The sequence below is a fragment of the Equus przewalskii genome, chromosome 12 (assembly GCF_037783145.1).
Source record: "Equus przewalskii isolate Varuska chromosome 12, EquPr2, whole genome shotgun sequence".
Taxonomy (NCBI): Eukaryota; Metazoa; Chordata; class Mammalia; order Perissodactyla; family Equidae; genus Equus; species Equus przewalskii.
Window position 1 is genome coordinate 2,388,510 of NC_091842.1, and position 278,282 is coordinate 2,666,791.

Consider the following 278,282-nt stretch of genomic DNA (forward strand, 5'->3'; position numbering starts at 1 on the left):
TCAAAGCCCAGCTGATTTCCAACTCGCCATTGGGTCATCAGTCACGTACCGAGCCCCGACTCTGTGCTGGGACTCCTGCTGTAGGATCTAGAACCCAACAGCCCCAGCCCTTGATGAGCTTGCAGAGGCTGAGCAGTGAGGGGGGAGAGACACGTGACCAGGCGTGCTAATCCGGCATGCCAGGGCTGAACTGGAGTTCAGGGGCTGTGGGCACCAGCGAAAGGCCAGCTGGCCTCACTTTGTGGGGAGGAGGGCCCAGGGAGCAGAGAAATTCGGGGGCAAACCCATGGATTGACGTACCCGATAGTCAGCTCAGGCGCAGCTGTGCTGCGGTAAAAATACCCCCAAACCTCATCGCTTAGAACGACAAGGCTTCATTTCTTGGTCACACACAGTGGGCTGTGGGTCCATGTGTGTCTCAGGCAGTCGTCCTCCGGGTAGTGACCCCACAGCTTCAACGTCCAGGAAGCAGCGCAGCCCACGGGCCACACCTGGTCACGTGCATAGGTGATAAAGTTGGTGCAGGAGGTAGAACCAGACTGCAGAGCGCTGGAGACCAGACTCAAGGGCAGATTCTGTCCTGAGGGCAGTGGGAGCCCAGGAGGGCTTTGCGCTGGCCAGTGACAGGCCGCATTTGCATCTAGAAAGATCCCTCCAGCTGCAGGGAGGAGCGTAGGGTGGAGGAGGGTAGGAGGGAGCCTGAGTGGCCGGGAGGAGGCTCTCGCTGCCTCCAGTGGGAGCTGATGGTGGCCTGGACTCAGGGGGGAGGCGATGATGGAGAAAGAGGGACTGTGCATGGCACCCTGGCTCCAGTGCCCTGCCCTGAGCACCTCCTGCCCCACAGGCTCCCACGGCTGGACCGCTGCCCAGGTTGGCACGGGCTCACCCTGGTCCCTGTCTGACTCCATGCACGTTGGTCCTGCTTCTCTTCGGAGCCTGTTAGCCCCTGGAGGGCAGGGATCCTGTCTGGAAATCGTAGCCCTCAGGGATGCAAAAGAGGCTTTAAGAAATACACATTCTCAAAAAAAGAAAAATGCAAGCAGGTGGGGGAGCACCTTTTATTGACCCTGCAGTGGGGAATACTCTGCTCCATGATCCCCGTAACTCCCTTCCACGGTGGGAATTATGAGTCCATTTCATGGAGGCTGTGGGCACACGTGGAGGCCCGCCTGGGCCAGCTGGAGCAGAAATGATGACTTGGGACCCACAACAGCTCTGCAGGCCCCTCCCCCTCCCCTAAGGCCGGCCAAGGAGGTCAGGGAGCCTGGCCTGGTGTTCCAGTCTTTATGGGATGTGCCCAGGGTCCCAGCAAGGCTGGTGTGGGGGGCATGGACTGCTGAGCCATCCTCCCGTGGACTAGCGTGACCATCTGACGCCCAGATGGGGGTGTGGAAACTTCCAGGTGCAGCCAGATGCTCTGCAGGGGGAATATGGGTCTTGAGAAAAGTGTTATGGTTTTTATCATTACAGAAGTATTATGCGCTCACTGCAACACTCAGATCTCGCAGCCCAGAGGTAAGCCCTGTCAATGTGTGGCATCTGCACCCCAGGCGTCTCTGTGCACACACGAGCCTGCATATCCGTATATACGTGCTCCACATACATGGTTTTACAGATTTCTTCTCCCACGTGCGGGTACTTCTTGGACATCTTTGCACACAGAGCTGCCTCGCTCATTTTCAGGAGCCCAGAATCCCACGGGCCCCATTATTTATTTGCTCTGTGGCCCACTGAATTTGTTCTTTTGTTCTGATTTGGGGCTATTCCAAGCAACACTGCAGTGGGCGCCCACGGACACAATCGGCGTGCACTTGGGTGAGTGTGTCGATGGTGCACAGTCTTTGAGTCGGCTTGCTGAGCCGTGAGCTCTGTGGTTGGCAGGCCTGGGGTTGAGGCCTCGCTTTCCTGGGCAGGTCACTGAACCCCCCTGCGCCTCGGTTTGCTGGTCTGTGAAATGGGATTTCAGCACTTCCTCCTTTACAGTGTTAAATGGGTGAGGGTGTCAAGCTCTCCCATTGCGGGTCCCTTTCTGGGGTGGGTGGCTCCGGGCCTGGGCCCAGCCTAGCGGGCGCAGAACAATGCCCGGCTCCGGGAGAACAACAGGCCCTTCCCTAGCTGTCAGGGCGTGAGGATTAGATGCAGAATAATGCAGTCCCCGATCAAACCTGCAGCTGTAACTCAGGCCCTGGACGCTGCCAGCGCCATAAATTTGGGCGGAAAGTGCAGCTCTAGCAGTTTGCGAACAAGAGCGGGAGAGGCCGGGTGAATTACTGCCCCGGAGGAAGCGGGGGCCCCCTGCCCGGCATTGTTAGCCAGAGCACGGATTGATTGCACACTGGCTTAATGAAATTGAATTTTAATTTATATCCCGGCCCACCGTGGCGGGGGAGAGGGGAGCGGAGTGTGCCTGGCCAGGGGTGGACTCAGCCCCTGGATGGGGGCTCCTGCTGGGGGTGTGGTGGGTGCTGCAGCCAAATCCTACAGGAGGGGATGATGGGCACTCCAGGGTGGCATCTGCTCCCCAGCGTTTCAAGCTCCTGCCGGCCGTGGGGCCTTGGGCAAGTTGCATTAGCTTGCCCAGCCTGGTTCTCTCATCTGGTCACACCTGCCTGCTCAGTACAATCCTCCAGTAGGCTCAGTGGAGGGAGGGTCCCTCTCCCACCTCTTCATGGGAACTGGTAGCTCTGCCAGGTGCCAGGACCGGGTGTGGAGGAGATGACGGGGGGGATGGGAGGATAAATGATTCTCGGGGCCCTTTGGGGGTCCCCAGTTCACCTCTCCCAGGTGTCCAAAAATGACACATTGGCACCTGCTGCTGCTTATTGCCACATTAGCGTCGGATTTCCGAGGCACTGCTCAGGGTGGGGCCCCCGCCCCCCTCGCCCGTGCGCGTCCACGGCGTATTCACCTCCGGCCTCGCGCACGCGTCACGCACGTGCTGTGGGGGGGCTGTCACAGAGGCGACACTTCACCGGGCCATTGGCCTGGTTCCAAGTCCCAGCCGCACGTTTCCTGGCCTTGGAAAGCCCCTTCGCTCCCTGAGTCTCGGTTTCCTCCTCCTGAGTTGGAGACGATGGAGACCCCCGCACCCTGGGCGTTTTCAGGACTCAGGAGGTCGCGTGTCTGAGCCCCCCGCCCACCGTGGAGGCCACGCCTGCAGCAGCCATGGTTCTCCGGGGAGCTGTCCCGGACGCTGCTCAGATCTCCCGGGGCAGTGTGCTGGGGGCCGGAGGGGCCGAGCGCCACCGGACCCACCCCATGGGCAAGGCAGAACGAGGGTCTCCTGGGAGCCCGGTGAGGAGGGGGCTTCACAGAGGGGTGGGGGGGTGCGGGCATCCCGGGAGCAGGGCTCCTGCTGTGAGCATTCCACCTGCATGGGGCGGGACCGAAGGGCCAGTGCCCTCCCGGAGTGGAGCGGCAGAGTGGAGTGGCAGGGGGCAGCTGGCCTGCCTGGGGGTCGGCAACAACACCGGGACTTTTCTCTGCCTCCCTAACTTTGCCGCCCCCCCGTCAGGGCACCTGGATGGTCACCTGCCAGTGGCTTCCTGTCTGACCTGGGCTGGATCCCCTATTAGTAGAGCGGGGGGGGGGGGGGGGGAAGGGGGGGATCTGGCTACTGAGGGTCTGTGGACCACCCCTCCCTGTGTCCTTCCCATCACCCACCCAGGCACCCATGTGGCCTCTGAGCCAGCCCTGCTCTCAGCCCCGCCTGCAGACACCAGGGGCGGTGGGGCCTGGGTCAGTAATCTGGGACGGGCTGATTAGGCTGTGGCTGATGAGCGAGGCATAAATCCATCTGCTTTGGGTGGAAGCTGTTTTCTGCTGGCTGGATCTGTCTGGTAAAGCCATTGGTTTAGATGCAGGGTATGTGCATGGCAGGGGCTGGGGAGAGAACCCCAGAATGTGCTGAGGCACCTTTAGGAACCATTAGAAATCAGCTCCTACCTTTGAGTTTATAGATGGAGACACTCAGGCCCAGAGAGGGACAGATACTTGCCTGAGGTCACACAGCCAAGTGAGCAGGAGATTTGGGACCAGCCTGGGTCACTGTGGCATGGACTTGGGTGAGGTGTTGTCAGATCTGTGGGCCGCATGGAATGAGGGAGATGGAAAAGACGTGAGTTGTTCGTGTGTCATCAGATAGAAAGGAGGCCAAGAGTCCCCTATCCCTTTGTCTTCCAGACTTCAAACTCTACCCGCACAATTACTGGTGGGTGGACAGTCCCTTTGTGTATAGAAAAAGATGCCCATCCTCTGGGCGGCCACAGCATTGTGACCTGGTGAGTAGGCACAGGCGGGACTTCAGCCCCTCTCAGACCCCTGACCTGCTGCAGAAGGCCTTGATTGGGACCCATGTGCCATCCTGACGCCAGCTTCATCCTTCTTTGAGTCAAGTCACCTGCTCTTCGATCCCGATAAACTGCTTATAGAAGGAAACTTTGCATTGCCACGATTGATGGGAGAGTGGCATTGTTTGCCAAAAATGGAGAAGAACACAAAAATATGTCTCCAACACATCTTATATTCTTAGATTATAATGTATATTACATGTATAATATATGTTTAGGTGTATATGTATAATTTTTACATGTATCACATATATATCACTATATATATTATATTATTTAAAAAGCCTGCATATCCCCTAAAATCACTTGCATATTGCGTGTTGGGAAACCCTCCCTTCGTCCAGGCCCGGGCCTGAGCCTCTGGGTCAAGGTCTCGTAGGCGCAGCAGGCTGTTGCTACAATGTGCCCACCTCAAATAAAAGCAAACCCACTCCCAAGGATGAGCTGATCAGCTTGGCTCTCCCACGGCTGGGGAGGGATGGAGGACGGCTGAGTTTCAAGGGGGACAGTGTGTCCCCAGGTCAGGGTGGTGGGTGCCGGGCAGCAGGTGGTGGGGAGGGCGGGCCGGGCACCGGATGCACACCGGGCAGCTCTGCGCTAGACGCCCTGCGTCCATCCTCTGGCGGCCTCCACGGGGGTTTAACACCCCCGCTCCTCTTTACTGTCTTCTTGTGAAGTCACTTGAACGTACAGAGAACTATGGAGCCAAGCAGCTCAGTTGCATTCTAGGATTCCCCACGCAGGTGCACGGATGTTCTGAAAGAAGCAGAACGTGATGGATGTTATGGAAGCCCCCCTCCCATGTGCCCTCCCCCATGCCTTCCACTCCTCTCCCTCGGGAGAAAGAGCGCATTCTCAATTGATCGCTCGTCTTTTCCATTGCACGCATTTATACCGCGAGGGGGCATGGAGGTAGCCGTAAACGGGATGTGTGGTATTGTTTCCCAGTGTCTCACAGTCCGTGCCCGTTTTACAGCCGGCAACACTGAGATGCTTGTTCAAGTTCACACCGTCGTGAGCAGCACAGCCAGGTCCACGGGGGCTGTTTCTGGGGCTCAGCAGTCACCGGGGGGCCCTGGAGAGAAGTTTGTCCTCCACACAGGCCCCCCGGGCCAGCGTCAAGAGGCTGGATTTATTGAGAGGATTTTAGGGTCCGGGCACCTCCAGGGCGGTGCCAGGCCTCAGAGGGCCCAGGTCACTTGGGGGAGGAAGAAGCCGCAAAGAGCCTGCCCTGTGGGCTCCGCGTTGCAGGAGGAAAGTCAGCGGCTCCTGCTCCTCCAGCCAGCGTGCTGTCTGCGGCCCTGGGGCTGGCGGGGGGCAGGCCACGGCTCCGCAGAGCCGGGGGGAAGCTCAGTCCTGGGAGACTTGTGTCACCAACGATTGTTGGACTCTGGGTCTGGGGAAGGGGTCCCAGGCACCGCTCCCTGTCGCTCAGATGGAAAAGCGGGTCAGTGGGCCTGAGAGAGAGGGTCTGCGGGGGGCCGGGTGTGCCAAGCTGGCAGTGGCCTGTTTGGTGGAATTTGAAGAGGGCGGGGTGCATTAGGGTGCAGATGGCACTCACAGCCTGGAGGGAACAAGGCCACCAACGGAGCCGGGGGTGATGGAGGAAAGTCAGGGGTGGGGTCTCCACGCATGTGTGTGTGCCCCGTAGCTGAGTGCCCAGCAGCCACATGTGCCCCAGTAGGGACCTGACACCCCACACTCCAGCATGAGCAGACACGTGCGTGCACACACCCGAACACAGGTGCAACCCACCCCAAACACACGTGTGTGTGTACACGAGACACATCCAAACACACTGTACACATGCACACTTCCACACGTGTGTGCGCACATGCACACAAACACGTGTACACACTCGTACACCCAAGACAAATGCGTGCACACCCAAACACACACGAGCACACACACGCACGGCAGTGTGAAGCCCTTGTCACCACTAGAGGGAACTAGAAGTCTTCTCTCACACACACACACACACACACACACACACACGTGTACACGCAAAAGGAAAGACAGAAAAAGAAAAGAAAATCCTTTGAAAAATATCGCAGTTGATGGTAATTCAAGGCGTCGCGGGCCCGTAAATCCCGGAGGTGATAATGATCAAGGATGAAGGGAGTGGTGTCAGATTAACAGGCTGCTTAATGTCTTTCCTCCCACGTCGATGATAGGCTGCGCTGAGGTCTTTCCCGCCTCGCGGACCCCGCCGAGGCGGCCCCTTCTCTAGGTTTTGGGGACCAGGGTCCATCTCCTTCCCTACGCCCCCTTCTAGCTCCTCTTGGCACCACTAAAAGCTGAATGGGGGGCGGTGTGGGGTGAGAAATTGCATTTCCGATGGCAGCATCCCTGAGTCTCAGCTGGCCGTTCTGCCCTGAAATGCAGCGGGAAACGGGTCCTGCAAGTGCCGATGACCCCGCCTGCCAGGCATCGGCCTGGCGCATGCTCCCCGACCAGCCCCGGTCCCCTGCCTGGCCCCAGGAGGGGCGATGCAGCGCGGACCCCCACCCCGGTCCTTGCTCTCGCTCAGGGGGACCAGGACAGGCAGGAGCTGTACTTACTTGACTCCTGTGTGCTGCCTAACTTTCCTCGCTCTCTTCTGGCGCAAAGGGTGACTGTGAGTGTGTGAGCAGCTGTTTATTGGAAGCCGTCAAGGTCTCTAAGGACAGAGACAGATGGCCCTTCGCGAGGGGAGTGCCGGGCCAGGCCTCCTGGCTCAAGCTTCGGGGGAATGTCTGCCTTCTTTTCTGCTGAGGGGCCCTGACAGCTATGCTCAAGGTCAGCGACACCCTCAGGGCCATGTGTAAGGAGTCTGGGGGCACCCTTGGTCCTCGCCAGGCCCCTGAGCCCAGGACGTGGTTCACTCCTCAGCCCTTCCTCTCACACCAGACCTCGACTCTCTTGCCCGTCCGGTGGAGCAGGGCTGGGCTCCCTGGCCCCGGTCTTGGCAACACTTCTGGCACGTTCTGGGCTTTTCTCAGTTTGGGGACAGAGGAGGAACGTGACCCAATTTGCGTTCCGGAAAGATCCCTCGGTCAGAGGTTCTTCACTTGGGTCTGTGAACAGAATCCAAGGGGGGTCGGTGGGTTTGGACCGTAAAAATTTACATCTTCATTTTCTCTGACCCTTCATTAAAAGTTTTGTTTCCTTCCATTAGGAACAGAGGCAACGGACCCCAGGGGCATGGGCGCAGTCCCGGGACCCCTTCACCAAGAGGAACCCGGGTGTCTTCTCCCTGCGGCTGCCGCAGGTGACTCAAAACACCATTCACGCTCATCACGACTTTGAAATAATGCCAGCGGTCGGCGCCATCGCTAGATCTTGCTGTTGAATCTCGTTATTTAACGCAGTCACAAAAAGAAAGCGCATAAGGGACCAGATTACGAGTTTGCTCTTTATTTTAATGGCATTTCAACAAAGATGGTTTCCTTTGCAAGCCTGTGGGTTTTATTTTATGCATTTAAGAAGGTTATTTTGAGGGGGGGGGTTGTGGTCTGAGCCTCCAGATGCCCAGGGCGTTCATGGCACAAAAGCGGGTTAGAACCGCTGCTGGCCGGTTTGACACCAGTGGGGGAGGGGCCGGCGACCAGTTGGGGGTGATCAGTCAGGTGGGCTAGACGGGTCGGGGGGCTGGAGAGAAATGGGGCATTGGAAGGGGACGTCGGGCTCAGTTGGGAATTGAGGCTGAGGGCTAGGCTCCCGGCTTGAGTGTCTGGTGGGGGTGCTGCCATGTACGAGGTGGGAGAGGAATCGGTTTGGGAGCAGGAAATGGCATGTTTGTTTGGTTTTGCACGTTTAATTTGGGCAACTCCCACTTGAGAAGTCATGGGGCCCTGGCCTCACCGGGCTGGCCGTTAACCACAGCTGAGCTGCGGATGCCCATTCGGGGGTTCCTGGTGCAAGCTCACTGGTCCTCATGGTGACCCCATGTGGCATGTCACCTGGGGTTTTTAGGCTCACTTTACAGATGACCTTCGGGTTACAGAAAGTTATCTTAGAACTCAGAAGTCCCCATTCCACCCCGGGGATCCAGCCCACAGATGCCCCAGGATCCCCTACTGCACAGCCAAGCATGGCTGAGCACAGCTGTCACCAAGATGCCTGGTGTCTGCCCCGTGCCGGGCTGGGGACCTGACGGGTAAGAGCCTGTCTTGTTCTGGAGGAGCTAGTGGTCTCGGTCTCTGTCTCTCTCTGTGTCTCTGTCTCTTTCTGTCTCTCTCCTCCTCTCTGTTCTCTCTCCCCCACCCCCTCTCTGTGTCTGTCTGTCTGTCTCTCTTCCTCCTCTCTCTCTCTTTCTCTCTCTCTCACACACACAAAGGCAAAGGCAATGTCACAGCCTCATGCCCACGTTCGCGTCCAGTCAGAGACACGAACGCTGGGGAGACACTCAGCATCGTGCAAAACAAGATCGGGGCTGAGCGCGACATGTGATAGGAAAGAAAGAAATTCCTGTATTAGAGGTTCATTTCCAGTCAGCCCGACCGGCTCGGAAACTCTCAATACAATTTTTAGACAAACACCTGGGGTTTCGAAGCAGCCTGTGCCGAGAGAAGAGTGTGAGCCCTCGGCCCCCTCAGTCATGAACGGCTAATTTTAGCATCCAAACAAACCAGAAAGGCAAAAAGCTCCCCTCCTCCTCCTCCTCGCCCCCTCCCCCCTTCCCTCCATGCTGTGGCTCTGCCTGAGCCCGCCCCGCCCGTGAGCCCCGGACTTCCTGCCGTGGCCCTGCCAGGAGAGCGCAAGGCCCAGGGACCCAGGGAGCCAGGCCGGGCGCTCCTGGGGGCAGAGGGCGGTTGGCACGCGGGCAGTGCAGGGAGAGGGGCGCTGGGCCAGTGGAGGAGAGGCTGGTGGAGGGGACAGGGCATCGGGGTGCCTGTGACCTCTCCCACAGGCCCCCTCAACACTGGGCCGTCCCTCTCCTTTGGCCCTTTCCCAAGGACCTGGGCGCTCCAGTCTTCCTGAATTTTGCCTGGCCTTGCCCCCCAGCCCCTGGAATGGAGCCTGCCGTGAGCTCCAGGCCAGCCTGAGCCAGGGGAGCCCCGGGCCGCTCTGAGGAGCGTCCTAAAGTCCCCCCTTCAAATCTCTGTTCTGCCCCTTCCCAGCGGCGACGCCCTTCGGAGCCTAAGTTTCCCCGTCTATTAATCAGGGGGGATGTTTGCCACTGGCACACGTCGGTGCCAGGTTTGGAAATGACATCCGTGGCACACAGTAGGCACACCTGGCACACAGTAGGCACACTTGTCCAGTGGAGAGGATGGGCGAGTTTGGAGGGTCTTTCTCAAGGTCAGAGGTCTCGGGTGACCCTGACCAGCTCACCTGAAGTGGCGCTCAGAGGCACCCCAGAGCAAATGACTGATAGGACCCGATGGAGAATCAATGTGAGGGCAGGAGGCCGGCCTCTCTGGTTGCTGCTTCCATTCATCAACAGAGATCTGATAACAAGAGGCCAACACGGTGAAGGGCGGGAGGGGAGTCTGCTAGGAAGGAGGTGGAGAAGGACTCTGACCCCTTAGATGGAGCAAAGCTGCGCCCGGCTCCCTGGAGACCCCCACGAGCCGGCCATGAATGAAAGAGACCCCTGCCTTCAGTTCGCAATTTTTTTTAAATGCATAAAAACTCTACGGAACAATTGGCTTGGGAGAAAAGTTAGGTGTGAGCTGAGAAGTCAGGAGGGAGCGAGCAGGCGAGCGGGCGTGTGCTGCCCTCTCTCTCTCAGCTTCGTGGAAATTCACCCCTCTGCTGTCTGCTTGGAGTTTTTCTTCTCCGAAGGCTGAGGCCACGAGAAGACCCGGAATCACGGAGCGGGAAGGGCCTCTGGGGCTCACAGGAGGGAGAGGACCTGGGCTGCCCCCGCCACAACCTCTTCTGTGGGGATGGCCAGTCCCCAGCCCCAGCCTGCCCGTCCGTGCCCCAGGCCCATCCAACCAGGAGCGGATGCCGGACGCAGGCTGGTCCCGACAGATCCCTCTGCAGGAATTAGGGGGGGTCGCCTGGGAGCCGGCTCCGTTGGGTCTGGGGCACTGAGCTGCATGTCGCGTGGACGCGAGGACCAAGTATAAGATGAGCAACTTGAAGAGAGAGAGAGGAACGGGTGTGTCAGAAGGTGGGGGGTGTGAGGAGTCAGGAGAGGACGACAGGGGTGTCCAGGCAGAGAGAGCCCCGATCCGTGGCTTTTGCTGACACCCACGGTGTAAACCCTCGGAGCCCGCGGTCCTGGGGGCGGTGTCAGGGCACCGAGTAGGCAGTTGGAACTGACGTCCAGAATCGGCTCCTGCTGGCAGGGCCTGCTCGGTGCCCACCCCCCCCCCCCCCCCCAGCGCTGCCTGGGTTTCTGGCGGTTTTCCGGTCCCCGCGGGGCTGGCCCCCTCCTGTCCCGAGAGCTGTCTGATCATGGAATTCTCAGACCCTCCGGAGACGTGACCCAAGGGCCGTCTCTCAAGTGTCCGAAGCCAAGAAACACAGCCCAGCAGCCAGAAAAGGAATCTCAAGACCGGCAACTGCACGACTCACGCCAACACTCTGAAGGATGATCTTTCCCCTCCACCGGCTTCTCACCAGAGCTGCTCCCTCCTCTCGTGGAAAACTACCCCCCCCCCAATCCCCTGCCCCAGGTCTTGCCCAAATGCCTCTCTTGCCCTCATCCTGACATCAAAGCCCCAAGCCTGGGAGTGGGGGAGCCCTCCTCAGGGGGAGAGGGAGGGAAAGAAGCTGAACGGCAGAGTCAGAACTTCAGTGGGGGAGGGAAAATTCTGTGCCATCACACAACCCCCCCATCCTTTCCACTTGGGCCTGCTTGGACAGGCTTCTGTGTCGGCCTCAGGGCCTTTGCGTTTGCTGTCCCCACTGCTTGAACGCTCTTGCCCCACATCTCTGCTGGCTTGCTGACATTCCCTTGAGGGCCCTGCTCAAATGTCCCCTCCTCCAAGCTTCCCTGTGACAAATGCTGTCGTTTGCGTCCATAAAGACCAGCTCTGTTTTCTATGTTTGAGCGACAGTGTGCATAGCCGCAGGGCAGGTATGCAACTCAGTACTGGCCAATGAAACATAAGGGAAGGACTCCTGGGGGCTGCTGGGAAAGGGGTTCCTCCCCTTGCATGACAAACGAGACACCCTCCTTCCTTCTTGCTTTGGGCACCAGCATGTGAGGATGTGATGCCAGGAGCTGTGGCAGCCATATTGTGATGATGAGGTAACCCGCCCAAAGAGGAAAGCCAACAGTTCTCTTGAGCAGTCAGATCTGGCAAGACAAGGCTTGCTTCCCACATGGCTCCAAGCAACTGGCTGAGTTCCACCTGCCCCTTTTAGATGGATTATGTGCTTGCCAGTTTGCCGTAGTCCCCTCCTGTCCCTATTGCCTTTCTCTGCCCCACTTCACTCATTTGCATCCTTTCTGGACCCTGGGCAACTCCAACAGCAAAGCCATGACTTGCTTAATTGTGTGTCCATCTCAGCAGGCAGCCAGCACCCAGGACCAGGGTCAGGGGTGAGTGAGACAGACATGCTCCCCACCCCTGTGAAGCTCACAGTAGGGAGGTAAAGACGGAGAATGAAGAGAGTCATTCCAACGTGGGCTGACAAGGGTGTGTCAGCTCAGGTCAGGGAAGAGGTGACAGTTCAGTTGACAGCTGACGGGTGAGTAGGAGTTAATGAGGCAGAGTGAAGGGAACAGCATTTCAGAGAAGAGGAATAGCCTGTGTGAAGCCCCAGAAGCCAGAGGAAAAGCCAGAGGGCTGATGTGGTTGGGTGTGGTACGTGTGGGATGGGGGGGGTGTCCTAGCTGTCCAGTGAGAGAGAAAAGGTCAGCCTGGACCAGTGGGGTGGCTGTGGGACAGGGAGAGGTGAATGGATTCAGGAGGGAGCTAAGAGTTTAATCGACAGGATGAAGTGACTGAGGATGTGGGGATGTGTGTGTGTATGAGTGAGACAGAGACAGAGACGGAGAGAGATGGAGATAGAGACAGAGAGAAAGAGAGACAGAGAGAGATGGAGGGAGAGAAAGAGAGAAACAGAGATGGAGACACACACAGAGACAGAGAGAGACAGACAGACAGAAAAAGAGACAGAGACAGAGAGAGATAGAGACAAAAAGAGAGACAGAGAGAAAACAGAGAATGTGGGTGTCACCCAGGATGCTGGCCGAGTGACTGAGTCAGGGATGGGTGGGAGGGCAGTTTTAGGGGGTGGGGTGAATGGCTTTAGGCCCGCGTGGACTAATGTCCCTCAGAGGATGGGAGGAGGGGCCGTCTGTGTCTCGTGGAGGGGAGTGGGGTCCCCGTGCCAGGCCCCTCACCCCTGGGAGGAACCCTGGTTCACAAACCACGCCCCCCATCTTGCCGCAAAGAGCAGCGCCAGACCTCAGGCTCTTTCTCGGGATGGTGATGTGTCAGCGAGGCCAGAGGCTCATGGCAAGTCTGCTGCTCACACATCAGCAGGCCCCACAGGCCACACAGGCAAAGACGGAAAAGTCGCAGAGCAGGGCACCAGGCCGTGTGAACGGTGCCGCCCCGATGGGGGCCATACGGGCTGTGCAACAGGTGACCCGTGCCAACCCCCCTGAGGGCCCCGTGTCCTGCCGGCTCCGGGAACAGGAGGCAGGGGCCCAGCTACTCCCCAGGATTGACCCTGCGGTGCACCCCTCGGCCCCACCGGCTGGCTGAGGACGTGGCGGGACAGCCAGACGGGAGAATGCAGGCCGCTGTACGAAGGAGCGAGAAAAGGGGCCCAAGTGACACACTCCAGGCGGAAAAATCAGTACAGAAGTGTGCGTAAGTGTTCTCTCTCGTGCAACAAAAGGGAAGGGGCATAAACACCTGTCTGTGCAGGAAAGCTCCGGAAGGGCACCCGGAACACTAATAAAAGCGGTTTCCTGTGCGTGCTGGGGGCCTGGGGACTGGGACAGGGCAGAGGAGAGGGTTTAAATGGATGGCCCCCTGATAAGGGGTGGCTTTCGAACTCTGGGAATGTCTTGTTACGTAAAAATGGATACGAAATTCCAGATTAAAAGCGAAGGCTCTCCCTGCTTGCCCTGAGGCGCCCAGTCTGTGCAGCTGAGAGGTGACAGGCCAGACGCCCCATGTCCCCGGGCAGCCTGGGGACAGCCCCACAGGTGCTCTGTGCTCACGGCCTTCCTCCCTCAATCCTGACAGCCCAGTGAGGTCAGGGTTGTTCCTTCTTCTTCTCCCTGGCGACCCGCAGCCCCGTGACCTCGGAGGGAGCACCTGGGACTGTGGGTGACAAGCCGGTCCGGGCGGGTGCAGGCAGGGAGCACTCCTGGTTGCCTTCAGTTTGGGTTCCCGGGGTTTGAAATGGAAACTAAAAGCCTAGGTTCGGCCTCAGCTGGAGTGGTCCCCTCCCCTTCTGGAGATTTCTCGGGCTCCGGGCATGGTGGCACAGCGCCAGGGCTCAGAGACGGTTCCCTCCTGGGTGCCACCCCCCCCCCACCAGGGGCGGCCTGGTCAGGTCGACACCCAGGGCTGCTCAGGTGGCGCCGCTGGGGCGTGCGCAGGTCCGAGAGAGGAAATCCGCTCCTCTCCATCTCATCATCCTGCAACCCGGCCCCAACCAGCCACTGTCCAGGACACCAACCACTTCCTCCGTTCCTGGAAGAGCAGAGCAGAGGCATGACAGATGCCACCAGGGCCCCAAACAGCACCTCTGGGAGATCCAGCCGAGAGCCTGCAGTCAGCAAATCAGCCAGGCCTGGATGGAGTTCCAGCTTACCAGCTGTGTGACCTTGGCCAAGTTACTTAACCTCTCTGAGGCTCAATTTTCTCCCGTATAAAATGGAGAAGACTTTCGGGATCAGGAAGTAAAAGAATGTTTACAAAGTGCTTGGGACAGAGCAGCAGCTCAAAAAAAGTGAATATTCGCCAAACCCAAGAGCGGTGGCCCTTCATCTTTGGGGGATTATAGGACCCTTGGGAATCTGAAAAAGTCTGGACTTTTTTTCCGAGAAAAGTGTAGGTCTACACATGCAACACGATTTCCAGGGCTCCGAGCTGTGTGGCCGGTGTCCTTGGAGGCAGACTGGGCATCCGTCACTGGTGCCACCAGCCCGGCACAGGCTCCTGTCCAGAACCCGGGGCACGGGCTTGCTGTGTGGGCAGAAGCCCCACTGTGCGCCTTAGGGGGGCAGCCCCCGCGAGCCCTGGGCTGGCTCCAGGGGAAACACTCGGCTGGCAGACCCTGGCGTGACAACCCAAGCTGCAGCCGGCTCTGCAGAGACCTCTGAGCGGTCCCAGCGCCCAGCTCTACCCGGGGTCCATTTCCCTTCCCAGGCAGCCCGGGGGCTGTGCATGGCTGGGCCGCTGACTAATGGGACCCAAGAGCTGGAGGAGATGATGCCAGGGGTCTCCTTTGAAATCCCCAGGGGGACAGATTCCCCAGGGCTCCAAACCCCAGCCTCCCGCCGACATCACCGGTTCATCCAGGGAGCGACCGAGAACACGGCGGCTCACTCCCGACTTCTCTCCTTCCACCCCATCTTATTAACAAACATACAACCCCCGCCGGCGTGCTGGGGCCTGGCTGCAATCCCTCGGGGTGGGGGGGGGGACCCCAGCCACAAGCTCTTTTCAGCTCTTTCCCCCCCGCATGGCTTACCTTCACCCGTCCTTGTCCCCTCCCACCCCCCCAGATTACAGGCAAGCCGAGAGTGGTCATTGTGCCAGGCCTGAGAATCCTGAAGTCAAATAAATATAAACCCATCAGCAGACCTTTCACTCCGGGACTCTCTTCCAGCCACGTCCGTCCCCTCGGCTCCGAGTGCGTTCCGAGGAAGCTCGGCCTCTGAGTGGGAACGTGATTGCCTCGGCCGGGGGAGAATTTACTGTTTAACTTGAAGCAGGATGGAAACAGACATTTTGGCTCTCGCATCTCGCCGCGTGGCGGTTTATCCGGCCCCGAGGGACCTCCGCTGACCCTCCGGAATCACGGTCTCTCCAGACCCAGCGCGGTCCGACTTGTGCCTGGGGCTGTTCTGGAGGAAGAAACATCCCTCCCGGGCTCCTGGAGGGCCGCTCTCTGTTTGAAAAGGCAAGTAACTGAGAACCGAAACAACAACCATTTAACGCAAGGTAAGAATTTATTTCAGTCTCATATAAAAGAAACCCAAGCGGCAGTCCTGGGCTCCAAAGTGTCATCAGCCACTCTGACTCCTTCTATCTTTAAATTCTACCATCCTCTGTGCAGGGTTTCCATCCTCAAGGTCACCTCAAGATCCAAGAGGACTGCTGGAGCTCCAGCCATCACATCTGTATTCCAGACAAGAAACTGGAAGAAGGGCTGTTTGTCTGCTTTGTCTCTTCTCCTTCTCCATCCTTGCCTGACATTTCCTTGATTACCCTAGCTTCAAGGGTGGCAGGAAACTATGGTCTTTGAGCTGTGCCTCATTTGGCCATGCCCTATTGGGTCCATACCTGAGAAGTTTGCATCAAGGAGAACAATCTAGAACCCATAGGGCCTTTGCTACCCACTGTGGAGGGAAGCACAGCTTTCTTGCAGCCCCCAAGCTGCTGGGCAGTGGGGAGCCAACCTGCCAGAGCGCCTTAACCCACCGTGTTCTCTGCCTCATGCTGGATGAAGCCGGGCCGCATGTGGGAAGGTGACACACACTGAGAGACAGAGAACAGTGTGCTGGGAGGGCTGGAGTCGGGGGACACAGGGGTACAGACAGCGAGACCCCCGGGCAGCCTCTGAAAGGACGGGCCCGTCCCAGGGTGACCGTATAATTTATCGTCCAAATCAGGACGCCTCCCAGCCGAAGGGGAGCTGTTAGCGATCACGCCCAGACCCCGAGCCCGGTGTGAATCAGGCCCGTCCTGGGAAAGCCGGACATATGGCACCCTCCCTTGTCCTCCTCGGGACCCGGGGCCTGAACCCAGCCTGCAGGTCAGGAAGGTGGTGAGAGCTGAGAAACTCTGCAAACTATCAAATTAAAAAGAAAAAAGAGGTTGAAAACAAGGAAATAGAGAAGTTTTAATGCAAGAAAGATAAGAGCATGGTGCACGTTCCCCTGTCCCGCCTGGGGATGTGCATCTCACGTGTCCCAAGGGCTGAGGGGTGCCCTGGCTTTCGGGGTCCCTGCCCCACAGGGAGCACACCTGTCCCATGCATTACATTCAATTGCTGCTCCGGCTCCCGACGGGCCGCTGGCCTCGGGCCTGGCTGCGTGTCCTTTGAGGGGCCCCGCCTCCCCGCTAATGCCAGCAGGGCTGGACCGCTCAGCCAGGTCAGCCCTGGGCGGAATAAATACGCCTTGCTCCCTCCCGAGCGCGTCTGTCCCCACAGCTGCACCTGCTCCCTGGGGCTCCCTGGAGGGACTCCCCACCGGGTAGACCGAGCCCCCAGGCCGGGGTGGCCCTGCGGACAGCAGGATGCTCCCTCGCCCCCACGGCACTGCCCGGTGGTGGGGGGCGGTCCGGACGCCCCTCCCGAGCCCCCGCTCAGACTCAGGGCTGCCGCGCCTCACAGCTGGTCCTCGTCGACCCAGACGGTCTTGCGCTGCTCCTCGCCGATCTTGTCCTTGATGACGCGCAGGAGCTCCTCCACGCTGCCCCACATGTCGGCCTCCACCGTGGCGTACAGGCACGGCAGCGCCTCCAGCTCCTTCTCCTTCAGCCGGCACAGGCGCAGGAACTCCTCCTCCGTCTCGGGCCGCGGCAGCATCTTCCTGCGGGCAGAGGGCGGGGGGACACGCGGGCGGCTGTGGCGTGGCTGGGCTGGGCCCCGCGGCGTGGGCCCACTGTCTGACCCCCGGGAGAACCTCGGGAAGTGGCGCTGTGCCCACCTGGCCACCCCGTGCCGGAGGCCTCCCCAGTCCTCCCACTGAGTGCCCCCTCCCCTTCTGTGTTTCTCCATCACGTCCACCGCCTCTAGCACGCTATTAGTGCATCTATTCTGTTCCTGATGCAAATCCCAAGAGGTCGGGATTTAAGAAAAGTTTCTTTTTTAACTGTGGTAAAGTACACACAAAATAAAATTTGCCATCTTGCCAATTTTTTAAGTGTACAGCTCAGTACTGTTGAGTTTATTCACGTCATCGGGCAACCATCTCCAGAACGTGTTCATCTTCCCAAACTGAAACTCGGTCCCCATGAAACGCTGACTCCCTCTTCTCCTCCATCAGCCCCTGGTGCCCACCCTTCTACTTTCTGTCTCTGTGAATTTGATGACTCTGGGGACCCCACAGAAGTGGAATCACACAGTATTTGCCCTTTTGTGACTGGTTTATTTCACTTAGGATAATGTCCTCAAGGTGCATCCATGTGGTAGCAGGTGTCAGAACCTCCTTCCTTTTTCAAGGCTGAATAGTATTCCCTTGTCTGGATGGACCACATTTTGTTTATCCACTCATCCGTCGATGGAAACTGGGGTTGCTTCCACCTTTTGACTATTGTGAATAGTGATGCTATGAACACGGGTGTACAAATATCTCCAAGACTCTGTTTCTGATTCTTTCTGGTATATACTCAGAGGCGTAAGTGCTGGATTATATGGTAGTTCTATTATTCATATTTTGGGAAACTCCCACACTGTCTTTGATAGCGGCTGCACGGTTTTACATTCCCACCAGCGGGGCACCAGGCTTCCAATTTCTCCCCAACCTCACCAACGCTGCTCGTTTCTGGTGTTCGGACAGCAGCTGTCAGAGCGCGTGTGACATGGGGAGGTGGGGATTTCTGTCTCCTTTGCTCATTCATGGGCTCCCTGGTGCCTGGCACTTAGTAGGTGCTCAGGAAGTAGTTGGGGAGAGAGACCTCTCTCAGTCCCAGTTGCAGGCGTGTGCGAGGCGAGGTGGGGATCAGAGACAGATCACACCACGTGACAGCCAGGCCCCAAACCTCAGTATCACCCCGATTCCTCTCTCCCCATTGAACCCCATAGCTAACCCTTCAAAAAACTGCACAGGCTGGACCTTGAACAGGATCCAGAATCGGCCCTCTCCTCATCGCCCCCCAGAGAGGATCTGGGTCCCAGCTCTTGCCCGGGTGGTCCTAACGTCTGTGTCCACACGGCAGCCAGAGCAAGACTTTTAAGTCCTGCATCCGATCACGCAACTCCTCTGCTCACAACCTTCAGTGGCTCCCGTCTCACCCAGACTAAAATGTCACATCCTTCCCACGGCCGACACGGCCTGGCATCCTCTGGACCCCCGTCGGCTGCAAGGTCAGCTCTCACTGCTCTGCCCATCGCCCACCACACTGGCCTCCTCTGGGCTGTCCCTTCCTTGGGGTCTGGGCGCCAGCTGTGCCCTCCGCCCGGAGTGCATCTCCTGCAGCACCTGCCCGGCCCCCCTCACCGCGGCGGGTCTGCTCTGACGTCAGCTTCCTGTCTGCCTGGTCCCGCAGCGCCCATTCCTCCCTCCCAGCATCCGTCCCCTGGACATGGTCTATGAGTGTATGTTCCTGTCTCCATTGCTGGAGGTCAGGGGCCGTGTCCACCCTGGACTATGGTCCGGCCCTCAATAAGGATTCACTAAAGGGACAAGTAGGGTGGCGGTGGGGGTGGGGCTGACACAGCCAGCTGTTCTTGGTGGGAACCCCAGAGGCTTGAGGGGTGGGAGGGAGAAGGAGGGGTGCTTTAGGGCCCGGGGGTCTCGGAGCCTTACCTGAACCTCTTGATGTTCTTCTCTGACACCCGGATGAGGAGCACGATGGGGTAGATGCTGGACCTGATCAAATCTTTGGTGCAGTTGATCCCGGCCTCCAGCAGACAATGCTTGTTCTGTAAGCACAGCGGCCGGCGGTGAGTAGCGGGGCCCCTCCTCCAGCCTGATGGGTGCCTGGGGCGGGGCCTGTGATGCAGGGTCAGGCTCACGGGACAGAGACAGGGGGCGAGAGCCCTGAGTGCCACCTTGGCTGAAGTGGGGACGGACCCAAGGCGACGCCCACTCTCCACAAGACAAGGCCCCCACCCGTCCGGACACCTGGTCCCCCTCTGCTGTGCACGGCGACTGGTGATGGCAGAGCTGAGGCACCCAGCCCGAGGTGGGTCAGGCGGCGTGAGTGAGTTTTAATAAAAGTCAAAATGAGCATGGAGGGCGCCTGCTATCCTGCTCGGCCCAAGGCATCCTTGGTACTCGGCACAGGGTAGAGAACTCCTAAAAGGGGGGCGGGCTGTGGGCCCTGGGCGAATCTGCAAGGTCCTCAACCAGGGTTCCCCATGGCCCATGGGCTTGTCATTTCTATAGAAGGACAATCTCTGTTTTGCTGAAGGCGTCACTTCAGAAACAAAAACCCTGCATCAAAGTAGGACACGAATACAGCAAAGTGCACATGTTCCTGAGCATACAGCTCAGTGCATTTTCACAAACTGAGCGAGCCCGTGGGACCAGCACCCAGGTCCAGAGGTGGGGACGACCAGCCCCAGAGCCCCCCATGTTCCTTCTGGTCACTGTCCCCTCCCCGCCAGCGTGGTCACTACTGGGACTTCCAACGGCATGGATCCGTCGGACGGAATCACCTTTTCGGCTAAAAGTACCTTGGCTCCAGCCCGGCCACTCGTTTTCCATGCCCTCCGGCTGTCAGATTCCCGAAACCCCTGGTGCCCATGTTTAAAACCAAACCAACGGCTCAAGGCTGGCTGACGGCTCTGCCTGTGCTTTCCTCTGAGTGAGTGACAACATGGGGAGGGCGTGGGAATGACTGTCAGCTGGACAACAAATGAGGAGTTCCTGGCTGGGCTCCCGCTCCTGCCACCCTCAAGGTCACTGCCCACCACGGAGCAGAGCCCCCAGTCTCTGGGACAGTGCTCAGCTGCCATGGGCTGGAGCCGGGCTTTCATAAAGCCCCAGAATGAGAAAGAACTCGGTGCGCAGGGCCGATAAGGGTCACCCGGCCTGGCTCCAGAAGACTCTAAATTGCATGCAGACACCTCTCCTGCATCGCGGCCAATAACCCTTCAGATGCTCCATTTTCCCTCGTTTGGCAAACACGATACCTGTCACCCACCCGCCTCTCGCTGTCTCTCGCCCTGACATGCTCACTCTCTATCTCTGGCCCTCGTTATCACAGGCAGACACACACAGGCCTAAACAACGCGAACTGGAACACCTGCATCAGGAAGCCATCGGAAATAGAAAGTGGTTTCAAAATATAAACGCACGTCAGGGCCCGGAGAACGAGGGCGTGGAGAGAGACAGTTAATACGGGGCAGATGAGCGCGACAGGGAAAAGGAGAAAGTGTGCCTGGGGCAGGTGGGGTGGATGTGAAAGCAACTCTGCATCTGGCCCTCGTCCACGGCCCAGGTGATCGGGGGGGGTGTCACCCCCAGCCAGACCCCCAGCCCCCATCTCACCTTGGCTGCCACAGCTTCAATGTTGGCGGGAACGATGCATTCAAAAGTGTTGGGGTTCTTTTCCCGGGAGTAGATGATGGTCTCTGTCTTCTGCTTCCTGAGGAACTCGTCTCTGGTGACAACATCTGCGGAGAGACGGGCCAGTCCTGAGAGCGGGACAAGGTGGCCCCATCCAGGCTCTGCCTCCCCCTCCTGGGCTCGACAGAACTCTGTGTCCAATCCCCTTCTGGCCACGTTTACATGACTCCTGCCTGCTTCACTAGACGGCGAGGCTTCTTGAGGGCAGGGTTGAAGTCACGCTTCTTCACGCTCCCCACGGCAGCCCACGGAATAGGTGTAGGGTAAACACTCATGGTTTGGCTTCTCGGCAATAAGTTTCATTACAAGGTAGCTCAGGCACCGTGGTGCAGTGTCGATCACCAGTCGCTCATCATGAAGGACTTCCTGTTCCATCCATCTGTCCACCCATCATCCGTCCATCTATCTATCCACCATCAATCCATCTATCCATCTACCGCTCATCCATCCACCTACCTATCCATCATCAATCCATCCATCCATCTATCTATGTATCATCTATCCATCTATCCATCATCCATCCACCTACCCACCCATCATCCATCTACCCATCATCCATCCATCTATCCATCATCAATCCATCCATCCATCTATCTATCTATCATCCATCTATCTATGCATCATCAACCCATCTATCCATCTACCCATCACCCTTCCATCTATCTACCCATCATCCATCCACCTACCTACCTACCATACATCCATCTATCTATCCATCATCAATCCATCTATCCATCTACCCATCATCCATCCATCTATCTATCCATCATCCATCCACCTACCTGCCTACCATCTATCCATCTACCCATCATCCATCCACCTACCTATCTACCATCCATCCATCTACCTATCCATCATCAATCCATCCATCCGTCTACCTATCATCCGTCCATCTGTTTATCCATCATCAATTTATCCATCCATCTAACCATCATCCATCCATCCATCTATCCATCATCAATCCATCCATCCATCTATCTACATATCATCCATCCATCTATCCATCATCCATCTACCCACCCATCATCCATCCATCCATCTATCCATCATCAATCCATCCATCCATCTATCTACCTATCATCCATCTATCTATGCATCATCAACCCATCTATCCATCTACCCATCACCCTTCCATCTATCTACCCATCATCCAGCCACCTACCTACCTACCATCCATCCATCTATCCATCATCAATCTACCTATCATCCATCCATCTATCCATCATCCATCCATCCATCTATCTATCATCTCCTATCATCCATCCATCTATCATCTCCCTCCCTCTATCCTACCCATCCATCCATCCACCCACCCATCATTCATTTATCTATCCATAATCCATTCATCCATCTACCCACTATCCATCCATCCATCTACCCATCATCCATCCATCCACCTATCTACCATCCATCCATCTATCCATCATCAAACCATCCATCCATCTACCTATCATCCATCCATCTATCTATCCATCATCAATGCATCCATTTATCTACCCATCATCCATCCATCTACCTACCTACCATCCATCCATCTATCCATCATCAATCCATCCATCCATCTACCTATCATCTTCCATCTATCTATCCATCAATCCACCCACCCATCATCCATCCATCAATCTATCCATCATCAACCCATCCATCTATTCATCTCCATCCATCCATCTACGTATCCATCCATCCATCCACCCACCCATCTATTAATTTAATAATTCAACATTTATTGAAAATTTACTAAGGGTCAGGCATTAAGAATAAAAATAAGATGAAAACATAGCTGTTGTACTCGAGGACCTACAACCTAACTGGGGAGAAGAATGTGGGACACAGATATAACTTAGTAGGTGCAGTGAAGGGCTACCTATTGTGGGAGCACTGAGGAGGTGTGGCGGGAAAGGGGAGCGGGCAGACTTCCTGGAGGAGGAGTGCTCCACCACTCACTTGCTGGGTGACCCTGAATACGTCTTTAACCTTTCCGGGCCTCAGGTTCTCTGTTTGTGAAGGAGGAGGGTGGGGAAAGGCCAGGCCTGGCTGGCTGGGGGGAGCCCACATCAGCCCCTAGTCCAGCGTGCACGCTTACAGCGTGGTGGAAGTGAACCGGAAGGGATCTGGGGCGAGCCAGCAGGCGAGGAGCTCTGGGGGAATTCGGGGGAGGGAGGAAGCCTCGAATTCCTGCCCTGACAGCGCCCAAGGCCAGCTGGCCATGAATGCACCAAGGGGATGAAGGGATGCATCTGCAGAGTTCAGGGGCCCAAGTGGGATTTCAAGTCAGGCTTTTTACCAAGCCTCCTACAGGCCAGGGCGTCAGCTGAAAAGGCGTGGAGCCTCAGGGGGGAAATGAAGTTCCTCTCCTGGAGCCTCCCTGGAGGGCATATGTGGCTCCTGGGGGTGCACACCCCAAAACGGTTCCTGCACCCAATAGCTGGGCCTGGGAGGGCCGTGCAGGCACATGGGCCCTGTTGAGAAAGGAGGTGGGCACTCCGGTGGCTGCAGCAGCTGGTGCTCAGAGAGGCTGGGCCCCTCGCAGGCCACCTGCCTCAAGGACTACCATCCTTCCTGCCCACCAACCACACCGTCTGCTGAGGCCCTCCTGGACGGGGAGGGAGCACGCTGCGGGGGCCACAGAGCCCCACAGAGCCAGCACCCTCAAGCCCTCGGGAGCTTTAGTGCCAACATTCAAGGCCGTGGACCTGGGAATCCGTGTGGACCCAGGAGGCGGGTCTGCTCCTGCTTGGACCCTTACTGTGGGGCTTCCTGAGAAAGGTCAGTGGCAAGGGCAGGGCTTCAGGCTCACGGAGGCCCATCTGGGCCAGGGATGGTGCTGACCGCTGGTTCTCAGCCTGGGCCCCACGTGAGAGCCACCGGGGGCCTTTGCATAAACTACGTGCGTGCAACGGAATGCTTCTCAGCAGCAGGAGGAGCGACGACACAAGGGATCTCAGCAACATTATATTGGGTGGAAGAAAGAGGCATACAAACGATCCCACACGGCATGATTCCATTTATAGAAAGTTCTAGAAAATGCAAACTAAGGTGTGACAGGAAGCAGAGCAACGGTGCCTGGGGCAGGAGGTGGAGGGAGGGACAGGATTGTAAAGGAGCCCCAGGGAGCTCTATGGGGGGATGCAATGCTCTCCATCCTGGTTGTGGCTGTGCTTGCAGGAGTGTACACGCTCGTGTAAACTCATTCAAGTGCACACTTACAATAGGAGCATGTTGTTGTATGTAAATGGTACCTCCAAAGCTTGCCTTAAAACATTGACACCTCTACTTCTCACCCATTAGGATGTCTATTATTAAAAAAAACCCAAAAGAGAAAATCACAGGCGTTGGTGAGGATGGGGAGAAAGTGGAACCCTTGTGCACTGTTGGTGGGGTTGTAAAATGGTGCAGCCAGTGTGGAAGAGAGTGTGGCAGTGTCAAAATTAAAAAAATAAACATAGAAGGACCACGCGATCCAGCAATTCCACTCCTGGGTGTACACTCAAAATTACAAAGGGCAGAGACTGGAGCAGATACTCGCACAGCCGTGTTCACGGCAGCACTATTCACACGGCCAAAAGGTCAGCAACCGCAGTGTCCACTGGCAGATGAATGGATAAAGGAAATGTGGTCCATCCATGCAGTGGAATATTGTTCAGCCTTAAAAACGAAGGAAGTTCTGACAACACGCTCCAACGTGCATGAACCTTGAAGACAATATGCTAAGCGAAATAAGCCAGTCCCAAAAAGACAAATAGCGTGTGACTTCACTTGCTCGAGGACCTAAGAGTCATCAAGTTCACAGAGACAGAAAGTAGAAGGGTGGGCGCCAGGGGCTGGGGGAGGGGGATGGGAGTTAGCGTTTAATGGGGACAGAGTTTCAGTTTGGGAAGATGGAAAGTTCTGGAGATGGGTGGTGGGGATGGCTGCACAACAACGTGAATGTGCTCCACGCCACTGGATTGCACACTTACACAGGGTTAAAATGGTAAATTTGATGTTTTCTTTATTTTGCCGTAACTAAAAAAAAACACCCCAGACACCTGACATTTAATTGGTCTGGGGTGGGCTTGGACACCCACAGTTTTAAATACAGGCGATGCTGAGGATGATTCTAGAGAACGGCCAGGATTGGGGCTCCACGCTCTGCCGTGCAGGGTACTATCGTCGTCCCCCAGGCACACACGAGGACGCGGAGGCCCAGAGCTATAGGGTGGCTCGCCTCCTGCCTAAGGGCCCAGAGTGGGGACCCCAAGTCGAGTCTCCTGGCTGACCCCGTGACCTTTGCCCTGTCACCCTGCGTGTAAAATGGGGAAGACAAGGTCTGCTCTCCTTGCTCCCGGGGCTGCTGTGGGACAGAGGCAACTCAGAGAGGGGGGCCGCGGGAACTAAGGCTGCATTCTCCCCCGACCCGTCCACACCCAGCGCTTCTCCAGCCCCGAGGCGACGTGACATGACACCACGTGATGGAGGAGGAGTGGCGGTGGGCGGGCTCCCGGGGCGGCGTGGGGTGCTCACCTGGCTTGCACATGGTGAACTCCATGGCGCCCCCCGAGTTGAGCAGCTTCTGGACCAGCGCCTTGGCCAGCATGGTGGGCGTGAAGAGGACGGGCCGGCGGCGCTCGCAGTAGAAGGCACGCACCAGGCTGTAGGGGATCAGGCTGAACTTCTTGCCGAGGTCGCTCTCGGGGTCCAGCTCTGGGAGAGGACAGCAAAGGACCTGCTGTGAGACCCCTGCCCGCCCGGCGGGGTTGGGCGGCACGGAGACCCTGGGTGCCCTCTGGGGAGCCTTGAAAGTGTGTCGGCTGACTGCAAGCCCACGGGCTCAGGATACCCTTTGGCCATCTCCAGAACGTTGATGAGGTGACCTGTGGGCCGGGCCCCATTCTGGGAGCTGTGGTGACAGCGCTGACCCAGGCAGAGGGGGGCCCTGCCTCTTGGTGCTTTTGTGTCAGGGGGTTGGTGGTGGCGGGGAGCAGACAGAGGCGTGTAACGCACACACACTGATCACTTTGGCCGGCGCTGGGCTCCGAAGAAGGGGCCTGGGGCAGGACGGTCAGTGACGGCTTCACTGAGGAGAGGCAGGGACTGAGTCCGGCACCCAGAGAAGGAGCCCGGCGAGGAGAGCTGGAGCAAGAGCGGGCTGGGCAGAGGGCAGGGCGGATGCAAGGAGAGCGAGACCAGCGGACTGTCCCTTTACTCCACCCGGCCCCCCGAGCCCCGCCGAGCCGTCCCAGCCCTGAAGCCCCAGGTCCTCCTGTGGGAGGAGGGTTGGTTTGCCATCAGCAGGGCCTTCCACAGGGCACTGGGCACTGGGCGGCCCCTCGCCAGCTTGATGAATGGCAAGAGGCACGCAGAGGGGAGAGAAATCAGTAAGTGACCACCTGACAGCAAACAGCTCCAATTAACATGGGCATCTGGGCTCACACCAACCATAGCCGGTGTTAGTTAGGGGCGAGCTTGGCGGGACGCTGCCCCCGGGGGCTGTGTGGTCCTCCCAGCCAAGGCCAGGCAGCTCATCCCCAGGTGGCATCCCCCATTTTGAGGAAGCACACATCCCAGTCCCGTTGAAGGGACCCATGTGGCCCACCGGGACCTGTGAGGCCACGGGACCTGCAGGAGGTGGGGAGGGGCCAGGCAGCCAGCGCCCTACCTTCCTGCTTCTCGGTCAAGAGCTTGGTGGCATCCAGCGAGGACCGGGCCAGGCTCCCCAGCGGGCTCCCCGAGACGATGCGCACCCGCTCGTTGCTGTTCATCCGTTTGTACTTGTTCTCAGACCTGCTGACGAACTGGAGGACACGGGGGGGGGGGGGCAGAGGACGGCTTCGAACCGGATCGAGCCGCCTCCATCCGGGCTCGGGGAGGCTCTGTTCGGGTCCCAGCTCTGCCCCTGGGGCCAGGGTCAGTCGCCTCCCCTGTACAAACAGGAGACACCCAGCAGGTCGCCCGAGTCCTTTGGATGTTGGGGATGTCAGCGTAGGGAAATGAGCGAATGAACGCCACTCTCTCCCCCACAACCAGGCAGGAAGCCTGCTGGGGGCTGGCCCTGAGCAGACCCTCAATGAGGCCCCCCGATAATCCTTCTGCCTTCTGGGGGACCTGTGGGTGCAGCCCACGTGGGCCCACGGGCACCTGGAGTGGCCCAGCTGTGCCGCCCCAGCTCCCAGCCCACAGACTGCCCGCCTGGTGTGTGCGCGCAGAATGACTTCGTCTCCTGTGACACCGTGCTCTCCACGCCCCCTGCCTCGGTATCCCCGAGTCTTCCGGTGGGGGGAGGCCTGTTTTCTTCTACAACTCAGAGTTGGGTCCTGGAGGGCGGAAAGGGACGCCCCAGCGGTGGGCATGGAACCGGGCTCCCGCCATACTCCATGGGCTCCTTTGGGTCTCACCATGTCCTCCTTCTGCATGGAGCAAAGTCCAGGAGCCGGGGGGACCTCAGACTTTGCCAGGGCTCCCTTCCACCTCCGGGAGTGTCTTTCTGCTACCTGTCTGTGTCTACCTGGGTTTTAGGGTCACACCATTAACCACCTCTTGGGGTTCCCTCTGTTCCATCATAGGATGGAGCAGTGGAGGGATCATGCTAGCTCCACGGAGGCCAACATAGGAACAGCCTCAGGGGGCTACATCTTAGTAATTACTCCCTCAGCTTCTGTCAATTGGTGATGGAGGAAATGGCCACACAGAATGCTTCTGCATTTATATGAAACTGTTTCTGAAGTTATCCTCCACTATGCTGTTCGATGTCTTTTGTATAATGGTCCATGCCCCCCCCCCCCCCCCAAATTACTTTAGAATTAAATACAAGGGAAAAATTCTTTCTGGTCCTGAAGAGCTAAAACGTTTCTGTGGTCAGAAAAGATTTAAAGAAGCTGCTGGGTTTCCCTTTTTCCCTTGGCTGCCAGGATGCTCGAATTTAATGCTCCATCTGAGGGACAGAACTGACCTGGATATCTGCAATGTTTACTGATACATTGTTTCTGATTCTTCTTTTAGTACTTGAACAATCGAGTTGCTTAAGTATCTTTTGGCCTCAAATCTTTTCATGACAGCAGGGTTTGCTACTGTCTCCCAACCTGCCACCTGGATAAAATGTTGTGGGAGATATGAGGTGCAGTGAAAAGGTGTGAGTGGTGTGCAGATGCAGAACACCGCTATTCTGATACAGGCTTCTCTTCTGGGTAGGGAGAGGGCAGAGCCACAGCAAAACGGGGTTGAGAAGTCAGTCGGTGCTCTGGGGAGCTTTACCTGAAGGAGTTGGCCAAAGAGGAAACTTGCTCGCGAGAGGCGGGGGCTGACCCGGGGGTCACTGGTGGAAAGCGGCTCTTCAGGTTGCAGGGTGTTCTGAAATCAGTTCAGCCATCGGTCAGACCGCTGGGCTGGGCAGGACGTGCCAGCACACTGACGCCATGGGGAAGCAGAGACGTGCCCCCAGACCCGCTCCGTGCTAAAGGCGGAGGAGCCCCAGGCACGGGTCAAAGTGTTCCAGATGGGGAGCAAGCCTGGAAGGGTACGAGGAGCCCCGAGACTTGTTCCAACAGAGACCAGAGACAGCGGAGGGAAGGCCTGCAGCCCAGCCAGACTGAAAACCGGCTGGGCCATCACTGTCGCTTTAAAGTCAGAGGCCGTGGGAGGACAGAGGGTGGGGCTCCTTCTGGAGGGGCGTCCCACTCCGGAGGCACCAAGTCCCCTGAATCCATCGTCCCAATTAGATTAATGGCTCCCACTTATTATTCCTCAACAGAGACCCCGGGAGGTGGTTTGAAGCCGGCAGGGCCGCTGGGTGACCTACCCGGAGGGTCCTCAGGGTGTGGTGGGCCGTGTCCGCCTCCTCCCGGCTGCCCTTGTGCATCAGACGCTGCAGCTTGACCAGGAGGAGCTGCTGGGCTCTGGGGAGGCGAGAGGGGAGGGTGAGGCTCAGGGGTGAGCTCGGGGAGGGGGCGTGTGCCCAGCCCTGCGCAGGGTGTGAGCGTTGAGCCCCAGGGGCACCCCAGGGAACACATGGTGCCTTGAATCTGGCCTTAAATCCTGCCTCCAGTGCTGACTCTGCAGGGCCGTGGCAAAGTCACCTAACCCCTCTGACCTCAGTTTCCCCATCTGTGAATCTGGTCTGCTGATGCTGACCTCGCAGGGCCGGCCTGAGCAGCTTTCCAGACACCTGGTGTGCCCAACCAGGGGAGGCGGATGCTCAGCCCTGGGCGGCTACTGCTCTGTACTTACGTAAAGAGGTTGGGAGATGGCCGCCTGTAAAGAAGTGACTAGGGAACCCAAAAGAGCATAAAACTGAAGCTGTCCAGGAACGACAGAAAGGAGGCGCTCTGAGATTTACTGGTGAAATGGGATTTTAGAGAGCAGCATCCCCGGAGAGCCTTCCAGGAGGAGTGGGGAACGGGGGACCTCACTGGTCAACAGGCACAGGCTCCCCCTCCAGCCCCTTTGCCGAGCTCCACACCCCCCAGCCCCGCCCGGGTTCCGGCCTCACCGGCTGTAGCTGGGGATGGTGCCCATGTCCAGGTCGTGGTCTGTGAAGGGGTCAACCCGCGCGCACAGCCACTCGTGCCTGTCCTGGTACATGGTGTCGCGGACGTGCACCACGTCATCGCACTTCAGGGACATGGAGCAGGCGTCCAGCTGGCTGGAGATGTTCAGGTTCAGCCGGATGTAGAAGGAATCCCCCGACGTGATCAGGCCTTCCTCCATGTCCTTCAGCAGCTTCCGGTATCCTGTGGCAGGAGAGCAGGTCAAGGATGCACCAGCTGTCCATCGGCAAAGGGCCTCCTGTCACTAAGAGGCCCCCAAGAACAAACTCCCTCACTCTGTCACCCCCAGATAACGCACCCACATGATACACTCCTCTTAGAGTTGGTGGCTAGAAAAAAGCCTGTCCCCCCTGATCAATGAGTAGTGGGTCACTTATGGGTTTCCCTTTTTGCCTTGGCTGCCAAGAAGCTCAGAGAGAAATTCTGTGCCAGGTTGCTGCAAATCTAGAATCTTTGTACAGTCTCCAGGCCTTTCCCACCATCACACGGAATGCGCATGATTTTTGTTTTTCTTTAATTGCTGCGCAACTTATGTACAGTAAGCTGCATACATTCTTAAGTCTTCAGTTTGATGAATTTTTGCAAATGTGTATACCCGGGTAACCACCACCCAGAACCCTCTCTCCTGTCCCCTCTCTGTTAACACTCTTCACGGTAACCACTCTCCAGGCTGGCTGTGCCTCACTCCATAGAAATGGAACCAACAGTATGTGCTCTTCCACGTCTGGCTTTGATTGCTCAGTACTGTGTCAGTGAGATTCATCCGTGATGCTGCGAGGTAGCACCCTGTGTTCTTTTTCATTGCTGTATAGTATTTCACACGGTGTTGATTTATCCTTTCTCTGGTGTGCACATTTGTGCCGTTTCCATTTTTTGGTTATCATGACTAACTCTGCTATGAACCTTCTCACACGTTCGTATCTTTTGGCGGACATATGTACTCATTTCTCTTGGATACATTCAAAAGAAGCGGAACTCCCAGATCATTGATTATGTATATATTTAGCGTTAGTTGATGTTGCCAAATGGTTTTCCAAGGTGGCAGGACCATGGCAAATGTTGTTTTAACCTTATTTAACCCAGTCGTCTTTTAGGATAAATTTTAACAAATCTCTATGGTGGGAAGCAGGGCCTAAAGCATGAAAGCAATAAAGGCAGCAATGTGTACGTCTGTGACATAAATCCGTAATACAAACCCCAAAATCAGTGCCACAAGCAGAGAACCGTGTAACACGGTGGGGGCTAAGACGGCCCAGAAAGAGCTTGTCGAACATCAACCCCACACGTTCCAGGGAGATCTGAGCCAGCGGGCTGTCTGATCAATGTGTGTGGAGAAATGGGGGGTTCCCAGTCGGGTCCTTCCCACCCAGCTGGTCGGGGGTCAACAGGCAGCGCCATCTGAGCTCTCCGCCACCTGGGCGGAAAGGCCCTACCAACAAGGCTCTGCCAAAAGCATCCTTTCTTTCACTGGATTCCAGACTGCGGGCTATGCTGCTGGACAACTCGGGGGGCACTGTTCACATTGTGTCCTGTGGCACTGCTGGCCAGTGGGCAGGGCACTGCCCAGAGACTTTCTGCTAGGCTGCAAGGCCAGGCCCGGGAGAGGGCGGGAGTCTGGGTCCTGTGTTTGGGGACAGAGCATCATTATCATCTTCTGCCCCGACCAGGCCCTGCCGGGAAGGAGCGGGGACGAGCAGGCAGCCGTGGGAACGGCTAAAGAGAAAGTGGCTATTTATGCTCTGTTGAAACATTCATGAGCGCTGGTGGTTAAAAATAAGATCCAGCTGCAGAGATAATCATGCAGGAAAAAACCCAGAGGTGAGAATGAGAACTCAGACGCTGGCAAATGGAAGACAGAGCTCAGAGCTCCCTGCCGGGGAGTCTTGGCCGAGAGAGCAGAGGCAAGATGCAGAGGCTGCCGGGGGCCAGACGAGCAGGTGGGGCGAGGCCTGGCTGTCCTGCAGCCGGGAGCTCAGAGTAAAAGGCCCAGCCCACGATGTGGCTCAGAGGACCTGCTGGTGCCGGAGTGGCTAGCCCGGAGCCGTGGCCCACATCCGGGCTGAGAAGCCCGAGAGGGCACGCAGACTTCAGCCTGGTGGGGAGAGGGGCAAGGTGGGCCAGGCCGGTGTGCAGCCATGGGCTGGGGGCCCTGGCCCCCTCCTGCTGGGTCCGGCAGTCAGTCCACTGTGGCTGGGTGTGCTGCTTGCACCAGGGCAGGTGTGCGCACCTGTGCTCAGGTGCATCTCCCTTCTGGCCTGCTGTCCCACGCCTGCCCATGAGATCCTCCAGAGGGAGCCAGGACCAGCTCATCCATCCCGCTGAATGGACAAGCAAGATGAAGATGTTTGTCCAGGGTCTCGCCCCACCTGGCGGCCTCCCAGCCGTGGCCAAGGGCAGGAGCGCATGGCGGCCTCACCTTCCTGGTTGACCTTGTAGTGCAGAGTGATGGGGCCGCTGCACCTCTGGATGGTCCAGTGCGCCTCCTCCTTCGTGCACGTATCCAAGGGGACGCTCTGCTTCTCGCCTCTGATGCAGCCTTCTAGCTAGAGAGCAAAGACACACTGTTTTTCCTGGGCTCCGCGGGGCAATGAAAGCCTCTCTCCCCCCCACCGACTAGTTCAGCGATGGCCACAAGGAAGAAAGCACCCCTCTTAAACGGGGGCTCCCGTCCACCCCCCGGGGCACGCGTGTGCAGGTGTCTGCACGTGGCACGTGCAGAGGCAATAGAAACACAAGCGAGGAGCTGCAGAGAAAGGCCTGGAGAGGGACTTGTGGCGAGGAGCTGATGGCCCTGCCACCTCCCAGCTCCCTCCTGCTGGCCGGGAATCCGCAGCTTAATGCAAGGCTGCGGGTGGGGGTGGGGGCTTGTCCTCTGTCAGCAGTAGGTGTGCAGACGGTGTGCAAATGGAGGGAAAGCCACGGGCGCTTAGGCTGGGCTGCCACCTTCCCCAGCCCCAGCCCCTCACCAGCAGCAGCTGTTGGCCCTCATGCAGGCCCGCCTTCTCGGCCAGGGAGCCCGGCTTGACCGAGTGGACGAAGCTCCCACGCGCGTTGCCCCCGAGCAGGGTGAGCTGGGAGATGAGACCGTCGCCGTTCAGCGTGGTGTGCTGCACCGAGGGCCCGGGACCCCGCACGTGCCCCACGGACGTGACAGACGGCCGGAAGGGTCTGCGTCAGGATATAAAAGAGTGGTTAGGTGGCTCTCATGAGGACACCGCTTCCGGGACACAGCAGAGGGCGGGACTCGGGGCGCAGCCTCCTGGCTTCCTCGGACGCCCTGGGAGCGGCAACAGCAGCTGCTGTCAGTAAGAGTTGCAACTGGCTCCTGCTGTCAAAACACAGACAGGAAGCTGAGCCGCCCTCCTGGCCGCAGTGGCCACAGGGGGACATCATCACTGTGAGACCTGGGGTCATGCACAGGGCTGACCTTCTGCATCGGCTGGGCTGCCCGGGTGCACTGGCTACCCTGCTCCTTCTCGTGGACCAGAAGGGCGGCTGTGGGCGTGGCCCACTGGGCTTTGATGGGTCACAGGTGGGGCCCGGGCCAGTCGGACATGGGAGTCCCCCTACCTTGGCTCTACCAGGCTGTGTGGCCCGGGGCAAGGCCCTTCCTCTCTGGGCCTGATCAGGGTCAGGCCAAGTGACTTCTGACTCTGAGACTCTGATTCTAGAATTCGGGAGTGACATGGATGGTCCACTTTGTGGGGGACCCAGAGGGTGAGTGGCCTTTACCCTGTCCCCCACCCTGGCTTCCCCTTTCCCATGACCATGGTACCTTTCTAGAGAGAACTTCCTGAACATGAGGTTGACCTGCTCCAGGTCATAGGCGTCCAGGCCCTCGGACTGGTGGGAGGAGGAGGAGGAGTGGATGGAGGGGGGGCCAAAGGAGTAGCGCTCGTGACTGTCATCTGCAAAGGAGTGAGGCGCCCGTCAGGACCTGGGAGTGGCCAGGGGTGGCCCGAGGGCGGCCCCTGGACTGGCTGGGATGGCCAGGGGAGGCAGGCCAGGGTCCTGGCTGCAGGCTAGTCTGGTGGCTCTGGTCCCTGCCCCTCCCTGCTAGCCTCCTGGGAAATTCTAAGCACCCCGCCCCCCAACGCTGGGCGAGGAAGCTGCATCAGAGTCAGCTGGTCCCTGAGGCCCCCCAGGGGCATAGGGTCGGGTCTTTGAATCCTCTCCAAGAGAGCTCGTCTCCTGCCTCCAGGAGTCCCCTCTTAGTGGGAAGCGTCACCAGCAATCAGGATCTTAAGACTCCTTTTTGCATCCGGAAAAGGGGTCTCCATTAGCAGGTGCCGGTCCTGGTTTGTAATCGGGGTCCGTATTTTCATTTTGGGACCACCTTAGGTCTCACCACCATCTACCGGCTTCTTGGCCTATGGGACGGGGCGGGGCTGGAGGAGCAGAGTCTGGACCGAGCACAGAAGCACCCCCTCTCTCCTGAACTCAGTGAGACCCCGAGGACCCAGGGAACGACACCCCCTCCACACAGCTCAGGCTGCTGGGATGGACAATCTGCAAACCCTGCTCTGGGCTGATAACAGAGGCTTCTCTGCACAGGGAATCTGTCCCGACATTGCAAAATGCTTTGGACGGCTGCCCAGAATTCTCTCCCCAGCTCTCCCCTTTCCAAAACTCCTTCAATTCTTCTTATTACCCAGCTTCCATTAGGTGCTAACCTCTCTTTAACACTTGATAGCTTCTGATGGTCCCCAATTAAAGAGAGCCACTAATCTTCCATTTTATCTGCTGGCAGCTGAGCTGGCGGGGGGGTGGAGGCAGCATTGGGGGAGCCCCAGAACCGAGGGGGCTGGCAGGCCACACCCAGAGGATTCAGAGCCAGGCTCCATGCTGCTGGCTCTGTGGGGGCCAGGGGACGCTGCCACCATCCTGAGGCACCGAGCCATCTCCTGAGAGGCCCGAACCCTTCCTGCTCCCCTCGCTCCTGCCCGCCCAGTCAGATGCTCTCGGTATGTGCATTGGCATCTGTCATCCCCACTGGTCCGCAGCTAGACTGCCGCAGTCTCTGCCATAGCAAGGACTTGGGGACATCTTTGTGTTCTGTGCATCTGTAACAGGGCCTGGCAAAGTGTGGAGGCTCCAGGTCTGCTGGGCTGAACTGGGCCTCCCCGGCTGTAAGGGGTGGGGGCCGGCGCCACGCGCTCATTGTCTCCCTAGGGACTGAGCCCTTGTTCCCGCCTCTCTGCACCGCGTGTTCCGGGGCCAAGGGAACATCCCCTCCATCGTAGGGGATGGCCGTTTTAGGACTACCACACACGCTCCATCTCCCCGGTGCCTGCCCGCCCCACACCTCCAACTTCAAGGGAAGAAAAGGAATCCTAATTGCCACTCCCCCCTCAATTCTAGCCTCCTCCCCCATTCCTACTGCTCGTCTCGTTCGGGCTGGTTAACAGAGGGATTCTTAGGTGGTCTCCTTGCTCCCAGCCCACCCTCACTCTACTGCTCCTGAATCTCGCCAAGGCTCTGTTTCTTCATCCCTCAAATGGGGGTAACAATAGATTTCTGCAAACAGTTGCTGAGAGTCAAAGGGGACCAGGCACGCAGGGCGAGCGCGGCCGCAGCGCGTGGCTACAATCATGAGAGCCGCTCTCTTAAAAGCTCAGACCTGACTCTTCCTGCTCGGCAGCTGGATGGCCCCAACCGCCTCCAAGACAGAGGACGGCTCCTCAGGGGGCCTCCGGCCCAGGCAGCGCATCACCAGCGCCTACCTTCCGTGTGCGCAGACAGCACTCGAGCACTGCTTTCTTGGGATCTGTCCCACACAGTTTCCTGAGGACCCACTATGTGCAGGTCAGGGTGCGGGCAATGCAGCCCTGTTCTTGTGGATGGCAGGCAGCCCCTGCACCTGGAAGGCCTCCCACATTTGCCAGGTACCTACCGTCGAGGTCTAGGGCATCGAATCCACCGCTGTCATTGTCCTCTTCGATCGTGCTGCAAGACACAAGGGAGGGATGGGGGAGCTCCTGTGTGCATGCACGTGGTCAAGGGAGGGGGAAGATTCTGGAAGGTTCCGGCCTTCTGAGAGGCGTTGTTTCTCAGAGGGCAGGGTGGGTGGGAGAGGAAGGTCAGCGGGTGGGTGGAGGATCATGGACCAAGGCGGGGTTGGATGCTGTGCTAGGAGGGCAGGGCGGCCCCGGCAGCCTGCGGAGGCCACATCAGCCAGTGTGCGGAGCGGCAGGAAGAGCTGGGGAGTAGAGCGGCCGACAGCCCGCCTGCGACTTCCCACTCACTCTTCTTTGACACAGAGAAAGAACTGCATAGCCATCTGTGCTCGGATGGGCTGCACTGCGTGATGGGCGTAAAATCAAGGAGCCCCCTGAGATGGCACTGGATGGGAGCTGTGGGTCCAGCCCTGCCAGAAACCACCCAATGGTCTCTGACTTCGACTGTGATACGCCAACTATCTGGCCGATTGGAAACATCTCGATGCCCAGGTGTACCTCCACTGTCGTTGTACTAGTCGGGGGCTCTGATGGTTTACAAGAGGTGGGTTGGGGGGAGAGGGAGCAGGAAGGGAGAGGCCATTCATAGTGTCAATCAATCTTTGGGAGAAAAAGCCAAGCCCCAGGGTCATTGCAATGAGGAACTTGATTTCTGGGCAGCAGGGGGCAAAGTGACGTAGGTTTTGTCATTGGATAGCTAGCTGGGTGACTCTGGGAAAGCCACACGTCCTCTCTGAGCCTCAGTCTTCTCCTTATAAAACGGGCACCATCCTGCCTACCCTTCCAGGTTGCCTCATGGACAGCTGAGTTAGTGAGTGTAGAGTGGCCCCTGAGGGTTCCAGGAAAACATCCCGCCTCCTCCCTCCACCTGTCACCCACCTCCGAGGAGGCGCGTCTTCCTTATAGCGTCTGACGATGGAGTCATTTCCTGGGGGCTCGGCAGTGATCGACATGATGCTGGAGCGGCTCCGATGGGGCTGCTTCAGACACACACACAGACGTGTTACGCGCCTCCGCGGGCATAAATATTATATACACAGGGACTAAATTTAACTTAGATGCGTCCCCGCCTCCGAGGCAGGCAGTGTGGGCACAGCAAGCTGGTGTTCAGCGGCGACCTTGGCCGGAGAAGGCGCGTGCTCAGCCTGGGGAGGCTGCAGCCGCCGAGCTGGGTGCACATCTGCTTGCACATCTGCTTGCCTCGGGAGGGGGCAGGGAGGATGCGGGCGGGAATCGCCGGGGCTCAGGGGCCTCACGAGCTTTGGGAGCACAGGCTGAGCTCCATGTCCCCTGGGCTGCGCCTGCCTTGGGCACTTGCTCTGGATGAGAGGAAGACCTGCAGGCGTGGGGTGGTGGGGGCAATGGATGCCACCCCCCTGGACAGCATGGCTGCTGGAGGGTGACCCTCTGGAACAAGGCCCACTGGCTTCTGGCAAGGGCTGCCTTAAATAAAAGGCCTGGATTTCGCCCCCAGAGCTGCAATCAGACAGGAGTCACTCGTGATCAAATCTCGCCTCCCCAGGGCCTGATTTTGGCAGCTGAGCTGACAAGCTTCCCAGGGCTTCCCCTCGGGGTTAGAATTTCCAATCCCACACCTTCTGCTGCCTGGCTGCGGGGAGTGACACTGGATCAGTGGTTGGGACCCTGCCAGGCCCTGCCCAGGTGTGCTGGAGCCGAGGCTGGGGGGCGCTGGACCCGGGGGGAGGGGGCACTTTGCTCTGCACCGTTTGAGGCTCCAGCTGCTGACGCCCCCGCCCGCCGCCCGCCCGCCGCCCGCCCGCCGCCCGCCCACCCGCCTCCCCAGGCTGCTGGAGTTGCCAGGGGCTGAGAAGTTGCCGCAGAATTTTCATCCGCCTGTGCAATTCACTACAGCCCCTCGGAGGCCCATCTCTTCCTCCCACCAAGTGTTAAATTGGGAGAGGAGGCGGCAAGAAGGTGTAAATACATCGTGAGGCTGTGGAAACATCTTTAAATAAACATAAGGAGGGCCTGGGCTGCAGCCCCAGAAGGGGGGTGATGCTGTTCACAGGCTGGCTTGCAGAGGGAAGCTGGCGGGGTGAGGGGAGGCAGGGCTGGGGCCTGAGCCGGAAGGCGGATGGTGGGGGGACCACGGCTTACCATCTTGGAGAATGAGTTGGTGATGGGCAGGGATCTCGAGGAGCTGGGGCTGATGTCCACACCTTCTTCTTCATGTCCTCTCCCTGTCCTCGTCGAGTCGGGGCAGGATGCAGAGAGGGAAAGGGGATTTGAAGGGCACTGAGCACGTGGGAGCTGTCCTCTCTCCCATGGGGGCTTCCGTGCTCTCGTTTCCCCTTCCGACTGTAGGCTCCTGAAGGGGAGCCTGGTCTTGTTCGCCAGCATGTCCCTGCCCCCAGCCAGGGCCGGGCCCAGGGTGGCCTCAGTCAAGGCTGGAGGCTGTCATTTGTCTCTGAGGACCCAGGTGGCGTCCCCAGCTGGCACTCTGGGTGGAATAGCAGAAACTGGGAAGGCATGTCTCTCGCGGAGCAGGGACTGGCCCTGCCAATCACCCCATCCTCAAAACGGATCCCACTGTCCCTACTAAATGGGACTGGCCCATCACGGACTGAGGCCAATGAGGGCACTTTGTCGCCTCCTCAGGGAAGGCCCGGCACCCCTCCTGCTCCTTCAGGGCTGTCTGGGGCTTCCTGCACATATCTCTTGGCCCTCGTCTTGCTGCAGAGGAGGGGCTGGCTTTCCCACCCGTGTGCCACGCCTTGCTGAGCATGCATGTGTGCGTGTGGTGTGTGTGCACAGACACACACGCATGCACCTACATCTGTGGCCACCTCGAGGGACAAACTGCATGTTGCACATTCCTGACCCCGGTGCCTTGCACTAGGCACCCGGCAAAGGCTGGGTGAGGAGCGAAGCCCCATCATCCTGCTGCCCCTTGCCCTCTTCTTGGCACAAACGCCCTCTCTACTTCCCGCAGGCCTCAGGCCCTTCACGCCTCCCTTCTGATGAAGCAGCTCCCGGCGACCTCTGATCCAGCCGCAAGGGAAGGGGATGGCACCCAGCTCTGGGCTCCACCTTCCCCGGGTGCCCCACCTCTGCCCTCCACCAGGCCCAGGGAGGGCAGCCTACAGCCCAGATCCTACCCTTCACGCCCCTGCCTCCTCACCGCCCCTCGGGGGGATGAGGTCCATGAACCCGCCCTGTCCGTCTGCCCTATCAACCTCTGCAGTCTCACGCCCAGCTCTGTCCCGCTCTGAGCTTTTCACACTGCACTTGCCGGGCCCCACGTCCCTGTCTCTGCTCCCCGCTCTGTCCTGGGTGCCCTTCTGGAGACTGTGTCCATTGGCCAAGAGTCTCCCTTTTCCGGTCCTGGTCTAGATGTCCCCTACTTGACATCCCTTCTTTATTCTTCTTCATCCTTCCTCCAACCACTGTCTCGTGGGCATCCAAAGCCACTTTCTACTCCTCACTGATGGCCCTGCCTGAGTACTTGGACCTGCCGGCACCTGGCACACAGCAGGTGCCTGATTCACCTGGGCAAACCCCCGCTGGCCATTGTCACTCCCAGAGTCCCCGTGAGAGGACCCTGGAGACAGCGTGTCTTGGAGAGCCCGGGGCTCACAGGTGACCCGGCTGCCTCCCACGCCCGGAGTGCCCGGCCAAGAGCCTGGGAGGAGGGTCGAGCAGTCCTCTGGCTGACAAGCCAAGAGCAGAAATGCAAAGTTCAGCTGAAGCATCAGGGCCTCTGAACGGAGGCACGGGGAGGGGCAGGGTGGCCGGAACCACAGACGCGAGGTTTCCATGGTTGGGGCTCCTGCCCCCTCTGATGACAGTGAACATTAATTACTACCTGGATGCCCCGCCACTCAGGGGTCCCTGAGGCCCAGCCCAGGTTCACTTGGCAGGATTGACGGCCACGATGGGAGAAACAGATGGACCGAGAGAGTCAGAGTGACAGACAGGAGAGGGATCTGGGGGTCTCACTAACCTTGAAAATCTGCTGTGCGCTTCAGGCTGATGGGAGATTTGGCTCTCTGCAGCTGAACAAGTGGAGAGGGGAGGGGAGAAGACAGAGGACACACATCAAACACGGCCTGAGACACATGTCACCAGAGCGAAGGAAAAAATGAACGGAGGCGAGCGCGTGCTCCCTTGTCCCGTGGCCGCCGGATCACAGGAGGCCAGCAACGCCCGTCTCCGGGAGTGGCAGTGGCTGGCACAGACAAGCTCTCCCTGGGGGCTGTGGTGTGGCTTGGAGGGTACAAGGGCTGAGAGTGGCAGAGGGGGACAGAGCGAGCGGGAGTGGGAGGCTGAGCAGAATCAGGGACACGATGCAGGGGACTTTTCAGGAAAGGACAAGGTTTGCGGGTGGCTGCCCGGCCACCCTCAGCACGAGGCAACAGCAGTGCCCCAGCTGGCCTCCAACGTGCTGTCCTGGGGCTTCTGGCTCCACGTGCGCAAAGAGGGGGTGGGGTAGAGGCACTGTCAGGCCCTGTTGGTCACGGCCGCTCTCATGTGAGATGGTCTCACTCATTCACTCACTCAATGGTTCATTCCTCATCAGGGGTCAGCCATGTGCCATGGAAGGCACTAGAGACTGAGCAGGGCAGAGGGGGTTAGCGCTGGCTGCTCCCCAAATGGTGCCTGTCCCCAGCCATTAACATCAGTGAGCTCGTGACAGGCACTCGATACCTATTTGTTGAACAAACAAAATGAACTGGGAAATAATGCTGATTTCATCCTCTCTCTCTTTCTCCTTAACTTCCGTTACATTTACACGAGATGAGAGAATTGGTAAAGACGAGTCCAAAGCATGAGCTGGCAAGATTTCTGTCTCTAGGGCTGAAACGGGTCGAGTCGCGTGTGGGGTCTGAGACCCGCACCAGAACCACACGTGGCCGTGCTGGGTCCTTGCCGGTCCGCAGCGGGGCTCCCAGCTCCCCAGGACCCGATCTGGCAAGAGCCCGACGGTGGTGGCGGAGCCACGCCCCCTCCGCCACACGGTACCTGGATGCCTTTCAGATTCATCCTGCGCTTGGGCGGGTGGTAGGGCAGGAAGTATCTGCTGTCTTCCGGCGACTCCTCTGAGGTGGAGGAGTCGTCAGCTTCCTGGCCGTTGGTCCTGGGGCTGGCGTCCCCAAAGTTCTGAGAGATGATGGTCACTGGCAGGTTCCTGGGCAGGCTCTGAAGACAAAGACAAAGCCAGTGCTGGCGACTGGGCATGAGGAGCAGCCGCCAGGCAGAGGAACAGCTTTGCTAATGGTGCCATCATCCCCTCAGGCACCCAAGCTTGCAACCCAGGACGGCCTGCTCTTTGTTCCTGACCCCCAGCATCCACCTGGACGCCAAGGCTTCTCAGTCTGGTGCAACTCTCCTCCTCACGAGCCTCCTGTCCCTACTCACCTCCTGCCAGGGGCCTGGGGCCACCCTCGTCTTCATTTACAGCAGTAAAGGGATTGCCCCCTAGATCTGATATGTCACCATCATATTTCCAATTTTCAGCCCTGTGCCCAAGCTACAAATGTAAAAAATATTGCCCAACGACGGAATAATGATAAAAACAGTGCCTGGGGCTGTCCTGAGCGCTGTATGCTCACTGTTTGAAGCTGAGGTGCAGGAACACGAAGTAACTTCTGGGTGACCCCCCAGAGCCACACGACACCCTCATGCTACAGACCCAGAGCCGTTTGCCTCACCTCCCCACATGAGACCCTTCAAGGTCCCAGAATCACCAACAACAAAGGTCCTTAGCCCACAAGGCCGCTCTGCCACCTCCTGCTGCCCTCTCTGGCCGCATCTCCTGTCTGTCCCTGCCTCCCGCTCCACAGATGACAGAACTGTCCATCGTGGCCTGCCGACAGCATGCCACAGGCGTCATCTGCTCATGCTGTCCCCACGGCCTGGAATACGAGCCCCATCTCTCCTCTCCTAACCGGGTGCCATCACAGCTTTCATTCATTTATTCAGCAGGTGTCCCCAATGGTCTCCCCTGTGCCTGGCACCGTGCAAGGTCCTGGACAAACAGACGGGCCTTCACGGAGCTACTGCGTGATTACAAACTGTGGGAAATGCTCCAAAGGCTGAGAGCATAACACAGAAGCTCCTGGTTTTCATGACGGGGGCCAGCGAAAGCCTCGCTGAGGAAGTGACATTGCAGCCACGGCCAGATGGGGGGCAGAACTGGGCCAGGTGGAGTCAGGGGGACAGCATTCCCAGTGGAGGCCCTATCAAGGGCTTCTCCTGGAGGAGGTCTGTCCTGAAACCCCGAAGGAGCGGAGGCCTCCTCCCCTGGGCTCCCAAGCACCCTTTGACTTGTCGTTTATAATCTCGTGTTGAAATGTCATGTTCCTGGATTTGCCTCCAGGGCTGGATTTGCGTCCTGTGAGGAGAGGGGCTGCGTCTTATCCCGGCCTCCCCAGGCCACTGACTAGTGGTCGTGACCTCAGGCAAGTTGCTCAGCTGCTTGGGTCTGGGCTCCTTCCTTGGTAAATGAGGCCGGTGATCGTACCCTGGCAGCTGGGCAGTTGTAAGGGTGAGACGAGATCATGCACAGAAGGCCCAAGCATGGCACCTGCACAGGACAGCACTCACACCCCCAGTGACAGCAAGGACAGTACCGTCAGCTTTGACGGCAGCATTCGGTCATTGCTGAGCGCCCGGGGCCCTGCTGTGACATGCACTCTGAACTTCACACTGCCCATAAATGACAGTTTCCTCATAGGCACTAGTGACTTTAACGGGAACAGGGCATCTTAAACCCAGTGACAGCCCAGATGGTGGTGGGAATGCAATGGGAGGCTGATGGCCGGCGGTGGTCACTTGAGAGGGAGCTGAAGTCCTAAGGGGAAAGTGACTTGTCTGAGATCACCCAGCCTAGCAAGTGGCCAAGCCAGGGTCTTCTGCTGCATTTTCTAACTTCCAAACTAATAGTTTCTACTCATCATGACACAGACACACGGAACAGACGTGTCTATCAAATATGTCCCACTTGCAGAAGGGGTGTGGTAGGGAGGCCGTACTTCTGCACGGGAGGCCGTGACTCCGCTCAGCCACTGGCCGGGGGTGGGAGGCACCTGGCTGCAGGTGTGGGGGACACGCCCAGCCCAGCCCCACCTGGTCGAGGCTGCCGCTGTCCTTGGAGAGGCGCCGGAGCTTGCTCTCCAGGGTGACGATGCAGGCCTCCCGTCGGACCATCTCGATCCTCATTTCGTCATTCTTCTCCTCCAGCTCGCGGATCTGCTTCCTGTACTTGTCCTTCTCGATGAGGCACTGTGAGTACTGGGTCTGTGCCTCATCCCGGGAATGGAAGGCCTGCCGGAGAGAACGGGGACAGGACACTTGGAGTCTTCACCCTGACCGAACCACACTGGATCCAGGCACAGACAGGGTCTCTGGCTAGAAACCCTCTTCCCAGCCTAGGTGTCAGCCACGTCATCTCCTGCTCCTTTCTTGACCCCAATCACTACCTTCGTCAACACTACATAGCACATCTGCTGTCTGTCCAGCCCTCGCCAAGAGTCAGGCAGTATCGAGTCCACTGTCTGCCCCCAGGACGTAGTGCTGTGTTTATTATTCCCATTTCACAGATGAGGGCACTGAGGCTGCCCAGGGAGAAGCCTGCCCGCAGTCACACACCTGATGAGTGACAGGGCCTGAACCTGGCTGTCTTCCTCTAGAGACCAGGAATTTAAGGACCATGCTCTGCGGGATGAGCCCTTGGGAGTCCAGCTCAGGCCCCCGTGACATTCAAACGCTTTTTGGGATAGAATTCATTTTTCGGAAATAGGACAGATGCATTCACGAGGAATTCCTGCGTAGCTAACGACATCACACTGGGCGAGATATCCCGACGGGCCCCAGTGGCTTGAGGTGAGAGCCCTGCTCTGCAGCCCGCCGGGTGCACGGCCTCGGCAGCCCTCGGCAGGCCCGCACCTGGTCCCGCTCTCGCTCCACCTCCTCCAGTTGCAGCATGACGGTGTTCATGCGGTGCTTGTACATTTCGCAATCCTTCCCCAGGGTCGAGCACTTCAGCTCCAGGTCCTCCTTCTCCTCCAGGTACTGCAGGAGACGGGCAGAAATCAATGCGCGCGTCAAGCAACCAGCACGGGGGTGGGGGGTGGATAGCTGTTTCTAGTGGTGCCGTCCTCCTGGCTGGAGATGGGCAGTCCTCCCTGTGTCACCTGCTCCCTATGTTCTGGACTGAGAGTCCGCTATCTGACTAGCAGGGAGCACGGTGGTAGCCCAGTCCATCAACTGAGACTTGCTGTGGACCTACTATGTGCCAGGGAATGTAGTCCGGGACAGTGCAGACACCTTGCGCGCCCTACTGTGGGCTTCAGCCAGGAGGGGAAGACAGGAACTATGCTAAGACTGACAATAACTCATAAATAACCACAAGCATGCTGACACTGGCAGGCACAAGGAATTTATACCAGGGGTCAGACCTAGTCCCCAGAAGAGAGTGTGGGGCTGGAGGGGCCCTGTGCCTCCTACCAGGGAGGTCCCTGGTGAGAAAGAGGCCAGTCAGAGCACCAGCTGGCTGGAAGCTGTCCCCACCGCCTGTGGGGCTCCCACCTTGTCTCGCAGCTCCTCTGCCTGGCGGACCTCCTCTTGCAGGTTGTAGATCTTGTTGACAAGCTCCTGTCGGTCCTCCAAGGCCTCCTTGCGGTCGTGCTCCAGGATGTCCAGGATGGCCTTGTCTGAGTCTGGCAGGCTGCGCTTGCCGGCCTGGGTGGGCGGGTAGGAAGGCTTAAGGTTGCTGTGGGGTGTCGTGGGAGGGTGGGCAGGGAGCAAGGTGGACCCAGAAGGCGGGGGACAAAAGAGCCAGTGGCAGACACCAAGAGAGCAGGTGGTTTTGTGCTGGGGGAGCAGAGGCAACAGTCACTGTCTCTTGGGGTCCTTATGCAGCTTCGTATTTAAGAATTCTATCACCTGGAAAGCAGCATAAAACCCACTTCTGCTCAGGAATATCTGACGCCTATTGTTTGGCTCTGGCTCGTATCAGAGCCGAGAGAAGTGGCTGCTGCTCCTCCAAACCCTTCCTAGGTGACAAGAAAGAGAGGGCTGATCTGCCTTCCAGATGCTTCCCCTGAAACACCAATTAATCTGCCCTGATTAAACCAGGATTCATCCTCTGCTCCGAATCAGAGCCTTAAACTGCTGGGCAGCCCATCCCGGTGGGGGGGGGGGGGGGGCGGGGAGCCATTCTGGGAGAAGGGGAGTGATGCTTTTAAAATTTTCCCTGTAGCTGTGTTTTTGGGATGTTACGTCTCAGCACTTCCTCCTTCATCCCCACCAACGATTCCGTGATGACAAACGTGGGGAGGCATCTGAAGTTTTAACAAATCACACGGAGCTGAGAGTTGAGATTCCCCGGAATCTTTAAGGGCAAGTAGGTTTCCCGGATGTACTTTTCGCACAGTGCCCTGGGGCACTGATTTCCGTGTGAATGGCGATTTTCACTGAATGCTTCAATTAAGGAAACACTGTCACAAGTACTCTCTCACGTAATGTCATGTCTCCGAGAAGTGGGTGGTGTGGTCACCCCCACTTTACAAAGGAGGACACTAAGGTGCCCAGGGATGACCTGCATCGCTGGTGGTCCTGCAGTCAGTGAGTGACAGCTCTGGGTCTCACACCCAGGCAGGTGTGTCCGTCCCCCAGGCCGTCATCCTCCCTCTGCCCACGCTGCCCCCGCCCCCCGCGCTCACCTGTATGATGGATTGCAGCTCCTGGATTTTTGTCTTCAGCATCTCATTCTCCCGCTCCAGTTCCAGAACCTGCTCCTTCTTGGGCCGGTTCTCGATGTCGTTCTTCAGTTTCAGTGACTGATTCCGCTCCAGCTTGCATTCCTCTTCCATCTTATTTAACCGATGCTTGAGTTGGTCAATCTGAAACACGCCAAGGGTGCCGAGGGGAGAATGCAGTTGGCAGGAAACACTCGGGAAAGGCGATGCTTCCCCAGGTCCTACAGAACTTCCAGCACGACCTGTGTTACGGCCCCCCCCCCCGCCCCTTCTTTCGGCTGGCGACAGAGAAGGGCTCAAAGAAACGTTTTCCAGTAAAACAAACCACCAGCTCTTGGTTGATGCCGACTGCCTTGTCAATTTAGAATAGTTTTAAAGGCGCTATATGGCCCTGAGACAATTCCCCCCGGTAACTTCTGTGGGGTGGAACAGGCTACAGATTAGGATAAAAGATAGCAAAGCTGTTTTCCTTGAGGTATGTTATCCGTTACAATGCCCTTTTGTGGTGGGTTTCAAACTCTGATCCCCTGAACTCAAGGATTCCCCTGAAGAACCCTAGTGTGATCGAAGGGGGCCCAGAGACGGCCAAGAAGACAGGGTTCTGGGCCCCACGCTGCCTTCATCCTCCGGAGCAGCCCTCCCTGCCCAGGTTTTGTCCTCTTGGGTTTCACACAAGATTTTATTAGAACAAATGGCACAGCTTCCGAAAGAACAGCTTGAGATTTACTGGACTTAAGTTCAAGAGATCTCCAGCCTAAAGGACGTGCCCAGACTTAGTGCTCCAAAGACGGACTTCCTGGAGGAGGCAGGTACTACATCTGGAAATGGGACAACCGGAGACGCGCTGAGCATCACCTCCGAGAGGTGAGTGGCAGGAACTGGGGCCAGCAGAAGACGTCTTAAGAAGTCTTTGTGACTAAGCGTGTCTGCCTTGGTGAAACACGGTAAGACAAGAAGATCGTTCTCAAGGGCTGCAAGGAAGGGAGGCAGCAAAGGGGTGAGCATCTTTTTCAGTTCTAGGCTTATGGGGAGAATGGTCACAAGACACCCAGCGGGTAGCGGGTGGGGCTTTAGCTGGGAAAGGACTGTGGCTCTTCCCTGCGGCCAGAGGGAAGCAGCCTGGCGCTGCGAAATAACCTCGGGACCCAGCCGGCCAGACGTTCGTTGCAGTTCCAGACACGCTGTTTCCCTACTAATATATCTCCAGGGAAATATAACACAGGAGAAAGTTCTAGGAGAGAAACTTTTAAGTCCCTGCCACAGGTCAACTGCTCTTAAACCCTAGATAGAACAGCACAGAAACCTCTCCTCCTGGTCACGCATCCTCAGCATCTTGGAAGATCAGCCCCAGTGCCCAGTGCTGGGTCCAGACCTCGAGTCCCATCCAAGTGGGCACGAGGTGCTGGCGCCGTGGGACGCTTACTGGGTTAGCCGCTTTGCCAAAGGCTCAAGGTGCAGCATCTCAGCAATCCCAGGGCGTAGGTATTATTTTCATTATTGCTCTTTACAAACGAGGAAACTGAAGCCAAGAGGCAACTAAGCGGTAAAGCCAGAAGCCAGAAGCCAGATTTGGACCAAATGCGTAGGATTTCAAAGCTCATGCTCTTAACAGAAACACTCTACTGCCCGCTATGCTGCTGACTCAATTCCCTTGAATTCTAGAGGACTATTTACTGATCTGTCTGCTTCAACTAAATTGTAAGTGACCTGGGCAGAAATCACGTTATTTATCCTTGTGTCCCCCCAGTGCTTAGCACAGTGCCTTACACGTGGCAGGTGCTTAATAAATATTCTGAGAGTCTATTTTCCACCCAGCAGCCAGAGGGATCTTTCTAGATATAAATCAGTTGTCACTCCCCAGCTCTCAATCCTTCAGTGACTTCCCATCACAAGTGGAATAAATTCCCAAGTTCTTACCAGCCCCCCACGATCCGGCCCCTAGCCATCTCCCCCACCTCCCTTCCTGCCACTTGCTCACTTGGCTCCAGCCCCGCTGGCTCTCTTGCTGTTTCTTAAAAATACGCAGCGTGGCCCTACTCGGGGCCTTTTTGTTTCTCCTGAGACCAGCCCGGTTGGCTCCCTGCCTTTCTTTAGGTCTCTGCCCGTGTGTCTCCTTCTCAGGGACCTTTCCTGAGCGTCCTATTTAAAATCGCATCCCTCACTCACTATGCTAATGCTCTTTTTTTCCTCTTCTTATAGCACTTACCATTACCAGGCATTTATGCATTTGTTTTCTGATTAGAATGTGAGCCCCGTGACAGCAGGGCCTTGCTCTCCAGTTACGTATCCCTGGAAAAGAGCCCGGCGCATGGCGACGCTCCATAAATAAAAAGAACACACGAGTTAAGCAAACTCCCTTTCCTTTCTCCATTTTGGAGGTAAACTCATGTTTGACGCCAATCCTTTGGCTGGCGGACTGTTCACTGATAAGTGTATTGACTAGCCCACTGTGCCACGCTGAGCACTGTGGATACAGCTGTGATGGGCAGAGTCCTGGCCTCAAGGACCTCATGCACCGTGTCCATCTCCTCCCTGATCTTCCAGGGCCACAGCCCAAGCCCCCGGGCCCCCCCCCGCATCTTCCCTCTCATCCGCACGGTGCAGGGCCTGCGTGCTCACATCCACACATGCACACGGTGGATTCAAGCTCCCAATGAGCAGAGAAGCTCACTGGATCCATGCGCACATGGCACATGCGCATGGTGGATCTGGGTCCTGAGCCAGCGACAGGAAGCCCTACTGGTTCCGCGTGCGCATGTGCGTAGAGGATGTGGTTGGGGGCCGGGGGTGGGGGCGGCTCTCAAACCATCGCGCTAAGCCTCCCTGCGTTGGCGTGCATATGTTGCTGCACACCGTGTGTCTAGGTCCTCGGACCCCGTGTCCTTCATGCCCCCTAACCTAGCTGGGGGCGAAGCTGTGGCAGCCTGTGTGCACCTGTCTGCACTTGCCCACGTGGTGGTCTTGCACCCCAGCGGCCCCCCGCGTGCCCCTCACCTCGAGCTGGAGGTCCCGGCTCCTCATGACCGCCATGTTTTTCTCTTCGCTGAGCTGGGCGTAGCGCATGGCCAGGTTGTAGTTGTCGTCCTTGACCTTGACCAGCTCGTCGTTGTAGCTGTCCCGCTCCTCCTTCATCTTGTAGTAGCGCTCCTGGAAGGTCAGCAGCTCCACCCGCGTCAGCGTCAGCTGCTTCTTCTCGTCTTCCAGCTGTCGCGACTTGGCCAGCAGCTCGCACCGCTGCAGGTCCTTGGCCTTCATCTGCTGCTGCAGCTTGATGACCTCGTTCATCAGGAAGTGCGTGAGGCCCTCGTGGCCCTCCTCCACTGTGGAGAGGGGGCACCCAGTCAGGCCCGAGGACTGCCGAGGGGAAGAGGGCGTCCCAGACGCGGGCAGGGGTCATTCGTTCACTCATTCACTCACCAACATTTTACCGAGCTCTCACTACCCATTGGGCACTGGGGAGTCAGGGTGAGCAAAATAGCCTTGGTCTGGGCAGAGCTTACGGTCTGGTAAGGGAGACAGACATTAAAAAGCAAATGATCACACACACACACACAAAACTACAGAGGGAGAGGATTTCACAAAGTGAAGGTGTAGGGGGCTGTGAGAGTGTGTAACAGGGGGGCCACATCCAGCCTGGGGGGCAGAGGGCTCTTGGTGGTTGAGCTGAAATGTTGAGTTGAGGGGGAAACACATTCTAGGAGCCACATTGCCAGGGCCCTCTGGGGAGGAAGGAGGAACTGAAGGAAAACCCAGAGTGCCCCGCTGGGGCGGGGAGAGGGGGAGAAGCAGAAAGGTGAGGCTGGGAGTGTCAGCAGAGGCTGGACCACGTGGGGTCCTTGTGGGCTCCATTAAAGACCTGGGTCTTTAGATGGAACCAGTGGAAAACCAGTGAAAGGTTTTAAGCAGGGGAGGGGTACCTGGAGTAGGGAAAGTGTTGGATCAGAGCAGGAACGGATGTAGAGTTGATGGGGTTGAAGGGGTCTGGACTAGGGTAGTGATGGAGATGGAGAGAAGACTAACTTAGGAATATTTAGGAAAGAAAATCAAGGAGATGAGATGACCAAGGGCTCTGGCTCACGGGATACTGGCAAGAGAGTAAGCAAGGCAAGGACAAGACCCAGAGGGTGGTGCGAATGTCTGTTCCACCCCACCAACATTCATGGGAGATGTTCCATGAACACCCACTTCTCTTGGCCCCTATTTCCATTTGCTCCTCTGTCACCTGCCTTTCATCATCAGGCAGAAACAAGTGGTTGATGGCCCACAAGTGCCACAGGGGCACTGTCCTGATGTCACAGATTCATAGCTTTAGACCTGCTCCCCCACTGGACACACACACAGACACAGACACACCTCCTGCTAGAGTCCAGATACTCCTGATGGCAAAGCCACTTACCCACGATGGTGGAAAACCTCCGGGTGGGCTCCTTGCCAGTCACCAGTTTGTACAATTCCGGGTAGTAAAACTCCAGGCTCTCCAAGAAGACCACGTAGCCCCTTTGCCCCTTGGTATGTAGAATGTCCAACAACCGGCCTAGGGGACAGGCCACATCACTCAATGAGAAGAACACGTATCTGATTGGATTCAAGTCTCCTTGTCCAGTCTTATCTTGGACTCATATCCCTCAAGAAAACTCTAAGAAGACAGTCTCATCACATTGTCACTCCTGAACTGCGTCTTGGAGTCCAGACAATGTAAGTCAAAGGGCCAGGCCCTCAGCAAGGATTCAGTGGGTGTTAGTTTCCTTTCTCTAAGAAGTTGGTAGAGCCAGGATAAATGGAATTGCAGCCACAGGAAACCAACAGTTTCAGGGAGCTTCCGAATTGACCAAAAGGTTAAAATTACCCAGATAGACACCCGCTCTTCTGTGAGTGAAGGAGGTTAGAAATACAATAACGATTACAGAATAATATGTGGTTCTCTGAGACTCAGAGAAGGAAGACGGATAATTGGGTGGGGAGCTAGGAAAAGTCCCAGGAAGCAGGCATAGCTCCATGCTGTTCTTTGGGATTATCACGTAATCTGGAAACATCTTTATCCTAAAGGTAACCTGCCCAGCAGTTTTCACTGTCTCTCCTACCGGTTCCACTTATCGTTTACATTTCTTGGCCCTTCCTTACACACTTTATTTTCAGATATTTCTTCCCTTGAGGTCCTGAAACTCTACATTTTCCCTAGGATGGACATAATAAATAGGTTTCATCTTGTGTCAGCTGTGTTTGGCGAAGCTGCCTGGAGCACCGGGTTGGGAAGGAGTCTAAAGGCACATCCGAGCTCAGCAGGAAAGCAGGGTGTGATTAGTGATGTCTGTCACGTATGCAAAAGTCACAAAGGGTGAGCCACTCACCACCAGTCCTACTGGGGGACAGTGATCTTCGAACCTTTTAAACTGTGAGCCCCAGAAAGAAATATATTCTACATTGTGACCTCACGCCCACACACAAAGATACAACATATATATATGTGTGTACACACACATACATGTATAAAACCAAAACAAGTTTCACAAACCATAGTGATCACCTCTAATGAAAGTGAGCGAGTGTCATGGACCCCTAGGCAGCCTGGGAAAGCCTACGGACCCCCTCCTCAGAATAATATTTTTAAACAGATAAAATGCCTTGGATTACAAAGGAAATCAATTATAATAAGATACAGTTAGCAAATATGGCATCTCTGATTCAGTAATAAGTGTTCTTCTGTATCAATGCATTAAATAACAAGATCCCTTGGCAGGTCTGATAACTAGTGTGATTCTGAGGGAGAGAGGAGCGTGCATGATATTTGGCGACATCTGCAGCAGCTGTAATGGGATATGAAGATGTCTGTAATTTTTACGGTTGACAGAGTCGCAGGTACTGCCGATCACTCCCGTGATGTGTTGCCTGCCTACGTTCACAACCAAAAGGAATGCTCCATCTGGGTTGAGGTTAGTCCAATAAAGACGTAATTTGCTCCCACCCAAGTTCACGGACCCTCTCAATTCTATGCATAAACAGCCCGGTGGCGGACGCGATGGGCAGAGGTCTATGGACCCCAGCGAAAAAAATTCCTGAGCTAGAGACACTTCATTTTGGTCCAGCTAACCGAGGACTATTTCCTGCAGCTTCCACGAGAGGTAGCCCACCCTTTGCTCCAAAGCGGCTCGTCAGGTTACCTGCCCGGTTGATCTTGGACGGCAACATGGGAGCGTTAAGCACCTCATCTTCATCTTGCTCATCAATGACCTTGCACTGGCGCAGGTAGGGGGTGAGCTTGGCCGGGTTGATATAGCGGCTTAGCATGTGCCGGTTGCACTCCACGTTCTCCCACAAGGCGTCCTCCTCATCCTTCAGCGTCTCCATATAGTCATCCATGTCTGGCCCTCCTCCTTTTAGACAGAGACCCCAACAAGGTTAATAAAAGAACCCCACTGGAGCAGCTCTAGAAACACCTTCAGTGATCGCTAGACTACGTTGTGAAGTTAGAAAAAGTAGAGAAAAGTACATACCTTTTAGTTAAGGAAGGAAGGGATATGAATATAGATAGATACGTTTCTGTATATACTCAACATAAACAATGGATGGAGAAGCCACAAAATGTTTAAAACATTATTTATGGGCAGAGAAAGAAAATTTTGCAGTTGGAGTACATCCTTTCCGTCCAAGCTTTTATATTTTACTAAGAATTTATCTTTCCCCGAAAGACTATAGACCATGATTTTTGGTTTTAAAATTTCACACAAAAGGCTTCATACTGTACGCTTCCTTGTTTTCTTCTTCAACTTGCTTTTTTCTCTCTACACTTTTGAGATTTATCTAGGTTGGTACATATAGATCTAATTCACTCATTTTTTAAAAACTGCTTTAGTGAGATAGAATTCATGGACCATGCAATTCACCTTTAAAAAGTGAACAATTCAGTGATTTTTAGTATACTGATGGAGATGCCCACAATTAACTTTAGAACATTTTCATCTCCCCCCAAAGACACTCCATACCCTTTTGTAGTCATTCCGGTACCTGTCTCCCGAGCCAAAGGCAACTACTAATCTACTTTCTGTTTCTATAGATTTACCGATTCTGGACATTTCATATAAATGGAATTATTCAACACGTGGTCTTTTGTGACTATCTTCTTCCACTTAGGATAATGTTTTCAAGTTTCATCCATGTTGTAGCATGTTGAAGTACTTTATTTCTTTTTACTGATGAATAATTTTTCACTGTATGGACATACCACATCTCGTTTAGCCATCCGTTGATGGACAGTTGGGTTGTTTCTAGTTTTTGGCTACTATGAGTTATGCTGCTATGAAGAGTCATGCACAAGTTTTTGGGCAGACATATGTTTTTGTTTCCCTTGGGCAGATAGGGAGAAGTGGAAGGACTGAGCCATTTCTAAGTCTCTGTTTAACATTTTGAGGAGCTGCCAAACTGTTTTCCAAAATGGCGGCACCATTTTACATCCTTGCTAGCAATGTCTGCGGGTCCTAATTTATCTACCTCCTCGTCAACACTTGTGATTGTCCGTCTTTTTCTTTTGTAGCCCTCTGAGTGGGTGGGAAGTGGTATCTCACTGTGGTTTTGATTATTTATTTCTCCAATGATGAGCGATGCTGAGCGTCTTTTCATGTGCATATTGGCCACTCGTGTGTGGAGAAATGTCTAGTCAAATCCTTTGCTCATTTTTCATTTGGGTGGTTTGTCTTTGTTATTGAGAGATAGCAATTGTCTCCATGTTCTGGATACAAGCCCCTTATCAGATACATAATTTGCAAATGTTTTCTCCCCTTCTGTCAGTTATCTTTTCACTTTCTTAAAGGTATTATTTGTAGCCAAAAGTTTTTAGTTTTTTTTTTTTTTTTGAGGAAGATCAGCCCTGAGCTAACTGCTGCCAATCCCCCTCTTTTTTGCTGAGGAAGACTGGCCCTGAGCTAACATCCATGCCCATCTTCCTCTACTTTATATGTGGGACGCCTGCCACAGCATGGCCTGCCAAGTGGTGCCATGTCCACACCTGGGATCCGAACAGGTGAACCCTGGGCCACCGAAGAGGAACATGCGCACTTAACCACTGTGCCACCAGGCCGGCCCCAAAAAGTTTTTAGTTTCGATGTGGTCCAATTTATTTATTTTTCCTATTTTCAGTTGTGCTTTTGGTGTGTATCTAAAAAGCCACTGCCTAACTCAAGGTTATGAAGATTTATTTCTATTTTTTCCTAAGAGTTTTATCCTTTTAGCTCTTACATTTAGGCCTATGATGCATTTCGAGTTAATTTTTGTTTATGGCAAAACAGGTAAGGGCTTTTTTTTTTTTTTTTTTTTTTTGAGGTAAGGGCCCCACCGTGTTCTTTCACATGTGGATATTTAGTAGTCCCAGAGCAATCTGTTAAAAAGATGATTCTTTCCCCATTGAATGGCCTCGGCACCTTTGTCAAAACTCAATTGACCATTAATATAAGCATTTATTTCTGGACTCTCAGTTCTATTCCATTGATCTATATGTCTGTACTTATGCCAGTCCCACACTGTCTTCGTTACTGTAGATTTGTCGTAAGTTTTTGGAATGGGGAAGTAAGGGTCCTCCAACCTTGTTCCTCCTTCTTAACATTGTTTTGGCTGCTCATGGCCCCTTGTAATTCCATACGCATTTAAGGATCATTTTGTCAGTATCTGCAAAAAAAAGGTAGCTGGGATTTTGAGGGCAAATCCATTAAATATGTAGATCAATTTGGAGAGTATTACTATCTAACAATATTGTCTTATGACCCGTGAATATGGGTCTTCTTTCTATTCTTTGGTAGAATTCACCAGTGAAGACATCTGGTTCTGGGCTTTTCTTTGCAGGAGGTTTTTGATTGCTAATTCTTTCTTTGTTATAGGTTTGCTCAGATTTCCTGTTTTTCTTGAGTCAGTTCCAGTCGTTTGTGTCTTTCTAGGAATTTATCCATTTCGTCTAAGTTATCTAATTTATTGAAAACAATTGTTCACATTATTCCTTCACAACACGTTTCTGTAAGGTTGGTAGTAACGTCTTCTCTTTTATTTCTGATTCTGGTAATTGGAGTCTTCTCTGTTTTTTTCTTGGTCAGGTCTAGCTAAAGGTTTGTCAATTTGTTGATATTTCAAGGAACCCATAGTAATACTATTTTGTATTTGTATAATAGAGATAGCAATACTCTTTTGGTTTCATTGATTTTCTCTATGGCTTTTCTATTCTCTAACTCATTTATTTCTGTCCTAATCTTTATTATTTTCTTCCTTCTGCTTGCTTTCGGCTTCGTTTATTCTTCTTTTTCTGGTTTCATAAGGTGGAAGGTTAGGTTATTGATTTGAGATCCTTTTAGACATAAGCATTTATAGCTATAAACTTCCCTCTGAGCCCTGCTCTAGCTACGTCCCTTAAGTTTTGGTATGTTGCATTTTCATTTTCATTCATCTCAAAGTAAATTTTCTAATTTCTTCTGTGATTTTTTCTTTGGTTCAGTTTTTCAAGAATACGATATTTAATTTTCCTATATTTATGAATTTCCCAAATATCTTTGTTACTGATTTCTAATTTAATTCCACCGTGATTGGAAAATGTGCTTTGTAACATTTCAGTCCTTTTAAATTTATTGAAGCTTGTTTTATGCACTAGTCTGAACCATCTTGGAGAATGTTCCAGTTCGTGCTTGAGAAGAATGTGCATTCTGCTGCTGTTAGGTAGAGCGTACCATGGATGCCTGTTAGGTCTAGTTTATTTCTAGTGTTTTCAAGTCTTCTGTTTCTTACTGACCTTCTGTCTAGTTGTTATCTATCATTGATGGTAGGGTATTTAAGTCTCCAACTTTTATCATTGAGTTGTGTATTTCTCCCGTCAGTTCTGTCAGTTTTGCTTTGTGTATTTTGGGGCTCTCTTGTTAGGTGCGTACATACTTATGATTGCTATGACTTGCTGGTGGATTGACCCTTTTATCATTATGAAATGTCTTCTTATTTCTAGTAACACCTCAAGTCCATTGCATCTGATATTAGCCACTCTAGCTCTTTCATGCTTGCTGTTTGCATAGTATATCTTTCCATCCTTTTATTTTCAACCTCTTTGTACTTTCAACCTCCTTGTACCTTTGGACCTAAGGTTTTTCTCCTGTAGCAGAATATAGACGATCCTATTGCTGCTGTTTTAATCTATTCCAACAACCTCTGAATTTCAATTGATTTATTCATTTTTAACTGTTTTATATATTATTCCATTGCATGAATATACCATAATTTATTTATCCATTTCCTTATTGATGGATATTTAATTTTCCCCCAAGTTTTTACTTGAACATTTAGCACCATTTGTAATAGAGAAAAATGGAAATAAGCTAAACATCCATCAGTAGGTATTCCATGATCCTTTTGTACTATGGAATAACATTTTAAAGGGATATGGTGACATGGAGACATTCCAAGACACATGGTTTCAAACAAAGCAAATTTCAGAACACATACGTGTGGTATAATAATAATAAAAAAATTGGTCTTTGTCCCCGGTTTCTGGCACAGAGCTCCTGAAACTCTTGGAATCTCCAGAGTGTGAGCATCTTTTGGATGGTAATGAGATGACTCTTGGCTAAGAAACCCCTGGATAGCTTGAGGATGGGGCTGATTGCCAGGAAAACCAAGCAAGTGATTCGAAGGTTATGACTTCCAGCCCCACACCCCTACTCTGGGGAGGGGAGTGAGGCGGGAGATGGAGTTCCATCATCACTGGTAAGTGATTTAATCAACCGTGCCTACATAAGGAAGCCTTGAGAAAAGTCCCTAAACAATGGGGTTCAAGGAGATCCCAAGTTTGTGAACACACACATGTCCTGGGAGGGTGGCACGCCTTGACTCCATGGGGACAGAGGCTCCTGAGCTCAGGACCCTTCCAGTTCTTGCCCTATACACCTCCTCATATGGCTTTTCATTTGTACCCTTTTAAGATAAACTATAATAAATATAGGGTTTTCCTGAATTCTGTGAGTCATTCCAGCAAATTACTGAACTTGATGAAGGGGCTGTGGGAATCCCTGAGTTATAGCTGTTCACTGAGAGTCTGGGTGGCCCCTGGGACTGACAACTGGCATCTGAAGTGGGGGTGGGCTTGTGAAAATTAACAGAGATAGAAGCCAAGTCTAGAGCAATAGATACACCAGTATCCACTATCTGCCTTTCGACTCACATGCTCTCAGGAGGCCATGGCCCCAATACCCTGTTTGTACCAAATAAACCCTCTGGCCCCAGCCGACCGATCTGCTCCAAGGAGGACCGATCCGTAGGCTGGGGGTTTCATATGGGCCACAGAGACAGTGGGGCGGGTGAGCGCTTGTGGGGAATTGAGCTGCAAGGTGGCTGTGGAGGCTGGAGCTGTGGCACAGTAAAGCAGAGACGCAGGGAGGTCGAGGCTGTGGAGATGGGGAAGGTGGAGGCGGACAGAGGAGGCGGGTCTGCCCAGGGGAGCTGCACTGAGAGACACCAAGGGTCCACGAGAAGTGGTGGGAGTCCCTCTCTGGGTGCCTGCGTCCAGTTCCTGTGGGGGCAGTGCAGCACGAAGATGCCCCCCGCAGTCGCTCACTCTGACGATGTGTCGGTACGAGCATTTCCACTCACAGAGGAAAATGGACTTCCCTTTACTATTTTTAAGGAGTCACCACCCTAAGAACTTGACTCGACAAATTGTGTATTGAACAGGAGGCAGACGCCGCCATAGTTTATCCACATCTCTCCCCTGCTCTGCCTACTTATGGGATCCTGATTTTTTCCCCAGGAATCAAGTGGCCTCATGCTTGAAGGAGGCCAGGCAGCTTCTGAGCTGCAAAGTCTGGGTCTCATCTGGTCTCTACCAGTGGCTTAAGACAGGTACATGAAGCCCTTTATGGCCCTTGCAACCAACGGAAAGTCTGCTGGGGGCAATTCTGGTGCTTTTCTCCTTGATCTTTGACAGGAACGCAAGGAAGCAACACTGTCATCGAGCCTTTGGATGTTAGTGTGTGAAGCTGTGTGTGATGCTGGGGGTCACTGCAGCCATCCTGTGACCTGAGGACTTACCTAAGGACAAAAGCTAACACCCTCAAGATGGCAGAGTAGAGAGATGGGAAGAACTTGTGTTCTTCATGATGTCACCTCTTGGACACTAAATCAACCAACACTGGATCCCTCTGGACTCCTTCCTATGTAAGATAATAAATGCCCTTTGCCCTAAACCATTTTAAGTTGGGTCTACTATTATTTGCAGTCCAAAGCTTGACTAACAAATGTATCTACTTGGTACGCAGACTTGCTCAGCACAGGGAGCGCAAGAGAGCTGAGAATCAGGAGTGAAGGAGTTTATGCTTTTTGGGAGAGTCAGAGGCCCGTGCCTGGAATTAATTAAATGACAGCTCGAGGCAGGAAGACGAGCAGGTCTGGATGGCACCGACAAGCATCTCTCACTGCCCTTCACCGACAAGGAGGTTGTACTAGCTGGTGCGACATTCCAGGTACAAGCGTGTTCAATGCAATAGAAACACTTCCTCCGGGGACCAGGGTGGCCCATGCAGCCACCTCAGCAGGCCTTTGGTGGCTTCTGCTGGGAGAAGGAAGAAAAAAAGAGGTAGGAAATGCCTAGGGCAAAGCCTTTTTTCCAAAACAGAGATGAAAGGCGCCCTCCTACCTTCTATGCAAGGAGATCACAGAACTCGGATCTAATTTAAATATACCCCTGTGCATCTCAGCTGCTTAGCAAACACCGGCTAAGTAGAACTTACAAGAACTGACTCCAGTGAGCATCCTGAGGGATGAGGCCTGTGCATCCCCAGGTCGGCATTCCTCCACCATTGGCTAACTCGAGTGAGCACCCACTGTGCGCCCAACATGAGCGAGTACCTACTATGCACCGGACACTGTGTGAGGAATGGCATGCAAAGATCTTTCCAGCACAGTCCCCGTCCTTGTGAGGTGCTCAGACTTTGGTGGTAAGAGATGGTGCCTGCACAGACACCCGCAGGAGGGTGAGGAGGCTGCGGGAGAGGCAGCAGCCAGCCCACCAGCGGAACGGGAAACGCCCTCCATACTGGATCGCCCCTGTGCCGGGCGCTGTCAATCATCTCCTTATGTCAATCGCCTCCTTCAGTTATCACAGCAACTCTGAGAGGCGGACAGGGTCATCCCTGCCTTGTAGGCAGGTCCTAGGGATTGAACTGTCTCCCCCGCAAATTGATCTGGAGAAGCTCTAACCTCCAATGCGGGGGGTGGGGGGGGCGTTTGTAGGCGGGGCCTTTGGGAGGTATTAGGGTTAGATGAGGACGGCCCTCATGACGGGGTAAGTGTCCTTGGGAGAGAGACACCAGGCAGCCTGCTCTCCTCCACCATGGGAGGACACAGTGGGAAGGTGGCCATCGGCAAGCTAGAGAGGTCTCGCCAGAACCCACACGGGCTGGTGCCTTGATCCTGGACTTCCAGCCTCCAGAACGGTGAGAAATCAGTGGAGCTGGCCATCTGCGGTGTCTTGTTATGGTGGCCCCAGCTGATGAAGACAAACACTGGCCTAAGGAACTCGCTCAGGGCCACACAGCGAGCAAAAAGTGGGGTTCCCGCCCAGACCTCCCCAACGCTAAGGCTCCCCTCTGAGGTTCCTCTCTTTAAGAGCAGGTGGCATTTGGAGCAGGAGTTTGCTGTGTAGACGGGGAGGTAGATTAAAGCTGTCGGTGAAGGACTGGAGTTTGCGTGGCACGGAACCCGGGCCACCTGTTCCCACTCGAGGGCCAGAGAGTAAGGCGGACAGTGAGTCACCGACAGGTGTCTGTGTGGTTGAAATAAACTTTAGGATCGGAAAACAGGCTGACGTCGGTTACCTAGTCTGGCTGAACACGCGTGCCACCCAGCCCAGCCCTCCTTCCCTCTCCGCACGGCACAAGACATGCAAGAACGTTCAACAGCGGCATTGTGCATCCCAAAACCGGGGGACCCCACAGACATCCCGGTGCAGCAGAGAGGATAAATGACGTGTATACCCAACGATGGCGTACTCCACAGCAGCGCAGAGGGAAAGAAATACGCTACGTGCATCCACATGGACGAACCTCAGGGAGGTGACACTGAGCGAAAAGGCCAGTCCCAGCAGAGCACAAACAATGAGACTGTCTGTGTAAATTTCCCAAACATGCACGACCAAGCCACACTGTTCAGGATCTACAGCAAAACTATACCGAGGAGCAAAGACTGAGAAACGTCAGAACGGTGGCTCCCCCACGAGGCCAGCATGACGGCTGGGACGTGGACCGACACCCAGGTGATCTCGGTGATCCTGGGAATCGTGTTACTCCTTCAGCTCGGGACACGAGTGGGCATTTTATTGTTCTTTGCCTCATAGATACACACACACACACATAAATGAATGAATGAATGATTTAACGTGCAAAAACTATTCGTAGTGTAGCTAGCTTGGAAGAAAAAAAATCTTGGACACAGTTTCGATGTATTTCCTTTCCCAATGTATTTACCTTCCCAAACACTTTGCTGTAACCCGGCCTGACTCAGTCCCGTCGCCTGGGCCAAAGCAGGCGGCCAGTATCCAGCTCTGGGCAGTTTCCTTGAAAACAACTGGCCCAGAAACGTGCTCTTAGCCACTGAGGCCCTGCATTTTAGCAGCCTACCGTGCTGGGGCGTCCTCTCTCCCCTCACTCTTAGCCAGAGCCGGTGGCAACTCTGACCCGACCTTCAGCAGGATTTGGCTTCCAGTCTTAAGAAGTCAAACCCTAGACCACGTCAGTCTTTGGGTTCTACACGAAGAGCCATTCTGCTCACCTTCCTACAGGATGGGGAGGCTGCCTGCCCCTGGACAGACACCCTGGCAGCTGCTGGTCTCACTTCCCTCCCTCATTCATTCAAAACATTCGTCCTGTGGCCTCTCCTGCTGTTACATAAAGTCTTTACCTCGACCCCCGAGGCCTTGCCAGTCCCTGCGTCTCACCTCGGCTGTATCCCGGGCACGCTGGCCTTCTCCCTGATTCTCCACCAAGCTCTGGCTCCCTCAGGGAACGCCCTGAGCCTCCCTCAGCCTGGAGCCCTCCCCTCTCCGCCCGCCCATCAAGTGTCAGCTAGGCCTCACTTGCTGCTTTTTTTATATAAAGGAGCTGACGTAGGGGAAGTACCTGGCATGCAGCAGGCGCTCAGCAGACAGTAGCCGCTCTCCCGTTATTGAGGCCTGACCCGGACTCCTTCCGGCTGGGGCTTGTCCTTCCCTGAGCCCGTCTCCTTCTGGATCTGCAGCTGCGGTGGCCGCGATCTGTAAAAGGAAAGGTCATCTGACTTGGCGCGAGGGCAGAGGTCGCAGCGAGAGAACCCTTCAGCTATCAAAGCGATGCCCGGCTTGGGAAGAAAAGGCCAGAAAATGCCAAGGTGCGCATCTCTCCAGATGAGAGTGACGCGGTGGCCACAGCCAGGAGCTGTGGGAGCAGAAGGGCTTCTGTTCCAGCCGTGGCCGGCCTGGAAGGCCCCTGGCTGCAGGTCCCGAGACCTCTGGCAATGGAGAGAAGGGTAGGTGGGAGCCCGGGTCACTCGGCCAGGGTGAAAGATCTTGACTCGGCTTTGAGAGAAGCCTTTGCAGAGTGGAGACCTTCTAATCAGCTACTAATTCATTAGGTCAAAGGCAGCGATGAACCCCTGAGCCCAGAAGAGTTCCCTTCACCGTGAATTATGTCCCCGGACCCCCGATTGCCGTGGGTTTGGGCAGGAACATGCCACGGCACACGCGTAATTGCTCCAAGGTGGTGTTCCTTACGGTGACTGCCACGGCCTCAGTGATGCCCAGAGCGGTCACTCCAGGAGCCCGGTGATGGCTGTGGGTTTATGGGGAAAGGCTAGTTCCTCTTCTGGAGAAAGGGAGGTCAGGGACGGGGGGAAGGTGAGGCTCAAATCCTGAGAAGGTGACAAGGGGCTTGACACCTGTCCTGACAGCTGCGGAGGTCCCTGTAACGGGGGCCTCCTCAGGCGGCGGCTCCACTCGGCAGTGACGGGGACCCTGGGACGCCGCTGTTTAATCAGGATCTTGTTCGGTTTTGGCTTGGAGGATTAATCACAGGTGACACCAGAGCTCCCAGGGCTGACAGAAGCTGCTCTTGTCGGGTGTCAGCTTGGATCGAAGTGAACTGTCACAGGCCCTTGGCCCTGGGGAGGTGGCGACGACACGCTTCTCTGGAGGACACTGTCTCCTTGGTCTCCTCGTGGCCGTCCTGCTCCGCGGCTGGGACCGGAGCGGCCACAGTGCTGCGGGCCCCGTGGACCAGGCTGGGGAGCGGGGCCAAGCCCCCCGGTGCAGGGCAGCAGGTCTGTCCACAGGCCAATGGGCAAAGGCAAGGGGAAATGACACTGTTCTGAATTTGCATTAAAAAAGTGGAAACGTGTGTTTCTTTTGTAAGCAGAAGAAAAGGCTTTTTAAAAATTAAGTGTAAGAGAGATTTTAATTGCAAGAAGAGGAAAACAGGTTTGTACGACTACCCAACGTGTCAACATAGGCTGGGAAAACCGAGGCATGAGACAACCAGCAATGAGGCGGGCCTTTCTATTTCCACCCTTAGAATCTGGCCTACGCCCTCGAGAACTTGGTCCTAAGGTCGGGGAAGACGTACAGGGTTCGTCTCCTGAGGGCTTGACGGATAGGTGTAACATTCATCTGGCTGAAGCATCCGATATTTAGAGAGTATTTACTATGTGCCAGGCATTTTGCTAAGCGTAACTGAGAAACCTCCAGAACTCTTCAAGCTAGGTGGTATCATTACTATTATTGTTATCATCACCACCATTTTATAGCCAAGAAAATCAAGCCTGGGAGATGTTCAAAGGCATATAATCATCACGAGAGGCAGGATTTGGACCCAAGGTTCTCTTACTTCCTCTTAATTCCTACTATACAGCCCCTAGAATTGCCTTTTTGTTTTTTTTTAAGTTTACCTTTGAGAGAACTCTAACCAGAAAGTGTATGTACAAAAAGCTGCCTGAAATTATGTTGAGTGAAATAAGCCAGATAGAGAAAGACAATCTCTGTATGACTCCGCTCATACGAGGAAATTAAACATGTAGGCAAAGAGAACAGATTAGTGGCTACCAGGGGAAAGAGGGGGTGGGGGGTGGGCACAGAGGGTGAAGGGGTGCACCTACAACACGACTGACAAACAATAATGTACAACTGAAATTTCACCAGATTGTAACCTATCATTAACTCAATAAAAATTAAAAAAAAAAAGTTCCCTGAAATATCCCTTTTAATACACAAGCTCAAGACAGAATTAAAACCAAGTCCTAAGATGGCAGATATTGGCTCAGGGTTCAAAAGAATATTGCTTCTCCAAAAAGGAATCAACTGCTTAGTGAGTTATGAGCTCCCTGTCATTGGTGTCATTCAGGCACCATGGGTCGATGCCCAGTCACCCGACAGTGAAGCCCATTAGTTGGCAAGCAGAACTTGTCCACGCTATTTTTGCTGACTCCCACTGAAGAATGAAAAACAGAGAGCTGAGGGTCACTTGATGTTTGAGGAAAGTCTCCATGTGAAAGGAAGACATCAAGAGACAAACTGATACAAGGAACCTGCAGGAATGAGACGACGCACGGAATGAGAGAAAACTTAAAGAAACACAGTCTAATAATTAAATGCCATTAAGAGATTAGATAAGATATTGCATCCAGAAAACAACGGTAGGATGCTATGAAAAGGGAACAATCAGAGAACAAGAAAGAGTTCTTAGCAATTGAAGTAGCAGAAATTTATAATCAATAGAAAATTTGGAAGATAAAGTTGAGGAAGTCTCCCAAAAAATTTAAAGAGAAGGAAGATAAGAAAGGGGGGACAAATGAGGTCCATTTAGAAGTTCTAATACCTGATAAATAGAAATCCTGGAAAGAGATCACAGAGGTTATGCTTTCTCTCTTGTAAATATTTTGGGCATACAACATAAATTAAGGGATGAAATTATCAGAGAAATAATATTAGAGGATTCATCAAATGTAGGATCATGAGTCTTCAGATTTAGTCTTCGAGCACTTATTACAATCAGTGGAAAAGAACCTTCTCAGAACATCACTATGAGAGTTCAGGCCACCAGGGACTAAGAGAAGACCCTAAAAGCTGCCAGAGAGAGAAAATCAGGTCATATGCAAAGGACTGGAAGGAAATGTGGCATCAGACCTTTCCACAGCAACGGCAGAAGCAGGGACACAATGAGGCGGTACCTTCACATTTTTGATGGAAAATACTTTTTACCCTAGAATTCCATAGCCATCCAAACTATTATGTGTGAAAATAGAATGACATTATTTTCAGAAAGGCAAGGACTCTAGACGTTTATCTCCCCTGTACCATATCCTAGGAAGCTATTGGAGGATATGTTCCAGTAAAAGGAGGGAATAAAGTAATACAAGAGGAAGGTATGGAGCCCAGGAAACAGAGAATCTAATTGGACAAAGCAACAAGGAAAGTTCCAGATGAGACGGATGCAGCAAAAAGTAGCTGGCTAAGATTATGGCAGGATAATGGAGGGCGCACGAGAGGAAGGCTGTCGGGAAAAATACTGAATGGTTATCTGATATATTGATAATTTAAGAAATAATATTGTTAGGCAAATGACAGGACTGAGAGTACATGGAAAAAATAATTAAGGATAGATACATAAAAAGCCTCAGCAAATGAAAAAAAAAAAAGTGAGGCAATATTAACTCCAGGAAAAAACAAAAGACAAGGAAGGCAACATAATCACAGCATACAACTTGCCTCGGCATGAACAATATTCACCTAGTCACGATAATGTAACGTGCAAAACTGTGATACAAATGTATTAAGAGAATGGAGGGAGGGGAAATGCATGGAGTGCGCTACTAGTAAAAGACAGCTAAATTCTTACCTACCTAACAGCATGTCAATAAATAGTGACTTTTAACACATATAGCAATAAACAGCAATACAAGCATGTTATTTAGAAATAAGGAGGTAGGGGCTGGCCCAGTGGTGCAGTGGCTAAGCATGCACATTCCACTTCAGCGGCCCAGGGTTCACTGGTTCAAATCCTGGGTGCAGACATGGCACCGCTCACCAAGCCATGCTGTGGTAGGCGTCCCGCATATAAAGTAGAGGAAGATGGGCATGGATGTTAGCTCAGGGCCAGTCTTTCCCAGCAAAAAGAGGAGGATTGGCAGATGTTAGCTCAGGGCTAATCTTCCTCGGTGCGGGGGCGAGGCGGGGGAAGAAATAAGGAGGTAAATAGCAGAAGAAAATGACAACGAAGAGTTAGAAGTGGTTGCCTCTGGGGATCAGGACTGGTGATGGTGATGGCCAGTTTGAGAACTGATGTTTTCCATTGCAAGTGTGCTTTACTTTTTAAATTCTGCATGACATATATATTATTTTGGAAAAAAATTGATAAAAATTAATTATGTCAATAGTTGGAAATATGGACAATGCATTTAAGTATAAAGAATCATGGGGGTCGGCCTGGTGGCGTAGTGGTTAAGTTCGCACACTCCGCTTCGGCGGCCCGGGTTTTGCCAGTTCTCGTCCTGGGCACAGACCTACACACGACTCATCAAGCCATGCTGTGGCAGCATCCCACATAAAAGAACTAGAAGGACTTACAACTAGGATATACAGCTATGTACTGGGACTTTGGGGGAAAAATAATAAAAGAATCAACAGTTACCTCCCTTCTCTGCACACTTAACCACATTCTATCTTTTGTAATGCTTGTCAGATAGCTCACCCCTTCATAAAACAGACATGTGTCCTGGGCACTTCACAGATGTCCCCTCACTTAACCTTCACAGGAGCTCAAAACAGTAGGTTTTACTCTTCCCATTTTATGATGAGGATGCAGGATCAGAGAGTCAAATAATGGGGTGAGATCCCACAGCCACTAAGTGGCACAGCGGAGATTTCGGCTCCGCCCCCACTGACTCCAGGTCATCTTATGTTAATTAAACTAGCAATCATCATAGCTAACATTTGTTATGCACAGTGTCTAATCGAACCAATGAGACTCCTTGCTTCCTGGGCTCTGTAGCCTCCTCTTTATTGCTTTATTCTCTCATTTTGCTGGAGTATATCCTCTAATAGCCATCCATGAAAAGGTACATGGTGGTTGTTATAGGCAGATGTTGTGTTAAATGCTCCATGTGGATTATCTCATTGAACACAACCACCCCATGAGGTAGATGCTACTACTATGCCCATTTTATACAAGAGGAAACAGGCTCAGAGAGGTTAAGTTACCTGCCACAGCTCTGTCTCCTCTCTGCATCTCCCAGAGAACTTAGCACGAGGGCTTACTCTTGGCAGGTGTTCAATATACATTTGTTGGGTGAATAAACAAAAATAAAATCCTCAATAACATAAGCAAAGAGCTGCAATCGCCTCAAATCCAGAGAGTACCCAGCCCTCTGGCAATGAGCTGTCTTTGCGAGGCAGACACCTCGTCTCTCCAACAGCCGACCCAGCACAAAAGCTCTGAAACCAGAAGGGGGTCAACAGTCAGTTAGATAAATGCATCTCTGGTTAATTGATCTGCCTGGATGATTGGAGCGAGAGGCTGGAGATGGAGGGTTTAATTATTCCAATGAAACCTCCACTTAATTGAAAGGACTTCTGGCAAAAAAGGGAAAAAGATTATTTAAAAGGATGATCTACTGCCTTGCGTGGAAGGACTGAAGAGACGTTGGCACACACCGGCACTCCAGCCTCTAGAGGGTTTATAGCCCCAGAATTCAAGCTCACAGAAAGGGACCAGGATCACCCCCTCCTGGGTGCCTCCCCACCTCTCCCCACTCTCACAGTCCCCTTCATGCCTACAAAAAGGGCACTTAGAGAAGAAGCTGGAAAACTCCCCTGCAGGCATCTTCCTTGACATCTCAGTTAACTTTTTAACCTCTGTCTATCTGAGCTCATTCCCCTGAAATATTGTGATGATAATATTTCTCATCAATTTACATGTGTACAGCAATCAGCAGGGCTTCACTGATACATATTTTGAAAGCAGCAATTAGCGTTTCAAATTCACAGCCGAGTGGCAGACACTGCCAGCTGCCGGCCCGATAGCCATTCTCTCTCATGAACAGAGCCCCGATTTTGTTTGGAGCATTACTGTGCTCATCTAAAAGACGATTTCCAGCCTCCCTTGCAGCTAGAGGTGGCTGTGAGGCACAATTCTGGCCAGCGAGACGTACGTGGAAGCTTCTGGATGAGATCCAGGAAGGCTCTTTAGAGGGAGGCAGAATCAGGGGAGAAGAACCTTTTCTTTGCCCCTGTCTTCCTACCTGGAATGTGGATGCAATGATCTGAAGCAGAGCAGCTATCTTGTGAGCATGAAGACAAAGGCCACACTCTAAGTATGGCTGCATAGGATGCTACAAGGACTTTGGGTCCAAGCTAACCTTTGAGTTCTTGGTCCATGAGAAGGAAAAAATCCCTAGTATGCATAAAACTCTGATTTTCTTTCTATTACTTGTAGCTGAAAACCATCCAAACTGATATATGTGACAAGTAAGCTCCAAGCCTTCTAAGAAAGTCATACTGGTCCCAGCCACAGACTTCTGAGTCCTACAATCTAAGCAATAGCCTTATTTATCTATTTGCTCCTGCTCCTTTTTTCTAGATACAAAACCAGAGTAAGCAAGTGATCAATAAAGACTAAGTATTGCCCACAAACAGACAGTGGTGTGACTCTGAGGGGTTAGCAATGCCATGAGGAGACGGGAACCCCCACACTCCACCAGAGTCTGTTTGCCTAGCCATCCCTGGCCTGCCATGCATGGGCAGGACGACGGCGCTCACCTGCCCACTATGGTCCTGCCTCAAATGCTGAGCCACCCCTCACTTTTCAGTCAATCTCATTATTCCACACGCACCCATCTCACATTACAGCCAAGCTTCTCAGCCTTCAGCCCAGGCACGCCCACCACGCCTGGCATCTCCTCAGGCACCAGGCTACCTATAATACTTATACCTGAACTCCTCAAGGTGCCCCAGCCATCTATTTTCAGGTGAGCCAGGCAAAGAGCCAAAGGTTTCTGTGGAATAAATATGTCTCGACTTGGTACCTTTTAGGAAAGGCTGAAGCATCTGTAGGAAGTCAGTATCTGGTGGGGGGTGAATCATGGCACAGTTACGGAACCCAGAGGCCAAGGGCATGGCAAACCTTAACCCCTCCTCCTCCCCAGGCCTGCCGCCAGCCCAAACTTATTCCGTGGAGGCAAAGAATTTTGGAAGGGCACACGCCTCTTGCATTCCCAAAGGATACTGCTTCCCCCCCGACCTCGAGCTCTCATTTTCCTACCACCACTGCAGAGAAGCTGCCGAAAAGAGCACAATCAGGAATGACAGATTTAAATTGTTCTGAAATGCGTGTCAATTTTTCACATTGGCTCCTCATGAGCGTTTGCGCCGTCTGGATTCCAGAGCCATGCACACAGCAAACTGACAGCTCTGATGGTCTCTGGGAGCCACGGCTGGACCACTCTGCCAAACCCAAGAGTGAGGTCACCCTCTTGGACTCCTGGAAAGGGCAGCCTCGCCGTGGGGCTGGCTTCGACGATAATGAAATATGTTCTCTGCTGCGGTTGTCCTCAAAGGCTGGTCAACAGATCTGCCTTTGCCGTAGGGGGCTGTAAGTCACTGGGACCACCAGCTGATTCCAATTCAGGAGCCCTCTGTGCTTTCAAAGACAGACCCTTTGTTTCATCTGTGGGCCCGACGAAATTCTTTTTCACGGGCGTGCTCTTTAGCGTCCTGGCTACCATTTCCCTATTTGGGCTGGGAATAACTTGGCGAGTCCACAGTCCCTCTTAGAATTCTTCAGGTCAGTCTTAAGCCTCGGTTTGCAGCCACGCTCTCCAGCATGTGGTCGGTTGTCAAGAGATGTCTGCTGAATCGAATGCTCTAACGACCTAAGGATTTTTGATAAAAATATTCCATTGTCACAGAACTGTGTTCAGCAATCAGTCAACCAAGAAGCAAATGATACGGTCAGCCCAGGCTCGCGGCTCTGTGAAGCCCTGTCCGACCCCTCCAAGAGGAGCACCGACTCCCTCCGCATCCTCCTGGATGCCGAGCATGGACCGACATCCCTGCGTGTTTCTCTGTTGTGCCGTGACTCATTTCCATGTCTGCTGTGAATTCCCTGAGAGGAGGACTCGTGTCACACTCATCTGTGAAGCAGAGCACGCTGCCCAGCACGCGGCGAGCTCTCCACGCACCTGCTCAGCGAGCGATCGTGTCTCCTTCCAGGGTCAGCCTGGAGACCTGGGGTTCCTACTGCACAAAAGCGACCCCAAAGCGGGACACAGCGCATGCATCTCGGTGCATCAATTGCAGAGAAGCTAAACTCTAGTGCGGGTGGGGTGGGAGGGAACCAGGAGTTACTTTTTGATTTGGGGTCTCGCGGAGGCAGTCTGGAAGGGTCAAAATCGGACACGGGAAAGGCACTGCCCTAAACTTGAGCATTAACAAGAATTCTGCTCCCAGGAGCCTTTGGGGCTGGCGGGTGAGTGTGTGGGGTGAGCCCAGGGGCCCCGGGAATCTTCGAAGTGAAAAGGTTGGGCCCTTGCATTTCATAGAAAAGGTCACCAGTGTCATCCAAGAAGAGCCCCACTTGGAAAGCAGCCAAGAATGAGTGCTGGAAGGTTCCGCGGGAGCCACATTCAGACTTAAAGCTTCCCCTTTTACCTTCTCCTCCCCTCGCCTGGCTGGCATTGGAATCCCATCGGAGCGTGAGACAGGTTAAAACGTTAGACCAGGCGGGGGCCGACGCCTTTGGATGTCTACCCAGGGCACGTCCCCAAAGTTTGGTGACGTGGATACTTCAGAGCAGACTTGAAGCCGGAGAGTGGGAACTCCACTCATTCACTCACTCACTTGATTCATCAAGCATTACTAGCTGCACAAGACAGAAGAGTAAGAAAAAGGAAGAAGCTGACTATGAGCAGGTTCAGGAGGAAAAAAAAGACAAGGACGAGTGAGAATAAGACACAAGCAACAAGCTCGGGGATGTTCAGAGCCGACTAAGGAGGCAGAGAAAGAGAAACCTGAAGATTCATAGGAAGAAGGAAGAGGGAGAAAGATGGGAGCGGTGACGGGTGGAAAAGAGAGGAGGGCGAAGCCAGCTGGGATGACAGCCCGGCCCGGCCCAGACTTCAAAGGTAAGCGTAGGCTCAGAGCATGCAAATCAGAGGCACAGCTCAGCGATTCACCAGGGGGCTGCAGAGCGGGTCACGGGGTCGCCACCTGCAGCTCAGAAGAAGTTATCTCCGGGGCCCAGAGCTGGTCCCAGAGCATCGCACCCATCCTTTGAGGCCCCAGCCGCAGCGGCACATTGCCGAGCACTGGAGTCCCCGCTCCCACATTTATGAGACGCTCTGAAAACGTACTTAGAAGCGATGCGGCCATCCGTTTTAAACCCATTTCTAGTTGGGGGGGCCGTCTATTTTATGAATTTTTTCACGGGAACAGGAAAACGCGGGGATGCTTCTCGACACATTTCCATGTGTTTTGAAAATAACTCTGCCAAGGATTTCAATCAACCAGGAGGTTAGGATCCGGAAAAATGCAATTTCAGGTTTTCTTCTATGGGGACAGGGTGGCAGTGATGGGGGCTGGGGAGTTTCCGCCTCCAGTTCTCGAACGCTCCCATCATTGTCCAAAAATAACGCCAACAAGTGAAACCAGGAAGGTCACCTGAGCCGCAGCAGAGAAGCCCCCAGGGGAGGAGGTGGCACGAAGCTCTGGCTTTCCGGGGCTGCACGGGGATCCCAGAGCCTCTTTCTCGAAAAGCCTTTGGGGCTGGTTGAAACGCTGGTGCAGGAGGCGGCAGCCCTGGGTTCTCTGTAGACCTCAGACTTCCTTGTTTGACCCCGAGGTGTTCAAGGCTGGAGGCCAGTCTGTACTTTCTCATCCATTAGTTCAGTGGGCAGATTTCCGGGCAGCAGAGGAAAGAGGGAGCTGGCGTGAGGGCCGGGGGAGAGTGACTCTGTTAAGCTGGGCTGCCTCTGAAGACCCCTTCTGCTGCAGGCTGAGAGAACTGGATGCTGGGGTTGCACGCGCAGGGCACCCTACTCAAGGAAGACGCACCTCCCACCCTTGGGAGGTTCAAATACGTTGTGAAGTGACATCGTTCCCCCCCGACCCCCAAACATAGCGGCCATGGGGGAAGGATGGCAGGAACTCTGATCAAACAAAAAGAGAGTCAAACCAAGAAACCTTTGCACAAACAGATAAAACTGACAGCTTCCCTCTGTTCTAGCAGAAAGGACAGGCTTCTGAAGGGAGATAGTCCTGGGTTTCAACTCTAGTCCTACCATTTGCCGCTGTGTGGCTTTGGGCATGCTGCTTAACCTCTCTGAGCCCCCATCTATTGGTCTGTGAAATTGGACAAGCAGCACGTACATCTTAGGGGGGCTGCAGAGCACATGGCAGGCACTTAATTAATATCACATAGGCCACCCTTCAGAAGCCAGCGGCAAACTCGTGATGGAAACAAGGGTCTCCGCCTACGTGTCCCGTATAATTACCTCCACCTCAAAGAGAATTTAGAAAAAACTTAAAGACTTGTCTTCAACCCTTTTGTCTGGGCTTCCCACCTGCAGCTCACTCACCGGGTGGGGTTAGCATCTCTTTGTGTGTACCATGTCGCCTGTGATCTTCCCCCATCCCACATTTCCTCGTCCGCCCTGTGGCCCAGCAAGGATCTTACACAAGTAGGCGTTTCGTATTTACGAAGTGATCGATTCCTGATGGGTAAGCGCCGGCTCTCTTCTTGCTGTATTTCCTCCCTTCAGCGGAGAAGACTTCCGTCTCGGCGCGTGTGGCGAAGGCTTTCACCACGACAGCCTGCTGATGGCACCCTATGTCTTTCATTTGTACCCAGTCTGTTCGCTGCACCTGCATTTCAGATCTAAGCACCAACCTAGCTGGTCCTCTCAATCAGTCACGGATTAGACGTCTAGAAGAGTTGTCCCTCCAATTTCTGACCCACAGGGACAGGGCCATCTTGTCACAAACCGTCTTCACCGGGCAAAATGCAAAAAAGCCAGCTGGTCCTCCATTCTGTTGGGGAGAGCTCTTCATTGGCTGGTGGTCCCAAACATCGCCGCAGTGTTATGGCAACGGTTGATTTCTGCAATGTGCTCCTTCCCCGGGGCACCAGCGGAATCCGAAGGACCTTCTGCATTAGCAAGGACGGCCCATTCTAGCCATCGGCGTGCTGGAGTCCGGCTTGCTTTGCGGAATCCTAATCCTTTGAAAACTGACAACCCGACACCAGCCGGCATTGTTGGGAGCAACCCAACAGGTCATTGCGTCCTTGTGCACGGTGGCAGGAGGTTGATGGTAGCTTCGTCACCAGTTGACCTTCAGAAGACACAGTCCTGAGCAAGCAGGGCTCGGTGCCTTCTGCACTTGTGGGTGTCTGACACGCAGCGGGCGCTCGCTCCATTTCAGAGAAGGGGAGAGAACGACTCAGGAACAAAAAGCCACAGCAGACAGCACGGATGGAGGCAGGCAGAGTCTCAGAAAGGACGGCTGTAGTGCCAAAGAGCTAGAAGAGCCACTCTCTGCAAGTCCCGTGTGGTCCTCTGCTGGCTACCCTAGGATTACTCTAGACGGCGGCCCTGCCTCCCGGGAGAAAAGGGGTGACGGAAGGAGGCACCGCTGATGGAAAGTTAGAGGACACAGCACTGACTTTTAGTTTTTAACTGAGCCGGAAAAGAAGAGAGGTGTCTCGCTATTCAGGACCTCTGCCCGTCCAGGAAAGAGCTCCTGGGCAAGCCAGAAACAGCGACCCCATCTCCCCAACCCTGCCAGGACTGGCGGCCCACTTTGTGGAGCTTCCAGGCGCCTGATTTGTTCCGTTTTCCCCTCTCCTGCATGTCTTGGGGAGACATTGCCATTTACTGCAGAAGTTTTTAGAAGAACAAAGCGTGATGCCTACACCCGGCTCTCTTATGACGGCAATTATTACAACAGCGAGCGTTTGCATGCGAGATTAGGCAGGCGCAGACACGAAATCTAAACCAGTCCGATCTTCTCTCCTGAAATGCTCTGCCGGAGAGACGGCAAGGGAGCAAGTCCATTAAAATGCATTAACTGAGCATCCACTATGTTGGGACCAAAATAGCTTTGTGCTTGCAATAAAACGTTAGGCTTCTGAGAGGGAGAGAGAGAGAAGGAGGAAGAGTGGGACTCCGAAAGGGTCTCTTTACTCATAATTAACTACAGAATCAACAGCTCTCTCATGGAACGAGGCCCCCTCCGTTACCATCTCCGCAGCCCCGTATTTCAATTAGCTCTGTGTTATTCTGGTCCCCTATTACTTCTGATAATCAACGGCTGGCTGTAATTAATTGTTATGATGTACCCAGCGCAGAGCCAGACGGCAGCTCGGGAAGGCTGGCCATGGCTGCTCATGTCTCCAACGTGCCCCTCGAAGGGGCCGCTCGGAGTTCAGGCTCCACCACAAGACCTAGCTGCCCTGTGGGGTGGGCGAGGGTGACGGGCAGAGACCCCCATGGGTTGCTTCTGGCATCTTTGCTGCATCATGGCGCCGAGCAAGGTTCCTGCTTCTCTCGCCTTCCTCTGCCCAGTTATCCTCTCCGGTTACCCTTAAAGTAAAGACACCTTATTCGTGCAATGGAATACTACTCAACCGTAAAAAGGCTACAACGTGGAGGAGCCTTGAAAACATTATACTGAGTGCAAGAAGCCAGACACCAAAGGCCACATATTGCACGATTCCATCTATATGAAATGTGCAGAATAGGCAAATCCAGACAGACAGAAAGCAGAATGGCGCTGACCAGGAGCGGGAGGAGAGGAGCATGGAGGTGGTGACTGCTGATGGGTAAGGGGTTTTATCCGGGGGCAACGACAATATTTTGGAACCAGACAGAGGTGGTGGTCGCATAACACTGTGAATGTGATAAACACCACTGAATTGCCCACTTTAAAGTGGTGCATTTTGTGTTATGTGAAGGTCACCTCCATCAACAGAGTAGAATAAAATAAAAACAGCTACAATTGCTTGAGTGCCTGTGCGGTGCTGGGTCCTGAACCAAGACCAACTCCTTAGACAGCCCTGGCGGGCAGGCGTCAACAACTCTGATGAAGAAATAACAAAATCGAGGCCTGAGGAGGGGGCATCACGGGCGAGGGGAGCCGGGGCGAGGCTGGATTGGGGCCCCGCGAGGCAAGCACACGCACTCTCCACTGTAGCGCTCCAGTGGCTCTTCAAACCAGAGGTTCTGGCGGACGTGGGAATCCAGAGAGTGACTTCTGCGGGCTGCTGCATCAAGGAAAAGACGACAGAGAAGCAGAGGCAGCAGAAGCAGGTGAGGGGAGGGTTAGAAGAGAGAAAGAGGACAGAGAAAAGGGAACCAGAACTAGCAGTTTTATTTAGTACCCGCAGGTGCACAGCTGTGAAAAGGAAAGAGAAATGAAGCAAGACGCTGTCAAGGGAGGAGGCATGGTGGAGGGGCTGGGGAGGGCAGGCTGAGCGCAGGAGCGTGGAGGGGGAAAGCAGAGTCTGGCCAGGAGGGGCTCCTTCTGGCTCAGCATCCGTGCGTCCATCACATCCCTGCTCCCAAGAGCTCCTGAGACGGTGGGCAACTTGCATGTGAACTTGAGTAACTTTCCTTAGGCCAGCTCACCTGTTTTCAAGCTGTGAGAGAGCTGGAAACATAGAAACACTGAGACTCACATTTTCCACGTATCTTTGCGAGATAAGTGGAGTCAGGGAGATGAGGTCGCAAAACATGTCAAAATACACCGATTTTCCTTCTCAGGGGAGAGCTCTGGAGCGCTCCCTAGCTCTCTTGTAATCATCTATTGCGTAAAAGTATCTTTAAATGAATTTGTCCTGGTTGTTGGCTGGTGAGCATGTCTTTTCATTTTCCCTACCACCATGCACCGGCAAATACAAGATTGGGTTTTTCCGATGTCTTATCCTTCCTGCACGGTTGTGATGGAAACACTTCACGGAGAATCTGAAAGTAACAGTGACAGGAATCTGGGAATATTCATGTCAGAGATAATCTCTAGCTTCTTGCTGTGTAAGCGAAAGCTTATAAATCAGGTGCAAACCAGAAAGCCATTTTTTTGGTGTGTGCCGAATGATATAATCACCAATAATTACATAAGGCACCCATCAAAATTGCACCCAGACGCCGGAGATCAGTACAAACTCGAAGTTGTCAGGAACAAGGTTTGTTAGCAGCAGGCTGGGGGTACCCGGCTGCTTTTACCATCACTGATGTCTTTCTGCCTGTGGCTGAGGAGCTCCGAGTGAGTCCACGTACGAAGCCGGGATTGAAGGCTGGCCGCCCCGCGTTACCCAAGGACGCTGCAGGCCAGGCAGGGCGTCTTCCTCCGGCAGGTGGTGAAATTTCTGCATCGAGGGATGTTACCCACTGCGTGACTTTGAGGCACCACCAATTTAGCACTGTGTTTAAAGGATGCCTCTAAGACCTTGCTGACTTCTTCAAACCCGTGACGTCAGTTTGCCCCGCTAGAAGTAGACTACAGCCTCCAGTAAGCCAAGGATCCCCAGGGGCTGCAAAAGTTTCTTCAAGCCTGCAGGACTTCATGGATTCCTGAAGCGTCTCATTCAGCTGCCTCCAAGAGATACGGGGGTGGGGAGGGGTGGGGGGTGACTTCCTCTTGGGGGTCCTGGTCCTTCTGCCTCCTTGCTGAGCCATTCACCCCACGCTGTGCCTCTTTCCCCTGGATTCGGGATCAAAGGTGTCCTGCTTGGTTCTGCTCTCCAATATCTTTTTCTCATTCCATTTTGCTTGAGGGCAGCCCCCCCCCCCCCCCCCCCCCCCCCCCCGGCCTTGGCTTAACTGTTGGACAATCGAGGAGGAACTGATTGAAAGGCGATCCCAGGGGAAGGGCAGGGATCCCAGAGAGGGCAAGGCTCCGGGGCTGCGAGATTCAGATAAAGGCAAGGGCCCTGGCTTCTGGAAACAGACACTGCCCACACTTCCTCTCCACCCAGCTGGGGCCATGGGCATCTCACTCCTTCAACAAGAATGCATTCTGTGCACTCACCCCCTACTCAGCCCTCTGCACTGTCCTCCATCAAAAGAGAGTTAGAAAAAAACAGCACGTAGGAACAGGAGTGTTCTGTCCGAATTGATCATCAGGCATTTATTGACAGCCTTCTCTGGGCTCAATTCCACAGTCTGTGCAATCAAGCTACAGCATAAAACAGTTGGCCCGGCACCAGCTGTTCAGAGTCCACTGTGTTGTTTAAGGAATTAAGAAATGAAAAGGAACATGCATGATGCCATCAGAGCACAGGGTTCGGACAAGAGCAAGAGGGAATGGTGGCGGGAAGCGGGGGTCACACAGCAGCCCCCTGACCTGGGGCAGGAGATTCTCCCTGAACAGGGATGGGGCTTCACAAGCTCGGCACACGCGTGCCTCGGAGGAAAAGGACCGGCCAGCTGGGAAATGTACTCACGCGTTTGCAAACTGGCTCTGCCCTGGGTCTGGCTTGAGGTCTCTCCGGGGTCCTCTCAAATTCCCTCTCTTCTGGCGCATCGCCTGCCGGGCCCCAGAAAACGATGATGCTGCAGGGAGCAACGGCCGCCCCCGGAAGCCCACACGACACCCTACTCAGAGGCCACCGCTATTTTTAGCAGGGGCAGAGGTGGGGGCTGCGGTGGGCTGCCATACTTCCCTTTTTATTTTTGTTCTGAGCAGAGTCTGTGGGTGACTTTCCATGGAGGGGGGAGGCTGAGACAAGAGGAGGGGACTGCGGTCTCTCTGGCAGGCGGGGTGCTGCAGAGAGCCGGGGCCATGCCTGCCCTTGGGGGGGCAGCGAGCATGGGTGGGGGGTTAGCGGGGAGAGAGGAGTGGGCAGGACCCCAGAGTCACCCAGCTCTGCCCTTCCTGCTGGCCCCTGCCGCGGTGCCCGACCTCGACCAGGACACCTCGCCTAGGAGACCTCAGTCCCCTGACTTTGAAGGCCAGCTGGCGGAAGTGTGGGGCCTAGAACTTTCCAGGGAAGATGCTTCCGCAAGCTCCACGCCGAGCTGCCCAGAGCCAAACGCACCATCATACTCTTCTCCTCCCGACATCTCTGACTCCCCCTGTTGGCCGCCCCCACCCAGCAGCCACCTTGGACCACTGACCCAGTGCCTTTCTGACAACCGTGTCTTCTCTCTTGCCTTCTCCAGCTGGACCTCACACTGCAGGCTGCAGCACAGCTCTGATCACACCCTTCCCCTGGGAGGCCCTGTGGTATAGACACTTCACCGTGGATGGGTTAGCACAATGCTCAGGGAGAGAGCGAGAGAGTCGCGGGTGGGTGGACGGAACTGATGCGTGAAAGTCGCCTGTCCGAGTGTCCTGCACACGCAGGTGATCCAGAAAGATCAGCCCAGACCCCTTTCCTGGAAGCTTGCCACGTCCGCTCCATGCCTATGAGGCTGGACACAAGTTTCTGCCCAATGCTCCACGGCCCCAGACCACAGAGCCCCAATCTACCGTTTCAACCTCATTTCTCTCTATTTCCTGACCCGCATCCATCATGAGAAACTTACTGTTCCCTTTCCTTTTTAAAAATAACGCCGGTGCGATCAGTAAGTTGCATGCATCTTAAGCACATAGTTCATTGAGTTTGGAAAAGCAGACAGCTATGCAACGAAGCCCCAATCCAGAAAGAGAGCATGGCCATCACCCTAGAAAGTTCCTTTATGGCCCTTTTCATCCCACTCCCCACCCCCCACCCCCAGAGGCAACCACCACTGTGATTTCTATCCCGGCTGCCTTTTCTTGGACCCCAGAAACATGGGACAGCACAGCAAGCTCTCTTTAGGGCCTGGCTCGCTCCGCTCAGCACTCTGAGGTGTGGCTATTTGCGGTGTTAACAGCTTGCTCCTTTTTGATCCTGAGTGTATTCCATGGATATACGTTCCATTTTGTTTATCCGTCCACCTGTTGATGGACAGTGGGGTTGCTTCCCAAAGTGACTTATTGGGATGTTCTTGGACAAATCTTTGTGTGGGCATAGGTTGTCATCTCTTTGGAGTAAATACCTAGGAAGGGGGCTGCTGCTCACACGGTAGGGGCATGCTTAACTTCGTAAGACACTGCCGCGCCATTTCCCGAAGTGGCCCCATCGCCCACCTATCCTCCCGCCAGGAGGGGCGGGAGCTCCAGTTCCTGCCTCGTTGACACTTGGGCCTTAGGCTTTGTAAACTCAGGGCTTCGACTCGCCGAGTAGCAACACCGTCCCTTACTTTGCACACCCCACACATCCCCTCCTCCAGTCTGGCTCCTTCTTTCCTTCCCCCTGGATCTCTCAACCTCTTACGCCTTCTCACATGCACTGGGTTGAACAGCGCCCCCCAAAACCCACGTCCACCTAGAATTTCAGAAGGCGAACTTATTTGGAAATAGGGTTTTTGCAGATGAACTCAGTTAACATGTCTTCCTGGATTAGGGTGGGCCCTAAATCCAATGACAGACACAAAGGAAAGATGGCCGTGTGATGATGAAAGCAGAGATGGAGGATGTGGCCACAAGCCAAGGGATGCCAGGAGCCCCCCGAAGCTGGAGGAGACAGGAAGGATCCTTCCTTAGAGCCTCTGGAGGGAGCACAGCCCTGTCTTGATTTCAGACTTCTGGCCTCCATGACTGTGGGAGGATAAATTTCTTTTGTTCTAAGCCTTCCAGTTCATGGTAATTTGTCACAGTGGTTTCAGGAAAAGGGCGCACCCTGCAACATCTCCCATCCATGTCTCCCAGTCAAACTCCTATCCAGCCCAGGCCCTTCCTGAGCAACACCTCCTCCTCCATGAGACCCTCCCTGACTGCCCTCACCTCAGATGCTCTCCTCCTCCCTGGGCACCTTCAGACAAGACCCAGGCAGGGCTAAGGGCAGGACGCGGCAGCCACCACTGACCAGCTGGGTGACCTTGGGCAAGATGTGGACCTGTTTCAAGACATGGAAGCAACCTAAGTGCCCATCAACAGACGAATGGATAAAGAAGATGTGGTATATATATACAAGGAAATACTACTCAGCCGTAAAACAGAACAAAATCGTCCCCTTTGCAACAACATGGATGGACCTTGAGGGAATTATGTTGAGTGAAATAAGCCGGAGAGAGAAGGACAATCTCTGTATGACTCCACTCATATGAGGAATTTAAAAATGTGGACCAAGAGAACAGATTAGTGGCTACCAGGGGAAAGGGGGGTTGGGGGGTGGGCACAAAGGGTGAAGGGGTTGCACCTACAACACGACTGACAAACAATAATGTACAACTGAAATTTCACAAGATTGTAACCTATCATTAACTCAATAAAAATTAAAAAAAAAAAAAAAAAGACGTGGACCTGTTTCAGTGAGGGGCTGGCAGCAAACAGGTGTTGTAAGGGTAGGTCTGGGAGAGTGTAATGTAGGGACAGTCCAGAAAGGTGTGGCAGGGGGCCAAGATGGACCAGTGAGCACTGTCCCCTGGGGCTGCCACCTGGGGAGTTCTCCCTGGACTGAAGGGGCAGGGGGAGACGGTGGGCACTGCAGCCTGCAGACACTCATCCTACAGCGAGGGCTGCAGGACAGGAGGCCAGCCTTCGTGAGAGGGGCATGGCCACCCCCAGGGGACTAAATGCCTCACCTCTGTCCTCCCTTTGCACTCCCATCAGCCTAACCCAAGCAGAAGCCAAAGGTCAGGGAGCCCACAGATGGGGCTTCTCCAGGTCACCTCGGGGCACAGCACATGGGGGTGGGGCTGCAGAGCAGAGGGAGATTTTCTGGCACATCCTCCGAATCTCAGATTTCTCCTCTGTCACATGGGGACAGTGCCAGCGCCAACCTGGCAGGGGGGGCGTGAGGATGAAGAGTTGATGCTTGGAAGACGTGAGCCCGGCGGCTGCATGCGGTGAGCGCTCGGGAAGCCACATGTCCTCCCCTCCGGGAGCTCTGCTCAGCACGACAGACTCCTTCTCGGGGACCGAAAGTTTTCGGCATCTCCTGGTCACCCTCTCATGTTCTAGGCGCTCACTGCATAATCGTTGGCTTGAACTGAAATGAGCGGGGAGAAGGTAGCCCGCCCCACACTCTGGAAAGGGGAGGAGCTTTCGGAGGACCTCTCAGAAGATGCTAGATCCTTAAATATTCCTCGTTCTCGGCCTCTCATTCTGAAAGCTGTCCCTACAGGAACGCCATGGGAGGGGAGCCCTGCTCAACCGCATCTCCTTCAGTTCCCCCAGAAGTCCTGTGTGGCAGCTGCCTCCGTCACCAGGAAACCGAGGCTCAGAGAGGCTGTAGGATTTGCCCGAGGTCACATGATATCTAGTCCTCCGACTGGGCCGCTTAAACAACAAACATTTATTTCTCATAGTTCTGGAGCCTGGAAAGTCCCAGATCAGGGAGTTGGCAGATTTGAGCCCAGCTCCTGGTTCATAGGTGGCACCTTCTCGCTGTGTACTCAAACGGCCTGTCCCCGTGTGCACTCATGGGGAGAGAGTCCTGGCGTCTCCTCCTCTTCTTCTAAGGTCACTAATCCCACCAGGAAGGTCCATATCATGCCCTCATGTAACCCCAAGACCCCCAAAGGCCCCACCTCCAACTACCATCCCACTGGGGCTCAGGGTTTCAACACACGAGTTCTTGGGGTGGGTGGGGGAGCACCAACGTTCAGCCCACAACACATGGCAGTACCTGCTGGGTCTCCCCAAGGTCAGGGCCTCCCTCTTGTTACCTGCTCAGCAGTAGGCACCAGAGGGACGTCGTCCACCGAGTGAGGACGCCCTGAGCGAATCAACGGAAGGAAAGTAGGGTGCGAAGACGCAGCCTTACGGGGTCAGAGCCCCAGGGAACGGCACTGCAGAGTTGGGAGGGGTCTTTGGTGCCACATCAGCCGCTCTGTGCAATAGGTCGCTTTGCCCTCCATGTTGCAGGAGAGGGTCTCAAGGTGGAGGCATTGAATGCTGGGCCCTGGACCCCCGCAGACGCAGAGACCCATCCTGGTCTTCTTATACCTCCGCACAACGATCTTTCCACCACCCCCTCCACTTTTCTCTTCTTTCCATGGAGAGAGCTGAGCCTTCCCAGCTCAGATAGGAGAGACGGTAAATTATGGCACCAAGGACCTTAAACCCATCAAAACAAGCCAAGGGAAGCTTTCCAGTTGGGCGAATTTCAGGGCAAAGGATGTCTAAGCATGTCCAAGGCGGGGGGGGGGGGGGCACACGCCCTCGAAGTCCCTTCCAGCTCTCTGGGATTCTAAAACAGTCCCCATCGGAGAGGTCAAAAAGAGATGGTAGAATTGTCCGTGACCGGGTGAGGGCAGTCCCACTGGGCCGGTCAAGGGAGCAACACAAGGGACGCCAGCATCCAAGGGCAGGCGGAGCTGAATTCTCACGGGCAGCCACCAGAAGAGGCCAGGGAGGAAAGGGTGCTGAGAGCTCTCGGAGGAGGCGGCAGGAACTAGTCACACGCGAGGGGAAGTGGCATCCGGGGGCTTCCCGCACACGCACCCAGCGAGGTTCCAGCCTGAGCTTGTGGGTGAAGAATGATTTTTTCTAGTATGGCAAGAAGAAAAAAGAACACAAAACAGCTGGCTCTGCAACGAAAACAGCCCCACTGGAGCTCGGCAACCCTGGAGACAAAATGCATCCGACTTGGACCAGCGGCTTTGGTGTAGGAGGCCCACGCCCGGCCCTTCCAAACCCTGAGGAGGCCGCCGGAGAGGAGCTCCTTGTCCCGACGATGCTCCCAGAGCAGACTCATGTCTGTCCTGCCGAGACCCCGGAATGCGTCCAGGGCCAGCCGGCCCGACGACTCAGGATTCGGTCTCGTTGTTTTATTTATCTCCACCTTGAAACCACGGTTCTAAACAGGGCAGGCCCTTGACTGCTGACTCAGCTGACGGAGCTGAAACTCATAAAATCCTATTTCCAAAAGGTCCAACGATTTTACTTTCTGATCATAAATATGAAATTTAATTAGCAGCTCGCTGCTAATGAAGTCGCCGTGGAAGGCGGCCTGGAGACGCGGAGAGGGGAGGAGGGCGGCGCGCACAAAGCCGAAGCCGCTGGCTGTCCCCGTCTGGAAAGGACAAGGGGGCCGCTCACTCGGGTGGGGAATCGAGGTGGGTCCTGGCTCAGCTGTCCCCTCCTTGGGTCAGTGGGAAGTTGCTGGGCACTCCGGCTGGTCAGAGGCTCGGTTCTGTCTTCTCTCGAAAACTCCATTCCCCATGGCAGGAGGCGGTGGTATTTACATTTATGAAACACGCAAAACCCAACAGCCGCCGGGTTCCTCCAACTGCCCCCGGCCTCGGTTTCTCTATAAAATAGGAACCTATAAATAGTTGATCTATAAAATAGGAACAATGACGCCCACAGCTGGCGGAATGTTAGTGATGATTAAGAGCGTCTCTGAAACACGAGCCTGGAATATCGTAGATGCCGAATAAATAGGGACTTTCATTATTGTCCTCCCTGTGTGAGCTCATCCTTTCAGTCCCAAGTCCGGAGCTCACTAGGATCTGAAGTCTTATTGAGGAGAAATGGAGCATTCCGAGCATCCTCCAGGAAGGTGAAGTGACAACACGATTGTTCATTCCCTAAACGTGATGGGGAGAAGAACCCAGGCCATGTGGTTGCTGGAACCATATGGAAATAATGTTAACATCAACCAAAGCGTGTTCTGCATCCGTGTCTAAAATCCAAGAGTGTGCGGATGTGTCCTCCACACGTGCAGAGGTCGTGGCTGTGCACACGCCCTGCGTGTGCACCCGGGAGCAGGTGTGCAGACTCGCCACACATGAAAACCTGTGAGCTGTGAGAGCGAGCCACGCTTCCCCCGGGTCTGCAGCAGCAAACTTTAGACTTACCCTGTAGTCACGGCACAGGAGATTATATTCTAGACAAAAGTTTACGGCAGAGGTAACAGAGTTTGAGGGTTGTTTTCTTGCCTTTTTTTTTTTTTTTAGTTGAAGCATGTTGCAATTCTGCTGGCGTTTGGGTTAATGAACAAGCAGGAGCAGCTCCTGTTTTGGCTCCGTGAGGCTCTGCAGGGAATTCTCCCAGGGTCACAGCTGAGATTTCTGGGATGCTGGCGCCTGACCCCCCTCCGCAGGTGTGGTTGTCAGCCCCAACAGGTGCAGCGGCTTCAAGGATTAAATGTCACGGGTAAACTATGTTTGTGTAAATCAAACCCTTTTTCTCCATTACAAATACTGGGTTTCGTGCCACGGTCTCTGCTGTGCCACAAACATCAGCTGATCCTCTGTGAGGACCCACCCTCTGCAAACCCACAGACTCAAGTTCCTCCCTCAGCAGGCTGCTGTTTGTGGGCCCACGGCAGCAGCTTCTCCTGGGGCCTGTCGGACCCGCAGCGTTTCAGGCCTTAGCTCAGACCTGAATCGGAGATTTATTATCACAAGCTCGGCAGGTGGTTCGCACACACACCCAGCACGCTCTAACTTACTCCTCATTGTTGCATCGACATGCGTTGCTGACTTACCTGTTCACTCCCCTTCTAAGCCTTCCAGAACCATGATTTGACACACGTGCCAGTCTCTCCTGGCTGGAACCCCTGCCTGGTCTTTGATGGTGTTTCTGACTTCCCAAGATGCACTCAAGATTCTTTGGCGTAACTCAGCCCGAAGTCAGACCAGGTCTTCATGCTTCTTTCCACAGCACCCCTCACTTTGTTTTGGCCTCACCTGGGGGCCCCAGATGCTAGGACATGCTGCGACACGTCAGGGGTACGTGAGCATCATTCCTGACAACTCCGCCTGGAAACAACTTCCAGGACTCGGGGCTCCGCTGCCCAGCGCCTACCTCTGCTTCGAACGGTCACCTTCCAATCTCTTAAACAGGTTAAGGAAGAATGCTGACTGCTTGTAGCTAATCCTTTTGTAAAGTGAAGGCTTCTGCAAAGTAAGGATGAAGCCCCACCATTACTTCTAATAAAAATCCAGTATTTCATACAAAAGATTTTTTGGGGTACTTGAATTCTTATTTGGGGCCAGGCTGCCCAATGGATTCTACTTATAATAGATGCTACTTCATTGCCATCTTTTATAATACCCTCTGATCTGGCCTGGTGACTTCAGGTCAGTCATGAGGTGCATGGAAAGTAACACATTACGAATAACGATGAAAATATTACACAATTATAAAATGGGACAAGATATTTGAAACAACGGTTTGTAGACACTGGACAACAGGAGGCTCAGGACTGACCCAGGGAGAAGGAAAGGTAATGAGGTAAGCCTCACGGTCACTCCGGCTCCTTGCCTAGGTGCAGTTTACAGACCACGGGCAGAGAGGTGGAGCCGAAACAGAGCACAGCAGCCTCACTGAACGGAGGAGACGGAGATCTGAGCTGAGGGCTGCTGAGGTCTGCAATCCGGGACAAAGGATGCCAAGAGCAGGGAACTACACAGAGAAAGAGTGTTTGGCTAAATGCTGAACTATACACGCACCAGCAAGACTCCATGAGCTTGGCAGAGAACACCTGCCAAGGGGCTGTGAACTAAGAGATTTCGGACAACACACCAGACTGAGAGACGTTAGAGCTCCAACTAGCCAGACTGGAGAGACCCCACTGAGCTCCCCAGGAATTCAGAGGCCTGGAAAGTCCACATATGAGGAGTGGGGCTACTCTGACTCCAGAATAAGGTCTAATCTAGATGTACCTAACACAACTTAAAAATAAGTTTCAGGAGACCGGCCCTGTGGCCGAGTGGTTAAGGTTCCATGCGCTCTGCTATGGTGACCTGGGTTTGCGGGTTCAGATCCCAGGCACGTACCTACTCTGCTTGTCAGCCATGCTGTGGAGGCATCCTACATACAAAGTGGAGGAAGACCGACACAGATGTTAGCTCAGGGCTAATCTTCTTCAAGTAAAAAAGAAAAAAAAAGAGGAAGATTGGCAATGGATGCTGGCTCAGGGTGAATTTTCCTCACCAAAAAAGAAAAAAAAGTTTCAAAAGAATCAAGCCTATTCATCCATAAATTAACTATTTACCAGATCAAAGCTTATCATAACTTACAGACAACAAAATCTAGAAACTTGGCATCCACCATGATCAGAATTCAATAAAAAGTTTTACTAGATGTGCATAAACCAACAAATCTGATTCCTAAGTGGGAGAAAAACCAAGTTAATAGGAACAGAACCAGAAATTACAGAAATGTTGGAATTTGCACACAAGGACTAAAAACATCTATCAGAAATACATCAAAGATTTAAAGAAAACATGAACATAATAAGGAGAAAGATATGAAAGAAGAAATAACCAAATGGAAATTATAGACATAAAAATTAGAATATATGAGTTACATATTTAATAGATGGGCTTAACAACAATCGGGTCATTGCAGAAGAGAAAAATCAGTGAACTTGAAAATAGGGCAATAGAAACTATACAACTGAGGCACACAGGGGGGAAAAAGGCCTAAAAGCATGAACAGAGAATCAGTGAACTGTGGGATGATATTCATATAATTAGAGTCCCAGAGGAAGAGGAGAAAGAGAAATAGTGGGAGAAGAATTACTTTAAAAATTTTTCAAAATTTGACAAAAAATATCAACCCACAGATCCAAGAAACTCAATCTACTCTAAGCAAAATAAACACAAAACCATACAGAGGCATATCTCAATCAAACAGTTGAAAATTAAATATAAAGAGAAAAACTTTAAAGCAGACAGGGAAAAAGGATACATTACATACAAGGGAATAGCGATAAGAATCACTTTGCATTCCTCATAAGAAACAATGCGAGGAAGAAGACGATGGAAGCACATCTTTAAAGTGCTGAAACAAAAAGCCAGGTAGGAATTCTTTACCCAGTGAAATATCTTTCAAAAATAAGATGAAATAGGGACCGGCCCAGTGGTGCAGCAGTTAAGTGCACACGTTCTGCTTCTGCAGCCCAGGGTTTGCCGGTTCAGATCCCAGGTGCGGACATGGCACCGCTTGGCATGCCATGCTGTGGTAGGCGTCCCACATATAAGGTAGAGGAAGATGGGCACGATGTTAGCTCAGGGCCAGTCTTCCTCAGCAAAAAGAGGAGGATTGGCAGATGTTAGCTCAGGGCTAATCTTCCTCAAAAAAAAAAAAAAAAAAGATGAAATAAAGGCTCTTTCTTTTGATAAACCAAAAACCAAAAACCGAAAAAATTCATCATCAGCAGACCTGTGGTATAAAGAATATTGAAGGATATTCTTCAGTCTGAAGAAAAATGATACCTGATGTAAACCTGCATCTGCATGAAGGACTGACGAGGGCCAGAAGTGGTAGATATGTGAGTGAATATAAAATATTTTTTCACTTGTAATTTCTTTAAAAGATAATTTATACCTTAAAGCAAAAATAACAACAGTCTATTAAGCAGATTATAACACATTGAAAAAAGAACAGACGCATCAAAAAGAAAACAAACCCTTAGATGGTAAATGCAACTGGACTAAACCCTTGAATTAAAAGACAGAAATTAGAGTGGATTAAAAAATTATTAAACTATAGGCAGTTTATAAAAGACACACTTTAAATATAAAGACACAGATAAGGCAAAAGTAGAAACATGGAAACACTATCCATAAAAACTGCAATGGCCAGATTAAGATTAGAAAAGTAGACTTCAGGAAAAGGCGTCTTACCAGAGATAAAGAGGGGCATTTTATAATGTTAATAGAGTCAATTCATCAAGGAGATACGACAATCCTAAACGTGTATGCCCCTAATTATAAAGCTTCAACACATATGAGGCAAAAACTGATAAAACTGAAAGGACGATTAGCAAAATCCACAATAATAGTTGCAGATTTCCACACTCCTCTCTCAGTAATTGTTAGAACAAGTAGATAGAAATCAAGGATATTGAAGATTTGAACAACACCATCAACCAGCTTTACCTAATGGAAATTCACAAAACACCACAGCTAACAACCGCAGAATACGTATGCTTTTCAAGTGGACATGGAACATTCATCAAGACCTTATATTGGGCCATAAAAGAAGTCTCAATAACTTTGAAAATATTAAAATTATATAAAATACGTTTTCTGAGGCAGGGAATTAGATTAGAAACTGATAATTGAAAAGTACCTGAAAAATCTCTAGATATTTCGAAATTAAATGACACGGTCCTAAGCAACACATTGATAAAAAAGAAACCAAAAGGAAAACTTGAAAATATTTTGAATGGAATAGAAACTAAACCAAAATATCACCCATTTACATTCACAACAAAAAGAAAAAAATACCTAGGAATAAATTTAACCAAGGAAGTGAAAGACCTATACGCTGAAAACTTTAAGACATTATTGAAAGAAATTGAAGACATAAAGAAATAGAAAGATACTCTGTGTTTATGGATTGGAAGAATAAACATAGTTAAAATATCCTGTTTTACCTAATGTCCTATATTATCTACAGCAATCTAGTTTACAATCTACAGAATGCAATCTCAATCAGAATCCCAATGATATTTTTCACAGAAATAGAACAAAGAACCCTAAAATTTATATGGAACAACGAAAGACCCCAGTGGCCAAAGCAATCCTGAGAAAAAAGAACAAAGCTGCAGGCATCACACGCCCTGATTTCAAAATACACTACAAAGCTACAGCAATCAAAACAGCATCTTTTTTTATTTAAAGATTGGCACCTGAGCTAACATCTGTTGCCAATCTTTTCTTTTTTTTCTTTTTCTTCTCCCCCAAACCCCCCAGTACATAGCTGTATATTCTAGTTGTAGGTCCTTCTGGCTGCGCTATGTGGGACGCCACCTCAGCATGGCCTGATGAGTGTTGCCATGTCCGTGCCCAGGATCCGCGAACCAGTGAAACTCTGGGCTGCCGAAGTGGAGCGCGCAAACTTAAACAGTCAGCCACGGGGCCAGCCCCCAAATAGCATCTCTTTGAATATCATGTTTCCTCAGGCAAGGGAAACAAAAGAAAAAACAAACAATTGGGACTACATCAAACTAAAAAGCTTCTGCACAGCAAAAGAAACCATCAAGAAGATGAAAAGACAACACACCAACTGGCAGAAAATATTTGCAAATCATACATCTGATAAGGGGCTGAATATCCAAAATACATAAGAACTCATACAACTCAACAACGAAAAAACAAAACAAAAACAAAACAACTCAATCAAAAAATGGGCAGAAGATATGCACACACACATTTTTCCAAAGAAGATAGACAGATGGCCAAGAGCCAAATGAAAACACGTTCAACATCACTAATTATTAGCAAATGCAAATCAAAGCTACAATGAGATATCACTTCATATCTGTCAGAAGGGCTATTATTAAAAAGACAAGAAATAACAAGTGTTGGAGAGGATGTGGAGAAAAAGGAACTCTCGTACGCTGCTGGTGGGAATGTAAATTGGTGTAAACAGTATGGAGATTTCTTAAAAAATTAAAAATAGAAATACTATATGACCCACTTATTCCACTTCCAGGTATTTCAAAGAATATGAAAACACTAATTCAAAAAGATATATGCACCCTTAGGTTCACTGCCACATTATTCACAATAGCCAAGACTTGGAAGCAGCCTGAATGCTCATCAACGAGTGAATGGATAAAGGGGTGGTATATGTATACAACGGAATACTACTCAGCCATAAAAAAGATGAAATCTTGCCATTTGTGACAACACGGACAGAGCTTGAGGGTTTTATGCTAAGTGAAATAAGTCAGATGGGGAAAGACAAATACCATATGACTTCATGCATATGTGGAAAATAAACAAACACATAGATACAGAGAACAGATAGGTGGTTACCAGAAGGGAAGGGGTGGGGGAGGGTGAAAGGGGTGAAGCGGCACATATGTACGGTGACAGATGGAAACTAGACTTTTACTGGTGAGCACGAAGCAGTCTATACAGAAGCTGAAATATAACGATGTACAACTGAAATTTATAAAATGTTATAAACCAATGTGACCTTAATAAAATAAAAATGAATAAATAAACACTTTTCAACTAAAAAAAGCAAACCAAAATATCAAAATCTGTGGCATGCAGCTAAAGCAATGCTTAGAGGGAAACAATATATTTTAAATGCTTATATTAGAACAGAGGAATGATTTAGAATTAATGATCTAAGTTTCTGTATTAAGAAGCCAGAAAAGCCAAAGTAAGAAGAGAAAAGGAGAGAATAAAGATAAGAGTGGAAATCAGTAAAATGGAAAATAGAAAAGCAAGATGGAAAAATCAACAAAATCAAAAGCTGGTTCTTTGAAAAGATTGACAAAATTGATGAGCCTCTAGCTAGACTGATTAAGAAAAAAAGAGAGGAAACAAAATTACCAATATCTAGAACAAGAGAGGAGATATAACTATGGATCCACCAGGCAATGGGAGGATATTATGGGAATATTATGAAAAACTCTATGCCCACAAACTCTGCAACATAGATGATAAGGACAAAAATCATTCAAAACACACACATTTCCAAAATTAACCTTAGAAGAAATAGACACCTGAGTTAGCCCTATATCTCTTAAAGAATTGGAAGACATTATCAGAAACCCTCCCGCAAAGAAAGCTCTAGACTCATACGGCTTCACCGGTGAATTCTATCAAACTTTTAAGGAAGAAATGACACCAATCCTACATACATTCTTTCATAAAATAAAGGGAGAAGTGATACTTCCCATCTCACTTTACGTGGCCAACATTATATTGATTCCAAAACCAAAGACATTACAGGAAAAGAAAACCAGCATCCCCTTGTGAAGACAGATGCAGAAATCCTTAATGTAATTTTAGCACAATATTTCAGAAATATAAGGAAAGGGTAATACCAGTTTTTTCCACTCCTTTTCCATAAAGTTTATTTATACATCATGATTAGGAGTACTTTTATATATTTTTTAAATTGCTCTGTCTGACTTCAGTTTCCTTAATTTCATGGTTTCCATGGACGTGTGTGTAGAGGGTAAATTGTGTATCTATGTGTGGGTTGGGTTTTTTTTTCTGTTGCATGTGTTGCTTCCATTGAAATATGATGCTCACAAGCTATAGGAGTGACTGGCCAGGTCTTATTTTCGTTCTTTTGAAGAACAGAGTGGTATTTAGAAAACAAATTGCATTGCAAAGCTCTAAAATAAAAATCTTCTCTCCTTTCACTGATTGATTTAAAAAACTGGTGGGTTCCAGGAAGGCAAGGTTAGTGAAACATTCAAAAATCAACGAGGGGCTGGCCTGGTGGCACAGCGGTTAAGTGCACATGTTCTGCTTCAGTGGCCCGGGGTTCGCTGGTTCAGATCCCAGGTGTGGACATGGCACCGCTTGGCACACCATGCTGTGGTAGGCGTCCCACGTATAAAGTAGAGGAAGATGGACATGGATGTTAGCTCAGGGCCAGTCTTCCTCAGCAAAAAAGAGGAGGATTGGCGGCAGGTGTTAGCTCAGGGCTAATCTTCCTCAAAAAAAAAAAAAAAAAAAAATCAACCAGCGTAATTCACCATATTAAGAGAAGAAAGAAGAAAGAAACCATATGATTATTTCACAGATGCAGAAATCATTTGGGAAAATTCAACCCCTGTTCATATTAAAAACTCTCAGCAAACTAAAATAGAGAGGATTGTCCGCAACCTGACAACAGCTATGAGATTCTCTGTGATGAAAGGCTAAATGCTTCTCCTTTAGGACTGGGAGCAAAGAAAAGATATTCATGCTACCCCTTCCACTCAACCTTGTCCTGGGGTTTCCAGATAATGCAATAAGGCAAGAAAAAGAAATAAAGGCCATGAAGATTGGTAGGCGGAGGTAAAACTGCCCTTATTTGCAGACAACATGATTGTGTAAGAAAAAACCCAAAGGAATCTATAAAAAGACCTACTAGAATTAATATGAATCAGTTCATAATCACTACTAATCATCATTCTCTAATTTAGCAAGGACATGGGATACAAGGATTTCAATATATGAAAATTTAAAAAATCCTAATATAAAAAAGTAGGATGTAAATATAATGAAAGATGTATAAAATGTCTACATGGAAAACTACAAAGCATTGCTAAAAAAAATTAAAGCAGCCCCAAATCAAAGAGAGAGATAGCTCATGTTCACCATTTGGAAGACTCCTCAACATCGCGAAGATGTCAGTTAGGTCCAGATTGACTTATAACTTCAATAAATTCCAATCAAGTACCGACAAGCTTTTTGCGTATAGTATGAACAAACTAATTCTAATATTTAAATAGCAAGATAAGGGACATTGATAGCTAGCACCTGCCTGAAAAAAAATTGGAGGAATATAGTATAAATTAATATATACATATTTATTATATAGTTAGGCATTATATATTTTATATATTGTATTATTGTATCATACTATAATTTACATATTATATATATTTATATATAAATATAATTATCCAATTCAACGCTTACTGTAAAACTGTAAAAAAAAATCATCAAGATGGTATGGTTTTTGTGTAAGGATAAGCAATAAATCAATGAAACAGAATAGCGAGTCCAAAAGTAGACCGATAAAGTCAATTGATTTTGACAAAGGGCACCAAAACAATTCAGAGGTGACAGGAAAGTCATCTGCATGGGCAGGGCATCCTCAGGGAACAGCGTGGGGTCTTCCAGGGGCCATGAACAGCCCACATCTGGGTTTGGGATATGCAGACCCAGGTAACGAAGGGGCAGCAAATGCAGGTTTTTCGGCATTAAAATTCAAAAGAGCCCGATGTGCACGCATCAGGCCACTGTCCCATCGGATGCAGCGTCGTAGACGGCACTTCTCCGGGTCCTTGGAAAGCAAGTGCATTTCTGGCGGCCATCCTGGATTGGTATGCTATCCACCCAGAGGCCTCACCAAAATGTGTGGGTCCTGAGAAACGCTGAGAACACCCCTTGACACCTGTGAACTCAACAGGAAAGAGAGGAGAGCGTGTGTGCGTGTGTGCCAGGGAGAAGCTTGGGTCCACAAGGAGCCAAAGGTCGGCCTTCAGCTCAGGTCAGAGTCGCCACTGATCCTTCTCCATGAAGGAGCAGAGGCCCTTTATCTTTCCCCATAGAGAAATCAACTTTGAGTGGGATGATCCTCAGCCGGGGGAACCTTCTGCAGGCTTAGCTGTAAATGTGTTCCTGACACACCCAGCCAACCTGCCCCGCCCCTTCCTCCGGGCTGGAGGTGCCCCCATGCCACCCCGCCAGATGCTCACTCCTAAGTCTCTTTCATCTTGTCCCATTAAGCTCGGCCCCCAGGAAACGCACGAAGAGCAGAAACTCAGAGCCAGCAGCCGCCTTCTCCAGGCGGAGCACGCTCACAATTCCTCTGGGATCCCAACACTCCTAACCACATTAAGGCTCAGAGGCGTGAATTCCCTGCGCGAGGTAACACAGCGGGGACTGAGTGAGCCCCGTTCACACTCCAGTGTGTCTGGCTGCAGGCGCAGGACTCTGGTCTCTAAATCCTTCATGCAAAGTTTTGGCCACTGGCCCTGTTTAAGGCGTCACCCTGTCTAGGAACACCTGTTTCGGAACGGTGCAAACAGCTATTCCTAACAGGAATTTCCAACAGCAGGATCTGAGTGTCTGCATGTCCAAGGGATCAGAACTTTCCTGGAAAAGGGGGCCTCGAAAACATAACACTGTTTTCACAGGAGCAGAGGTATGTTGAGAGGGTTGAACTGGAATGGTTTCTACACGTGAATGCCTTTGCCAGACAAAAGGGACTTGTTTAAACAAAGGAGACTGCACTTGATCACACCTAAACGAACACGGTCCTTCAAGGCCATCTTTGCAACGATGCCAGAACTGTTCAATATATTTAATGGAAGTTCCTCTGAATTGCTATCAGCGACGGTTTATAAGCTGCAGTTGCAAAGCTTGAAAAACAACGCAAAGGGAGAGGATTCCCGTCATTTTGTGGGCAGTGACGTTATCCCTGGAGAAGGCACAGAGTGCACACAGCAGCCACACCAAGCACTTTAGGTTTCCCGTGCCTCTGCGTTAGCCCATGCTGTTCCCTGGGCCTGGAATGCCCTTGGGCACTCTGTCCGCCTGGCAGACTCCTTCACGTCCCTTGGGGCCCAGTGCCACCATTACCTTAACCCCCCAGCAGCTGTGTGGCTCCCTCCTCACGTCTGTGGGCCGCCTGTACCCTCAACTCACGCTGCTCAGGAGCTGGTGATGGTCCCAGTCCCCTTCTCCTCGGGTGGGCTGTCTCCTCGGGTGGGAGACGTGATCTGCCATTTTCCAGAGTTTCTCTACAAGATTAAGTTCCTGTTGCCCATGGTGACAACAGGCCTAATGATACACCCTTCATTGACGGGCTGCCTTCCCATCCCTGTCCCACTTCCCTGCTCTGAGATCCCGGTTCGAATCCGTCTCGTGGCTCCTTTCGGGGGAACCCAGAGGAAGCCGCAGAAGGTCTGGAATGGTGGATGGGGCACTGGACAGGTGAGGCTGGACTCCAACCCCAGCTCCAACGAAGCTTCGAACCACGCAAGAGAGAGCCCCAGCCCCCCGTCTTAGCCTGCATCTCAGGCAGACGGACACGCGCCATTTCTCAGGGGGAAGAGATCCAGGAAGCTGGGGGCTCCTGCAGCCCAGCCGGTGGGGGTAAGGTGTCATCTGTGAGCAGAGCCGGGCAACGTCTGGTGGCACGTCTTCTTGCGGCTTGTGTTAACTGAGAGACGGTCCCCAGACCTTCAGGCCTGCAGCAGGGGCGGGCAGCGGCTGCCACATGCCCATGCTGTGGCAAACAAGCCCTAAAGAGCTGAGACATCCCACACAGTGGCTCCCAGGGTTCTCTCTCTGGGACCAGGATGACAGTCTGGGCCCCGGGCTCTCGGCTCACACCATAAAGCGAAAAGATGGGGCTATTTTTATTTCTATGCAGAATCAGACTGACAGGGTCTAAATTCTCCCCAAAGAAAGATCAAGAGGGAAGTGCAAATTGGAACGGTAGAAAGAGCTCTGTGCCGGAAAATCCACATTTGAGTCTCAGTTTGCTTAAAGGCTACCTGTGGCAGATCTAAAGTGTGACCCCCAAACTCTCTGCCACACATCCCATCGGCAGGTGGGGCCTACGTTTCCTCCCCTTGAATTCAGGCACTGCAGATCCATACAAAAATGTGGAGAGATGCTGTGCCAGGGTCTGGACCCAGGCCTGAAGAAGCTGGCAGTTTCCACCGCCCATCTCTTGGGACATTCGTTCTCAACAGCCAGCCGCCATGCTGTATTCAATGAATCCTTTCAGCGTGGATGAATCTTTTCCCTGTTTTTACCACAACACAGAACGCCCTTTCTCCAATTCGCTAAAAAGTGCCCTGTATGTACAAAAACACGTTGTGATGGGGCTTGTCAAACATTACTGTCTATTGGGGATCCTGTTGAATGCACATTCTAACGCAGGAGGACAGAGGCGAGGCCTGGGAATCTGCATTTCTAACACGATGCTGGCCCACGGACCACATTTTGAGTGGCAAGGCCTTTGCCCCTTTGCCGGTCACCAACAGCTGCCATTTGCCACAGGACTGAACACGTAAAGGCAGCATCTCATTTAATCCTTACGACAACTCTGTGAGGGGGGTTTTACAATCATTTGCCCTTGACAGACTGGCGACCCAACGTCCGGAGCCGTCAGCTGACTTGTCCCAGGTCTCAGCGAGTGAGCGGTGTGGCCACAATGTGAATCTAGGTCAGTTCACGGACACTCACCCTTGCCGCCCTCTTTTCAGTGCCAGGTGACGCGAGATTAACCATATTTTGGGTTAACCTCTCCCCTCCGTGCCAGCAGCTAGCCAGCCGGGATGCAAATTTATCACGGAAGGACAAGAGCGGGGGCTCGGGGACACACTGAGAATAAGAAAACAGAGTTAACGCAGATAGAGGTGCCTTTTTCAGGCTTCCTATCACCAGCCGTGATTAATTTACAGCTTTTTACATGCTAATGTTTTCCTGCCTTCTGCCAGTAATAAATAACCAATATGCTTTAATACCTAGTTCTTATTCATCCCTTTCAGATATTTGGATTTTGATTCTTTGCCACAGTTCAATCACATTGAATTTCTTTAACCAGGACAGCTCCATTAAGAGTCGCCTCCAAGGACATCCTGGCAGGGCGGTGACAGTAATGGATAATGGTGACAAGAGCGACTGGGGAGCCGCGACACGAAATATTAGCAGCCACGGGGAAAAGAAGGGGCAACAGTAATAAAAAACACCACGCAACTACACATAAGTAACGTTCAGGTTATGACACAGACCGATAAAACCACGGAACTTACGGTCACGGCTGATGTGCCATTCATAACGGGCCCTCCTGTGCCTGTTTTCTGCAACAGAAATGTGGGTTCCCTTCATGATCGGCCTGACACGGAGCGCTCCCCTCCAACACTGCAATGAGTTGAGAATGGCTCGCCAACCCTAACGGTGTATTTCAGAAAGTTACCAGGCTCTTTCTCCGTCTTCACTTTCCCAAAGTGTTTTTCAAGCAATGAAGGCCAAACCTGCAAGCTAAAGCTGGTTAGAAGGATCACTTCCTTCTGAAGCAGTTGTCTCTTCTAGGACCCCAGATCTCTGTCCATCCTGCCATCCATTCAGTACACAGCCACTCATATTCTTTCAGGTCAGTGGAAGACTGGGCATGACAAGCTCCATTCTGCCCCGTGGCCGCTCCAGGAGCCTGAGCATCACTCCTGTGCTTTCGAGTGGGCCACCTTCCCTCAGGGTCACCTGGGCCTCCGTTTGCCGGTCCTCTGCCTGCCTACTCCTTCCATCGCAGCACCCACCTGGGATGTTCCAGCACAAGGAGCCCCTCTTAACTTCTTAGCTAAGAAGGAGGGCAGCACTTCTCAACCTTCTTGAATCCCTCCGGTATCAGGGACCACTTCCAGAATAGTGTTTTTAAATATATGAAATAACATACAGGAGATTACAAAGGAGAACCATCAAACGGAAATAGTTATCAAATATTTTAAAAACTGCATTTTGAAATGGGGATACACAAATAATACTTTGAAGGAGCTGCAAAAAAAAAAAAAACATATGAAAATATTTGTGATTTCTGGTGGTGACAAAGTTAAAAGTGCTGCCGATACCTCTGTGGCTTGTCACCCGAATTCATAATCGGAGGAAATGCTAAATTTTCACTAGAGTTAGTGAAAATGAAGATGTGATTTCTTCCTTCTAAGTTCACGGGCCTCTTGAATTCTATCCACGGACCCTGGGGGTGGCGGGGGCCTCTGGGCTCAAGGTCAAGAAACCCTGCCCCAGGGTCACACAGTCTTCCCACCTCCTTGCAAGCATCTGCAGAACCATGGGTCTTCCCTGCAGGAGCCTAGGGGTCAGGGACCCCATCTGTCTTATTCAGAGCGCCAACACCATGCCTGGCAAAGTGCCCGGCATATTTGCAGATGCGTGAGAAATAGCTGATGAATGAATGACTCAGGGGCAACTGTTCTTTGCATCTGAGCATAGCATTTCCGGACGGCTCCTTGAGAAAGATGGTGGATCCTGGGTTTTCACGTTTGCCTCTGTGCCGATTCGTTCAGTCAACATGATGTTTATGTATTTACTTACTTTAATTAAAGTCTAATTCACATATCATAAAATTCACCATCTCCAGTGTACAATTCAGTGAGTTTTAGTATATTCACGAAGTTGTGCAACCATCACTACCATCTAATTCCAGAATGTTTTCATCACCCCCAAAAGAAATCCCATACCTATTGGCAGTCACTCCCCATTCCCTCTGTCCCCCAGGCGCTGGCAACTACTATTCAGCTTCCCGTCTCCATGGATTGCCTCTACGGCCATTTCATACAAACAGAATCAGACAATGTGTAGCCTCTTGTGTCTGGCTTCCATTTAGCATCATGTTCCCAAGGTCCATCCACATCGTAGCATGCATCACCACTGCATTCCTTTTTATGGCTGAATAGTATTCCCTCGTACAGATAGACCACATTTTGCTTATCCATTCATCTGTTGATGGACATCGGGATTGTTAACAAATAACGTGCCAAGTGGGAACTCAAGGTGAGCAGGGTCCCTGCCTGTCGCTGGGTCAGAACAGCAGGCTCTGAGGCCAGACCCTTGGGCTGGAATCCCTTGGTTTCCCATCTGTCTAATGGGGGGATGTCTACCTCTGAGGGTTGTGATGGGGCTTTAAAAAGTGAACACACGTGAAAGACTTAGAAAGGTGCTTGGCACAGAGTAAGCGTTGTCGGAGAATGGAGTCAATAAAGGACAGCAATTACACGGTGCGATTAATGCTGGGAAAGAAGGAAACAGGCGCTGACAAAGGCTGTGGGTGAGACAGGAGAGGATGCTTAGACGAGGCAGCCACGGAAGGCCTGCGTCAGTCTTCATTCAAGGCCCAAATGATGGGGAGGAACCAAATGGAGGAAGTGTGAGGGGACCAGGGCTCCTGGCAGGGAAGACAGCAAACGCAAAGACGCAGAAGGAACACGCCAGCAGCAGCCAGGGCGACGCTGTCCAACAGGGAGAGCGTGTCGGCCGGGAATGTGGGCTGCGGACGTAATCTTAAATTTTCTAGCAACTACGTTAAAGAAAGTCAAAAGAAACAGGTAAAATTAATTTTAAGAATATATCGTAGTTCATCTAATATATCCAAAATGTGATCAATATAAAAACTGTTGAGGGGATATTCTGCATTCTCTTTTTTCATTCCAAGACTTCGAAATGCAGAGTGTATTCACACGCACGGCACATCTCGGTTTGGACTGGCCATATTCAAGTGCTCAACAGCCACGTCGGGGAGTGGCCACCGACCTGGACAGGGCAGAGAAAGGACCTGTCAGAAGGCGAGCAGGGCGAGACTGTTGGGACCAGCGGGAGAGGATGTGGTTTGCATTTTAAACAGCTTGAGGAGGCTGCTGGATGAGAACTGACTCTGGGGAGACAAGAGTAGAGGCAGGGGGACAACTTGGGAGGCAAGGGATGATGGTGGCCTTGGATGTCGGATGTTGACAGTGACATGGAAGGGCTGACCGTTCCCATCTCACCGTGTAACTCGTTGAGTAACTAAAATGACCTTATTAAGGTACCAGATGGTTCGTGCATGCAAGATACTACTGTTGTTGCCACCCTGAATGCTTTCGATATTAGGGACCATGTTCTGTTTCCTTCACCCCTCTATCCTTAGTGCCTGGCCCAGGGCTCAATGAACCATCCCCTGATTCTGGCCCCACAGCCATCTGGAGGCCGTGCATGTCGAAGCAGGTGGCACAAGCTTCTCTATATGGTCTGCCGTTCTGCTGCCTGAGCATTGCAGCCTGGCTTATTAATACTGAAACACTAGAGGGGCCTCTCCCTCGCCTTAATCCACTGTTGCATCAGTTCAATGACATGTTTTGGCAAGAACTCCATGTCAAGAAGGGCATGGGTGTGGATGCCTCTGTCTACGATCAGCTCCAGAAGGCGCTGGACGCCCTCTTCCCCGCTCCCCCAAATCACTTCTTCTCCATCTGAGGTCGCTGTGGGAAGAGATCACTTCCAAGGAGTGCAATATGTCCCACTCCAGGCCCCAGGCCATCATGAGCTTTCTGTACGTTACTATGGAGATGGGATGTCAGGTCCCCACGGAGACGGGACAATCTAGAGTTCCTGGGGGAATGAGTGGTACGGGCTGAGGGCCTGAGAGACCTGGACCAGCCAGAGTGGGGATTTCAGGGCTCTAAGTGGGCTGACAAGGAAACGGCATGAGGCCAAAAGAGGAAGAAGCAGCTGAGATCAACTGCTGGGAACATGCATAAGCGAGGGCAGCATCCTTGGGCGTTTCAGGAATAACAGACAGCCAGACTCACTGTCAAGCACAAATGTGGGCCGGGAGAGAGGTCGGCGGCTGCCTCAAAGCTCACAGCCTGCTGTGAGGACCCAACATGCCTTCCCAGGTAAGGACTTGGGCCAGCTGCTCTCAATCGTCACCCTGACAGCCAGGTAAGTCATCCCCTTAATGTGCCCCGTGCCATGCTGGATCTCTTCTGGCAGGAAAGTTTGACGACAGAGAGGAAAGTGAAATAAATATCTAGAAAGAAACCAGGACCCTGGCTATGCTATAGTGGGGTCACCTTACCCTTGGGACGTGGGGCTCAGTTTTGCAAGCTTGAGTTTTGCAAGCTAGTGTTTTCCCCTCCATTCTGGGTCGTCTGGATCACTGGACTATCACAAGGCTGACTCATAGACCAGAACGGTAATTTATTTTTATGATGCCTCTAAGTGGTCATTTCCCTCTAGAGAGCATGACGGAGTGGACTTCGCAGGGACGTAGGCCAGGGATCGAACCTGGCTCTGCCACCTGTTAGCCGGGTGAGCTGGGAAAACAGCATAAACTCTTCAAGCCTCAAAGACGTTGCCTGTAAGATGGGAATGAGGATAATGTACAGACTCCCTGGGGCTGCTGCAAGGAGTAAATGAAATAATGTGCATGGAGAGCTCAGCGCGGGGCCTGCGAAGTGGAAACTCAATGAATATTTCCTGTTAATTGCACAGAATTCCGCCCCTAGGAGAGCAAAATGAAGACTGGAGGTGCATCTATTCTGTCAATACATGCTTTTGAGGACCTACTATGTGCCAGCACTTTGCTTGGCACTAAGTTTACAGTGGTGAGTAAAACAGGTGTGACCCCTGCCTTCACAGGGCTGACAGTCCAGTACGAAATAAATAAGCATACTAATCAGCTTACACTAAGAAACTGTGATAAGAGATTTGAAGGAAGTGAACTGAGTGTCATGAGAGAGAGAGAAAGAAGTGGGGTGTCTGTCCAATGGACAAGTTCAAAATGAGAGTAAAGAAAGATAGGTCTCACAGGTCAGAATTTCCTTCAAAGTGTGTTTAACCAAAAAAAAAAAAAAAAAGGTGAGGAATGGAGCGTGGGATGTGGTCAAATGGATTGGAAAGCTGGGTTACTGCAGGACTTCTCAGAGCCTTTGCGTGTCAATCTCCCTGAGGTGGATGCGGCACACAGCTTCTCCCAGGTTGTCTGACTGTGGAATCCTTGTTTGATGAAGCAACTCACAGGATAGGGTTTTGTGGCATATGCTTTGAGAAACACCACCTTGGGACACACGACCATCAACCCGGAGAAGGCTGACGAACTCATGTCCACTCCAGGGATGTGTCTGTTCTGAAAATGTTCCGAAACCTGTCCTTAGCAGCAGGCCACGCTCTCCCCAGGACAGTGCGGGCAAAAGCACGTGGCCAATTCTTCCTCTTCGATAAGAATTCCCCTTTCCGGCACCAATACTCACAATGGACAAGCCCAATAAAGACGATCACTTTGCATTAGTTATGTTTTGGCTAGGTGTCTACTGACGAGTGTGGGAACAGCCCAGTCACTCCAGCAACCCAGTTCAATTCACCTTTTAGGGGAGGAGAGCCCTGCTGGGGGGTCACCGCATTCATTTCACCTCAATTCTTGTCCGCCGGTGGAATTTCAAAGGATGGTATTTCCTGAGCCTATTCCCAAATTGTGGAATGGGGAGGACGGTGGTGCCACATCTGGGGAGGGAGCACGTGCAATGCAGAGCGCCTGGGTTTGGAGTCAGACAGTCAAACAAACTCTACCCTAACCAGTTGGGTACCTTACACGAGGCATTTCCCCATCTATAAAAGTGAAATGACAACATTGCCCCCATTGTGGTGTGGTGAGTAAGGATCTATAAAGCATTGAACACAACGGCTTCCACGTCAGAATGACTGTGTGTGCTTGACTATACCCATCCCCCCCCCACAAACAACATCAGTACCCGCCCCCAAGAAACTCAAACTCCAACTAGAGAGACAAAGCACCGTACCAGAACAATCAGGAGACAGTAAGACAATTCCATGCCAATCTGCTAGGATTAACGGACAGTGCATCCCGATTTTAGCTTCTGACCGATTTTCTGTGATAACCTTGAGGATAAGACAATAGAATTTGTATTGACTGTCTTTCCTGATAGGTGAACTCACAAGCTGTTGACCGGCATTCCCTAAGGGGGACCAACAATAAATGTTTATATCTACCTTTATAAATGTTTACCGAACGAGTAAATCTTAGGCAAGGTCTCGAGTGGCAAAACCAAAGAGCTCATTTCTGGGCCCTGCTGTGTTCAATGTTTTTGACAATGATGTGAGTGAAAGACATGAAGAAGAATCTTATCAGATGTGCAGGTCACACAAAGTTGGGAGGGACAGTTAATATGATAAATGTGCCCATCAATATTCAAGAAGATCTGACAGGCGAGAACATAGGGCCCAAACCACAAGACAGAATTCAATAGAAATACATGTAAAGTGCTACATTTTGCCTTAAAAAAGGGGACAAGGCTAGGACAGGGGAAAATTGCCATGGCAGAGATTTGTGCAAAAAAGAAAGAAAGAAAGAAAGAAAAATCACTGGGGGCTTTTGATTAATTAAACATTCAAAGTAACCCAATAATGCAACACAGGTACTTAGAAAATAATGTAAGACTGTATGAAGAAGGAAAATTCTGTATATGATGCAATTTCTCCCCTCCCTCCCACCCTCAATCCAGTGGACAAGAAATTATGAGAAATCTTTTGATAACTAGAAGGCTAAAAGAGAAAACCTAAGTCCAAATGGCAGCAGAAAAGGCCAGTTGCAAGCTTTAAAGTGCCAGACACAGGAGCGACCCTAGGGTGACAAGTTAGAGCCCTGCCTGGGACAGGAGCAGCCAGGCCGGCTGACCTTCAGCAAACCCCTCCACCTCCCGTGGCCAGGCAGCAAACCATGGGGATGTCTTCCAGTTGTGACTATGAGCCTGGTGGTCAGAGAGGCAGAGAGGTCTCTGGGATAAGGGATGGGGTGTGCAGGAAGACCCAGGGGGAGCAGGAGGCCTCGGGGCCAAGAAAAAGAGTTCTTGAAGCATCTTTCCCCACAAAACATCTGGGTTCACCTCTCTCTCACAAAAAGGCTGCAGTGAGCCAACGCAGCCAGGGCAGACAGGCTACAGAGAACGCCCACGGTAAATATGGTCCCCTCACCAAGAAACACCAGACATTTGAGGAAAGTCAACACCACAACAGACAACCAACCAAGGGCAACAAACAGAACCCCCACCAGGGAGACTATCCACAGAGCCAGCAGATCGAGTCACCAGAACACGCATCCTTAACGTCCCCAGAGAGATGCAAGAGAGATTGGCTCAACCAATAGAAATGCAAAACACGACTGGAACAAAAATCTGCGGGTGGACACAGCTCACAACCAGATTACCGAGCTGGGAGACTGAACTGAGAAATTCTCCCAGGATCCAGAAAAAAAGGAATGGACAGAATGAAAGAAAAGTCAAGAGAAATGGAAGATAGATCCAGACATGCCATTTCCCTTATAGGTGATCCAGACGGAGAAAATGAAAAGAACGGAGAGGAAGACAAACTCAAAGATATTCCAAGAAAAATATTTCCAGAATTGAAAAAAAGACATGAGTCCTCAGCTTAAAAGGACACACAAAGTGAGACTATAAACTGCTCGAACGAATATGAGAATTCAGCAAGGTGGCTAAACACAAGATGAACTTCTCTCTCTCCAGATATTAAGACATATTATAAACAAGAGACCATAGGGGTAGGGAAACAGATAATTAGATCAATAAACTAAAGTCAAGTAAACAACTCACCTAAGTGTAGAAATTTAGGGCATGATTAGGGCGACTTTTCAAATCAATGTAAAGAATAAAAATAAAATAGAATAAAATTCAATAAGCGTTGGGATAATTTGCTAACAATTTGGAGGGAATTATATTTCTACTATCCCCCTTTGCCAAAATAACTTGCAGATAGATTAATGACTTAAAAATTAAATAGCGAATTCCAAAAGTTTTAGAGGAGACAAATTTTAAAACATGCTTATAACCTCGGGATAAGAAAAGCGTTCCTAAACAAGGCATGATATGCTCCCGTCATTTGGGAAAAGCCTGATGTACCTAAGTGCATCATTGTTTAAAACTTCCATGGGATGGAAAACAGCATAACCAAGTTAAAGCGTCAGCTGCAGTCTAGGAAAACATCTGTGATGTATGCAATAAAGACTAACGTACAGAGCATCAATAAGAAAAAGACAAGAAACATGTTAGAAAAGGAAAGAAGGAAAATGAACCTGCAAGTCACAGAGGTTTACGTGATCAATAAACATGAAGCAATAATTCGGCTCAGTCATAATCAGGAAAAACAGTTGAAACAATAAGATCTCATTCTACACCTGAGTTTTGTCAACTGTAAAACAGGAACAAAAAAGGGACCCCACGTCACAGGGTCGTTGTGGGATTAAATGAGTCAATATAGAGAAGCAGAGCTCTTGAACCTGTGCCCAGAGGGTAGTCAACAGTCTATCAGCATTAGCCATGGTGAGTATCATCTTCAGTACGTTGTAGCAATCTGAGTGGCAAAAACTTTCAATCTCAGTAATGTAAAGTTTTGGCAAGGGTGCAGGGAAAAAACACTCTCACACTGTCTTGGTGAAAATAGAAAATTGGTCTAGCCAATCTGGGTGGACAATTTGGCAATATCCATGTACGCATAGAATACAAGGATCCTACACCCGGTAATTCCACGTTGGCACCTAACTTAGAGAAACATTCACCTCTCTGTACAGGAGGCCTGGGCACACAAGGCAGCAAAGATGAGAAAGAATCCTAAATGCCCATTGGTAGGGAACTGATTACATTAAACACGGTGCTTTCACACCATGGAAGACTGTGTAGGTGTTGGTAGGAACAAAGTGGAGCTGATACTAACATGGAGAGATTGCCAAGATATTTTTTGTTTGTTTTTGCTATGGAAGATTGGCCCTGAGTTAACCTCTGTTGCCAATCTTCCTCTTTTTGCACGAGAAAGGTAAGCCTTGAGCTAACATCTGTGCCAATCTTCCTCCACTTTATATGAGGCTCACCACCACAGCATGGCTGACGAGTGGTGTAGGTCCACGCCGGGGATCTGAACCTGCGAACCCGGCCTGCCGACGTGGAGCATGCCGAATTCAACTACCACGCCACAGGGCTACCCCCCAGACATATTTTTAAGTGAAGACAACAAGTCACAGAACAATAAGTATCGTATGATGCCACAACACTGAAACATGTTGGGAGTAGCGTGTCCAGGTCACAAGAAGTGACAGCCCCACTGTGCGCTGGGAGGGTCAGACAACATCGGGGGCTTCTGTGTCCAATCTGAGCATCACACTTAGAGAGAGATTCACAACTGGAGTTCCTCAAGAGTTTCCTGTTTTGATTTAAAGGAGCTCCAAAAAAAAAAAACAAAACCAAAAAACTCAGGTATAAATCTTCCCAAACAGGTAGAGATGATATGCCCAAAGAGGCACAAATGTTGATGAAAAAATCCTGCACACCGAAATCAAAGAAGACCTAAGGGACGGCGAGACACACCGTGTTCACGGGTTAAAAAACTCAACACGGTAAAGATGCGAATTCTCGCCAAATTGAGCTACAGACTTAACCCAATTCCAATAGAAATCACAGCAGGATTTTTTTGGAGATGGAGACAAGCCGACCCTAAAATTTATATGGGAAGGTGAAAGAAACTAGAATAGTCAAAACAATTTTGAAAACCTGATTTTGAAACTACTGTAAAGCTACGGTAGTCAACAGAGTACGGTACTGGTGAAGGGACAGACACGTAGATCAAAGGAACGGAATAGAGTCCAGAAATAAACGCACAGAAGGATGGCCAATTGATTTTTGACAAAGATTTAAAAGCTACCCAACAGAGGAAGGATGGGAATACCTGGACTTCCCCACGCAAAAAAATGAACTTCAACATATACCTAAACCTTATAAAAATTAACTCAAAATGAGTCACATGTTTAACTATAAAACACACAACTATAAAACTTTTAGGAAACATAGAAAATATTTGCGATAATGGGTTAGACAAAGAGTTCTTAGACAAGACACCAAAAGCATAGTCCGCAAAAGGAAAAACGGACAAATTGGACGTTTTTGAAAATTAAAAACTTTGCTCTGCAAAAGACACCGTTAAAAGAATGAAAAGACAAGCTACAACACTGGGAGAAAATATTTGCATATCACCTGTCTGACACAGGACTTGTATCCGGAATATAAAAAGAACTCTCAAAAATTAGCGCTGAGAAGGGCCGGGCCGGTGGCGTAGTGGTTAAGTTCGCGCACTCTGCTTCCACAGCCCGGGGTTTGCCAGTTCACATCCTGGGTGCGACATACACAGCGCTCATCAAGCCATGCTGTGACAGCATCCCACATAGAAGAACCAGAAGGACTTCCGACTAGGATACACAATTACATACTGGGGCTTTGGGGAGGAAAAAGAAAAAGAGGAAGATTGGCAACAGATGTTCCTTAGGGCCAATGATTCTTCCCAGAAAAAAGCATACCTTAAAAGAAAACCAAACTAGCACTGAGGAAATGAACAACCCAATTTAAAAATGGACAAAAGACTTGAACAGACTCTTTGCCGAAAAGGATATATGGATGCTAAATGACCACATGAAAAGACACTCAGCATTGTTAGCCATGAGGGAAATGCAAATTAAAACCAAGGTGAGATGGCTTGACACCCCTATTAGCACCCTAAAACAAAAAACACTGGCAATGCCAAGTGCTGGTGAAGATGTGGAGCAAACAGATCCATCACGCGTGGCCGACGGGACGGCAGAATGGTACGTACAAGCCACTCTGGAAAACAGCTTTGGCAATTTCTTATAAAGTTAAATATAAACTTACCCAGAAATCCCACTCTTAGGTATTTACCCTAGAAAAATGAAAACTTATGTTCCTCCCAAAGCCTGGACACTGATGTTTGTAACAGCTCTATTTATAATCACCAAGAAATGGACACCATGCAAATGTGCGCCAACGTGTGAACAGACACATATGGTCCATCCACACCATGGAACAGGACTCGGCAACCAAAGGAATGAATTATCCATGCATGTAATAACACGATGAATCTCAAAGGTGTTATGCTGGATGAATGAAGCTGGTCTTGAAAGGCTACACACTATATGATCCCATTTATACGATATTCTCAAAGAGAGACAGCTACAGGGTCAGAACGCATCAGTGGTTTCCAGGGGAGGGGAGCAGCTCGAGCGAGTTATTTGGGGTGATGGCGGTGTTCTGAATCCAGATTTTGGTGGTGGTCACTTGAATCCACATACGCCTCGAAATTCACAGAACCACACACGAAAGGGAGTCAATTTTCTGTGTGTTAATTAAAATAAAAAGTGTCCCGGTTTGGACAGTAAGTTATTCGGTCACCCTAACTATCCAAGGAAAAGACCGAGTTGGTGATTAATATGAAAACCCAAATAAGGACAGTGGAAGGAACTGGGATCGTAAATAATAACGATGACTAACTTGTGGTCTCGGCAGGCTCTCGGCCAGGCGCGGCCCTGAGCACCTCACAGCCGAAATCTTACTTAAATGCATCTGGTAGACACCCATGTCAGCCCTATCACGGGAGAGGAACCAGAGCTCAGAGAAGTCGGGAAGATGCCCACCATCACACAGCTCCTACTGGTAGAGGCCAGATGTAAACCCAAGTCAACCGGCTGCAAAGTCCCAAAATGTAACCACCGAGTTTATGCAGCTTCTTGACACCACCATGGCTGGAAAATGGAAGGCTAAGAAACCAAGCAACCATAGCTTGACCTCTGAACAAGGAGGGGAGGAAAGAAGGAAGGAGACAGGGGTGGACAGGGGGAGGCCATCCTCCTGTACCTGAACACTCACCACGTGGGACAGACTTCACCCGGCCGGCCCGTTCTCCCCCCAGCCAGTGCCTCTCACACATCAGGGGTCATTAGGTAGGGGACTGTCAGGGACACCCTACAGAGGATTCTTGCATCACCTACAAGGTTGGGCTGGATTAAAATTCCCCCCAGCTCTAAGAATCCACAGTTTCTTCCTTTTCATCGAGGTGAAATTCACGTAACGTAAGATCCACCATTTGAAGGGTACAGGTCTAGTGGCATTTAGTGCATTCACACTGTAGTGCCACCATCACTGTTAATCAGTTCCAGACTAACCTTTAGCAGTCCTGATCTTCCCTGAGCTCTTGGCAACCACTAACCCGCCTTCTGCCTCTATGGATTTGCCCGTTCTGAGTGGTTCCTGTAAGTGGAACCATAGGTGGTCTCCTGTGGCTGGCTTCTTTCACCGAGCATAACCGTTTCAAGGTTCTCCCCATTGCAGCATGGGTCAGTACTTCATTCCTTTTTATGGCAGAATAATAGTCCATTGCATGGATTTCCCACATTCTGTTTCTCCATCCACCGTTAATGTCGATTTGGGGTTGTTTCCACGTCTTGGCTGCTGCAAAGAGTCGTGCTGTGGACATCCGCGTACAAGGATCTACTTGAACACCTGTGTTCATTTCTTCTGGGTCCACGCCTGGGAGTGGCATGGCTGGGTCATACGGTAAGTCTGTATGTAACCTTTAGAGGAACCACGGAACTGTTTTCTGCACCAGCTGCGCCATTCTACATTCCCACCATGATTTCTTTCTGAACTACAAAATGCAACAGAAAATCCGAGACGGTAGGCGGCGGTGCAAAGGAAAGCGGCTAGAAGAGGTCCATGGCGCCTGCGTGAGACGGCAGGACCAGAGACTCTGCAGAGGCTGGGGGCAGGGCTGGCGGGCACAGCGGGCGGGAGCGGGCCGGGGCTCCGTCGGGTGACTGGCTCGGCTGAGCACACATATTTAGTTGTAGGAAGGTCACCTGATCGGTGGCTGGAGAGCCCTCTAGCACAGGTTGGCCTCTGGCGTGGGACCAGTCTCCATCACTGTGCCCCTTCGCCTCTTAGTGGATGATGGGAAATCCACAGTCAGAGGCAGATAGGACGGGGGGAGGGCGGTGGCCCTTGCAATGACATCCGTCTTTTGTCCTGACCCCTCGGGGCAGAGGCAGGGCACCCAGAGCTGTCATGTTTCTGCTTCCAAGTGTCGTAAAGAGATGCGCCAGGCAGAAAGGTACCAAAGCAGCTTTAGCAGGCAGTTGAACCAGGGCATCAGCCAGCTCCTGCTTCTTCTCTCTGACTTTAAAATGAACTCCTGGAAGCTCCCACGGTGGCTCAGGTGAGCCAATTAAAAAAAAAAAAATTAGCTCAGCACTGTGCCTGTCGCGGGGCTCCATGATAGCGGGAAATAGGGAGGAGGCAGGAACCTTAGATGCTTCTCCTGCAGCCAACACTCCAGCTCCGCTCTGGGGACCCGATGGCTGTCCATGTGCTAGAAAGATCTCGGCTGGGCCCTGGAGCCCACACTGCAGCCAGCTGTGACATTCATCCCACCACGGTTTCTGGTGCCCAGGGGGGAGCGTCTGGTTCCTGTCGTTGGGCTCGCACAGACGTGGGGGCAGGCAGTCACATCAGAGAAGGGAGGGGTGAGCAGGACCCCTGGATTAGCCTGCCCAGGCCGCCCTAACAAATGCCACACATGGAGCAGCTTAGACATCAGAAATCTATTCTCTCATAGTCCTGGAGGCTGAAGTCCAAGATCCAGGTGTCAGCAGGGCTGGTTTCTCCTGAGGCCTCTCTCTTTGGTGTGTAGACTGCCAATTTCTCCCTGTGTCCTCACATAGTCATTCTTTTGTGTGTGTGTGTGTCCCCTCATCTCCTCTTCTTATAAGGACACCCGTCCTCCCGGCTGAGGGCCCATCCCTAATGACCTCATTTACCTTAATTACCCCTTTAAAGACCCTATCTCCACATACAGTCACATTCTGAGGTACTAGTGGTTAGGACTCCAACAGACGATTTTTTGCGGGAGACACAGTTCAGCCCATCACACCCGCTGAGGCCCTGGAGCGGCTCCCGGGCCGCCCGCTCCTCACCTGGCTGAGTCAGATCACTCTGGCTGGCGGCCACTTCCAGACTCTGATTCCAGAACGAGCCCAGGGAAGTAATTAAGTGTGTGTGAGACTCTGTTACTTAAGACAGCAACTTTAGGCATCGGCTCACAGCAGGTTGCATCCTAGAACCGCAAATCCCCCTTGCAGCCCCGTTCATGAAGACGCAGAACGTCTCCGTGGAAATTTAGGTAACGCGTCTGGTTAGCAGATAAGAAAGCAATGGTCCTGGAGAACACAGCTCTGGGAGTGCCCCATCCTCCATTATCAACTTTAGGACACGTTAAGGACCGGCTCTTAGAAAAAGATGAAACTAGGATGAAGAGTTAGAAGGATGTGGAATGTCAGGCAGCAGAGTCCTGTTTTATCTCTGAGGGGTCAGGACCACCCGACCCACTGCCTGAGACGGAAGGGTGGGCCCTGCAACCTTTCAGATGGAACAGGACGTTGGAAGTAGAGTATGAGGGTCTGCTGAGGAGAAACATCAGGAGGGAACAGCATTCAATGACACCCTTGTATTTCTTCCCACATTGGTCCTGGTCCCACTGCGGCTCCTGGACCAAGCGATCGAGTTCAGTTTGATGACATTGTCACTCGGGGCGTGAGCGTGGCCAGTGAAACACTGAGAGCTTCGACAGAATCCAAGATCCCAGAAAAACAGAGTTTTGGGGTTTCCACCATGAGTTCAGGCATCTGACGCCAAAACGAAACCGTGCCGGTGCAGTGACGTGTAATTGACATCAGATGTGCGGAAGTCTCCTCTTTGCGCTCCAGGGCTGTTTCTGACTCTCCAGATTGTTCTCCCATATCCAGGCTGGGCACTTCCTAGGCCATGGCTGTCTCTTACTGTCTTTGTACCTCCCGGCCACACCTCAGCATCATCTGTGGACCTTTTAGCACACGATGCTCAGGCCTTGCCCCAAATAAGGATGTGATTACCTGTGGGTTGACCCAGGCAAAGTCACTTTGGGAAGATGCTTCTAACAAGCAGGTTCAGAACCACTGCACCTGAGCTCCCAGCTTCAACAGCGATCCCGGTGGAGACGGAAAAGGGAGCCAGGATGCAAGGTGGAGGGGCCCAGGAAAGGCTTGTGCGCTGAGCCGTGCTTCTCAAGGTCACTGTGTTCAGGCGTCACTGGGGCTCTCGTTGAAATAATTCAGAAGGTCTGGGGTGGGGCCTGGGAGTCTGAATTTCCAACAAGAGCACGAGAGATGTCAGTGCTGCTGGTCTGAGGACCACACTTTGAGGAGTAAGAGAAAGTGGCACCACGAGAAAAGTTGTCAGCAAAGACGGAGAGAGAAGAAAATTACTTAAAATGCTTCTAGCTGGATTTCCAGTTACATGCCTACACATTACTCTGCTCTCTCCTGAAACAGCACCAATTCGACAGTGAAGGAAGGAGACACGTGCGTGTGTGTACGCATGGACACAGAGAACGGAAAAGACCACAGCAGATGAGAGATGTTGACAAAATTTTGGAAGACGGAAAGCAGCCAGAGACCACTATTTCTGGGAAACTATATAGTTTAAAGACACTTACACCATAATACATGGAAAATGCCCGATAAAATACTTTAAGATATTTATTAAAGTGCATAACAGGCCACCAGTAAGACACTAGAGGAAGTCCTCAGGGGCCAGCAGCAAAAGCATGCAGGAGACCAGAGAAATTAGGGAGCAAACAGTTACACCCCAGAGGCAGCCCTGAAGACCTCTCCCAGGCCGGTGAACCAACCTGGGGCCAGATGGAGGTGGGGAGTCAGACCAGAGACCCTCACATAAAGCGGGGGGCCTCTGGAAGGCGGTATTCCTAGAGAGGCAACGAATCACAAAATCCACAGATGGAGACTCATCTGTGAGCAAACTCATCTGTCTCAGCCTGAGCTGAGTGGAGGGGAAAGTCCTCCCTCTGACTTTGTAGCCACTGGTTTCATGTGGCTTGAGGATCTTAATCCACCTGACTTCAAGGACCAGAAAGCATCAAGCTGAGGATTTACTTTAAACCATCCTGTCCTCTTGTGCTGCTGGTGGAAATATAAGTTAGTACGACTATTTTGGAAAGCTGTCAGTATTAAAGCAGAACATACAAGCATCCTGGGAACCCCCTGATTCCATTCCTATAAGACCCAACAGAAAAGCAGAATATGTGTACACAAGACATGCACAAGAATTTCATAGCAGCACTATTCATCATTCCCCACGTGGACACCACTCAGACGCTCGTCAGCTGTAGGAGAGACGAATGAAGTGGAGTACTATACAGCCACGAAAATGAACACTGCAACTCCATGCATCTACAGGGATGAAGCTCACAGACATACGGTGAGTGAAAGAGGCCAGATACAAAAAAAGAGGACAGACGATGATTGCATTTGTACGAAAACAGGCAACACTACTCTATGTTCAGGATAGAGGTGACCTTGGAGGGGAGGAAATAACTAAGAGGAACAGGAAGGAATTCTGTAGTTCTGATCGTCTTCTGCTTCTTGGTCACAAAAGCTGTTCACTAACGATTTGTATGTGTTTTTGTATGTATGTCATACTTCAATAAAATGCTTACATTAAACAAAGTGATCCCGTTCACAGGGCTCCCAGGCATTGGCAGAAGCAAATTCACATCATCTTTGGAGGAGCACAGCCTCAACCCAGGCCTTGAAATTGCTCCGTAGACAAAGTTTCAAAGAACTCACACAATTAAAAAAAAGTCATAGAATGAACCAAAACCCAATAACCAACAGTTAGCAGAACAGTAAATGCAGCATCAGATCCACCAGGAATTCAGATACTGGAAGTTGACCAAATACAGAAGATAGGATTATTGTTTTTAATACATTTAAATAAATAAAATGAATTAAAATATAAAGAAATAACTACTCCAACAGATCTCTAAGAACCAAATAGAATTAGAAATGAAAAACTGTAACGATTGAAGTTCAAAACTCTATGGAACTAAAATGGTTATAGATGAAATGATACAGAGTTCGGGATTTGCTTGGCAACAATCCAGTGAGGGGAGAAGAAGTGGGCGTATCGATATAACAAGAAGCAGCTCACATGGAGATAATTATTCAACTCAGGCAATGGGAAAAGGGAAGAGTTCATTATCTGAATCTTTCTATTTTGGTATATGTTTGAAAACGTCCTTAATAATATGGTTTTTGAAGCCCTCAAAAGATGGTTAAACAGAATAGATACACCTGAGGTGAGAATTAGTCAACTAAAAAATAGATATGAAGAAATTACCAAGATACCAAATACCAAGAATTTACTGAGAATATGGTACAGAAAGGCAAAAAGATGAAAAATATTAGGGAGGTCGAGGCAGGTAGAGGAACATGTGAAAAGACACCACATGTGTCAAGAGAGATCCAGGAAGAGAGACAACACGGCAGCGTAATCGAGAATTTTCCAGGGCTGATGAAAACGTGAATTTTCATATTCAGGATACACGACAAATCCCAGACGGAGAAATAAAAGATTAACCCACACCTAGATATTTTGTGGTGAAACTGCAGAAAAAACACCACAAAACAGAAAGCAACTGTCAAAGAAGCAAGGGAGAAAAAGACTATCTTCAAAGGGACAACAACTAGACTCGCAGGTGACAAAAATGTCAGCAGAAGTGGAAACCTCAGCAGCAGTGAAATGATACATTTAGCTTGCTGCAAGCATGTATCAGTCAATCCAGAACTGTATACTCTGTGACATTTTATTTCAAGAACACCAGCAAAATCAAGGTATGTTCAAACAAACACAAATAGAGAATTTATCTCCAGCAGGCCCTCATTAAAGGAACTTCTAAAGGACATATTTCGGGTGGGGAAACATACTCTCAGAAGAAGGATCTAGATGCAAGAAAGAAGAGCGACCGAGGAAAATAATAAATATATACAGAAATCTAGACAAGCATTAGCTATACAAAACAAAACAAATAATGTCTATTTTGTGGGGTTTAAAAATAATAAAACTAAAATATTGCAAAACACTGCATGAATCAGCATGCTCACTATTTAGAAATGAATACGAAAATCCTTGTATTTTGGGGGAAGAGGGCAAAAATATTAATTAACTTTATTAAATATAAATGTTAAAATGTCTTGAGTATCCATTAAACAAATAAAAAATAGAGTGTCTAACTTCTGAACCCAAAGCCAGTGGGTGGAGGCTAGAATTAGAAGGGAAACAAAATGAAAATCTCAATCAATTCTGAAGAAATGAGAAAAAAGAATATTTTAAAATGGGAACTAGAGAAAGCATAAAATGAGTTAAAACAAAAAGACCATTCAACTAGAAAAACAAATCTAGTGACAATAAACAAAATCATAACGAAGTTGGGTTTATCCCAGAAGCACAAGGTTGGTTTAACTTTAGAAAATATTATGATGAAATTTGATTCCTTAACAGGGTAACGCAAAAAGTTGTACACAGTCATTTCAGTAACTGTAGAGAAAAAGCGTTTGATAAAATCTGATATGCATTCATGGTAAAATATATTGGCAAACCAGGAGTGGGAAGGAAATAAACGTTCTTAACCTAATTAAACATCTCCACAAAAATCCTCCAGTGAGCATAACAGTAAAGGGGAAACTTTAAAAGCTTTTCTTTCAAGATTGGGGCTAACACACAGATGCCCACGATTACAGCTACTATTCAGTGCGTTATCGTCGACGCTAGCCAGTACAGTAAAAAACATAAATGAAGATGAGAGAAAGAAATAAAAGATCTAAGAAACGGAAAAGAAGAAGAAGATGCTGCCATAATTCACAAACGATATTATCTAAATAGAAAAACTAAAAACCATAGAGACTAATCATTAGACTTTTAAAAAGACTTTATTATAGTTATGAATTCAAGATTAGACATAAAAAAAATCAACTGTTTCTCTACACTAGTAACAAACATAAAAAATTGTAACACGTACTCTTTGTAATAGCAGTAAAAAACCCGAAGACACTAGGAATAAGCTGAACAAAAACTAAGCAAGACCTTCATAGGGATGATTTTAAAACTCTCCTGAAAACCGGCCTGGAAGATCTAAACAAATGGAAAGATACACCAAGTTCACAGACGGAAACACTCAGGATCATAAAGATGCCAGTTCTCCCCAAATTGATCTCTGGATTCCACACAGCTGAAACCCCAACAGCGTGTTTTATAGAAGATGAGAAGCTGGATCTGAAACATGTAGGGAGAAGCAAAGGACCAAAAGGAGTCAAGACTCACATGATAAAGACAAGGTCAAGTGGATGGGTCCAACCCAGACATTAAGACCTAATGGAAAGCAACACACGGTAAAGATTGGTAGCTGTTCCATTCTCTTTTTCTTTGGTTGCGTGACTAGAGTACATTTCCCAGCTTTTTTGCAGTCAGGTGTGGCCATGTGACTAAGTTCTTTCCAATGCAATGTGAGCAAAAGCAATGTGTTTTGCTTCCAGGTCAGGTCCATAGCAAACCTCTCACGTGTGTGCCCTTCTGCCCTCCTCTTTCTCTGACTGGGTGCAAACAACACCATGGCCTTAGGGTATGGTGGAGCACATGATGGAAAGAGCCTGGGTCCCTGACTGACTGTGTGGAGAAGAGCTGTCCTGCTGACCTGAAAACCCATCCTAGATTTTACATGAAAATATATATATACTTCCTGTTCTTTAAGACTTTGATATCTTGGGGTCTATTTGTTACGCAGTGTAGCCTACTAACCAATATACGACAGTAAGGAAAACAGCTTGATACTGACCTCTGGTTTCAGCTCCAACATGTAAAGAGCTTAGCAGCTGTCACTTCCATCCTTACAAGAAAAAGCTGGACAAACCGAAAATCAGCAATTTTCCTGTACCCATCAGAGAACTAAGGTCGCAGGACAGAAGGCCACCCTGAAAACTTGAGAGACAGGGATGTCTTGAGGAATACAGCAACTGAGATCTGGTTTTAGGGAGCCATAAGCTGGTAGGAACACATAAACGGAGATTTTGAAGAAGTTCTGGAGGCTGAGTGTGGACTAGTATGAGAATGAAAAACTCGGCTGGGAGGCAGGGCATCATGTATTTTTGGGCTTTCTCCCAGAAACCCCACAAAGTTCTCACAGTGAGGATCCCAGAAAGACCTCCCTGGTGGCAGAGGAAGGGGAAAAGGAACCTCCGTGAAATAGACCCAGAGTTTCTTCATAACAAAAGCCTATTCTCTAAGGGGGAGGACTTGGCCAGAGTGCGATTCAGACACCTTAACTCAACTGGGGAAGGAACTGCTCCCTTCTCCAGCCCCCTCCAGCCTTCCTGTCTCAGCAAAGCGGGAAGGCGGACCACAGCCAACAGGGTTAGGCTTCAAGGAAACAGAATGGGAAAGCTGCAGCTGGGGAAGGGAGTCAGGGGGCAGAGGGAAAAAGCTATGTCACTGGAGAATCACTTGTGAGCTCATGGCCCCAAATCACAAACCACTAAGAGACTGAAAATCATCGCACATCACACACCAGTCCCCTCCCCACACTTCATGACCACACCAACAGGGCTCCAGGACCACCATGGAGTGGAGTTGAAAGAGCCGTAAAAACCAGACTCTCTTTCAGGAGGAGTACACAGGGAAACCCAACGCCAAGAAGGGAGACAGAAACAGAGATACTCAAGGAGTCGGAAGCTTCTAGCACCTACAGCTACCACAAACATTAAATAGAGCTCCGATTCCAGCCAGATTAACATACGTCCTCACGCTAAAACCCTATGTACCTCAGTTCCTAGCACCCAATGCAGCACGTACGTCTCTCAACGAAAAAGTATAAGGTATGCCAAAAGGCAAGAAAAAACACATTTTGAAGTGACAAAGCGATGATCAGAACCAGACTGAGATATGACACAGATGCTCAAATTATGAGACGGATAATTTAAAATAACTATGATTAACATGTGGAAGGATCCAGTGGAAAAACGAGACAGCATGAAGATGGGTAATGTAAGCACAGAGAGGGAAACTCTAAGCAAGAATTAAAAACACAGTATCAGAAACGAAGAATGCCTTCGAGAAGCTCATCAGTGGACTGCACATGGCCGAGGAAGGAAATCGTGAGCTTGAATAGGGGTCAATATAACGTCTCAAACTGAAGTGCAAAGAGAAAAAAAAGAGTGAAAAAATCAGAACAAGGCTGGCCCGGTGGCGCTGTGGTTAAGTTCACACGTTCTGCTTTGGTGGCCTGGGGTTCGCCGGTTCGGATCCCGCCTGCGGACATGGCACTGCTTGGCAAGCCATGCTGTGTCAGGCGTCCCACATATAAAGCAGAGGAAGATGGGCACCGATGTTAGCTCAGGGCCAGTCTTCCTCAGCAAAAAGAGGAGGATTGGCAGCAGATGTTAGCTCAGGGCTAATCTTCCTCAAAAAAAAAAAAAATCACAACAGAATATCCAAGAACTATTAGATAATATAAAAACTGCAGTATACACATAATTGGATGAGCAGAAGAGAAGAAAAAGGGAAGGAAGCAAAAGAAATATTCGAATTAATAATGGCCAAGAACTTTCCGAAGTTAATGACACCAAACCACACAGATCCAGGAAGTTCAGAGAATGCCAGGGAGGAAAAACAAACAAAAACTCACCCAGGAATATTAGATCCAAACCACAGAAACCCAAAGGTTGATGGAAAATCTTGAAAGAAGCCAGAAGGGGAAAAAAATCACTTTCCTTATAAAAGAATAATGATAAGAATTACAGTGGACTTCTCATCAGAAACCATGCAAGCAAGAAGGAAGTGGAGTGAAATATGGCGAGTATAAAGAAAGAAAAAAACTACCAACTCAGAGTTCTATATCCAGTGAAACTGTCCTCAAAAGTGAAGGAGAAATAAAGACTTTCTCAGATAAACCAAAACGGAGAGAATTTATGGCCAGCAGACTTGTCCTGAAAGATACGTTAAAAGAGGATCACCAGGGAGAAGAAAAATAATAGAAAGAAAGGGAAAATACTAGAGAAGGACCAAATAAAAGTAAAATACGATCTTTTATTTTTCTTATTCTTAATTGATCTAAAATATAACTATTTTTAAAGTAACAGTAACAACGTATCAGGTAACTATAGCAGATGGGTAAGTGAAATGATTGACAGCAACCTCACAGGGTCGGGAGGGTGAATGGGGACTACTCTGTTCTAAGATGTCTGTACTATGTGGGAAGCAATATAACATCTTTTTTTTTTTTTTTTTTTTCTTGCTGAGGAAGACTAGCCCTGAGCTAACATCCATGCCCATCTCACTCTATTTTATATGTGGGAGGCCTGCCACAGCATGGCTTGATGAGCAGTGCATAGGTCCGTGCCCAGGATCTGAACCAGTGAACCCCAGGCTGCTGAAGAGGAGCTCATGAACTCACCCACTACACCACCAGGCCAGCCCCACAATATAACATCATTTGACAGGGGACTTGGTTTAGCTAAAAATGTATTTTCTAGGGACCACCCCCGTGTCATTGGTTAAGCTTGGCGCGCTCTGGTTTGGCAGCCCAGATTTGTGGGTTTGGATCCCGGGTGCAGACCTATACCACTTGTCAGCCATGTGTGGTGGTGGTGACCCATAAAGTGGAGGAAGACTGGCACAGATGTTAGCTCAGGACTAACCTTCCTCAAGCAAAAAAAGAGGAAGATTGGCTAACAGATGTTAGCTCAGGGCTAATCTTCCTCAGCAAAAAAAAAAAAAAAATTTCTAAATTCTAGGGCAACCACTAAAAAAACTTTAAGAGAAGTATAATTGATACACTGAGAGAGGAGATCAAATGGAATCGGGAAATGCTCAGTTAAAACCTAAGAAGGCAGAAAACAGAGAAGAAGACAGCCTGGTATTTGGCAAAAGACCAGTCGGTCTGAGGAACACAACAGCGAGCTCAGATTTAGAGCCAGGAATATACGGAGATTTGACAAATGAGAAACTCGGCACCGAAGCCCAGGGCGGAGAGAGACAACCGGACAGCCCGGTGGAATAGATTTAATTTTATTAAATAAATTTAATTGGATTTCAAACCATTCACAAAAACAAATTCCATAGACTGAAACGTGAAGTCTTTTTGTTAGTATTCTTTCTAACATGTGTAAACAGTCTCTGTTTGAGTTTTTAAAAGAAATTTAATTTATAATTAAGAAGTGTTTAAAGACTTAGAAGAGAGAAGGATGAAACCTAAGCGCCTAACGGTAGGAGAGCTGGCAAGAAGAAAGCCAGTTTACGCTGCAGAACCCCAGAAAGGCTCAGAGAGTAACAGGGGCACCTTGTACCGCAGGAGGCGGACGTGCGGGGTGGGGGCTAAACCAGGAGGGCGGGTGGAAGATACAAAAAGGAAGCAGATACGCCCCAGATTCCCTCCCCAGCCCCGTCAGCAGAGGGACGGTCTAGTCACTGGAAAACTGGACACCAGGTCTGAGGGGTAAGGGGCCATCGGAAAAGAAGGTGATTAAAATGTCAGAGATGTGGGATTTGCGGGGCGAGGCGGGGGGGGGTGGCATGGAGCAGGCCAGGAGACACAGTCAACCTATATATATATTATTTAAATAAAACTAAAAGTTTTTAAAAAAGAGAAAATAACAGCAACAACGACCCAAAACTAAGCCCTCTTCTGGACTTAGTCATTAGGCCGGCTTTCTGCACTCTGGTGCAGGGCACAGACTGGGAAGCAGCTGCCCCTGGAGCCCCCAGCCTCCTCAGTGGCAACTCTTGTCCCTCAGATCCGCAGGGCCCACCCTAGGACACCAGGGGGCCAGGCCTCCAGGAGAAGGAGTGTTCGGTCCCGGGAACAGAGGGTGCTCCTGTAATGACTTCAAAATTTCTGCCCAACTTAGTCCTTCTTCTCGCTCTCATTTTTTCCCCAAACTGAATAATCCATCATTTACCCATTTACCTCGCCTTGCTTCAGGCTATGCTATTTACAACAATAGAAACAGCATTTTTGGCATGTCACTTTTCTCTGAAAGAACTCAGATGGTCTCTAAACTTTTAATGTGCCTCCAAAGTACCTGGGAATCTTGTCAAAATGCAGATTCCAATTCAGGAGGTCTGGGGTGAGGCCTGAGGCTCCTGGGCCACAGACTGCAATCTGAGAAGCAAAGGGACATGAGGCAACTTTGTGGCATGATGGAAATGTTCTATATCTTGATGTGGTTGTGGTTACTTGAGTATATGCAGGTATCAAAACTCCCTGGACTGTGTACTTAAAATGGGTACATTTTATTGTATGTAAACTATACTTCAATAGAGTTGATTTTAAAGGAAAAATCCATTCCAGATGGATTATAGATCTAAATGTGAAAGATGAAACAATCAAGCTTTTAGGAAGAAACATAAGAAAGATAAAGGTTTCCTGCCTATCATATATAAAGAACTACTACAATTTAATAAGAAAAAGCTAACCCAATAGAAAAACAAGGAAAATACTTGAACAGGTGGCTCACAAAGGAGGATATCCAAGATGGCCAATAAACACTTGAAAAGGTACTCGACTTAATTAGTCATAAATAAAATGCAAATTAAAACCACAAAATTATTTGTTTTGACTGCACACCCACCAGAATGGCTAAAACGAAGAGACAGACAATACCATGTGGGGACAAGGACGTGGAGCAATTGGAACTCTCATCTGTTACTGATGGGGGCGTAGCGTGGAACAACATTCTTGGCAAACTATTTGGTGGTATTTACTTATTTATTAGAGCTGCATACAAACACACTCTAAGAGTCAGCAAACCCATCCCGGTGTGGAGATGTGAGCACGTGTCTCCAACAGATATGGACAACAGTGCTCACAGCAGCCTTATTCACAACGGCCAAAAACTGGAAACAACCCAAATATCCATCAACAGTAGTATAGATAAAATGTGGACTATTCATAAAACGGACTGTTCTGGCAATAAAAATATGGTAGAACTGCTGCCATATGGAAAACACGGATGAAGCCAGGGTTGGTCAGATGAAAGACAGGCGTGCAATTCGATCTGTGCTTTGAATAAACAACCAATAATTTTTTAAAACATGAACGTCCCATGCATTATTTGGGACACACTTATCCTAAAAGTTATTATTATATTAAAAGTCATTATGATTACTAACGGCAATATTATTTCTTAGCTGGGAATTTTCCACTGCTTCATCTGGGTGCTGGAGACACGGATGCGCTCACGTGAAAACCCGTTGTGCTCCATACTCAGGATTCGTGCACGTCTCATGCATGAATGTTATTCTTCGATAGAAAGTTTATTTCAAACGACAATAAAGCTGGTCCTGGCCCTTGTCCCGTTAGAGCAGGGCCCTGCCTCTTGCCCCGAGTCTTCCATCTGTCCTCCACGCTGCCGTCCGTGATCTCCGGAACCTGCACGCCCAGCCTGGCCCGTGGCCCCTGCTCAGAACGCCCCAGCTGCTGCCCTTGCCCACAGGCCAGCATCTGCTTCCTTGGCTCAGCATCCTGGGGCTCTGGGTAGCCTCTCCTCCCCCTGCCCCCACGTCTTCACGTCTTTTCTCTGACATTGACACTCACCACACCTCCAAGGTTTTGCACCTGCTGTTTCTCTGTTTAGAAGGCTCTCCCCACCTCCCTGCCTGGAAAAGGCAAGCTATTTTCCCAGCCTCATTTCCACCCCCTGGCCGTGGGAGGTTTTTCTGACTCTCTCGGGCAGACCTGGGTACTCCTCTCTCTCAGATGCGTCTTCAGTGTGTACCTTCTTATCGCAACTGCATTATCTTGCAATTAACTGTCTCCTCACCAGACTACAGGCTTGTTGGGGCGGGGACCCTGGCTTTGCATCTTTTTATCCCCAGCACCTAGTGGAGTGCTTGCGAATGGCAGTGACCGGGTCTGCGTCAAGGGATGAATAAGTGGATAATGGGAATCATGGATGCTCACCTACGGTGATGAGGTGCAGGAATATAAACAACTGTTTTCAAATGGTTCAAGCTAGATTTTAGATTTGGCGGGGACCCTTCAGACCCTGCCCTAGGGCACCTGCTAACGAGCGGGGCACCTGTATCATTTGTGGGCACTGCTCCCTGAGCACCGTGCTTGCCACATGTGCTGGGCACTTGGTAGACAGGATCTCATTTAATTTCCTGGGGTAGGGGTGCTGTTATCCAGTTTCACGGATTAGGAGGAGAAAGGTGCACAGAAGTTCAAGGACTTGTCCAAGGTCGCACGGCTGGCAGGACGCAGAGCCACACTCATCACCCTCCTTCTTCTGTGAGCAACCCCAGGCGCTGAATCATTAAAATGCTACACGAAACAGGAAAGGCGGGGAGTGTCAGTGCCCACTCAGGCCTGGGCAGTGTTTTGACTCAGGCAGCCTTTCTGGTCCCTCTCGATCAGTCTCCCTGCGTGGCCACCCCCTCTCCCGTGGAATGGCCCGTCAGGAAGGCGCATCGCCCCAACCCCCTAAACCCAGCCTTCAGCTCTGTCCAGAGACTCTCGATCCTGCCTGAGATTTTCAAGTTTTAAACAAAACAAAAATCTGATTCACTGTTTCCAGTCCTACAGGAAACTCAAGTCCTTTATTTTTCTGCCACTAAGAAAAAAAAAAAAAAATCAAACCAGAAAAAAAAAAAACAACCTTCACGTCTTAGAAGAGTTTTGAAAGCTGCTCATTTCACACAGCACCGAACACTGTTCGCGACAAAGGCTGCAGAACGAAGCTCAAAGTAAAAGACAGTAGGAAATGAAACACATGACAATAAAACACGCTCACTAATAAATAAGAGCCAAGCCATGAATTCAGCTCACAACATACCACCGGCAAGAAGAAATGCCCCAAAGCTTTGCTTAAACCAAATAATACGAGAACAGATGGCTCCCCTGGGTCTCTGGGAAAAGTTAATGCATACAGAAGGCTGCAAACCGGAGCTCGGTTTGGGATTTTGGCAGAAAACATAGGGCATTACCAACATTCAAGGTGAAAGAAGGGAGGTGTGTAGATTCAGAGACGGGATGTTTTTTCATCAGGTAACACAAACAGATATATCTGGATGTCTCCAACTGGGTCCCCGTGGGCCGCAGGGCACGTTCCCACTCCCGAAATTAACCAGAGCCGTGCTCAGCAGCGTTCCGGGGGGACCTACCGCTCCCCACTGCCCAACTGGAGAATTAATTTAACTCGGGACACTGGGACAATAAGGAACGAACCCTTAAGGGCGACAAAAATGTACTTTGGGAAGAATTTTCCCCACCCGCTGTGCACAAGTGTCCCAAACTGGTGAGGAGATGCCGCTGACTTGCTGAATGGCCGCCTGGGAGAGCCGCCTGCCTTTCACTTGCTCGGGGAGGGGTGGGGGGGAGGCTGCTGTTACAGATGCTGAGATCTCCCAAGCACAGAGAGATCGCACCCCACACCGGGCATCCGTATTAATGCCCTTCCTTCTCCTCACCAGGCAAATCCAAATGGCATTGTCTTGCCAGAGGGTGGGGAAAATGACAGCAAAGTCAGGTGGTTCAGAGGAAGGCATGACTAACAGGAATTCATGACAAGGGAGGTCAATTAATAACAATACAAACTCACATTTATAGAACGTTTTGTTATTTTCAAAGCAATTTTTTTTTTTTTTTTTTTTTTTTTTTACCTGCTATCTCATATGCTCCTCAGAGCAATTCTGTGTGGTAGGAAGGCAGGGATTATCAATCTCCATCTTGCCTGGGAAGAAACAAAATCTTGGGACAGCGAAGTGATTTGCTCAAGGTCACGGAGCAATCACGGATTTCTAAGGCTGGAAGGGCTCTTGGTCCTGAAGGGCAAGTGCGGGCGGTGACTCACGGGGGCACCAGGCTTCAAATTTCAGTTTCGCACCCACAGCAGACACGGGCAATCGATCACAGAGCTCTCATCCACAGAGCTGGGTCCTTCTCAAGCCAGCCATGACTAGTTGCCCGGAACCAGCCCTTAAGAGGAAACCCTTTGCCACCCCAGGCCCTCTCTAATCGTCTCACTTTCCATATGAGGAAACTGGGCCCAGAGAGGAGAAGGAACTTGGCCAAGACTGCCCAATGGGTTCGTGGCACAGAACCCACACCCCCTCTTTGTGAACCCAGGGGTCTCTCCAGCACACCAAGCTACACCCCATCTGCTGGGTAAATAACTCCCCAATGAAAGATGAACCAACAAGGCATGGGAATGACATTCTTCCTGACCTAGCCAGAGCAAGTGGGTTTTCTGTGCTGAGCAAGGGGACGCATTCCTATTCTTAAGAGCAGAAGCAAAGACCCTTCCAAGGGTTTTAAGCCTGAGCACCTGGCAGGATGGAAGAGGGCCTACGGATCAAAAACCAGAAGTTCGATTGCAGATCTCCTCCATGTCCACGTAGACAAGTCTAGAGAGCTGGCTATTAAAGTGTGGAGTTGAAAGCTGTGAGAGACTGGATGAGACCACCCAGGAAGGAGAACAGAGGGAGAAGAGGCCCAGGGCACTTGATCTTAGAGGTCAAGGACACAGGGGAATCAGAAAAGAGACCAGGAAGGAGTGGACCTGTAAGGAAGGAGAAAAACCCAAAGAATGGAGGCCCAACAGCCAAATGAACGCTGTGTCCCAAGGAGGAGAGAAGGATGGACTGTGTCAAATGCCACTGAGAGGTCAGGTCCTATGAGGGCTAAGAGTAGACCACGGGACTTAGCAACTCGGAGGCCAGCGGTGACCTTGATAAGAGCCTTTTTTTTTTAAGATTGGCCCTGAGCTAACATCTGCTGCCAACCTTTGCTTTTTTCTTCTTCTTCTCCTTAAAGGCCCCCAGGACATAGTTGTGTATTCTAGTTGTGGGTCCTTCTAGTTGTGACATGTGGGACGCCGCCTCAACACGGCCTGATGAGCGGTGCCATGTCCGCGCCCAGGATCCAAACCGCTGAAACCCTGGGCTGCCGAAGTGGAGCGCGTGAACTTAACCACTCGGCCACGGGGCCGGCCCGATAAGAGCCATTTAAATTGAGTTTGAGGACAAAAGCTTGACTGAAGTGGGTCCAAGACAGAAGAGGAAGCAAGCAACTGAGGACAGAGACTGGAGACAATTTCAGAGATTTCCTGTAATGGTTGCTGGGCTGAATTGTGTCCCCCGAAGTTCACATGCTCATGCCTTAACCTGAGTACCTCAGAATGCCACTGTAGCTGGAGGAAGGCCTTTAAAGAGGCGATTAAGCTAAAATGACGCCACTAGTGTGGTCCCTAATCCAACATGCCTGGTGTCCATATAAGAAGAGGAAATCAGACATGCAGAGAGACACCGGGGCGCACGCACACAGAGGGAAGACCACGGAGAGAGGCCTCAGGAGAGACCAGCCCTTGACCTCAGACTTGCAGCTTCTAGAGTTGTGAGAGAAGAAATGGCCATTGTTCAAGCGGCCCAATGTGTGATAGTCTGTTACAGCAGCCCCAGCAAACTAGTACAAACGGGCCACAGAGCAGGGCAGTGATAGCCGAAAGCGAACAGGAAATCAAGGCGAGTTTGTTCTGTTTTTTGAAAGATGGGTGGGACTGCAGCAGACCTGTACTCTGATGGGAGCGGTCCCTGTAGAGAAGGAAAAACATGGATGACGCCGGAGAGAAAGGAGACAACTGCCGGGGAAGTGTCTTGGGACAGGCCAGGCGGGCTCTGGCGCCTACACGAGGAGGTGGGCCTGGCGGGTGGAGGAGGCAGGGGAGGCCCTGGGCCCTGACACACGAGGCAGGAGCCAGAGAGCGGAAGGAGGAAGGTCATCAGCTTAGGGCACGAGGGCATCTTGGGCCCAGTTAGTCTGGCTCTGCCGCAAGACAGAAAAGATTGGGTTTAAAAATGGTATTTTATAAGATATCACCTTACACCCGTTAGAATGGCTATAATCACCAAGACAAAAAATAACAAATGTTGGAGAGGGTGTGGAGAAAAGGGAACTCTCATACACTGCTGGTGGGAATGCAAACTGGGGCAGCCACTACGGAAAACAGTACGGAGATTTCCCAAAAAATTAAAAATAGAAATATCGTATAACCCAGCCATCCCACTACCAGGTATCTAGCCAAAGAACATGAAATCAGCAATTCAAAGAGACTTATGCACCCCTATGTTCATCGCAGCATTATTCACAGTAGCCAAGATGTGGAAGCAACCCAAGTGCCCATCGACTGACGAATGGATAAAGAAAATGCGGTGTATATATATATATATATATATATATATATATATTATCTACAATGGAATACCACTCAGCCATAAAAAATCCTCCCATTCACAACCACATGGATGGACCTTGAGAGTATTATCTTAAGTGAAATAAACCAGAGAAAGACAAACACTGTATGACTCCACTCATATGTGGAAGATAAACAAACACATGGACAAAGAGAACAGATGAGTGGTTACCAGAGGGAAGGGGGGTGGAGGGTGGGCACAAGGGGTGAAGGGGTGCACCTATAAGATGACCGACAATAATGTACAACTGAAATGTCACAAGGTTGTAAGCTACCTGCACAACAACAAAAAAGAGTGTTTTAAAATTAGTTAAGAAAGACATTTTAACATTATATAAAATCTGTATACCAAATTTAAGCAGAAAGAGGTGGATCCACTCCTGGGAGCAGCCTTCTGCCCTGCTGTGGTCGGCAGGTCTCCCCTACTTGGAGCAGTGAGAGAAAACAACCTTCCTATGGGACCTAAAACCTCCCCAAACTCAGAACAGGTGCATCTCCAGGGCCCTAGGGAGGATCCCCACCCCCACCCCCAGCTGTAGGGGAAGACGAGCTTTCCAAAGATGAAGAGCTCCACAGGGAACGGAGAACCTCCACGCGCCCCCGCCCATTCCCCCACTAACAGGGCTGACGGTGCGCCACGGCTCCCCGGGCCCGAGGGAGGCTAACAAGCTGGTTTTCGAAAAGCATCTGAGAATTGAAGACGGGAGCCTCGGAAAGAAGTGTGAGGTATCATTATTATTCAGCTGAACGTTTCCCCCTGAACCAACGGCACTCAAATTCCCTTAAAAAAGGGCCATTTCTTCTTAGAAAACTTCAATGCGTCGCATAATCCTTACTCGGAGGCAGGGAACGAAGCGCTAATGTCAATAAAACGCAGTTTTATTTCACACTAACGTTTATCCACTGAAATAACAATTTACTAAACCTCAAATAATGCTGGCACAGGGCTTCTGCTTGCCCTCAGACTGAAAAAAAAAAAGTGTCGTCGCCAGCCAGACTTCGACAAGAATGTCACAGCGGCTTTCCCATAATAGGCCCCAAAGTGCAAACAACTCAGATGTTGGTCAGAGGTAGAATGGATCTAGAAATTGCGGGAAACTGGTACAACGCAACTCTACGCAGTAGCTAAAAAATCCCACACGACGGCCACACGCAACACAGATGAGTGTCAAGCTGCCGACAAAAGAGAACAGGCCGCGTGATTCCATTTAGGTGAAGTTCAAGGACAGGCAAAGAGTGGGGGAGGGTAGCACCTGGGAAGGGGCATGAGGACCCCCAGGGGCCTGGAAAGGACCTGTACTTTGATCTAGGTGATTGGCTATGTGGGTGTGTATAAAAACTCAATAGTGCACTCCAGATTTGGGAAGTGTCCTGTGTGGCGGCTATGCCTTAAGTTTCTAAAAAACATTTTTTTTTAACCAGTTTTGTCATTCAACAGGAGCGCTGAGGCCCCGTGATTCCTCTTACTGAGACGCAGCTGAAATCGGAAGTCACTACAGGAGGAAAACTTATGCGAGGGGGTGGGTTGGGAACCAGGAAGGCTAGGACTGGGCGGGACAGCAGCCAAGGGGGACCACATTTGCCACGCTTTTCCTAACCTTTCTTAAGCATAAGATGATAGATGCTCATGGTAACATAAACAAAGAATACAAAGTAAATAATAAAATTCCTCCCCCTTTGACCCACTCCTTCCTCCCCACCCATCCCCCAGAGGTCCCCACTGGAGGAGTTTCTTATATACGCTGGTGTTTTCTTCCAGAAACTCCGGATGTCCCCTAAACCCACCTCCGTCTCATTAACGCCCCATAGAACTCCACTGTCTGGATGGACTTCGCTTTGAGGAGCATTGGTGTGGTTTCAAGCTTTCCCCCCATAATAAACAATGCTGCAATTAACATCAACGTGCAAAAAAAGATGGACAAGTCTATCTGTAAGATAATTTCTTAGAAGCGGAATTCCTAGACCAGAGGGTTTAATCACTTATCACGTTGGTAAATACAGTCATGAGTTGCATAGTGACATTTTGGTCAACGACAGACCACATAAATGACAGTGGTCCCGTTAGATGAGCACCATGTAGCCTAGCTGTGTAGTGGGCTGTACCATCTAGGTTTGTGCAAGGGCGCTCTACGATGTTCGCACAACGACAGAATCGCCTAATGATGCCTTTCTCAGACTGTGTCCTTGCCATTAAGTGACGCATGGCTGTCCCATCACACTGACAGCATAGCAGAATGCCTGCTTCCCCTCTCCCTTGCCAATGTTAGGTTTTATCAACTTTTTTGATCTTTGCCAGTCTGACAGGTGAAAAAAATGCTATGTCCTTGTTGTCTCATTTTGCACAGATTTCATTGTAAACGAAGTCTATTGATGGGTCTGTTCATATTCTGTTTGTTCATATCCTTTAAGCATTCTCTCTTGCTTGAGTTCCCCACCTCTGGAGCTGGCAGACTACGGCCAAGGGCGCAATTGCACGCTGCCCATTTTGTGCCACTGCCCAGATCCAGCCACACGCATTCCTGTCTGCAGCTGCCTTCGAGCTACACGGACAGCGCTGAGCAGTTTCGACAGTAAAAAGATTTACTATCTGGACCTTTGCAGAAAAAGTTTGCTGACGCCTGACTCGAGTTGATTTCTGGATATGAGTTCTTTGTAAATTAAGCAAACAGTCTTTGTCATATATAGTCTGTTTTGCATTGAACTTATCACTCTGTTCTGCTTCCTGCCCCCAGTTCAGCAAACACAATCAGGTCACAAGTAACACTTTAAAAGCAGAGCCCCCTGAACACTTTAATGTACACAGTGCATCTGGAAACACTCTGGTCCACAATATTTTAGGGGTGGCATGTTCATACCCATTTTACACATCTGGTAACTGAGGCTCAGAGCCATGGGTGACCTTCCTGAGGTCACACAGCTAGCAGGCGGCAGAGCCAGGATCCACACCCTTGTCTGCCTGGCTCCAAGTCCATAGATCTTTCCACTTGAGCATCCTGCCTCTTAATGCACAGGACCAGCACCAGGGGCTGGCGGTAAAAAGCAAAGTCTGACAGCTGTTGCCTGTGGCACCACAAGGATCCGTGAGGTGTGTGGGACAGAGCACGGGGGAGCCCCCGCTGTGTCACTGTCATACTTGTGTATAAAGACTGCACATTCCTGAGTCGGAGTGGGGGCAGGAAAGAAGGTTACACCTTCGAAACAGAAACCACATGGTGTGGACGGAGCCCTCCTTTGGGGTATGGAGTGTGCACGCCCCTCCCTCTGGCTTACCCACTTGTGAGGAGCATTGCCTACTGTGGAATGGCCTCCCAACGGAGCGGGGAGGACCAGAGAACAGTGACGTAACAGATGTGCTCACCCACGGGGCGGGAGCAGGGAAGATAGCGTGTGAGCCTGAGGCAGCCGGAAGCGAGAACTTGTATTACCCCCTGGCACCGGTCCACGGACACCCGTTACACAAATTTGACAGCGACCATTACAATCTCGGAACCCTGAACAAATTACACCAACAAGGTTACCATCCTGAAGAGTCCCCCCATTAAAACCACTGACCCACAGAGCAAGAGTCGCTCAAGGAGAGTTTAGGAGACGACGTACGGGGCATGTTTTTTGTAAGGCTTAACGCGCACTAGCCGTGTTCTTCTCCAGCTGCCATCTGGGAACCTGCCGGCAAAGTTTCCTTCAGCAGAAAAGCGTTTTTAAGGGGCTTCCTCGAAAGTTGTCTTTTCCTTTTCTTTCTGTTCCCATATTTAAGTCAATTCAAATATTTACTTTCTAGACCGATCAGATAATGCGGCATATCTACAGGGTGGATTTCCTTCAGTTGTCACAGTTGCCCTGGAAAATGGGAGTGCAGACCAAGAAACTAAGTAAGAGAGTCCACCCAGCTGGGGTTGGTGGGTAAGCCGGCATTCCAGCCCTGGCTCTGGATGTCAACGTCCAACCTCTTATCCTCCCCAGATCTTGGGAGTAACAGCAAAGTGAACAGTATGTCACATCTCGTGTCTCTTCATTTTACGCTTGGTGTAACTGGCAATCCTGAAAATAATCAGTATTAATATCCTGATCTCGCTGGAGAGAAATGACCTTCAGAGAGCTGAAGTGACCACACTTCTGTCCAAGGTCTCAGGGTGACCACAGAAGAGTAGTTGTGACCGGAACCCATGTCTGGGGCCACAGCGTGACCCTCCTTCCCACACGGCCACAGACCCAAAAGGTGGTTGCCTTCTTCCCTTGATCTTGATCTGACTTTTTTTTTTTTAACCCAAGTTTCACAGAGCTGGTTTTGCAAAACAACAGCTGTCACGCTCTGGGTCATGGTGATCATTTGGGAATTCTGGCCCACATGGGACCTAACCCTCGTCTCGATTACCAGGAGACGCCGTCTTCATGGCCCGGTGCAGGGGAAAGGCAAGAGAGAAGGGACGGCAGTTTTAAACGGACATGAGGAGATTCCAGTTATCAGCATCTGACACTCCTTTTTTTCATCACAGTCACCTGAACGGCAGCCCTCGATCTGGCCTTTCATGCACGACGTGCTCCAAGGAGCCACAGCCACAGAAGCACCCTCATTCTCCTCCACCCCCTCACCCTGCCACCACCAAACCAGACACCCAGCCCTTCAGTCCCGGAAGCAAGTCTCGCATCAGAAGGGCGAAGAAACACTGTGTAAGAAAGTAGAGAAGGACGTCAGGAGGTTGCCCTTCCAGCACAACTCAGCCTGGAACCTTCTAGTAATCCCTGGGCCCTCTGAGTCCCACCATCTCCCCACTCGCCTCCCGCCATCCTCCCTTGCCTCAACTCTTGCTCGTCTCGTTTGAGTCTCAGCCACAGTCGGATCACGACATACATACGCTGTACATGTGACCCACTTAGGGCACGGACATCGGGGTCTCACATTCCTTCTATGTGTCCCGCACGATGCCCAGTATAGCATCCCCGAGACAGGGCCCACTGATTGATTCAAACAAGGCCCATCATCTTTAGAAGAAGAGTTAGGTTTACAGGTCCTTTTAAAAGACCACAGAAAGAATGAACGGGCAAACACAATGTGGTCCATCCAGACAATGGGATATGATTCAGCCTCACAAAGGAAGGAAATTCTGACACATCTCCAACATGGATGAATCTTGAGGACATTACGCTAAGTGAAATAAGCCAGACATAAAAAGAAACACAGTGTGAGTCCATTTACGGGCGGTAGCTAAAGCAGGCGGACTCACAGAGACAGAGTGTACAATGGTGGGTGGGGGGTGGGGGTGGGGAGTTGGTGTTTAATGGGGACACAGAGTTTCCGCTTGGGGAGGTGAAAATGTTCTGGAGATGGATAGTGTACAGCAATGTGAATATTCTTAATGCCCCTGGACGGTACGCTTAAAAATGGTAAATTTTGTGTTATATGTATTTTACCATAATTTTCGAAAAGTCACATCAAGGATCATTGATGCACAGATTCGAGACCAGACTGGTGGGGAGACCACCTTCCCTTCTGATATGGAGGGGCATCTCCAAACCATTTCGCCAGGATGTGACAAGGCTGAGCCTGAGGCTATCTTTGGCCTCAAAGCGCCCCCTGGCCCACCTGGGACCCATCATTTCCTTACAGCTGCCGGGAGGGTGTAGGGGTGGAGAGCAGCAGAGATTCAGGGAAAGGACAGAAGTGCAGCGCTGGAGCTGAAACCCCGTCCTCCCGGGCGCACAGGGTTTCCAGCACACATTACGGAGGAGGCGCTCAGTAGCTGTTGAGTGACTGACCGTTTTTTCCCTTTCTGGTAGCTTGGTAACCTTGCACCTTCAAGAGGAGTCACAAATGGCAGGAGAAACTTTTTCCAACTACAAATGAGAGGCGTTGGGAACAGGCTGGACACACAGGTCAGTCTGGCCCAAGGCCACGCTGGTACAGGTGGCTCTCTGCTGACACTCCTGAGCTGGGGAAAGGCGAGCTCCCAGCTCAGACGAGCCTGTTCACCGGGGTGCAGGCGCAGCTGGGCAGGCTGCTCCCCACAGGGTAACTGTCCCCCTGCGGCCCCCTCGACTCTGCTCTGAACCCCGAAGGGACAGAGAATGAAACTTCCCTCCCTGTGCCCAGAGCTCAGAAGAGCTTCCAGCCCGGGCAGTGTCCTGGGGGAGGTCAGTGCCCCTGGGAAGGTGACTCCAGGCCCGAGGCCACTAGGGCCTCATTCTGGCTTTGCTGGGAACCTGGGCCCCTGGTGTCACTGCCCATGGGAGGGGCTGTCCTTCTCTCCTCCTACCCCCTGGGGCCCCACCTTCTCATGAGCCTCTGACTCAGGGCTGGCTGTGGTCTGGAAACTTCCTGTCCTTTCAGGTGTTAGAAAAGGTTCTTTTCCTCCCTCTGGGGCAGGTGCACCGAAGGGCACCCTGCCGGGCCACTGCCCCCGACCCCCCACTCACCCCTTTCCTCTCTGAGGGGCGCGGGGACCCTGCCAGAGGGAGCCACTTAGAGACGGACGAACCGAGAGAAACACGGAGAGAGATAAGGGAGGTGGAAAGTGGAAGAAAGAAAAAGGTTTGGAGGAGGGAGAGAAAGAGGGGAAGCGGGAAAGAAAGATGGGGAGAGAGGGATGCGAGTCCAACACCGAGGGGGCGAGCGGAGCCCCTCACTCCCGCCCCCGCCCCAAGGCGCGCTTCACGGCATCCCCCCCGACGGCATCGCCCCCACCGCGCCCCGGTGCTCCCCCCAGGCGCGTCCCCCACCACGGCCGCGTCCCCCGCACCCCTCCCCCCCGGCGCCGCGCCTACCTGGGGCGCTCATGCTCCGCCAGCCGCGCGGGCGCCTCCTCCGCGCAGGCCGCCGGCTTCCTCCCGGCGCCCCGGCCCTCGGTCCCCGCCGCCCGGACCGTCCGAGGGGCGCCGCCCGCCCAGGGGCTGCAGGGCCGGGAGGGGACTGCGCGCCACCCGGGCAGGAGTCCGGAGGCCAGAGGAGGCAAAAGAGAGAAAAAAGGAGAGAAAGTGTGTCACAGGCTGGGAGGGGCGGGGGAGGGAAATGCAAAACCCGACAGGAAATGAGACTAAAAAAATGCAAAAGGTTAGAAAAAGAGATAAGGAAGAGGGGGAGGGGGCGGAGTTTGGGTCCCGGGCTTGGGAGGAGGCATCGGTAACGAGGTGGGGGTGTTGGGGATGGTGGGGATGGTGGGGGTGGTGGGGGGACCCAGGGATAGGGGCGCTGCGGGGACTGGCCACGGGGGTACCAGGAGTGGGGAGTCCCAGGCAGGCCCAGAGCCACCTGCCCCACGTGGGGTGAGGCTGGACCCCAGCCGGGGCCATCAGACACACCTTCCTCTGACCCCAAGTCCGCCCGACCCGGACCCAGAGAACCTGCCAGAACGCAGGTGAGGCCCTGGGAAGGGTTGCCCCCTTTTGGGTTCGCCAGGCTCTGAGTGGGAGGTTTGGGCAGCCGTCCCTTTAGAGGAATTGGCCACGTTCTGGAGATCTTCCAGACCGTGTCACTGCGATTTAGGGGGGAGGCTTTGCCCACAAAGGAGGGGGAAGCAAGGGACTTGGGGGGCGTCGGCACCCCCAGGCCTCTTTCCTCCCTCAGCCTTTGTTCTGGAAGCTTCCTGGGGCTTGCCTGGCTGTCAGCATCCTCCACCGGCCTCCCACACCCCTCCTGGACACTTCATGGTGACAGTCCAGCGGGACCCTCCTCACCCCACTGCCTCGGCCCCCACACCCGCCCCCGAGTAGTGTTCTCAGAGGCCTGGCGAAGCACCCTTGTAAGAGAAACTGATTTCTGGATGTTGTGGTTCCAATAATTTCCTCCAGAAGCTGCCTGTGGCATAGGGCCCTGGGGCGGGGGGGGGGGGAACACGTCGTTCTTTCACGTAAGTGCTGTATGGGTGGGAAGGTCCCAAGGGTTGATCTGAATCCTGAACTTAAAAATCTGTGGATGAGAATCTTGGGCTCTAGTCTGCCGACTGCTGATTCCCCACTGTTTCCCCAGCCCCCAACCTCTGCTTCTGCTCTGCCTCAGTTTACCACTCTTTTGTCGCCCTCCTCCCCCTCTTTTGATTCCCCCTACGACAGCTAGGGAACGTACCCTCCTGTTTCGTGTTTTAAGTTCTCTGAGAAAAGTTCCTTGAGCTCCCGGAGGCAAAGCCATTCGATAAATTAAACCACCAAGCAAGAGGATAAATAAATAATGGCGCTGCGGTCCACGCGCAGGAGCATTTGAAGTCCCGGCAATTTGGAGGAGCGAGGACGTACCGATGCCCACGGGCCAGGCATTAAGGAAGACACAAGTTTGCTTTCTGCAAAGCGTGTTCAAAAATGCAAACAAGAACCGCAAAGAGAGAAGGTTCCCATAATAAATACCAAGGGCCCCAGCATCCAGGTCCTGAGAGCCCCATGACTCCTCCGACCCGGGAGGAATTTCCTTTGCGCTCGGTGAAACCTGGAAAGTGGGGGTTTAACAGAGCGCTCTGGGTTCCCTCATGCAGGATCTGAAGGGTGGGTTTGCCCTAAAACAGCATCAAAACTCATTATGGAGATAGAAGTACAGTTAAGTGCACAAACTCTGCAAAAGCTTGATGAATTTTCACAAAACCAGCACACTCATGTGACCCACACCCGAGTCAAAGCATAGAACTTTGTCTGAACCCCAGAACTCCCCTTGATACTCCTTTCTAGTCCCCCCACCCCCAACCCAAGGATAGTCACAATCTGACCTCTAACAGCATAGATCTGTTTTGCCTGATTTCTTGCCTATAAAGTTCAAAAACTTTATACAAATGGAGCCATACGTAGATTCTCTTTTGGGTCTGGATTCTTTCACCCAATATGTTTCTTCAGCTTTAGTGATGGGGTTACAAGCAGGTATAGTTAGTTCATTGACAACACGTGTCCTTTTCTCCCCAAGACCTTAGTAGAATGTTTAGACATCCAGAAGAGTTAGAAGGGTTGTACAGTGAACACCCATATATCACACCACGTAATTCTACAATGAACATTTTGCTCTATTTGCTTCGTCACACATCTATCCATCTATCCCTCTGGCCATCAACCCTTCTCATTTCTTTTTTTTGTCTTTGGATGCATTTCTAAATAAGTCGAAGACATCAACATACTTCACCTTGAAATACTTCATCATGCCTATCATTACCTAGAGAGTTTTTTTAGGTAAAATTTACATCCCGATTTTAACTATATCATGCAATGAGTTTTGACAAATGTATACACTTTGTAACCAAAATCCCTGTGAAGATATAGAACTCTGTGTTCCAACATGGCAACCACAAACCGCACTTGGCTTTTGAATGCTTGCCATGTGGCTGGTGTGAATGAGGAACCAACTTTTAAATTCCATTTAATTCGAATTAAAATCTAAAACTGATACTTGATTCTGTTATTGGAAAACTTTTAAGTATGTGGAGAGCAATTTGAGTACATTAATCTACTTTTGCAACTGTAAATTTTACAAATAGAGGTCAAGCGTTTGCAAGGAAAATTTGGTGTCCGAATTGAGGTGCTGTAAGACACAGTATGTAAAAAAGAATGCAAAACATGTCATTCATAATTTTGGTATTAATTGCATGTTGAAATAATATTCCAGATATGTTGGGTTAAATAAAATAAATTATCAAAATGAATTTCACATTTCTTTTTTAATGGTGCCGCTAGGAAATTTTAAATTATACATTATATTTTTATGTGACGGTGTTGATATCGTGTGGAACACTGCCATCGCCCAGAAAGTTCCCTCCGACCCGGGCATGTCCTTTCAAAACTTCATTCCTCTGTGGCCCCAGAGGGAGGGTGATTTGAAAGTCTTTGAATAGGACTTCTGGTTTCAGACAGAGAACCAAAAACAAACTTTCACCTCCTCTTTGAAAACCTGCTGAAATGACAGCAAAGAAGAGTGGGCAATGAGTCAATAGAGGCTCCAGGAAAGTGACCGAGTGGACAGGTGCAGGGCATTTCCGGAAGACAGGACGCCGCAAACGGAAGCCCCAGCTCTCACAGGGTTTTCGTGGCCAACTTTTTCAGAAGTGGGTGACCAGGTCCTTCTTCCTAGTCTGTCTAGTATGGAAGTTCTGCTGAAACCTGTCCACCGTGGGTGACCCTCCTGGTATTTGAAATACCGGTGGCATGGCTTTCAGCATCACAACCACACACAGCCGCCACAGTATGACAGCCGACAGATGGGGGTGTGGTTCCCTGACCGGGAAAGGAACCTGGGTGGGAGAGGTGAAAGCACCAAGTCTTAACCTCTAGATCATCAGGGGAGAAGGGGCAGCATTTGGGAGTGGTTCTCCCACTGGGGAACCCATCGGATCTATCTGGTTTGCAGGCAGGGCAGGTATGAAAGGCAGGGCAGACGCTGAGTGATGGATGGATGGAAGGGCTGACGGTAGAATTCTCTGGACACTTCCCTCCTCTAACCTTCCACTGTGTGACTTCAGTTTCTCCCCCAAGTGAAGCCAGAGAACTATTTTTAATGAAACCTGCTCTGAGGGTCAAAGGCTCTTGGAATGGGGACAGTGGCCCGAGGAGATCCCTTCCCATGTGACATTTAGCAGAGGGACAGCCCACTAGACCTTTCCCTGCCTGGGCCCCCTAAAGCAGTGCCCCCTGAACCATCTGTAGAGAAAGAGGTGCCCCGACTGCCCCTACCTTTAAAAAATTTCTAATCTGTTATGGATTGATATTCTTATAAACTATAATAAAAACAAATCATGAGAAAATGGAATTTAAAAAATACTCAAGGTACAAGGTCGCTGATCACGCTTGCTTATATGGCAGTGTCCAAAAGCTGTGGAGGTTTCTAAATGCTGGGTCTCAGTTTGTGTTCTCATCTTGTCAAGGACTGGTGCACAGAAGGACAATGGTCCATGGTCAAGAGTTTGCGTAGCGCTGCCCAGGAGGAGAGGCAGCCTGCCCAGGCAACCACGTCTGCCCCGGCCAGTCAACCTGGGCCTTCACAAACGTGGGCAGAAATCGGCAACTTGAAAGAGTGAGACTGAGATAAACAAATAGGACAGCTGTCTCCTGTGGGTGTACAGGGAGTGGAGTCCGCTGGGGAGGGACCGGAGCATAATGATCCAAATGGATATCCACAGAGAGATTCAAGCAGAAAGCACAGCCGGAAGACGAGAACCGATTGCTGTGAAATGGGCTGCCTGAATAAAGGGACAGTTCATGGACATTCAAAATATGATTGCCAAAATACTAGAATGAATAAATAAAATTCCACACAAGGGCTGGAAGAAGATGTCTGTCAAGTATATCTCCTAGGCTGGAAAGCCAAAATGAAATCAAACCCATGAAGACGTGAGAAGTCTGAGGGAAAAGTTGAGACAGAAACGATCAATTCGAAAAGACCAGTGTGCATTTAAAAAGCATTCTGGGCAGGAAAAGAGAAAACAGAGGGAGGAATTAATCCAGAAATGATGATAATAATAATGTTTGCCACAGCTGAGGAGTGACATGATTCTCTACAACGAGAGGGCCCCGGGAGAACCAAGATGGAGACTGAAAAAAGATCTCCACGTAGACACATCCTCATGAAATTTCAGAAAAGAAAAAAATGGATAATGAGAAGATTCTGAAATCTTATAGAGAGGGCAAAAAAAATGCATGCTGATGCCAAGCATGAGCTGAGATTCAGGGCTCTCATGAGCAGCCCTGGATTATCTCCTGGCAAGGACATAATGAAGGCAAGCTTGAGCGTTCTCGGAAATTTCCTTTAAACGTAGAGTTCTGTATTCCACCAAATTATCATCCAGGTGTGACAGCAAAACAGACATGTTCTTAGACATGCAGGGGCTTTGGGAAATTTGCTTCTCAACCACTTCTCAAGATACCAAAAAATTGCTTGAGAATGCACTACAACAAAGTGGAAAAGAATGGAAGAAAGAGGAAGACGTGGGATCTGAGAAAGAGGGAAATGAATCCACGAGACCAGTAAAAGGAATGGTAACTGTGCGGGAGCCCCAGGATAAAGTCGGCCTGTGGCTGAGCTTTCGGTGCAGACCTAGCTACCAAGGAAACTGAAGAGCACTGTGAAATCACTGGTTTTATGCCAGATGGACCTAAAAGTCTTATTTGGTCAAAAATGGTCATTTCTAAGGAGTTGAACTAGGAAAGGGGTGAGTGGGGTGGTTATTTGTACAATGGGTGTATTTGTTCTTTGCTGGATGTCCTCCTAGATTGGAAAAGGTCTATTTCCATATCCTTGTAATCCTTTTATAATAAAAATAAATCGTTTTTATAAGAAGCAGGAACTGGGGGGACCCCTGAAGAATAAAACCCAGGGAGGTAACACATATCTCCGTCATTCGAGTTATCACGATCTGTGCACGCGGTTGGGTCACAGGCTCACTCATACCACTGGACGTGTGTGTTCAGAGAAAAGCTCTATTTTATCTAGAAGTAATCTTGTCTTCTTTCTGGGCCCCTCCTCCACGTTAGTAGGAAAAATAAAACTTTTAGCTCTAGCTGGCTTAAAATTTAGCCTCATCTAGTAATTGAACAGTGCTTTTAGGTATCTGGAATAAAAACGTTTCTCTCCCCTGTGGCTGCTGCTCCTTCTGCTTTCCCCCCAAGACAGCAGGAGTCTGTGAAGGAGAAGAGGGGCTTTTAGGACCTGGAGGGCCATGAGGAAGACTCGGGGTCCCAACCTCTGACCTCCAGTTTCTTGGATCTCCAGGCCAGGACCTCTTTCTCCCCCTATTGCCAGCTGGAATTCACGGCTGACGTCTAGCTCCGGTGGGACTCCTGGTCTGCTGTCTCTTGGCTCGGGTTCATACCTGCCATACTCTTATTCAGCCCGGAAGGCCACCTGCAGCCTCTGCTGTGGGGTCCGCTCTCGTGCCACAGCAGGCTCTCACTTGCTGTCCGGGTCACGGGGGAACTTCGAACTAGCTCAGGGAGGCCCATGCTCCAGGCCTCTCTCTGCAGGATGTGCTGTGGCATTCAGGTTTTGCAGGGGGGCAGCCCAAGACTCATGTGTGGTCCTTTCAGCATCCTCTCTCTGTCTCCTGTATCCAGCTATTGGGAGAACTCCAGGAGACCCCATCTTTCTAAATGTGAGGAAGCTGACAGGGAAAGAGATCTCTCTCCCTCGTACATGCACACTTCCCCTTGCGGACGTCTGTGTCTTCTTTCCCCATCGGAGCAGAGACAACTAGAAGCAGACCCTGAGACAGGAATTCCTGGGAGAATGATTTCAGGAGAAGGAAAGCGAGAAGAGCAGAAGAGCCGAGAGGAAAAGGCTGAACTGGGAATCATTCCAGCTGGAGTCCAGTCCGATCCCACCGGGAGCCCTGGAGCGAGAACTGCACCAGAAAGAATGCTCCCCTTGAGGCCACAAGACGTTGGTAAGCCATTGGCTGAGGGCTGCCTGGGGGAGGTGTGCGTCACAGGGCTTCTCACAAGATGGGGTCACCCTGAACTGACATCTTGGAAACAGCAAGGACGCAAACAGCAAAGACCCGTGTCACAGCTGCCCAGTTGGAAGCGGTTCATGAAACTGCTTCCATTCCCGAGACTGTCAGCCGTTTGTTACGTCCCTCCTTTCTCACTATGGCTCCCCAGTATGTCTCACTATGTCTACCAATGCTCCCTGTCTTCAGTTTTCCTCCCCCTGAAAGATTTTAGCTATATACAGCAGCCAAAGCTGCCTGAGCCCCGACGGGACATCAGGAAGGGAAAAATGAGAGATTGGTTTTACCTAGAGCCGAACCTCTGATCCAGTCATGGGGCTGTTTTAAGACGTTTCTGTACTGCACGGAGATCAAAATGGAATGAGAGTAGGAACCCAGGGGAAGATGTGGTTCCCTCTCTTAAATGACCCCCCTTTGCTGGTCTGGTGCACCCCCACCCTCCTCCCTCCCCTCCAGAGAGCAGTCTCCTTCTGGGGCAGGCCCCTTCACCTCCCAGAAAATCATCCTTATCAGTGCAATGGTCACACGCTTGGGACAGCAAACAGGCATTTCACAAACTATTGATCTGAGAATGAGTATATTGCTTTTTTCCCAGATGCCACACCTCGCTGCCATGGTATATATTAATTCTCCCAAAAATAGCATCAAGAGCAAAAACAGAACCTTCCAGGCCTTTAATTATGTTTTACGTGCTTTATATTTTTATGCTGTTATTGCTCTCTCAGCCCCTTCAAGCTCATTCTTCTTCATTTCAGATAGTTCCCATGCCATCTCCCCATGCAGAGATGCTTCCAGAAAGGCATCAATATATCTACATTATCCCACACCGATAAAAAGACAACCCGCAGAAAGGTCCGTTTACGTTCCTGTGTATGCTGAACACCTTAAATGACCCTTGACTTAACTTGGGTTTTTTTTTTTTTTCTTCTCCAATTCCTACAGAAAGCACGGCTTAAGTCAAGGAGGAAAATATTCCCATCTGTAAGCTGGTAATATGCATTCAATAGTTTTCAATTGCTTGAGCTACGAAATATGATGATAGCCGTCTATATATCTCACGAGGAAAAGATACCTTGAAATTCCCTCGGCCACAGTGCTGATGGGGAGGCATTTCTGCAGGAAATCTGCAAAATGGCGGTAGGCTCGTAAGAGGGCCACTGTTGCAATGACCTCGGTGTTTCGGTGGAAGCCTGGGAGGCCGGCTCCATGATGGGCCATAGAGGCACCATCTCGTGCAGTAGTCAGACGTCGGGGAAAAAGGAAAATCACCCCGTTGACTGCAGACTGCCATGCTCTGTCGCTTTTCCTCTCCAAGAGGACAGATGACAGGCTCTGAAACTTGACCACCATTTCCTTTCCCAGTTAATCAACTTAGGGTAATTGGCACATTACATCTCTTGTACAGTGTTGTGTCTGTGCTCATGGCTCTCCATAAATAATGAGCAATCGAAGTAATGACCAGAAATGTGTGCGAGCTATTGCAGCGAGCACATAACGGATGCCCTGTTTGTCTTCACGGACTGTAGCACCGGCGTGTGACTGATGAGGCTTTCAAATGCTCTGGGTCACCTGAGGCTGGAGAGATGCTCCGTCAAGTTGGAGTCTGTTCCTCTCCGCACAGAGCTTCAGAGTGTCTCAATATTTGCTTTCGGTCCGCTGTTTAAAAACGGAAAATGTTTAGCCCAGCTCATCAGTCACCATGCCTGCCAATTGTTTTTGTCGCTCCCTCTGCTTTTGGAGAAAGCCACTGGAAACACCCAAGCAATATAAATGGCTCTGAGTTGCGTCTGTTTTTAGCACACGTTGTTTGAGCACGCAAGTCAGGGCTCATTAAAAATCCGAATGTGGTAGCTTATAGAATTGGCCACTTTAAACACAGTTTGCCTGCACGCCAGCGGTTCTGAAACTGTTTTATAGCAGTCTGGGTTTTTATGAGGCATCTCTCGGTATCTATGGGCATAACACACTTCAGAATTTTCCTCAAGGTTCAGCTGGGCATGGCATCCGCAGCCACTCCAGCCAGCGAAGAAGTGAGCCCTTCACGGTCGCTGGGGAAAGCAGCTGTGACTTTGTCAGTGTCGGCACCAGCGTGTGACAGTTACGGTATGACTATTTAGTAGAATTATATGCATTTCTGAGCGGGTGCTTATGTAATCCTGTTAGCTTAAGCCCTCGAATATTTTACTTTCTATAAAATTAAATGCATTGTTATCTACTGTGAACTTCGCTGTGCACAGACTGGAAGATTTGTTTCTGACCTTTAGAGTTTCTTCATCAAGAATTGTGTCCATGTGAAGTGTTCGTAGTGAAGTGGCGGAGTTCAATGCGTAAGAACACGGGGAAAAGACGCAACTGTTAAGCGAGGAGCCATTGAGAGAGCAAATGGGAGGGAAGAAAGAAAAGAATGATTGAAAGTGAGAGGAAGAACGAATCGCTCTAGGATTGATCGGACAGAAGCAAGCGCTGGGAATAATCAATAAGGTTAAAAAATATTCAGCCCGGGGAATCGAGGCCAAGAGACAAATACAGTCATGGGGCGTATCATGACGTTTCAGTCGATGATGGACTGCACAGGCGATGGCAGTCCCATGAGATCAGTGCCATGTAGCCTAGGTGTGTGGTGGGCTGTACCATCTAGGTTTGTGTAAGTGCGCTCTATGACGTTCACACAACGATGAAATCACCTAACAACGCGTTTCTCAGAACATATCCCCATTGTTAAGTGACACACGACCGTACCCCAAATGAATACACTAAACACTGTCCAGGTGGAAGCATTTCATTTGGCACGCTGTCCGAGACGGCCGCGTGGGAGCTGCCAAGAGTGGATACACACAGAGCAAAATCGAAACAAAAGAACAACTAAATACACACCCTCTCTCTCTCACACACACACACACACAGCGTGTGCCAGTTTTGTATTCCATGTATACACGGGTTTTTTTTCAGCACTTGCTTTGGTATTAGGAGATGCTGAGATTCCATTATGTTGTGTAGGGCCGGCCCTGTGGCCGAGTGGTTAAAGTTCTGTATGCTCTGCTTCGGCAGCCTGAGGGTTCGTGGGTTTGGATCCCGGGCGCGGACCTGCTCCACCCATCAGCCACGCTGTGGAAGCATCCCACGTACAAAGCGGAGGAAGACTGGCACAGATGTCAGCTCAGGGCTAATCTTCCTCAAGCCAAAAAAGAGGAGGATTGGCAATGGATATTAACTCAGGGTGAATCTTCCTCACAAAAAAAGAAAAAAAAAATTATGCTGTGGAAATAGCCCAAACAATATTAAAGCTCTTGAATAGATGCATGAAATATATCAATATTTTATTAATAACTATTAACTGGGCCTGCATGGATTATTCTGGGTACAGCTAGTTTCTTTAAAGTGTGGTGTTCCAATCCTTCATAACATGTCCCACCTCCCGGAGCCGCCCCAGTATGTTTGATGGCTGGAGCAGATAATTTTTAACAATCTCCTCTATATTTCAAAATTATTTTCAGTAATAATTATATAATAATCAGCAACAATCATTATTTGTTATTTGTTTTTTGGTTTTAAAACAATGATCAGGGGCTGGCCCGGTGGTGCAGCAGTTAAGCGCGCATGTTCCACTTCTGCAGCCCAGGGTTCGCCGGTTTGGATCCCGGGTGTGGACATGGCACCGCTTGGCAAACCATGCTGTGGTAGGCATCCCACATATAAAGCAGAGGAAGATGGGCACGGATGTTAGCTCAGGGCCAGTCTTCCTCAGCAAAAAGAGGAAGATTGGCAGCAGATGTTAGCTCAGGGCTCATCTTCCTCAAAAAAAAAAAAAAAAAAACAAAAAAAAACGCACACACACAATGATCAGTTGTAAAAAGAATGAAATTCAGTTTTAAAGATACTCAAATTCAGGTAAATATTTCACATATGAAGTAAAATTTGTACTTACCAGACAAAAATATTACAGTTTACGATTTGCCTTCTGTTTCATTGTTTTAAATTTTAGACATAAATAAAAACTCCAAGTGGCCACACGAATGGCAGAAACAAGGTAACTCCAGTTCTGTTTTGTTCTTTACAATCATTGATTTGGAATCTCCTGTTTAGAGATGGGAGCGTGGAGCAGCACAGGGGTTGGGGACAAGAACCAGCCTGAAACTCGCTCAAACAATTCTGAACCTGTGGGCACTTTTAAATTTTAAATGGCTTTATGGAGATAAAATTTACATACTATAAAGTTCACCTATTCAAAGTGCACAATTCGACAGTATTTAGTCTATCTACAGAGTTGTATAATCACACCATAACCTCATTTGAGAACATTTTCATCACCCCCCAAACAAACCTCGTACCCACTGGCAGTCGTTCTCCAACTTTCACTCCCAAATCCATCCCCAGCCTAGCTGACCACAAATCTACTTTCCGTTTCAGGGGATTTGTCACTTCTGAGCATTTTCTGTAAATGGGATCATACAATATGCAGTCTTGTGCGCCTGGTTTCTTTCACTTAGAAAATGTTTTCAAGGTTCATCCATGTCGTAACGTGAATCAGCACTTCATTCTTTGCATTGCCAAATATTACCCTTTTCTATAAATATGCCATATTTTGTTAAGTTATCAGTTGTTGGACGTTTGGGTGGTTTCCACTTTTTGGCTGTTACAAATAATGCTATCAACATTTAGGTACATGTTCTCATGTTGACATATGTTTTCACTTCTCTTGGGGAGATACCTAAGAGTGGAATTTCTGTGTCATATAGTAACTCTATGTTTAATATTTTGAGGAACTGCCAGATTATTTTCCAAAGCAGCTGCACCATTTTACATGCCCACTGGCAGTGTGTAAGGATTCTAATGTGTCCATTTCTTTGTCGACACTTGTTACTATCTGTCTTTTTTATTAGAGCCATTCTGCTGTGTGTGAAGTGGTATCTCATTGTGGTTTTGGTTTGTGTTGGCCATTTGTATATCTTTCTTAGAGAGATGTCTATTCAAATCCTTTGCCCATTTTTAAAAGGGGGTTGTCTTTTTATTATTGAGTTGTAAGAGTTGTTTGTATATTGTGGATACAAGTCCCTTATCAGATTTATGATTTGTCGATATTTCCTCTCATTCTGTGGGTTGTCTTTTCACCTTCCTGATGGCGTTGTTTGCCCCGCAAAAATTTCAATTTTGATGTAGTCCAATTTATTTTTTCTTTTGTCACTGGTGCATTTGGTGAAATATCTAAGAAATCATTGACTAACTCAAGGTCACAAATATCTACTCTCGTGTTTTCTTCTAAGAGTGTCATAATTTTAGCTCTTGTATTTAGGTATATGGTCCACTTTGGTGTAATATTTGTGTATGGTGTGAGGCAGGGGTTCAAATTCATTCTTTCACATGTGGATATTTATTTGTCCCAGCACCATAACTGAAAAGCCAATTCTTCCGTCATTGAATTGTCTTGGCCCCTTTATGGAAAATCAATTGGCTATAAATAAGGGTTTATTTTTGGAGTCTCAACTTTATTCCATTATCTATATGTCTATCCTTATGCTAGTACCACACTATCTTGATTACAGTAGCTTTGTAATTAGTTTTGAAATTGGGAGGTGTGAGTTCTTCAACCTTGTTCTTCATTTTCACAATTGTCTTGGCCATTCTGATCCCCTTGAATTTCCATATGAATTTTAGAGTCGGCTTGTCAATTTCTGCAAAAAAAGCCAGAGGAGATTTTGATAGGAATTGTGTTGAATCCATAGATAAATTTGAGGATTATGAACAAGGGATATCTTTGCATTTATTTAGATCTTCTTTAATTTTTTTCAACAGTTTTTATAGTTTTCAGTGTATGCCTTCACTTCTTTTGTTAAATTGAGTCTTAAGAATTGTATTCCTTTAATGCCAGTGTAAATGAATAGTTTTCTTAATTTTGTTTTCAGATTGTTTTTTGCTAGTGTACAGAAATGCAATCAGTTTTTGTGTAATTGATCTTGTGTCTCTCAGTCTTGCTGAACTTGTTGATTAGTTTTAATAGTTTTTTAGTGGATTCCTTGGGATTGTCTATATATAAGATCATGTCATCTGCAAATAGAGATAGTTTGACTTCTTTTTTTTCCCAGTCTGGATGCCTTTTATTTCTTTTTCTTGCCTAATTGCCTTGGCCAGAGCCTCCCGTAGAAGTGGCCAAGATAAATATTCTTGTCTTGTTCCCACGGGCACTTAGTCAAAACGAGCATGTTGTGTGGCTGAGCTGGGTGAATTGCAGAACTCAATTAACTCCCGTGTAGAGTACAGTATTTAGGAAAATTCAAGTAAAAATGTGCTAACCTGAGGCTGACATATATATTATTAAAACCCAGCAGTAATCACAGCAATTGTTTAGAACTTGAACCAACCAAATATATTTTTCAGGGGGGAGCAGTTTATCATTGGCATGGTGTCGAATTGCTGGTGCATCGTGATAATAGAAACAGGCTGACTTGTATCGGATTTCATTGTTGTTTTTAAATTCTCTGTGGACAACATGCCCCCTGCTGCCTGCACCCAGGGCAGATGGCTCCCACTGCCCCACCTTTGGTGCTCCGATGTTCACCCCAATTTTCTGGCAGTCCCTGAACCCTACTTGGACACAAATCTCTCTGTGATGTGCACGCTCGATCACCCACAGGCATGGACCTCGTCTTACCCATTTCTGCCCCCCTCCCCGCCCTACACACAGAAGACTTCACACATGCCTGCTGAGTCGACTGAGACAGTCTGGGGACGTGTTGAGTGGGACTCTCTGCTCCGTCTCAACACTGCTCTCGGGGGACCGTGGGCAGAGAGCACAGGATGACAGTGCAGTAGGGGCTGCAGAGTTGACTCTGCACACCCTCGGGTGGAGGGAAGGCATGTGAGAATGACAGGTTCTACTGTTACTCATCGTGTGACCCAGGGCCCACAGCTGCAGCTCTTTCAGTTTCTCTTCTGTAAAATGGGGATAATGGTGCAGTCTGACCTGCCGCCACCACGTTGCCCTCCTCCCCTTTCGCTCCCCACCTCAGAGTGGAAAGTTTTGTTAATGCATCTGTGTTACTGAGCCTTTGGAAGGAGTGAGGTGTTACAAATACAAAGGGGGAGAAACCACCTGCTTATATCATTCCTGCTCTCTAGGGGCTCACTTTCTTGGGCTTGTCAAAATATATTTTAAGATGTGTTTCATTTTTTTACGTGGATTAGCAGGAAATGGAGAGGGTATGAGCCCACTAATGGAGAGCAGCTATTTCTGGGGAAGAAGGAGAATTGTTTTGAATAAGGAAGTGCGTGCTCCTGAAGAAGCTGTAAAGGAAGGATGCTGTCAGTGCCCCACTCACATCCCCCATCCCCTGGTCCTCGCCACTTCTGGGTGCAAAGGCCCCGCTGCTGCCAGCAGCAACCACCTGGGACTCCCCACCTGGATGCCTTCTCTGGTTCACATGAGCGGCCCCAGAAGCAGCTCTCAGCTAATCGCTGGTGGAATTGGAGGACAATTAGCCCAAGTCGCTCACCTGTCTCGTAGGGTAACTCTGAGGTCGGTTCTGCTTGTCTCCCATAGGTCCGCAGCCGGACCGCCACAGTGACTGGATCACCAGCAAACCCTTCACTCGTTGCCTTTTCTCTCCTGTCTCACCTCCTCACTCCCACATCGGGAGTTCTGGGACCACCTCCCATACAAACGCCTTGCCCTCGAATCTTTGTTTCAGGACCTGCTTCTGGGGTCTCCAACCTAAGACAGAATAAAAGGTGAAAGGAAGACCTCGAGAGCGGGTCTCTCGGGAATCAGGAGAGGCTGGGGCCACCTCCTTTTTTTTCTTGATACTTCATTGTCTGCCACAGTAGGATCAGCAAATTACAGCCCATGGGCGAAATGCAAGCCACAGTCTGTGACCTAAGAATTATTTTTATTTTATTTTTATTTTGTTCTCTTTTGTGATGATCTCACAATACAGGGATGTTTACTCTTAGAGAATTTCACTTAAGTTCTTTTTTCTCCCAGTTTCATTGAGATACAATTGACACACAACAGTATTAGTTTCAGGTGTACAGCATAATGATTTGATACATGTATATGTTGCGAAGTGACCACAATAAGTTCAGTGAACATCCGTCACCACACATAGTTGCAAATTTTTTTTTCTTGTGGTCAGAACTTTTAAGATCTTCTCTCTTACTAAGTTTCAAATATATGATACAGTATCTTTACACCTCTAGTTTTCTAAAGTCCCCACAATTCTTACTATGTGACAACATGCCAAAAATAGGTACAAAATTGCATATATTTAAAATATTTTCCGGAAAGAAATGAACTCAACACACAGTGCAATACTATTGTGCTTTTCGCAGGTTGATTAGAGGATTTATTTTAAGAAGACATTGCTTCATCACGCAGGATGGTGATGCGGGCCTATTTATGGGTGGATGAAGGACGTGGTCTTCCTTCTAACTGTCAGAGTGCATCATTTGGAGATAGTATCACAAGTCCTGTTGGGAGGCCCTCTGGGGATGTGAGGTCTGGGTTACATGACCTTAATTGAGAAACCAGGAAATTCGCTTCCGGGAAGCTCTTCTCCGTATCTGTGAAATGGGATAATGATTCCTCCCTCACTGGTGTGTTGTGAGAAGTCGGTGAGGATGGCGAGTGTGTGATCCGTGCCCTCTCCGCCCCCACACTTACCTCTGAGAGGAGAGTGGAGCCAAGCAGAGCTTTGTATGGGTTCTTTAAAGTTTCCAGAGTCTTCAGAGAGTGTCAGACCAAAGGTGGTTTATAAGTCTAAAATGCTGCTCTGATTACAATAAAGCTTGATGCCCAAAGTGAGACAAACGACAGGAATAACCACAAAGAAAGGAAAAAAGCATTGTAGCCTAGGAGAAGGAGTCTACCTTTTCTACCCGAACCACAGGCTCGAGGACGATGATAGACCCACCATCCGACCAGGAGGATGGAGCTACACAGAGCCGGGGGACCAGGAACACAGATTCCGAGAAATTAAGTCCATTCCCGTTAGGAACGAGGAGTTTAGGAGCGTAAAGACCTCTGTCCTCCTCCGGTGGTTGACGTTGGCCAACCCTTCTAACGCTCTTCCAGCTCCTTTTCCTCTCACCCACAGGGGGCACTCTTTCCTCCTGCCTTTGGTGACTTCATCCATCGCCTCTCTTCCAGCTGGACCACTCCCAGCTCTCTCCAAGGCCAATCTCTGCTCCAAATCCCACCCAGCCGAAGGTTACGATTGCACCCGGTATTTAACACACCTTCCTATGTGCCGGAGCTGTGCAAGCCCTTTGTACAGAATCTCAATTAATCCTCACACTAACTTTATGTCTTGGTTTCGGCTTCCCGGGAAGCTGACGGTGAGACAAGGATTTCTGGGCCGGTAGTTTATTTGGTTGATGATCCCAGGAAGTACTGATTTTCGTTTTTTTGGTTTTTTTCAGAGGCAAGGAGAAATGAAGCCAGGAAGGGAAGACAGTGAACACAGGGTGCTTGGTGAGTAAGTCACCACTGGGGACAAGAGGGGCTCTGCCTCACTGGGAGGCCCTGGGGGAGGACTTAGAATAGCATCAAGATGATCCCACCTGGGGCGTGTGAGAGCTGTTCTTCATATAACAGCTCTTTGAGCATCTGGGAAACATCCCTTAGGCATAGAAATGCAGATACTGCTAAGAGGTGCCAGTAGGTGCTTACTAAAATAGTCGGGTCCCAAGGGAAGATGCGGACTGGGTCTACCCATTTTGCAGATCAGGAAACTGATGCTGACTGAGAGAAGTTCAGTCATTAGCTCTCTGCCACTGACTTATAGTGGATCTGGAGATTCCCACTGTCCCGTTGATGCAGTCTCTCCCTCCCACTCCGTGCCCCATGCTCAGCACCAAGAGGAACCGAGCATCTGATACAGGAAAGGGCACAGACAACATCCAGGACCAAACTGCTAGCACCTGGGCCCCAGGGCCTTTGCTCTATCATCCTTAGGCTCCCACTGGGGTATAGCACATGCCTTTCCTGCTTGTACTTGGAGGTTGAGGCGTATGCTGAATTTGGACTGGCCCCTACTTGTAATGTGAGGACGGCATGTGAAAGAGGAAAAGTCCACTATTGGAAAAGAAGATGGATATATGGGATAAAATCATGACGCCTCCTGGGGGGATGAAACTCACAGCTCAGTCTTTGCAGGAAGATTTTTAAAAGCACAGGCCACAGTCAAAAGAAATTCAAATGAATTTCATTCCTAAGTCATGTTTCTCCAAAAATTACAGACAGTCCATCTTAAAACCCTCACACACACTTCCTAAAGCCCCTCCCCTCTTGTCCCCAATCCCCAGCTGCTCCCAAGGCTCCTATGTGCCAAACTTACCCCCCCCCCCAAGCCTCCAACAACTCTTTCTTGGAGATTGAGTTCCATCGTGTGATCAATGATGCAATCAATCATGCCTACATAATGAAACCCCCAATAAAAACTCTGGATACCGAAGCTCAGCTGAGCTTTAGGTTGGTAATCAGACATCTGTGTGGGGAGCATCTGAAGATGCAAAGCTTGTCTTTGGGGCCCTCCCAGTGCTAGCCCTGGGGATCTCCTCTTTTGGGTGGTCCTAATTTGTGTCCTTTATAATAAAACAGTAATAGTATTGTGCTCCCTTGAGTTCTGGGAGTTGCTCTAGTGAATTATCGAGGCTGACGGAGGACAGATGGTCAGAAGTGCAGGTGGCCCGGGGACTTCTGAGCTTGTGGTGGTGTCTGACGTGAGGACAGTCTCTACCTGTGAAATGTGACCTAACTCACGAATTAGGAAGTTAGTGTAAGAACTGCATTGCCACATGTTTTCGCCGGATGGTGGCTAAGATGATACAATATAGATGAGAGCTTTTCATTTCTTCCTGGAGAAATCTCTATGGGGTGTGACTAATTCATTATTCTAGGACCCCTTCTTTTTCCCTTAGAGTTTAGAGTTCTGCCCTTATGTTTTGTTTTCTTTCTTTCTTTTTTTTTTTTTTTTACTAAAGATGAGGATAAGGGTGGAAAATTATTGTCTGGGGACTGACAACCAGGCCACAATGAACTGGCAGTCCCCCAGCCTAAGTCCCGTCTGGGTTTCTGTCTTAGGAGGAGATGGGGAGTCAGGGTCAGAGGCCGACTTCATGAAGACTCCTAACCTCCCTCCACTTAATGGCTCCGTGTAAATACTTCCAAAAGAGCCAACAGATTAATGCCTCATAAGACCTTTTAAAGTCTTGTAAGTGGCAAAGAAACTAAAAAGAAGACCCAATTTGTTTGGTTCAGAGTTATTGGGGTCAAGCTGGGTTTGGTTTCTTTTGTTTACTCATCAGTTTCCAAAATAAATTTCGGAAGGACAGAGACCATTAAGAATAAAAGATGCTCCAGTGTACCTGAGGCTGTTTGAGAACCAGGTAAAAAGGCAATAAAATATCAAACTGTGGCTGGGAGTTTTTCAAATGCCAAGGACAAAAGCAGTAGACAGAAGTACAAACTGTGGACCATGGATCTTGGCCAGATCATGCCTTCTCCTCCCAGTTTTCCAGGGCAAAAGGTCCCCATCAGGTAGATGTGAAAGGGAAATGCACTATTTGTGTTTGAGCCTGGAATCTGGGGTCCCTGGGAATATTCATTTCAGTTATGCAACAGATATTTGTTGAGCCTAAATTGTGCCTGGCCCACCTTGAGCCACTTTTGCTAGGAGGATTCTCAGAGGCTTTAAATAGCTCCATAGCCCACGTGCAGCAGGTCTGGGGACAGCTCGAGCACCTTGATGTCCTATAAACCTGGGCCAAAATCATCCGTCTTCCACCCACCAGCTCGGCCATCTTGGGCAACCTCAGTTCTCTCTCATTCATAAAAATGGGGATACTAGTAACTACTTGTAGTGGGTTCAATAGCATCCCCACCCTCAAGTTCATGTCCCCCGGAACCTCAGAATGTGGCCGTATTTAGAAACAGGATCTCTGCAGATATAGTTAATTAAAGGTCTTGAGATGAGATCATCCTGGATTTAGGGTGGACCCACATCCAATGAAGAAGAGGAAAGCACACAGAGAGACACATCCTGGGGAAGGCCACATGAAGATGGAGGCAGAAATTGGAGTGAGGTGTGTACACACCAGGGAATGCCGAGCACTGCAGGCAGCCACCAGGAGCTGGGGGAGAGAGACACGGAGCAGATTCTCCCTCTGGGCCTCTGGAAGGAACCAGTCCTGCGTACACCTTGGTCTCCTACGTCTAAGCTCCAGAACTGTGAAAGAATATATTTCCATTGTTTTAAGCCACTCAGTTTGTGGCAATTTATTACAGCAGCCCAAGGAACGAAGCTAGCACTCTACAGAGACTTAGGATACAGTATGAAAAGATGGATGCAAGTGTTTCATTGATGCAAACAGGCAACCAATCCTAGTTCTTCTGTCTATTCTCAGTTGTTTTCACAGGTAACATTGGAGCTGTGGGTTAACATTCAGCTACCTCTCTCGGCTTCCTGATGTATTCACCAAAAAATGTCCTAGGGTAGGTTCAACCTTCGTGCCCGAGTTTGGGCATTCACTGTTGAGTTTCTCATTTATTTTCACCTGTGTAGCAGACATTGCTGGCGCCCTGCCCACAGGCCCTTGGCAGTCCTCGTTTCCATGCACACTGACTCGCCGCTGGCTTGTAACTGCCGCAGCTACAACTCTTTCTGAGAACTCCCTCTGGCTGCTGGCACCTGCTTGGTTTGCACAGGGGACAGAGAGCGGAGCGCCCCCCCCACCCCCCCTCCCCCGCCCCGGAATACCTTTCAACCGATGACTGAGAGCCAGTGAGTAAATTCTCCAGCTCCTGGGCCCCTGGCTAGGAGGGCTCTGGGGTGTGACCCACAGTGTCCCACCCTCCCCCAGCAGGACTGAGACCCAGTTCCCACAGGGGTGAGCTGCTTGGTGACATGCACAGTATTGGCTTTCTTCCTCTCTTGGTGTCCTGTGGCTTCCATAACAAAAATGACCACAAAGTTGGAAGCTTAAGACAACAGACTCTATTCTCTCATGGCTCTAGAGGCCGGAAGTCCCAACTCAGTATCCCTGGGCTGAAATCAAGTGTCAGCAGGGTCACACTCCTTCCTGAGGCCCGAGGGGAGAGTCTGTCCCTTGCGACTTCCAGTTTCTGGGGGCTGTCAGCAGTCCCTGGCATTCCTTGGCTTATGGCCACATCCCTCCAACCTCAGCCTCTGTCTCCACATAGCCTTCTCCTCTGTAGTCAAATGTCCCTCTGCCTCCCTCTCATAAGGAAATCTGTGACTGTATTAAGGGCCCACCCAAATAATCCAGGGTGAGCTCCCTACCTCAAGATCCTTAACTTAACCACACCCACCATGTCCCTTTTTGCCATGGAAGGTAACAGTCAGAGGGTCCAGGAGTTAGGACCTGGATATCTTTTCAGGAGGGTGGCATTATTTGGCTGAGCACATTTCCTTTCCTCAGTGCTTCCTGGGGTTGAATTCCCAATAAACTGCTTATACTCACCTCCTTGTGTCCGAGTCGGCTTCTGGAGCGACCTCACTTCTGACAGTATCGTTTCAGAAGCAACGAGATTCACTCTTTCAAGAAATCATTTACTAATCTGTTGCACTCACGTTTCACTAACAGTTATACTTACATGACTAAGCTTGTTAAATTCTTTGAGGGTTATTCATTACCTCACAACCGTAATGCCCAGGCGGAGGGCGTGAATGGCTCGAATAGGCTTTTGGATAATAATAATTCAAGAAAAAAAATCAGGAGAAGCTGAACGGGCACTCTTACTGCCACTGGAAACATTTCTCAGCCTCCATCTCTGTGGTTTATAATTTGATGTATCTGGCGGGAGAGAAGTTTGGGTGGGAGGGCCGGAGAGAGCCTCAGAGCTGTGGATTGTTGCTTGCAATGGGTTATGGAGGGTAGGAAGTGAGAGGTGAGCTCATCCTGGCAGGCCATCTCGGGGTGGGGGGGTAAGGATGAGAACACCCCCAAGCCCCCATGCCTCTGTTTCCTCTGCACCAATATAGAGATCAAGGACTCGGTGGTTGATGCCATCAACTTTCATTGGAGGGGTGACAAGTTACTGCACTGTGTTTGGAGATATTTGTTTGTTCACTCAATTTTCATTCATTCATTCATTTCTCCATTTTCTCTTCTGTTGAGTGAGTGTCTATTGAGTGTCTGCCAATGCCAGGCAGTGGAGAGGCTCCTTCCGATCAGGAGGAGGGAACTCAGGACAGGCTCTCCTGCAGAAGAGATATTTAAAGAGAGGCTCCAAGGATGAGTAGGAGTGGGCTGGTTAGATAATAAGCAAGGACAAGTGTTTCCTGGCACAAGGCAAAGGACATGAAATGCCCTGAGGCAGAGAAGACAAGACCTGGGAGCTCAAGGGGAGGCGAGGCTGAGTCATCGTGAACACAATGCCTGGAGATCCGAGCTGGAGAGTTAGGCAGAGCCCACTCTGGCGCCCCGTTGGAAAGTTTGCATTTATTCACAACACAGTGGAAAGACTAGCTGTCCACGTGTGGGCTTATTTCTGGGCTCTCAATTCTGTTCCATTGGCCTGTTTTTCTGCCAGTGCCATGCTGTTTTGATTACTAGAGCTTTGTAGTATAATATGAATTCAGGGAGTGTAATACCTCTAACTTTGTACTTTTTTCTCAGGATTGGTTTGGCCATTTGGGGACTTTTGCTCTTCCATATAAATTTTAGGATTCTTTGACCTATTTCCATGAAGAATGTCATTGGGACTCTGATTGGGATTGCATTGAATCTGTAGATTGCTTTAGGCAATATGGACATTTTAACTACCTTTATTCTTCCAGTCAACCCAAGTACCCATCAGTGGATGATTGGATAAAGAAGATGTGGTATGTCTATACAATGGAATACTACTCAGCCATAAAAAAGGACAAAATAGTGCCACTTGCAACAACATGGATGGACCTTGAGGGTATTACGTTAAGCGAAATAAGTCAGACAGAGAAAGACAAATGCCATATGATTTCACTCATACGTGGAAGATAAATACATAGATAAGGAAAACAAATTAGTGGGTGCCAGAGAAGGAGGGGGTAGGGGGGGAGCAGAGGGGATAAAGAGGCACGCATATATGGTGACAGATAAAAACTAGACTATTGGTGGTGAACACAATGCAGTCTATACAGAAACTGAAATGCAGTAATGTACACCTGAAATTACACAATGTTGTAAGCCAATATGAGCTCAATTAAAAAAAAAAACGACAACCCACAATGGAAAGCTCCCAAAGGCCTCAGGGAATGTCATGACCGGATAGATGTTTTAGGAACATCGTCCATCCTGGCGACTGTGTGCAGACAGCACCAGAAGAGGGTGTGCAAGAGAGCAAGGAGGCCAGGGTAGGCTGCATGGACATCTAGGGGAGACAAGACGGTGGCTGGGTAGATGACATTTTGGCTTTACAATTCTTTTATGGGCTGAACTGTGTCCCCTGCAAATTCAGATGTCAACATTCTAACCCCCAGGACCCCAGAATGTGACTGTATTTGGAGACAGGGTCTGTAAAGAGGTAATTCAGGTAAAGTGAGGTCATTAGGGTGGGCCTTGAGCCAAGGTGACTGGTGTCCTTATAAGAGGAGATGAGGACACAGACACACACAGAGGGAAGACCACGTGAGGACACAGAGAGAAGACGGCCCAGGAGAGAGGCCTCAGGAGAAACCAAGCCTGCTGGCACTTGGATCTCAGACTGCTCACCTCCAGAATTGTAAGAAAATAAATTTGTTGTTTAAGTCACTGGGTGTGTGGTACTTTGTTACGGCAGCCCCCACGAACTAATATACGCTGTGAAAGCTAAAACTGAGCCAGCCCAAGTGGTCCGGACTTTCTCCCTTCCCCTCCTGCTTTCTCCAAATGCCTTGCCTCCTCTCTGTTCACAGTTGTCTCCTGGGTGGAAGGGCTGTATTTCCCAAGGACTCGCCTGCTCACCAGCAGACAAATGCCGTCCTCTGGGAAGCCTGTGGGCCTTCTGTCCTCTGCAGCCTTTATCCCAGAATTCTTACGCAGAGTCTATTTCTAGATAACTCACTAAAAAATTCTGAACAGCCCCTTCTGCTGCCCAAAGTTTCCTACACACAGCAATTCCCCAACCAAATGAATGTCACTTCTGCATTATAGAGACGGACCAAATTAGCATTTACCAGAGAAAGGGGCTTCTCTCTCTCTCTCTCTTTTTTTTTTTTTTGCAAATCATATAACTCTAAATTACCTTCAATTTCCTAAATGGAATTTGGCTCCAGATTCACTCTGGTATGGAGTAGTCAGTAATGAGATTATATTATGTTTGGGGGAAAACATTCAAATGACCAAGATAATTAATTTTGCATAACAACCAACATATAGCGAGATCCAGAGCCATAACTCAAAGCCCGCAACCTGCCGGAGCCCCTGGGGGTGATAACGTTTCTTTTAAAATACAGCAACAAAGACAGTTCCAGGGACCTGTGAAATGCAGAGGTTTCAAAGCTGGAAATGTCGGGTTCTTTCAGTTCCGGCCACAATGCTCGTACTTTCTCAGTAGCTGTCATTTACCGTAGGATGTCTCCTGGGTTGGAGAAGATGAAAGAAATCCTCAGGCCCACAGGAGCATCCTGGAGCAGCTTGGCTGGGAAGAATCTTTTGAGAACTGTTCCCAAGTCTTCAAAATGTTTGATGCTGTCTCAGGTCTCAGCTTAGCGTAGGATGGATTGTGCGTGCGTGCGTGTGTGTGTGTGTGTGTACCCATGCTCATCTTTTAAAGGAAAGAATAAAATCAAACCCTCTTTGGGTCTTTGCATCCTCGTCACCAGGTAGCTTTATTTGTATAATATCAGACTCAGCAGCAATTTTCTGGTTCTGATTCATTGTTGAAATCACCTCACAAACAGCCAGGACCTGGCAGACTGCCCGCCTCCATCCTTGTAGCTCTTGGCTGCATCTAATTCTAACAGTCTATGAATATGTGTTAGGTTGGGAGCCAGAGAAACTACATTTTTGTTTAAGATCCGCTTCTAACTGCCTGCATAGTCTCAAAAATAATTACCTGTCTTCAAATACTTCTGTGTGAGTGTTCACAGCAGAGCTATTCCAATAGCCACGAGATGGGAACAACCAGATGTCTGTCGATGGATGAGTGGATAAATCAATCGTGGTAAATCCATGCAATGGAATATTACTCAGCCATAAAAAAGGAAGGAAGTACTGAAAACGTGATGCTAAATGAGAGAAGCCAGACACAAAAAGGCCCATATTGTATGATTCCTTTTATATGAAATATTCAGAATGGGTAAATCCACAGAGACAGGAAGCAGACGGGTGGGTGCCAGGGGCTGGGGAGAGGAAGAAATGGGGAGAGACAGCTCTGTGGGTACAGGGTTTCTTTCGGGGCGATGGAAATGCTTTGAAACTAGATAGAGGTGATGGTCTCTCAACACTATGAATGTGCTAAATCAGTGAATTGTTCACCTTAAAATGATTAATCTCATATAATGGGAATTTCACTTCAATTCGGTTTTAAAAAGAAAAGTTCCTCCCACCCCTATCACCCACCAGATCTTAGGGTCTTCCTCTGGGAAAATTGGGGTGTTGGACCAGAAATAGACATTCCAGACTTGCAGCCTGGAGACCAGATTCGGCCCGCTGAGGATTCACTGGGCCTGAACAACGGTTTTTAAAATTCTGCATGTGAATTTTCTTTTGTGGTAGTTAGTTTCAAAACATGAGCCTCCCCCATCTCGGCAATGAGCCATGCTTCCCAGGCTTCATGCCCCGTGTAGTCACTCTCATCCTGAATCTGGGACGGCCCACTGATGGCTCTGACCAGTCGTGGCAGCAGAAGTGACACTGTCTGACTTCCAATGCCGGATCTTAAGACGTCTGCAGCTTCGCTATGGAATGCTTCCTCTCAGAACCCAGACGCCATGCTGTGAGAAAGCCCAAGCTGCAAGAGGGGCCACGTGGAGGAGCCCCACGCAGCAGTCAGCACCAACCGCCGGCCGTGGGAGTGAGCAGTCTCGATGTTCCAGCCCAGACGATACGGCCCTAGCTATCCTCACACGGAGGCTTTGTATAAATATAGCTCCAGCTCTAGCTACATAGATTATATACATATCTATATGTATCTATATCTAAATCTGTATCTGTCTGGATAAAGACACATGTAGATATAATTAAATACATCTCTCTATCTACCTCTTGATTTATGAATTGGCTCACACCATTGTGGAGGATGATAAGTTTAAAATCTGCAGGTCAGGCCAGCAGGCTTGAGTCCCAGGGAAGAGTTGATGTTGCAGCTCAAGTCCTAAGGCAGTAGACTGGAAGAATTCCTTCTTCCTTGGGGAATGGCAGTCTTTTTTGTCTTATAGCCTTCAACTGATTGGACGTGGCCCACCTACATTATGGAGGATGATCTGTTTTATTGAAAGTCTACTGATCTAAATGTTAATCTCATCTAAAAAATACTTTCACAGCAACATCTAGACTGGTGTTTGACCACATATCTGGGTACCAGGAATAGCCAAGTCGACACGTAAAATTAGCCCCCACAGGGGGGCCATGAACCGACTGTGAGGGGCTCCCATTTGGCGTGCAGCCTCCCGAACTACACTTCCGTCTACGCTCTACCCAGATCCCCTCCGATCCCTTTTCTATTTCTGGGCAGCTCTCTCCCAGATCCAGGGTACTGCTGCCTCCTACAGCCCGCGCCACCTCTTCATCAGAGAGCTGCCCTCGGGTGCTGGAGTTGGCTTGCCTGAGCCACTGGGAGCTGGAGCACCTGGTGGCCGCTGTTCCCCAGAGCGGCCGTTAGCCCAGGGCTGAAGAGGACAGCTGTGGGAAGCCCAGCCTCTCACTTGATCTACTCTCCAGCACTCCCCGTGGGGTCTGGCAGGAGCCACCATCTGCGGCACTTCTCCTGACACATCGGCCGTGCTGGGTTTCACTTTTCCCCGCCTGCTCCCCACTGGCCCCTCCTGCTTCACCAGTTTCCCTGGCAACCTCTCGAACCCCTCATCTCAGGATCTGCTTCTGGGAAACCCAACCTAAGACAGACCCCCATGTGCGGAGAGGAGCAGGGCGTGACGCAGACACATGCATTCATTGAGACAAGTGTTTTCTGAGCACCTGCTCCGTGCCAAGCGCTATTTCCAGACACCGGAGATAGAGCAGTAAAACAAACAGACGAAACCCCTCTACGTGTGGGGCTGACATCCTCGCGTCTGGCCGGAACTCGGAGGTCTTTCTAGGCTGCAATAGAATGTCGGCATCTGTTCTGGTGGCGCTGGTCCCTATTTTGTCATTGCGTATCCAACCTCATCCCCACGAGGCCTTGGTAGATACTGGAGAAGGCGAGCTCAGTTTCAGTTTGATTTGTGCATAGTTTATCTCCCTGTTGCCACTGGTTTCTTGCTTACAGGCAGAAATAAAGCCCCTGTTACTTGCAGCTGCCAGCGTGAGGCAGGTCTCATTCTTTATCAGCCACAAAGGCTGTGCCCTCATTGTACTCCAGAGGGCCGAATCTTGCCCTCCCTGCTTGCCCACGACTCTCCTCTCCTCGTCACGCCGTTTTCCTGCGGCCCCCACCCGAGTCCTGCTGTAGTAGGATCAAACCGCCGACAAACTCCCCGGAGTGAGCCATACCTTCCTCCCCGTGATCAGAGGTCCTGTGTGCCCCCGAGCGCCACACGGTGTGATCACCAACTTTACAGACGCACGTAAAGGTGTGTTGGTGTCTGGTGACTGATACGAAAATTCAATAAAAGGCAAGTTAATTAAAACAGAACAAGCTCTTGCCTGGGGCTGGAAAATGTAACTGCTTATTATGTGACTGAATGTGAAGATAAGTGGGGAGTATAATGTTTTCTCCCTCCCAGTGTGTTTCTTGGAGTCTGGTTGGCAAAGACAGAGCGTGAGGCTGCCGGCTGGGGATGGACGGTTCCAGACCTAGACCGGGATGTGTGTATGCACATGTATGTGGTTGGCCCCAGGTAGGGGTTACATTGCAAGGAAAGCCCACACACTGTGAGCTGTGCAGGGCATGAACCTTGCGTCGTGCTTGCTTGTAACCCCAGTGCAAACGCAGTGCCTGGCTTACCAAGGGTATGTTTGATTAACTGCCACAACGATGCCATGAAACGAAATGTCCCATTATGGGCTGACCTATGTTGTTGTTTTCCTTCCCCCAAAGCCCCACCCAAATTCATACATTGAAGTCCCAACCCCAGGACCTCAGAATGTTACTGTATTGGGAGATAGGGCCTTTAAAGAGGTAATTAGGTAGAATGAGGTCAGATGGGTGGTCCCTGACCCGATATGACTGGTGTCCTTATGAGAGGAGATGAGGACACAGACACACACAGAGGAGAGACCATGCGAGCACATGGGGAGACATGGGCAGTCTACACGCCAAGGAGAGAGGACTTGGGAGAAACCAGTCCTGCCCACAACTTGATCTTGGACTTCAGCCTCCAGGACTGAGAGGAAACGAACGTCTGTTGTCTAAGCCGCCCCGTCTGTGTTGCTTTGTTACGGCGGCCCCAGCAAACTGAGATGCCCCTGACCTCTTGCTGTTGCTCAGGGTCTGCGGGTGGCCGGGCGGTCCTGCTGCTCATCACCCAGCTCACCTGCCCCCGGTAGGCTGTCAGCGGGTCCTCGGTAGCCTCGGCTGGGACGGGCGGCAGCATCGCTGTGCTCCACGGGGTCTCTCGTGCTCCAGCAGGGAGCCTGGACTTGTTGTCATGGTGACAGCAGGGCTCAGAAACGAAGAGAGAAAGAACTAGAAACAGAGCATAGGGCACAGCTCCCTGGAGGTCTAGGCTCCCGGCTGGCACGTCATCACTTCTGCCGCATCCCATTGGCCAAAGCAAATCACGTGACAGCCTGGCTTCTAGGGGTGGGGAAATAGACCCCGCTTCTTGCTGGGAGATGCTGCAGAGCACAGGGGCAAAGGGCATGGATTTCGGGAGGGGTGGAGAAATGGGGTCGTTTTTGCAATCAACCTAGAGGATTCCTAAGCATTGTACTTTGAAGGTGAAAATCGGAACTTCAAGTCAGAGTAGCTTAGAGGTGGTTAAGAGGGACAGAAACACTTAGAAATAGTTAGAGGCCCCTTGCCAAGCAGGGCTCCATCAGAGATGAAGATAATGTTCCCTGGCATTAGGTCCAATGGAAAAATCAGAATCCACAAAATTTCTGGTGACACGGTGTTTAAGGTTTGTGGTGTACCCTCGGAAATCCACACACGGTAAGGGATAAAGCTGGTAGGGATCCCCGGTTTGAGTCCAACAGAAAAACCCGCATCTTGACTGCTAGCGTCAAGATTCCTGTCTCCTGCTGCAATGTCGCTTCCTCAGAAAGCCCTTGTCTGGGTCCCCAGCCTAAAGGAGCGTTCTTGCTGTGGTTTCTCAGCAACTGCTCACTTGTCTTTGTAGAACCTCCTGCGGGGGACACTGCGTGTGGCTCCGTGGGCCTCCTTGTTTGATAGATTGCAAACCACATGGGGACAGGGACCTTGCCTGGCTTGGTTTCCCAGCACGTGGCAAGCCCACCCTGAAGTTTTGCTGATCGACTGCCTGACCCCCTCCCCGGGGGGCGCCGAGCTCTCTGCCTTCCTGGGAAGAAACGGAGAATAACCTTGTTGAGAAAGTACACAGGCCTTCCTTGGCAGCCCCATTCCTTTCGGGCAGCCTTGCAAATAAGTGGAGATTTATTTACAAGGAAATAAAAAGGTTTGCATTTCTAATGGGCTAGGAACCATTAAGTTGATGCCATCCCCTGCTTGCCTGCCAGGGATGTGAGAGAGACAGATGGTAAAACTGTGACCAGCTTTTGCAACTAAAACAAACGCCCCCCAGCAGTCCCCCCTGGCCTGTCGTGGCACCAACGAACTCACTCTCTGGGGGGTCCTAAAGCTAACAATGGTTTGGTTTATAGCCTTGTTCCAAACTGGCTTTGTCCAGCAAGATGTTTCTCAATAGCTCAGAAATATGTGAGTACATTCCTTGAACACTTGTAATTTAGTTCCAATTGCTCCTTGCTGGTGGAACAGGGCAAATGAAAATAAACAAGATTCATACTTATTTTCAAGCACGTTGCAATATGAGCAAAATTAACTTTGGTAAATAAGACCCTCTGAAAAAAGGATGGAGTTGGTAGAAACTGCTTCTGTACCCTGAAAACTAATTCTGGAGGCTGAAAAGACCCAGTAATCAAGACAAGAATAGCAATTTTCAGGATGGTAATGCGGCAGGCAAATAGCTGCTGGGACAGGCCGTGCAGGACGCGCTCAGGAGTAAGATACAATACAATGCAATTTATTTTTCTCCAGCATCTTTCACATGGAAGTTTAGCAAAATGCTACACCGCTAATTACTGACTCTATGCAAATACAAGTAGGGTATGTCGTGCACAGTTCATCAAATGGATGGGATCAGAAGACACGGTAGGACAATCCCAGAGACGGGGAGCCGGTCAACGCTCCATTCGGGCCAAGGAGAAGGTCAATGGCGCCATTAACAGGGAGCTGAAAAGCTACTGGACAGAGGACGTCAGGGCCAGAGGGCTCTAGGTGTTCCTAGGAGGCTGACCACAGACAGGCCAAGGTACCCTGGAGAGGACCAGGAATCAGGCCTCAAAGGGACATAGGGGATTAATCAGAAGAGGGGAAGAGATGCCAGTCGTCCCTGGGAATGTGTGGGACACTAGGGTGATTCCTGGAGTGGGATGCGTTTCTATTGAAATTCCGATGTGGACGAGATGCCATAAAGGTGTATGGTGACGGTAGATGGAACACACACCTGTGTCCGGCTGAAGAAGGAGAGGTGGATGGGTGCAGGGTCCTGGGATCGGGGGGGCCAGCAGTGGTGGTGTGATGGGGAGAGGTGACCAAGGCAGGCCCCAGGGATGCAGCAGAGAGGGCCCGTGGAGGTGCTGGCTAGTGGGGGTCAGGGGACCCATCTTCGTGGGAGGCAAGAAAGTCAAACCCAAGGCCACTCTTCATGTTCCGGCGCTCAGAAGAGCTAGAAGGTTGAGGTGGGGAGTTTTAGCCAATAACACTTGAAGGACACATCTGGGGCAATGTTGGTTGGATCCCGAAGTCGCCAAGTGCTCAGTGAGGACAGCGAATGAAGTTTCACCATCTGAGGGACTTTGCATCCTTGGGAGGCAGACAAATTGGGGCTCACAATGGGGGGACTTGTTGGGAAAGACAATTACAAAGCCGCCCCGGGACCCTGGGTCCCTGATTCGAATCCAGGTGTCTCAGGATGAAACCAACTTCCATGAACTCACTGAAAACAAAAATAGAAACTAACGTCTAAAACCCTAAAGTGTCCAGAACATTCTAGAAATAATAGAGGAAAGCGGTCAAATTGGCCATCGGCATCTTATAGATGAAAAATTTTGAAAGAAAGGAAACAAACCAAAACAGAAAGCCGATGAATTGACTGATATTTTCCCTTTGCGTCTTCTGGTTGGCGTTACTTTTTTAGACTCCGTCGCCAGGCCCCTGTGGTTCCGACTGTGCTAAGTGTCGCATTTTAGAAATGTGAAGAGGCTCAGAGATGCGCAGCCACAGCCTATGGGTACCACCTTCTCACCTGCAGACCAGCGGAGCAAGGAGGCCGATTTCTTCTTGGACGCTTCAAAGGCGCCCTTCTCTGCAACGGCTGAAAGACTGACACTGGAGAGTCAAGGGCAGGCTTAGATACTCTCCTGGGGTGATGCTTTTCACCATCATAAGGAGAAGAATTATGACGCTCTTTCCCTCGCGTCGTCAGCCATGGCCGGAGAAGAGAGAGAGAATATTTACTATTTTGTCCTTACAAAACACAGACAGAGCTGCCCCACCGTCTATTCGAAAAGCAGGGACTTCATATTTTGAGACGGGGCGTCAGGCCAGGAAAAGTGGACCATTTCATCCTATTTATTTATTTAACTCTGACAGTGGAACCTTCTCCCAAGGAACTCAATGTCACGCCTGCAAAATGCCCGGGCAGAGAACAAGCCATTGTTACCTTGGGGGAGAATGACTTTGGATGTATTAACAAGGCAACAAAATCAGGAGACTGGAAGCTAACGATGAGCCATCAGCATCATTTCCTCCTTGGCTGAGCTTAGTCCGAAATGACAGCGTTGCCTGCGGGCTACAAAGCCAGCATTCAGAGAAATTCTAGAGTGGTCTTTCTTTTATATTTTACTGAGCCGAAGAGTGTCATTTTTCATTTGGTGTTTTTAGAAGCTCACGTCCACTCGTTCTCATTAGCCGTGGCTGCCTCTCTCCCTGAGAGAAGATGAGGCATCTTAGATCGCAGCCATGGAGGGGATTTTCCTACCTGGGGGAGGAGACCTGCGTTCCACCCCCAGGGGAGACAGCGTTTGGCTAACGGGGCGGCAGGAGATGTGGGTTCTACTCGGTGGCCTGAGGATGCCCTAGTAGGCTACTTTTCCTTGTCCGGAAACAGAACTGGACCCTCCACCCTAACGAGACGGCATTACAGCCCGTGAAGCCCCAAAGAAGAACCAGGAGCCGGGACCAGCTCTGGCCACCCCAGGTCAGCCCTGGGGTAATGAAGACCCCCCTCTTTCCGCCTTGAGGAAGAGCTGTTCAGACCAGACCTTCTCTCCTCTGTGGAATTCTACCCGCACATGCTGCCACTCCCCCCGCCCTGGCAGAGCCACCCTGGAACAGGTGTGTGCTTTTAGCCGCAGCGTTCTTCCAGAAACTCAGGGAACCCGCATCCCACTTTCTGGCATTGATGGATGATCCTCTCGGTTGGGGGAAAATGTTCTGGTCATGCACCATGTGTTAGGGAAGAATTTACTTTCCCATACAGGGCTGAGAAGAAAAGGCCACAGGAGGCGAGGGGTGTTTCTCTCCCTGTCGGATGGCTCCCAGCTGGACCCACCATTTAGGGCTTGGGTGCCAAGAAAACACTTGGGGGCTCCAGAGGCACTTCTCCGTGTCTGCAGCTACACCAGGGACCAGGGACAGCAGCGAAGTGATCAGTCTGGGGCTGGCTTCATTGTCACCCAGGCCCGGGAGTGGGGCCAACTTCCTCTGAAGTCCTCAAGTTTTTGTCTTGGGGTGGCGCCAACCAAGGACAAAAGAAGAAGGGGCATCAGTGGGTGCTGCCGGTGCAATGGACCTGCCGGAGGTTTCTGGCCGAGGCCGGGAGCCTCAGGGCCTGATTTGCCCAGGACCCCATCTCTCACCTCTTAGGCCTTTTCCGCCTCCGGCTCTGCAGAAAGATGAGTGGTACTTCACCCCAGTTGGAGGCCCGGGAAAGCTCAGTGGCTGCTGAGGGAGAGCAGAGGATAACCACGAATGACCCGCTTCTCTGCTGCTCTTTAGACCCCCTCCTTGGACCCCCACATTTCCACCAGCTCCCTGCTCTCTGCAGTTCCGTGTAGCTGCGCCAGTCCCTGTGGGAGACCTGCGAGAAGGCTGGGTGGACTTCAAACTCCAGCAAGTTGCTTAGCCTCACTCTCTCCCTCCATCTGATGGGAAGGACAGCCCGCCTCGCTGGGTCGCTGCCAACATTAAAACAAGACCGTGTACTTGGAGCTCAGTGCTGGCACCCAGGAACCGTCAGCAGGAGCTGTTTGTATCAGGGAAAGGTTGGGGACCAGGAGGAAGCAGGAGCAATGTGATTGGAAGGAACAGGAAGGATCCCCGTGAAAGGAGGAGAAACTAGAGGCAGCTTCTTGGCAACCTGATCGGGTCAGGGCCAACTCCAGTCACTGTACGTGAAGGGGACTCCAAGTGGGCCATTCACCATGCAAATATTCTAAGGCCAGCGTGTCACCCCCAGTTCCTGTCCTCTCTCCTGCTGGCTCTCGATGTATCAGCCCAGGATGTATACAGCTGGGAATGTAAACCGGTTAGAAAAGAATTCCGGGGGGCGGCCCAGGCAGACAGATGTGGTAAGGACCTCCAGGCCTCCATCGGGAGACCCGCCCGAGGTGGCCCGGTCAGGCCCAACTTGGGAAATCACATTCTTTTTCAGTCCACCAGGGGGCCATTTACTAAATCCCCGACACCAGTGAATTCTGTCCTCGCTTGGAAAAACGGCTCCCTCGTGTCTTCCAGGGCCCACCGCTGTTTATTAACCTGCTGGAGGGCCAATCTTTCACAGCTTTCAGCGACCAAAAGGCTGCCAGGGCTTGCTTTTCCTTTTTGTTTTTTTCAGATGGTCAGTGTGAATGCATCTCAAGTTTCCTGTGGCGTCCTCCATTGTGGGGAGTCACTCACTGATGACGGGACATAGATAGTCATTACCCGATTCATTAATGTTATTATCATATTAATATTATTATATCTTGATAACAGATATTGATGAATTGATTTATGCATTTGATAAGGATTTATTGAGTACCTACTGTATGCCCGGCCTGTGCTAGGCTCTGGGAAAACAACGATGAAGAAAATCCAGGCTGGATCCCTATCCTCAAGGCAGTTACAATCCCGTGGGAAGCTAGACAGGAATCAAATAGTCACATAAATGAATGAAGGATCGCAAATTGTGTTCTCAGGAAACTGTCCAGGGCTCTAATAGCCTCTTGTGAGAAGATTTGACTCCATCAAGGAGCTGAGGGTGCTTTTTGAAGAAGTGACCCTTGAAAGATGAGATGGAGTCAATAGGTAGCTGAAAGTGGGCAAGAGCGATCTGGCCCGAGGAGACAGCATTTGCAAAGGCCCTGTGGCTGGAGGGCATATGGCAGCCAGAGGTGAGAGTAGAGAGGGATGCGGACACAGTGCACTGTAGGGCTGTGCACTGGGTGAGGGCCCAGCTGAGAAGTTTTAGTCTTTATCCCAAGAGCAGTGGGAACCACTAAAGAATGTGAAGTGGTAGTGTGGTCGGAGTGCCTTTTAGAACAATCGCTTTGGTTTCCTGAGGTGAGCTCGACCATGCACCGTCCAGATCGCCCTGCAGAAATAAAGGCTGTTCCCCTGGATGCTGGGAGGGCTGCTGGCAGAAAGCGCTCAGCATCTAGCCCCTTCTCAGGAGAGCCAGTGTCTGGCACCTGATCAACCCCAGGAGGGCTCTGAGGGATCATCCCACCTCCAGAATTCCCGGCGGAGTTGTCCGAGCCCTTCCTTGAGGCCGCATGGAAGCTCGATAATGCCCCCTGCCTAGTCCTGCACTCCCCCACCTTCCACAGGGGGCGTTGCTAACACCACCCCTGGAGGGAGCTCCTCCTGCAAGCTCATCCTCCTCTCTGAGTCTGCTTGCTGGGGCACCCAGCCTGCAAGCTCACAATAGGAAACGGGGCCAGAGAGGGTGCAGGGTGGAGGAGGGGACCAGTGAGGAGACGGGTTCCCCAAGTCAGGCCAGGGGAGCTGGCCGTCTGCATTGGGAGGGGAGGGAAGAGAGGAAGGGGCCGGTTATGGGTTGAATTGTGTCCTCCCCGGAAAGATGTGGAGGTCCCAACCGCCAGTACCTGTGAATGTGACCTTATTTGGAAATAGGGTCTTTGCAGATCATTGAGCTGAGATGAGGTCGTTAGGATGGGCCCTAATCCAGTATGACTGTGTCCTTATGAAAAGGGGAAATTTGGACACAGAGACTCACACACAGGGAGAATACGGTGTGAAGATGAAGGCAGAGATGGGGGTAATGATGTGCAAGCCCGGGAACCCCGAAGATTGCTAGCAAACCTGCGGACACGGGGGGAGGCCTGGAGCCAACGCTTCCTCCCAGCCCCCGAAGGAAGCAAGCCTGCTGACACCTTCCTCTTGGCCCTGTAGCCTCTAGAACTGAGAGACAAGAAGTTTCTATTGTTGAAGTCCCTAGTGCGTGGTCCTCCATCACGGCAGGCCTAGCAAACTGGAGATAGTCAATGAGAGACGGGGTGAGCTGTGTGCATCTCGTCATTACTCAGCTCAAATGATGATCTCGAACGTTCCAAAAGAAGCCCAAACTTAAAGTATTGGTAAGCATAAAAAAAAAAAAAAGTCATGCTTAAAAAAAATCTGTTGCTGCGAAAGGAAGAAGGGTAGGGTTCCCCATCTCCAGTGAAGACGTGAGGCCCCGTGACGCGGCTGCAGGTCTCACTTCCTGCACCGCCTCTTGGGTTTTGCGAGTAGTTTCTGTGAACACGGCTCGGCTCGGGAGTCCGCGGGCCCTGGGGCATCGGGCCTCCTGCAGGAAGCTGGCCAGGGGAGCCCTGGCTGTAGCTCTGAGGCTGCAGCAATGCTCCTCCTGCATCTTCCTGCATGTATTTGCTCCCCGACTCCTGCCATAGACCCGTACCCCAGAAGGCAGACGCCCCGAAGCCCAGAACCCCAGCACAGGGAGGCAGGAGGCAGCCGGAATGTGCATTTGTTGATCTATTTCAGTGATCTTAATGTGCACCAAAGAGGGAGATTGTTGCAAATGAAACACAAAAAATGAAAGCTTTTTCAATCTGGGTGTCTAAGTAGATTTTTCAGTCCCACCAACTCTGTGGCAGATTCTTGTGGGCATGTGTGTAACCATGATTAAAGGTACACTCCCTCCCAATTCAGAATGCCCCTAGAACGTTCCAGAGATAAAGGCCAAAGAAAGAAAACAAAGGCGACCCACAACCAGCTCTGATCTTTGGAACAGAATAAGGTTAAAAAAAGATTAAAATAATCACAAAGGTATGATTTAATCCATACAACGTTATAAATATTAATGTGAAAAAGACTTTATATTGGGAAACGCTATTATACAGTATAATGTTGATTTTATGAAAATCAATTCATTTGGCACTCATACATTTTCTACTTCTCTCTTTGGCTTTTGCTGGTGACTTAAGTATTGCAGTCCGGGTGGACGTCTCCTGCTTCGACGACTACTGCCTGACACCGAGGCATGATACGGGATTTCAACACCACGGTGGTTTCTCCGGTAAGGCTCTGTGATTTCCCGCAGGTGAGAACGGGATGTAACTGAGGACAATGAACAGCTGAGCTGCAAGGTGGATGTTTGTAATTATAACCATGATTTGATTTGCACCACACCCTTCAGAAACGCACGAGCCTCAGACCCAGGACCAAAGGTAAAACACCTGAGTGTGCAGGGCCGAGAGCTTGGAGGGACCCCACCTTGTGGGTACTCCTTCTGGGAAGGAACAGAAGAAGAAATTGGCTCTGCTGTTTTCTTATTGCCTGTAACCCTCCTGGCAACCCTGGCAGGGAGGTTTGTGGTTACCTCCACTTGACAGATGTGGCTCCATGTGGACCAAGATGTCAGTTACAACCCACGACTGTAGCCCAGAGTTTCAGGGTATCATTGATCCCAGTGACCTTCCTCAGTGAAGATTCACAAATCCTGACCGAAGAGCATTCTATGCATCATTTTGGGGCCAGAGATGCATTTAGATGGGGGTACGGGAGCACTTTTTGATAAACCTTCGTTCACTCTGAAACAACTCAACACGCTATTTCCTTGAGACGGGCGACCAGGTGAAGTTCTTTTTTAAAAATGTAGCACCTTGAGAGCACTGGGGTAGGGGGACATCAAACACAAAGTTTTACATTTGGAGCCCATTTCAGCTCACAGAGAAAGATCCGGAAGCCTTGTGGTTAGAGAATTACAGCAATCCCGTGTGAGAGTGCCAGGATGTAGCCGCAGGAACCATCGCCCGTTTTTCTGATTTGCGAACCAAGAGCCGATCGTGCAACCTTGTTAGGGAACTATTATGGGATGAAAATGGGACAAGTCAGTGTCAGGAGTAACATGCCGGCTCCTTAGCAAAGGTCTAAAGACAACCGAGTTGAATTAATTTCTAAGAGACCCTGTGACAGATTCTTGATTAGGATCCCCAATTAGGGAAACCTCGGTTTCGTTTTTGTTTAATGTCAGGAAGTTAAGAGACTGCTAGGCAGATGGCTGCCAAAGATGCCAAGGAGGAGGGCTCGCCTCATTTGAAACGTACCGGGACCACTGCCGCAGCCCCTTTCGTACTTTCTCCAAGGAGGAAGCCGTGAGATCCGTGTGTCTCAGTCGATGCCCAAAGAGGGAAACATGGTCATGACCAGACAGAGGGCTCTGCTCATCCCTGGAGCCCACAGGGGCTAAAACATGGGACGAACTTGTTCTGTGAAAAGGGGAAATGGAAGATTCAGTCGGACTAGATAAATGTGCCCGGGTGAAACGGGCCAGCAGAACGAGAAAGTGCAGGGAGAAATCTTCCATTAGGCTATTCCCAAGTTGACAAATGTCTCCAGTTGATGGGACCCGGCTGGCAGGGTACATCGAGGGAAGGGGAGGTGGCGTTCTCGAGGCCTGTTTACTTATCCTATAGGTTGAAGGAAGGGGATGAGACGGAAGAGCAGGGCTGGGCTGCAGGACGCCCACGCAGTGGGGAAGGGGGAGAAATTCAGGCACAGATGCAGGTGCTGGGGAGACAGTCCAGGCCCAGAACCCGGATTCCAAAAGGTAAAGGCACCAGGACAGGACTGGATCAGGGAGGCTGACACAGGGCAAGGAGGGCAGGAGACACAGATCAGGAAACCTGACTGCAGGGTGCAGGCCATCACACCGGGGAGCCTCATGGAAAGGGGTACATCCCAGCCAGCATGACAAGGATTGGGGGCCCTAAGGCCTGTGAAGGGACAGATGAGGTTCCTAACCCTGGAACTGGGGGGTTTGTGAAGTCAGGGGGCGGTCAGCAAGACTCCCTTTGCTTCTGACACCAAGATACCCTCAGGTTGGATAATTTGCTAGAAGGATTTGCAGACCCACTGAAAGATGTTGAACTCACAGTTATGGTTTATTACAGCAAAGGATTCAGATTAAAGTCAGCCCAGGGGAGAGATGCAGTGGGCAGAATCGAGGAGGGTCCCACACACGGGGCTTCCAGGTGTCCCCTGCCAGTGGACAGTGCTGACTCCTCCCAGCATCGATGCGTGACAACGTGCATAGGGTGTTGCCAGCTGGGAAGCCACTCGAAGCTTGGTGTCCAGAGTTTTTGTTGGGGCTCCATCACGTAGACATGGCTGGATCCCTGTGTGGCTGACCACAGCCCTCCAGCCCCTCTGGAGGTGGAGCTGATATCTTGTGGCCCACAGCCCCCACCTGAAATCACACGTTTAGTCTCTCTGGCATGGCCCAAAGTCCCCAGGTAAACAAAGACACTCCTATCAGGCAGGACATTCCAAGGGCCCAGAGATCCCCTCCCAGGAGGTTACCAGGACAGAGATACAGGCTCAGGGCAAAGGATGGAGACTCAGCACTTAGACACAGGGTCTAGCGAGGGGACCAGGTCCCCTAATAAGGCTGCAGCTGGGGGTCAGAGGCGGAGTGTCAGGTGTGACCTAGAACTGGCTCCCGGGACCAGGCAAAGGCACCTGAATCCTCTCTCCTCCAGGTGAGGACAGACGTGGAGGAGCGAGTGGGTGGGAGGGGAAGAAGGGGTCCCGAAGCAGACACCTGGGAGGGAGGCAGGTTGACCCAAGTCACAGTGCAAGCTGGGGAGGCACAGCAGGGCCCCACGGGCCCCCAGAGGATGAGGAAATCCTTCCTCAAAGAGAAGGGACCGTTTCCCAGAGAAGGGATAAAATGTGCGCAGGTGAGAGCCACGTGGCCCTGGTGCTATCAGAGTTATTTGGGAAAAGTACTGAAAATTCAGATTGTTTATAGCCCCACCGCCCCCGCCCAGGGGATTAGTCTCTGGGGCTGGACCAAGGAATCTGTATTTAAGAACCATCTAGCGATGGACTTAGCAGCAGAGTTTCAGGAATGTTGGCTATGGGTGATTTGGCCCACTGGGATGGGACAATCAGCCTCTGTGGCAGCTGTGGTGGGTTCCATCTCAGCTTCTTCTGCTGTAAGGTGGGATTTTTTTTTTTTTATGTTTTTGCTTAGGATAATTTTTTTCTAGTTTGTTTTTTATTGAGGTTATAATAGCTTACAACCTTGTGAAATTTCAGTTGTACATTATTGTTTGTCAGTCGTGTTGTAGGGGCACCCCTTCACCCTTTGTGCCCACCCCCTGACCCCTCTTCCTCCTGGTAACCACTCATCTGCTCTCTTTGTCCATGTGTTTGTTTAACTTCCATCTGTGAGTGGAGTCATACAGAGATTGTCTTTCTCTATCTGGCTTATTTCACTTAGCATAATACCCTCAAGGTCCATCCATGTTGTGGTGAATGGGACGGTTTTATCCTTTTTTATGGCTGAGTAGTATTCCATTGTATACATATATACAATATCTTCTTTATCCAATCATCAGTTGATAGGCACTTAGGCTGCTTCCACATCTCGGCTATTGTGAATAGTGCTGCAATGAACATTGGGGTGCATGGATCTCTTTGAGTTGCTGACTTCAAGTTCTTTGGATAGATACCCAGTACTGGGATAGCTGGGTGATACGGTATTTCTATTTTTACTTTTTTGAGAAGTCTCCATACTGTTTTCCATAGTGGCTGGACCAATTTGCATTCCCACCAGCAGTGTATGAGTGTTCCCTTTTCTCCACAACCTCTCCAACATTTGTTATTTTTTGTCCTGGTTGTTTTTGCCATTCTAACAGGTGCAAGGTGATATCTTAGTGTAGTTTTGATTTGCATTTCCCTGATGATCAGTGATGATGAGCATCTTTTCATATGCCTGTTGGCCATCTGTATATCTTCTTTGGAGAAATGTCTGTTCATATTCCCTGCCCATTTTTTGATCAGCTTGTTTGATTTCTCGTTGTTGAGTTGTGTGAGTTCTTTATATGTTACAGAGATTAACCCTTTGTTGGATATATGACTTGCAAATATTTTTTCCCAGGTGTGGGTTGTGTTTTTGTTTCAATCCCATTTTCTCTTGCTTTGTAGAAGCTCTTTAGTCTGATGAAGTCCCACTTGTTTATTCTTTCTATTGTTTCTGTAAGGGGAGATTTTTAACACACGCCCTGTAGGACTGTTGGTGGGGTTGAGTGAAACACCCAGGGGGTACTCAACCCACATTGCCTAACACTCCAGTGCACAGATGTTCTTCTGGGATGATGGAAAAGTTTTGAAACTGGAGAGAGGTGATGGTGGCACAGCATTGGGATTGTGCTAAATAAACGCCACTGAATTTTACACTTTAAAATGGTCAGTTGTATGTTATGTGAATTTCACCTTAATAGTAATCATAATAAATCTTCCAGGGTACAGAATGCCCCTCCAGGATATGGCTACCTTTCCAGATAAAGATCCAGGATCTTTAGGGTGCTTTGTGTCAAGATATCCTGGCTTCCTTGCCTCCCCCCGAGCTCTGCACACCCCACCCCCAACTCTAATGTCTGAAGTGTGTAGGACTCATGTGAACTCTGAAGTCTGCTGTGTAATAGCTCCCCCTCCCTTTAGGAATAGAGAATATTTATAGGGGCCGGCCCCATGGTGTAGCGGTTAAGTTTTCCAGCTCCACTTCTGTGGCCTGGGTTCACAGGTTTGGATCCTGGGCATGGACCTATACACCACTCATCGGCCATGCTGTGGTGGTGACCCACCTACAAAATAGAGGAACATTGGCACAGGTTAGCTCAGGGCCAATCTTCCTCAAGCAAAAAGAGGAAGATTGGCAGCAGATGTTAGCTCGGGGCCAGTCCTCCTCGCCAAAAAAAAAAAAAAAAAAAGTCTATTTATAAATTTGTGAAATTGTTCCTCTGCAAGTTCTGCTAAAAGCTCACCTCATTCTCTTCTGTAAAGTTTGCAAAGTTGGCAGAGCCCAGGCCTCTGTACAGATAGGGGTCCCAGATCTCCCCACTTGGCCCAAGCTTATATATTTAGAGGACTTTTATGAGGTCTATTAAGGCTGCCTGGGCAAACAGCTATGCCCAGCAAGGTCCAATGGGATTACACCCCAGAGAGGCGGTGAGGAAGACAGAAGCTCTGGACAAGTGAGTTATAAAATGGGGTCAGGGTACCCCCTGTGGTTACCGGATCCGAAAGGCCTGGAGGGGTCCCCACTGAGGCTGGACTGCAGGCACAGGGTGGGGCCCCCAGACCGGGCCTGGGACCCTTGAATCCTTGAAGCTCCCCACCACCTCCATCGGGGCCAGATGGAGGTGCAGCCAAACCCATGCTCGCCTCGGGCATTGCATTCAGCGAGCGTCAAAAAGTAGCGGGAAAGGGATTTCTAACCACGCTCCCTCTCTCGGAGTCTCATTGTGATGAAATAGTCGAAATGCAGCCTGGTCTAGGCAGGGGGTCCCCTCCTTTTAGGCAGATCACAGAATAAAGTCCAAATGGTGGGGGTCCCCCAGAAAGACCTGGTTAGGCCAGCAGATGTCAGAAGATGACCCCTCGGGGGTCCAAAGCCACACCCATTCCACCACAAAATGCCAGTCCCTTGAAAGGTCAGCCTTCCCCACTCCCCCAAAAAGAGAGACTGCCTGGAAAGTAGTTTTTAAGAATGTAATTAAAAAAAGAGAAAAAAAAGTGTTTTTAGGGGCCGGCCCAGTGGCGCAGTGGTTCAGTGCTCACGTTCAGCTTCGGCGGCCTGGGGTTCACCGGTTCGGATCCTGGGTGTGGACATGGCACCGCTTGGCAAGCCGTGCTGTGGCAGGCGTCCCACATATAAAGTAGAGGAAGATGGGCACGGATGTTAGCTCAGGGCCAGTCTTCCTCAGCAAAACGAGGAGGATTGGCGGCAGATGTTAGCTCATGGCTAATCTTCCTCAAAAAAAAAAAAAAAGAAAAAGTGTTTTTAGCCAAGGTGTTAAAGTTTTACAGAAAAGAAAGTGAAAGACTCTCTACCCAGTGGAGAGCAGGCATTAAGGACACGTTTGAATGTAACAGGGTCATCTTTGTTCCCTGAATCCAAGACCGTCTCCTTGCCAGGAGCGGTTTCTCCTGGCTCTTTTCCGGTTTCCCACAGAGCCTCTCCCCTGCTCCACGCCCAGCTCAGGGGACCCTCCAAGGTGGGGTCCCAGGCTGGAAAGAGCTGGAAAACCGCTCGAGTCCCCTGCAAGGGTGGAGGGGCCCAGGGCAGGGAGATGGTGAGCCGATTCCCCCGGGGGTCTCGGTTGCTGAGAACGTCAGGCAGCTTCCTTTCGTCGTCAAGGATCTCCATGAGGAAGTAGGAGCAAGGTGATTAATTCCATTAGCAGTGGGAGAAATGAGCAACTTTGAAAAGCTCACGGATGGTTTAGACCCAGGCGTTTCAGGCCCGAGGGACCTGAGAATCCACGGATGCCTTCCAGCAGACCTGGTGCCAATAATCATTTGAAAATGCCTTATTCGTTTCTGATGTGAAGTGATTTGCTTATACCATTAATACACCTCTGAACCTTGCTTTTGTGTGGCGTTAAAACCAAAACATTCTTCTAGAAGAACATGGAAACGGCAGGGGATGAAGTGGGTGAGCTGTCAAGTCCTTCGATCGTGTCAAAGTTCCCTAAAATAAGTTTGAGAACCACGCCCTGGACCAGTCTCAAAGGAAGTGCTGTGTCTGTGTCCGCCGGGCAGCCTGTGGGCAGGTGAGCGTCTTATAGCCGAGCTTAGGACCCTGGAATTTGCTGTCGTAGCTCAGATCTCCACTGTAATTGAATACATAGGTTGTAAGTATGCCTTTGAGGCCTGTCTTCCCTGATAAGTGCAGGATCTCTGAGGATAGGGCCCGTGTCCCTTTCATTCACTGTCATCATCGCAGGATCCATTGTGGGGCCTGGCACCAAGTAGATATCACATAAATATTTGTGGATGAGAAGATATAGGTCCGTTTGGGACTGGATAATAAGCTTTCCCTTTTAAGATTCACAAAACAGCCCTGGATCAGACACAGATAAAGAAGCACAGTGTTTGTTTCTGCTTTTTGTTATGTTCGCTGCAGGACTTCTCAGAACCTTTACGATTCTGGTGTGCTTTGTGAATCTCCGCGATGGGCCTGTGTTGTGCAGTGCTTCCCAATACACAGTGTTCCTCAGAGTCTCTTGATCGTGTTACCTTCTGTCTGCACTGCTTATTAACATTCGGATGGACCAATCAATGTTCTAGGGGATGCAGTTGGCGCTAGATGATGGTTTATAATCAGAAGGATGACAACTCGATTCTAAGAAGAGGGACATAGATGAGCTGGTAGGAGTGCCTGGAGAAAGCTGCCAAAATGACCACTGAATACAAGTGATGTCCAAGTCAGCCCCGCATGCGGCAGGCTGCTGGGAGGGGCACCAGACCCAGGGAGCGTGTGGAAGACGTGTCCAGGTGTATCCGCTCCGGACGGCCATGGAGTTGGGCTGTCTAGACACCAACTCCTGCTCCTCTTTGTTAAGGGTAGGGTTGGGGATGGCGCCTTAGGTCCTGGTGCTCTGGCCTTCTACACTGGCAACACACAGTGGCCAGAGCAAGTCTTTGGGACCAGCATGGTCCTGGCAGCTGGAGATTGGAAGCTGGTGTATGCTGATGGAGGAAGGACAAGGGGATATAAGCAGAGAAGAGACAGCGCCTGCAGCGAGGCGCGAGTGTTCAGTGCTAGGGGCCCGAAGAGGCAAAAGCCCCCGGAGGAAAGAGCTCGACGGGCGTTCGAAGTTAGCGAGGCCGGCACGCCATGAGGGGTGTGCGGAAAGGAGGCGGGAGGGCAGCGGAGAGCCAGGAAAGGTTTTCAGTGGCTCGAAACAAAAAGCAAAGACAGAAACAAAAAAACAAAGCCCGGATTTGTAGCGTTGGCCGATTTCCGTGGTGCAAATATTCACGTCGTGGCTGGTTTCACGCAGCCAGGGTGAACCCCGAATGCAGAGTTGGAAAGAGGGGAGCGTGGTGGCCCTCGCCAGCTGGTACAAGCCGGCTCTAGCAGGCGTTCGAGGAGTCAAGGAGTTTGGAAAGGAAGACGCAAAGCCGTTAGAAGGGTTCTAGGCAGAGGACAGAAAATAGGATCTGAGTCATGTTGGTCAGTGAGCCGCGAGGCTAGAAAAATGGGGTGAACTGGAGCATTTGGGAGTAGACCTAAGACCTCTCCGCTTTAGAACCTTGGCAGAGGGCACCCCCCACACACCCCGCTTCTGAGAAGCACAGTTTCAGCGAGAAGAGATAGAAAGCCCATTGTCAGACCTTCTCATGCTGGGCCGAGACCCGTTTTCCCATTTAGATAGCATTAAAGGCCTTCTGTAAATTAACCAAACATGAGGGGCTGCAAATGAAAACTGACGCACCCCCTCACCAAGGGCCTCATGCCCTTCTCCCAATGGTTCCCATTCGCTGGAGTAAGTTAGAGCCTTAACACAAGGCTTCGTGACTTTTGTCAGGTTAAGCGAGACCTTTAAGACTCCTTAAACAGATTTTTCTGCAAGTAATAGGATCATGGCAGAGAAATGAAGCTATCTGTCATGTAAACCCCAGCATAGAAGGAGCAGGAGTGCAATAACGGGGGGTGAGGGGGTGGGGGGTGGGGTGCCAGGCTACCAGAATACCTGTGCAAATGAAAATTGATTTTCTTGAGAATTCCTCGCCCGGTGAAATAAATTAAATCTACATTTACTTGTATTTGTTTAAAAACCTTTTTGTTAAAGTAAGTGCAGCAGTATATAGACATAATCTAATAAATTTGAGGAGGATAAATTATACCTAATAACATTCTGTGCAGAGAATATACACAGAAGGAACCCACACGAGGAAGGCTCTGGAAGCCGCTTAAGGGTTTGGGTTAATTCTCTCTGTAACGGTAAAACTGACAAACGGATATGTTTAGACCTCTTCCAGCTTGTTTTATTTTATTTTTTTCCAAATCAGTTTTATTATTATTTTAATTGGGAAAAAATAACCTACCAAGTTTCCACTTAGCCTGAAGAAATAGAAATCTAAATAGATCTTGGAATTTAATGTCACTTGAATGGTGCGCCACTAGGAGCAATCTTTAATGAGAGGAAACTGCATTACCAGCTGTACACGAAAACACATCAAATGGAGCCCCAGCTTCCACCCTGAGCGCACCATCCTGCCTCTCAAATTTTCACGCTCCCTCCCAAGAAAAGGGAAATTTAAAAGGCAGCTAGTGTTTATTGCGTGTCTAGTAAGCACACAGGACTTGCCATTGATTGCATCCCGGCGTGGCGCTGGGGTGGGTGGGGTGGATGAGTTTTGCTTTCTGACTGCATTTATTGATGCATTCGTGTCCTGTGACAGGGTACTGGTTGATCCCATTAGTCATTGTCACTGTAGCTGTTCTAAATCATTGGGAAATTAAGAACAACACAAGAAAGGCAACTGATTCCATGTTCAATTTTTTTTCTCTTAACGTAGGTGTTTATTGCTATGAACGTCCCTTTTAGAACTGCTTTTGCTGCATCCCCTGCACTTTGGTTTGTTGCATTTCCATTTTCCTTTGTCCCAAGATGTTTTTTGATTTCTCTTTTGACTTCTTCTTTGATTCGTTGGTTGTTCGGTAGCATGTTGTTTAATCTCCACATGTCTGGTGAATTTTCCAGTTTTCTTCTTGTAACTGATTTCTAGTTTCATAGCACTGTGGTTGGAAAAGATGCTTGATGGGATTTTAATCTTCTTGCATGTATTAAGCCTTGTTTGGTGTCCTAATATATGATCTGTCCTAGAGAAGGTTCCACATGCGCTCGAGAAAAATGTGTAGTCTGCTGCTGTTGGATGGAATGTTCTGTAATGTCTGGTAAGTCCATCTGGTCTAACATGTCATTTAAGTCCAATGTTTCCTTATTGATTTTCTGTCTGGATGATCTATCTATTGTTGAAAGTGGGATATTGACATCCCCTACTATTATTGTATTACTGTCTGTTTCTCCCTTCAGGTCTTGTTAATATTTGCTTATGTACTGAGGTCATCTGATGTTAGGTGCATATTGTTCAAAGTTTTGACCAAATGCACCAAAGAGGGAGAGTTACTCTTGTTGGGTGGCCCTGTAATGCCAGGCACTGAGCATATACCATCGAATCCTAAAACAATGTTGCTTCCATTTTACAAACGAGGAAATTGAGGCTGAAAGCAGAAAATCACGATCAGCAAGTGTGATTCCAAAAACCATGTTCCCCATGTGACTTCTTCATCTCACTGTTGGAAGAGTCAGCTGGAGAGAGCCATGTGTATATTTTTTCCTCTCTTAGGGTTTTCTTGTGGTTTTTTAAGAGATGATGAAATGGAGCACCTCAAGTTCTGTATCACTTTCTAATCCTAATTTTTGACTTCTGTCTTTCTGGATTCCTTTTGAGCTGTTCATAAAAATGGGAAGTTTATGCACTATTGACTTTCAAGTCAAGCCACAGCCAGACTGCTCAGCCAGAAAAGTACCACTGCTTCGTAGCATCTGAGGAACTTGCAATTCTTGACTTTTTGGAACTGAAAGCTGACCAGGTGCCAAGTGTAGCTAAGGGCCTCCGGCAGAAGCCAAGTGCCATAGATGCATCAAGTGTCTTCCACCCTCTGACCCCACTCCCCAACATGTCTCCTCTGGCGCCCTGTGTCTTCCCCATTCCCAGGACTGGCTGTGTTGATTTGGCCTTCCAAACCCTTGGTGGGTGCCTAGCACAGCCCAGGACTCAGCCACACAGCGCTGAAGGAGAGACAAGAAGCTCACCACTGAGAACTCACAGTTCAGAGGAGCTGGCTGATGTAGACCATAGCATGTGGTGAGATGGGGTGAATACCCCAGAACAGGAGGAAGTGACTTCTCAACTGAGTCCTGAAAAGTGGCAAGGGGGTAGCTAGGAGGTGTGAAGGAGGGCAAGGTGAGCAGCCGGGCAAAGGCATAGATTTGAGAAAGAGTGTAATTTCTGGCTGCTCTTGAGTCATTCTGCCATTCTGTGGAGCTACAGGTGTGGGAGGGAGGGCATCAGAGCGACTGGGCCGACGAGTTTACAGGGCAGTCTCAGGGGATCCGTTAGCCTTTAGCTGGGGGCAAAGTAGACTCGCTGAGTTTTGAGCAGCAGAGGGCCTTGTTTGGGTTTGCATTTTAGAAAGACTTGAGGAAAGTGCCCCTTCCAAAGCAGGTGTCACTTCTTAAGAAGCCACCCCGTGCCAGCACCTTTCAGGGGTGGGGCCCAGAGTGCTTGAGCTCAAAATGCAGGACTCATCATTCCTTCCTCTCTCTCCCTCCTCTCTGCAATTCAGCAAAAGCTCCCCTCCCAAACACACTCAATCCACGTCTGTGTCTCTCCATCCCATCCTTCCAGCCAGGTCCAAACCACCGGTCAAGCTCCCCTGAATTCCTGCAGCAGCCTCCTCCTGTCCACCTGCCTTCAGGTGCCCCCATCCGTTGCCTGTGGACTTCCTAACATGCAAATCTGTCACTTTGCTCCCTGTGCAAAACCCCACAATGACCTCTCACTGCTCTCGGGAGAAAGTCCAAGCCCCTTCTCTGGCCCATGAGTCCCATGCGGTCGCTACCCACAATTTCCTTCCCACTCCACCTGGCCCCGCCCATTCTGGCCGTAATGATGCCTTCATTTCTCCAGTGGCCATGCTCTCCGTTGCCTTCCTGTCTTTGCACATTCTTTCTTCTGCCTGGAATGCTCTGTCCCCCTGGTCACCCTCCATGCCACCCCCTTTCATCTGGCTAAGTTCTATTTGTCCTCCGGTTTTCAGTGTAGATGAAGCTTCCTCTCTCAACACTTTCCTGAGCCCCATGTCCTGTCCAGGAGCCTGTGGCTGCCACCCCTACCTTCTATTTCCAAAGACGACTTCAACAATAGCTCTCATTCCACCTGTACCTCTGTGATCTTGCCACTCCCCCATCAAGACGAGGAGTCTAACTCCTGTCCCCTTGAATTCGGGTGGGCCTTAGCGACTGGCTCATAACCGAGAGAATATGGCGGAAGTGAGGCTGCATGACTCCAAGGCTAGGCCAGATGAGGCCGTGTGGCTCCCACTGGTTCTCTTAGAAAGCTCTCATTTTGGACACTCATCTCAGTATCTCTCTTGGAACTCAGCTGCCATGTTGTGAGGAAGCCCAAGCCTTCAAGACATTCCAGCCCAGGAACCAGGCATGATGAAAGAACCTCCAGATGAGTCTGACCCTCAGTCATTTAAATCACTCCCAGTGGAGGCCCTAGACATCAGGGAGCAGAGACAGGCCATCCCTACTGTGCCTTGTCCAAATTTCGGACTCACAGAATCACTGAGCAGACAAAATGGTGGTTGTTTTATGTCCTTCTGTTTGGGGTAGTTTGTTAACACAGCAATAGATAACTGGAACAATTAGTCACCAAATAGCCCTTTCTCATCCCCTCTTCCTTGCTAAAGAATTCTGGTTTTGTTTGGAGTGGCTATGTACCCACCTATATACTGCATCTTGAACCTGCTTTGCAGCTGGGGCGGCCATGAGACACAGTCAAGTGATCTGAGAAAGCCTTTTCTTTCCTGTTACGAGAGAACAGTGCAGCTTCCACTCCCTTTTCTGCCTCAAATGAGAACATGATGGCTGGAGTTGCAGCAGTCATCTTGTGATCCTGAGGGAAAGGCCAAGAGACTCGTCAACATGTGGATTTTGATATCGTGGAGCACCTGAACCAACACCAATAGCCACCTACCTGGACCTTCTTGTTAAGTAGGAAAAATAACTCCCTTTTGGTTTCAGCTTCTCTAGCCAGGATTTTGTTCCTTGCAGCAGATGCGTTGCTGACTCCTTCCATGTTCTTCCTCTGTGTTAAGACATGTCTACCCTCACAGCGCGTATTTTCACAGCTCTAGGGGACAGAGGCTCCATCTGTCTCCTTCACCATCAAATTGCCAAGCCCGGAGTCTGGCGTGTTGGAGGGGCTCAGATATCTGTTGAATGAAGTTGGATAAACGAAGGATGTCAATGGATTTCCAGGTGGTCAGAAGCAGAATCTCAGAGACGCGTCCAGCCTGACAGTTTCAGGGGGGAGAAAGGGCTGGCGGGGGGGTCTCTGACTCCCATCCCAGCATCTCCTGTTGCCAAGGTCGCAGGAAACCTCAGTTCTCTTTATAGTTGGTCTGGGGTGAGACGGGGGAAGCGTCCCTCAGCACAGACCTGTGTGGAAAGCTTCCTCGCCGCCTTTGGCGTCAACAAATGCTAATTGGACGTAATGACCATTGGCTTTTCTGGTGCCCTTCACACTATTATCATTTTGTGACTTCACTGAAAAAACCAACCTTGTAATTTTACTCGGCCTCACAGAAAAATCCTTGGAGGATATGTTCTAAGGCAGGGGGAAGTCCAGATGCATTTTTCTGCTGAGGGGTTTATTCCGCTTTGCATACAGATTTAGGTTGTGCACGTGAAAACACGTACTTATTTTAAACTGGAATAAGCATGCTGTGGGTTTTTACGGCAGTCTCGTCCCCGCTGTATTTCTTTCTGATGCTCTTCGGTCACAAATGGTCAGCTCCACAGTTGGCCACATGCTTGCTTTTAGGTTGAGTGCCCTTTAGTGTGGTTTGCATTTCAAAACATCCAGCAAAAATCTGCTCTTTAATTTTCCTTTGACACGTGGAGAAATCCTTTGACAATTTGGTCAAGCAGATGGGAACCGCGTATCCGTCACGTACAGGCTTCTCCAGCCCTGGGCTCTGATGCATGCTGTGTGTGTTACCTGTCCCTATCATCCAGGAGGGCAAATCGTTTCTAGACAGCACCAACCATCGTGTGGGATGTCGCAGACTCCAGCGTGGCTTTTGGAGTTCATCTCCCTGGGTTTAGATTCCAGCTCTGCTCCTCACTAGCTTTGTGACCCTGGGCAATTTTCTTAATCTTTCTGTGCCTCATTTTCCCCACTTGAAACATAGGACATAAACTGTTGAGGATGAACTTGGCTGGCATGTGAAAGGCGCTGAGAGCAGAGCTGGACGCACACTACGTGGCCACAAGAAGTGGTGGATGTCGTCCTAATGCATCCGAGCTGAGGGCTGTGTTTGGAGCAAGCCCAGAGAGGTAGGAGGTAGTCAGTGACGTGAAATGTCACAAGAGTCTTCTGGCCTCATTTCTCCACTTGTAAAAGGAATGAAATGATAGGGTAGTTTGTGAAACCCTGTGTGACTGTAGACGAAACATGTGACATGGATGCAGAGCGTTATTCTAATGACACGACTGCAATCTTGACAGAGTGGGCGGCAGAGGCTGGCAGGGTACCCGCTCCTTGGATGCACCTAAGGAGTTTTTTCTGAGTGTGTGAGGTTTCTGTTGAAAACAGGATTCACAAAGGCAAAATAACCACTAGTCCTGGCCGCGCATAAAAGATAACAAGGAGAAGATAGAGCACAGAATACAAGAGAGGAAAAGCAAATAAAGTCAGTTAGCAAATCCATCTAAAGCCCTTCCCCAAGGGCTGAACTTAAATTTCATCTCAGAACGCTTTGCATAACAAGCATTTTAAGGTAAGGCGGCCCCCCGAGAGCTACAGAATTTTTAAACTACAGGCAGATATTTCTGCTTGGTGGTTAGGAGGAATGACTTTTTGAACTCCATTCTTAGAGCCAAATAACTTTGACCGGCTATAAACAGATTCGAACTAATTATTTGCTTTTGCAAGGCTTCCATGGCATTGTCACGTGGTTACAGAGCGGCAGGAGATGGCTCTGTGTGATAAGGGCTATAAAAGAGGAAGCCGGTAGCTATGGAATCGCTGATGGATGAATGCACCAGGCCCGGAGCTGGCATTGAGTCTGTTCTGTCGGATGAGAGGGCCCTGGCAACAGGAGTGCCGGCTGATCCCTATCTGGAGAGGCACGTTTGCTCCGGGAATGAACCGTGAGCAATTGCAAATAGAGGACTTCAATTTTAATATAAAAAACCCCAAACTTGAAGCGGTTTGTGTAATCCAGGGATATCCACGAGAGTTGAAAACCGTGCCATTTCTAAGCCAGCTCCTTCGGCCCTCAAGAGACTGAGATGAGAGACCGTCAGCTCCAGTCCTCAGCCCCGATGCCAGGCCCTGGACAGTCTCTTTCCAGAGGGAAGGAAAGAGGTGCTTCTTGCCACAATCCAGAAACATGGGCTTCCTGGTGTGTCCCCATCAGCCACATAATTCAAATAATCAGTTAAAGAGATCTGTTTGAATGAAACTTGACCTCAATCTCGCTCCAAACACAGAACTTAATTCCAGATGGATCACAGACCCAAACACAAAACTGAGAACCATAGAAGCTTCTAGAACAGGGATCGGCAAACTCATTCTGTAAAGAGCCAGATATTATATATTTTAGGCTTTGTGGACCATCCAGTCTCTGACACAACTACTCAACTCTGCCTCTGTGGGGTGAAAACAGCCACAGACAGCACATAAATGAATGGACATGCCTGTGTTCCAATGAAACTTTCCTTATGGATATTGAAATTTGAATCTCATGTATGTTTCACATGTAACATATTATTATTCTGCTTTCGATTTTTTTCCCCAGCCATTAAAAAATGCAAAATCCTTCTTAGCTCGTAAGCCGTACAAACACAGATGGCAGGCTGGATCTGGCCTGAGAGCTGTAGTTTGCCAACCCCTGTTCTAAAAGGAAACATGGGAGCAAATCTTATGACCTTGGCAAAGATTTTCTGGTCAGAACGCAAAGAGCGCTAACCACAAAATTAAAAACGGGATAAATTGGACTTCATCGAAAGTTTCTGCTCATCACGAGACAGTGTTAAGAAATTGCTCATCAAAAGACATCATTAAGATGAGCCTCAGACTGGAAAAAATAGTGGCAGCACACATATCTGACAAAGGATTTGTATCCAGAACATGTACAGAATGCCTACAAATTAACAATAAAGAGACAACAACCCAATTTAAAAACTGAACCAAAGACTTGATTAGGTCCCTCACAGAAGATCTAAGAATGGCCGGGGAATATATCAAAGGTTCTCAACGTCTTTAGTCATCAACAAAGTGCAAATTATAACCACAGGAGACGGAATGGCTAAAATAAAAAAGATTAACAGTACCAAATGTGGGCAAAGATGTGGGGAAAATGGAACTCTCAAATGTTGTTGACGGGGATGTGATGGGGAGAATGGTTTATTACAAAGTTAAACATGTACCAGCATACGACTCGGCAGGTCCTCTTTGGTGCTTACCCAAGAGGAATGAAAACATATGTTTCTAAAATGACTCGTACAAGAATGCGTATGGCAGCTTTATTCATAACAGCCCCAAACCAAAAACAGCCAAGTACGCATCAATAGAAGATTGGATAAATAGTGGTCTATTTATGCGATGGAATACTACTCAGCAATAAAAAAGAACAAACTACTGATACGTGCAACAACGTGGATGATTCTTTTTTTTAAACTAAAGACGTTTTTTCCTAAGATTGGCACATGAGCTAACATCTGTTGCCAATCTTTTTTTTTTTTCCCTTCTTCTTCTCCCCATAGCCCCCCAGTACGTAGTTGTGTATTCTAGCTGTAGGTCCTTCTGGTTGTGCTATGTGGGATGCTGCCTCAGCATGGCCTGATGAGCGGTGCCATGTCTGCACCCAGGATCCAAACTGGTGAAACCCTGGGCCGCCGAAGTGGAGCGTGCAAACTTAACCACTCAGCCACGGGGCTGGCCCTAATTAAAGACTATTTTTGACAGCAGTTTCAGGTTGACAATAAAATTGAGAGGAAGGTACAGAGGTTTCCCGTATACCCCCTGCCCACACATATGCATAGCCTCCCCCATTATCAACATGGCTTACCAGAATGGTACCTTTTTTATATCAAGGATAAACCTACATTGACACATCCAATCACTTAATGTCTAAGTTGGCATTAGGGTGCACTCTTGGTGGTGTGTATTCTGTTCGTTTTTTTTTTTTTTTTCCTGAGAGGAGGATTTGCCCTGAGCTAACATCTGTGCCAATCTTCTTCCACTTTGTATGTGGAATGCTGCCACAGCATGGCTTGATGAGTGGTGTGTAGGTCTGCGCCTGGGATCAGAAGCTGCAAACCCTGGGCTGTGGAAGTGGAGCGTGTGAACTTAACCACTATGCCACCGGGCTTGTTGGTTTGAACAAATGTATAACGTGTATCTATCGTTATAATGTCAAACAGATTACAGTCATGCCTCAGGATGTTTCAGTCAATGATGGGCCACGTACGTGACAGTGGTCCCATAAGATTCGTACCACACAGCCTAGGTGTGTAGCAGGCTATACCATCCAGGTTTGTGCAAGTACACTCCAGGATGTTTGTGCAACCACAAATTCGCCTAACAACACATTTCTCAGAACATAGCCTCATCGTTAAGCCACGCATGACTGTATTTTCATTGCCCTAAGAATCCTTTGCACTCTGCCTATTCAGTTCTTGTCTCTGCCCTCCCAACCGGACCCCTGGCAACTACTTACGTTTTTGCTGTCTCCATAGTTTTGGCTTTTCCAGAAGGTCATATTGTTGGAATCATATAGTATGTAGCCTTCTCAGATTGACTTTCTTCACTTAGTGGTATGCATTTCAGTTTCCGCTATGTCTTTTCACGGCTTGAGAACTTACTTCTTTTTAGCGCCGAATGCTATTCCACTATCTGGATGTGCCACAGTTTATTGATCTGTTTAGTTACTGAAGGATCACTTGGCTGCTTGGCAATGATGAATAAAGCTGCTGTGAACATCTGTGTGCAGGTTTGCACGAGGACATAAGTTTTCAACTATTTTGGATAAATGTCAAGGAGCTCAATCACCGGGTCGTATGGGAAGAGTATGTCTAGTTTTGTCTTCTAAACTCTTCCAAAGGGGTTATACCATTTTGCATCCCCACCAGGAACGTGTGAGAGTTCCTGTCGCTCCACGTCCTTGCCAGCATTTGACGTTGTCAGTGTTCTGGATTTGGGCCATTCTAATCGGTATGTAGTGGTATTGGATGGTTCTGAAAAACGATTATGCTGAGCAAAATAAGCAGGGACCCAAAACAGCGTTTACCATATAACCCCATTTATATGAAACTCAAGAACAAATGAAATAATCTATGAGGAGAGAAATCAGAAAGTGGTTGCCTGGATGTGGAGGAAGAAAATTGAGTGGAAAAAGGGAAGAGGGAACTTTCTGGACCGATAGAAATGTTTTAATCCTCACTGTCCAATATGGGGGCCACAAGCCACATGAAATGTGACTTGAATTGTGGCTAGCGGAACTGAGGAAATGAAGTTTTAATTTTGTTTCATTTTATTTCATTTTAGCTTAAAAACTGAAGCAGTGCAAAATATTTTTCCCTTAAACACAACTCTATTGTTTTGGTAGGACATTATTTCACACTAACCGTTAAAAAGTTGGCATCCGAATTGAGAGGTGCTCTAAGTAAAAAATATCCACCAAGTTTCAAAGACTTGTCACTGATTAAAAAAAGTAAAATTTCTTATAATTTTCATTACATGTTGAAATGATAATGTTTTAAATACCCTGGGCTAAACGTATGGTATTAAAATTAATTTCACTTGTGTCTTCTTACTTTTCCTAATATGGCTGCTAGAAAATTTAAAATGACATGTGTGGCTCTCTATATTACTACTGGACAGAGCTGGTCTATATTTTGTTTTGAATGGTAGTTACCTGAGTGTATGCAATTGTCAAAACTCATTGAGGGGCCAGCCCGGTGGCACAGTGGTTAACTTCGCGCACTCCACTTAGGCAGCCCAAGGTTCTCTGGTTTGGATCCCAGGCACAGACCTACACACCACTCATCAAGCCATGCTGAGGCAGCATCCCACATGTAAAGTAGAGGAGGATGGGCACGGATGTTAGCTCAGGGCCAATCTTCCTCAAAAAAGAAAAGAAAAAAACCTCATTGAACTGAATGCCTAAGATCTATGCATTTTATTGTGTTAATTATAGTTCAATTAAAGAATGACATCCACATGACCCCTGCTTGACTAATTTACAGTATCAGGCGAATGGAGGGCCAGTGACTGGGAGGAAAAATGAGGAGATTTCTGGGGAGCTGAAATGTTCTTTTTCTTGGTGTGGATGCTGATTATACGGGCGAGCTCAGTTTGTGAAAATTTATTGAACTTCAGATTTGAAGTTCAATATATAGTGAAGATATATTGAGGACACATCCAGAATATATATACATATATATCTTTGATACAAAGTTAAAAAAAAAACCTATTTGATATTTTCTTGAGTCTTTCTTTAAAACTGAACTTGGCTTTATGGTATGTCCGAGGAGTTTGCCCTTTTGAATTTAAAAGGCGAATTTATGCAGAACGACTAGCTAATGAGTGAGGTGCTACCCTGGGAGCTTTGTGTTTTATAAGCAAGAAGGTTCCACGGCCCCAGGACTGGTTTGCCTAAACACCCATCTTTCCCAGGGGAGGACTTGCCCTATTTGAAAGAGCTAAGATTATGGCCCCAGGACCTGCCTAGTTTATTCCCCTGAAAAGAGCCCACTGCGTTGCACTGTGCCCCGACTTCCATCATACCTTGTCCTCGAGGAAAACCCAGCACCAGTGTGCTTAGGCTCAAGCACAATTTTCAGGGGAAGCAAAACCTTTTGACCAAGACGAGGCCATTCCGTCTGTGGCAGCCAGGTTGGGCGCCTGGTGACATGAGGGACATGTGGACTCCCTGAAACAAAGGTGATGGGGCTGAGTGGCAATGTGGCAGAGGGTAGGGGTTAATCACTGAGATCTATGTGTCCTGACCAGAGTGACCACAACTCTGGGCTGGTTCAGGCAGGAAGGCCAGACCCATGCTGGAGATTTCCACTGTGGGTGTGGAGGGACAGGAAGTCAGCAGCAGGCCAGCAGCGGGAGTGGACCCAGACCACAGGGTGAGAGAGTGGCCAGCAGCCCAAGGAGATGTGGTCAACCTCAGGTCCATTCCTGTCTTTGGGAGGGTCAGACCTGCGGGTACAGAGTGGCAGCAAGTGGAAAGAATGTTGAAGGAACAACTGACGACATGATGGACCTTGCAGACACTGGCTCTGATGCTGGGAATGTACACTTGTGCAATTTCTCTAAATCTCAGTTTCCTCTCCTGGAAAAGGAGATAATAACAGTTGCTTTAAAGGATTATTTGGGAGTTAAGATAAATGGAGTGAGGTATGCCAAGTGCTCAATAGAGAATATTGTTGGTTCTAGGGGGTGGTTCTAATGAGTAGGACCCCAGCCAGTGAGACATCGCATGTCTCCCTTGCTGTCTTGGATCACCAGCCGCCATGATGCGAGGACACTCAAGCAGTCTGTGGAGAGGCCCACGTGGGAGACACTGAGGCCTCCAGCCAACAGTCAGCACCAACTTGCCAGCCATGTGAGGGAGCCATCTTCAGAAGCAGAGCCTCCAGCCCCAGTCGAGCCTTCAGATGCCGCAGCTCTGGCTGATGTCTTGACTGCAACCTCAGGAGAGACCTGAGCCAGGAGCACCCAGCTAGGCCACATCCAAATTCCTGACCCCTAGAAACTGTGAGATGATAAATGTTTATTTTAAGTCGCAAATTTGGAATTAATTTGTTTACACGGCAATAGGGAACTGATAAAGTCATTTTGCCTCAATTGCACTGGGGATCTCTGGAGACAGTGCTGGTCACAGCTCAGAGTGTCCCAATCTGTGGGAGTTAGAGAATGTATGTCCGCACATGCATCAGTCATTGCCTAAGAGCTGCTGGGGCAGGGTGGGGACAAAAGTCCCCAGGCACCGCTGGCTCTCCATTCGGGCAGGGAAGTGCGCACCAGACAGTCTCCCACAAAGAGACCCAGGTGCTGGCTATTGGGATCAAAAGAGCCATGGGAGCTTGTGTGCATGTCACGGCAAAGGGTTCTGAGAGAACATGAGTGGAGTCCCGACAATGTCGGCCTCACAGGCAAATCTGGCAGCTTTGTGGGTGTAGGGCAGTGATGGGAGGGTGCCCAGGGTTAGGACGTGGATCTCACCAACTTGTGGGGAGGTGGCAGCCAAGCCCAGTGGGTAAGAGCACTAGTGTGGCTTCAGGGAGGCTGGGTTTGAATCTGGGCGTGTGGGCTCTCTGAGCCTCAAGCGCCTCATCTCTAAAATGGGGCCAAAATAGATCCTAGTTCACGGGGTTGTTGTGAAAATTCAGTGAGATCTCTTGGGCTTGTTGTCAGCCCGCAGTAAGCAGTCGGGATGTTAACTATTATTTGGTGTTATTACTGCTGCTACAAATAGGAACGGGATGAGCCAGCATGAAGGCATTGGTGCTGGGCCAACAGTTTGGAGCAGAGCTGGCACAGCTGTACCTTTGGAAAACAACGCCTTCATCCTGTTCTTGGGGAGCTCGCTGAAGTATGGGAACAAGACACAGCTTTGAGTGGCTCTCCTGTCCGTCAGTCACACCGAAATACTCTCACCCAACTGTCCCGGGGACAAGGCAGGGCCGTGACTGGCAATGAGGAATGGAGGAACGGGGGCGAGCCCCCCGGCTGGCATTAGTTACCGCCCCAGGTACCTTGAAGCCTGCTTCCAAAGCTCTGTGGCCTCAGACCTCAGGCATACGTCTGCACCTGCTTATTTTTGCCCTTCTTGGCTTAAATAGTCGCTCTCCAGCCTGCTGATTGAGACGGGGTGTGCAGCCCTGTCTGCTGGGCGCTGGTTAACAGCTTGGAGATGTGGCTTCACACTGAAGTCTGCCCCATTGAGGAGCCCAGGACCGGGGCTACCCACGTGCTCGGCTCCAGAGGGCACCCCTGACACTGCATCCTCTCCGGCTGCCCTCTTAGCAGCGTTAATTTTCAAAGCAGATGCGTACGTTTCCAGGGCCCAGTGTCTCAGTGTGTCCTCAGAGAACTCTGGTGCTGGGGCACCGGGACAGACTTCAGAGTTCAGAGGTAACACGGTGCCTCCTATCGTAGATTTGCGGCTTCCTTCACGTGACGTCCTCTATTGATTTCTGTTTCTTCGTGACTCCTGCAGCTCTCGGGCCATCTCTCTGATGAATCTGAGCTGTCTGTCAAATGAGAGAGACAGGGCAGGAGAGGAGCATTATTATTCCAAGGCACAGGCATTAGATTAATAGTAAGCTCCAGCAACACCATTAACGTGGGGAGAATCAATGAGACAACAGAGGTAAGACTGTCTCCAGATAAGATCAGCTGCTTCTCAGGCCTGTGTCCTATTTATAGATCATACGTGTTCATTCTGCCCTCGTATCCTTCTTTCCTCCAGCCCTCCCTGCTGAGCTGATTATCATCTTTAGGACTATGTGTCAGCAACACAAACTGCCATCACCATCACTCTTTATCTCTGCCCCATCTTCCTCAACGTGCCCACCAGGAAAATCAGACAAAATTCTGTTGCTTCGTGTCGGAGCAAAGACATTTTTCACGACTTCTCCAGAAGAAATTTTTCCCTCACCACGGTTGATCTTTTCCTGTAATTTGAGAAAAGAAAAACTTTAAGGCTGTAGGTAGACGGCAAACTTTAGAAATAATTTCCCCAAATGGATTTCTCCTGCGCCCTTCTATCCACAAACATTTAGTTTTCCCAAGCCATAGCTTGTCAGCAAGTGACTTTATTTTGATGGTTTTAATTTTTATCTTCTGGATTTATTATTCAGAAGGGGTGGAGGGGGAGGGGAGCCCCTCTCTCTGGAGGATATGCCTTTCTCAACGTAAGGAAGTGACTCTCTCGTTCTATACTAGAGAGCTGAGTGAGGCTAAAGGTGGTGGTGGTAGGAATGTGGGCAGGGCAGCAGCTGGCAGCTCGTTGACAATCTAAGTGTGGTATGAAATGAGAAATGGACAAAGAAAGGAGATTGATGGATGAAACGTCCAGAGTTGAAGAGCGATATGACAGGTGGCCAGCCTTGCAAGATTCCTTTTAGCGTCACACCCACCCCTGCATGCTGGACAACACCCTCTCCATTTAAAAGGAACTCCAGAATTCTCTCCCTGTTCACTGACTACTCGTTCTGAACCACGTACCTCACCCAGCACCTCACCCTGCCCGCCATCTTGTTTTGAGTCCTCTCAGCATCTGAGCTCGTTGATCATCCATAGATTATTTTTCTGTTCCCAGCTTCACCTTGCCCTTCGGATTTGATGCTTTGATAGGACTCCGGCTTTTGTCTTGATCTGTTATTGATACAGATCAACTCCCCACCTGGTTTGGCTAAGCCACAGCACTCTCTTTCTCCCCAGTGCCACCCACCCACCCAACCAGGTGGGCTCCTCTTGCCTTTCCCTAAACCGTGAAGGGGACTTAGATGGAGAAACCCCAGGTAGATTCAGAACAGATTACTGGGCCACCTTTGACCCAGGAAGGTACCGCTTTTTCTAGGATGTTCTCCCTCTACTCTTATCCCTTCATAACTTCACGTTTGCAAAGGCAGCACTTGGGAATCTTATTCTCTGTCACATCCCTCTGTGTATTGGCAACGTTTCTATTCAGATGGTTTTGCGATGTGCCCTCCCTTCACATTTTTTTTTTTAAGTTCCAGACCAGAACTGTGGACTTTCCATTAATAGCCCATTAAAATGTATCTTTTGATGAAAACTGTATAGTTCATCTCCAAACATGCCAAGTCAAGAAGACACATAAAACTTGGGCACATAGCTCATAAATTTGTAGCTATTATAACTTCCTTCCTCTTTCCCTTTAAGACTTTAAGATCAAAGCCCTTACAAAGTTGGACACCATCTAAATACTCAACAATAGAGGATGGATAAAGATACGCCCCAGGCCAACCAAACAACTGTTGTGTTTGCAAAGACAATTTGGTGGCTCGAGGAAGCGGTGTGGAGCGGAAAAGGTGGGGTGGAGGCATGTCTTCTGTGTAAACCCAATTCCACCATGTCCTGTAGCCTTGGCTGGGACCCTGGCCTGCAGGGCTGGGGCCATCTCTATCTTCATTCAAGTCCCACTGGGCTGAGTGTCAGAAGTCAGGTGTGGCAGCGCAGCCACAGGTGGATGGGCTCAGGGACAGGGCTGTCAGCAGGAAATCAGCCCAGGGGCAGGAATCACCGTCTGCTTCAAGCCAGGGGCTTACGGTGGAGAAACGCCTGTGTGTGGGTGGGAGTGGGGGCAGGACGTGAGAATGGAGGGTTGGGGGAAGCGTGGTCATCTACAGTTGCTGCACTGAGATCTGGCAATGGTAAACCTCCTCGGGCGATGGGGTCCCAGGCTTATGGTTATTCTTTAGTGCCTATCTTGATTTCTTAAAATGTGATTTATACTGAGCCACAGAATAAATAGAATCACGCTACGCTTAAAATTTATAAGGCTGATTTCATGTACTGCTTACTCAGTTTCACGTTCTATCATGTCCCAAGCACACATGCATGCACACACACACACACACACACACATTTACCCCCACAGAGATTTGGGGAGCTAATGCTGGAACCCGAGGTGGGGTGTTGGTGCTGTCGCAAAGAAGGCAGGGGCAGGCCATAGCCCCCTGCACTGAGGGTTTTCAGGTTAAATTTGGATTTCAGATAAACAACACATTTTTTTAGCATAATTTTTTGTATTTGCTCTATCTGGCAACTCTGCCTGGTCCCTTGATTTATGAGAAGAAAAGCTTAGAATAGGATTTACTACTTCCCTAGAGACGGAGAGAGGGAGTGAGAGAGAGACAGAGAGAGTATTTCTTCCTCATTTCTCTCTCCCCTGAGCTCAAAGCCTGAGCAGGGGCTGTCCTTCTCTAGTCACAAAGTTTCTCTGCCAGACTTCTTCCCCATCTCTTCCGAATGCTTCCCTTTTTGAGAGAACTCACTCTCGCTGCCTCCTCTTTTCCCGGAATTTACATGTAATGAACCTCCTTACCGTCACCCTGGCAACGGGGGCTCTCCCAGGCAACTTCCTCAAACCACCGACAGAAACCTCGCAGAACACTCTATTTCAGAAGCCGCTGGCATCGCTTCCTGCCGAATATTTTTTAAACAACATTTAAACAAGATCTTGGGAACTAGTTTCATCGCATGTGAACTTTTCCCTTTTCATTTTAGCGGGAAGAGTCCCACGGACATTTTCCTTATAAAGAATAAGGGCTGCTTTTCGCTCAGCTCTGGGTCTTGGGTGACCTGGGATGGTGAGAAGTCTCCCGACCTTGTTGAACAGTCACACAAGCCTGGAGCTAAGGAGGACAGAGGCATTCTGGGAGTGGTGATGCCCACACTTAGGAACGGAGAAGACAAAGGCTCCCTTTGTTGTGTTCCTCATACATCTTGCACTTTGAAAGGCTTTGTTTACTAAGCTGCATTTATTAAGAAATAATGCATTCATTAAAAAAATTATTAGTCAAAGACATACAATAGGAAAGGAACATTCTACTGTTATGGAGCTAACCAGGGTTTCCCCATGGAATGGATATGATTCCAGTGACGCTCCATATTCGAATTATCCTGAAAGCTGTCACTCTCTGTAAATGTACAGGTCCTTTCCATTAAGCTTTTGGAAATACAGAAGCAAGACTCCAGACTCCCTTACTGCCTGCATGAATGCTGGGGGGAGCTGAACTTGGCATGGAAGATGTCAGTGATCCTAGAGGAGGGGGGCTCAGGAAGAAAGATGGAAATGCCAGGGTTATTGGGATGGGGGGGGGACTCGAAACCTCCACCAAAAAGCACACTATTTTGGTACAACAGAGTGATTATGTTCTAATGGTTGATGTCCTACTGTGTGGGGTCCAATCTCCGCTCTTCCACTTCTTCGTTGTGTGGCCCTGACCTCTTTGAGCCTCAGTTTTCCGGTCTGTAAAATGGGGCTGATCCTAGTAACAATTTGCACCATTTGGGATGCATAGAGGTGCCATGAATGTCAAGTTCACCTCAAACTGAGATGGTACCTTGTTTATGTCCATTTCTGGGCAGTGTCAGCCTCATCATGACATAATAACATGGCTGCCAGCTAGTCCCGGAGCTGGAAACGTCCTCATGGAGAGAAGGCAAGTGTCCCTTCTGGATCCCCTCACAGAAGAGTGAGGACCCCTCATTATAACTGTCCCCAGGGTTCGTGGGCTGATTTGGGTGATGTGACCACATCTGGACCAACGAGAGTCCAGGGGATCAGATTAATTGCTCAGATTGGGCCTGAGGCACCTCCCTTTTCTGGAGCAGAAGTGGAGTTGACCCCCAAAAATATGCCTAAATGGAAATCAGGTGCTCGTGGGAGAGTCCTGAGGATTCAGGAAGATAATGCCTGCAAAGCGCCGGGTACACAATGAGCGCTCAACAAATGCCAGCTATTTATTGGCTGCTATTGTTTTCCCAACGAATCTGGTTAACCAAGTCTTTAGGAAAAATCTTATTCTGCTGAGAATGTTTTTGTCCACATCCTTTATCATCACCATCATCATCATCATCATGGACACGCTCCTTGGCTGAGTGCCTCCTGCGTGCCGGCACTATTTCAGATGCTTTGCATACCAATATTGAATCCCTGGGACAACTTGTGAAGTGGTTGATCACTATGACTTACCTCTCATGCATTCCCCTCCTCGTTCCTTACTACCTAGAACCCTGATTTTGGTTAGCGTGGCAAGGCACTAAATTTTTAACACGTGCATTAATAAAAACAAACAACGAAAAGGAAGGGGTGGTGCCCATATTAAGAAGGTGACGTTTTCCCAGAAGTCTCAGACAGACTTCCTCTCACATCTCATTGGCCAGAATGTGTCACATGACCGCTCCTGGCTGCAAAGGAGGCTGGTAATGTAAGAGGTGTTACTTCTTACATTGTTTGCCTGTCTCATTTCACAGGACCTATTGCTTCTGTTTCCAACTGTTTCACAATTTTCAATGATCACGCCTGAAAGGTGTGTGTTTGTTTTTATTAATGCATGTTGCTTCTTTCCCCTTTTTCCTGCCCATAACATGGACAGGGAGCTGTGGAAGAGCAACTATCTCATGATCATGAAGATGAAAGTCACCCGCTAAGAGTGACGGAGCACAAAGAACAAGTTTAGGACACTGAGGATATCGTGGAACAATTTCCTAGCCCTGGGCTGCCTCCTGCAGATGTCTTGTTAAATGTTGAAGTGGAGAGAAAGGCGCCCTCTTTGCTGAAGCCCCTGCAGTTGGACTTCTGCTACATACAGGTGAACACAACCCCTAACAGGCTGTTGCTGGACATGATGATCCACTTTACAGATGAGAAAACCGAGGCCTAGAGAGGTGGAGCATCTACCTCAAGTCTGGAATTCAAACAGGCTCCGAAACCAGTGCTCCCCCTTAGAGAGAAAGGAAATTCTGGCACGTGCGACAACATGGTTGACCCTCGAGGATATTATGCTAAGTGAAATAAGCCAGTTACAAAAGGACAAAGATGGTGTGCTTCCACTCATGTGAGGACCTAAGGTCGCCAAATGCACAGAGACTGAAAGTGGAAGGGTGGGTGCCAGGGGCTGGGGGTGGGGTGGAGTGCAAGTTTAATGGGGACAGAGTTTTAGTTTGGGAAGATGGAAAGAGTTCTGCAGGTGGATGGTGCAGATGGTTGCCCAAGAACTTAGTGCTCCTGAACTGTACACTTAAAAATGGTCCAACTGGGGGGCCAGCCTGGTGGCACAGCAGGTAAGTTTGCATATTCCACTTCAGCAGCCCGGGGTTTATGGGTTCTGATCCTGGGTGCAGACCTACGCACTGCTTATCAAGCCATGCTGTGGCAGTCATTCCACATATTAAAAAAAATAGAGGAAGATGGGCATGGATGTTAGCTCAGGGCCAATCTTCCTCAGCAAAAAGAGGAGGATTGGCAGTAGATGTTAGCTCAGGTCTAATCTTCCTCAAAAAAAAAAAAAGGTCAAAATGGTGACATTGATGCCATGTATATTTTACCACAATAGAAAGTATTCAATGTGGGAAAATTTTACTAAAAATACAAAAACAAAGTATGAGCATTTTGTGCTTCTTCTTGCAAGGGGTTCCGAGCTCTCATTTCCATCGCTGGCCGCTCACCCTACGTTCTCTGGGTTCCAGCTGACATCCAGGGTGCTGGCTGAGTGTGGTTGAAGTGGCTTCCGTGTTGGGGCTGACACCACTCCGCCTACGGCAAGGACTGGGGCCCGGCATGACCCTCTCTGCTCCCAGCTCTCAAGATCAAGGCTGAGTTTCTAGAGTTTCGGGAGGTAAAGCCACAAGGCCTGAGTCAGAAGCTCAGAAGTGGAGACAAGCGGCAACTCCAAGCTGAAAGGACCAGGGATAACATTTCTCCAGGAACGGAACATTTCTCGAGCGCATACATTAACATTCAAGACTCCCCGAAAATATCTGAAGGGTCACCAAGGTCACGATTTGGGGAGATGCTTTCCTTTCCCTAGGAGAAAATGTCACTGCTCTGCTCCCTGAACGAAGCTCGGAACTCACAGCTCCCCTCCCCCAGGATCACCGAGGCATCTTAATTAGGTTAAAGGGTTTACACATCTTTCCTTTCGACTTTCATTCGTTGTCTCTGTTGATATTTCAGTGTGCCAGGGTTCAAGCTGTGAATCACTTATTTCCTTCTTGGGGGGAGGTACTTACAGAAGGATAAAAAAAGTCAACTTCCCTCTCTGGTGTTTGAAGCAAATCCTCCAGCCTGAGGACACGTAGGGAGAGACCAGGGTGCATTTAGGACAATGGTTCTCAGCTCCCCGCAGCCCCTCAGGATTCCTTGGGGAGCTTTGATGAATGCGAATGCCCCAGCCACACCCAAGACCAATTAAATGAGAACCTCTTGGGGTGGAACCCGGGCATCTGTATTGTTTAAAATTCCCCCAGGTGATTGCAATGTGCAGGCAAACATGAAACCCAGGGCTTTGGAATCCTTGCTACTCAACGTGTGGTCCGTGGACCAGCAGCAATCACCTGGGACCAGCTAGAAAAACAATCTCAGGCCCCATGCCAGACCTCCTGAATTGCCAGGATCACCTGGTGCATAAGTGGTTCTCAGTGGATCTGTGCGCACGTTCGAGTTTGGGAAGCATTAGATAGACCACAATCGGGAGGGATCCTGCTTATTGCGGACAATTCTAAGCCTCATTGTTCTCAGCTCTAGTTAATTGCTCTCCAACGTCTTCCACCTTTAGGGAGACGTGGACCAGTGATACTGGCCATCCCAGGGGTGGTGTGGTGCCTGAGAGTCAACTCTGACTTCTTCACCACGACATGACACACAAGGGCTGACTGTATACATAGCTTTGCAACCATCCTAGTACCGCATGCCGCCTCTTGGGCCAGCTAATGCCAAGATAATAAGGATTAGTGATAATAGTTACATTTGTTGGAAACCTACTATGTGACAGATGCTTGGCATATGGTGCCTCATTTAATCCTTCTGGCAAACCCATAAGTCAATATTATTGCCCCAGATTTATAGATGAGGTGACAGGGGCTTGGAGAAGGAAGTCACCTGTCCAACAAGTTGAAGCTGCTGGTAAACAGTGGGTGGTGAGTGGCTGGTTCCGCTTCACCCACTGCAGTTAGAAGCCTAATGGTGGGAGGTGAGAGTGAACAAGGGAAGGGAAAATGGCAGAGGAAGCGAGGGGAAGATAAAGGAGGAGGAGTGAGAGCACAGAGCAGCAAGCTTCGATGCAGTAGAAAAAGTGTGGGAGTTAAGACTTTTGGTTACAAGTGACAGAAACCCAACCTACCCTGATGTAATCACGAGAGGAGTTTGTTGACTCATCTGAAAGGACCAGGAGGAGCTGAACCTCAAGACATAGTGTCTTTCTCTCCTTTTCCCCATCTCTCAGTTCTACGTTCCTCTGTGATGGCTTCTTTCCAGGCAGGCACTCCCTCATGGTGGGCAGAGGTTTCTCTAAAAGCGTCAGCCTTATGCTTGATCTGCTTAGCAACCAACAGCAATGACTTCCCAGGAATTCTCGTCACACCCTTAGGATCGCCGGTGGTTGGCCAGGCCCTGGTCACCTGCTCCTCCCTGCAGGCAGGAGTGGTGGCCCCAGAGAGCTGGAGGAGTGGTTCGCCCAAGGAAAAGTGGAGTGCTGTCACCAAGAGTGGAGAAAAGATGCTGGGGAGGAGGAGTCACTCATTGAACTGGATTTTCAATGTCTGCCCCTCCAGATGGACTCTTCGCCCTTCTCCAACCTCCTCTCTGCCCCAAAACTCATTTCTAGGGACTACATCGCCAGGCCTCCCTTCTCCTCTGACTCCTCTTTTCTCTTCTCTTTTATAGCTTTATTAAGGTGTCATTTGCATACCATAAAGTTCACCCATTGCAAGTGTACAATTCAATGATCCTTAGTAATTTGATAGCATTATGCAGCTATCACCGCTGTCCTGTTTCAGAACATTTCCATTACCCGCCCCAAAATTCACTCCAGCCTATTTGCAGCCGCTCCCGGCAATATCGAGAAATTGCCTTTTCTGGACGTTTCGTATAAATGGAACCATACAAGAGATAGTCTTATGTCTGGCTTCTTTCACTTAGCCTCAGGTTGTTGAGGTTCATCCATGTTGTGGGCATGTGTTAGTATTTTGTTCCTTTTTATTCTGCATAGTAGTCTACTGTATAGATGCACCATATTTGGTTTATCTGCTCGCCAGTTGATGTATATTTGAGCTGTTTGCAGTTTGGGGCTATTGTTAATAAAGCTGTCATGAAAATTTGCTTACGAGGCTTTGTGTCGACCTATGCTTTCTGCTCTCTTGGGCAGATTCCAAGGAGGGGACTTGCTGGGTTGTATGGTAAGTTTATGATAAACTTTTGAAGAAACTGTCCAACTGTTTGGCAAAGCTACTGTGTCATTTTACATTTTCACCAGCGATGAATGAGAATTCCAACCTCTGCACATCCTCGTCTCTACTTGATATGGTCTGATTTTTTAAAACTACAGCCATTTATTAGGTGTGTAGTCGTATCTCATTATGGTTTCAATTTGTGTCTCCCTAGTGACTAATAATGTTGAGTGCCTTTTTATGTGCTTATGAGTTATTTGTGTGCCGTCTTTAGCGTCATGTCCATCAAGTCTTATGCTCATTTTTAATTTGGTTAAATTGTCTTCTTCTTATTGAGTTGCAAGTGTTCTTTGTATATTATGGATACAAGTTCTTCATCAGATATGTGATTGGAAAACACTTTCTTCCAGACGATGGCTTACCTTTCCATTTTCTTAACGGTGTCTTTTGAAGTGTTAAAGTTTTTTATTTTAATGATGTCCAATTTATCAGTTATCTCATGCTTTTGGTGTCAAGTCTAAGAACTCTTTGCCTAACCCGAATTCTTGAAGATTTTCTCCTGGAAGTTTTATAGTTGTAGTTCTTACGTTTAGGTCTATGATTCATACTAGTTCAGTTTTATATACTAAAGGCCTAAGCTCATTTTTTTGTGTACGAATATCTAGTTGTTACAACACCCTTTTTGAAAAGACCATCCTTTCCCCGATTGAATTGCCTTGGCATCTTTGTCAAGAATCAATTGACCACAAATGTAAGGGCTTATTTTGGAGGTCTCGCTTCTGTTCCATTGCTCAATATGCTGCCCCTTCCTCCAGTATCACACTGTCTCAAATATTGTAGCTTTGCAGTCAGTTTTGCAGTTGGTAGTATAGGTCCTCCAACTTTGTCTTCCCTTTTCAAACTTATTTTGGCAATTCTGGGCATTTTGCAATTCCGTACATGTTTTAGGACCAGCTTGTCAGTTTCTTCAAAAAATCCTGCTGGGATTTTAATTAGTATTGCATTGAATCTATAAATCGATTTTGGGATATCGCCATCCTAACAATATTAAATCTTCCAATTGATGAGCATGGAATATGCCTCCACTTATTTACATCTTCTTTAACTTTTCTCAGTGATGTTTGATAGCCTTCGGTGTACAAATCTTACAATTTTTTTTCAATTCATTCCAAAATGTTTTATTCTTTTTGATATTATTGCAAAAGAACTTTAAAAGAATGTCATTCTCAAATTATCCACTACTAATATGGAAAAATACAATTTATTTTTGTATATTGATCTTTTATCCTGCAAACTTACTAAATTTGTTAGTTCCAGGAGGATTTTTTTGGTGTGAATTCCTTAGGATTTTCTACATATATGATGATATCATTTGTGAATAAAAAGTTTTACTTCTTTCTTTCCAATCTGGGTGCCTTTAATTTTTTTTTGTTGACCTTATTTCGCTGGCTAGACTCTTCAGCACGATGCTCTCTAGAAGTGGAGAGAGCGGATGTCTTTGCCTTGTTGGTTTCCAGTCTGGTTTCCAGTTTGGGGAAAATGTTCAGTCTTTCTCCATTAAGTATGATGTTAGCTGTGGGTTTTTGTCAATGCCCTTCATCAGGCTGAGGAAATTCCCTTACATTCCTAGTTTGTTGATGTTTTTTATTCATGAATGGGTGTTGGATTTTGTCAATTGCTTTTCCTGTGAGTATTGAGGTGGTTCACCATCTGAGAGTGCCATCTGTTTCCTGCTAGCACCCTGACTGATAAAAAATGCTCATTGCAGAATAACACGTGTGTGGCAGAGTCGGGTTCCCTAGTCTCTGCTCAATGAATGGTTGCACCGATTTGCTGTCTCTTCTCCCAGCTTTTTGGCTTCAACAGATTTGGTTTTAAAATACGTCCACAAATGATCTGATACTCCTCCCTTCAAATGTGAAGCCTAACTCTCCTCCTTTTTTCTGTGGTCCGGACTTAGTGACTCATTCTGATGAACAGCATCTGGCAGAAATGATGGTGTGTGGTTTCTGAGACGAGGTCACAAAAGGTGTTGCGACTTCTGCCTTGCGCTCTCTCTTGGATCAGTTACTCTGGCAGAAGCCAGCTGCCATGTTGCGAGATCACTCAAGCAGCCCTACAGAGTGAGCCATTTCAGAAGGGGAGTCTCAAGCCTTCAGATGCCTGAAGCCCCAGGCAACATCTCACCGCAAACTCAAGAGATGCCCTGAACCAGGGGCTGGCCCCGTGGCCGAGTGGTTAAATTCGAGCACTCCACTGCAGGCGGCCCAGTGTTTTGTTGGTTCGAATCCTGGGCGCGGACATGGCACTGCTCATCAAACCACGCTGAGGCAGCGTCCCACATGCCACAACTAGAAGGATCCACAACAAAGAATATACAACCATGTACCGGGGGGCTTTGGAGAGAAAAAGGAAAAAAATAAAATCTTTAAAAAAAAAAAAGAGAGAGAGAGAGAGATGCCCTGAGCCAGAACCGCCCAACTGAGCTGCTCCCAAATTCCTGATCCCTAGAAACTGCAAGATATCGAATGGTTATCGTTTTAAGCCACCATGATTTGCTATGCAGCCATTGAAAATACAAGAGACATTGCCACTTTCTTTCAGGATATGTTAAACTCTAAAAATGATGCAGATGGGTCCGAAGGACTAAGGATTTCTGGACCTGAGGGCTCATTTAGAAGTTGGGTCCCATAAGGATTGGGAATTGCTCTAAGAGGAAGGGCTTTGTGAGCAATAGACGTGAAAACATTTTGTAGGTGATAAATGCCGCATCCATCATTATTCCTAGGAGTATCACTGTGATGTCCAAAGCGACACTCAGTGTCATACTGTCTAGCCTCCTTCCTTCCGTTCCAACATGTCAGGTCTTTGATAATTTGTGTTCTTCTAAGAAAGGAACGCAGGGTCATGACCTCCCAGGATGACATGTTGACCGGGTACCTGATATTGACACGTTCGGCCACTCACATTTGGCTTCCATCACTTGCTCTTGCTAGAATGCCAGCCAGGAGGGACCCGCACACTCTGCATTTTGATCACCCATGGGTGGGTGATTGGCTTTCTAATTAAACTTCTCTGTCCAGCCCCTTCCACCGAAAGTTTCACCCAGGAGGAAAGATCTGAAGCAGTTGTGTCAAAGGTTACAGAAGCATTTATACAGCAAGTGAGGTCTTGCTTAACAATCGGCAAAAAGAAAAAAAAGAAGAAAGAAATATTTGCCTCGGGCTGCCATCCTGCACTGCAGCATTTGTATGAAGTAGAATATAAGTTTCTGTTTTCTGAAAAGAGGACAAGCTGCTTTTGATAAGCAGGAGGTCACCATCCATCTCCCTTTGCATACAAATTAAATACTTTCTCATCTTCTTTCCAAGTGGGAGGAAAGATGAGTTTATTGTTCTGAGAAGCAAAAACCCTTCGCAAGTGCTCTTGTCTATTTGTCAGAACGTTTCGGATGCAAGTGACAGAAACCCAACCCCAACTCTAAGTAGCTCAAGCAAAACAAGTAACTTTCTTGTCTAGCTAATCAAATCGTAAAAGCAGACAAGAATTTAGCTGAGAGAAAGGGGTTCAGATGCCATCTTCTATCTTATTTCCTCCCTTCTCGGAAGTAATTGCCTTCCTTCTCTCCCTACAAGGCTAAACCTATGGCCAGATGGATATTCCCAAACCTGAACTCCTGCCTTGTATAGCCAGCTCTCTGATTGATGGCGCCATTTGGAGATCTGGCAGGGCTCACAGACTAAGTGGGTTAAAACTCAGCTCATGACCTTCCTCCTGTAACGGCTCCTCTTCCTCCAGGGTTTCCCTGTCAGAGTGGATGGCACCAGCCACTGCCTCCTCAGCCAACCGCACAAGCCAGAACCTCAGTGTCGGCTCTGCCCTTTCCCTCTCTCAACCCCTCACAACCCATCAGTAAATACCTTTCGAGCCCAGTCAGCTCTTTCTATCCCCCGCCACTCCCTGGCCAAGCCATCGTTCCTTCAACGTGGGTTATGGTACCCGCCTTCTAATGGATCCATCTCCCATCGATTCCTGACTCCTCTGACTTAGTCTCCATGTGGTTACCATAGAGATTCTTAAAAAATACAAATTGGAACGTGTCAATCCCCTGCTGTACACCCTTTGCTCACTATTAGGATAAAACCCCAAATCCTTAGCAGAGTGTGATCCCACCCTGCCTGGCTCCCCTTCCTGGTCTGGAGCCACTTTCCTCTTTGCTCTCCAGCCACTCTGCTCCTTCCCGCTCCATGGCGTTTGCACCCACTGTTTCCTCTCCCCAGGATGCTCCTGCCTCTTTCTTTACCTAGATAGTTCCCATTCACACTCCAGAGTTGGTGCGGGGCTTTTAAAATGAGCCCACAAATTCTTCAGTGCTCCTCCCTCCGATATGGGGCGTGATTCCCCTCCCTTTGAGAGTAGACTGGACTTAGTGACTCACTTCTGATGAATAGAATATGACAGAAGTGGCGATGTGTGACTTCTGAGACTAAGTCATAAAAAGCCCTGTGGCTTCCTTCTTGTTTTCTCTCTTGGATCACCTGCTCTGGGGAAGCCAGCCACCATGTTGTGAGGATACTCAGCAGGCCTCTGCTTGGGCCTACATGGTGAGGACCTGAGGCCTCTGGTCAACAGCTAGTGAGCGAGTTTAGATGTGGATTCCAGTGCCCCAGTCGAGCCTTCAGATGACACAGCACCAGTCTGCTTCCTGTCTGCAACCTCAAGAAAGATTCAGCCAGAACCACTCAGCTGAGCCATGCACAAATTCTTGACCCACAGAAATGGAGATACTAAACGTTTATTGTTTTGAGGCACTACGTTTTGTGGTAATTTGTGATACTGCAATAGACTACTAATATGGTCATTTCCTACAGTATTCTCTTTCATGGCACTGATGACATTTATACTTAAATAATTAACTGTAGGATTCACTATTTAGAAATGTCTATTGTGGTCTCTGCTGAGGCCTCAGGGTTCTGACCCAGGTAAATGCTTATAGGACAGAAATTCACAGCAGGTACCCAGCCACTGGTGGTAGTTCAAGTCTGCTGGGAGGCAGAGGTGCGCCAAGCACAACAGATGCCTGAAGCCCATCCTTTTAAATACCCCTCTCCTTTACAGACAAAATTATTTTTTATAATAATCATGCAGAAATCATTGTTCTCTTGCATTATCCTTTCGTTTTATTTATTATTCTTCTTTTCTTCTTTTTCTCCCCAAAGGCCCCCGGTACATAGTTGCATATTGTAGTTGTGAGTGTCTCTGGTTGTGCTATGTGGGACGCTGCCTCAGCGTGGCCTGATGAATGGTGCCATGTCCGTGCCCAGGATCCCAACCGGCGAAACCCTGGGCCGCCGAAGCAGAGCGTACAAACTTAACCACTCGGCCACAGGGCCAGCCCCTATTATTGTTTTAAAATTCTCTACAGATGACGCACCCCTGAGTGTGGCCCGTGGGGGTCATGGCTCCCACTCTCGGTATGCCACTCCTGGGAGGACCAAGGACTGAGTCATCCGGTTATGAGCTATGAGCAAGACACTGTGCTGGGCACATTTTTGGTACGAACAGGGTGGGCATCAGCCATCTAGGGATCTTGCAGACACACTCTTTGAGGATCTTTGCTGTCCATACTCCAAGGACAGTGCTCTGGGTGGGATCCCCAAGCCTAACTCTGGGTCCTCCATCCCTGTCTCCAGCTGCAGCCCTTTATGCAGCCCAAGCATCGCACCGATGGGACTCGGGCACCACTCAGCAAACGCCCTCCCCGAGTGAGCACAGGCTTGTGAAAGACACTTCGGCGGTTGTCAGGCTGTAGCTCCGTTTCCTACAGAGTCTTTAAAACGCATTTAAATATTTCAAATCGTCTCTAAATTTTTTAGAATTCATAAATTTGGAACAGTAACAAGATCATAAAAGAGAAAGGCTGCTCCCAACCAATAGGAAACAGAACTGACTTATTTATATGTTTATCATTTATTTCCATTTCCCACCTGGATCGTCCCTGGAGATTTGATTCCTCGTTTCCTGGAGAATCTGAAGACAGAAAGCAGAAGTTGGTGTTAAATAATCTTTACTCTACACCTGTTCCAACTACCTGCAAGACACTAGTCATTTGTCCTTATGCACAAACATCAATCCAGGGAACATGAAATTTTAACTATCAATAAATATTCCAACATCCGCACACACAGAGCATCTAATTCCAGCATCAACATGCAGATAGGCGTGAATAAAGATTTGGATTTATGACAAAAGGCATCTCATCTGGAAGCCCCTCCCAGGAAGGTCTGGAGCTGGGTGTGATACGTTTGGAATGATGTCTGCTTCCCTCTGCCCATTTCTACCTAGTTGGTCCTGTAATCCTGTTTAATTAATAATAAACATCACAGCATTTTTTTCCCCATTTCAATTATGTTTGAAATGAGATGGCTGGATGCTTCTTGGAAAAATAAACCGTGTCAGAAATGAGTGATTCATTATCACTCAGAATGCTAGCAGGCGAAATCTCAGAAAAGGAGAGAATTGATGTCGCTTCCCACCAGCATTTCTATTCCGGGGCCAGTCCGTAGTGCTTGCCTCCTGGGCCCGGGCATGAGGAGCTTCTGCATGAGGCGCTGCCCTCGGTTGGCTCAGCTTCCTCTCTTCCCTCTGCCCAAAACCTGCCCAGGCCTTTGGAGGCCAGACCTGCCATCATGCCACAGAACCAGGCAGCCAGTAGAAGGACCACTGGGCCCTCCCCAACGTGCACGCCCACCATCATCCGGTTGCCAAGGTTGACAGTCTCGAGAACAGAGCTCTCCTCATCTGGAAGACTTTAAATGAGCTGCGTTACACTATGAAACATTTGCCGTTTGGTGACCTTCCAGGTCAAGGTTCCTGAACAGATTCTGCACAGATCACAGGCTAGCTCTGCTCTCACTAACTTGCTGTCAGAAATACGTGCAATCGTTTATTGAGCACTTACTGTGTGCTATGCACTAATGAATGACCTCACTTGATCTTCACAATTGATGTGAACAGTACTCCCATTTTACAAGGGATTCAACACAGACACATGGCAAGTGAGTGGCCAAGGCAGGAAAGAAACCCTGGCAGTGCCACCAGAGCCAGCCTCAACACTTTCTTTCTTTCTTTTTTTTTTGAGGAAGATTAGCCCTGAGCTAACTGCTGCCAATCCTCCTCTTTTTGCTGAGGAAGACTGGCCCTGAGCTAACATCCATGCCCATCTTCCTCCACTTTATATGTGGGACGCCTACCACAGCATGGCTTGCCATGTGGCGCCATGTCCACACCTGGGATCCGAACCGGTGAACCCTGGGCTGCCGAAGTGGAACATGCACACTTAGTGCTGTGCCACTGGGCCGGCCCTGAGCCTCAACCCTTTCAATGTACTATTGATTATTAATAATAACAGGTAAGCTTTTCTGAATGCTATATGCCAAGAGATGTGTTAAGCCCTCTGCAAATATTGCTTCCTTCGGCCTTTGCAGGACCCACAGGGTGAGAATTGTGGTCCACCTCTGACAGTTGGGGAAACTGAGGCTCGGAGAGTGAAGTCAGTTGTCCAAAGAAAGTCTAGAGCCAACATGCGGACCCTGATCTTGCCTACTCGACAGCTCGTCCTCAAAATACTTACCTGGTTACTCCGCTTTCCTGAAATGGCGGGTGGGATGGGGGGCACGGCAGTCTTGCTGGCGAGGTCTCCGGAGAGCCGCCCCTTGGAACCTGGTAGACTTTCCAGTCTCAGATTTCCTAAATCTGCTTCCTGCTCTGGCTTCTGCTCCCTTGGCTGCGTTTCAGGACGTCCAACAGAGAGAGCCCAAGAATAACGACATGAAAGCAATCGTGCGGTACTCTTCCCCTACCCCATCCATCAGATTGTTTAAAATAAGGAAGAAAAGTCAGGCAACGTTAAATGTTGGGGAGAATGGGAGGGAAAGTAACTCTTGCGAACTGTTAGGGGGAGTGCAAATCGATCCCGCCTTTCTGGGGAGCAAGTTGGTGGCTGAAAATTCGCATACACGTGAGTCAGGAATTGCACACGTATGTGTACACCAGAAGGCGTGAAAAGAATATTCGTTGCTTGTAAAAGAGAAATAGCCTAAATGTCCACCAACAGGAAGATGAATAAGGCATGGAGTGTTCATTTGACAGACTTCCATGAGCAAGTGCAATGAATAATCTAGATGTATATAGACTGACATGGGTAATTATCAAAAATGTAGTGTCGGTTGACAGAAAGCAAGTTCTAGAAACCTTAAAGCAGCCCCAACAACAGTATTATGGATTGTTCACGGATTCACGTAGAGGAGGGTAACAGCACTTATGACGCCAGCCTGAAGACCCGTGTTTAAGAGAGGAGCGACGGAAGACCCTGCCAGTGGGATTGAGACGTTTTCTTCATTTTATATTAAAAAAGACCCAAAAGGCAGAAAATGTTGGCACTTGTCCATTTTGGGCGGTGGGCACCTGGGGAATTTATTCTGTTGCTCTTTGCTCTTGTCTGTGTTTCAAACATTCTGAAAAAATAAAAACCGATGAGAAACTGCGCGCTGAATTGGTACGGCCGTCCTCTTGGAACAGTAGTGAATTATCGTGTAGCAGGCCTGGTGGCAGAAGGAGACTGAGCACTCTCGCTGAATAAGCGACTTTCTTGCCGTCATGCTCTCCCCAGCGGCAGGGGGCCCGGGAAGCAGAGAGCTGCCTGTCTTTATGGTCGCGTCCAGGAGACCTTTAAAAACATCTGGACATTGTAGGCAATATTGATTCTCATGCACAGAGAGGCACAAATGGGGATGAGAGTGGACAAAGCAAATCAATAAATAAACGCATTTCTTCTGTTCCTGACCTTAGATAATGTGTGCTAACTGAGGGCCTTGCCACTTACTTACTGTTAAATATTAATTCTTAGTCATATGGCTTGGTATCAGGGGGAGCCATCATCCCTCTCCCTCAGGATTCTCTGGGGGCTCCTGCAGCATCCCCACCCCCTCTGCCACCTGGAAACACAGGCAGATTTAGATGGAAATCACCCTGATTCTTGCTCTTCTCTCCACCAGCATAACCGCGGACAGGACAATTACGGAAACAGAATTCATTGTTGGAACAGGCTGAGCTCATAATATTAGTGTGGATTTTTTTAAAAAATCATTTCTTGGCGAGGAATTAAAAATAGCTCCTTCTGCCCCGCCCACCCCCCCCCCCCTTCTCTCCAGATTTAGAATCTGAGGAACCTCGGCAGGTCACCTCCTAGTTAATATTCCTGTAGCACCTCCTATTTGCAACAAGCTGGAGAATCATTTTCTTTTAAATACCACTTCTTTACAATATTCCTGTGAGGACGTTCCAAGTTATTAGCTCGGTTTCAAATGCAAGGGGATGGAAGCAGAGAGGCAAGGACGTACCTAAGGGGCCTGAGGGACCAATCCGGAGAGTCCGAAACTTGGGACCTTGACCCAAAGTTTGAGTATTCAAGGAGAGAGGAATTCTAGCCACTTCTCCTCGTTGGCCCCATTTCGTGTATCCTCAGTCAGTTTTCCGCCACCCTAGAATTAAAGAAAAAATTCAGTAAAGGCTCTGATGGCACCTTCTTTTATGAACATAGAGACGGAGGGCCCCGGAGGATGCTCAGGCAGGAGCAGAACTCAGGTATCCCATCGCCCTGCTGGGCCGTCCTGCCACTCTGTCACCTGCCTTCCCCTCCGTACGGGTCAGATAGCGTCCCTTCAAAATTCATGTCTACCCAGAACCTCAGAACGTGACCTTATTTGGAAATAAGATCTTTGCAGAGGTAATGTTTTAAATTGAGATGAGGTCATACTGGATTAGGGTGGACCCTAAGCCTAATGATGAGTGTCCTTATAGGAAGGCCGTGTGAAGATCGAGGCAGAGGCTGGAGTGATGCATCCACAAGCCAAGGAATGTCAAGGGACACTGGGAGTCACCAGAAGCTTGGAGAAGCAGGCAGTATCCTCCCCTGGAGCCTTCAGAGGGAACGTGGCCCTGCGACACCTTGATTTCAGACTTCCAGCCTCCAGAACCACGAGAGAACACATTTCTGTTGATTTGAGGTATACTGTTACAGCAGCCACAGGTAACTAACACACGCCCCGCTGTGACTGTCTCCTTCCATAAGCACCGGTCGTCTCTCAGGTGACACTTACGTCCTCGGCTCTGGTTTTGGCACAGGCCGGCAGTAATGACGTGGAGCGAGCCAGCATCATTCTTCCCAGTTAGAAAAGCATATTTATAAAGTCCAACACTTGGGGGCTGCCTGGCACTGAATCACTATTTTAAAAAATAAAAATTCTTTTAAACAAACGATTCTTTCCAACCAGGGACCAGGGTTGGCGTGCTTCCCTTAAATAAAGAGCAGTTTTACTCTGCCTTTTTCTTTCCTTCCTTCTCTCCCTCCTTCCTCCTTTCTTTCTTTCTTTCCCTCTTCTTTTCATCCTGTCCTCCTCCTCTTCCTCCACCTCCTCCTTCCCCCATTATCAGAATAACAACCTGAGTGAGTAGGAGTTACGTGATTCTGGAATCTAAACTGGCTTGATGAGAACAGAGAAAGCCACTTGAGCACTTCTTTCAAGTTCATACATATCCCCTAAAAAAAAAAAAAATGCTGAAATCCTACTGATTCGAAATCATCGAGTAACAAAATTATCCTTAATTGAAACTTCCTAAATGTTAAGCTGGAGCCACCAGCTCCTCCCCAGGCGCTGATGCTCTGATGCTCTGAAAACGGTCCCAACATGACGTCCCGGGGCCGCCTTTGGCACGAGAGCTCCTCCACCTCTCTCGGCTTTATTTCAAGAAGTTCTTTCTAAACCAGTGCTTCTCGAACTTCAATCTCAAGAAATCGCAGTTTCTGATGCCGCAGGTGCGGGGTGTGTTTCTAACAAGCTCCCAGGCAATGCCTGGGCTGCTGGTCTCTGGGCCAGACTTGAGTGACAGGGTCTCACTGTCACCTGTTGCCTCCGGCCCGTGAATGGCTTCCTGGCTCCCTGGCTCACCTCTATAAAGCCGACAGGTTGCTAACACCACCTTATGGCCTCAGAGCAAAGTACATATTGATGGCACGTGATGAGGCAAACGACAGCCTTGGGCACAGTGAGGGTCAGGCTCTTTTGCTGTTAAGGCTTTTTATTTCCCTCTGCGTCCGGGAGCTCGGGAACTGCCTGAGTGAGGCGGAGGAACGTGTGTGCCAAAAGATTTCTCTGGTGCCCGCTCAGACCTTATGATGAACAAGCATTTTAAATGTAATAATGAGGTCGCCACCATGAAGAATTACATTGTAATTCGAGGTGATATGAGCTGCCCCAAACCTTGATGATCACTCTGCCTTTGTCTGGAATGGTTGCTAAATGAATACGTTGGTATTTTTCTTACAAGGCGATGCTTGTCCTGCTTAGCCCATCAGTGCCATTTGCTTTATTTCTATAGGATCTTTACACATCCATCTGGGCCATCTCACTGATGTTATGCTTTTTGCGTGCAGTGTTGCTGTTGGGGTACGGCGGAAATCTTTGTGTCCAAGGGCTGGGAGAATGATGTTAGAAGCGATCATATAACTCAGAAATTAGAAGAGGAAATAATAATTACAATAGGGAAGAAATATCACGCCAGTCTGCACAAATGCACTTAACAGTCAAGCAGAGATCTTTAAGATGATGAAGCATGCACCACGCGGGAGAAAAATGAGCAGGAAACATGCCTCTGCAATTGATTCAGAGGACTACCCCTCATGGAAAGGACGGTGTTCCACTTTGTAATCACTTACTAAGAAAGTGGTTGCAAATTGGGGAGGAAGGATCCAAGTTATGGAAACCAGTGTGAGGTCAGTGGCCCTGGGTGCCAGTGTTTGGGTTAACAGGAATCCCGGTTCACGTCCACAGTGGGCAGAGTCAGGGAATCATGAGGAGACGAGGTGACAAGGAGATGCCCCCTCGGCAAGGGCTGAGCGTGGCATACCTCCAAGGTCAGAAATACGAGCTTGGGGCCGGCCTGGTGGAGCAGCGGTTAAGTGCGCACCTTCCGCTTCGGTGGCCCGGGGTTCGCCGGTTCAGATCCTTGGTGCGGACATGGCACCGCTTGGCAAGCCATGCTGTGATAGGCATCCCACATATGAAAGTGGAGGAGGATGTGCATGGATGTTAGCTCAGGGCCAGTCTTCCTCAGCAAAAAGAGGAGGATTGGCAGCAGTTAGCTCAGGGCTAATCTTCCTCAAAAAAAAAAAAAAAAAATACCAGCTGGCTGAGGGAGGAAAGGATAACCCTGCCCATAGAGTGACTCTGCTGGGTCCTCACGGCGTCCTGTGGGACAGCTTGCACTGTATTTTAGAGCTGAGGAAACAGACTAGACGATAAACCATCGTCACGAGGTCGTTCAGCTCGTATTGGCAGCCTTCTTCTCCACGTACCTCTATGCACCATCTCATCCGAGTTTTGGATTGAATGGATACCGCATTCTGAATAATTAAGGCAAAACTTGGTACCTCTAATGAATTTTATGTCACATAGAATTATTGTCAAGTTTTCCTTAATGCCGTGTGTGGGCTGCTCAATAACTCTGATGCTAAAAATATATTTCAGGGGGGAGGGAAAGGAGAAAGAAAGAAGCATGGCGGGGACAGAGAGTTGGCGAGGAGGACGGAGGAAGTTGGTAGATGAGCTTGGCCCACATCGATGAGCATCCAGCACAGCTCTTTTAAATGAACTTTATTCAAGATGCCTTTTTCTTACAAGAAGGTATTTCCTCCCCGAACCCAGTGTGTCCTTGAGGTTCTGCTCCAGGTAAATACCCCAACGCCCACCCACCCTGCAAGTTAAACCAGGGAGGGTCCGTGCTGGCCTCCCTTCACTGCTTACCCAACCCGCACACGTTTCCATCAGTCGCCAAGTCCTCACGCAGCATCCCAAATATCTCCAAACTTTGTCCGCTCCACTCTAGCCCTGACTGCAACAGCTCCAAATTTGTTCATTGATTCAGTCGACAAAAACCCAGCCAGCCATTGATTCCCCGGCAACCCACCCTCAGCAACACAGCAGATTCGGCCAGCCCTGCTTAACCCTCCTGACCGCTCCCTTGGCCCGCTGGGCACAGGCCGGGCTTCCCAGCGGGTCCCATTTAGGATCTCCACACCAAGGCCCTGCTTGTCCCAACAGCCTTTTCTCTTCTAACTCCCCAGACCCCAGATACCCCCCAGCCTCAGCCTCGGTGCCTCTCTCTGCGTCATGCTCTTCCTCTGTGTGTGTAGTTGTCAGACGTTCTGCTCGTCCCTCAAGATGCTCTTCCAACCTCCAGCCTCTGCCAGGCCCTTCCACCTCTCCCTGACCTGCAACTGGTCGGGGCAGGGGGCTGTACCTCCTCCAGGCTCACAGGCCTCCCGAGGCAGCTGCAAAGGCCTGGAGCTAGTGTAGCAGCACTGGGCCCCTCTGGGGGGCCATTCTGGCTCCAGAGACCCGGCAGGGCTGGAGGAGGCCATGGCTGAGGCTGCGCCACAGCTCCATTTCTCCCTCTGCCCACTCCTGCTCCCTCCCCTCCCCTGCAGGGTGGCAGCCCCGGGGGCACTCCTTGGTAACCATCCGGCATGCTGAAGCCCAGTCTGCTGTCTCAGGGAGCCCCACCTGGCCAGAGGCTGAGGTCACTGTTGGGGAGGGGCAGCAGTGTGAGCTGGCGAAGGACGAGAGAACCAGCATCCGAGAGCAGAGTCCATGTCAAACCCAAGATGCCCGTGCAGTCTTTTCTGCCTCCAGGGAGACTGAGCCATCCTTGGAAGCTGTGGATGGAGCGATGTGGATGGGAAGTGAGAACGTGCGGCTGTCTTTCCGGTGCTGGCGATTACGCAGCTCCTGCGAGCATGATTCTCTATCCTCTCACCTCGCTGATGACAGGTGCCAATGCTGTCTTTTATTGTCTGGATCTGGTACTTTGGCGTCTGGGGTCCTGCTGACCCTGCAGGGACCGCCCCTCCTCAGGGGCAGCCGAGTCCTAGAGATAGTGACCAACTTCCTGGGAGCACTCCTTCCAATGCAAACCAGCCAACCCAGAGCTCACACCCCAACCCCCTCCACCATGGGGTTCTCACACTCTGGGCCACTATCCCCCTGTCCTTGTCACCCAGGGCCAGGCACCAGAAAACTGCAGACAGCCCCTCTGCCCCAGATCCCGCTGGGATTGTTCAAATTTGCCAATCCTAAGGCTGCTCACCATGCTCATCCTTGAGGGGCGAACAGATGTCCGACTGTGCCCATTAGACCAGGAAGCCAACGACCCACGTGGATAAGCTGTCCCAGGAAGGGACGTGGCCTTGGGAGACGAGTCCCCACAGAAGAAGCTCCTGAAGCGCTCATGTTTGAAGGCTGTCTGCCCACAGCCCTGCCAGCAGCTGGAGCGACAGATTCCTCACGGCAGGGGCATCCGGATGGCACACACGCCCACGACAGCACCGGTCCGCCTCCTCACTCAGTTGACTTCCCAATCATTAAATCACCATTGCAAAATGCTCCCTTGTTTATTTTATTTTGCTAAGTCTTATTTGCATTCACCGTGTATCTTTAACATATTATCTTGCCATTTGCTGATATCACGGGTACGTTAACTGCAGTAGAGAAGGAAGACATCCCTGCTGGGCGTACACGCGCGCACACACCCTCGAGTGAGAGCGGTCAGTGTTAAATAATTGGGTTGTTGACGTTTTAAATGCCTGTTTTGCAAAAATAGTTGGTGGATTGATATGTGGGTGTTGCAGAGAGGTTTAGCAATTTAGGGGGCTTGCTTGGGGTTTTTGGATGTCTGGGAATGCGTTATGATACTTTCCCACTTAGTGAATATTATCTAAAACCAGGCAATGGCATTGCTTCATTATAACACGTTTTAAGGAGTGGCTTAGGTGTATTTTCCACTCAGCAATCAAGCGTGCAGAGCTTTAATTCATTCTTTTAAACTGCTGCATAGTATTCCGTAATACAGACAGACAAAATTCAGTCAGCTCCTCCCTATGGATGAAAACCTAGTCTGTGTCCATTTTGCCCCAGTAGGAACAATCCTATAACATCCTTGAGTTGCTTCCATTTTTTCCTCCACTACAGACAACACTGTAGGAGTCATTCATCTTCCCTACCTCGAGCAAGGCTGCCATAAACATCCTTATAGATGTCTTTCACGCATTGTTGATTTTCCTTGTGTCGGATACATTCCCAAAGGTGAGGTTGCTTGCTCAGGGACATGCATTTTAAATTTTAATAGCTATTGTAAGTTTAATGCCCATAAAATTTGCAGCAATTCATGCTCCTTCACAAGGCACGTGAGCTCCAGGTTTTCCATATTCAGGCTGGCATTGGAAGTCATTGCCCTTTTTGTCATCTGCTCCTCTGATGGATGAAAAATGGTATTTCATGACCAATGAAGTCGCGTTTCCTTGACAGTTTGTGAGGTTGGGCAACTTGGCCTAAGCTTGATAGGCAATTTTGATTTCCTCTGCCGTGAATTGTCTGGTGATATGTTTTTGAACTGCTTTCCCTAAAGTCTTGGTTTCCTCATCAAAAAATGAGGGAACAATGCCATCTCTCCCTTGGAAGTCATGAAGATTTACGGAGTCCATGCACATGAGGAGCTTTGCAGGGGGCTGCTTTGCTGTCCACATAGTGGGTTGGGCCTGGGAGGGAAAAAGGCCGGGTTAAGAAGAACGTATGACCACATCATGGCCCTGTTGGAGGCAGGAGCCACACAAACAGGACCTAGACAAGGCAGTGAAAATTGTCAGGAGCTAAGCCTGGAGAACTGAAACGGGGAGCGACACTGGTGAGGGAGTTTTGGGGTCAAGAAAAATGGGGCTGATCCTAAGCAGTAGCCATGGGAAGAATGTGTATGGAGCACCCACCACGTTCCAACTGCTCTCCCTCCACAACGTCCCAGGGAGTTGGGACCAATTGTTTATCCCCATCCTGAGACTCAGAGGGGCTAAGTGATTTGCCCAAGGTCACACAGCATGTGCATGGCAGGGCAGAAACGGGAACCCAAGACTGTCTGACCCCCAGGTCCTGAACTCTCCACTGTCCCATCTCAAGAGATCAAACTGACTGGTTTCTAAGCGACCCTGCCCTGTCCCAGGTAGCAGGACCCCTGACCCCCTGGCTCACACCGTGAAGCCCAAACCGTTGCCTTTTCTTGATTTCTTTGCCAGAATTTTAGGAAGAAAATCGAAAACTCCCGAAGTCATTGTGCAGCTTCTGCATTTCTATATCAAGCAGGAGATGCATTTGTTACCACACTAATTAGAGCAGAAATTAACCGAAATGCTGAGTTTTAGTAGAGAGCGATTCCGCTGCAGGTGTCAGTAATTAGCGAAGAATGAGTCATCTGATGTTTGTAGACACAGCCTTCTCAACTTTCTGTTCAAATGGAAACTTCATGGGCATATTGTTCTGAACAGCTCCTGCTAATGCATGTGTCTATCTTGATGTTGTAATTCAGTATAAATATTTAAAATAAATCAATAACGTTGTCCTCCCGTGGCAGTACACAAACGAAATTCTCAAAAAGGAAGGGAGAATAAAATATTTTTTCATGAGAAAGGCAGAAACCTGCCTGACAGCCGTGCAGAAATTACTGTTTTCTCGCTCTTTCTCTCTCTTTTTCTCTCTCTTTCTTTTGGTTTCTTGGCGGTATAAATAATTCACCTACAATATCCCGTCCTGAGCAGGGATGGAGAAAATAAAATAAGCAAAATGCCAGTGGGTATCTGCCAGCTTTGAAAACGGCATTAGAAATCCCACTTAATACTGGTTGGTTGGGAATGTCCCTGCTCATCAACGGCCTGAGTTCTGAGGCGGGAGGAGTAGAGAAAAAAACTTACATAGACGTGCAGGTAGCTGTGCCTTAAAAAGCAGAAGCTATTCCTTTATCAGATCAGATTAGTTGGCCCATTATGCGATATGAGAGCATCTGTGTTTTCGGCAGGTGGGAACAGAAGCCTGGAAATTATCTTCCCTCATGAACAGAAGCTGTGTTGTATCGGTGTGATGTGTGTGCACATGTGGTGTGCAATGTGTGTATTTTAAAGCTTGGAATCAATGTCTTGCATCACCACGTTCCAACAAGACACACCTTTCACCATGGGAAATTGGGTCCAGGTTTTTCCCTCTTGACCAGGAATGGTGCCTGGCCCTTCCCACCACCTGGCTGGGTTCTAGAACATTCTCTGTTTGTGGCTGCTCTTGTCTGTGAACCAAGCATCTGCACATGGGCAGATCTTGGATTGACCAGGTGGGGTGCTGCCGCCTGTGGCAAGATGAGGGGACCCTGTCTTTCCTTAACCAGCCTGATGGCTCTTGTGTCAGAAGCTGCCAGTTCCACGGTTCAGGGGGAGTTGGTCCAAAGATCCCTTCTGACAATTCAGCATCCTTAAGGATAACTAGTACGATGGATTGAAACACATCAAATATGCTGAAATCCATGAATTGATGCTACTTAAAAAAGAAAAATAAAATCGCTCATTGACCACCTCTAGAGGATGCTGGGCCACCAACTCATTATTTTGAAAACTGATCATAAAAGGGGAAAAAAATCAAGCACTTATCTTGCCTTCCCTCTAGCAACTATACCTCAGGCCAGGTGACCAAATGGCGGATGAGGGGAGGGTCCTCACTCCAGAAGTATTCCAGCTAATTAATGAAGAGGAGTGTAGGATTCAAATATGACCGTTTTGAAGCTTCTAAAGAATTAATAGATGTACGCAATGACAACTAAAGGCCACAGACATCCCTCCCAAAGACACAAACCAAGCGTTCTGTGCCCCAATGGAAGGACACGGCACTACATGATGAAATGTTCTTGCCCAGAACCAAAACGTGCATCTCACCCAGCCTCTAGACCCAACTACCCATTTACAGAAAATGCAGAGGACAGAGGAACGTGTTCAGTGACACCATGGAGACGCAATCATCAAATCTAGACTGTGGTAAACTCTGTAGGACCCTCTTGCTTCATTAAATAATTCAATTAAATAATTATTTAACTAAATAATTGCAAGGAAAAGGAGGGGGTATAGATTATAAGACGCTTAAGCGACAGATCAACCAATCACACTATCTGGACCTTATTTAGACCCCAATTCACATTTAAACATAATAAAGGAAAAAATAATCTATGAGACAATTAGAGAACTTAGATCATTGGCTGGATATCTGATGATATTAAGGAATTATTATGAAATTTTAGCTATGATAATAGTATCGTGGTCGTATTTTTCAAAGATGCATACTGAAATATTTATAGACTAAATGACAGAATGCCTGTGATTTGCCTCAAAAGAGTCTAGAGCTCGCCGGGAATGGGGAGAGGAACAAAGGAAACAGGATCAGCCTTGAATTGAAGCTCACACAGTTCTCTGCGATGATGGAAGTGTTCGTTCTGTGCTGTCCAATGTGGCAACCACCAGCCACATGTGCTCACTGAGCACTTTAAATGGGGCTATGACTGATCTGGTTTCAGTTCTAAATGTCCGTGCCTTTCCCAACACCATAGTGTGAAGCAGCCCGAAGCCAAGGACCATGAAATAATAAGGCTGGAGACCCGGGGTCTGGTCCTCACCACCCTTCCCAGGCTGTGGGACTTTGGCAAAGTCACTGGACCTTATTTGTCTCCTGTTTCTCCATTGGTACGACTGGGACCTTTACCCCAGGATCCAGTCACTACACCTCGGCCATCCACCTGCGAGGTTGCCCAGAGGGTCACAGGAGACAAGGTCAGTAAATGTCCTTTGGCAGCTTCAGATCCGGTGCCCAGGAGTCTTGGGATGTTATACATTCCTTCATCTAACCCGAGGCAGAAAAGTGAAATGTTGGGTATGAAATACGGGAGGGAAGCTGGGTGATTCATCTCCTCATGGAAACCCTCCCAGGTTAAATCTCTTTTTCAGTGAATTTCCTGGGGAGAGTTCAGGGCTGTCTTCCAGCTAACAAATTCATTCCTTTGCTTTGACTCTGAACCAAATTCTAGGATGGCATCAAAGCCAGCCTCCCAGGGGCTGCCTGGGAACCATCTGGGCCCCTTGCCCTCCAAGCCGTACCCCGTCTCAGCTCTGCAGATGGTGCCGCACCCCCTCCTCCCCCAGGCAGACCCCCCAGCGTACCCCACCCTGGCCCCGATACACTCCCTGTGGCTGAGCCCGGATGGGGTGCAAGTCTTGTTCACTAACTTGGCGCCCACTCAGTCCCGCTCAGGGAGGCAAGCCCCTGCCTCGTTCTGTTTTCTGGAGGAGGGTGTGGGAGATTGGGAGGGCAAGGCAGAAAGGCTGTGTCTCTTGTCCTGAACTGATTCCCCTTTGGAAAGAAGACAGTCACTGAGAGGAGGAGACGAACAGGTGAGCGGTAAAAATGCCCCTAAACTAAACAGGACATTAAGACCTCAGCAAGGCGCTCAGGCTCACTCCCCAGTCACCCGTCAGGTCTGAGGAGCATTCTTAAGACCCAGACCGCCATTCTCCTTCCAAGATGAGGCTGGTTCTCAGCGGGAAGGGAACAGAAGTAGTTAAGTCCGTGGCAATGAACCTGTGCCATTTACACTCGGTCAAGTTCTGTGCTGGAAATCTTTCGTTTTTAAAAGGGAGAAAGCTGTGTATCCCATCCTACTGCTCTCCCCCACCATGTGGTTAAAGGAGAAAGAATCGCAACTCGGAAAGGAGCCGAACGAGAGACGTGGTCACAGAACTTGGTCTGGAAACGTGTGGGCTGAAACCTGAGAACCCAGTTCAGGTCTAGACTGGCTTCTAGAGAGGATTTGATGTCTAACTGGCCAACAGAAGTGACGAAACTCCCCCTGGGGTCAAAGGAATTCTGTCGGAACCCTGACGGGGAGAACTGATCAGCAGCGTTGGGGAGATGGGGGAGCCTCCTCCAAGTGTTTAGGGCCTTTCTGGATTTTTCCCTTCCCTCACCTGCAGGAAGCTGGGATCATCTGGGGGATGGGTCTGGCCCTGACCGTCCTCTTGGGAACTGCCAGTTCCGAGGGGCACTGGTGGACATCCAGGTAGACATGATTGAACAGGTCTCTGTGGCGGCTGCCTGCTGGCTGTGCCCAGCAGGCTGTGACAACAGCTCAGACAGGAGAGCCGCTCGGCTTAGAAACGCACCATGAGCAGGCCACACCGCCCGGAGAACAGTGGACGGTCACAGGGCTTCCCAGGTCAGTTGCCAGAGAGAGTGGCTCCGCTTTCCACTTCTAGAACATTCCTGAAGCAGCCAGGGCTGCTGCTAGTGCTGTTCCCCTCTCCCCCATTTTTTTTTTTTTTTGATTTGTTTGAGGTCCATTTCCAGCAAAATAAGATGGTTGGTGGTCACATTACTCATTTCACAAAGTTTTTTTTGTTTTTTAAAGTTATCATTTTAGGCCACTGAATTGGACACTTAAAAATACTTAAAAGGGTAAAGTTTATGCCGCATGTATTGAGTTTTACTGCAACGAAATAGACATGGTCAAGGACAAGTGTAGGTATTGCAGTCTCTAATAATAAAAGTCTCCTGGGAGCTGTGAGAATCAAGTGGGTTCATATATAAAGCCCCTAGAAGAGGGCCCAGGACAGAGCGGTCCTCGGTGCAGCTTGGCTGTTAGCATCATCCTCATTTATTGACGTTATCCTGAGGTCTGGTTTGATTTCAGGCATCACAATGCAGCCCCCAGTTGTATTTCTCATGGAGCCCAGCAGAGGGCGACAGCTCAAGCTCCTCACAGGTGAGGGGAGAGGGGTAGGTCAGGATGAGGGGACTCTCATGTTTTGTCTTGTGTTCTCAGCGCTCTCGGTTGCTCTTCTGGGGGTCACCATCTCCTCCCGGAGCTGTGGGGTACACCCTGTGGGAGGCCCAGCTCAAAAAGCAGCTCTTTCTTTTCCATGTGCAAGGGAGGGTGTCCAGTCCATTCAGGCTGCCGTAATAAAATAGCGCACACTGGGTGCCTTATAAACAGCACACATTTACTTCTCACAGTTCTGGAGGCTGGGAAGTCCAAGATCAAGTTGCCAGCAGATTCGGCGTGTGGTGAAGACCTGCTTCCTGGTTCACAGATGGCGTCCTCCGCGGTGTCCTTCCTTACATGGCAGAAGGGGCAATGGAGCTCTCTGGGGTCCCTTTATAAGGGCCCTAATCCTATCTGAGGGCTCCACCTCATGACCCAGTCACCTCCCAAAGGCCCCACCTCCTAATAGCATCACCTTGGGGATTAGGATCTCTACATATGCATTTCAAGGGAACAGAAATATTCGGCCCATAACAGAGGCCATCTCCACGATTGGGTCTTTGTTTCTGGACTCTTCCCTCAGACTGGGTAGATCTGGAGATGTCTTCCCTTCTGCTGTCCTTCAGGGTGGGCATCAGTATAGCCCAGGTTAGCACCTCAGAGAAGTGCTTCTCCAGCTGTGACGTGCATGCAGATCACCTTGCTACAATGACTGGCTCCGTAGCTGTGGGTTTCTAGCAAGTTCCGACTGATGCCAATGCTGCTGGTTCTTGGATCACTCCTCAAGTAGCAAGTCCAAGACTCTTAGAATGCTGTTGGCAACGGCCCCAGGGAATCTTGTGTGGCAGGGAAGAGACGAAAATGGGCTGTCACCCCTAGCACTATCCGCAGGCCCTGGTATGGAACGTTTCCAGCCTTGTCACAGCTACTGGTCAGTGGAGAAACCTCCCCGGCTGCGGGAGCTACAGAGCTCATTCCAGGGTGAGAGTGGAGCTGTAGCCGAGGAGGATGGCGTTTTGCTGTTGGGTGACTCAGGAGCAGCCAGGACCAATTAGGCACTCTCCTCAGATCCCACTCAAGCTGAATTGCCGGGGGCATCAATAAAGCCCCAGGGAGTGCCTGGGGCGATAGAAATTTCCGGATACACCTCACAAAGACCTGTCTGCTTTCTCTTCTGTGGAATATTCCCTCCTAACAAGGAAGGAAAAAAATGACTTGCCCTCCCTCTGCCCAGCCCAAGAATCTAACCAGAACTTTCTTGGGCACACACACGCCCCGAATAAGAACAACGAGTTCTTATTTGCTGTGGGTAAAGGGGGAGGTGTGGGAGCCGAAGTTTTCTTGCCAAGGTCTGCGTGGGCCCCCGGTGCTGTCTCTCTCAGCCTGCCACCCCTCCCTGGCCAGGAAGAAATGGCGGATTTAGTGGGAAGGTGATCACAAAGGATGGGGGGGTTTGACTCCCTACTGCCTCCTGCTGGCTGACACTTCGTGCCCCACTCAATACACTCACTTCCCCCAGCCCTTTTAAGAATTCTCTGGAATTCACTGAGACCAGCCTGTCAACGGAGCATCTGGCCACTGGCTCCATCTGTCCCGGGAGCAGAAATCTTCCTTCCCTAGCACACAGGGGAGCCTGCCAGGAACGCGGCCGCGGTGCAATCAGATATCCCACTCCAGCCTGAAGCCCGTTCTGGAATAAAGGGCTAAACTCCCCCCGGGGAGTTAGTGGAAATCAAAGAATTGCACACTCTCATTAACTCATAACAAACAGATCAGGTTCATCCTGTCACTGCCACTTTACGTGCAATCGTGTATCATTTATGTTTCGTGAACGCTGACATCCGTGGGTTTTTTTTTTTCTTTTTTTTCTGCTTGCACCGTATCTGTAACTTGACAGTATAATAGCGGTTCAGTACCAGAAGTTTCCTTAAATGTTTTGCATACGCTCCCCTTCATGTTGCCTCAAAGGATTTTAATAATTACTGTTTAAGGGGAAATCCTTCCCTTCGGTAATCCCCTCCTGCGGAAAACTTGGCGGATGCGCCTGCATGCTGGGGGCTGTCTGCTTCTCAGCGAGGCAGCCATCGACTCGTTCATTTACGACAGGAATGAACAGGGAGCTATCGAAGAGACCATGCACTTGACCCGAGTGGGCAGGAAACGAGGGTGAGTGCCTGGCTGTCAGAGGCCACCCCTCCCTCTGCCCTCCTCCAGCATCCTCTCTCTGCCCTGAGCAGGGTGGAGCTGGAGGTGACAGAGAAAGCCCTGGGGGGTAGGGACAGACAATGGGGACACCAAGAAGGTGAGACAGGCCCCTCCCTTCTGGACAACCCTGAGCAACGCCAGGGCACCTCCTGGGCTCAGGGCTTGGGACACAAAGGAGAGTCTGAGAGGCCCCTCTGATCCTAACATCCTGAGGCCACAGCCAGGGGAGCGTCACTTGGGCCCCCCACTTTGTCCTGTCAGGATCCTACTGGCCATGCGGCCAGGTATGAGCAAGGGAGCTGAGAGAACTGGAGGGAGGGGGTGGTGTCACCAGAAAAAATCGACTGGAATCCTCGCTCGTGGAGATTTATTCACACCTGCAGTGAGCCCTGAATTCCCACAGAACAACAGAGACAGACGAGGACGTCGGCATCCGTTATCCGATAGAAGAGAGCCTGAGGCTTGCTCCAGGCTCCGGCCATGCCTGGCCTGAGTGGCTCTGGGCGCCCCTGACAGCCCGCCTGGGACACTCCTGGAGGGTGGGGTCATGGGGGGAGCAGAAGCCCCCGTGTGTAAGGCCTAGGACACCCCTGGAGCAGCGCAGCTGTCGGGAGCCTGGCACTGAAGTCAGATGTGGGTGGTAAATCCAGCTCCCGTTCTTAACGGTTGTGTGACCTTGTATGGACTTTGAATTCTCTCACAGCCACTGTTATGGGCTAACTGGTGTCCCCAGCAAGACGCGTTGAAACCCTCACCCCGGTCCCTGTGGATGTGACCTTGTTTGGAGATAGGCTCTTCGCGGAGGTAATCAAGTTAGGGCGAGGTCGTTAGGTGGATCCTAATCTAATATGACTGTGTCCTTAGAAAAGAGGAAATTTAGACACAGGGACAGATGCACACAGAGGGAAGACGATGTCAAGAGGCAGGAAGACCGTGCTGATGCTGCCAGAAACCAAAGAATGTCTGGGGCTACCAGAAGCTGGAAGAGGCCAGGCCAGGATGGGCTCCCCACGGGGTTCAGAGGGAGCATGACCCTGCCCGCACCTTGATTTCAGACTTGTGGTCTCCGGAGTGGTGAGATGATAAACGTCTGCTGTGCTAAGCTGCCTAGTGTGGTGCTTCGTTACGGCGGCCACAGGAAACGGGAACCATAGATTCGCCACGGCTAAGGAGATGATAATGCCAGCTCTGAGGTTGTTGTGGGATTACGGGAGATTGTCAAAAATGCTTAGCAAGCTGCTGGGCATGACAGACAGGCTCAAACCGGCAGATTCCATTCACCACGCGCCCAGGAGCCCTTTTCCCAACCTGCTTATTAGCTTGACCTTGGGGTTGCACGACTTCCATTTTATTTCGTGATATTTTATTTTGCTGGCTGGCAGTGGGAGAAGGGCAGGGAACTCAGAGGCCCTGAATGTAAATGTATGTAAAATGTGAAATGCAGTTTAGACTGTCGAGCCAAGAGCCCTGGAAGCCCAATCTCATTACTTCTCTCTCTCTCACACACACACACACACGCATGTGCACACACATGCACGCACACAGGGATTGCCACGCTGGGTGAGAATCTGGCTGTGGCCACCAGCCAAAGCTCACGAGAAAGGCAGAGGCAGGACCAGGCAGGGGGCTCTGCTCGCTCTCCCAGCTCTTATCAAAGGCAGGAGAGTGGTGACAGAGTCCTTTGCACGTACATCATCCACCCTCTTTTTTCTGTCTCCTTTCTTGTGTCTCTCTCCTCTCCCCGACTTCCTCCACCTCCCCTTCCTAATGGACCCAACTTGCGGAGATTCCTGGCTGCTGTGTACCTCCTGCAGCATGCTAATTAAATGTTTCAAATGGTTCTTATCCATGGTTAAGTGAAGATAAAATTTTAATGATTTAATTAGCAAGCTCAAAGAAAAAAAAATCATAATGGAGAAAGGCGTTTGCCAGTGTCCCGGGCTCTGAGCCTTCCTTGTCAACGCAGCATTTGAGTTGCAGGAGGCTGGGTCCTGAAAGGTGCTTGGACACCCTGCCCTGAAGTGCCGCTTGTCCCCCAGAGAGGGAGGGCTGCTCTCTTCTGTGTCACAGTGGCCACCGCCCAGGGGAAAGGCAAAGGAGAGCCAGCCAGCCTCATTGGGCCCAATAACTTGGAAATCAAATGGAAGCGCCCAATGCAATTTTGCAAAGGATACTCCAGAAACTGCTCCGTCTTTCGTGTCCTTGTGACTTTTTTCCGTTTTCCTTTTTTTTGGCTCCCTGGTTTTCAACGTGGGTAACTGCTTTATTTCCAGCCTCGTTAAATGTTCCGAGTTTGCTAAAAGAAACCTTTCATTGCTTTGAAGAGGATGGGGTCTAGACGGAAAAGTTAATTGCCTTGTTTGAAGATTTTTGGTGTTTCCGTTCTGCAGGCTCCCATCTTCCAAAGTGGGATATTTTTTTTTTGATGCAAAGAAGCCGGCAGCGAGAGCCCTCATCATAGAAGGATCTTTCTCCAGGAGGTGCTACCCTGTCCTGCCCACCCCAGCTTCCACCAGCAGCTTCCTTTATGCTCCCTTTCCCACCTCCCATGCAGCTTCCACAGATTCCCCAAGTGGCCTTGGAGTGTTCACTCAGCAGACAACATCATGTCCTGAAAAGCCAGTGGATGGCACCTCCCTGGCCGGCTCTGGCAGAGAGAGAAGTGATGCGCATGCCCAGCAGCTTCCAGAATTGGTTTTGAAAGTGGAACTCTAGGTGCCCACTCCTGGCACTGACTAGACGTGGGGCTGAGTGTGTTCCCGTCCTCGCTGGAGTGGACAACGCCTACACGTATAGGGGCTCCGGTCCTGCCTGCCCTAAGCTGAAGTCGCTGTGTCCACATCATCTGCATGATGGGAGCAGAGTCCCCCATGATTGTTGGAAATCTCTTTGTTTGGCACAGGGCTTTACACATAGGAGGTTCTACTAAAAAGTGGAATAAATGTGTAACGGACACTTTCAGTGCACCCTCCCCTTTCCAACCCTCTCTCTTTCCCCTCTGGCCTCACCGTTTGCACTGACCATGTCTTTATTGTCTGTGTTTCTGGTGCTTTGACGTCTGGGGCCTTTCTGACCCTGGAGGGACTGTCCCTCCAGGACTATCCAATTCCTAGACACAGCAAACAACGGGCCTGGGGGCACTCCTTCCAAATGCAACCCAGAGTGCCATACCCCGCCCCCTCCTCCATGGGGCTCTCAAACTCTGGGCCAATATTCTCCAGCCTGATCTCCCCAGGGCCGGGTAGCAGCAAACTGGGGACAGCCCCTCTGCCCAGAGCCCATCGGAATTATTCAAACCAGCAGCTCCTCGGCCTGCTTACCCTGCCTCGTCCATTCCTTCCTGCAGAAAGCACGATAAAGCCTCCTGCCCACAGTGCCCACCTCCCTCGGTCTCCCCACTGACCCTGGTGCTGCCCCACGTGGCCCTGCATGGTGTGCAGCCTCCTGTTTCCAGTGAGTGTAAAAACTCCTTCCTTCGTGACAGTCATTTCCATGTCTGCGTGTCTTACCACGCCCGATTCTAGCAAATCCCAAGTCCAAGTACCCTTCGGACACCACTGTGGTGCACCGTACCTAACTTCCCATGGCATCAGGACCCTCTCTGGTCCCTGGAAAGTGCCTGAGAATGACTGTCCCCAATGGCCCTCAGCCATCGACTGGCATATATAAATATAGTATATTTGATATACTGTATCTGATATATTATAGAAATATACCAGATATATCTATTTATCAGATATATTATGTCTATATAATATAATATAGTATAACATTATATTATATATAATATAAATATAACATGTATATAAAAATAGAATGTAAGTATATGTACAAATATTCCACCACCTCTGCCCCTAGTTGGGATAACTCTGAGGCACACGTTTTTTACTGACTCACCAAGTACCACAGCAGGAGGCAGCCTCAGTTACCCACAGTGGCGGTCAGCTTGTTAATGCACCTTTGAATGGATGCTTTTCCTCTCCTCTCTCACTTCTGCATTCCCCAACTCGTGCTTCCTGGGACCATCTCCCAAATAAACTACCTACCTAGTTTATTTGCATCCTAGTCTCGGGGTCTGCCCCTAGGAAAATCTAAGCTAAGACGGAATGATTGAATGAATGTGCGCCATCCCATCGCCTTCCAGTGGAAGCATGCCACCCTGCTAGACTGGACTAGTCTGGTACCCGAGTGATCCAGAGACTTGCCAGTGTCCTCTTGTATCGTGTAAACTGATTCCAGAACCTAAAACTGGGTCGTTCAGATTCTCTCTTTCTTTGGAATTCAAATGAAGAAACAGGGAATTGGTTTGCTATTTGGTGGTGAGACCAGATGCAACAGAACCGTGGAGAGTAGCTGAGTTGTGTTCATGGTGGAGCTGCTACTGAGGCCTCTGGAGCTGTCGTGACTCCAGACCCCTTCTTAGCATTGGACTTTGTGAAGCCCAGCCCTGAACAGCTGTCTCAGGGTTTGCCTACGAGCTACAAATATCCAGATCCACTCTCCACTCTTCTTCCCTCTGCTCTCAGCCCAGGAGGCTGATCAGTATGGATGACGTCAATGGACTACTCATCTTTGGCTTACCATTGGGCTTAACCACTGGGGAGCCCCAGAAGGAGTTCAGAGGGACAGAGGAGGTCAAGGCCAGTGTGTTGATTTCCCTGGCTCCCTCCTTGAGGGGTCACCTTGGGCCAGTTGTGTCCCGTAACCGAAGGTGGCTCTCTCCACGTGCCTCTCTCCTCCCTGCTTCTTGTAATCCGCTCCGCCATGCCCCTTTGGGCCTGGACATGGGGGAGCTCCTGTGTTACTAGCCCCAAGGTTCTTCATCTCCCTGTGGTTTCCCAGCAGACTTCCCAACCATTTGTCTTTCTTAAAGCCCTTCTTGAGTCATCCTAATTTGAGTGCGCCATCTTTGCTGTGAGGATCCTGATGGAGACTTCCCTTTTTCTTGTGTTAGCCTGGGTGGGTCCCTGTTCCTTGCAACCAACTGCGTGACTTTGGGGTTCAACAGGCAGACGAGAGTGTCTGCGTCTGTGAGCCCACCCTCTAAAACAGCATTGGTGACATTGGGGATCATCACCAGGGGTGTTGGTTCATTGGTGTATACTTTGCATCCCCACACAGCCCCATTCCTTTCCTTCAGAGAGGAGGACCCAGGGCTGAGATATTCCTGCCAAAAAGCCTTTTCCTGTCATTAATATGTTAATAAATGCTGTCAAGGAACCGTCGCAGTCCATGGAATTTGCTGTTGGCAGAGACTGCATGCTGCCAGACAAGGTTGTGTCTGTTCCACAAAAGCCCGGCTGCCTCTGCCAGGAGATCTTGGCATCGGAGGTCACCGAGGCCAGCCGTGGGACCTACCTACCCTGTCAACAGTGACAATGTCTCATGTATGAATAATGCCTCCACAGAGCGTCTCTAAATTCCTTCCTGCAAAGAAGGCAGTGGGGACTCTGGAGGGGAAGTGAGCATCTGCCCAGCGCTCCAAGGCAAAGGGAGATGGGGAGCGGAGGAAGGAAGGGCAGGGACGAAAGGCAAGCTCAGGGGAGAGGGGATGAGAGCCGGATGAGGGCAGGACAAGCGGGACCCGTGTGCGAGAGGCGCTACGGACCCCAGACAGATTCAAAGGAGATGGAAACGTCAGTACAAGGAAAGTAGGTGGACTGAAAAATCAATGGTGGTGCTGAAGGGTCTCAGAGAATCAATATTAGCATACAGCACGCAGAAGAGCGGCTGGCGTGGGTGCTGTGGAAGATGCAGATGAGCCAAAACACGTGGAATGGGGAGGGCTGAGCAAGTCGTGCAAGGGGAGCGTATCCGTGAGCTATTGATAGAAAATTGTTGCAAAACAAAACCACCCCAAACTCAAGGTCTTTGAACTCCAACTATTTCTCCTTGAGGGTCTGAGAGTCAGCAGAGCGTTGAATGATCCAGTGTTGGCTCTTCCTCCAGAGACAGTGGGCTAGCCAGGCATGTCCTGCTCATGACGATGGCAGAAGGACGAAAGAACAAAGCCAAATGTGCACGCGCTCTTCAAGTCCAGGCTGAGAACTGGCACACCGTCATGCCCTCCTCATTCTATGGGGCAAAGCAAGTCCTGGGAGGGAACCCACAGTCAGGGTATCGGGGAACATGCTCCTTCCTTTCAAGGGGAAGAAATGCAGAGTCACATGGCAAGGAGCTTGGACACAGTGAGGGGAAGGAACAGGGCCGGTGATGGGCAAATGGCAGAGAGGCCCCCATCAAATCAGACTTGGGGGTTCCTCACCAAAGCATGGATTTGCCTGGTCAGCCCTGTCTCTCTGCTCCTTCCCTTCCTTGCTGGCTCTTTCTTTATCCAGTCTCTAGATTGTAAACTCTCCGAGAGCAGGACTCGGTGATCTCTTCCTTCTGGCTGGTCTTCTGCGCTGGCATCCCATGGCCAGGGGTTCAGGCCGCCTACAGGTATTAATGGTGTGTCTCCTAGAGTTGGGTCCTGTGGGACGAGAGGGCAATTCCTCATCCCTTTGTTCATTCAATTCTTTAGAATTCCATAAGTTTGTAAGTGATCAAAGGAAGGGATGACTGGAAGACAACTTTTAAATTATTTTACAATCTGAGCAGCCATTTGAACTAATCTGACGGTGAACTTCTTTCAGTGTCTGGAAACGACTCTGATTTCTAAACAACATGTTGGTGTCTGTGGAAATTAGGAAGCAAGGGAAAAGAACCTACTTTCAAATTTAAACCTTCAGACTTTTCCAGAAGAGGGTTTTAAAGCTTCTCAATTTGAGTGAACTCACATATTACTCTGAGACTGTCTACCTAGTGTACATTTTTCCAGAAAGGGTAGTTTTTTTTAGCGCCCTCTCTGTAATGTCTCTCTGGCTTTGCGGTTGTATTCCAAGAACCAGAATGGCTTGAATCGGAGGCCTTGTAATCCTGGATGTCACGAGTCCAGAAGGCAGGGGCTCATGATGAACACCCTCTGTGCCCAAGCCCACTCTGAGTACAACACATCTGTACCAGAATCCTGAAGCATGCCCCAGGATGCAACCCAAGCCATCCCCCAGGCCCCATGTGGCTCTGTTCCATATAGGCTCACACGGACAGAAACAAACCATCAAATGATGCTCATTTAAAATAATTCCAATATTGGATCTTTTTTTCTCTTAAAATATTAAAGGAAATGAAATTGTGACCAATAACAGCCTTCTCTTTAAGAAACCCTAAAAAAAAAAAGATCAGTAAACAAGAACTTTCATTTGCCTTTCTAGTCTGGAAAGGAGTCTTGCCTTTTCCCCAGCGTTAGGAGCCCTCGCAGGAAAGGTGGGGCTCTGTCATTCTGCCGGTCTCACCCTTCCCCATCTGCCCATGCGAAATCCTAACAGGAAACTTCTGGCAAATAAAACTGCTCGCCTTGGTACAGTTATCCGGCACGGATGGTGAACCCTCATTGTGTTTAGTGCTTGGGATTAACCATGAACATGTAGTGGTCAGTTGGGCTCAGGGATTTTTCTCCAGCCGTCTCAGGGAGCAGGCAGTGTGTCCACGGGGTGACACCCTGTTTTCTGAGCAGCATTTGGAAGATTTTCATGCAGCTTCCAGCCTCAGGCCACTCCCCAGTGGGAAATTGACCGGGAGAAGTCAGTCAATAAATCAAGAATTGCGCACAACATTTTCGTTTGCTCCACTTAAACTGATGTGTGCTGGGGAGCCCTCCCCGGCTCCTCCGACACAAAGGCAGGTCTTTAAATATCACTTAAACGGGGCAAAACACTTAGGATCCTCATCTTGAGCGAGGATAATTGGCTGGAGCAGATGGGGAGATTTCCCAAAGCAAACGTCCTCAGTCCATTACATATTCCATCGATCGGACCCCAGGGTTCTCTGCATCTCTGTCAGAGCCCGGAGGAGCTCTCGTTTCCCCTGCTTTTCTACTTCTAGAGTCACTGCCGTCGGCTTTCTGGATTAGCAAGCACGCACCGGGTAAGGATTCCCAACCATCCTGCTCCCTCCTTTTCCCTCCATGGGAAGGAAACAGCTGAATGACACAGGCTCATCACCAGGACTGGGCCCCAGTGTGCCCCACAGACAGAAAATGGGAAGGGGGCTGGCTGAGCTGCCGAGAGAGTTGGAGGCATCCTCTGTGTCCCTGGGGGCCGCCCGTCGCCTCCGGGCCGCTCATCTTGCTGGCAGACCGTAACTAGGGTTTCCACGTAGGCTGAGCCTGCGTTCCCGGCATGTCACCACTTCAGATTTGTTCACTTTAAGGCTCTGCTGAAGGGAAGAGAGAAACTGAATACTGCCCTTCCTCTCAAGAGGCGCATAAGATGCCGCAAGCTCTCCCTGGGCAGGAGCATCCTTGCCTGATTTCGAGGGAGATGTATCACATGGCCCCAAAATGCAGACGGGGGTGACACAGAGAGAGCCCCAGCTAGACCTTGGCTTCCAGACACCACGGCCAAAATGCAAAGGCAAACAGAAGAAATTGAGTGTCGGCTTTTGAATGTCTGAAGGGCTTTTTCAAGCATGATAACTTCGACTATTTGTGGTTTTCTACTTTGCAGAACTTGATAATTTAAGCTCCAATTAAATGGGAGTCCACTGGGCCAGGAATCGGCATTGGCAAAGTCTGCTCGAGTGGTACCCAAGTTTGAGAAATAAGCAAGAGCATCTTATAATAACACTCCCTGTACTCGCCACACCTTCCACTTCCCTAACCCCCTCCCCCGCCAGTGAACGAGCTTTGGAAGCCCTCTGATGAGGGACAATGAACTTTAGGTGTCAGGGGTGGCCGATGAGGCAGTCAGCAGCATTTTATAGGATTATTGGGGTTCCCACTGTTGACTTGACTTGACCCTGCCATAAAAAGTGCCTGGGGTCTTTCAGAGTGACAAAGGTGAAAACACTTGATAATACCTCTGTTGTGGGTTGAATTGTGTCCCCCTAAAAGGTAAGTTGAAGTCCTAACCCCCAATATCTGTGGATGTGACCTTATTTGAGAAAAGGTCTTTGCAGATGGAATCAGGTTACCATGAGGTCATTCTGGATTAGAGTGGGCCCTATTCTAATGACTGGTGTTGTTACATGACAAAGGAAATTCGGACGCCCAAAGCACAGGGTGAACTCCATAAGAAGACGGAGGCAGAGACTGGAGTGATGTATCTACAGGCCAAGGGACAGCAGGGAATGCCAGCAACCACCAGAAGCTAGAAAAGAGACGTGGAACAGATTCTCCCTTTCAGCCTCCAGAAGGAATCAACCCTGCCGACACCTTGATTCTGGAGTCTGGCATCCAGAAATGTGACAGAGTCACAATGTTGTTTTGAATCTTAGCTTGTAGTCATTTCTTACCTCCTGGGCAGCCCCAGGAGACTGACACAACTTCCATTTGGGGCATCACGGCTCTCATTCGTTGGGGGTCATGGAGTAAATACAAGTTTTTTGGAAGGCAATTGGGTGAGACCTATGCAAATGCCAAATGCCCTGACCTTCTGACCCAGCTACTCCCCTCCTAGGAATTTATCCTACAGATGTATTCACACGGGTACCCAGAAGCATTTGGGTACATCGTAGAAGTTAGCCCCAAATGGAAAACAACCCAAATAAATAGGCGTCTGCTGGAATAAATTATGGTACTTTCACTCTATGAAAAAGATTGTGCAAAAGAAATGAAAACGAATGAGGAAGTTCTCTACATGCCGATATGGAACAGTATACAAGACACGTTGTTAAGTGAAAAGATCAAGATGCCAAAGCGAGTACAATTTGTTTTGAAATTAAAGGAATTATACACATGTGTATAAAAAGTATATGGAGGAGGGGCTGGCCCCGTGGCCGAGTGGTTAAGTCTGTGCACTCCGCTGCAGGTGGCCCAGTGTTTCGTTGGTTCGAATCCTGGGCACGGACATGGCACTGCTCATCAGACCACGCTGAGGCAGCGTCCCACATGCCACAACTAGAAGGACCCACAATGAAGAATATACAACTATGTATTGGGGGGCTTTGGGGAGAAAAAGGAAAAAATGAAATCTTTAAAAAAAAAAAAAAGTATATGGAGGAATAGTTACACTCGCCTCTCCCTGCATGCCCCTTTCTACTGATGAAATCTCCTCTCTCTGCAAGGGGCACCCAGTCTTTAAAAACCTTTTTTTTTTTTAAATTCTTGTGCTCTCTAGTTGGTAATATTATTTTCAGTTCATGAGCTGATTTTCAGTTTGCACAATTTGAAGATGAATTTGGTGATTGTTAAATGAAAAGGAGAAAACAATTTCTTGCAAGTTGCTGGCTACAGGAAGTGGGGGGTTTAGGAGCTTTAGGGGGACATTCCGCGGTGAGGACACCGCAGAAGTCATCCATCTCGTGAGACTGTCCCTGTTTAGCTTGACAACTGCCCTCGCGGCTCAACACACGTTCCAGACATGGCCTCGTGTTGGGTTACTCTGGATGCTATGACACCACAGCTCACCCCAGCTTGACCCAGAGGACACAAGGGCAAGAAGTGTTGGCTTCACCCCCAGGACCCCCCAGCGCCCAAGAGCATCTTTACATTCAAAGCCTTGCTACCAGTGAGGTGGGGAGGGCTGCCATGACTGTCCCCATTTGACAGATGGGGAAACTGAGGCAGGGCAGTTTCGTGGCTTGTCCGTGATCACAGAGTGAGGGTTTCCACCCAAGTCTCCTGACTATGACTTTGTTCTTTCTCTACGGGGTCCTGAATGCAATTGGAAAACCAGAGACTAAAGCAATAACTCATTGAGTTCACAATAAAAAAAAAAAAAAAGTTGCTTTAACCTTCACCCTGACAGAATATTGCCTATCCAGCAGCCAGAGTGGTCCTTTAAAAACAGAGGTCAAGTCATGTCACTGCTCTGCCCTGAACTCCCCTGAAGGTTCTTCATCGCCAAGAGTAAAAGCCAAATCCTTGCCAACGCTACAGGGTCCATGTGATCCGTCCCATCCCCCCATTGCTGGGCTGACCTTGTCCGCCATCTCTGAACTTGATACACCCATCGTGCCGCCTCTCGGGCCAGCGTGCCTCCTGGCTACCCACAGCACTCCTCAACCTCTGTACTTGTCGTCTGGTCCCCGGAGCGCCCTCCTGGTGTCTGGAAGGCTGAGTGGCTTGTTGCATTTAAACATCACCTCTCAGCCAGGCCCTTCCAACCACTTTCATTGAATTTGCAAACCCGCCCGGCACTCTCCTCTGCTTCATTTTTCTTCGAGGCAGTTTCCTTCAAACATTCAATGTAATGGACTTACTACTTTGTGTGTCTCTCTTTCCCTGTTATGGACTAAATTTTGTCTCCCTAAAATTCATATGTTGAAGCTCTAACCCCCAATACGACTGTGTTTGGAGATGGGGCCATTGAGGGGGTAATTGAGGTTAAATGAGGCCATAAGGGCGGGGCCCTGATCCAGATAAGACTGGTGGCCTTATAAAAAGAGAAACAGACCCCAGATCTCTCTCTCCCTGCAGGTGCACAGAGGAAACGCCCTCTGCAAGCCGGGAAGAGAGCTCTCACCAGAAACCAGCCCTGATGGCACCATGATCTTGGGCTTCCAACCTCCAGAACCATGAGAAGTAAATTGTTGTTTAAGCCGCCCCATCTGTGGTGTCTTGTGGTGGCGGCCTGAGCAGACGACACATCCCTGTCACCCTGGTTGGAATGTCTGCTCCACGAAGATGGACGTTTGGATGTCTTGTTCTCTTCTGTATAACTACCTGCTACAAGCATGCTCCATAAATGTTTGCTGAGTGCATAGATGACTTTGCATCTGGCCCCCACAGGGAATGGGGAGAAGAGTCTTGGGGCTTCTTAAGATGTCTGACCACCAGGGGGACAATGAGTCAGTTGACTGGTGACAATCGCTGCTTTTCCCAGCTCCCTTCCTGGACAGTATTCAGGGGTCTGGCCTGCAACCCCGCATCTGTCAAGATGATTCTCTCTCCTTGCTTCCAACCCTTGGGCAGCCGCTCAGTCCCTGGCTAGCAGATTTTCCAGCTCTGTGTTACCAGATGTAACCAGTTACCTTTGCAGCGCTTCAAAGGTGAAAAACTGCCGCGTGCGCTGCCAGTTACAGATCAGGTGGGTGTGTATTCCCGAGTCCTCTTCCAACACTCCCACCGCAGGCGGCAGTACTTTCAGATGCAAGCCCTGGGGACGCCGAGCTGCCCCTCTGAGCTGGGAGCCTGCCACGTTGTGTGAAGCCGAGATAGCAAGGACAGCACAGGTAACCCCCTGCCTGACTCCGCATTGCACACCACCGTTTATTTTCTGCACCTGGTGCCAACACACGAGACATGTGCCATATGCCCACTTATTTCCAAAGACTCTAGGATTCTAGAGGCATCGGCTGCTTTCACACACACAGGGAGGGGTGATCATCGCCGACACATGGAGCGCGCCTGTGTCTGTGTGCCAGGAGGCTCCACGATCCTTTCTGGCCACCTCCAACACGCACATATGGTGTTGGAGGTGTCATAATTCTAGACACATAGCATATGTCCTTGGAGCAGACAAAGCGCTAAATTAATTCTAAACGCTAGTTGTGAGTTTCTTGCCGAAACGCTCCCTCGCTGTATAAATAGCCTTGCACTCTACATTTCCTGCGGCGGGCTCTGCCGAGGCCCAGATATGGGATTCTGCCTTTATTTTTATAGCGCTGAGCAGTCTTCAAAATAGCTTCCTCTCCGTAAAGGGAAAGTGGAAAAAAATGATTCAGTGCTCAGCAAAGGGATGTTTGCCGGGTCTAACTCGGAGCCCTCTCCTCTTGTTTCAGCAGGAGGCACCTCGGCGCTCTGAAGGATGCTCCTCCAGACCCTCTAAGGAGGGGCGTCTCATTCAGGTTCTTTCCTTCTCTTCTCCAGGAGAGGCTGCGTCCCCACTGAAATCGGGAGTCTGGGCTTCTTGGCCCAAGTCCTACCTCCTGCTTCCTGCTGAGTTGAGGGTTTGCTCCATATTTGTACTGACCCCATAGGGAACATCGGGGCCTCCTCTGTGAACTTGAGATGCACTGGATTTGGGACCAGAACAAACTAGAATCCTGGTCAGAGGATGCCAGAATGAGGTAGAAAACAGCTCTCTGGGTGTGTGTGTGTAGGGAGTGGGGAAGTGAGGACAGAGGAGCAAGGCCCATGGGTCTCAGCCTGACCCGTGGCCCCTCCCCTTCCCTCCCCTCTCCTCTTCTCTCCTCCTCTCCCTTCCCCGCTCCTCTCCCCGCCTCTTCTCTCCTCTTCCCCCCTCTCCCCACCTCCTGTTCCAGCCTCTAGGTTTCCAGCTCACCTTCCCCACAACGGGATCACCCGGGACCTCAGCCGCTCCACCTGGTTATTGTACAGGTCGCAGAAAAGTGGACCCCTCTGGGTGCACACAACTGTAAGGGTGCTTACCTTAGCAAGTGGACCATGCCCTTTGCAGAGAAGTCTCTCCTTCCTCTGAGCAGATGCACAGAGCTCCTTGAATGGAGGACGGGATGGATTTTGGCTCCTGCTGGCCCTCTCAGCTGGGCGTCTCTGCACAGGGCAGTTTCCAGCCCCATGGCGGCAAACCAGGAATGTGACTCCGGCATGTGGCTGAGGCGGCTGCAACCTTCCAATCTCTCAGGGCAGCTGGCTCCCGGCAGAGGCTAGAGCTCCATGGGTGACGCCAGGTAGGAAGAAATGAGGGGGCATGTGACTGACATTTGCACAGGGGGAGGCCTGAGGGCTGCCCGGCTGTGGAGGCCTGAAGAGCCCTGAGAGATGGTTCTGTTTTCGGGCTCCTCCCGGTCCCGGGCTGAGAAATTGGAGGCAATGGCCTCACGCTGGCAGCCTTGGAGCTGCTGCCATTTTCTCCGTGGCCGGGAAATGCACGCGTCTGTGACATGGGGTCGGGCCTCAGGGGGGAAAGGGGGCGAGCAGAACCACCCCCTATACAATGAACCCCTTTTTTTTCTGTAACACATCCCCTTTATATATTGACTTTAAACATCATGAGCGGCTTGCATTTCTAAGAAATCACACAATACAGTAATACATTGTAAAATTTTTTTCAAGCAGAACATGGAATAAAAAGGTCAAGTTTCCTCTTATTTCCATCTCTCCACTTTCTCTTCACAGAGGAACCATTGTTGATACTTTTCTCTGTGCCTTTATAGGGTCTTTATTCTCTGCATTTGCATATGTATACACAAGTATGTATAAGTTCAGATACAAGGTTTTACGTAAGTGCAATTAAACTATTTGCATTATTCTGTGACTTGTTTTTCACTGAACTCTTATTTATTGTCTTGGAAGTTTTTCCATGTTTGCACGCTTAGCCACAAAGCCCGTTCTTGTTACAGCTGCGTAGTTTTCCACAGTGTGACTGCATCGTGATTTATTTACCCAAGTCTGTTTAGAGGCAATTTGTACTCTTTCCTGTTTTCACTATTGCCATTGCTGCAAATGAATGTCTTTCTGCTCTACTCCTTTGTACGTTTGTGCAAGTGTTTCTACCATACAGGTTTAATTGGCGTCGTTATGTTAAAGGATCGGTGAATTTAAATTCTTAGAGGTGCCCTCCCATTCTCCTCCCCAAATGCTGTACTAATGAAGACTCCCTCCGCTCGTGTACGAGAGCTCCTCCTATACCACAGCCTCACCGACATTACGTATTATCAATCTTTTTACTCTTTGCCAATCTGATAGGCACAAATTATATCATTGTTATTGCAATTTGCATTTCCCTATTTAACCACTTAGGCTGAGCATATTTTCATATGTTTATTGGCCAATCATATCTCAGCTACAACTGTGCCTTTTCATATCTGTATGAATTAGGGTGCTTTGGGGGCAAAGAACAGTAAACTGTGACTCAACTGGCTTCGTCAATAAGAGATTTATCTCCTTCTAGAAAGAAGGGCAGATGAGGGGCTGGAAGATGGTGCAGCTGCGTGGAAAAGAGTCTGGAGGTTCCTCAAAAAAATAAACATAGAATCACCATGTGATCCAGCAATTCCACTTCTGGGTCTCTACCCAGAAGAGTTGAGAGCAAGGACTCAGAGATGTTTGCACACCCACATCCATAGCAGCCCTATTCACAATAGCCAAAAGATGGAACAATCTAAGTGTCTGTTGATGGATGAACGGATAAACAAAATGTGGTCCATCCACACAATGGAATATTATTCAGCCTTAAAAAGGAAGGAAATCCTGGCACATGCTACAACATGGACAAATAATTGATGACATTATGTTAAATGAAGTAAGTTAGCCACAAAAGGACAAACACTATATGATTCTGCTTATAGGAGGGACCTAGAGTCGTCAAGTTCACAGAGACGGAAAGCAGAAGGGTGGGTTCCAGGGGCAGGGAGGTTAGTGTTTAATGAGGAAAGAGTCTCAGTTTGGGAAGATGAAAAATTTCTGGCGATGGATGATGGCGCTGGTTGCACAATGATGTGAGGGTACTTAAAAATGGTTACTATGATAAATTTTATGTTACCTGCATTTTACCACAACTAAAAACAATTTTTTAAGTAAAAAAAAAAAGTCAATTTTTCCACTGGGCTGTCTTTTTCTTTTTGATTTGTAGGAGCTCTTTATATATTATCAACAGTAATCATTTTTTCTGTTACGGGTGCTAACAATATTTTTTTCTAGTCTGTTGCTTTTCTTCGAGTGGATTGTATTTATGTAAGGCCAGAACTTAGCTGGAAGTATGCTTTTTCTCCCCAAATCTTGACTTCATTAGTAACACAGATGCTTCTCTCTTGCTGAAAAACAAAATTGGAGGCAGCCTGGGGTGAGCGAGGTCATCATCATTGGCTTGCAGGCTTTAAAGGCAGAGGTGTCTCCGATTAGAGGCAGCTGCTGGGAGAGTCATCTGGGAATCTGCAGGCAGCGAGGCAGTCCTGTGTAACCTGCTGGCAGAGGAGAAGAGGGAAGTGGCTGAGCCATTGCAGCCACACAAGGAGGGGCCGCACAGGGAAAGAAACTGCCCTGTCTGACACCCAAGTGCAGCTGCCACTGTGTTTCCACACAGCAGGTTTCCATCTAGAAGGTTCCGCTGATGGGGTTCACTAGAGGCCAAAGCTGACTCGCAGGGTGGTGGTCACAAAGATGCAGACACATCTCAAACCGCAGGTGCTTCCAGGCGCCACGCAGGACTGGGGTTGGCGTGATGGGCACAGAAAATGCCTTTGCAGTGAGTGCGATACTGACCGGCCTCCGCACGCCCCTGGGAGGTGGAGGGATGTACGTGATGGTGCTGGAGAATGAAGGGGATGCTTTCACCTCTCATTGGTCTCACTCAACTTGTTCAAAGCCCAGGGGAACACCAGGGGTGTTATTTAACAGGAGTTCCCTCTGCAACCCCAGAACACTCTTATCTGATATATGTGGACGCAGAGGCTGGAGGGAACCGCAGCTCTCGCGTGAGCTGAGATTCCCAGGCTCCAGGTACACTTCTCTGTGTTTTGCAGGTGGAACGAGCCTATGAGGTTAGAACTGCCATTGCTCCCATTTTACAGATGGGCAAATTGAGGCATGGCCAAGCCAAGGAACCACCAAACAATGCCGCTGCTTTCTCCCCAAGCCCCAGCCCTCTCCTTCCATCTGTAGAAGGCAGAAACCCTTTTGCCAAAACTCTGCTTCCTCTCACATTTGTCTATCAGCTCTCCAACCACAGACACGTTGGCATATTACCTAAAAATTGTTCACCATATACCAGATTGGGGAGGACGTGCTTTACCTGTACCCCACCAGCTGTGCTTCCGTTCGGGACATCCACAGATGCCCTGATGCTGTAGGGGGAACCACGGTCGTGTGCCTGTATGCAGGGATGTGCATTTTCTGCAGAAAGAATGCATGCCTCTCACCAGCCTCTCAAAGGCATCCTCCGAGAGGTTAAGAACCACTGTTCTAGGCTAATGGCCGTTTCTAAGGTGAGTGATGGGAAGGTGAGATGCCTGAGTCTCAAGATCACAGGAGCTGCAGCCTGGGCTTGCGAGGGGTACCAGCAAGAGAAGGAGCATTGGGTCAAAGTCGCCCACCGAAATCTTGTGTGATTCCAGGCTGGTTTCCTACCCCCTCTGAATACTGCATGCTCATTTGTAAAAATGAGGCCCTCTTTGCAGGGTGGGTGTGAGGAGTAAATGAGAGTAAGCACTTAAGGCCCCATGCCCAGCTCTCAACCCCATGTCCGTTTCCTCTCCTGCCTCCAGGAAAGGCTCTCTCTTCTTTGCCAAGTCCCCCCCTCCAGCCTGTGCATCACGTCATGTCTTTAGTTTTCTTCTTCCTTCCCAGCGCACCCCACCCTCTGTCAGTATCACAGCTACTGGCACTCGCAGCCAGGACAGAGAAGGAAGAGGCGAAGCCTTCATTCATTTTACAATCTTTGAGCAGCCGCAGTTAACATTTGGGAAGAAGCTGCAATTACCAGCTCCTTGAGGTCTGTGCTTTCAAATATTCCTGATGCTTCTCTCCTCTGCTGACCCCTCCCTGGTCATGAATAACCGAGAGCCTGGTGATGGTCAAATTGCTTTATGCAACTGCGAAAAGCAAACATCTGGGGGAAACTATCTCACAGGCCCCAGACACATGACATCCAAGGAGGATACTAACAAGAGAGGGCGGTAAGAGACGTGCATTTCCTCTTCAGCCACATCCCAGCCTAAACCAGCCGTCCCCAAATGGCTTCCACCTGCTTCTGGCCCATGGCGGTAAGAGCAGGTGCACTCGAGGGGCCTCAGCCCATTAATCTAATCTCACTCACGGCCCTAATGCTGGAGTACATTTATGGCCCAATCCAGTCCTTGTGCCTCATCTCCTTGGAGTCTCTGCTTTGTTAACATTCAGCTTCCATATTTTCTGGTGACAGACTAGGTCATATCTATGACAAAGGGCACTCTGAAATTACATCCCGTCCTCGTTATTAAACTAAACACATACTGACCTTAGAGTGGTGATTTGTTCTTAATTCAGATGGGAGGATCAAGACCAGAGGTGAAGACAGGAAAATGCCCCACCCTCAGATTTCCCGGCCACACCCACCTGAGCCTAAGTGGTGCCCTATGACTGGTTCGGGCCAACAGATAGCCAGCAGAGGTGGTGTGTGCCACTTCCGGGCAGGAGTCATTAAGAGCTGGTGCAAGGCGTTCCCAGTTTCTCTTCCCTGTCACAGAATTGTGGGGGCCACGTGTTGAGGTGGTCGAGCGGCGTAGGAAAGCAGCCTGAATGATTGAGTCACTGATTGGGAGACTGTTTTAAAAGATAGTGTTTTAATAGAAAACTTGAAGTCCAGTAAGGCCGGCAGATCAGGAGAGGACTGCTGTTGAAAAGATGGTTTTTTACTCACAGATCCCAAGAGAAGGGGACATGTAATGCTATGCAGGGCCACATGGGAAGCACCAGGGTTGGTTGGGAGGCAGAGGGAGGGGAGGATTGTGGACAGGAGCCTTTATTGTGGTTTCCATGGGAAGGCAGGCTTAGGACTGGCTGGGTTGGACAATTCCAGCGGGCTCTAGGGCAGAGGGGCTGTTCCTAGCTGTGTGGAGCCCGGCCCTGGGTGATGAGGGCCTGAGTGTGAGGGCCCCGTGGAGGAAGGCGTCGGGGCATGGGCTCTGGGTTGGCTAATTTGTGTTTGAAAAGCATGTTCATGGAACAATGGTTTGCCACCTGTAGGAATTCACTAGCCCTGGGAGGGGCAGTGCCTGCAGTGTCAGCAGGGCCCTAGATGTGACAGCATTGGAACAAAGACAATAAAGGACACGGTTGACACAAAGACAACTCACAGTGGACTCCACGGGAGGGAAATTTGCCTTTGTTATGTTAAGCCACGGAGATCGGGAGCTGGTTTACCATGGCAGTGCACTAGTGTGGGAACACAAGGAGAAGCATGGCCACGTGGATGGAGAGCTGAGCCTCAGCATCAGTGTGGCGTCTGTGAAGTTCATTCATTCATTTATTCACTCATTCGTTCCTTCATATATCAACCAATGGTTGTTGCACACCAGCTGTGTGTCAGGCCCAGCGCTGGGTGTGGACTCCCAGAGGTCAAACACTAGCCCTGCCCTCATGGAGCACACAGTCGTCTGAGAAAGTGACGTGTCAAAGGATATGATGATAGAGAGTGAAGACTGCCATGCAGAGGCTGGGTCTGCAGTGGGTAAACAGAGGAGGCGGTGATGACTGGGGCAGAGGAATCAGGGAGGTCTTCTCAGAGGAAGTGACATTTGAGTGTGGTCTTGATGGAGCTGTGGAAGAGTTCCCGCGCAGAGACAATGGGCGTGGATGTTCTGGGTAGTCTAGGAAGAGCAGAGATGAAGGCACATCTGGGCTTTGCCAAGAGTTCAGTCAGGCAAAAAAAAATCCGATTAAAAAAATGGGCAAAGGACCTGAATAGATATTTTTCCAAAAAAGACCTACAAATGGTCAAGAGGTACCTGAAAAGATGCTCAATATCATTCATCATCAGGGAAATTCAAGTCAAAACCACAATGGGTTATCACCTCACACCTGTCAGAATGGCTATCATCAAAAAGACAAGAGATGACAAGTGTTGGCGAGGGTGTGGAGACAAGGCAACCCTTGTGCCCTGCTGATGAGAATGTAAATTGGTGCAGCCCCCACGGAACACAGTATGGAGGGTCCTCAAAAATTGGTAACAGAACTACCATATGGTCCAGCAATCCCACCTCCGGGTGTATACCCAAAAGGAAGTGAAACCAGTATCTTGAGGACATCGCCCCACTCCCATATTCGTTGCAGCATTACTCACAACAGTCAAGACGTGGAAATAAGCTAAGTGTCCATTGACAGATAAACGGCTGAAGAAAATGCGGACTATTGCTCAGCCTTAAAAAAGAAGGAAATCCCGCCATTTGTGACAACATGGATAAACCTGGAGGACGTTATGCTAAGTGAAAGGAGCCAGACACAGAAAGAGAAAAACTATAGGATCTCGCGTATATGGAGAATCTAAAGACGTCAAACTCATTGAACCAGAGAGTGGAACAGCTGTTACCACGGGAAATGGGGAGATGCCGGTCATAGGGGACAATCTTCCAGCTAGAAGAAGAGTAAGTTCTGGGGTTGTAATGTCCAGCCCGGGGACTGTGGTTAACGATACTGCATCTTATGCTTGAAAGTTGGTCAGAGAGCAGATCTTAAATGTTCTCGCCACACACGCAAAACACGGTAACCGTGTGAGGTGATGGATGTGTTAACCTGATTGTAGTAATCATTTCACAGTGTATCCATATAGTAAATCGCCGTGTTGCACACTTTAATAAAATGCACTCTGTACAAGCTAAAGATATACAATTTTTTTTTTGTCGTCGTACAAGCTGGGGAAAAAAAAAATCCTTCGGTGGGGCTGGAACAGAAATGCATGGAGAGTATGGTCACAGACATGGCTGGAGGCCAGGCAGGTTGACATCTGAGAAGCTCTGAGGGCAGTGACAGGGCCCTGGGCTCCATGCTGTAGGATCCTTAGAGGTGACATGATGACATTGGCAGTCACAGCCCTTTCTTCTCGTGTCCCTCTTTCAGTGGCCCCTCTATTAGATTTGCAGTGTTCATCCAGCCCGTCTTGTTACAGTTAGGGGGAAAAAAAACCCCTTAAGCTCCTCTGTTCTAAGGCAGGGATAGTAAATACTCTCCTCCCTTCTAGCATCCATGGCAGACATCACTAATCAATCAATAATCTTCTCATCAGAGGCCAGATTGAGCCTCAGAGGCCTTCTCAACACAGTGCTTCAGGCAACAACTCCCCATAGGTCCAGATCGGCATGCTTGTCAAATTCGGGGTCACTTCTGTTTTAAGGGGTTAAGGACATAGTGTTCTCTTTCTAGAAGTATTTTTATTAAAAAAAGAAGAAGATGACCCAGCAGGGGGAGGGCAAAGTTTAATCAAAGGGATAATAGCCAGTGGCGGAGAACTCAGAAGTTTCTTCCATGTGGGAAAGCGAGGATGCTCTTTTTATTTTCTCATTTTCCTGCCTCCATTGTCACCAAAAATGTTTCTGATGTTTCTTTTCCAGGCCAAAGTAAACACCACAGAGCAAATAAGAGACATCTCCATGGTAAGTTCCTCCCACATTGTCTCCCTTTGTGTCCCCCATGATGCCTATGACCGTGCAGGCAAAGAAGAAACACTCAAGGGGCTGGCCTGGTGGCACAGTGGTTAAGTTCCCACGCTCTGCTTTGGCAGCCCGGGGTTTGTGGGTTCGGATTCTGGGCACGGAACTATACACCACTCATCAAGCCATGCTGTGGCAGCATCCCACACACAAAATAGAGGCAGATGGGCAGAGGTTTTTAACTAGCTCAGGGACAATCTTCCATACCAAAAAGAAAAAAAAAAGAGGCTGAATAAATGTTTATTGACTGAATCTCAATGGCAATTTTATCCACCACCCTTAGGGAAGCTGAGTAAAAACGAAATTCACCTCCATATATTGCCGAAATGCATTGATTACCAATAAACCAAGGTCTTGTGACAGCCCAGACCTGCGAGATGCATGTTTTTCAAAAGCCACAAGAATCACGATTCATGTGGCCCCTTGGTCACTTGGGGCCTCGTACACTCGTTCATTGGCTCTCCTGTGTTAGCTCTGAAGGGACAGTAACATGGTCATTGCCACTGCGCAGTGTCCTACAACTTGGCCCAATACGTAGAAGGCTCTCAATCAATACTTGTGGATGAATGATGGAGCTGCTGGTAGCATGGCAAGACGCACGAGATGGGGTTCCTACCCTGCTCCCCAGTTAGGAGCCGAGGCGTAGACAGGTACGGCTAGAACATGTAAAAAAGGTCAAGCGCTGGGAGGGTGTTTATTCCCCTGTCCCAGGTCACAGAGTGTCTGGGCGGCCGGGGTGCGGGTGGGGGCACTTGCAGAGGCAGAGGGGGTGCCCTGGAAGAGCAGGTGGGAGGGGTGGTGGGGGCATGATGGGTTCAGTCCCGAGCTCGGCGAACTTGATGTGCTGGTGGGACCTGCTTGGGGAGCTCAGGGATGGTGGGGACAGAAATCATGCCACTGCTCAGATTCTTGCAGCAGAAGGAGGAAGGGAAGCTGGAGGAAGAGGCAGAGAAGGGACAGTTGAAGGAGGAGGAGAGCCAGAGACGAAGAGACTTCCACGAATAAGAGGCTGGCACCTTCATCAGGGAGATGGACGTGGGACTTCCGGGAATAAGCTGGGGCCCCGCATCAGAAGCGCGGCAAGAAAGAGAGATGGCCCCAGGGTGTGGATGCCAACTGTGGACATCATGGGACTCTTTATTCGGAGGCTCCACTCCCTCTTCCAGGCCCCGAGGCCGGAGCAGGGGCCTTCCAGCACTGTCCAGTCTGCTCCCCCCAGCCTGCCTTTGCACAGTAAAATGGCTAAATTTCCCCAGAAAGCAACCGACCAGAGAACCAAAGACTGTCTCCTGTTGCCAACCTCTTTCTTGGGTTGCTAGGACCAGCCCCCGGTCCCGGGGTCAAATATTCGTGGTGTGATTTAATCAGAGGCTTCTGGCGCCTTCCCAAATCTAACGCGAGCACGTGTGAACTCCGCTGCCCCTTTCTCTCAGCCCTGTGGAGATCAGGTCAGAGGCCCCGAATGTTTTCACTGACCCAGAGTGGGGAGCTGGATCACAGAAACATTAACACACAGAGACCGGTCCAGCTGCAACTGATCCCACAGCCTGGGTGGCAGTGTTTCCTGGAAAATGGGGCTGGGGGGCAGAGAATGAGCCCAGGAACCCCCAGCTTGGAGATAAGGAGGCCCAGAGCACGGGAAACCTTGATGCTGTACATCTTGGATCCAAGGTCTCTGAATGCTTCCATCGTCTGTGCTGAGAGCGGGCAAGCAGCCTCTTGCTGGGGGTCTGCTTCTCATTCTAACACCGCGGACAGGGCCCTACTCTGGAGCGCTTCTGTCCTCTGAGCCACTTGACAGTGTCACGGGAAAGGTGACACTGTCCCTGGAGGGGAGGACAACAGCCTCTCTTCCTGCCCTCCCTCCACACACGCACACACCCCTCACCTACCTGGTCCAGATGAGTCAAGGGTGAGGGACCCGAGGGTGACCGGGAAGAGGCTCAGGTGACAGGTCGAGTTGAGTTTAGAGAACAAATCAGAAGAGAAGGAGGCCTCGAAGTAAGAGACAGCAATGCAGCAGTGTCTTATCCGACTTCCTCCAAAAGCAAATGCTGCACCGAAGATCTCAGTGGGCACGGTTTATCGGGAGGTGCAGAGAAGGGCTGGAAGGGACGCGAGACTAGAAGGCAGCCCACAAAGGGTGCGCTGTTAAGCCAGTTACCACGTGGGCAATGGGAGAGGAACCTGCAGGAAAATTTCGGGAAATGGCACGAAGCACCTGCCTCAGATGATCCCTGGCTTGGATGAGGGGGCTGGGTGTTTGCACCCCTCTGTGGGTGAAAAGGCTGCCTCTGGGGGAGAGTGGCTCCCAGGCAACTCTGGTCTGCCATTTTCCAGCTGCCCAAGGGCAGCTCTCTGACAACAATGAGGCCTTTGCAAATCAGGCTGGTGTGCGTGGGACAGACGAGAGAAGTCCCAGAGAGTGACCCTAAACCATTGCGAGGGCTCCAGGACAGTCGGGGAGTTTAGAGTGGAAAGATTTTGGTAGGAGGCTGGAGCGGCCAGCAGGGGCCAGACCGTGGAGGCGTTGATGGCAGGCGAGGCTGTGGGGCTCCAGCGTGTCCACCTGGGGAGCCGTGGATGGAGGCAAATTTGCGTTTTGTGAAGCTTGTTTCAGGCTACAGTGAGGAGAAGAGATCGGAGGGGGTGGGGAGAGAGATTCGTAGCCAGTTCTAAGCGCCACCTCCACCCCACCCACTGAGCCCTAAGTCTCCAGTTCTGAGCCTGCTGTGACCTCTGACCCCTGCCCTTGTGTGCCTCACCGCAGCTCTGACATCCACCTTCTGCCCCTAGGGACGGTGAGAAGCATTTCTAGAGGCATGACCCTGGTAGACTGTAAAATTGCCTCCACTTTGCAATGCGACTTTGAGGCTCTTCCCATCGACAGGGGGAGTCCATTTCCCCACCCCTGAATCTGGGACTTGTGTTGGCCAATAGAATTTGGCAGAAGTGACACTGTATTGTGAGCCTGGACCCCAAGAGGTTTTCCAAACTTCTGCTGTCTCTTTGGAACTCTGTGGCCATCACATGAACAAGCCTGGGCTAACCTGCTGGATAATGAGAGCCACCACCCCCTGTGTGAGTTATCTCTTGTTGCATGACAAATGACCCCAAAACTAAGCAGCGAAAACCAACACGCGTTTATTATCTCACAGTTTCTGTGGATCAGGAGTCAAGGCTTGGCTTAGCTGGGTCCTCTGGCTTGGAGTCTCCCTCTGGGCTCGTCTGGGACCAAGGTCAGAACAAATTTCACCTGGGGCCAAATCCACTTCCAGGCTCCATCAGCAGGTATTGGTAGGATCCAGCTCCCCTCTGGCTGTTGGTCAGAGGCAGGCCCCGGTTCCTTGCCACATCGCTTCTGCATGGGGCGTCTCACAGCATGGCAGCTGGCTTTGTCAAAATGACAAAGTGAGAGAGAGGCAGAGAGAGAGAAGGAACTGTCAAGATGGAAGCCGCCGTCCTTTGGAACCTCCTCTCAGAAGTGACATCCCACCACTTTTGCTGTGTTCTTTTTGTTAGGAGTGGGCCAGTAGGTCAAGCCCACCCTCAGTGCTTATTAAGAACTGCCTCCTCCACGAAGCTTCCTCGGACCCTCCTGTCTTGAGGAGCCCCCTTTGTCTGCCCCCGTAGCATTTGGTGCCTGTGCCACCACTGGGCATTTATCATTTCCTTTGTGGAACATCTTATCGTGTGTTTGGCACAGCCAGGCATCAACGCTGGCCTTGGTGGCTCCCTCTATGTCCTGCAAGATCTCCCTTACCAACTGATCCAGCTGCTCATCCCTCGTGGGAGACACGAGACCACAAGTTCTGGGTGCCATTTCCAATTCTCTATGCCTTGGCTCACCCAGAATCATGCCATTCATTTCACGGAAACGTCAGGAGTTTTGAGTCCACTCTACATATTACACAGGCATGCCCTTTTAAAAAACTTTTTATTTTGAGATAATAGTAAATACATATATAGTTGTAAGAAACAATGCAGAGGGATCCTGTTTACCCTTCACCTACTTTCCCCCAATGATACCAACTTGCATATTACAATGTCACAACAGAAAATTGACACTGATAAGATCCACCAACAGTATTCAGATTTCCCCAGTGTCACATGCACTCATTTGTATGCGTGTATATGTGTGTATTTAGTTCTGTGCAATTTTTCAACATGTCGATTGTGTGGCCACTGCCACCCACAGTTAACACACAATGGTCCCTTCAGAAGAATCCCTCATGCTGCCTTTTTGTAGTCAGAGCCGTCTCTCCACCCAGCTCATCCCCTGGAAGCCGCTGGCAACCGTAAATCTGTTCTCCATCTCTAATGTTATCATTTCAAGAGGGTTATATAAATGGAATCATATGCTATGTAATCTCTTGAAATTTGGCTTTTTATCACTCAGCGTAATTCCCTTGAGAGCCATCCAAATTATACTATGTATCAACAGTCTGTCCTTTTTTTATTGCTGAGTACTATTCCACGGTATGGACATACTGCCATTTGCTTAATCATACACCCTTTGAGGGACTTTTGGGTTGTTTCCAATTTGGGGCTATTATGAATAAAGTTGCTATAAACATTCGTGTATAGATTTTAGTGTGAACATAAGTTTTAATTTCTCTGGGATAAATGCCCAGGAGTGCAATTGCCAGGTCCAATGATAAGCACCTGTTTAGTTTTATAAGAAACTGCCACCTCTTTTCCAGAGTGGTTATGCTGTTTTAAATTCCCCCCAGCATTATAGGAGTGACTCAGTTTCCCCACATCCTCATCGGCATTTGATGTTATCACTATTGTTTATTGGAGCCATCTGACAGGCACGTAGTGGTAGGTCATTGTGGCTTTAATTTGCATTTCCCTGCTGGCTAACGATGTTGAGCATCTTTTAATATTCTTATTTACCTTGTGTGTATCCTCTTCCGTGAGATGTTTGTTCATGCCTTCTGCCAATTTTCTAATTGTATTGTTTGTTTATTTACTGTGAATTTTGAGAGATCTTTATATATTCTAGATATGGGTCCTTTGTCAGATATGTGGTTTGCAATTATTTCCTCCCAGTCCGCAGCTTGTCTTTTTATCCTCGTAACAGGGTTTTTTCACAAAGTTTTTAATTCTGATGAGGTCCAATTAACCAATTTTTCCTTCTTTTAAATGTGCTTTCAATAATCTCTGTCTAGCCCTAGCCACTGAAGATTTTCTCCTGTTTTCTTCTAAAAGTTGCATGATTGTATTTTTACGTTTAAGTTGATGATCCATTTTGAGTTGATTTTTGTCTAAAGTGTGAGGCTTAGCTAAAGGTTCGTTTTGTGGTGGTTCATGGGTGTCCAGTTTCTCCAGCCCTATTTGTGGAATAGGCTCTCCTTCCTCCACCGAATTGCTTTTCCTCTTTTTGCAAAAATCAATTGGGCATTTGTGTGGGTCTATTTCTGAGTTCTCCATTCTGTTCTGCTGATCCATGTGTCTATTCCCTCCTTCAAAACTACACTGTTTTGATTACCGTAACTATAGAGTAAGCCTTAATGTTAGAGTAATTTCTTCCAATTTAATCTTTTTCAAGAACATTTTTAGGTACTCTAGTTCCTGTGCTTTTCCATAAAAACTTTAGAAGAAGCTTATCTATAAAAAATCTTCCTGGGATTTTTATAGTCATTGTACTAAACCCATAGACCAAGTTAAGGAGAGTTGGCATTTTTTGCTATGTTGAATCTTCCAATCCATAAACATGGTATTTCCCTCCATTTACTTAGGTCTTCTCCTATATATTTTATCAGTATTTTGTACTTTTCAGGATACAGATCCTGTACGTGTTTTCTTAGATTTGTACCTAAGCATTTCACTTTCTTTGAAGCAATCGTTAATGCTTTTAATTTCACTTTGCACGTGTTCGTTGTTAGTACATTGAAATGTGATTGATTTTTGTGAGTTGATTTGTGTCATGTGACCTTCCAGAACTCACTTATTAGTTCTAGGAGGTTTTTTTTAGACTTAGTATTTGCTACATAAATAATCACGCCATCTGAAAATAGTGACAGTTCTATTTCTTCTCTTCCAATCTATACGTCTTTTGTTTCCTTTTCTTGCCTTATTGTGTTAGCTAGAATCTCCAGTACTATGTTGAATACAGTGGTGAGAGAAGACATTCTTCCTTTGTTTCCAATCTTAGGAGGAAAGCATTTAGTATTTCACCATTAAGTACGATGTTATCTGAAGCTTTTTGGTAGATGCTTTTTATCAAGTTGAGGAAATCCCCCACTATTCCTAGTTTTCTGAGAGTTTTTATAACGAATGGATGTTGGATTTTTCCAAATGAGGTCGGGTTTTTTGGCATAAAGTGATAAGATCGTATTTTCTTCCTTAGCCTGTTAATATGGTAGATTACATTGATTTTTGAATATTGAATGAGCCTTGTGTCCCTGGAATAAATCCCATTTGGCCATGGTGTACAGTTCTTTTTTTATATATATAACTGGACTCAAGTTGCTAAAATTTTTGTTGAGGATTTTTGCATATAAATTCCTGAGAGCTACTGGCTTGTACTTTTTTCTTTTCACTATCTTCTTCTGTTTTTTGTGTCAGGGAAATATTAGTCTCATAAAATGAGCTGGAAGCGTTGCTTTCTCTTCCGTTTTCTGGGAGAGGTTGTGTAAAACGATTAGTTGCTGTAAGGATTCCAATAAACATACACAGTTTGTTATAGTCGACTGGTATTGATACATTACCACTTGAATAAAGTGTAAAAACCTTACTACCACTTTAACCTTCTCATTTAAAAAGTATATGTATGCAATTGTCTTAAGTGTATTGAGGACCACATCATTTGCTCCAGTTTTTGCTTCAATTACCAAATGTGATTTAAGATACTCATGAGAAGTATAGTCCATTATATTTGTGACTGTTTTTACACATTCTAAAGATGTTTTTTCCTCCCTGAAGTTTCAAGCTTTCTCGAAACAAATGAAAAAATAGAAATTCTCAGTAAAGAAATAAAAGTTATTAAAAAAGCTTCTGTTCAGATAACTTCTTTTACCCAATTTTTCAAGGATACAGTTAACAATAATAAATTATCTTAGTTTGCCTTCGTCTGAGAATGTCTTTCTTTCCCCTTCATTTTTGAAGGATATTTTCTCCAAATATAGAATCCACAGTTGACAGTTCTTTTTACAGTACTTGAAAAATGCTGAGCCACTTCCTTCTGGCCTCCATAGTTTTGGATGAGAAATCTGCTATTATTCAAATTGATGTTCCCACATAAGTAACGTGTCGTTCCTGAATGCTTTCAATATTTTCTCTTTGTCTTATTTTGCGGAAGTGTAGTTATTATGTGGATTTCTTTACATTTATCCTGGATTCACTCAGCTTTTAGAGTCTGTAGTTTACGTCTTTCTTCAAATTTGGCGAGCTTTCAGCCATTAAGTCTTGGAATACTTTTTCAGTCCCACTCTTTCTTCTCCTTTTGGGACTTAGAAGATTTGAATGTTAATTCTTATTGTCTCCAGGTCCCTGAGAATCTGGGGGTTTTTCCAGGTTATTTTCTCTCTATTATTCAGATTAAAAAAATTCCATTTTGATCTGTCTTCCAGTTTGCTTGTTCTCTCCACTCTCTATTGAGCCCATTTGGTGAGGTTTTTCCTTTTCCCTATTTAATATGTTTTTCAGTTTTTAAATTTCCATTTGGTTATTTCTTATAACTTCTGTTTCTTTACTGAGAGTTTCTATTTTTCATTTATTTCCAAAGAATTCATAATTGCTTGTTGAAGCATTTTTACGATGGCAGCTTTTAAATTCTTGATAATTCCAGTCTTCGACTGATGTCCGTATTGGTTGACTGCCAATTGCCCAGTTGGTTGATTGCCTGTTGATTGTCCTTTTTTCCTCCAAGTTGAGATTATCCCAGTTCTTGACGTGAGGAGTGGTTTTCGAACCTACCCTGGGAATTTGGGGTATTGTATTATGAGACTCTGGATTCTATTCAGTTTTTCTTTCTGAGCAGGCAGTCTCCCTGTTGAGATGCAGCATGAGAGCTGGATGGGTTATATGTTCATCTTTCCACTGAGCCCCACTGACACCATCCTGGCAGAAGTGGAGTGCTGACTCACACTGCCTCATTGTGGCTGGGTGGGTGACACTTAGCTCTCCCCTGGGCTCTGCTGACACCTTCCCAATGAAAGTAGAGAACAACTTGTGCCATCTTGTTGTCTCTGAGCTCCCCTGCTGGGCTCCACTGACATAGGGATGGGACAAGTGGGGAACCGACTCCTCCTGCTTTGTCGTTGCAGCGTGGGGGGCAGAAGCCCCACTGACACCAGGGGAGAGGCGAGGGGAACTCTTCTCATGCTTCTTTGTTGTGTCGTGTCCAGGAATTTTGAGCTGTCAGAGGGAGGACTTGGGACAAATGGGGTTGCTCTATCTTGTCCAGAGCTGGAAGTTCAGGTGTGGCATGACCTTTCTATTCTCTTTCTATCTGTAAAATGGGCGTAATAACATCTACTCCATCTGCACCGCAGAACCGCTTTGAGAATTAACGTTGATGTTCTTGTCTATGAAAGTATGCTGGGAAATGTTATACTAGTAGAGACTTTTATTATAATGATTGTCATTTCTGAAACTCGGGTCTGGCAAGACGGAGCTTGAGAAGAGACAGGATAAGTGGCAGGGCCCCTCCATCTCCATCTATCAATTTAATGTTGGGGAAGATAAACTTGACAGCCAGAGCCAGCCTCCTGTTGCGGAGTCCTTGTTTCTTTTGAGTCTGTGGCGACCTTTCTCTTGACGAGCAATAACCCTGGAGAAAGCTAGAGGAAAAACGAAGATTAAGGTCATGGCAAGGAGAGAGCAGTAAAGTAGCCTTAAAGAGCCTAATAAACCAGGATAATTGAATGTCGTAAGGATCATGGCTGGGACAAGGGGGGTGCCTGCAGTGCCATTTCCAGGAAAACAAACACAAAATGGACGTAACGCTGAAGCCAGGAGGGGAGGAACAAGTCATAAAGGGGACCCAGAGCAGATAGGGAGAGCTGTTCAGAATGGTCAGGAGTGGCCCTGTCCTACTTAGGAACATGGGACAGGACTACCAATTGGAGTGGCCCAAATATGACCAATCGGGATGACCGATTTGTCATTGTCATTGGGTCTCATTTGTCATTGACCCCCATTCCAGGCAAGCAAAGGGTTCTGGATTTCCTGTGTTTGAGTCACAGCTCTGCCACCTTCTGTCTGTGTGATCTTGGGTAAGCTCCCTAACCCCTCTGAGCCTCAGATTCTCCTTCCAGAAGATGAAGTTAGTAAAGCTTCCAACCCCACAGGGTGTTTTGAGAGTCAAAGGTGAGACAGAGAGTGGTTCATCCAACCTGCCCATGGCAGGCGCTTGATGTGTGAGGTGGTTCCCTTCCTGACTCCAGGCCCGGGACTTTGACCTCCGTCTAGGCTGGGCTCCAGCTGTTAGAGGCACATCGTCAAGCCCTTACGTGTTCTGCCATCGTATCCTCCATTTAGGGGTCTAGAGTTGGGAAGGGCAAGCCAAGGTCATGGCGCCCTAATCTCCTCTCCAAAATACCCTCCATTCTGGTCCCCTGGTTCCTCTTCCTCCCCTGTCCCAGGGGGTCTCCAATGAGCTCACTGTGTGGGGGACTCTGAAGGCCTGTGGAAGGGGCGTTCCTAGACCAGAGTGGGGATCTGGGGCAAACCAAGGGCTGGTTCCCCCTCCCACCCCCTACCCTTTGTCTCGGGGCTTATGAAGCTCAAGATGCCTCACTAAGCTGTAAGCTCGGGAGATGGGGCTGGGTCTGTACTAGGCGTGGTTGAGCCCCCCACAGTGCTACATTGGCGTCAATTCCTACCAGCTAGGGAGAGCCACCTGGAATTTTCAGGAATCTTGTCAACGGGTTGCCAAACACAGCTATTATTAAACGTTCGATGATAAAAACTTAAAATTAAATAAATTATACCGAAAACAGGATAATGAATACTCAAAACTCACCACTTCCTAACTATTGTACAATTATCTCTGGTCTTGGGGTTATTGATGTCTAGCGCATCTGTAGGGTGGATGTCCTGTAGAGGAGTGCGGTACTGTCATGTCCTGATGGGAGCTTGACATCGGCCATGATGGGAGTACTTACACCACAGCAATCCACAAACACTACCAGAGTTTGATTTATTGTTTGGTTGACTGTCTAGATTTAAGACAGTGATACAGAAAAGGTTAATAACGTAGTTTAACATAAAAGCGTGTTGGGGCCAGCCCGGTGGCACAGCGGTTAAGTTCACACATTCTGCTTCAGTGGCTCAGGGTTCACCGGTTCCATCCCGGGTGCGGACATGGCACTGCTTGGCACACCAAGCTGTAGTAGGCGTCCCACATATAATGTAGAGGAAGATGGGCATGGATGTTAGCTCAGGGCCAGTCTTCCTCAGCAAAAAGAGGAGGATTGGCAGCAGTTAGCTCAGGGCTAATCTTCCTCAAAAAAAAAAAAAAAAAGTGTGTCGTGTTAAATTGTAAATAGCACAAAGAATTAAAGAAACGTTTTCCAGTATTTGCTACTATTATCAGATTCACAAAGATGTCACTCATATCACTGACAAAAGAGCGAAGTTTGCCGTACACCTTTGTTGTTTTATTTTTGTCTTTACATTAATGAAAATACTAACTGCCATTCATGATGGGGTTTCTCTCATAGAGCCCATTGTTAGACATTAACCAGCACACCACCACCCCACGTCTGGCACAGTACCTCCCCAAGGGCACGTGCTCAAGAAATACTTTCTGGGTGACTGAAATCAATGAAAACAAGCCACAAAAGGACACGTGGGCCATCGTACCCATTTTGTCTTTGTGGCGTGGTGGCCTTGCGTGTTTCGGGTGCCGTCTCCCTCCCCGTCCCTGCCCTGTGCCCTCTTGCCCTTGTTCAGCTGTGCTCTGTCCCGGGGCTTCTTGAGCTATAATGTGCACACAAATCACCTGGGGGTCTTGTTAACATGCAGGTTCTGACGCAACGGGTCTGTGGTGGGGACCGAGATTTGCATTTCTAACAAGCTCCCAGGTGACCTTGGTGCTGGTCATGGACCACTCTTTGAGCAACAAGGTTCCAACCACACCAACCTCCTTCTAACACGCCGGGGTCAGGGCTGCCATGTGACTTTTGAACTTGCCACGTCTTTACCTGCAGTGCCGGTCCCCTGGTCTTCACATGACTGGCTTCCATGCATCCGTCAGGTCTCTGCTCAAATGTCCCCTGTCAGAAAGAAAGTCCTTCCCTGATTCCTCACGCTAACATAGCATCCCATCTCAGTTCTCTGTGTAATATTAGCTGACACTCCATCTTTATGCGTTGTCGGCTCCCCTCACTAGGATGTAAGCTCCGTGGGAGCTCTCCTGCCCACTCTGGTGACTTTAGAATGGAAGGGGCTCAATAAACACCTGTCGAACGATAGCGGTGACGCTACTGATATTCAGGGTGGCAGGAGCCAGAGTGCCGGAAGGGATGCTGGGGAAGGAGGCGGTCATGGGATGGGGATATTTGCAACTCAACTGCATGTCAATGAGCACTTCTGTTACATCAGAGACAGTGGAGGCCTCTGTTGAATCATTTTGGTTCTTCCATAGTCATCGCCCGCTAACAAGAGTGCAAGCTCCCACCGCCAGCAGTTGCCCCCACGACTCCCTCCCCAGGCAGGCTTTCCTGGTGCGTGTGGAAGGAAGAATAATGGGACCCAGCTGAGGCTCCGAGTAAGGGCTGGCAAGGTCTCAGCTTTCTTTATGGTTTCTCTAGAGTTTCGCACAAATGTGGGTCACGGGCCTCGGATGCCTAGCACCCGGAGGCACATTCTGGCCACCCTTGTTTTTCTCAATTGTGTTTTCTCTCCGGAACTAAGTGGGGCTGTGGATCGTGTTACTCTCCACCGCTGACTCAGCCAAGAGATGCCTGGAGCTCTGTTTGGTTTTGATGAAGTCTCTGGAGCATCCTGAAGTTCCCATGTGACCACTCTTAACATTAAATCAACATGTGGAGTGGCTTTTGTTGTTTTTATCCTTATGAAACCAAGGTTTCAACTAAAATCAGCAGATACCATTCGACACCCCTACTGTGGCCAGGCACGTGTTGCATTTCATTTAATCCCCCCAACACTCCTAGGGAACAGAATCTCACGCGATCTCATTTTAGAGATGAGACACCTGAAGCTCAGAGAAGTTAAGGCACTTGCCCGAGGTTAAACAGGAAGTGGGGGGAATCATCACTCCAGGAGTCACAAACTCAGCCGCCTACGGCAGAGGTCAGCAAACTTTGTTTGTTAAGGGCCAGATCATGGATATTTTAGGTTTTACAGGCCAGACAGTCTCTGTACAGCTACTCAGCTCTGCCATGGTAATGTGAAAGCAACCATGGACAATCTGTAAACAAATGAGCATGGCTGCATTCTAATGAAACTTTACCCAGGAAGACAGGTGTCGGGCCAGACTGGGTCTGTGGGCGTAGTTTGCTGAGCCCTCACCTTAAGAGGCCATCAGATAAAGTCAATGAGGCAAACAGGCTGGAAGCCAAAAAAAACCTGATATACATCCTTGTTCTAGCTTTTCTCTGTTTAGACAGAGGCGTGAGGACACAGCGCAAATGCCTGATGCATGGCCACCAGCACAGCACCCGTGTCACGAAGCTGAGAGGGGTGGCGCCCCCACGTCCCATTGATGAGCACCAGCTGATATGCAGCTACAGCGTCTTATGCTGCAGCCACAAGCATGCAGCCAGTGGGGCTAGTTTGCAAGAGAAGCCCCAGGTCTGGGTTTGGGGTGTGTGTATGTGGGCGTGTATGTGTGCAATATCTCCTTTCTTTCATGTCGGCTCAAACTAGTAAAAGAAAACCAAAACTCCTGTACAGACCAAGGAGAAGATGTCCGAGGATTGGCTCCCGCCCTCAGGCTGCCAGCTGACAACCTCTGCACTCTGAAAACAACGCTGCATTTATTAAGTAATAATTCATCTGTTTTCCCATATTTTATTTATCAAAGGCCTCAGTAACTGTCAAGCGGAACTTCTTATCAGCAGAAACTGACCAGCGGACAAGTGTTACCTCCTAGGCTGATTGTAAATCCTGGCAAACCAGGCAACCCTGACGTTTTAATTAGCTGGAACATTCTTATCAGTGGTCAATCCTGAACATGCCATTTCGCATTGTTTGTGAACCCTTAATTGGGAATCTCTGATTTGGTCCCTCCAGGCCCACCTCATTCACATGGGCTCACCCTCGTTATTTTACTGCTGCGGCTGCCTTTATATTATTCAACACACCGCCGACACCATCAGGGTGAGCACAACCTCCTCAAAATGCGCAGCCAGTGTAGCATCCTCAGTTGCTGGAACTAAAAAAGGGAAAAAGGGGCTCTGTTTGCTGCAGCACCAGCAAAAAAAAAAAATACAGAAAATGCTTTTTCGACATGGAACAAATAATTACTCCAGACCAAGCAAGGCGGAGGACAGATTTCCTCTTATTTGGGCTCGTGGCGAAACTGCAGAATTCTATAGCGGGAACTGGATTGTGCGAAGTCACTGTCAGCTATTCTCAATGCACCATATCACCGCAGAAAAGGAGGAAAGAGGTGACATCCTAGGAAAGTGCAGAAATGAACAAATTAAGCAGGTGGGGTTGAGTTCACTCTCACTTCCAAAGAAAGTCCCTCTTCAGTTGATATGAGGCTTGTGGGCTTTCTTGAAGTCTGCTTGACGGTCTGGAGTGAAAATACCCATCACAGCGTGCCCCACCCACACCCCTTTTGAAGAGAAATTGCCTCTCGCTGTCTTGGTGTCTGAGCAGCCATCTTTTTCATCATGTGACCTCACCTGGCCCAGCAGATGGGACCGGAGGTAAGGACTTGACTGAGGCAGCCAATCCAGAGGGTGACCAGCAGCCTGCAGTGTCACACGAGGAGGTGAAAGACCCAGTCAGAAACCCTGTAACAGGAAACGCAGAGAGACGTTGTCAGCTGCCGTGGGCTCCACGCTGCAAGGCCATGGCAAATGTGGGCTATCTGGACGCCGTGTTCCAGCTGAAGTTATGGAGCAGCCAAAACAGGAGGAGCCAGAGTCAGTGGGAGGTGGAAGGAGAGGATGAAGGAGCTGTGCGGGAAAAGGTGGAGATGCTCGAGGAGCGGAGGGAGGAGCAGCTGCTCATCTCCCAGAAGGCCCAGTTCTAACATGGCTCCTCTGTGGAGACGGGGGGCAGGAGGGGTCCTCTGTTTCTCGTGGATTGGTCCAGAAAGACCAAGGCCTTCTAGAGAACCATAACTCTTGAGAGATCCCCGTCAAATAAAAAACAAATCCAGCTTTAGTAAGGAAAGACTTTATTCCTGTTGCAGACAGGAAGGAGGGGCGGGGTACCCTTGCCGTGGGGGGACCTCTGACCACAGAGCTGCAGCCGCGGCAGGTTAGGCAAAGGGGTTCTCTTTTATGGGGAGTAGTTTGAACGAGAGTGGGATAGAGATGATGCAACAGTAGATCAGAGAACGTCTTACCCTGACGCCAGCCTGTTCTCAGGAGCGGCTGTCTGCCAGCTCACCCCGACGCTGGGCCAAAGTTCAGGCACCTGCAGGAGGGAGAGAAGCTGAACCCAAATTTGGTGAACAAGCGTTTGTTCCAGTTGACCGGTGGGGACAAGCTGTCCAGCTACTCATTTGTGAAGCAAAGGAAGGGAATTTGGAGGGTGTGTGTCTGGCCTTGCTGCACGTAAATAAGGCAGCAGCATCCTCGAATCTTATCTGAGTGACATGGCGAAGGGTGTTTCTTTGCAGTAAGCCGTGTCCAGAACACCAAAGGCAGGGGATTTCTTTTTTCTTTTATTTCTTCGGTTTTATTTAGGTATAATTGATATACAGTACTGTATAAGTTTAAAGTATACAGCATAATGACTTGGCCTATATATATTATGAAATGATGATCACGATAAGTTTAGTTAACATCCATCATTTCATATAGATACAAAAAGCAAAACAAAAAAATATATTTTTTTTCCTCGGGGTGAGAACTCTTAGGATTTACTGTCTTAACAGCTTTCATATATACCATCCTGCCGTGTTAGCTATATCCTCACGAGGTACGTTACACCCCTAATACTTATTTATGTTGTAACTGGAAGTTTGTGCTTTTGACCACCTGCATTCAGTTCCCTCCCACCCCCCCCCACCTCTGGGAACCACAGATCTGCTCTCTTTTTCCATGAGTTTGGTTTTTGGGGTGGGGGGGCATTTCTCAACCATGCTGTTTGCCAGGAACACAGGGTTCAGGTAAAATTCCACATTGTCACCCCCAAGGGTCACCTGAAATACTCCATGGCTTACAGGTAATTTTAGAATAACTACCACCTTTGCCTGGAGCCAACTGATGACTCCTCTGGGCCTATCCATTCTAGAAGCTTCCCTTATACCGCCTCTCTCCAAACAAGCTGGTCTCTCAAATTCTGGGTGGCTCCAGCAGTAGGAAGCAAGGGCTGAGCAAAGAGACTCATCTCAGGCTCCCCCGGAGTTTGAGGGAGCCCCTCAGAGGTCACCCATCCCTGACCCCATCTCAGGTCTGTTGTAAGGAGGTTCCAGTGATACCCCAGACCCACAGCTTCTACCCTTCCTCACCTCTCTCATCCCTGGTCCCCAGCCAGCTCTTTCCCCAACAGCAGACTCTGACCCCACCTCTCGGGTTCTGTTGCAAAACCTGAAAGCGTCTTGATTGTGCAAATCTGCCTGTAAAAATATTGCCAGGAGCCTGGTTGCTGCAGATGTGGGAAGTTCAAACCTATTTCCGTATAGCAAAATTAATATTTATCGTTATCATTGTTACCATAAATACTACAACTACTGAAAATCCCATAGTCGTGACGATACACCAGGCACTGCTCGAAGCACATCACACAGGTGAATTGATTCATCGGATCCCAGCAACAACCCTATGGAGGTGGGTCATATTATTATGCCCATCTTGCAGATGAGGAAACTGAGGCACAGAGAGGTTTGTTAGTGGCCCAAGGCCACAGAGCTGGGATTTCAACCTAAGGAGCCTGACCCCGTGGTGAGACTTTGACCACCACACTCCGCCACGCTTACGGCCACAAGGCAGCACCGTCCTGCTTCCCGTAAATGATTATTTTCCACTTGTCGCAGTTGGAGTGGAGGCAGGACACCTGTTGTGAAGTTAGTGATGGTCTTTGCTACAGAGGCAGGTGGTCTGTCTGTTCCCTAAAACCGGCTGCTGACGGAAGTGTCTGGTTCCCCCAGCGCACTGTTTCTAGACCAGTACCGGGAACAAAGCTGCTTTTCCTTTTAAGAGCTTCTCAGATCGAGTCAAATGAGCTTCAGATTTCATTAAGATAGCTATTGTGCAAGAAAACTGGGCAGTCTGGCTGAACGGGTTCTGGTTTTGTGGTTTGTTTTGTTTTGTTTTGTTTTTTAAAGTACTTATCTTAAAATAAGATTAATATCAGTTTGGTTACCTGCTCTCTGCAGGCAAGTCACCTCCCCCCTCCACCTGGCTAGGAGCGGGTGTTGCCGTGGCTGGCACCTGCAGAGCCCGAGATGTGAGGTCCACCCCGGAGATGAGCTGGGCCAGCAGGAGAAAAGTAATCCTACAGTAAATCTACCCATTGAGAAGTGAGTCCTACTATGTGCTGGGAACCAGGTTAAGCCCTTGACGTACATCATCTCTAATTCTTACGATAACCCTGGAGGTGTATTATAATCGAAAACTTGGGCATCGGAGTCACCCCGAAAATTATTTAAATCTCTTCTCTTCCATTTAATAAGCTGTGTGAGCTTTGGTACTGCAGTCCCCTCCGTAAGGTTGGGTCTCCTCATCTAAAAGTGGGGATCCAAATACTATCTGCTTAATAAGGCTCTTACGAGAATTAATGAAATCGTGTATATAAATAATTCACGCATATAAAGTAATGACTAAATATTATTTTAAAAATAGGCACAATTACCGGGGGAAAGCTGGAGTTCAGAGAGGTGAAATGACCCGCCCCCAAATGGCAAGGCTAGTAAGTGGTGGTGATGAAATTAGCAGGTCTGGGTCCAAATTCTGGCATACAGTAAGTACTTAATAAGTGGGAGATAGTATTAACGGTAATAGTGGGCATGATTATGATTATAAGCCGGGGGCTTGGGGTCTGGGAACCTGAGCTGACACCCCTTTGTGACTATCACCCCACAGGGACTCGGTGAGAGTCAGGCTTGTGGCTGGCTGTCATGAGGACTGCTACTGAGGACTGGGCTCCCGAGATGATTATCAAACACAATTTCCTCTCACAGCTTGGCTTTGCTCTCTTTCCGTGCCAGGGAAGCAGAGGGCAGGCGAACTGCTCCCTGGATCCCTCGGAATTCCTCTCAGTTCAGAGGTGACACTGCCACCCCAGCCTGAAACGTAAAAACCCAGCCCACATACTCAGGGAGAGACATCAGGAATTTAAAAGATCTTGCAGAGACGTTGTGGGACCACTTGGCTCGATAATCATAATGATTACAGAGAGGCAGTGTGGTGCAGTGGCTCCAAGCATAGACTGGGAGAGAGAGCCCCAGAAATGGGTTCAAAACCTAGCTCCACCGTTGGCTAGCTGTGCCACTTTGAGCAAGTTCCTTAACTGCTCTGAGCCTCAGTTTCCCCCTCCATTAAATGGGGACAATAACGGCACCTTCCACACAGAGTTGGGGTGAGGAGGGAATGAGATAATGCGTGTAAAGTGCCTGGCGTGTCACAAAGCCCATGATAAAGTTTAGCCATTATTTGGAAAGATGAGTCCCTCTTGGCTCCCAGGGAGGCGGGGGTCACATTGTTTGGGGTGAGTGGGCTGATTCCGAGGCCCTACATTCGTGCTGTCTTGTCCTCAAGCACAGTGTGGTGGCAACCTCGGCCCCACTCCCAACCTCTCAGAAGGGAGTAAATAAACGACGACCTGGCAGGTCCCACAGAAAACCGGCCAACTCTGCCCCAGCCGCCCTCACCTCCACACTCCCTGCCCCCTGCATGCACCTGACGCCTCTCTTCCGTGTGTGCGAGCTGTACTCTGTCCTGGGGAGAAAGCCAAGTTCTTAGCTCTGAGATTGGTCTTTTCTCCCTTTTGTTTAAAAAATAAAAAAAAAATGGTGAGAAACGTTCCTACACCATCTCCTCTTTCTTTTCCTCAATTTCTGGGGAATGAAATCACCCAAGATATAAATAAAAATGTTCTAAATAAAGCTCCACTCCACTGCAGCCCAAGACGTGTCTGCGTATGTATGTGACTGCCAGCCAAAATAAATTAACCTCCGATGGAAGTCATTTTCATGTCATTAATTATTCTTGATTCAGCTGAAAGAGACAGGTGCACCCTTGGCGCACTCTGCCCCGACCGATCAAGGAACTTCTTAAGCAAGCTACGCTTAAAACACGCCCGACGACTGGTGCGCAGCCGTGGTTTTTGTTCTGATACTGTTTCTTTGACTTGGAATCTTTATTTCTCAGTTACTGCAGACTGAAAACAAAAAGCCTGACATCAAAGGTGTGTGGAAGCCCAGGAGGCGCGTAATGTGCTAATTAAGCAGCGGGAATGCAGCCTCGTGTGTCAGCTGACGTTTTCCTTCTCTGGCTGAAGGAAGGGGTTTAGGTGGTTTGGGGTTTGATGGAAAAACAACTCGTGATGTAGGAAGTCTCTTATTGGCAGGAGTTCTCTCTGTGTCTTGGAGGTGAAAGCCCTGGCATGTTACAATGTCTGGACGAGGTGGGAAAATAGCAAGGTGAAGATGGCCAGGTGTATTTGCAACTTGTTGAATGAAATTATCCGAATCAGGACTATGAGGGGGTCAGAGTCTCCAGTGGAGTGCCCGAGGGCTCTTTCCTTAGCTTTCCTGGTCAGCTGAGGCTGATCGAAGGGGCCATGTCACGAAGCTGGAGCAACAGTGACTATACTGAGAGACAGAATCAGACCAACCCACCCCAACAGACTGCAAATGATGGGCTGATGGAACAAGCTGTTTTCCAAAATACATGTAAATCCTTGCAGTGGGGATAAGAAAAACAAAAAAACTACAGGGGACAAAGAATTAACTTAAAATCAGCCTTTTAATCTTAACCTGTCTGAGCCATTTGGTTTTAAGTGTATCTCTTATTCATACGAAGCATGTAACTGTGTTTTAAATCCAATCTGGTACTTAATAGGTGAGTTTAACCCAATCACATTTATTGTGATTACTGACTTATTGAGATTTAATCCTGTCATCTTATTTTATATTTTTCTATTTGCCACGTTCCCCTCCCCTCCCACTTCTTTCCTTTCTTCTACAGATTGATAAAGTTTCTTCTCTCTTTTCTTTCTTTACCGTGTTGGAGGTGATAGCTTATATTTCTGTTCTTCCTTTGTTCCTATAAATTCTTAACACCTATACTTTATATTTTCTCAAAAGCCTAAGGTTATGCAGTGTCTCTGTTTTTCTCTCAAGCAGGAAAAGGGCTTTGGCAAATTCATCCTCTTCCCTCCCATTTTCCATGTTACTGCTCTGTAGAGGTTCACATCTATCTTTTGTAAACACAAAAATAGCTTTTCTTAAAGTCAATAGTTACTGAGATTTATCAACATATTTAATGATGTTCTTGCTTACGCTTGCTTCCTGCGTTCCACTCCATCACCAGCATGTACTTCTCTTTTTGCTGAAGTACAGCCTTTAACAGCTTTCTTACGGCAGGATGGGGGCCATCCTCTCTTTATGTGCGAAAATATCTTTATTTTGCCCTCACTCTCGGGTGATACCTTATCTGGGTATATAATTCTACACTGACAATTGTTCTTCCTCAGCAATTTTATCTTTCCTGGCATCTAATCTTACTCATGGGCTGTCTGCCTAATTGTCTTTGTGCATAATTGATGTCTTCTCCCTGGCAGCTATGAATCTTTTTGTCCATCTTTGATACTCTGCAGTTTCAGGAAATTTGTCTATGTGTGAATTTATTTGTATTTATCCTACTTAGCACTAGAAGTAAAATTTCTTTTTTTAAAGACATAAAATTACTTTTATTTTACATAAGTTTTTTATTAAAAAATTATCATTTTTTTTAAAAAGATTTTATTTTTCCTTTTTCTCCCCAAAGCCCCTCCTGGTACCTAGTCGTATATTTTTAGTTGTAGCTCCTTCCATTTGCGGCATGTGGGATGCAGCCTCAGTGTGGCTGGATGAGTAATGCCCTGTCCTCACCCAAGAGCCAAACTGGCGAAGCCCCAGGCCGCTGAAGCAGAGTGTGTGAACTTAACCACTGGGCCATGGGGCCAGCCCCTAAAAAAACTATTTTTATAGATGAGTTTTCAACCAATGTTATAATTCAGAAATATGTTAATAATGCTGTTACCTACAGCCACTCATCATCATATATCTGAGAATTTCTTTTTTTTCCATTTTTTACTGAGGTCACATTGGTTTATAACATTATATAAATTTCAGGTGTACATCACTATATTTTGATTTCTGTGTAGACCACATCATGTTCACCACCCAGAGACTAATTACTATCTGTCACCACACACATGTGCCTAATCACCCCTTTTGCCCTCCTCCCTTCCCCGTTCCCCTCTGGTAACCACCAATCTAGTCTCTGTATCTACATATTTGTTTTTATCTTCCACTTATGAGTGAAATCATATGGTGTTTGACTTTCTCCATCTGACTTATTTTGCTTAGCATAATACCCTCAAAGTCCATCCATGTTGTCGCAAATGGCAAGATTTCATCTTTTTTAGGGCTGAGTAGTATTCCATTGTGTATATATACTACATCTTCTTTATCCATTCACCCCTTGATGGGTGCTTAGGTTGTTTGCAAGTCTTGGCTATTGTGAATAATGCTGTAATGAACCTAGGGGAGCGAATATCTTTTCACATTAGTGTTTTCATATTCTTAGGAGAAATACCCAGAAGTGGAATAGCTGGGTCATATGGTAGTTCTATTCTTAATTTTTTGAGGAATCCCTATAGTGTTTTCCATAGTGTCTGTCACTAAAAACTGTCTGTGTGTGAATTTATTTGTATTTATCCTACTTAGCACAGGATGTGAAATTTCTAATAAAGGATCCAACATCTTTCCACAAAAACAAACTTGGGAAAATAGAAGGATAGCCCTTGTTCTTGCAAAGATGGCTCAAGATCATGAAAATGTCAAATTCTCCTTAAAAATACCAAGTTCTTTTTTCCTGGAGCTAGACAAGTTGATTTAAATGTTCAAATAGAAAAATAAACATGCAAAAATAGGGAAACCACTAAAAAAGGAAAATGAAGGCTGAATACTCTTCCAGATATTAAAACATATGATACAGCCTCCATAATTAAGAGTGTGGTATTAGTGTATAAGTAGAAAGATCCATAGAAAATCTAGAAATAGACCCAAGGACATAAGAAAATCTAATATGTGATAAATGTGACATCTCAAATCACTTGGGGAACAGAGAGACTTTTTAATAAATGGTTTTGTGATAGGTATTTGAATATAGATAAAATTGAATCCATTCCTCACACCATAAAATAGAACAAATTCAAAATGGATTAGAAATCTAATATGAATAATGAAACCCCACAAGTGTTTTTAGAATTGATGAATTGCTTTAAAACCTGGGTGTGGAGAAATCCTTTCTAACTATGAGGAAAAATCCAGATGCAATAAATAAAAAGACTAATAACTTTGTATGAAAAACATACCTTTTTATCGTTAAAAAAATCAATGTAGGCAGCATAAAAAACAAACAACAAAAAACCAGCGAACATAAGTATAACCTTTATTACAGATAAATATCCCTAATATAAAAAGCTCTTTTTTAAAAAATTGTCCCACCTTTGCTGTTGTGAGGCTTTGTGTGTGTGTGCGTGTGTGTGTGTGTGTGTGAGGAAGGTTGGCCCTGTGCTAACATCTGTTGCCAATCTTCCTCTTTTTCTTTTCCTCTCCCCAAAGTCCCAGTACATAGTTGTATATCCTACTTGTAGGTCATTCTGGCTCTTCTCTGTGGGATGCTGCCACAGCATGGCTTGATGAGTGGTGTGTAAGTCTGTGCCCAGGATCTGAACCAGCAAACCCTGGGCGACTAAAGTGGAGTGCACAAACTTAACCACTCAGTCGTGGGGCCGGCCCCTATAAAAAGTTTTTTAAAAGGGAGGGATGAAAAACCATAAACTTGGCTGAAAAATTAGCAAAAGTCATAATCACATAGTTTATAAATATCAATACACAAATAGCCCTTTTAGACATATGAAAAGATATTCAACTTTACTCTTAGTAAGAGAAATAGAAATCAAAACTACACTGAGGTACCATCTCTTAGCTTTTGTTTTGGCAAAAATTCAAGACCTGAACAGCACACTGTTGGGGAAGATGCAGTGGGGTGCAAAATGGCTAACCTCTCCAGAAGGGAATCTGGCAATATCCAGCCAACTGCACAGCATTTACCCTTCGACCCACCAATTTCCCTTCTAGGAATTCACCCTGAAGACACACCTCCATAAATACGAAACAACATATGAACAAGCCAGCTATTGCAGACTTGTTCCTAAAGGCAAAATATTGGAAAGATCCTATACACCCATTCATAGGAGCCTGATTGAATAAATTATGATACCTCCATGCAATAGATTGCTCCATAGCTGAAAAAATGATGAAGAAGATGCCTAAGAACTGATAGAGTGATTTCCAGGATATATTAAGCGAAAAAGCAAATTGCAAAAGAGTATTATAATATGCTAAGTTTTGTATGTATTTGATTTTTTTTCTTCAAAGGAATGTAGGAAAGAAACGGAAATGAATGTAAGCAATTATCTACAGGGTTTAGGGGACTAGGGTGGAAGTGATAGGAAATAAGACTGGCCTGAGTACAGCTTCTTATTGTTGAGTTAATATCTAGCATATTTATAATTGTCTTCTATTTGTAGCCCTTGTTCTTTTGTTTTGTTTTGCTTGTTTCTTTCTTTCTTTGGCCATCCTCTCTTTTTCTGCCTTCTCTGGTTTGAATTGAGCATTTTATATGGTCCAGTTTTTTCCTTTCTGGTAGCATGTCAATTACATTTCTTTTAAGAAATTTTTTAGTATTTTCAATATGCATTTACAGCTAGTCCAAGTCCACTTTCAAATGCCACTATACATAGATAGTACAGATACCTTATAACAGAGTAATCTTGATTTCTCCATCACATCCTGTATAACATTGCTGTCATGCATTTCGCGTATCCATTGGCCGAATAACCCGATACATTGTTGCTATTATTATTTTGAACAGTTATTTATCAGATCAATTAAGAATAAGAAAAATAAAATATTATTTGATCTTCCTTTATTCTTTCTCTAATGCTCTTCCTTTCTTTATGTAGATCCGACTTTCTGATCTACAGCATTCTCCTTCTCTCTGAAGAACTTCTTTCAACATTTCTCACAAGGCAGGTCTACTGGCAACAAATTGCTCAGTTTTTGTTTGTCCGAGAAAGCGTTTCTTCTCAGCTTTTGAAGGATAACTTTGCTGGATACAGATTTCTAGGTTGGAGGTCTTTTTTTCTTTCAACACGTTAAATATTCCACTCCACTCTCTTCTTGTTTGTGTGGTTTGTGAAGAGAACGCTGATGTAATTCTCATCCTTGTTCCTCTGTAAGTGAGGGGTTTTCTTCCTCTGGCCTTTCGAGACTTTCTCTTTGCCTTTGGCGGTCTGTAGTTTGAGTATGATACGCCCAGGTGTAGACCTTTTGGTATTTATCCTCCTTGATGTTCTCTGAGCTTCCTGTAAGTGTAGTTTGGTGTCTCACTAATTTTGAAAAATTCTCAGTCATTATTACTTCAAATATTTCCTCTGTTCCTTTCTCTCTTTCTTCTCCTCCTGGAATTCCCATTACACATACGTTATACTTTTTGTAATCGTCCCACAGTTCTTGGGTATTCTGTTCCTTTTTTTCTCATTCTTCTTTCTCTCTGCCTTTCAGTTTGGGGAAGTTTTTACTGCTGTTTTTCAAGCTGAATGGTTCTTTCCTCAACCACGTCCAGCATTCTTCATTTCTGTCGCAGTGTTTTTGATTTCTAGCATTTCCTTTTGATTCATTATCACCATTTCCATCCCTCTGCTTACGTTACCTATCTGTTAGTGCATGTTGTCCACTTTTTCCGTTAGCTCCCTTAACATAGTAATTATGGTTACTTTAAATCCCCAGCCTGATAATTTTAAATCCGTGTCATATCTGAGTTTGGTTCTGAAGCTTGCTTTGTCTCTTCGGACTGTGTTTTTCCTTGCCTTTTAGCATGCCTGTAATTTCTTGTTGAAAGTGGCATGATATATCAGGTAATAGGAACTGACGCAAGCAAGCCTTTGGTGGGAGGTTTTATGATTGTCTGGCTAGGGGTTAAGCCGTGTTAATGTTTTCTGAGGCTTTAGGTGTCAGAGGCTTCAGTGTCCTCTGGTGTCCCTGTTTTTTCTCCCTGTTGTCATTAGGTTTCCCTGGAAACTTCTTTCTAAGTAGGGTCTGTGTAATGCAGCTCTCTTGGCTCTCATCCACTGTTATTATTGCTAGAGCCCTGTTGATATGGTGGTGACGTGCTGGGGGTGGGGGGGGGACATTCTATCATCTTATGATTAAATCTCAGGTTTTTTGTTTGTTTGTTTGTTTGTTTTTACGGGACCTGAGTCCCTGGGCTATGACCTTCAGAAGAGTTTTTTTAGCCTATTTTCCTCCCTGTATGTGAGATAGGGAGGCTAGAATGGCTCTGGTGTCTAATTATCCTTCTTCTGGATTAGGGAAAGTTCTGGAAGTTTCCCTTGAGAGCAATCTTTTGTTGCTGAGAACAGAATGTTCTGCATGTATTTCAAAATGGTTACTCTTTGCTTTTTCTTGCCTGAAGTATGAGGGGATTTCTCTCCAGTCCTTACTGGGAGACTCTGGTAAGCCCTTTGGAGACACAACTTGTGAAAGTGTGGGTCTCCCCCAAGACTGGGTCTCCAGGAGTTTCAACTCTCCAGCAGCTTCTGCTCCCCCTAATCTGTGATTCTCTGTCTTCACCTCTTTCTCCAAGTTTCAAGGCAGCGGTTTCTCCTGTGACCTCAATTCTATGAGGCATCTAAGCAGAGTTGTTGATTTTCGGTTTGTTCAGCATTTTTCTTGTGGGAGGACGGGAGTGATGACTTCCAAGCTGTTTATGTGTGGGAGCTGAAACTGGAATCTATTTCCTGTTTTTAATTCCTGTTTTCTTTTTCCTACTTTCTTGTGTTTCACTTCATCATTTTTTTCCTAATTCCATTTCAATTTATTTATGGTGCTTTTGAATGAATGCATCTCTTTCATAGATTTGTTAGTTGTTTCTCTGGGTGTTACATTATATATATAGAACGTTTAGCAGGCTGCTGGTATCCATACTTTAGCAGATTGAGCAAAATGTACAAATTGAGCAAATTTGACTGTGATATATATGGATTTCTTTCAGCGTATCCTGTTGGGTTACTCAGCTTCTTGAATCTATAAATTTATGTCTTTTGCCAAATTTGGGAACTTTTCAGTGACTATTCCTTTGAAGACATTTTTCAGCCCCACCCACTTTCTCCTTTCCTTCTAGAACTCAGATAACACGAATGTTAGGTCTTTGGTTATAGTGTCACAGATTCCTGAGGCTCTGCCCTTTTTTTTTTTTTTCCAGTGTGTTTTCTCTCTGTTGTTCAGACTGGGTATTTTCTATTGTCAGAACATCTATTCAAGTTTGCTAATTCTTTCCTCTGTGCTCTCCATCCTGCTGTTAAGCCCATCCATTGAGATTTTTATTTTGGTGGTTGTATTTTTCAGTTTTAAAATTTGTATTTTATGTTTTTCCTTCCATTTGTATGCTGGGACTTTCTATGTTTTCATTCATTTCAAGTGTGTTCGTAATTGCTCATTGAAGCATTTTGTAATGAGTGCTTTAAAATCTTTGTTGGATGATTCTAACATCTGTGTCATCTCAGTATTGGCATCTGCCTTAGTTTGCTAGGGCTGCCATAACAAATTACTGTAAACTGGGTGACTTAAAAGAAATTTACTCTCTTGTAAGTTCTAGAGGCTAGAAGTCTGAGATCAAGGTGTCAGCAGGTTTGCTTCCTCCTGGAGGCTCTGAGGGAGAAACTGTCCCATGCTTCTCTCCTAACTTCTTGTGGCTGCCAGAAATCCACGGCATTCCCTGGCTTTTAGATGCATCACTCCAATCTCTGTCTCTGTCTTCACATGGCCTTCTTCTCTGTCTATCTCTCTGTGTCCTCTCCTCTTCTTAAAAATACACCAATCATTGGATTTAGGGCCCACCCTAAATCCAGGATGATTTTTCATCTTGAGATCCTCAACTAACTGTGTCCACAAAGACCTTATTTCTGGATACACGTTCTGAGGTTCCAGGTGAACATGAATTTTGGGGAGGATACTGTTCAACTCACTATGGCGTATGTTGATTCTCTTTTCCTATTCAAGTTGAGATTTTTCTGGTTCTTGATGTGATGAGTAGTATTTGATTGACACTGGACGTTTGGGGTATTATGTTATGAGATTCTCGATATTATTTAAATCTTCTGTATTAGTAGGCGTTTTCTACACTTCTTCAGCAGATGAAGAGGATGCTCCCTTGTTACTTCCAGGTGTAGGGGGGAAATGCAGGTTCCCCGCTTGACCCTCAATGACATCAGAAGGAGAGGTGTTCCTCGTTACTGCTGGGTGGAGGGGTGGCTTCAGGTTTCCATCGGATACCTGCCATTGATACCACCCTTGCTGGTAGGTGCATGAGTCTTTCTTACTCCTTTCCATATGGTGTCCACTGTCACCGCATGGAAATAGCCTTGTTACCACTGAATGGTGGTGAGTGTTCTGATTCTCCTCTTGGCTCTTCTGACACCACTCCAGCAAGGAGGTGGATGGACATGTCATCCTACCAGGCAGGGGTGGAAGTCCTGGCTCCCCATGTGGTCTCCACTGACACCATTGGGTGGGACCTCATTACCACTCAGCTAGGATGCAAGGGTTGGCTTTCACTCGGCCTTTGCTGGTGGGTGTGGGTGGGGCACAGTGTTTTCTGTGGTGTTTGCCTACAATAGAGCGGTTATTGTCTAAATGTTTTCTGTCTTGCTAGGCTGCACTTTCCTGGTCCTTTAGCTAGAGAGAGCAGGCTGTCCTTGGAGATTTTTTTCTTTTTGCTATGTGCTTGTTGGTGTTTCTAAGTTGCTAGCTTTTCCACTGCCCGATCTTGGATACAAGAGGCAAAAAGTAGACTCAAACTGAGGTCCCTAGGAGGTCTGCCTCCTTCTCTCTACCTTCAGCACCTTTTGGTGTTTGTTTTATGTATAATGTCCAGAGTTTTTAGGGCATGAGTACATGAGCTCCATCCTTCTGTAAGTGGAAGATCCTATTTCCAGGATTTTTAATTTTTTAAAAACCTCACTTTTTTCTCCATTCTTGTCTGATTCATTTTTGTTCATTATCTTGATAGTGTTCTGTGGGTGTAGTTCCCTGCTTTATCTTTGAGGATTATAGTTGTACTTATTTAAAGTCCTTTTCAGATTGCTCTAATATTTTCATTTCTTTGGGGATGATGATCTTGTTGGTCATCTCCTATAAGATGTGCTTTGGAATTTGAGTTTGAAAGCTCATCTTGAATAGAAATTCTATGCATGTGTGGGTTTCCCCTCCCTGGGATCACTTACCAGCAGATTTGCAGTGGCCTCTTTGTAGCCCTCTGGGTTCCTGAGTAACAAGGTCTTATATTCGTGCCTTGAGTTCCTGTCCCACAGGGACATTGACAGAGTGTGATTTGACACCAGGCCAGTTCTGCAGGTGCCTTTGCTCATTCCTGCCAGCTCAGGCAATTGCCCTGGGCCACTGTTGCAATGTTTTAGTCTCTATACATGGGTGGAAAAGCCCACCCCAGATGACGCAGTCCTGGGATACGTGGGGACAATCCTCTGTTCTCTCTACATTGCAGGATTTAGCTCCCAAAGAATCTACGTGTTTTTCAAGGGGAATTAAGTCTTAAAACATATTTTTATACTTTATTCACTATTTCCATGATTTTGGAGACGGAAGGGGGACAGCATTGTGTGAACCCGTGGCCATTTTCATGGGAAATAACCTGCTCTTCTTGCCCATAGCTTTGAAAAAGAAGCTCGGTTTCAATAGCTTGGATTGCTTTGGTGTTCCGGTTGCTATCTTAATTAGCTTGTAGCCAGGCATTTGCTTGATAACAGTATTAAGTCTGGATAATGATAACAATTCTTTTGGAAGATTATTGACTGATTCTTTAGATTTTCCATCAAGAAACTTAAACTGCAAAATTACATATTTCGGGCAAATATTAACTTAGGTAACAAAAGGAGAGAGGCCACAGAGAATCTTTGAACGTTGTTGAACTTCCTGCTCTGATGCACAATTATAGGATTTTTGTAAAATTACAAAGAAAGTAAGAGGATGTGATATTTTCTCTAAGGGTGATTTTTTTTTTTTTTTTTTTTTTAGCACAAACTCTGGCTGTAATCCCCCAGGGCAAGCAGGGTTTCTGCTGCCTGTTCTTCCTGATTACTGTTCACATTCAGTCCAGGTGATCCGTAAAAATATGTTTGGACAAAAATAGCGATTTTGCCCACTCCCAATCCACTTTCTTTTTTGTCCCCCATCACCACTCCAATTTGGCCATAATTGTACCGTTCCCATAACAACAGCCAAATAACTGAATCTTTGTCGAGGGCTTATAACAGGCTTGTCCACAAAGCTACTGGCAATGCTATTCAGACCCTGCATATCAGCATCTTACAAAAGAGACCACTATGGGGGCGACCGTTCTTGGCGGCTCCAAGTCTAACTTGCTGCTGACTACCGCCACGGCGTTCCTGAACCTGGGGCCGGTACCCTGTATTTCTCCTTCATTCCTCACATCCACTCAGTCTTTGGATCGTCATTCCCTCATGGCCTGCCTGGGACGGTTAGAAATGCATGCATACGGAGAAACACACAACAAAAACTTCTCTGCATATATTTCACCAAAATCAAAGAATAATATTCCTGAGGTCTCAGAGCTGAGCTTCAGATTGCATGGTAGCACAACGCCAAGAATCACAACATCTTTACGGGTATTTCTCTCTCTCTGTGTTATTTTTTCCTTCTTGCTGAGCCACTGCGTGATCTCAGGGAGCAAACTGTTGATCAGGATGCAAGAGCTGGCTGGACGGGAAGCTTTCTTTGTTTCAGCCTGCAAGGTATGTCAGGCTAAGTTAGCTGTGCCCCTACCAACAGTTATTTTGATCTCTCAGTAATAAATGAGATAGCCGCTACGGGTAGACCGGGAGCTGAGTCCCACGCTCCGTCTGAACTTTACAAACTGACAGCTCCCATAGCCTGGCTAGTGTGCTGCCGACATGCCAATTGGCTTCGGTGAAAATCTGGGGGACAGGGAGAGTGAGAGAAGAGGACGGCAGGAGCCAGAAGCTGTCAATCCTTTTCATCTACAAACGCAGACTCCCAGGGTTTGGTTATAACCTCGATGTCACACCTGGAGCTGCAGGTGTGTAAGCCATTGGAGGGAACTGTAAACAGAGCCCAGGGTCTCCCTCCTACAGAAAAAGATTGTGGGTAGCCACCTTGGGTGTCCCTGGGAGCCAGGGTGGGGTGGGCTGTGGGGGCACCAGACACTTGGCTGCAAGGTGGGCTTTGAGCTGTAGGCCTCAAGTTGGACCCCTCAGAAATGGGTTTCAAATGGGTCCCTTTGAATGGAAATTAGGTTTCTAACCTGTCCAGGAACAACGCCAATATTTTGCATTTGTAGGAACTACTGTCTAATTTTCTAAGCAATTTCTCGTGTTTTACTAATGAATCAATCGATCACACGTGCATCGAAACATGCTCTGATGTTTGACTACGTATAGTACGGATCTGTTCAGACCAGCTGCAGTTACGTCACCTGGAGCCTGCGAGAAATGCCCAGCTTCTGATCCCATCCCAGGTGTCCTGAATCAGAATCTGCATTTTAACAGGGTGCCCAAGTGGTCAGTGCACGTAGGGGTTGGGAAGCACTGTTCTGGGTTCGTCCTTGGCAAGTCTTTTTCAGATTGCTCTTGTGTTTGCATTTCCTTGGGAGGGATAAATTTATTCATCATCTTTTATAAGATGTACTTTGGAATTTTAGTTTGAAAACTCATTTTGAATAAATGAAGGTGCATGCATGTGTACGTACGCACATGTGTGCATATGTGTGTGCATGCATATGTGCATGCAGGTGAGTGTGTGTCTTTTTCCCTTGAGGCCCTGGTGAGCTGGCTTGAGAAGAGCATGAGATTCACAGTTGAATCTGCCTGAGTGTGGCCCCTGACTCCAGAACTGACAAGGTGTGTGGCCCTGGACAAAGGACCTTATCTCTTTGAACCTCAGTTTACTCATCTGTGCAGTGGGGATGACGATACCAACTTCACTCAGTTGTTGCGAAGATAAAAATAATGTATGTAAACCCCTAGCCAGTGCCTGGTGCGTAGCGAGTGTTAAATAAACCACCATCTCATTATTATTGTCTTCACTTTGCACAAAGTGGAGCAGGGTACAGCAAAGGGCACTAAGCTTAAGTGTAGAGCTTGGTGAGTGTTTGCCCATGGATACACGTGGCTAACCACCACCCTGATCAAGGTGTAGACGATTTCCAGCCCACTGGAAAGCTCTCTTATGTTATTGTCATTTAAGAAAAATAAAAAACGTCAGGAAGCTTTATAATCTAACACAAGAAAGCTAAAATATCTGAAGTTGCTACTGGGCAGTCACTAGCAAATATATGCCCAATACTAAGTTTCATGCTGGTGTCTTAGTCCATTTGGACGGCTATAACCAAAATATCATAGACCGGCAGCTTAAACAACAAATATTTATTTCTCACGGGTCTGGAGGTTAGGAAGTCCAAAATCAAGACGCTGGCAGATTCCGTGTCTGGTGGGGGCCCTCTTCCTGGCTCATAGATGGCCGTCTTCTTGCTGTGTCCTCACATGGTGGAAGAGGTCTCTCGTGTCTCTTCTTATAGGGGCACTAATACCATTCGTGAGGGCTTCACCCTTATGACCTAATCACCTCCCAAAGGCTCCCCCTGCTAATGCCATCACATGGGAGCTTAGGATGTGACATATGAATTTTGTGGGGACATAAACATTCAGTGCATTAGGGTCTTACAACAAGAGAAATGGGGTTATGAGAAGATAGAACTCAAGAAGCTTTGAGGAAAGCCGTGTGGGGTGAGAAACTCTGAACTCCCTACCTGTCGAGGTGAGGCAGAAATTCTTCCCCTTCTCAGATGAAAACCCCTAGGGTTAAGTTAGTAAAAGAGTTGAGATTAGAGTTTTCATCTTCGAGAATTCTTGCTCTCCATCTTTATTCTCTATCTGATTTAGGGTTAGATTGTAATTAGGCATGGAGGATGGCTCAGAGTTTCGTGACTGCTATTCCAAAATCCTTTTGGATCGTCATGAACATGACAGGGAGTTTCACAATTGAGTTCAGGGAAGGCTTCCTGGAGGAGATGACATTGGACATGCCTCCTGAAGGATGAGGAAACCCAAGGAAGCATGGGAATAGAGAACAGCCCTGGTTCCTACAGAGCGGATCCATCATGCCCAATCCTGGTGGAAACCTTGATTTAGATCTTTATGTATTAATGCGCTATGGAATGCAATAAATTCAGACAATTTGAAACCCTGGGTCACCTTTAGATGGGACTCAAGTATTGTGGGTGGAAGCCAGGAACAGTGTGTGCTGGTAAGATAACAAGCCCAAGTCTCTCAGCGTGGCCAACTCCTGACAAGGAGATGATGGCTCAGCTGATGAAACGGTCCAACTCGCTCATGCCCTTCTGGCACAGCGTCGCTGTTCCTGAGTTGGGCCAGTCAAAGATGTACTAATTGTGAGAACAGGGACATCTGCCTAAGGGCAAGAGAGGAACTGCCTCTTCCTTCATGCTTCTCAAAGCCAGCCAAGACTGCTGGTCTGTTGACAAGAGGCAGTCCGAGGAAACAGTGGCCAATGTTTGAAAAATAAAATGCCACGTGTGCAAACCTGTTCAATTCCATTCCACAAACACTTCATGAGGGTCTACCATGTGGCGGGCCGTGTATCAAGTGGGAACGTGACAGAGAAGTTTCCTGCCCTTACGGAGCCTACAGACTTTTTCAAAGTGCTTGCTGTAAGATACTACCTTGCCAATCTTTCAATCACCCTCTGTCTCCTTAACTCAAGTATTTACTGAGCACCAGCTGTGTTCCAGGCATCGCACTGAGTTCTGAAACTAGAGTGTGCTGCCAAAGCACAGAGAAGCGGGGTGACCTACTCAAGGGGATGGGGAGATGTGAAGCCCAAATCTTCCAGAACTTTTTCTTAAAGGGCCAAGATAGTACATATTGTAGATTTTGTGACTATTCAACTTGGTTGTTGTGACATGAAAGCCACCATACACAATATAGAAATGAATGCGCATGGCTGTGTTCCAATAGAACTTTATCGACAAAAATAGGCATCGGGCTGAAGTTTGCCTCTGGTTATAGTTTGCCAACCTCTGCTCAAAAATGTCACATCCTAATACCTGGAACACACAGAATCAGGATCAGAAGGAAAAATAATAGTCACCAATTCTCTATAGGAATTTTCTCTAAGACATCTCTGATAAGTAGTTGGCCAGCTTCTGCTCAGGCATAGGGAACATTTCCCTTATGAAGCGTCCCATCTCGTGTTTGGCTAGTTCTAGTCATTGGGAAGTTTTTACTGAGCACAAATTGGCTGGCTTATAACTTCCACCCGTGTGTCCTAATTCTACCCTCTGGAGCAACCTAGAAAAAAATTACCCCTCCCCTTGGGAATGAAAGAATGTCATCCTTTCTTCTGACAATCATTCTCCACACAATGTGGCTTCTACCTTACAGCCTCCAGGTGGCTATCCCAGGACTGTGCCACACTATCGGGGCCAGTGTGGATCCCATAATATATTTCTTTCCAACATTTTATTGTGAAAAATTTTAAACATACACTAGAATTGAAAGAACTTTACAGTGAACATCAATATACCCACCACCTAGATTCTGCCATTAACATTTTGCTATACTTGCTTTATCACATACCTATCCATTTATCCGTGCCTCTATCCGTCCTTTAGCTGCCTTATTTCTGACATGTTTCAAAATAATTTGCAGCCATCAGTACTTTTTCCATTTCTGCAATAAGCATAGCATTATCTAGAGTTGAGTATATGTTTATAATTATTTTTCTTTTGAGGTAAAATTTACATACAATGAAATGCACAAATCTTAAATGTACATTGCCCGAGGTTTGAGAAATGCATACATCTGTGGGACCCAAACATCCACCAAACTATAGAAAAATACCATAACCACAGAAAGTTCTCTTATGCCCTTTCCCAGCTAATCCTCACCCTATCCCTTCAGAGGCAACAACTGTGCTTATTTTTTTTGGCCTGCTTCACAATTTCGTATAAATGGAATCACACAGTGTGAGCTCTCAAGGCATCTTTCACTCAGCATAATACATGGACATTAATTCATGCTGTGACATATGCCAGCATGGCACATATCAGTAATTCATTCCAGTTGATTGTTGAATAGTATTCCAGTCAACAATATTTTGATCACCATATCACACTGAGGATTCATATACACCTAGAAGTAAACTAAAACAAGCAATAAAATAGTAGTCCTGATTTCAAACATATCAATAATTACATTAAATGTAAATGGTCTAAACACACCCTTTGAATGATAGAGATTGTCAGAATGGATTAACAACAAAACCCAAAATACAAACAAACAAAAAACATGTCCCAATTATATACTTTCTGCAAATCTTGCATCAAATGTAATGATAAAAGTAAGTTGAAAGTAAAAGGATTTAAAAATATATACCATACAAATAGGAAATTTAGGAAATCTGGGTATTGGTATATGAACAAGAAATAAAGTAGACTTCAGAGTAAAGAAAATTATCAAGGATAAATAAGGATATTATACAGGTAAAAACTCAACTACTTAGGTACAAATATAATGAAACAAAACATGCACAGAATCTATATGTTGAAAACTACAAAAAGCTGATGAAAGAAAATAAAGAATGTTTGGGTCAGCCCTGTGGCTGAGTGGTTAAGTTTGTAAGCTTGGCTTCAGTGCCCCAGGGTTTTACCAGTTCGGACCCTGGGTGCAGACATGGTACTGCTCATCAGATCATGTTGAGGCAGCGTCCCACATAGCAAAACCAGAAGGACCTACAACTAGCATATACAACCATGTACTGGGGGGCTTTGGAGAGAAGAAGAAGGAGAAGAAAAAAAAAAGATTGGCAACAGATGTTAGCACAGGTGCCAATCTTTGGAAAAAAAAGAAAAGAAAGTATCTAAATAAATGGAGAGTCATACACGTTAATTCCGAAGTTAAAATTACAACACCATTTCCAATTGCTCAAAAAAATGAAATACTTGGGTTTAGATCTAACAAAACATGTTCAAGACTTGTACATTGCAAAATACGAAATACTAACGAAATAAATGAAAGAAGATGCAAATGTATGGAGAGACACAGTGTGTTCATGGATTGGAAGATTCAAATAGTAAAGATGTTAATTCTCCCTAAATGAGGTATAGGTTTAATGCAATTCCTATCAAAATCTCAGCAAGATTTTTTTGTATGTGTGTGTATTTAATCATATTGTTTACAAACAGGGACAGTTTTATTCCTTCTTTTCTGAACTGTATGTCTTTTTTTTTTCTTATTGAGCTGGCTAGACCTTCCCAGAGTATGTTGAGTAGCAGCGGTGTGAGTGAATATCCTTTCGTTGTTCTCCTTCTTAGGGGAAAAGTATTCAGTCTTTCTCATTAAGTATGATGCTAGCTCTAGAGATTTTTTGCGTATTTTCTTTATCAAGCTGAGGTCGTTACCCTCTATTCATAGTTTCCAATAGTTTTTATCATGAATAGGTGTTGATTTTGTCATACACTTTTTCTACATCAATTGATATGATCATGTGATTTTCCTTCTGTTAATACGATGAACTATAATTATTGATTTTTGAATATTGAACCATCCTTGCATCCATAGAGTAAAACCATTTGGTCATGATGTATGATTCTTTTTTATATGTTGCTGAATTCTATTTTCTAATAGTTTCTTAAGGCTTTCGCATCTATATTTATGTGAGATATTGGTCTTTAGTTTTCTTTTTCGTGCTATCTTTGATTTTGGTGTCAGGGTAAAACTGGTTTCATAAAATGAATCTGGACACTTTCCCTCTCCTTCTATTTTCAGAAAAGATTTTGTAGAATTGGTGTTAATTCTTCTTTAAATGTTCTGTACAACCTTCCAGTGAAACTGTCTGGACAAGGTGGTTTTGCTTTTGTGTTTTATTTTTGAGAGTTTTTAAATTATAAAGTCAATGTCCTTAATAGTTTTAGGGCTAGTCAATCATTTATTTCATATTGGGTGAGTAATGGTAGTATCTTCTTTTCAAGAAATTGATCCATTTTATCTAAGTGAACAAATTTATGTGTGTACAGTCGTTTGTATTATTTTTTTTATTATCTTTTTGATGTCTGAAGAGTCTGAGTAAAATCTCACGTTTCATTCCTAATATTGAGGATTTATGTCTTCCCTCTTTTTCTGTCATTCTTGCTATAGGTTTGTCAATTTAATTGATCTCTTCCAATCTTTTCAAAGAAGCAGCTTTTTGCATCATTGATTTTTTCTCTTGTTTTTCTATTTTTAATTTTATTGGGTTCTGCTCTTATCTTTATTATTTCTTTCTTTTTGCCTGCTTTGGGTTTATTTTTCTTTTCTTTTTCCAGGTTCTTGAGGTAGGAGCTTAGATTATTGACATAAGACTGTTCCTCCTTCACATGGTAAGCATTTAGTGCTATAAATTTTCCTCTCAACACTGAGTTAGCTGTGCCCAACAAATTTTGATATATTATATTTTCATTTTCATCCAGGTTAATATATTTTTTAATTTCTGTAGAGACTTCCTCATTAACCTATGATTACTTAGAAGTGTGCTGTTCAGTTCTAAATGTTTGGAGATTTTCTTCTCTTTCTGTTATTGATTCTAATTTGATGCCATTGTGATAAGAAACACTCTGTGTGACTTCAACTTTTTAAATTGGTTGCGGTTTGTCTTATAATCCAGGATATTTTCTATTTTGGTATATATTTATCAGTTCTTGAAAAGAATATATATTCTGCTGTTGTTGAATAGCGTGTTCCATAATTGTTTATTAGGATGTGTTGGTTTATAGTGTTATTGAGTTCTTCTATATCCTTGCTGATTTTTTACCTAGTTATTCTACCAATTGTTGAGAAAGGAGTGTTACTGCCCAACTATACTTGTGATTTGTGTATTTATCCTTACAGTTCTGTCACAGAAACTGTTCTGTTTCCTGACTATGGTGGTAGTCACACAAATGTATACTTGTGTTAAAATTCACACAGTTTTACAAGGAAAAAAAATAAATTTTAGTTTGTTAATTAAAACAAATTCAGTGGAGAAAGAATGACCTATTGAATAAATAATGTGAGGGTATGAGGACCCCTGGCTTCCCATGTAGAAAAAATAACATTAAATTCACTTTTCGTACCATACACTAATATAAGTATTAGAAGAATTCAAAAACTACAAATGAAAAGTAGAACTTTAAAATATAGGAAAGAAAGTATAGGAGGATATCCACATGGCCACATGATTTGGAAAAAGTTTTAGGGAAAAGACCACAAAATCACAATTCATAAAAGAAAGGAATGATGAATTTGACTACTTTAGAATGCAATCCTTCTATATGAGAAAACACTACAAATCAAATCATAGAGATAAACCACAGACTGGAGGGAGATACTTGTAACGTGGTTAATAGACTAAACAGTAGTCAGAGAGGAGATATTTGCAATATGCATAACATACGAAAAATTAGTTCTCAGAGTGTATGTTCTATAAACCGACAGAAAAAAGATAAATAACTCCATAGAGAAAGGAATAAATAATTTCAGAAATTCAAGGAAGAAAACCACATCACCAATTAACACTCAAAAAGATGATCAATCTCACTCATAATCCAGGAAATGAAAATTAAAACATGATTGGATATTTCACACCTATCAGGATGGTAAAAAAAAAAAATTAAAAGAAGTCTGACAATATCAATCTTTGACAAAGGTGTAGAGAAACCAGTACTATCACAAACTCCTGGTAGAAGGGTAGACGGAGTCAACCACATTGGAGAATTATTAGCAATGCATAACAAAATTGAAAATAAATATAGTCAGCAATTCTATGTGCTAGTATATGTTCTGGAGAAACTCTGGTACCTGTGTCCATGTTTATCCCAACAGAGTTTCCTTAGTGAAAATTTAGAAATAAGCTAAATGACCATCAGTACAAGAACTTGAAGTAATTTGCAGTAAACGTGAATGATGGCATGTTATAAGCAGTTAAAAAAATAGATCCATGTGTATCACAATGAATAGATCTCATAAAGTGAATATTTCAGAATAATATAAAAATATGATGCCGTTTGCTAAAAAATTTTAAGGTACACAAAACAATACCATATGTTATTTATAATTGCACATA

At 49.0% G+C, this 278,282-nt stretch overlaps 1 protein-coding gene and 4 long non-coding RNA genes across 9 annotated transcripts; 2 read left to right on the top strand and 3 right to left on the bottom strand.

The window, feature by feature from the left end:
* Positions 1-16,300: 16,300 nt before the first annotated feature.
* CARD11 (caspase recruitment domain family member 11) lies at positions 16,301-130,871 on the bottom strand. Of its 3 annotated transcripts, none has more exons than XM_070567261.1 (26): positions 130,658-130,767; positions 75,390-75,472; positions 60,051-60,184; positions 51,084-51,296; positions 49,322-49,459; positions 47,920-48,245; positions 44,890-45,069; positions 43,754-43,906; positions 43,112-43,237; positions 42,293-42,490; positions 40,187-40,363; positions 39,168-39,219; positions 37,322-37,404; positions 36,083-36,180; positions 35,140-35,192; positions 33,022-33,154; positions 32,213-32,414; positions 31,663-31,789; positions 29,189-29,429; positions 28,499-28,595; positions 27,955-28,050; positions 26,363-26,498; positions 25,228-25,407; positions 20,647-20,771; positions 18,958-19,073; positions 16,301-17,019 (listed from the first exon to the last, which is right to left on the bottom strand). In XM_070567261.1, exons 3-26 carry the CDS (start codon positions 60,055-60,057, stop codon positions 16,815-16,817), a joined length of 3,462 nt encoding a protein of 1,153 aa, XP_070423362.1. In that variant the 5' UTR covers positions 60,058-60,184; positions 75,390-75,472; positions 130,658-130,767; the 3' UTR covers positions 16,301-16,814. The 3 variants fall into 3 exon arrangements, with proteins under 3 accessions (XP_070423362.1, XP_070423360.1, XP_070423361.1); XM_070567259.1 differs by having other exon boundaries at positions 36,083-36,183; positions 130,658-130,766; XM_070567260.1 differs by lacking the exon at positions 75,390-75,472 and having other exon boundaries at positions 36,083-36,183; positions 130,658-130,871.
* A 6,162-nt stretch (positions 130,872-137,033) lies between these two features.
* Positions 137,034-153,041, top strand: LOC139074821 (uncharacterized). The gene is made up of 3 exons (XR_011524667.1): positions 137,034-137,232; positions 146,710-146,761; positions 152,091-153,041. It is a non-coding gene; the product is annotated as an uncharacterized lncRNA (long non-coding RNA).
* A 13,024-nt stretch (positions 153,042-166,065) lies between these two features.
* Positions 166,066-206,995, top strand: LOC139074822 (uncharacterized). The gene is made up of 2 exons (XR_011524668.1): positions 166,066-166,157; positions 206,540-206,995. It is a non-coding gene; the product is annotated as an uncharacterized lncRNA (long non-coding RNA).
* Positions 184,907-191,159, bottom strand: LOC139074818 (uncharacterized). Of its 2 annotated transcripts, XR_011524664.1 has the most exons (3): positions 190,833-191,159; positions 187,516-188,013; positions 184,907-186,512 (listed from the first exon to the last, which is right to left on the bottom strand). It is a non-coding gene; the product is annotated as an uncharacterized lncRNA (long non-coding RNA). The 2 variants fall into 2 exon arrangements; XR_011524663.1 differs by lacking the exon at positions 184,907-186,512 and having other exon boundaries at positions 186,516-188,013.
* Positions 206,996-253,670: 46,675 nt separating the features above from the next.
* Positions 253,671-256,985, bottom strand: LOC139074687 (uncharacterized). 2 transcript variants are annotated; one of them, XR_011524322.1, is made up of 5 exons: positions 256,773-256,985; positions 256,305-256,412; positions 255,195-255,265; positions 254,524-254,634; positions 253,671-254,290 (listed from the first exon to the last, which is right to left on the bottom strand). It is a non-coding gene; the product is annotated as an uncharacterized lncRNA (long non-coding RNA). The 2 variants fall into 2 exon arrangements; XR_011524321.1 differs by having other exon boundaries at positions 256,305-256,985.
* Between the last annotated feature and the right edge of the window lie 21,297 nt (positions 256,986-278,282).

Excerpts from the sequence above, each read along its gene's own strand:
- CARD11 (XM_070567260.1), bottom strand. Across the intron at positions 31,790-32,212 it reads AGGGCCAACAGCTGCTGCTG|CTAGAAGGCTGCATCAGAGG; the intron begins GTGAGGGGCTGG and ends TTTGCTCTCTAG. Across the intron at positions 20,772-25,227 it reads GTTCACCATGTGCAAGCCAG|ATGTTGTCACCAGAGACGAG; the intron begins GTGAGCACCCCA and ends GTCTCTCCGCAG.